The sequence below is a fragment of the Pantherophis guttatus genome, chromosome 1 (assembly GCF_059756535.1).
Source record: "Pantherophis guttatus breed Tessera chromosome 1, ASM5975653v1, whole genome shotgun sequence".
Lineage (NCBI taxonomy): Eukaryota > Metazoa > Chordata > Lepidosauria > Squamata > Colubridae > Pantherophis > Pantherophis guttatus.
In genome coordinates this window covers 195018148-195259135 of record NC_142063.1, presented here as the reverse complement: position 1 = coordinate 195259135, position 240988 = coordinate 195018148, and the positions used below count along the sequence as shown (strand labels likewise).

General features: G+C 38.3%; 8 protein-coding genes and 1 long non-coding RNA gene across 13 annotated transcripts; 5 read left to right on the top strand and 4 right to left on the bottom strand.

Annotated features, from left to right (window-relative positions):
* Positions 1-9330: 9330 nt before the first annotated feature.
* Positions 9331-48904, bottom strand: APLF (aprataxin and PNKP like factor). Its single transcript, XM_087888116.1, is given in 11 exon segments — positions 9331-10021; positions 15787-15828; positions 19019-19065; positions 24095-24217; positions 34549-34949; positions 35804-35883; positions 38283-38400; positions 41804-41984; positions 43824-43975; positions 45208-45279; positions 48623-48904. Coding segments are annotated over 11 exon segments (1704 nt in total). The 3' UTR covers positions 9331-9815.
* Positions 48905-48971: 67 nt separating this feature from the next.
* FBXO48 (F-box protein 48) lies at positions 48972-55283 on the top strand. 2 transcript variants are annotated; one of them, XM_034432426.3, is made up of 3 exons: positions 48972-49083; positions 53351-53706; positions 54717-55283. In XM_034432426.3, the coding sequence occupies exons 2-3, from the start codon at positions 53380-53382 to the stop codon at positions 54894-54896; spliced, it is 507 nt and encodes a 168-aa protein (XP_034288317.2). In that variant the 5' UTR covers positions 48972-49083; positions 53351-53379; the 3' UTR covers positions 54897-55283. The 2 variants fall into 2 exon arrangements, with proteins under 2 accessions (XP_034288317.2, XP_034288316.2); XM_034432425.3 differs by having other exon boundaries at positions 53347-53706.
* A 7066-nt stretch (positions 55284-62349) lies between these two features.
* On the bottom strand, positions 62350-104044 carry PLEK (pleckstrin). The gene is made up of 10 exons (XM_034432428.3): positions 103915-104044; positions 93483-93658; positions 78656-78811; positions 73517-73698; positions 72539-72630; positions 71306-71490; positions 68566-68670; positions 66506-66589; positions 64208-64277; positions 62350-63311 (listed from the first exon to the last, which is right to left on the bottom strand). Exons 2-10 carry the CDS (start codon positions 93540-93542, stop codon positions 63172-63174), a joined length of 1074 nt encoding a protein of 357 aa, XP_034288319.1. The 5' UTR covers positions 93543-93658; positions 103915-104044; the 3' UTR covers positions 62350-63171.
* Positions 103984-112206, top strand: CNRIP1 (cannabinoid receptor interacting protein 1). The gene is made up of 3 exons (XM_034432429.3): positions 103984-104344; positions 106536-106680; positions 110728-112206. The coding sequence occupies exons 1-3, from the start codon at positions 104166-104168 to the stop codon at positions 110890-110892; spliced, it is 489 nt and encodes a 162-aa protein (XP_034288320.1). The 5' UTR covers positions 103984-104165; the 3' UTR covers positions 110893-112206.
* Positions 112207-136779: 24573 nt separating this feature from the next.
* Positions 136780-141239, bottom strand: LOC148116712 (uncharacterized). The gene is made up of 2 exons (XR_015731252.1): positions 140697-141239; positions 136780-138939 (listed from the first exon to the last, which is right to left on the bottom strand). It is a non-coding gene; the product is annotated as an uncharacterized LOC148116712 (long non-coding RNA).
* An 83-nt stretch (positions 141240-141322) lies between these two features.
* On the top strand, positions 141323-179907 carry PPP3R1 (protein phosphatase 3 regulatory subunit B, alpha). 2 transcript variants are annotated; one of them, XM_034432433.3, is made up of 6 exons: positions 141323-141780; positions 168713-168752; positions 172847-173023; positions 175628-175687; positions 177145-177329; positions 177748-179907. In XM_034432433.3, the coding sequence occupies exons 1-6, from the start codon at positions 141778-141780 to the stop codon at positions 177793-177795; spliced, it is 513 nt and encodes a 170-aa protein (XP_034288324.1). In that variant the 5' UTR covers positions 141323-141777; the 3' UTR covers positions 177796-179907. The 2 variants fall into 2 exon arrangements, with proteins under 2 accessions (XP_034288324.1, XP_060545331.2); XM_060689348.2 differs by lacking the exon at positions 141323-141780 and adding an exon at positions 157526-157684 and having other exon boundaries at positions 177748-179802.
* An 8511-nt stretch (positions 179908-188418) lies between these two features.
* PNO1 (partner of NOB1 homolog) lies at positions 188419-197239 on the bottom strand. Its single transcript, XM_034432432.3, has 7 exons — positions 196761-197239; positions 194793-194942; positions 193297-193380; positions 192496-192556; positions 191207-191324; positions 189796-189866; positions 188419-189124 (listed from the first exon to the last, which is right to left on the bottom strand). Exons 1-7 carry the CDS (start codon positions 196935-196937, stop codon positions 189057-189059), a joined length of 729 nt encoding a protein of 242 aa, XP_034288323.1. The 5' UTR covers positions 196938-197239; the 3' UTR covers positions 188419-189056.
* A 27-nt stretch (positions 197240-197266) lies between these two features.
* On the top strand, positions 197267-211123 carry DNAAF10 (dynein axonemal assembly factor 10). 2 transcript variants are annotated; one of them, XR_015731251.1, is made up of 8 exons: positions 197267-197581; positions 200824-200924; positions 202556-202686; positions 206346-206447; positions 207207-207322; positions 208052-208186; positions 208730-209853; positions 210384-211123. XR_015731251.1 is itself a non-coding variant. In XM_034432431.3 (8 exons), exons 1-8 carry the CDS (start codon positions 197390-197392, stop codon positions 210589-210591), a joined length of 1083 nt encoding a protein of 360 aa, XP_034288322.1. In that variant the 5' UTR covers positions 197267-197389; the 3' UTR covers positions 210592-211123. The 2 variants fall into 2 exon arrangements, 1 of the variants encoding a protein (XP_034288322.1); XM_034432431.3 differs by having other exon boundaries at positions 209756-209853.
* A 4580-nt stretch (positions 211124-215703) lies between these two features.
* C1D (C1D nuclear receptor corepressor) lies at positions 215704-230801 on the top strand. Of its 2 annotated transcripts, none has more exons than XM_034432434.3 (5): positions 215704-215854; positions 220634-220794; positions 222881-222947; positions 223461-223516; positions 230567-230801. In XM_034432434.3, exons 2-5 carry the CDS (start codon positions 220663-220665, stop codon positions 230741-230743), a joined length of 432 nt encoding a protein of 143 aa, XP_034288325.3. In that variant the 5' UTR covers positions 215704-215854; positions 220634-220662; the 3' UTR covers positions 230744-230801. The 2 variants fall into 2 exon arrangements, with proteins under 2 accessions (XP_034288325.3, XP_087738406.1); XM_087882280.1 differs by lacking the exon at positions 215704-215854 and adding an exon at positions 215885-216312.
* Positions 230802-240988: the final 10187 nt, after the last annotated feature.

Sequence of the window (240988 nt, the reverse complement as noted above, 5' to 3'; positions counted from 1 at the left end):
TGGGCTGAGAGAGTGTGGCTGGCCCAAAGTCAGCCAGCTGACTTTCATGGCTAAGGTGGGACTTGAACTGAGTCTCTTACTCTCTAGCCTGGTGCCTTAACTGCTAGACCAAACTGGCTCTCTTTTTCTTGAAAGGTAGACAATAGAACTAAACAGAATCACCAACACATTAAAAAAAAAACACCAATAAGTATCACTGTCATTAAGTTGAATATTGATTTACTATATTGATATGCTTTCTGAAACATTCTCACAGTGCTACTAGGGAATAATATTGTGGCTTTCAAGATATTATCAAAAATTCTGTTGGTATTTTTTCATGGAAAAATTTCCTGGATATCACTCTTTATAATGTGGAATGGGCCAACATATATTTGGCTAAACAGCTAAGAAAAAACACTTTCTCAATAGTCAGGACCTCAGAGCATCTACAGGTAATCCACAACTAACAACTTTAATGGAGCCTGCCTATCATGGTTGTAAGTCATGACAGTTGTAAATAAGATCACACTCGGTTCACTAACTGGAAGTAATTGTCAGTTTTTGGAAAACTGTTGTAAAAAGTGGTCACACAACTGCAAGCAGCTGGTTAAATAAGGATTGGTTGCTGAACACCCAACATGCAGTTATGTGATCTCAGGGAAAGGGTGGTGGTCATCAGAACTTTGCAACTCTATTGTAAATAGCATCACAGAGGTCCGTGGTAATGAGGGGTTGCTAAGCAACCAGCCATATGTCAAGGACTACCTATAGTTAAGAGATGCAATGAAAAATTCAAAGCCGATGTATTTTCAACAGCCAAATTCTTGTTATGTATTGCTTGATGCATTGATGTTTGAGAGAAAACATCAAATGCACAAAACAAGCAGCATGATAAACCTGCTTCCACTCTGATCCCAATATCTGATATGTATATTCAAAAGGAAGAAAGGATTGTAATTCTAAACAGAATCTTGAAAGCAGAGAACAACTTTCATCTTTGACAATAGCATCAAAAAACTTGACAGCCTTAAGAGCTCAATAGCATGACAACCTTAAGAGCTCAATAGCATTGCACTCTATCTCTGATTCTGGTTATCCTGTTGAACAAAGACTGGCCAAGCCAGGGGGAGGAGACAAATAGGGAAATAATCTGGAATCCCTATGTGGGCACAAGAGTGTGAAGTCCAACCTTCAATGCCTTTGAACCTTATCTAGACTTATCTAGGTGCAAACCATCAATCCAAGAATATTCCTGTGTGTAGGCTTGTGCGATAAAACAGCTAACTGAACTTTTCATATATGGATCTGGTTGATCACACCTGACACATCCAGATCCTTCAAAAACAGCTATCTTCAGTTCCCTTTCCTGTTAAGAATGTTTTTTAATATTTGTAAGCCACTTGGAAGAAAGGAATAAACATTTCCCTCTTTATTTTTTATTTGGAGAAGTGGGGAAGAACCACAGCTCTAAAATTTTACGTCTTGTGGCTGTACCTTTTAATTCTGGCTGTTTTTTTATAGAAGCCTCAATTTGCTTCTTTGTCTAATGGATATGTTCCTCAATTGTTGCAATAAAGAAAATTATGTCATACAATTTACAAGGGTGGAGTGAAAATAATGCTTCCAACATTATAAGCCACGAAGAGATGGTGGGTGGGATGTTGTTGTAAGAAAAGGCTGTGCTGCTATTATAATAAAATGGAAACCAGCAGTGAACCCTTTAACCAATATATTATGATTGACTGCTGAATAAGTCCTTACAATTGACTCATTGGTAAATGCGGCTTGTTTATAGTGATGATGTGTTGACCTATGTACTGTGTGTTGCTGGATCAAAAAATGCAAAGATATTAAATTGCGAAAAGCTGATTTATGTGATTAAAAGCCAAGCAGATGATCTCTGACAGCAATCAATGAGTTTCATATGAGAAATATTAACTGATTAAGGACAATCAGTGTATCGCTCAGAGAAATTGTTGTCAAGCTTGGCAGTTCACAGAAATGTGTGGGTCACATTATTGATGGTCTCAATATTAGAAATTTTGTGCAAGTTGAGTTCTTTGTATGTTGACAGTAAGAGATAAAACCTTCAAAACCCAGTAATTTGCCAGCAATTGTTGTCATGCTACAAGATTGTGAATCATGACAGTAGGGGAAAGTTTATCACTAGGAGCCAGAAAGAAAATGTTAGTTTATAGAATATAAGTCAATCCAAGAGGCAATTACAAAGTTGGATCTCACTGTTTTACCCCATAGAGTTCGAACTTGGCACCATGCTATTTCCACTTTTTCCTCAAACAGAAGAAACCTTTTCATGGAGCATCTATTTCACTCAAACAAAGTGGTGAAAAGTATTGTCAAGACGGGGTTGAAGAGACAAAATGCGGGGTTCTTTGTGACAGCTTTAAGAAGTCCATCATCATCATAAGTATGGAGAATTGTGAATAGATGGAGAAATAATTACAGGTATCAGAAAAGTTAATTTCAAGGATTATTCCTGTTAAAATCTCTCTCTCTCTCACACACACACACACACATACACACATTCAAGATAGCAAATGTAAACCTACATTTTTCTATGTTGTACAACACAGGCAAAATGAGGCAAAACCAAGAAATCCTGCTCAAAAGTAAAAGGAAAAGTAAGGGAAAAGATGAAAGGATATGTAGTTTGAGGACACTGCATACTATGGTTGCTTCAGCTCCCTTATTCCCCAAACTCTGTGAATCTAGCAATGACCAGATTTCTTTTTTTTTTAAAAAAAGTATACCAGTTAGCTGAAGGCATCTTGACAGATCACCCTATCTAATAACAAATTGGTAGTTGTGATTTGCTTCAGTAGAACTGGCTATCACCAAATATGGAAATTGATCACGGCAGTTCTCTTGGTCACTTCTTTCCATGCTACCGAAATTCATGGAAAAGCACAGGAGAAGAGAGCACAGGGGGCCATGGTTGTAAGTATCAGGAAATTCAGCTGCTATCAGCATTAATAAAAGTCAGAGTGAGACCAGAGAAATCATTATTGCAAAACCAGACTTGCTCTTATCTGGGGAAAGAGAAAATGTGCTCTGTTGAAAAGTAATTGCCCCTTCTTCTCTTAATAAAAGAAATCACACCTTCCTGCAAAAAAACCAAAACAAAAAATGCAACTCAAAGCCGACACTCCTTAATAAATGATGAATGTTGTGGGGCAGAAAATGGGTGGAAAAATTAAAATTTATATACTATATTAGGTCAAGCTCCAGGCTTCACTGGACACCAAAGTCAAGCTCCAGACTTCAGTTCAAAACCATTGTAGCTCCCCCAACACAATGAAGACTAATACTGCAATTAACAGCTGATAGATAGCAATGTTATCTGAAGGAATATTAAGAGTCAAATATATAGTCCTTTGTCTTGGAATACTTTTGCTTAATTATATAAAACCAACCAAGCACGGAAGAGTTGATAGACATAATCTATGACCCATTTATATTGCACCTTTTCTTTCAGATAAAACTCTTTCCCAAGACGGAGACTCTCCGTATGAGGCTGTTGAATTGGACAATGCCCTCCTGCAAAAGATATTGAAACTGCCAATTTAATTAAAATGATGGAACACTTCTGACAATAAAGTTAATTCTCACCATACCTAAATTCAGGGCACCTTTCCAAAAGTATATTAGCTGCTTGTTTCCAGGGCATGTATGGAGGTTCTCACACTGGGTCCCATAAAGCCTAGGGATCCACAAGATCTTGAATGGATTCCATGGAACTAGGGGAAGGGGAATTCTCTGCAAGGAACTAAGAGAGAGAAAACCAGGAGTTTTTTAAAGGAACTCTTAAAAATAATTTCTCCACAAGGGACAAAGGTTTAGTCCTTTGTAGAAAGGGTTTTGTTACCAGTCCCTTGCAGAGACTTTTTTCTTTTAGTCACTATGATATAGTTGAAAGGGGAAGGCTTGTTAGCTAACTTTCAGAAGCTAACTTTCACCTATCAGAGGTTCTGAGGATTTTTGTTTTAACGAACAGGTTCTGCAAAATGAAGTTTGAAAACCCCTGCTCTAATAACCTGATTAAATGGATACAAAAAGGTAATCCTTTAACAAAAGAAGATTAAAAACCTTGCTCAAATTCAAATTTCCCTCAGTCCTATATAATATTCAATAAGCTGATACAAACTGGGCAATTAATGCTATTCTCCCAGTAGGCTGCAGAGTGGGTCAAGAGTGGGATGATCCAGATGGTCTGATCAGATACTGAGTCGAGTTGATTTGGCCACGCCTCCTCATGGCTCCCTCGTCTCCAGTTAATTCGACTCAGTGGATCTGACCAGACGTGTTCTGAGTCATCTCACTCCTCACTCCATTCATCTGGAGAATTTCTTCAATTCTTCAATTTCTTCTACTTATCCTGCTTGTGCTGTGCGTGCTGGCCACTTCAGTTTGAGGCTGAAAACGCCGCCGCCGCACCACCGCAGCAACCGCAGCACAGCTGATTAGCGCTGAGGCGCGAAAGCGGCTTGCCTGTTATCGCCGCTGCTGCGTCATCCCTGCTGCCGCCAACACGCTGCCGCCGCGCCTCTCAGCTGACAGGGGCTGACCAATCTTCCACGGTATTTGAAGGGGTGCCCCTGGCCCAGACGTGCTAATTCGTCGGCGGTAGCTTCCCTCATAGCGGTGGCCATTTTGTTGAGCGCGACCGTTACCACCGTGTGGAGCGGCCATTTTGGTAACAGCGGTGGCCATTATCAGGCATTTTGATTGGCGGGCGGCCATTATGGGTGACCCTTCCTCGGCAGCCACCGTTATTTCAGCGTTTCCTCGCGCTAGGCGACATTTTGCTCATTCCTTCTAATAGAAGAGCTTGGTGCAGGCATCTTCCAGGTTTCTGGAACAGTCGTCCCCTGCTGCCCACACAGCGCGCAGGTTATCACCCCTGCACCTTCGCCTTCAGCTCCCAAGATGGCAGATAAATCAGTCAACAACAAGGTTCCTACATCAGAACCTGGCCACAAGGCATCGTCCAAGTCTGCCTCAGGCAGGAAGGCCCTTCAACCTTCCCAAAGTGAGCTGAAGGACCTCCAACGGCGCCATAAGGCCTTGGAGCGCCAAATCTTACAGGCAGAAAAGGGGCACAAAATGAATGTGAGACCCAATCTGTTAATGCCAGATCCGAGTCCCCGGGGCAGGAGGCAGAGGATGACCTTGACCTATCCAGGGCTTTGTCTCTGGAGGGATCGGACCACGACCCTGATGCTGGTTCTCCGCGCACTACTGAACATGCGGCTGAGGATCCCTTTGCTTGCTCCGTGACCACTCAGGATCCCTCTACAGCACCAGCAGCGAAGCGCTCCGATTTCTTGCAGATGGCGGACCTTCCTGACTCGGTCCAACAGTTGATCGCCAAAGCCATCTCCCATGGCATAGCCACAGGGATTCGGGAACACCGATCAGCATCAATAGCCTCAGAGAGCCTTCACTTCAGGCTCTCCTGCGTATCACCTTCTGCCAGCTTCACCGGCTCTCCTGACCGGTCCCCTGAGCGATCTCCATCGCGCTCACGAGGCAGCGCTGACTTGTGTATGGAGGATGAACCGCGGAGAGATACCGACCTGTCTGACGATGAGGGCGCATTACCTAATGTTCCAGCCTTTACCGGCTTATTCCCACAGGGGTTCTTCAAGTCCCTGCTCCATAAAGCCAAGATTACTTCAGGTCTATTGGATCCCGCTCCTGATCCTGCATCTGCATCCACTTCCACAGCCGGTCAGAGCCCTTTCTCGGAACCAGTAACGGAACAACTTTTTGTCCCGGCTCCCAAGCTGTTCCTCGACGTTGTTCGGAAGCAATGGTCCAACCCCACCTCTCTACCCACTCGCAGTAACACCGACCACCGCAATTATAATATGGATCCCGCGCTTGCCAACATCTTGCAGCTACCTTCCATAGATGGCCCCGTAGCTGCCCTTTCGTCCCCTTCTCCATACATCACAGGGGATTCCTCCAAAGGCCTTAAGCCTGAGGACAGGAAGTTCGACCTGTCATTCAAAAAAGCCCACCAGGCCTTGGCCTGGGCGATTCAGGCCGCCACCGCGGCCTCTTTCTTCACCCGTTCCTCCCTATTATGGCTTCAGCAGCTACAGGCACAATTGCCATCCCAAGATGTTAGGGTCCACCAGGACCTTAACAAAATCATTGCGGCCACTCAATTCGCTTCCGATGCCACACTCAACGGGGCCAAATACGCATCCCAAGCGATGGCTTCTTCTGTCACCTCTCGGCGCCCCTTATGGCTGCGCCAGTGGCCAGCCAATATTAAGACCAAGTGGCGCTTCGCCGCAGCTCCATATTTGGGGCCTAAATTATTTGGTGACTCCCTCGAGCCTCTACTAGTCGAGGACAAGGACAGAAAGCAAGTCCTACCTTCTGCCACTAGACGGGCGGACCGACGAGCCACCCCCTACTAGCGTAGGCAGCCTTCCCGCTTCTTTTCCCAAGAGGGCACTAGTCAGCGTCCTTACTCCAGAGTTCCTTTCGCCCTCAGGATAGGGGCCCCTTTCAAGACAAACCATGAAATTATGGAACCCAAAAACGATCCTTCTGCGGAGCTGGCGGCTGCCAGTCCCGCCACCAAAAATGACTCTCGCCTCAACGCTCCCATAGGATGCAGATTGAACCTCTTCCTGGACAGGTGGGCTCTCATTACCACGGACCAATGGGTCCTATACACTATAGAATTCGGCTTCCCTCTGGAGTTCCGCTCCAGCCCCCTGAACCACTTTGTACCATGCCCTGTCTCCAACTCCCCTCACAAGCGCAACCTAATGGAGATGGCCATCCGCCATCTACTAGATATCGAAGCGGTAGAGGTCCCCCCCGACCAATGGAGACAGGGATTTTACTCAATCCTATTCGTGGTACCAAAACGCTCTGGGGGCTGGAGAGCGATTCTAGACTTAAAGTCCCTCAACTCCCACCTCGTTTACAGGAGGTTCAAAATGAATAACCCTCAGATCCATCTTAGAGGGAATTCGGCCCGGAGACTTCCTAGCCTCCATAGACTTCTCAGAGACCTACCTCCACATACCCATCTCGCCGGCCCATCGGTGTTTCCTCAGGTTCAGCTACGCGGGGCGCCACCTGCAATACCGGGCCCTGCTATTCGGCCTGGCATCGGCCCCGCGCAGCTTCACCAAGGTCCTTGCGGCCCTGGTTGCCCATCTACAATCGGTCCCAGTACGACTCCAGGCATACCTGGACGATATTCTGGTACAGGCCCCATCTCTTCCAAGGGCACAAGCCGACCTACAGCTGACTCTCCAGGTCCTACAGGACCACGGGTTCCTAGTCAACTTGCCCAAGAGCCAGCTGGATCCCCAGATGCGATTAACGCATCTCGGGGTGATTATCGACACCCGACTAGGACAGGCGTTCGTAACCTTCGTCCCCCTGTGATACACCACTGCCCTACATGGGACTTGCCACGTGTATTACAGGCCCTCACTGAACCACCACTCGAGCCATTACGCTCTTCAAGTCTCAAATTCCTCACCTTTAAGGTGGCATTTCTCGTGGCCGTTACTTCGGCCAGGCGCATTTCTGAGATCGCGGCCCTCTCCATCAGACCCGATCTCTGCGTCATTCACCCCGACAGAATTATGCTTAGATTGGATCCATCCTTCGTGCCCAAGGTGAACTCCCATTTTCACCGAGAGCAAAAGATTATCTTGCCTAACTTCTGCCCACAATCTGCTCACCCATTGGAATGCAAATGGCACACCTTAGACGTCCGCAGAGCCATTAAGATATACATCTCACGGACTGCCCCTTCCAGACGATCCGAGGCCCTCTTAGTGTCTTTCCAGCCTACCTCGTTAGGTTCTAAAGTGTCTTCGGCCACCATTGGTCATTGGATCCCAGCATGTATTGCCCGGGCTTACGAGGCGCAGGCTCTTCCTGCACCTAGACACATCACTGCACACTCCATGCGCAGCGCAGCTACCACTGCTGCTTGGGCCACGCAAGCCTCCCTCGAAGACATCTGTAGAGCAGCCACCTGGACGACTCCTATGCCGTTTTTTAAGCACTATTGCCTGGACGTCTTCGCATCAACGGATGCCTCCTTCGGCAGTAGAGTCCTACAACAGGTACACCTGGCTGCGGGAACCTCGAGTTTGCAGGCTTCCCACCCGTGAAGCGGACGAGCTTGGGTATGTCCCACTCCTGACCCACTCCGCAGCCTACTTGGAGAAGAGGCGTTGGTCTTACCGTGAACGCCGTTTCTCGGGGGGCTGTGGAGTGGGTCAGCCCCTCCCAGCCTGCGGTCTGCGGTTAACTTCTACCTGAGCTTGTCTTTCAGATCCGTCTTCGTCAAATTAACTGGAGATGAGGGAGCCGTGAGGAGGCGTGGCCAAATCAACTCGACTCAATATCTGATCAGACCATCTGGATCATCCCACTCCTGACCCATTCCGCAGCCCCCGGAGAAACGGCGTTCACAGTAAGACCAACGCCTCATTTGTCTCAGCCAATTAAAATGGGCAACATACTCTATTACGTTGGAGCAACTTTAATTTTCTAATTGTGCCTCTTTGCATCTTATATTTCTGACACCTTCCTTCCTATATGAGACATCTGTTGTTTTATTTGCTCCTCTCCTATATTAGTATAAGTTATTTCTCTTTTTTTATTCTTCCAAAAGATACAAATAGAATTGTCCCCACCCTAATAGTGTTTTAGAATTGGGGATGGGAGTGGGAGAATAAACTATATTTTCTTTTATTTTATCCCATGAGTTAAATAGAATAAAAAATAAACTGCCCATACCTCTTAAAACCACTATTAAAAGCTGTGAAAATAAAGCTCAAATAAAATAAAGCTTGCAGTATTCTCTTTGTGACTTGGAAACAGTACATGAAACACTGGCTAGATTCCCCCCTTACTCTAAGCCACAAAGTCCAGAAATGCTAGATTTGCACAACATGAGGTGCCAAAACCATACAAATCATACTATAGTTTAACACAAGATGTGAAGAGCTACTGACTCCCGGCTCTTTAGAGCTAAGATTCATAACTGTAAAGGTCTTGCAATACAGTACTGACATCTTAGGAAAATACTGCACTTTGGACACTGTCTGCCAGAGTTTACTGCTTTTGCCCAGGAGAATAACAGATGGAATCTTTTCTTGATATTCATACTTGTTATCTGCATACAATAGATTCAAAGTGCAATTCAGACATTTTATGATGTTGCAGTGTAAAGCTGATCAAATTAGGATATGTTTCAGCTTCAGCCCATTGAATATAATAGTTCAAACATTGCTTCAGAGAAATTAAAATATTGAAGAGAGATTGGGAACATAATTGTCTTTCAGAATAAATTTATATACTTTCTTTTCAAATAGAAATAATATTACTTGTAATGTTAAATAGCATATTACAAGAAAATGCAGTTACTATTTACAGCTTTATTATCAATCTGACAGAAAAAAGAAATGAAATCCAAATTAGTGCCATATGGAGTTACTATTTATCCATATGTGCAATGAAATGTGTTAATACAAAGCTTAGGAAAGCATTCATCATTTTAAATCACAAAGCCATATCTATCACTACAAAAGTGATTTTAATCCCACAATCTTAAATGTACTCCCTAACACATAAGAATTTTCCACAAGCATTATCAGCTATGGAGTCATGACATTTTGAAAATGTACATATATAATCCAATTTTATGAAGTAAAATTAAAGTAAGTCACTATTTAAAAAGTGACATTATTACCTAATGGGATACATGTTTCATATTGTGAATGATGCTTTATAAACGCTATCAAAATATTTGAATGCAGTTACTTCTTGGTTTTAACAAAATTCTGTGCTTCTTTGAGAAGCATGTCCATATCTTCACCATCATTGTCTTGAAAATCTGGTTCCCAATCAGAATCTTCATCAGTAGGATCACACTCTTCCTCCTCTTCATCATCTATAAAACTGTCATTCAAGTTGTATTCATTTGCTTCACCATCATCACTGTCATCCGCAAGAACACTTCTTACTATATAATTTTCAACAATAAAAAATTAAAATCTTGGGTTTCCATGTCCAATGCAAAATGAGAGTAATATACCCTGTTTTATAAACTAAATGTTATAAGTTCATACTTGATGTTCAAATAAATTAGTTTTTTACACCAATACGGAAACACAATTTGGATAGGTGAGAAACGATAGTTATCAGAAACTGCATGAAAATATGTATACAGTATTAAACTGATGCAGCTAAATAAAAAAAAATAAATAAACTGATGCAGCTTTGCCTCTTCAATCTACTTAGTGAAACAAGAGAACAGGTCCACTGGTATCTCATCATATTTAATAATGGGATCACTCCAGCTTTAATGCTCTTCAATGCAAAACACTCAAATTCTGATTTGGAAAGTATTTGATCTTATCTCAATTTCTAAACAAATTTGAAAATCCATTTTTATGCACAAAAGCTAATTGAATTGATTGTCACTATTCCACATTGATAGCCACCAAATTCCTCTCTGACTTCTTGTGGCCTAATGTTATGAAAGGCAATAAAAATGTTTAACTAATATCATTAGGAATTATTGAGTCTGTCATCTGCACCTCTATAACTGTCTGGTTTGGTTCTGCAACCCAACAAGACAGACACAGACTTCAGAGGATAATTAGAACTGCAGAAAAAACAATTGCTACCAACCAGGGGTGAATGCTCCCGGTTCGGACCGGCTCGGGCGAGTAGGTAGCGATGCTGGTGGGCAGTTCGGAGAACCAGTAGCAAAAATCCCTGCCCCCGCCCCCCATGCCCAGCTGAGCTGTGTGATCATCAGAGGCTTTTTTTCTTTTAAATGGCTCTGACGAGCCAAGCTCTGACAATCCCAGCTGAGTTGCCTGCTAACCGGTAGCAAAAATCCCTCACCCCCCCTCCCAGCCTCCAGCTTGCTTACCTTAGCTGCTGATCGCAACGCCTGCCTTGCTTCGCTTGCTGTAATACCTGCAATCCATTGCATCAGCAAGCAACTGAATCTCCCTGCCTGCAATCAAGCTCAGCAGAGAGCAGCTCTATCTGCCTGCCTTGTACCTTCTATTGCAGGGGTCTCCAACCTTGGCAACTTTAAGACTTGTGGACTTCAACTCCTAGCAAAGCTGGCTGAGGAATTCTGGGAGTTTGAAGTCCACAAGTCTTAAAGTTGCCAAGGTTGGAGACCCCTGTTCTATTGGGTAAGTTTTTTCCCCTTTGGGAGCTTTAAAAAAATAGTTAATTGGGGGTTTTTTTAGTTGTTCTTTTTTTAGACCTAGCCATTTAAAGTTTAGGAAGTTTTAAATTTAGCTGCTTTTATATAAAAATAAATTAAAATAAAATAATATTTGTGCAGCTTTCTGAGATTTAGTGTGTTTCTGTAGTGTTTCACTCTAACTACACAAACAGACAAAATCTCACAAAGCTGTATGTGGAATTTTGTGTGTGTAAAGTGTGAAAGTTGTTTTTTTGGGCTTCTTGTGGCTGTGTGAGGTTCCTGCTTGTTGCGGGGGCCATTTTGGGTCTAGCACAGCTGCTTTTACATTGTGGGTGAGCCAGTTGTGTTGTGTTGTGTTTTGCAGGTTAAAAAAGGGCAAAGAAGTGACATTGACTTGGCCACGCTCACCCAGTCACCTTACCATCAAGTCCGCCCACTAATTAAGCCACACCCACAGAACCGGTAGCAAAAAAATTTAGATTTCACTCCTGCTACCAACTTGCCTTCCATTGAGGACCTGTATACTGCACGAGTCAAAAAGAGGGCTGTGATTTACATTTACAGACTCCTCGCATCCTGGACATAAACTGTTTCAACTCCTGCCCTCAAAATGACGCTATAGAGCACTGCACACCAGAACAACTAGACACAAGAACAGTTTTTCCCAAACGCCATCACTCTGCTAAACAAATAATTTCCTCAACACTGTCAAACTATTTACTAAGTCTGCACTACTATTAATCTTCTCATCATTCCTATCACCCATCTCCTCCAACCTATGACTGTATGACTGTAACTTTGTTGCTTGTATCCTTACGATTTATATTGATATTGTTTTCTGATTGCTTATTTGTACCCTATGAATATCATTATGTGTTGTACCTTATGATTCTTTTTTTTTTTTAATTTGATTTATATGCCGCCCTTCCCCGGAGACTCAGGATGGCTTACAATGTGCTCAGCAATAGCCTTCATCCTTTTGTATATTTATACAAAGTTAGCTTATTGCCCCCACAATTGGGTCCTCAATTTACCTACCTTAAAAAGGATGGAAGGCTGAGTCAACCTTGAGCCTTAGCGAGATTCGAACCTGCAGTAATTGCAGGCAGCTGGTCTTAATAACCAGCTTAATAATAGGGTGCCTTAGACCACTGTACTACCAAGGCTCTTGATAGTACAAGATGAACATAATCTTTTCTTTTATGTACACCGAGAGCGTATGCACCAAGACAAATTTCTTGTGTGTCCAATCACACTTGGCCAATAAAATTCTATTCTATTCTATTCTATTCTATTCTATTCTATTCTATTCTATTCTATTCTATTCTATTCTATTCTATTCCTTTCTCAACTAAAACCCATCTGAACTTTTTTTTCTGATTCTAATATTCACAGTTTTACCAGCCAGTATTTCTTGCTGGCATTGCCAATAGCATATAGACAAATTTTACTCTTCTGGAGAAGTAGTGATTTGTTAGTAGTGAGGACTTGTAGTACTATTTTAAATATTAGCTGGCATTGTAACAATAATAATTATTTATGGAAAATCTGGTAGTTTTAGATTGATATTTTTAGAAATTATTGGCCTAAAAGCGTATTTTAATCTCAATGTCTTTGGTTTTAAGTTCCACTTTACAAATCAGAAATTTACAAACTACTGAAACAAAATAACTTTGCACAGTACTAATGATAATTAGACATTACACATTCAATGTAATAGATGGGATATTATCATATTTAAAAAATTCTCATTTAGATGAGAAGCCTCAAGATATGTATATATTGTACTATTCTGGGTTAGTCAAAGCTGTTTTTAAATTTTTTGTCAGTTTAATTTTCTTTCCTAAGGCTCTCTTGAAAAAAAAAAAGAATTACTATACAAGTAGTCCTCAACTTACAACAGTTCATTTAGTGACTTTTCAAAGTTACAGTGGCACTGAAAAAAGTGCACCCCCTTGATCATGTGATCAAAATTCAGATCCTTGGCAACTGGTTCGTATTTATGATGGTTGCAATATGCCAGAGTCACATGATCAGCTTTTTTTCAGACAAGCAAAGTCAATGGGGAAGCCAGATTCACTTAACAACCGTGTTACTAACTGAACAACTACAATAATTCACTTAACTATTGTGGCAAGTAAGGTTATAAAATGGGGCAAAACTCACTTAAGAAATGTTTCACTTAGCAACATAAATGTTGGGCTCAATTGTGGTCCTAAATTGAGGAGTACCCTGTATACAAAAATGATTCAATTTCCCAAGTGTATCAGTATGAATTTGTTTTTTTTCTCTAAAGATACATACAAGTCAGATATCCTGGAATGAAAAAACTCTTTGAAGCATTCCTAAGAATAGCCTTTTCAATTTCCTGTATCACAATATATAATGCAAAACTACTGAGGCAGGACTGCAGAGACTTTAGCCAAGTCACATAGTTCTACCAAGAACATTTGAAAAGGATTATGTGAAATGCAAAACATCAGCTCTAACTTTTGATAAGCTTTTTAACCTTCAGAAGAAATACGAGGAAGCAATAGACAAGTGAGTGAGTTGATCACAATTTTGCTCTGGTAATCCCATTTTACTTTTCATTCATCATTTTGCCTGAAACGATATAGTTGGCAAGAACAGGCAGTCGGGGACAGAATGTGATTACATCTTCTACTATCTTAGAAAAGAGAACATCTTGTATGCTGGATGATGAGAAACTCCAAGTCCTCTTTGTTGCATTCTAATGTAATCAAGACTTCTTTCACTCGAGTTATGTTTTCTGCCCTCTCTATCCTTATGAAAGGATAGAGTCTGGCTGCCTCTCTCCTCACCACTGGATCACTGCTTCCTCTACAGTATCAGTACTTAAATGGAATGTAAAGAAGTATAATCTTCTTTCCTCTTCTTGCCTGCTTTACAATTTCAAGAGCAACTGTCCCTTTCTTTCCCTCTGCAGAGTGAAACAAATAATCTCATATAGTCAATTTTGTCTCTTTCCGTTTTATCTAGCTCTATTTGAACGTACTTCTTTGAAGCACCTTCAACAGCTAACTATTGAATTGCTAATATACTGTATTTTTAATAATAATAATAATAATAATAATAATAATAATAATAATAATAATAATAATAATAATAATAATAATAAAAAAAAAAAAACTCAATTTCCATAAATCCTTTGATTTCATCTCTGTTGCAGACTTAACATTTTATATGAATGCTCCTTCTTTGGACAAAGCGCTCCAAAATTATTTGTTTTGTGTTCTTTTTCTACAAGGATGTCAACTTTGTAGCCTGACATAACCTGAATTCAAGTTGCAGAATTCAAGTTGCTATGGGTAATTATTTCTCTAGTACAACAGTAGTTCTCTTTCTAAGAAACATACCCCGAAATTAAATTATGTGATTAAGTCATGGGTGGAAGTTTTTAAAAAAACAGCAGCAACAGTGCACTTATCTGATTATGTCTCTTCAACAACTTTTTCAGCTATCAAAATAAGCAAATTTCAAAATGTTTGTCCCACTTCTAGAAAACATTTGTTCACTCTTACTATAGAACTTTTAAGTTAATTCTCATCCTTCTCAGCCTCAGTTAAGTAAATTAATTTTATAAATTAATATCATGTGTGCTATCAATGCTAAAGATGTTTGGGGAAAATACAAATTCTCAGTTCTTCCTTTCCCAATAAATTTATGCAATAAAAGTGCTATTGGTAATTTGGCTTCCAAATAGTAAGTTACTTTAAAAAGTTGTATGTATTGTGGATATTTGGATACATTACAGGTCATTTCTATAATTGCTAAGATGTTTCACAGCTAAGTCTACAAAGCCACAAGAAACATATTTAAAAAGGTCACTATTTCATGTTATTATGTTCAAACTGCTTGCAAAATAAACCAAATGTCAAATCCAAGCATTACATTACATTACAATAAATTAATCTCTTTTTACCTAAGAGAACTGGTATACTTACAGAAATGTTGATCTACATGAACATATTAAAATATATCATTATTCACATAAGGGGAACTTCTTTAAGGGTATACAGATTAGTCTTCAACTAATAACCACACTCAAGCCCAAAATTTCCATTGCTAAACAAGGTAGTTATTGAGTTTTTCCACATTTTATGGGTTTTTCTGACACAGTTAACTGAATTACTGTGGTTGTTAAATGAATCATATGGCTGTTAAATGAATTCTCCATTGACTTTGCTTGTCAGAAGCTAGCTGAAAAGATTACAAATGGTGATTCCATGACCTTCGGACAGTGTAACTGTCATAAATTTAGCCAGTTGCCAAGTGCCCCAAGTTTGATCATGAGATCATACAATAATTTTATGTGTGAAAAACAGTCATAAGTCACTTTTTTCAGTGCTGTTATAACTTCGATCACTAAACGAATGGTTGTAAGTTGAGGATTACCTGTACATTATCTTTGTTTTATAATGATGGATTTAGTAATTTTTATACTAATTTATCTGGGTAGGATGGTGACCAAAGCTAATTACTGAATTCACCTATGCTTATAGGCCAGTGCTTTTTGAAAATGTACAGAATCTCACCTTTTCTTGTAACTTTTGATCTTGTCTGCCTTCTTTCAGATTCTAGAGAAAAGAAAAAGAAATTATTACCAATAAAACAATCCAAACTGCTATGAAATTTATTAAAGCTGAAAACTGAAAGAGAACACCTATAAAAATTCTCCTACTTATCTGCACCTCTTTGGAGGAGTTGTAACCATTCTCATATCACCCCCAAATCGCAGGAAGAGGTTTTGTAACTTCTTTTATTTATTTTGGTTCACTGAACAGCCAAACATGTTCTGTATCAGGGCTCTTCCAGTTTCAGGTTTTTTTACCCAATAAACCAATCACCTTATGCATCCATAGTGATATTTAATCTTTAGGAAAGATGCATCAGTAATTCTTGAAAATTTTATTCCTGACTCATACCATAGCCACCAGTTTGACATTCCATTCATTTTAAAAGCATTTAAGGAGAGCACCTGTTTATGACAGATGGGTCCAAGTGTACATTCTAAACACTTTACAAAGAAGCAAACCCGTCAAAGGACAAATTTCATGGAATGCATGTGACTATAAAGTAAGAAGTTGGAGATGGGATGTAAACATTGCTTTGCAATTGGGAAACTGAAAGACAGGATTCAAACCATGGGAAGTGATGACAGCTCTTGGCCTGGATGAACTTGATTGTTCATACTTGAAAAGAAATATGCAAATAGTTAAGTACCTAAAATTGATACTAACACCACTGATTTTTACAGGAAACAGCAGATGATAGGACTGTGGGAGAAAACAATTGTTTTCTTTTTATCACAGTTGACAACTTTAGAGGTTAAGAGCTTGCAGACTTCATCTCATGCCAACTTAGGTTATAAAGGAGATTGAAGTGTTTTTAGAATGAAAGAACCAAAACAGATCTTTTTGCCTCTTACTACTAGGGGACTGTATTACTCAAATTTTGTCAAGATTTGTGGCAAAAAGGAAAGGGGCCTAGATGCATTATTGTTTCATACTGTTTTTTATTGGGATTAAGGGTTTGAAATACTCTACTCTGCCATGGCAAATTCATACTTTATTGTTTTCAAGCTATTTCTATGGACACGACTGGAATATAGCTGGCCAGAGACACTCACACAGGTGGGGCTAATAAACAAAAGCATCCTGGCAACAAAAATTACATAATCAAAGTCCCACTCTTTTTTCATGTATCTCATCCCATATTTTTAAAAAGGCTGTCATGCCCATCATCTTGATTTTTTATACCCTTCTCCTGCCTGCCAAAGTTGCCTCGTATCTTTCTTACTATATACAGTAAGCTCCTTTTTTATATATTGATAATGCAATAGTTTTACTCCAGTCACAAGAAGAATAAAATCTGTGTAATTATATTTAATATATCAGGATATTTTATATGGAATGCAAATGTGTTACTATAATTATATCAAAACTGTCTAATTTAATTTTTTAAATCCCTGCTGCAAAATCCTTGATGAGTATCTAATTCCACATTAAGATTAGGATCTGGTCTAATTTTTGTAGAGTCTCACATACAGCTTTGCTCCCTAAAATTTTGGCTCATATTAGTTTTTATTCACAGTTGCCTGAGTTCTTTAACCTTGTGAATTTATGTCATTATGGAAGGCAGCTAGTAATCTACAGCAGCTTTAAATTTTACAGCTTAACAGCTACCTCATTTGGTTCTAAGAAAGTTTGGCTAAACCTAAAGCAATTCATCCTTGACAACAGAATTCAGTTATATTTTAAATATAATTCTCCACTCTTATCATAACTGACCAGCTTATCCTTCTCCCTTGCCAATTGCTTAGTTAATACATTTTGCCAATTTATTGATAAGTCCTTACATCTGCTTGATTTAATATTCTGCTGGCTGCAAAAATTAACAATTTTGCCATGAATTCTTTTTGTTTGGCTTAACCATTGGACCTAAAAGTGTTTATAGTAATTCAAATGTATCGTAGCTCAGAAGAGAACCCTTTTTGTTAGCTGGCAAGTAATTTGAGATTTCCAGAATGCTCACCAAACTTGCTTCAAATGACACTTCTGTTCAGTCTTTAATATCTGTTAATTTTACTAAAATACAGTATATTTTAATGTATTATGTTAGTAGTTTTAACAAGCAACATTATTTTTGATTGTTTAATTTATAGTCAAAAGCCAAATCAAACTATCTTGAACTTCCAAAAATCACATAAATTCCCATTCCAGCAGAATTGCACCATACTACAGAAGCAACAACACTTCCACAGTACTACCTCGGCACAGTCTTTTTTTTTTTTTTGCAAAAAGTTTTTTTTTCCCCAAACATACAAATTACATCTTTTCGGAACAGAGCTTTGATCCGGTCATCAATTTGTTCAATTTTTTGTCATCTTTAACAAAATTTTATATATTCTATTTTGCAATAACACATATTTCTTAATCTTAAATCACATATTTCAACTAATACCATCTTAGAAAAAGTTTGCTCATATTTACTTAATCAATATAATTACCCTTCTATTAACCCACCTTAAATCTTAATTCAATTAATACCTAATAATACATTTCACAATTCTTACCCTAAATCCTCATTATTAACAATACAGTTCAAACATGTTTATATTCCAAAGTTATTTCCATTTCTAAAACTTCCTTACATTTATTTATTACTTCATGTAATGCTCATGAAATCTTTATTCCATTATTACTTTATCAAATTTAAATCTTATCACTAATCTTAAAAATATAGCAATTTAACATTTAAGCATAGTTCTTAATTCAAATAATGCTATTTAATAGTTTCCCAATTATTTCCCTAAATTCTATCTATTTAACCATACCATTTATATGAACACCAATTAAGTAATTTTTGTTTATAAATCATAATCATACATTATTTCAATTTTCTTTTTTTTTGCTTAAGTGAAAAATGTTCAAATTATTACCATTGTTATATGTATTTAAACAATATCCCAATTATTATAGCTATCAATTTTCTCAAATGATACCATCCATCTTAATAAAAATTAATACATTATATCCATTGATATATTTTCTTTTTATATAATCTAATTCAACCTTTTCTTTTATCATTCCACTGTTAATCCCAGTGTAATCATCTTTATACCACTGTTAATCCCAGTGTAATTATCTTTATTTTTTCACTGTTAATCCCAGTGTAATCTCTATCGGCACAGTTTTTATATTTTACCTCATTAGTTACATTAAGAAAGATCTGTTCTTCATATACATTAGAATAAAAGCATTTTACCTGGAGGAGCTGTGTGTTTATATTCCAACTTGTGCTGTGGATTTTTTCTGCAAAGAGAAACAGTTAGAGAAGATGAACCTGAGTTTCCATCTAATCACCTGAAATTTCAAATGAAAAGAAAAATAAAAGACAAAGCAAACAATTCTTCATCTTTGTTTCAAAGGGAAGCACACCAATTATAATCATACTGGAAATATGATTTTCTCATTTTGAAAAAATAACTTTTGAACCATTCATTTCCTAGGGGAGTGGCAACTTTAGCCAGTTCTATCTTTACTGGTAAAGCTTCCAAGTATTTCTCTATCTATCATAGGCTCCTATGCCTAAGATTTCTCCTTGATGAGTAATTGGGCCGGGTGGGGGGTGGGGGGGGAATTGCAATATATGAGTCTTCTTAGAAGCCTGCAACAAAATAGTGTGCCCAGAATACAAGAGAAGTAACTGTTATCCCTTGATTTTTGTCATTATTGGAGGCTCCATAAATAAAGCAATGGAGAATTTTTCTTTGCTGTAAGGTATGTAATAGATTTGCCGGGGTGGGGGGGAATAAGTGAGTTTGACTTGCTATTCTTCAGCTTTGAGGGAAGAACAATAGGTTTGCCCAGTGTGGATTGTTGAATGCCATCTACTGAGGCTTGAACCATTAAACCCAACTTTGCTGAGGATCACAATAGAAGGTCAGTTAGATGGCTTTTGCACTGAAATTATTATTATGAAATCCAAAGCTGTTGAAGTCACGATAAGATTTATTTCCTATGATGGGAAGTAAGAAGAACAATCCATTGTGACCTTTTAGTGAGCTACTGGTAATGAGCAAAAGCCTTGGCTGTGTCTTTCTGCTAAATCAATGAAGCAAAATGAATGCTCATTAGTGGTGGAAAATTTTCAGATCCTCTTTCTGAAAGGCATTCTTGTTGCCGTAGGCACCTCAGTGTAACAGAATTTCCTCTGCAGGAAAGTCAATAAAAAGTTAATCTAACCTCTGAGGAGATTATGTTTGCAATTAAGCAGTTGAAAGTGGGTAAAGCTCCGGGGACGGATGGCTTGACAGCTGCTTATTATAAACATTTGCAGTTAGAAATGGTGGGACCACTCAAAGAATTATTTACTAATATACAATCTGGAGGAGACGTACCCCCATCTTGGAGGACAGCTTATATTTCTCTGATTCCAAAGGAGGAGCAAGACCACACCCAGCCAAAAAATTATAGGCCCATATCACTCTTAAATACAGATTACAAGATTTTTGCTAAAATATTAGCAAATAGGTTAATGACAGTCATGCAACAAATGATTCATAATGATCAAACTGGTTTTATAAATGGTAGACAAATGAAGAGTAATGTAAGGCAAGTGGTTAACCTATTGGACTATTTGGGGAAGAACAACCAAATCCCTGCGGTGCTGATATTTCTTGATGCAGAGAAAGCATTTGATCGATTGAATTGGCAATTTTTATTGAAAATAATAGAAAAGATGCAGTTTGGAAAACATTTCACAAAATCTATTAAGGCAATATATCAGAAACAAACAGCGCAAATAATAATTAATGGTAGTTTAACAGATACTTTTAATATAGAAAAAGGAACAAGACAAGGATGCCCTTTGTCTCCATTATTGTTTATCTTGACTTTGGAATTTTTGTTAAGTAAGATATGTGGGTTGGACAAAATAAGTGGAATTAAGATTAGGCAGTATGACTATAGATTACGAGCATTCGCAGACGACTTGGTTATTTTAACCCAACCATTACAGTCGGTTGTAGGTCTAATGGATATAATTAATCAATATGGACAAGTATCTGGATTTAAAATAAATGCAGGGAAAACAAAGATAATAACTAAAACTTTGACTACAAATCAAAAAGAAGAATTAGAAAGATTAATAGGATTTGAAATTGTAAAAAAAGTTAAGTATTTAAGGGTCTCTATGATGACATTAAATGTGAAATTATTTAAGTATAATTATGATCCATAAAATACAGAGAGAGATGAAAAACTGGAAAAAAATACAATTATCCTTGTTAGGAAGAATAGCAGCAGTAAAAATGAATGTTTTGCTTAAGTTTTTGTTTCTTTTTCAAATGATACCAATACTTAAAAAAGTTGAGAATTTGAAGATATAGCAGAAGGGTATTAATAATTTTGTTTGGGCAGGGAAGAGACCGAGAATAAAACAAAAAATAATGCAGGATATACGTTACGACTGCAGCGTTTTCGGGACGGACAAGATTAAACCAGCATTACATTCCAACGTTGTTCTTGGTGGTTTGTCCTTGTTGCGCCTGAGGATTCTGAGAGGAGGTCTCAAAATGCCTAATTTAAGACTATATTATGAGGCAGCTGTCCTATCAGCAATGAGTGATTGGATGAATTTAACAGAAGAAAGAATATTGAATATTGAGGGATATGATTTGGTTTATGGGTGGCATGCTTATTATATGATAAGAAAGTGGACAAGACTTTTAAAAGTCATATATTAAGGAATGCTCTATTGTGTGTCTGGAAAAAATATAAGTATAAACTAAACGAGAAGTTACCATTGTGGGCAATATCCAGACACGCGATAGAGAATATAAGTGTAGAGCAAAGGCAGGATGTGATTACATATAAAGAGCTTCTTAACAAGGAAAGAGGTATACTACAATTAAAATCTTTGAATCAACTAAGAGAAAAAGGGACAATTCGAACATGGTTTCAATATGTACAGTTGCAAGCTAGATGGAGAGAAGATCAGAAAATTGGTTTTCTGCAAAATGAGGAGAATCTGGTAAAACAGATTAGAGATCAAAATCAAATGCACATAAAAAGGTTGCATAATGCGTTGGTAGAAATAGATTCAGAAACGGAGTTAGTTAAGGACTGTATGATAAAGTGGGCACAAAATATTGAAGAACCAATAATGATGGAAACATGGGAAAAATATGGGTTAGAAATGTGAAGTTCACGCAAGCCCAAAATTTAAGAGAGAATTTTTATAAAATGTTTTATAGATGGCATCTGGATCCTAAATGTTAGCCTGTATGTATCCAAGTGTGCAACCTAAGTGTTGGAGATGCGAATGTGATGATGCCACATATTATCATATATGGTGGACATGTAAAAAAATTAAGGCATTTTGGATAAAAATATGGTGGATTATTCAAAATATTCTCAAAAAGAAGATAAAATTTACTCCGGAGTTCTTTTTGTTAGTCATAATTACAGATTGTACTGTTATAGAGACTAAGTTGATTTTAAATTTAATAACAGCAGCCAGACTCTTGGTGGCACAGTACTGGAAGAAGGAACACTTGCCTACTATTGAAGAATGGACACTAAAAGTAGTGAATTTAGCAGAGATGGCCAAAATTTCAGCGTATTTGAAGGACCATTCAAATGAAAGATATATATTGGAATGGAGAAGATGGATTGACTATATTCAAAACAAATATCGGATTAATTTTACAACTAATTGTTGTAATGATTGTTAAAACTTTTTAAATAAAAAAAAGTTAATCTTCCAGAGATAAAAAGAATCAACAAATTCTCCATGACACCAAAGACAAAAATGGCAAACAAAAAGAAGAATCCAGATAGTATAGCTGATATGTAAATCAAACAAAAACTGAAGGGATAGACAAGAACTCTACCCAATAGCACATGCTCTAAAGCAGGGGTGTCAAACTGACGGCCTGCGGGCCAGATGCGTCACATCCATCACAGCTCTGCAAAGGGGAAAAACATCACTAAACGTCACATGACGGCAATGTGGTGCTGTGAGTTTGACACCCATGCTCTAAAGGGTTAGCTTTCAGCTAAAATATTCCAAAATTTTAGAAATTTCCATCATTGTTTTGTAAAACAGCATCATCCCAGATATGTCATATAGAAAAGCCACAATGTAAAATCAAGTTTTAAAAAGCTTTGAATGGGAGGTAAGCAACTGTTTAATTAAAAAAAAATACTGGATAATTGTCCTTTGTAATACACAGTTTTTTAAAATGTACTCTATGGAACTTATGCTTTTAAAATATGGCCCACCAAGACTCTTTGTAAAAGATAATTTGCTGTAAAGTGTAAATTAAAAGTAGGACTTAGAACCAAAAGAATTGGAATATATAGCAAAATTCTACTTGGTCAAATCACTTAAGCTATTTTATCTCTCAGGTATGAAGAACACCCACCACAGGTACCTTGCAGATGCTCCACCAATCCCACCTAACTCAGAAGAGATTGGGTTGCCCTAAACAGGGCTACTGGCCAACACTTGGAAAATGCAATAAGGATGGAGAAATAAGCCTTTCTCACTACTCTTATTGTCACAAGGTAGGCTCCAACAAAGGCTCTCACTTGTGTCTAGCTGGATTCACTCATACAGTATTTGATTGCAACTGTTATAATCTCTTCCAGCAACAGGTTGGGTGAATGGTCTTCACTGCCTTTTGCTTTGGTATTTTTTCTGTGATTTGAAATCTTGTATTTTAGATTTTTTAGGTTGTAGTGAACCTTTAATAACAACTTAGATAATCATATGTAATATTTATCCAGGTAAAAAGTTGGGTCTACACGATTCCCATAAATAGAGGTAGTCCTCAACTTACAACAGTGGAGCCCAAAATTTCTATTGCTAAGTGGGACATTTGTTAAATGAGTTTTGCCCAATTTTGCGACCTTTCTTGCCATAGTTATTAAGTGAATCATTTCAGTTGATAAATTAGTAACTCTGTTGTTAAGTGAATGTGGCTTCCCCATTGGCTTTGCTTGTGAAAAAGTCACAAAAGATGATTACATGACCTTGGAATACAGCAATACTCATAAATATGAACCAGTAGCTAAACCTCTGAATTTTGATCACATGACCATGGGGATGCTGCAAAGGTCCTAACTGTGAAAAGCGGTCATAAGTCATATTTTTCAATGCCGTTGTAACTTTGAACAGTCACTAAACGAACTGTTGTAAGTCAAGGAATACCTGTATACGTGCTACGTTTGAGTCAATCAGTAGAAAGTACATTTGGCATCTCTCAATGACATAACATGCAAGTGAAATATTTATCATCCAAACTTTGAAATTATTCTAAATGATCATTCTTACCTGTAACAAGCTGTTCCATAAGGACATTCAGGCCTATCATTATCAACCTGAGTTAAAGCTTCTGAGTCATAATAATCACTATCACCAGGGTGACTAAACTGCTGGAAATGTATAGGATTCTTTCTGTGAAATTTAGAAATACTACGTCAACAATCAAGATATATTTCAAATGTATGCAGCTAGGAGAAATATAACACCATTAATTCAGTTAAACTAATGCAAAGGACAATAAAACAATAAAAACTAGGAGTATATATTACAAAACTATTTCAACTAAAAGGGGCGTTGGTCCTACCTGAGACGCACCTTCTCGTTGGGTGGAGACAGCAGCCAGGATGGGGGTGTGCTCATCTGCTATACTGATAGACTGAGCCAGTCAAAGTTGCCAAGTCCCACCCTTGTTGCTGGGCAAACCCAGCTTTTGGCGAAGGCAAGAAGAGAGGCTCGGCGTGTGGGACACTAATTAAAGGAGAGAGGAAATGCACAAGAGATAAAGACCAGACTGGAGAAGGGAGGGTCTGGCTGCTGTCTCCACCCAACGAGAAGGTGCGTCTCAGGTAGGACCAACGCCCCTTCTCCATTGTGGGTGGAGACAGCAGCCAGGATGGGACATACCAAAGATTCACGTCCCTACGAGAGGGTGGGACCAGGCTGGTCCGAAACAACCCCCCCTTCAACCACCCGCTGTAACACTCTGCGTCCAAAGGCGGCGTCCGCCGAGGCGAATTTGTCCAATTTATAGTGTTGAATAAATGGGGAAGGCGAAGTCCACGTAGCCGCCCTGCAGATTTCCAGCAAGGATGCCTGGGTCGCCCAGGCCGCCGATGTTGCTGCGCTACGGGTAGAATGCGCCGTCAGACGAGGAGGCCTCGGAAGGGCGCGCAGATCATAGGCCTTGGCTATCGTTTGGCGAATCCAACGACCGATGGTAGAGGCCGATACCCTATTGCCCAAGGAACATGGCAAGAAAGACACAAAGAGCGATTCCGTTTTGCGAATAGTCGCTGTTCGCTTAATGTAAATCCGCAGAGCTCGACGAACACCCAGCGAGTGCCACCGTCGTTCGAGTCGGTGAGATGGGTGAGGACAAAAATTAGGCAGAACCAGTTCCTGCATGCGATGGAAGGTGGTATTAACTTTCGGCACAAAGGTGGGATCCAGACGGAGCACCACACGGTCTGTGTGGAATACACAAAGATCCTCCCGGATGGAGAGGGCGGCCACCTCTGAGATGCGGCGAGCTGAGGTAATTGCTACCAGGAATGCAACTTTGCACGTTAAAAGCCGAAGGCTCACTGTCCGTAAAGGTTCGAACGGGGACGCCGTGAGTGAGTTGAGAACGAGTGAGAGATCCCAAGTTGGGTACCTATGCAGAACTGGGGGACAGAGATTCGTAGCACCTCGTAGGAAACGGCGAATCAACGGATGCTGAGCCAGAGAGGACAACGATCCGAGGGTAAGTATCGACGAGATCGCTGCCACCTGCCTTCGCAGAGTGTTGGGCGAAAGGCCGCTAGCCAGACCTTCCTGCAGGAAGACTAGTATGTTGAGAATTGATGCTCGAAGAGGCTGAACCCCAGTACGATCACACCAGGCACAGAAGGCTCGCCAGGTGGCCGAGTAAATCCTATTAGTCGAGGGCCTGCGCGACACTTGAATGGTGTCGATTACGTCGGCGGGTACATTGACATCTGAGAACGACTGCCGCTCAACCGCCAGGCGGTCAGACGGAGCCACTGCAAGTCCGGATGCCGCACAGCCCCTTGTGTCAATGCGTCCTCCGGCTGGGGCAACTGCCACGGTTGGCATGTTGAGAGCGACACAAGGTCGGCAAACCAAGGTCTGCGAGGCCAATAGGGGGCCACAAGTATGATCTCCGCCTGCTCCATCAATAATCTGCGAATCACCCGGGAGACCAGAGAGACCGGAGGAAACGCATAGAGGAGTCCCGGAGGCCACGGGGAGCGAAGAGCATCCACAGCCTCCGCATGAGGCGATGGGTACCGTGAGAGGAAGCGAGGCAGTTGAGAATTGTCCGCAGTGGCAAAAAGGTCTATCACTGGAGTCCTGAAACGTGCCACAATCAGTTGGAAGATGCGCGGGTGAAGATGCCATTCCGCATGGTCCAGTCGCTGGCGGCTGAGCCAGTCTGCTTGTAGATTGGTGGCACCGGAAATGTGTTCCGCCCGTAACGAGGCAAGATGAATCTCCGACCAGACTCCCAGTCGCAATGCTTCCGCCATCAGGGACAGAGATCGAGTGCCCCCTTGGCGATTGATGTGGGCCTTCGCTGTAATATTGTCCATGAGGACGAGGACGTGCGTACTGGCTACAATGCGACGGAAAGCTCGCAGGGCCAGGTAGACAGCCCGTAGTTCCAGCCAGTTGATCGGTCGACGGGATTCGACGTCGGTCCAGGCGCCCTGCGCGATCTGCCCCCGACAATGGGGCCCCCAGCCGTGGAGACTGGCGTCTGTTGTTACCACCACTCTCTGTGGGTCAAAGAAAAAACAACCCCGGGATAAAGCTGGAGACCGCCACCATGCTAAAGACCTGAGCACCTTCCTAGGGGTAGGAATGGAAGATCGGGAGGTGCTCCTGCCTGCCTTCTGCCAGGGTAAAAGGTACCACTGAAGTTCCCTCGAGTGGAGCTGGGCCCATGGGACGAAAGAGATGGCGGATATCATCTTCCCTAGGAGTTGGGACAGAACGAGGGGAGAGACAGACCTGGTCCGCATTACTTTAGCCACTAGTGATCGCAAACTATCCTGTCGCTCACGCGATAGGTAGACCCTCCCCGCCACCGAATCTATCAGAGTCCCTAGATGGATCAAGCGAGTTGAAGGAGTTAAATGGCTCTTTTCTACGTTAATGGAAAAGCCATGGGCAGCCAGAGTACGGATGGTAAGTTGCAGGTCAGAGAAAGCTTGCTGATGGTTGGATGACAAAATCAGGATATCGTCCAAGTAGCATTGTAGATGAACAGATTTAGCCGTAAGGAAAGCTGCCAAGGCAGCCAGGACCTTGGTAAAGGTACGAGGGGCCGATGAGAGGCCAAAGGGTAAGGCCCGATACTGGTAATGGTGCCCCCCGTAACAGAATCTAAGGAACCTTCTATGGGAAGGGAGAATGGGGATATGGAGATAGGCCTCGGTGAGGTCTACAGAAGAGAGGAGATCGCCCCTCCTAACACCGTCGAGAATAGATTTAAGAGACTGCATTTTAAATTTACGGTATGAGACATACCGATTAAGACGTTTGAGGTCCAGAATGGGTCTCCACCCCCCCGAAGACTTTGGTACAAGAAAAACACGGGAATAAAATCCCGTGCCCTGTTCAATCTCGGGCACGGGTTGGATCGCCCTGATTGAAAGGAGATGCTGAACCGCTGAATCCATAAGGGATCTCTTCCCGATGTCATGGGAAAGCGGACAGCGCACAAAGAACCTCGGGGGAGGGGAAAGGAATTCAATGGCCAACCCAGATCTTAGGGTGGCCAGGCCCCATTTATCGGAGGTGGATTCCTCCCAAACAGGGGCGAAAAGGGCCAATCTGCCCCCTATGGGAGGATCCGGAATGCAGTTACCGACGGCGTCTGGAGAAACGACCTCCTCCCCCTCGAAAGGGCCGTTTGGAGACAAATGTCCTACCTCTGGGCGCTCTGTCATGAGCCCCCGGCTGTCTGGGCTGAAAATTCCCATGAGGTCTGGAAGATGAAGACGCAAAACTAGTACCCTCATATGACCGAGGCTGGGACCGGGACGGATAAGGTTGGAATCTAGGCTCCCCCCTGCGGAAAACCATCAGAAGGACTTTTCTCTTATCCTTCGTTTCAATGAGGAAGGAATCTAGAGAGTCCCCAAACAATTTGGAGCCGCCAAAGGGAACCGAAGCCAACCGCCATTTGTGTCTGGCATCGGCTTGCCAATGACGGAGCCAGACCAACCGACGGGCAGAAACGGAAGATGCAAGAGATTTAGCTGCAAAGCGCGCGGCATTGAGGGTGGCGTCCGCTGAGAATTGTGTGGCAACTATGATCTTGTTTAGTTCCTGCCGAATGCGGACATCCTCCGTAGCCAAGGTGTCTTGGAGATGGCGAAGCCAGAGGAGGGTAGTGCGGTTAAAGAAAGAGACGGTTGACGCCGACCGAATAGCCCAAGCGGCGCCCTGGTGAGCCCGTTGTAAAACCTGGTCTGCCCGGCGTTCTTCCGGACGGAGGCCTTCATCAGGAACTCCCGGAACCGCAGCCTGGGGCAAGAGAGCAGCCACAGGCGCGTCGACAGATGGAACCTGGAGAAGGGAGTCTAGATCCGAAGCCACAGTGAAGTTCCGCCGGTCCGTTGAAATAGGTGCCGGAGCTGACCCAGGTGAAGCCCACTGCTTCCGGATCACATCGAGGAACAGAGGTGGTTTAGGTATGGTGTCCACCGGACGCGATGGTTCAGCAAACAGAGAGTTTAGAGCCCCCTTGGGCACGGTTGAAGTTGCCGGAGAAGGTTTAGGAGAGTCCAATTGGGCAGTAGCAATTGCCTTGTGCAGAAGGGATTTGAACAGGGCTTGAGGAAATAAACCCGTAAAGGCGGGTTGATCCGGGGGAAGGTCCTCATCTTCTGACAAATCCATATCGGGACACACCTCGGCGGCCACGGAAGAGGAACGGCTCGCAATAGAGGATACAGGAGAGTCCGGAGCCTCGATCGAGAGTACGTCATCTGGATGCACATCTGTTCTAGAAAGAGCCACTGCAGACCGAATGGAATCCGCCCCGTCGGTGGAAAGGAAGTGGGAAGCCAACGATTGCTGCACTGCTGTTGTAATCATTTGCTGAATTTGGTCAGGAGATGGAAATTCGCGTTGATGAGTCCCGTCAGATCTCAGGTCAGGTGTTTGAGCCACCGGTTCAAGGGCGGCCCGCCCTGGAGGGGACGCAGATAAAGGAAGCGGTGCAGGGGCAGCCTCCGAACCCCACAGATTTTCTGGTTGAATGACCACTGGGCAATCTTGAAGAGAGACTTGGTCGGATTGCGCTCCCATGCCCGATGTGGTAGCCCCCCGGGGGGAAACAGTGGCTACTTCCTTGGAGGAAGTTTGGTGAGTGCTTGCCTTAGCACAGATTTTTTTGAGGACCTTGTCCCGGCGGGCGTCAGCACGGGAGGTCGTAAGGTGGGAGGAGGACTTGTGATGCGAGCGAGGAACATCAGACTCAGTAGATCGGGAAGTGAGGCCCGCAGAGTGGTCCTTTTTGGGGTGCGGATCCCCCTTAGCATGGGGGCTCTCTGAGCGCCCAGCCTTCCGGCCATGTTTCATTTTATGCAAAGCCTTGGGCATCTTAAAACAATTAATATGTCAGGCCAAATAATGAAACAAAGTTCAGGAGATGTGGCCAAAGATGCCAAGAAAAAAACCAGAAGGATCAGGTATAATGTGTCAGAAAGCACAGGCCGAGACCTGGAGGCCCGACAACTGAAATATCCTGAGGCAGAGGGCACAGACAAGGGGCCCCAGTCAATGGGAGCGTAAAAAACTCCACTGGGAAAAGGAACGCCCGGGCCTGCACCAACCGTTGAGAGTCCACCGGGCACTTTGGGGATCGCGTCGGGAGGGGAGTGCAAAGCTCCACTAAGAAATTTCACCTCACTGGAGATCGTGCAAAAATCGTCAATGGGGGCGCGAGACCCCTCCGAAACGTTCCCAACGCAGCGATCAGGCAATCCCCCTGACTCGTTGGTGCGGCAGAGAAAGGGCGCGCAACGCAGCCACGGCAAGCCGAAAAGCCTCTGCAGTTAAATTTGGCACCGAAACTGACAGCGGGCTGCACACAACCACCTCCCCAAGCGCCGATCGAATAGAGGCTCAGGCGCTCAAGCCGGACCTGCCGGGGGCGCGAAGCTCCACTCGCAGGTTCCGATCCGCTGAAGACCTTTAAAAACGGAAAAGAAACGGCGCGATGTAATAAGCAAGGGGAGACGGCCGTTAGTAAAATTCCTCAAAATGGCCGCCGGAGGCAAATGCAGGGGGGCGCGAAGCTCCGCAAATGATAAATCGGCTAAAAAGCCGAGGTAGGGCTCGAAGCCTCTCCCCCGGGGGCGTAAAGCTCCACAAACGACAAAAAAACTCAGCGTTTTACTCAGAAAGAAATAAAGTGGAAATAATCTGGATGGGGAAATAAAGTGGATGATCTGGATGGGGAGAAACAGACTCGGGCTCAACCCATCCAAGACCGAGTGGCTGTGGTTTCCGACATCCCGATATAGTCAGTTGGCGCCATCACTGACTATTGGGGCCGAGTCATTGCCCCCCACGGAGAGGGCTCGCAACTTGGGTGTCCTCCTGGACTCACGGCTGTCTTTAGAAGAGCATATGACGGCCGTGGCCAGGGGGACTTTTTATCAGGTCCGCCTGATTCGCCAGTTGCGTCCCTTTCTGGATCGGGACTCGTTAAATACGGTCACTCATGCTCTTGTCACTTCCCGCTTGGACTACTGCAATGCTCTCTACATGGGGCTCCCCTTGAGGAGCACCCGGAGGCTCCAGCTGGTCCAGAATGCGGCCGCGCGGGTGGTTATGGGAGCGACGTGGCGCTCCCATGTGACCCCCCTCCTGCGCGAGCTGCACTGGCTCCCGGTGGTCTTCCGGGTGCGCTTCAAGGTTTTGGTTACCACCTTTAGAGCGCTCCATGGGATCGGACCGGGGTATCTACGAGACCGCCTTTTGCTACCAATAGCCTCTCACCGACCAGTACGCTCCCATAGAGAGGGGCTCCTCAGGGTGCCATCGGCCAAACAGTGTCGACTGGCGGCCCCCAGGGGGAGAGCCTTCTCTGTGGGGGCACCTACCATCTGGAACGAGCTCCCCCCAGAGATACGGAAGATCCCGGACCTGCGCACGTTTCGCCGTGCTCTCAAAACTTTTCTATTTCAGCAAGCTGGCCTGGCCTAACTTCCCTCTTTTAAATTCTTAAATTTTAAATTTTTTAATTCGTGATTTTATAAATTGGGTGTTTTAATCTGTGTTTCGGCCGAAATATTTAATAATTTTAAGGGATTTTTAATATTTGTATTGTCTGTATTTTATCTTGGCTGTTCACCGCCCTGAGTCCTTCGGGAGTAGGGCGGTATAGAAATTTGATTAATAATAATAATAATAATAATAATAAAAGGAAAAAAGGTTTCCCCAGATAATCAGGCAGGCCAGTTACTGAGGCTTCAAATTCTTACAGTTTAAAGCGAAGTCCAAGAGCAGTCCAGAGAGATGTCCAAAGTCAAACCAGTGATATCAATCAGAGAAAACAGATCCAAATAGAGGAAAGGTAAGTATAGGTAGAAATTGCTAGAGGAACAGTCCCACACGCCTGTCTACGCTGACAGACTGAGCCAAAAGCTGGGTTTGCCCAGCAACAAGGGCGGGACTTGGCAACTTTGACTGGCTCAGTCTATCAGTATAGCAGATGAGCACACCCCCATCCTGGCTGCTGTCTCCACCCACAATGGAGAATTAAAGGAAGCAAATAGTTCTTTTTGAAACCTACCCTAATTGGGTTAGCCAAATAGAACTGTATGCCAATACGAGGGAATTTCATAACAAAGGTAACTGCCTCAAGTCGCTCTATAAGTGAGATAGGTGATCTTATGTTTGATATATACCCTGTTTCCCTGAAAATAAGACTCTGTCTTATATTTTTTTGAACCCTGAAATAAGCGCTTGGCCTTATTGCCATACGCTCAAAAGCCCAATTGGGCTTATTATCAGGGGATGTCTTGAAGCCAAGAGGAGAGTACGTGCCAAATTTCAAGTTTGTAGTCTTTACCATTCTGGAGATTTCATGCTGAGCAAGTGGATTTTGCTTTTATATTTTTTATATATTTAGATAAAATAAATTAAATTAAATTTTCTGGAGACAGAGAATATACTGTCTCTCATAAATCTTATGTTAGATAAGCTTGAAACAGTGTAAACTGAAAAGGCAGTAAATTTTTACAGAATTATAAAGCTCTATATTGTATTATCTCTCTCTCTCTTTCTATCTGTAGCATCCATCTGGCAATGCTAGTCCTGGTGAACACATGAAGAATAGCAATATTGTGCATTTTAAAACTCAGACAAATTTCTCTATCCTTCCAGCTCTGTTCACAGTGGATTTGCTACATTTATCTACTGCACTGGAGATCAAACCTGATCAAAACACAAAAACATCAGTCAAGACATAGACTTTTACCACAAGATGTGGAGCTGGCTACCATTTTGGCTGACTTCAAAAAAAAGATTGAACCAATTCAAGGAAGTCGTGGGGATCACTGGCTATTGGCCTTGATGGCAATGTGACTGCCTCTGAGGGCCATCTGCTGGGAGACTAGTAGGCTTCCTTGGGCAGTTGGCTAGCCACTGAGAGAACCAACCGCTGGACAAGATGGAACAGGGCTCTAATTTAACAGGATACTATTTATGTTCATCTATTCTTATGTGGTATTACAAGCATGCATATAGATTGCAAGCATATACAGCATGCTTGTAATACCATGTAAGAATCACAAATGGAAACTATGCCTCCCTATGTGATTGGAAAAACTTAAAAGTGAAAACACAATCTGATATTATGCACTTCTCCTAGCACCTGATTTTGCTCAAGAGTCAATAGTTAATGACTATCTTTTAATTGCTTCAGTCTACTTTTCATGTGCAAAGAGAAACAGCTCTTCAAGAGGCATTCTACCTTTTCCTCTTCCCTACCATTTATTCTAAAAGAATGAGAATCAACTTCACCTTGAGAGAAGTGTTTTTACAGCATTTACAAACAGAAGCCTCTTAAGATGCAACTATATATGACTAAATACTCTTTATTTGTAATTGTGTTATTGTTACAAAGAGACAAACTGTTTTGACAGAAAACTCAAAACAACTTATGCAACTAATTGTAGTACCCATAAAACAAATACTAGTAACAGCCATACACATTTCCATGGAAGTTATTTAAGAGTTCAGAGATGTTTTTCAGAACAATAAATATAAGGTAGCTCCAATGGTATAAATTATTTTGATAGGTATATGAAATCAAATAAAATGGCTGCAATAATAATTTGATGCATTCCATTTTTCTTAAATACTTTCAATATACAAGGAGTTCTTGAATTAACACCACACGGGACTGGAACTCTGATCACTAATACAATTTGATGCAGTTAAGTGAATCATCACATGATCTTGACAAACTTTATAACCTTTTTTGCCATTGTCATTAAGTGAATCCAGCTTCCCCCATTCACTTTGCTTGTTGGAAGCCAGCTGGGAAGGCTGCAGAGCAATCACATGATACCAGGATGTTATGACTGTCATAAATACATCCCAGTGCCCAAATGGCAATCAGATGATTGCAGAGACACTGCAATAGTCCTAAAAAAAGGGACTGAACTTAAGTCATGTTTTTCAGTGCTGTTATTAACTGTTCAGAATTAATAACAGCACTGAAAAACATGATTTAAGACTGCTAAATGAATATTCTTAAATCGAGGATTACCTGTATAGATAGTTCTTTCCCATATGTTTCTTTATAAAGAAACTCAATCCATTTAGAATAAAATAAGTAGAGAACCATCGTATTTCAATATTTTGTTTTGCATACCATTTCTTCCAGTCTAAACTTCTGGAGCAATTTAAACTTTGTGCATACTGTATGAACAAACTGCACTTATCATTTATAGAATATAGAGATTCTTAAAAATTCCTGAACATTACTTTGAACACTGATGTTCTTTTCCAGTATTACACATGTAAATTACACATCAGCACATCATGTAACTGCAATACTGATAATATTAAGCTGTGCATCATAATATTTCAATTCTTAGATACACAGTATTCTGAGGAAAGGATCTTGGAATTGCATATTAAAAATTGCATATTGCTGAGCACATTGTAAGCCGCCCTGAGTCTTCGGAGAAGGGCGGCATATAAATCAAATTTAAAAAAAAAAAAGAACTTAAATTTCTGTTTTAAAAATGTGAGAAGGTGAACAGCATTAATCAATGGAAACAAATGAAAGTATGCTAAACAAACTCTCAAGTTGTATAACTGTTAGCGCCTTAAAGGAGCCCTGGTGGCTCAGTGGTTACAGTGCAATATTGCAGGCTAACTCTACCCACAGCCAGTTCAATCTTGATCGGCTCAAAGTTGATTCACCCTCCCATCTTTCCAAGTTCGGTAAAATAAAGGCCCAGATTGTTGGAGGCAATATGCTGACATTTGTAAACCACTCAGAGAGCACACTGGAATGGTAAATAAGTCTTAAGTGCTATAAAGTTATTTTTGTATTAACTCAGCAAAGTATTTAACATGAGCAAAATACAGTCTGTCAACAGCTTAGGTTTTAATATAAATAAAATAAAAAGAACCCCCGTCCACAGACTGTATGGTTATGCACCAGTAAATTGCCATTTAGAAGTTTAACAACTTGATTTTACCTGTAGCAGCTTTCCCCATATTGGCAAGCAGTCCTCAGGGGTTTGTTTATGTGAGAACTCCGTTGCATCTCTTGACTTTCCGTCATATTTGAAGTATCTATTCCAGCAGCCTGTTTCAGAGTAGTCTCTTGAATATCACCCTGATTGAGTAATGATTGTGACGGCTTTTCCTTATAAACCTGCCTGGTTTTAGAGTTAACACTCTCCAGTTTGTTTTCTTTTATATTTGTTGTATGTACTTGAGCAGGCTGAGACGCTTGTCCATCTGACTTGAGGTCCAGGTCCAGCTCTTCATCATCCAGCTCATTGTTAAATTGTTCGAACAAACTTTCAGCTTTCTGAGATATTGTTTTACTTCCATTCTGTGGTATTTTCTTTGCAACATCTTTAGTAAATACCCCCTATATCATGTGGAAATTGGTATGAAATTGTTCATGAAACAGATTATAATTTATTGTTATTTATGTGAAAATAGAGTTAATTTAAGATAGATTAATTAAACAATATACAAGACATAACACAATCAAAATTAGACAGGTCCCTGCTTCATGGATCTTATGTACATAAAGAAAAACAACAATGAGAACAATGAATGCTAGAGAATAAAACATAACAATATTAAGGAAAAATGCGGGAATTAAAAGAAAGTTGAAAATTAGCAAACAGCATCTCCCCAAATAACAAGAAGATAGTAAAATCATAAATCTGTGCAAAATAGATAGTGTGAAGTATGAGAAAAGGGACTGATTTTGACAGTAAGATCTTGAAATTGAGATTAAAAAAATAAATTTGGATAGAAGAGAATAGTCATAAGCAGAATTTAGTTTAAAGAAGGAACAGAAAAGGGAAGTCAATGGAACGCCTTATTAGGAATATGCAAAAATAATTTCAAGAATAATTCCCACTAGCTAGTAAAAGTGTGGACATTTAAAGTTCTAATATTGGCTATACATGTCTCTAATAGGTATACCTCAATTTTGACATTTCTAATAACATGAAAAGCAATCTGACTTTGATGAGAAAAAAAATTAGCAAAAAACATCAGATATTTTCTTCTAATAGGAACATGTTTGAAATAAATGAATTGGCTGTTATGTGCTTCGGAAGTAGAAAACAGGATGAACCATTTGGACTGTCTCTACTGATAAGGTTTTTCATTATAATGCATTTCTATGAACAGGATAGCAAAACCCAGTATAATCTTGTCCTTTATTAATAATATGAAGTATTAATTGAAAAAAATAAAAAAGAATACCTCTTTTAGAAGGGCAGAATCTTCACTTTCAAGAATCTTCTGCTTTTTACTTACACCTGGCTTTACTTCTTCATTACTACCTAATTTGATTTAAAAAAAAAACTCTGCTGAACAGAACAATTTTATCATTTAAGCTATGAATAACTGTATATATCACAAAGATTTCATACTGCCTTGTTTTAAAAAGAGTAAATTACAATGCATCAAAATTCTGTTTATTTAAGACCAATTCTATTGATTTGTAAAATACTATGCAAAACTGAATAATATACCTAATATGAGATATAATGTAATAGTCTGCACAAAGCAATGCTTTACTGAAGAACCCAAAAATCATTGTGTGACATAGGTGATACAATTTATATGTATCTGTGTGTCTGTGTGTCTATGTGTAACAAAATACATAAACATAATATAATTATAATATAGTTATATGTCTATATGTATGTAATAGTTATATGTATAACAATATGTATATTTTATAGGTCAGTGTACCTCATGCTGGATAGGGAATTCTGGGAGTTAAAATCCACATATTTTAAAGTTGCTGATGTAGAGAAATACTATTATAGGTTATGCTACTCCACCAATACCTACATGTATTGAGGTGGACTTTAGGAGAAACCCTCCCATACTACCACCTCTTACAATACTAGACAATACAGTATCAACCATAGAGACCTTCAAATTTCTAGGTTCTACCATATCTCAAGACTTAAAATGGACACCTAACATCAAAAACGTCATCAAAAAAGCACAAAAAAGAATGTTCTTTCTGAGTCAACTCAGGAAGCTCAAACTGCCCAAGGAGCTGCTGATACAGTTCTACAGAGGAATTATTGAGTCTGTCATCTGCACCTCTATAACTGTCTGGTTTGGTTCTGCAACCCACAAGACAGACACACTTCAGAGGATAATTAGAACTGCAGAAAAAACAATTACTACCAACAAGCCTTCCATTGAGGACATGTATACTGCACGAGTCAAAAAGAGGACTGTGAAAATATTTACAGACCCCTCGCATCCTGGACATAAACTGTTTCCACTCCTACCTTCAAAATGACGCTATAGAGCACTGCACACCAGAACAACTAGACAAAAGAACAGTTTTTTTCCGAACGCCATCACTCTGTTTAACAAATAATTCCCTCAACACTGTCAAACTAGTTACTAAGTCTGCATTACTATTAATCTTCTGATCCTTCCTATCACCCATCCCCTCCCACTTATGACTGTATGACTGTAACCTTGTTGCTGATTTATATTGACTGTTTCCCTATGACTATCACTAAGTGTTGTACCTAATGATTCTTGACAAATGTATCTTTTCTTTTATGTACACCAAAAGCGTATGCACCAAGACAAATTCCTTGTGTGTCCAATCACACTTGGCCAATAAAGAATTCTATTCTATTCTATGTATTAAAAAAGCATTCATCATTGTAACAGACACAATTTTCAGCAGTATATCTATAGTTACTTAAAGAGCATGTTTTAATGAATAAATTATATCCTACTGTATAAGTGACAAAATTTTCCCCGCCTTCTTCATAACGTTAGACATTTATTTCTAAAAAAAATTATTACCGACTAGTGCATACTAATTTTAACTGTCTTTTTTATTATCAATGTTCAGAACCATTCTCTTTGGTTTATAATAAAAGCTACAAAATATGGAAAGTATATTGGCTCCATTCAAAGCAAGGTAAAAAAAGTGCATTTTGGTTTTGGATTATCATATTAATAAGAAAATAAAATATTTTAAGACTTTAAGACTATTCAATGTAATTTACATAGACAGTCATTACTAAATACGTCCTTACCTAGGCACAAGCAATAATTTAGAAGACTTAGATTCTGTAAGATTTACCATGTGTAAACATTCTACTAATATTAATTATACCTTTGTACAATCTAATAGATGTATGCATGTTTAAGAACATACAGTTTACAACTTCTGTTTACATAACTATTATTTTAATTTCTGATGTTCTGAAATTCTTAAAATGCAGTTTACATTTAAGATAACGCTAAAAATACATTAGAATTCAGATACAATCTCTTTTGTTCTCTCTCTATACTAAACCAAACAGATTATTGAAGAATCTTTGCTCATTATTCTTTCAAAACTTTTTTCAGATGAAGAAAATCAACTAATAATAGTGTGTTGTCTTTTAATGGGAACCATCATCAATCTCATGTCTGATTACCATTTCATTACTTAATTAGAAATATAGTTAGTTGGTCCTATATTTGTAAGTAACAATACTTTATAATCAACATAGTACAAAATCCTGATTATGCTGATTTTATCTGATCCCAGTGGAGTATTTCTGTATTTACATATCTCAATTCTGTTGCTGACACAGTATCGAATTTCAAGCAAAAGTAAATGAAATTCTATTATTCCAAACTCCAAAAGGAGAATTTAGTAAAGGCAACTGCCATGATGACTTCCATAGCAAATCTCCACACTTACCATTTTTAGAGGCTGAGGTTGACTGGCTTGAAACCATTAGATCTGCTGGCAGCATCCATTCTGGTAGCTGTCTTTTTCGCTGAGGAGGCCTTGATTCTTCTTTTTTAGGAAGAGTAAACTAAAAAAAAAAAGTAAATATATTATTAAGTATTTTGCATAGAGATTAAAAAAAGAACAATAATGCACATGAGATCAATGATAATCTTTTTCCGTAACTGCTATAATATTGTTACAATATACCTTATATTCCTATATTTATGGAACTGCATCATGTGCTAGTGAACTCAGGTATGGATGTTCTGAAAGTTCATGAAAACCTAACTGTTCTCCCTGGCCTTGGAGTAGAGTACAGGTAGTCCTTGACTCATAATCAGTTGCTTAACAACCATTCAAAGTTATGATGACTCAAAGTTATTTACAACCTGTCCTGGAAATTACGATTGCTGCATCACCCCTACAATCATGTGATAGCAATTCAGATGCTTTGCAGTTGCTTCACATTTATGATTAGTTGAAGCATCCCATAGTCATGTGATCGTGTTTTGTGCCAGTTTTGCCATGGGCATTAAGCAAATCATTTGCTAAATGACCATGGTAATTCAATAACCATTGTACAAGTAGTTGTAAAATTGAGTCTGGTTATGTGATAACTCAATTTATGACCAAAACAGCTTACAATCAAAATTCCGGACTCAATTATGAAGCAGCAGCTCTGACTCAAGCAAGCGATTGGTTTGGAAGGAAAAAGACTGGAATATTGAATATAGAAAGTTTTGATCTTGAATTTGGATGGCATGTTTACTTATTTTATGAAAACAAAGTGGATAAAGTATTCAAAAGCCATATACTTAGAGATTCCTTGATGAGAGTTTGGAAGAAGCACCGATTCAAATGGGATTACAAAATACCGCTATGGCTGGATCTTGGTCATATTATTTGGAATACAAATATAATGTCACTCGGGGGGTTTTTATATAAAGAGGTTCTTTTTACAGATGCAGGCAGATGGCAACTGAAGACTTTAGAGACACTGTTGGAAGAAGGGATTAATTTAACTTGGTTAAAGTATAATCAACTTCAATTGAGATGGAAAGAGGACCAGAAAACTGGTATAATGGTACATGAGGAAGAATTGGTTAGACATATAAAAGAGAAAGGTCCAGTGCATATTAAAAGGCTATATAATGTTTTGTTAGAAAGGGATTCAGAAACTGAATTGGTTAAAGATTGCATGATTAAATGGGCACAGAATTTTGCAGAACCAGTGATGTTGGAAACATGGGAGAAAATATGGGTTCAGAATGTTAAATTTACACAATCGCAGAACTTGAGGGAAAATTTTTATAAAATGTTTTACAGATGGCATTTAGATCCCAAGAAATTATCCTGTATGTATCCTAATGTTCAGCCAAAATGTTGGAGATGTGATTGTTTAGATGCTACATATTATCATGTTTGGTGGAATTGTAAGAAAGTTAAGGTTTTTTGGATAAAAATATGGTGGGTTATGCAGAATGTTTTGAAGAAAAAAATTCAATTTTCTCCACAATTGTTTTTATTGGGTATAGTAAAGGGTTTTACATTGGATGAAACTAAGTTGATATTGTACATGATAACAGCAGCAAGATTATTGATAGGTAAATATTGGAAAAATGAAGCTTTGCCCACTATCGAAGAATGGACTTTGAAGATGGCCAGTTTTGCGGAGATGGCGAAGATTTCAGCATATTTAAAAGATCGCTCACAAGAGACTTATGAATGGGAATGGAAAAAATGGATAGCTTATGTGCTTATGTGCAAATATCAAATTAGGAAGTATCAAATAGCTTTTCACTGAAAGTATTATATAAAAATAGAAATGTATGAATTTTGTGAAGATGAAAAATTATAAGGGGGTTTGAGGGGTTCAAGTTTTATAAAAAGGGGATTTTGATGGGATTATACTCTGTGGAAGTCAGGGGGGAGGGTTAGGGGGTTTGGGGGGGTTAGGGTGGGGGGTGTGGGGTGGGTTGGGGGGGAAAAATGGGGTGAAAATGTAACTAAAACTTTTGCAATAAAAAAAAAAATTCCGGACTCAATTGTGATCATAAATTGAGGGCTACAGGTTATTATTATTGTTTCATTTGGTTTCTGTTCTCTTCTAGATGACTATGATTAGTTTCTTGGTTTTTATTGAGTATTGCTCTTGATTCGGAATAGGCAAACTGCCAAGAATCATTTATTTGTATCCTGCCTTTATTGTTTTTACAAGTTATACATGTAAAGATCTGGCAAACATATTTATTACACCTTCCTCTACCTGTTTTCCCCATAACAACCATCCTGTGAGTTGAGCTGGACTGAGAGAAAGGGACTAGCTCAAAGTCATCCAGCTGGCTTTCATGACTATGGTGGGACTTTTGAATTCATACTCGCCCACTTTCTAGCCTGGAGCCTTAACCGCTAGACCAAACTGGCTCTCGAGAGGGGAGGGGAGGGGAGGGACAGGGAGGACAGGAGAGGAGAGGATGATAAAATATCCCTTGCTAGACATTTCATAACGCTGTTAAAAACAAACTTCCTCTCTCGTAATACCATACTGCTCCCTATCCATGTTGCTTTTAATCTCCAGCCCCAACAAAGACTTCTAAAAACGTTATTCCCAGCAAGTTCAACCAAGACTATTCTACTCACAATAAAGAGATATACTTTCAACCTAACTCTTTCACTGGGTAATGACACTCTTTATATGACAGAAGTAACTTCATCCAAAATCACCTCTCTTGAGATGCCACTTGTGATCACAAGATTTAAACTAGTAATCCAGACAGAATTCATTCACTGTCTGGATTTGAATCTATATTGCATAGGCAGTGGTGAAATTCTAATTATTTTTACTACCGGTTTTGTGGACGTGGCTTGGTGGGCATGGTGTGGCTTGGTGAGGTGGCAGGGGAAGGATACTGCAAGATCTCCATTCCCACCACACTCTGGGACCAGCCAGAGGTGGTATTTGCCGGTTCTCTGAACTACTCAAAATTTCCGCTACCACTTCTCCAGAACCTGTCAGAACCTGCTGGATTTCACCCCTGCATAGAGGCATAGGAAGACAGGCAGTAATACCTGAGGACATCTTGGATAATAGATTGAGATCTATGTTTTAGCCCAGTGGTCCCCAACCTTTCTGGCTTGACAATCCAGCCGGGGTGGGGGGTGGGAATAGTTCTATGTGAGTGGCAGGCACAAGTGGAGCTTCGCACACAAGCACTTGCCACTCACACAAGTGAAACTGTGCATGTGTATTCGCCCACCGCTCATGTGGCCCGGTTCTGAACAGGCCAAAGCCCAGTAGTAGGCCATGGCCTGAGGGTGGAGGTTGGGAACTCGTTTTACCTACTGACCCAGTCCTGCCACTACAGCCTCTCTGAAAATAGGTTTTCTATAACCTCATATTTCTTATTATAAATGAAAAGCATATTCATCATAAAATTCATTTAACATTTCTATGAATAAAATTGCAGTACACCAAAATTGAAAACTACCTTCTCTGGGATTTCGGTTGCTTTTTCCATAAGTGAATGTCCTTCTGGAAGTTGTTTTTTGCTAGAAGGGATTGATGATTGTTCTTAAGGCTGACTGTGAGATCTCATGGTAGACTGCAGAGTTGTGCGGATTTGATCTGGCAGGTCTTCTGCACCACGATTATCATTTTCCCTATTGCAAATAATAAACCTCTTAATGGCAGTGGATTGACACAGATTGCTACACATTACTTAGTAGAAGAAATGAAGAATTAAAAATATAAAATTCTACCCAAAGTTATGATTTGGAACTCAAATTATTTCAGTGGAATTATTTTTATTGTTTCTTATTGTTGCTGCAGTTGTTTTATTTGTTTTAACCCTTTTTATTTTGTTCCTTCAGGTCAGTTTTTTGACATCTGGCAAATAGTCCCTATGGTATACTTTGCAAGATTGCAGAAGGGGTTTGCCATTGTCTCCTTCTAAGGTCGGGAGAAAGTGACCGGCCCAAACTCACCAACATAGATTGAAGAAATAAACAAATTCAATAATTTTACCAGACATCAGGGCAGTCCTGGATGCATCCTGAAACATTTAAATATTTGACACAGCCTAATTTCAGTACTTACAACATATTCTAAATTCTACTTTTAAACTATAGATGAATGCAAACCCATGTCTTAAACATTAAACATTATAGTGCCCCCTACTTTGGAACTGAAGGAAGGTATTTTTTTGTTGTGCCTAAAGTTTTTTTTTCTTTTAAAGTTGCCTAAAACTGGTGATGTCCTAATATGAATTATGGAAAAATGTATATTAAACAAATGTGCAAATCTTTCAAAATCATGTCTTAGAATCAAAAGCAGCATCTACAAGAAGCTTTTTTTCTTTAATCTTAAAGGAGCTATGTCTTTTTCCAGGCTTGTTTGCTGCTTGGAAAGCTGATCCCATTGTTGCTGCTAAACAAAGTAGTTCTGCATGCACAGAGGGACAGCTGGAAGCTGCTTCAAAACAGCTGTGCAAGCCAGGAAAATATAACAATGAACGGTTGCTTCATGTGCTCCTGCCTGTTCCAAAGAACGCCTTTTAAAGAATTTGTACAATACAATGTAATGAATCCATATGCTATATAATCTTCTGGTAGTTTTTCCATGATAATAGGCATGTACACAAGTGCTACAGTATCTTTTTTTTTTTTAGTACAAAACAAACACTGTTCATAGACAGGAGGAAAAAAAGTATTTTATGTTAAATACTATGAATCTAATGCCCTATAAATTTAAGGTATTTATTGCCTGCTATTTTAGTAAAGCTAATGTTCCTACTTCATTCTACATCTGGAATGAACTTTTGACAAAAAAAAAAAATCTTTTACTCTGAAATACTATACAGAAGTTTGCTACAGTGTTGTCCTTGAACATTAGAATTTTTGTTACTTTTTGTCATTTTGAAAAAAACTCTGATATTTCAATTATCTAACAATACAAGAACATTGTTTCCTTCCTGCCTTCCTTACAGGATTAGCCCTGTAAAGTGGAAAAAAACAAAGTAAGATTTCTTTCAACAACCGGTTCTCCGAACTACTTAGAAAGTTAACAACCGGTTCTCCTGAATAGGTGCGAACTGGCAGAATCCCACCACTGTATATATGTGTGTGTGCATGTAATATATATGTAATATATATGTGTGTGTGTAATATATAATATAATATAATATAATATAATATAATATAATATAATATAATATAATATAATATATTATATTATATTATATTATATTGTGTGTGTGTGTGTGTGTGTATAAATTTGTACACTTTGCATATGTACAATTGTTACAGGATTTGTCTTAATTTTTTTTATGTTGAAGAAAGGAATACCTGCAATTACAGCTAACTTGAGATAAAGAATAGCTACCACTTACCATGAGTCAAACATAATTTGACTCATTTAGCATACTGCATGTCAGACTATATTCTAAGAGGCAATTTGGCACTGAAACTCACTGATTCAACATCAAATCTCATTATCTTAGTAGGTTTTCCTTTTCCAGTGGAGTACACAGAATCTGGAAGATATATTTGTCTACCAACAGAGAAAAACTGTCACCTGGACACAACTGATACCCCTTATCTCTGTCCAATGGAAATAGTTGGTCATCTTCAACAGGCCAATAAAAACAAGGGTTCACGTGGATCTGCCAATTAAGAAGACTCTTAGTACAGATATCAGTGAAGACCTTGTAAGACATAATAGGTTTAATTAATGTGCACTGATTCCATTACAATACAACTTATTCTGGGAGAGATACTGTAATTATTTTAAACTACACTGAGAAAATGCTTATTATATATTAATTGCATTCACAGACCACAAATAAGGTATACTAGTACAGCATCAAGAAAATTCCTTGCACGAAGTATTTCTGTCAATTTACACTCCTGCCAAATGCCACTACAGAGAAGTTCAGGCTTCCTTATGGGGAGCTGAACAATAATGATCACAAGCCACAATGATGTCAAATGATTCTTTTGCACAAATGGCACAATTATATAACATCTGATATGCAAGCCAGAACATTTCTTGCTAACATCACGACACACATATGTTTTTTGCCCACCATGAATGTTCATGCTATAATGGAAATAAGAAAACTAAAGACTATTGGATTACTGAAGATAAATAGCTGTTCTTTCAATCCTATCTCTCAAATATATTCACTAGATCCTTAGGAAATGAAAAGAGAAATTTTAAATAATGGCTGATTGTATTTTGAAGCACAGCACTTCGGTTGTTCATTTCAATAGCCATTTCTCTTTTCAATTTCTATGTAAGTCTAGAAAAATAGGTAGCTCTTTTAACAGTAGAAGTAACAGATTCTTAAATAAAAGTTAGGCTCAGCTGGTATATCACGGTAGGTAAAAATATAATTGGAGAACCTGTTGGTCATTACAGCATGTAAACTAGAAGAATAGAAAAGGTAAATGTGCTTTGGATTCAATGCAGATACTTTTTCGGTATCTGTTCACAGGTCTTTAAAGAAAACATGATTTTTCCTGGGTTTGCACAATATTGAATCAATGTGTGGGCTTCAGAAAATATATTTGCAGAAATGATGTAATAACAGGATAGCAAAATATGCCTGATTCAAGTCTCCTGCCTATGGCTACGCAAGCCTATGGCTTACAATATGTGAACCAAATCAAGGATTCAGATTGTATTTTAGTTATTAAATGCAAAACAGACTTAAAAGTATATTCTGAAAAAGTATTTTCTATTTTTTAATCCTCAATCTCTATATGTAAAAATACATATTTTGAATTCTACCATTTTAACCTCTTTCAATGTAAGGCTAAAAATGAAAGGGATATTCAATATTAGAAACAAACTTAGTTTGTTTTACACTGAAAAATAGCAAACATTACCCACTGGTTTGATGCTAAACTGGTCACCAACTACTTTCAGAATAGCATGCTTCCTGGAAATGTTTTTATCTGTAACCTGGAAATAAACAATTTAATTATTTCTCAGCAGATAAGAGGATAAAATAATGGGAAAAATCATTGTATAAATAAGCTATCTCCTTCAAGGAGAAATTCTTTAGTTTTATCTAAGAAAATACTGTTACCTATGAACATTCCGTTCATCCTTTTACACACATTAAAATATGCATGGCAACTTATGCCGAATACTGATTAAGATATCCAATTAAGAACGAAAAGGGCTAATTTAAATACATATTCATATTAAGGCAGAGAGAAAGGAGGAAAACAAAAACAAAAAAGCACCTCCATTTACTTTCTATATCTATATTCACTATCTATAAAATAGACAGTGAAAAACTACTAAAGACAGAACTCTTCCACCCTAGCAGCAATACAGAATGGGAGCTTCAGAAGATATGTATAATCATGCAAACAATATCTAAGTACATTCATTTGTGCACTCCTATTAAAGATACAAAGCCTTGTCCTTTTTTGGACCATCTATACTACTACATCATGGCTAATGGGTCAAAATACAAGCATGAAACATTATTCCTAAATGATTTCAACTGTGATCCATCAAATCTGAACACAAAAATATAAAAAATATAAAACAAACAAACAATATAAAAAATTGTCTTGTGGTTTTTTATTGTGGTCATCCATTTAGATTTACACAGATCTAAATAACTGGAAAAACCATTAAACTAAAAAGAAAATAGTGAACATAATTATAATTTCAAGTATGTTATAATACACAACTATAGTACACAATATGCACTTCAAGAAGTACAATTGTGGGACAGGAGTTCCTACACAGAACTTGCATATTGTGACCTCTAGTGGAAAATACGATATATGGACTCAACCAAGTACATAGCATATTATCAGTATGAGTCTTCTTTCAACCATTGTAAGTAAATGGTAATCTGCAAATTAGAAAGCACAATCGCAAGCATTTATGAAATAAAAAATGACTAAAACATTCTTGTTAAAGAAAATGTTATAACTTTCAGAAACAACTTGAAAACTGAGATGTTATTCCAGTAGTAAACCTGGCTATTTTAGATTTCATGGTTATCTATCTGTATTTATTGCTTACGTTAGTTTTTCTTTTTGAATTTTACATCTTTGTATTCCTTTAAATGTTTATTTGTATCAGAAATACTTCTTTGTTTTCTTAACATTATAATGAATATATGTATGCTTCTGAACTCAAAAAGAGGTTAGCATGCTGAAAGATGCCATAAAAATTAATTCAAAGAGGATAAAACAAAAGGCTTCTGGTTGAAGAAATGATAGACTGAAAATGGCTGTGTGGAAAGCAAAGCTGATGACTGCAGTGGAATGAAGAGACGTCAAGTCTCTTTGATTATTCCTCACCAGATAAACAGGAGACTTGAGAACTCTGGTAAGTAAGTACTTCAGACTGCTGTTCCTCTCACAAGGTGACAAGATAGGGGTCTCCTGCTGGTTCAAAACTCTAGGAGAGGAGGAACAGCCATCTTGCTCAAATTCAGTCTGAAGTTTTTAATACTTTTATACTTTTTCTTTTTCTTTGCTACATACATGGTTTTCTTTTCTATTTTTCTTCTATTTTTCCTTTTTTATTTTCTACACTATTTTTCTTTATAGTTTGAATTAGTTTTTACCATTGCAATTATACACTTTAATAAAATTACTATAAACCAGTGCCACTGGTTGCATTTGCATAGCATCAGAAATTTCTGGGAAGAGTATTTGCATTCAGCTCTAGAATCTTTACTTTTTACTCTTTCTTTTAGAAGTTAGACTTGAGAGGGGGCTACCAGCAGGTGAACCTCCAGCAAACTTTATGGCTGAACTGCGATTAGATCCAGGGCTTTGCTTTTTGCAACTAAGTGCTATGCAATCCTCTCAAGATAAGGGAAGAAACCATATCCTCTCATAATAAATCCACACCTAGGAAGGGATCTACATATCTGAGGGCAATATTCCTTTCCAGTTTTCAAATGACCTCAGGATCAAAGCCTTGGTCAAGAGCGCCTCAAATCAAACCCCAGATCAAGTTGGAATCCCAAATTATTCTTCTGTCAACCAAACCACAATACAAACTATATTAAAGTTACCAGTCAACATATAAATTACAATGTGCATATAAGATCTGATCAGGGTGGATTTGATTTAAATCAACTTGATTTAAATCACTAGTAAAAAGGCTTGATTTAAATCAACTTGATTTAAATCATAATTTTTAAAGAGCAACTGTCATCTCTTCCCACAGCAGCTCCTCCTCTGACCCCTGTTGACTCACCGACAGTCCCATTCACTTTAATGAGATGGCTGGTGATGCAGCAGTGACACAAGGTGAGGGATGTGGCAGGCAGCAGGTGCTCTTTAATGTTATATTTATAAGCTGCTTAGGTTTCACTTTCATTTTTACTGCTTGCCCTTCCTCCTCACACTTAGAGCCTGGTGATACAGATGCATTTCTCTTCAAACAATCATAGTTTGTAGTGTACATATATTTGCAAAACAATGGGATAAAGGAATATGCCTGAACTTTGTTTTATGATTTATCTCATGGTTACTGTGAAATTGTGTGAATGCATCAATGCAGTGCATGTTATCTCAGCTTGTAGAGCTTGGATTCATTGAGTAAGTCTACCAAAAATGTAAATATTGCAGAATATACAGCCTCATGCTGCTACATAACTAAACTCCATTTCATGCTGAATAGACTAAATTATTAATGTATTTTAAATAGAAAACTATCTTTAGATAGATTTTTTACTCCAAAAGCATTTTATTAAAATAAATTTGATAAAAAAAATTAAAAATCCAATTTAACTTTTAAAAATCCATTTTTTATTTTTTAAAAAATCAATTTTTATCCACCCTGGATTTGGTGAAATGATCTGGACTCTTCTAACCATACTCTTAAAGTGACTCAACCAAGCAACATTACTTCTTTTAGCCCTTCCACCTTTACATCATTTTTGTTGTTGTTGTTGTTGTTAGTTTGCAAACGAAGTCCATTAAATCTTATTCTTCACCAAGCTTTTGCAAAAGACAAGTCCCCTAATAAGACTAGCGGGGCGGTCTCGTTTCTTTGAATGCATGACTAGGTAAAGGACGCTGTAATAGATTCTGTAAAAGCATGCCAAGAACCTTGAATAGCCCCCATCAAGGTAAAAGGTATTCAAATTTGTTTCAGCAAAGAGCCGTCTTGGAAGGAAAGGTAAACTTCGCGAGTGGACGGTCTGATTCAATGTAAAGGAAGTGCGAACTCGCTGCCAGTGCCGTTCGTCCTCTCAGCCAACTACACAAACATACTAAGGCAAACTGGCACCTCTTTGGCGCACCGCTGTGACACTTACTCCCAAAAAAGAGCTTCTTCCTATCACTGTCTCCCCGAGCGGCAGCAGCAAAAGGCAGCCCCCGTCCACTGGCACTAACTGAAACCCAGACTTGATAACAGGCCTCTCGCATTTCCTCCCCCCGGATGAAAGATTCCACAAGGGGGAAGAAAAAATAGCAACGTACCGTCCCTTCTTGTATATATCCCTCCTATCTGCTGAACTGAAACATACCGTTCCGGAGTAACCAATAGCTCGCTGCCTTTTAAGAGAAACACGCCCATAACTGCGCCACAAATCCATTACGGAAATTCCTGCCTCATCACCAAACTACAGCTCCCAAAATGCTTATCGGCAAATGCGGGTGTTTCGGGAACCTCTGGTTACGTAATTTGCAATGGGGAAGAAACAAAAAGTAAATAAACAAATTCGAATGGAGAAGCCGTTAAAACCGTTAGCGGAAAAGAAGGGCTGGGAGCCAGGTGAGCGGCCTCGAGCCTCCTGCGTTCCTCTGTGACGTCGCGATTGCATCCAATCACCGAATAGGGCGGAGCTGGGGAGCGGGGCAATTAAATAGCGGCGACAGGCTATTCGGGAATGGGGTTCCTAGCCGTCATTTGGGAAGAAAGGTGTCTCGAGAAGGTTGTGGCAATCTGTTGACGTACATTCTGAGGCGAATTCTTTTCAGTTTCGTAAAATTATACAGAACTGATATGGAAAGTGCACAAATTCCCCGTCATAATATCCAAAATTCGCCATGAGGGGTCCTTGGTGCTCCGTCCCTCGCCCCTTAAGAAAACGTGTTTTATAGAAGACAAACTTCTTATGAATTGCAAAACAGATGTTGATACAAAATTACATGTATCTAACTTTTAAAAGTGAAAATTTCAAGCCCAACCCCATGACCCTCCAAATGTTGCCAAAAGTCTCCAGCTGGCTGTGGTATTGGGATTTCTGGAACGCCAAAATTTCCCCAAACCTGCTTTGAGAACAAAGATCTTTATCCATCCGATAAAGGAGAATATTTGTAGCTCAAGTGTTGAAATGAGGGATCCTTGGTGCTCTCTGAGCTTGGTTGTTTTCTTGCAGATGTTTCATTACTCAAGTAACCAGCATCGATGATGTTACCTAGTCTGGGTAATGTCTGCAAGAAAACCAAGCTCAGAGACCACCAAGGATCCCTCGTTTCAACCCTGAACTACAAATAGTCTCCTTTAAAGTTTGGCATTCCTAACAATTGTATATGCACCCACAAACACAACCCATCCTGTGAACAACCAAACTTCTGGGAGTGCTAAGGACTCCACAGTTCATCCCTAAACTACATATATTTTCACTTTTTATTACAGCCCAGCTACAATTGTGCAAGTAAAAAACTTACATATTTCAAGGAGGGAGCTAATTAGTGTGTGTTTTTTATTCTAATTCAATGCACGGAATTTTTATTCGAGGTGTATGTAAATTTGATGACTATTAAAAAGTAAGGTTCAGTACTTTAAAAAAATATTTTAGAAAGAATCCTCAAGACTCTGTTCAAAGTCACTAACTCCCAAAGAGAGAAACTTAGTTTTTGATCCCTTTAAAATTATGAAGTTTATATTGCTAATTGCTTTGCATTGAAACACCCTCCCCCAATGTTTTAAACCACCCAATTTTAAATCCTAGGGAAACTGTAGTCAAGTACTCTAGTACTTATATCTTCAATATTTCCATTTCACATTGCATTTAATATTAAAGGACTGCTTATTGGGTGACTGCAAAACAGCTGCCAATTCTTTTGTTACCAGGCGAAATTTATTTACATTTATATAAGACCTTTAGCTTCGTAGCTTATTACTAAATCAGCCTTTCATGCCAAGCTCCTGTACTCATGCATTTTTCTCCTGATGTTGAAATACCAGGTTACAACACAGTATCAGCCCCACCAGACATTCCAGGCTTCTGTGGGTTTTCCCCCTTTCACCATCTTGCTGCAAAAGCCTTAAGGGACATTTTTGTGAGAAAATAAAGTATTTTAGCTAGTTGATAAGCAAGGGGTGCCTCTTTTTTTAGAAGAATGGCTCAAGTTCATTGACAGCATCACTTAAATTTTCCTCCCAACCACACTACCAAATTTGTCAAGCTGCAGTAACAGAAGGAATCAGACCATGCTTGTCAGGCTGTGAGTTTTATGTAGGAATCAGAAGTCATTTAAAACTCTGAAGATTCAAAACTTTAAAAATGATAGTTATTGGTTCAATCAGAAAATCAGTTTTTTGACATATAAATATGTAGACACCACCTATGCCATCTATACTATTCTGTCATATATCTTCAGAATCTGATCGTTACTTTTACAGGCCTTGGCTACAGTCATAATGTAGGATAATTGACTTACAATGGAGTTTATATGAATATGGATGAAAGTGTTAAACTTGGCTTGGGAGACCAATTGCAAATCTACTCTCTGCCAGTCACTTGGGACCAGCTGGTCTCAACCTAGCCTATCTCACAAGGTTCTTGTGAAAAAATAAGGGAAGATCACCATGTAAACCATGGTGATCTTCCTTTATTTTTCCTTTCTTCGGTTCTGGAAGAAAAGGTAGGATATAAAACTAACCAATCAATTAATAAATAAATACACATGAATGATACTCAGATAGACCATGAATGTATCCTTGCCTTCAGGCAAAACAATCATCCTAAGTGGCCTTTTTTGTCTGCCAGTGTCACTGTGCTCCATTCTACATAGAGGAATATTTTCCTTCAAGCAGACAGCCAAAACAATTTTGTTGCAGTCATAGAAACTTTTGTCCAGTTTTCAAGGAACAAAAGAATGTAAATTGGAACTGAATAGAGTAATAATAATAATCTCAGCGGCTTTTGACACCATTGACCATGGTATCATGCTGCAGCAGTTGGAAGAGTTGTGGGTGGGGGGCACTGTGTTGCAGTGGTTCTCCTCCTTTCTCTCTGACCGGTCGCAGTCTGTGGTGGCAGAGGGGCAGAAGTCGACCCCGAGGCACCTTATATGTGGGGTGCCACAGGGGTTGGTCCTCTTGCCCCTTCTGTTCAACATTTATGTGAAGCCACTGGGTGAGATCATCCGTGGTTTCGGGGTGAAGTACCATCAGTACGCTGATGACACTCAGCTGTACATCTCCACCCTGGACCACCCCAACGATGCCCTTGAAGTGATGTCCTGGTGCCTGGAGGCCGTGCGGATCTGGATGGGGAGAAATAGACTCAGGCTCAACCCATCCAAGACCGAGTGGCTGTGGTTTCCGGCGTCCCGATATAGTCAGTTGGTGCCATCACTGACTATTGGGGGTGAGTCGTTGGCCCCCACGAAGAGGGCTCGCAACTTGGGCGTCCTCCTGGATTCACAGCTGTCTTTAGAAGAGCATTTGACAGCCGTGGCCGGGAAGACTTTCTATCAGGTTCACCTGATCCGCCAGTTGCGTCCCTTTCTGGATTGGAACTCCTTATGCACGGTCACTCATGGTCTCGTCACTTCCCGCCTGGACTACTGTAATGCTCTCTACATGGGGCTCCCCTTGAGGAGCACCCAGAGGCTCCAACTGGTGCAGAGTGCGGCCGCGTGGGTGGTTATGGGAACAACGTGGCGTTCCCATGTAACACCTCTCCTGTGCGAGCTGCACTGGCTCCCAGTGGTCTTCCAGGTGTGCTTCAAGGTTTTGGTTACCACCTTTAGAGCGCTCCATAGCTTAGGACCTGGGTACTTACGGGACCACCTGCTGCCACCGTAGCCTCTCACCAGCCAGTACGCTCTCATAGAGAGGGGCTCCTCAGGATGCCGTCAGCCAAACAGTGTCGACTGGCGGCCCCCAGGGGGAGAACCTTCTCTGTGGGGGCACCTGCTATCTGAAATGAGCTCCCCCCAGCGATACGGAGGATCCCGGATTTACGTACCTTCTGCCGTGCCCTCAAGACCTTTTTATTTCAACAGGCTGGCCTGGCCTAACTTCCCTTTTAATTGTACATTTTAAATTTGTCTTAAAACATTGGGGGTGTTTTAATCTGTTTCGGGCCAAATTTATTTAATGGGTTTTTATATTGTTTTTAAATTTTGTAGTCTGTGTGTTTTATCTCTCTGGCTGTTCACCGCCCTGAGTCCTTCAGGAGTAGGGCGGTATATAAATCTAATAAAATAAAATAAATAAATAAATAATGTGTATTAGTAATAAAGTAGTAATAATGTCTATTAATAATGTATTAAAGTAATAATTAAATATTAATTAAAGTAAAATAATAAAGTAATAATAATTATTAGATTTATAGCCTGCCCTTTTTTCCAGGTTCATATTCACACTGAAGCAATACAGTAAACTTAATTGTTTCATATGGCGGATACATGTATGTGCAAAAATCTGATAGCAATTATTTCCTTTGGCTCAGATTGGAAAACTTGTCTCCGTATAATTACTATTTTTCTGTTAGTGTATCACTTCAAGATGCTCCATTTTAACTGAATAGAAAAAAATATGCCTGCCTGTGTGGACACACACACACATATCTATAAATATGTTCCTTAAGAAAGGCAAGGTATCATTCAGAAAAAACAATAAGCAATAGTATTAAAGCCAAAATTCCCAAAATGATTGTGCTCACAGTCACTAAAAACAGAGAGATAATTTAGCACTGATATTTAGCCAGAAATAGTGTTTTAATGATATTAAGTAGCATCAAATGTTTCTAAACAGAGTTGATTACAGTTTCATTTCTGATACTTTTATTTTTTTCAGAAAGGCTGACTGGTATTTAAACAAGTCTAAACTATGAAAAAAGGGTGTAAACAGAAATCATCTAAACAAAACCAGCAGACTGTTCCAACAACTACTTGTAAGAAATTGTTCTTTAAATCTTCCAAACAAAAGAAACACAACAATCAAGGGGATTTTGTGAAACTATTTCCTCTAGAAGTCAGCTTAAAGATTTTTAGCAAACTTGACATTCATAGCTTGTGCAATGCTGCAATAACTTGCAAGAGCTGGAACCAAACCATTGAGCATTGTGATGATTTATGGAAACACCATTGTTTAAAAATAAGAGCTGTCTGTCAGCGAGAGGTTGATGGTGACAGAGGAAAAGGGTACTCATGGAAGGTAAGTTTAATTGAGGCTTGATTATATTATGATTTCTTATATCCAGATCTAATATCTCATGCACAGTATCACTAAGTCTTTTGGTACAGTTGAAATTCATCAAGTTATTTAGGGTTTTTACTTGACAGGTTGATCTGTAGTATAAGACTATGTTACTTGCCTTATTTTTTTTATAAAACTAGAAAGAAATATGACAGGAGACAATATATTTCTGTAAGCAATTGCTTTTAAGATTTTGCACCTTAAATTATGTCTAGTAAGCAATTGGCAAACACTATAGATCAAAGATCCTTATAACTATTTAACATATCTATTTTACAATATATCTTGACAGTAACAAATTGCAATGTCTAAAACTGTCATTTTATTGTCAAAATATAACAGCATGTTCCTAAGGGTCTTAAGATATGTAATAAAATGCCTAGCAGAATCCGCTGTCAAAGTTGCACAGGTGTAATTAAATAGTATAACAAATATGTACTGTGATATTTAAAAAAAGGGAAAAGACCTTTTGGCTGGTGATATGATTAGGTTCAGAAGAAAAAGAATGAAGCTCTTCATCCAACTCTCCATTTCTTTAACCTAATCCACTTCAACTACTTTTTTTTAAAAAAAATCAGTAAACATATTGGTTGTAACATTAATGGTTTAAGCTCTGAATCTTCTAGTTTGAGAATGTAATAGTTTCTATGAATCACTAGTGGGCAGCAATATATTAGAAGTCCAGTCTAATCTTTTTTCCCCTAGAATAAATCATCCTTAAAATACCGATTTCAAAAGACTTGCAATACTAATGAAGGGAGTTCACAGAGTTTTCACATAGTGAAATCATTCTTCACATAGTGGAAAAATTGGAATAATCTGTTTTGAAGTCAGCTTTTAAGAAGATAAGAGTTGATTCCTCCCTCCAATTATGGAATTGCTTGCAAGATAAGGCTTTTTATACATAAGAAATCTATGTTTTGTATCTTTATATCTCTTTCCTTTTGTTCTCTAATTGCTTTTATCAGGTCACGCTGCATAGAAACTACTGGAAAAGCAAAATAAAGTATGAATGGCTGAGTGGAAAATATAGCAATATTCAGTCACGGAGTAATTTGCCAGAAAAATGTATGTATCCTATGGATGTGGATACCTGGGGAGAAATCTTGGAAGCTGAACTGGAAAGAGTTTTATACAGAGGAAATTAGAGAAGAGGAAATTGTGTGTGCGTATATGTGTTTGTGTGTGTGCCTGTATATGTGTACATTTTTTGTAGTTTGGTTTGTGGCTGCTTTATACATGTTTATTTAATTTTACACTTTCAGAATTGTAAATATTTTAATTCTTTATTACATAAATAATGTATAATATTTATTAAGTTGGTGGCTTCTAAATGATTAGAACTGCTATTCCTTTCAATGCAAGCTTGCAAGTCCATTAATGGACTTTGTAATGGAAATTGTAATGTAAAACTTACGGAGGATATATAGGTTACAGTATGTATCCTTAAAGTACATTGATTTGGAAGATCTTTGCTGAACAATTTGATTTATCTTTGGTCATTGATCAAAATAAAGAATGGTTGAGTAATCTGATTTATTTGCTTATAAATATTTTGTTTCAAGATTGCAATTAAAGGTATTGATTTGAAATTAAATTCCACTGTGGTTTTTAAATTTTAAAATAGGCCTATATATGTGTGTGTGTGTATAGATGTATGGATTAAGATTAAAATCCAAAATCATTACTCAAAATTGTAATATAGTTTTTTACCCGCAAAGCCTAATTGACACAGAATATGTCTTTAAGACAGTTGAATAGAATTCTTATTTAAAAAATATCATCTGAAAATTATGACAATACTTGTTATTTTATCACAAACCAAACTCATGAGAATTAAATCTATGAATGAGTCATACCAAAACCTCAGTGAGAACTAGACCCACAGCCTATTAATTACACAAACACTTCCTTCTAAGTTTCATAGACCAATAATGTCAACTTTAAACAAAACAAAAAAATTACATCCCTTCAAAAAAAAAAAGCAACTGATATTTTCACAGAGATTTGAAATCTGAAAGGGTTGATAGAATCAAGAACAATATTTTGTGATAGCCAAGCCAACTATTTCTTCAACTGCAGATCTTTGAATCTACTCCCCACCACACCCCAAAATAATTTTTTGGTAGGTATCCAGGGATTGAGGGGATGTGATACTGGGCTATAGCAAGAAAGGGAGTAACTAACAGGTCTGCAACACTCACGGTGCAACAGCATTGCAAGTTCCTTTCTTCATTTGTTGTAGTTATTGACCCGTTCCTATTATGGCTGTGTAAGATCATTTATTGGCTTAGTTTCTTCTTGTACAAGAGGCATTTTAGGGCACAAGAGGGAGGCAGGAAAAATTTATTGCATGAGCTTTCCTTGAAGTATTTCTTTTGTGTCACTTCAATGACCTGTTTCTTTCCATTCTTTCTTCTCTTTAACTTTTTTAATGTTGAGGAATTTGAATTCTTTAAAATATGCAAAAAATTATGTAACATGATTATCAGCAATTATAACCAGAGAATATTAATTGAATAATAAGCACTCTGGCTGGGTTAGCATTCTTACAAATGTATTAACATCTGATGGTAAACTAACATCCAAAGCTTGAGATTGTATCTAATGAAAATGTGTGTACATTTGTAACTAGCTGTCCTTTATACCACATACATTCATTGAAGGTAAACTAGAACATAAGCAAATTATTTCTAGTTTGTATAAGTGAGATAGCTAAATAAGAAGATTATATTACAGCGTATGATCACAGTCATTTGCTCAATTTGGAGTCTGAAATTTATTTTGTCTGAACTTCTGGACTGTGGAATTCTGGATTTCTCTCAGTAGAAGGATGATACTGATATAGGCCGAGCTAAGCTAGGAGTAAAACTTACTTCTAGGTAGCCATCGAACCAATAGAACATTTATACATGAATTCAATGGATCTTGCTCATCTACATTCAGAGTGCAATGCTATATTGTGCAAAGAATTTTAGTGAAGCAGTTTCTTTACTTTCTCACTAGTATTTCCGGAAGAACAGAATGTATAATTGACAAACAGACAAGTGAAGAAGCTAGAGATGAAGACAAGTATAGTATCTTTCAGAAGCAAGTAAATTCAAAGTCGGAAATGAAGCAGAGGACAACACAAAAACACATATTTGAATGCACATTTTGGTGACTCAACCTCAAGCGTGAACTTTTTAAAAAGAAGTCAAAGGAAAATAATGTTAAGATCATTTGTGCAAACACTTTGAGAGAATAATAAAATAGTTCTTTAAAAAATATCTTATTAACCAATAGCAGAAAGGCAAAACATACGGGGGAAAAAAAGAACAATGTTTAATTAACATTAGCTTAAAACCTAGCTGAAAAATAAAAAAGGGGAGGATGGAAATAAGATTTTTTTTTAAAAAAATAGCAAGATGTTGATATTTCAGGGACACTATTCTTAATTTTGCTCTAATCTTGCCCAAGATGGTGTTTAAAACAAACTTCAAAAGTCTTCAAAAGTCATATGTGATCCTTGGCTTGAAAAAGAAAACAAAAAATGCAACTCTTGATTTATGGAAATGATTGGGGAAAACCACCCAACTTTAAAAAATATTTATTATAATTTTAGTGGGGCTTTTTTAAGACTGAAGAAGGAAAAATAGTAACCACATGCTGTAATAACATTAAAGAAAAAAATTAATGGCTGTTGTCATGCAAGAACAATTTAGTTCTAGATGCATTTCAATGGCTACAATTAACATGGTTTCAAATATATGGAATGTTAGGATTTCAATGACCTCAGATTTGTGCTAAGTTTATTATATTATGATCTTTAAGCTTCCCTACATCTTTTTTTAAAAAAAAGTGAGCGCTACCATGTAGACACCAAAATACCAAGAAATTACAAAAATTTAAATCTACTGTGTCTTTTTCTCTCTTGGTATGTTTCTTGGTATGTAAGCATACCCATTTTAAAATAAAATTTTAAACTTACTTATTTTAAATGGATATGCTCTCATTTTGTGGTTGCAAGCTGTTTATAAACCTCCACACACTGTACAACTGAAACTTTAATACATAAAACATGATTCACAGCTGTGGTTTGAGAATTTCTAGTCTGGTCTAATAGTATAGCTGACCAAGAACTAGTCATGAGTTCTAGCAGTGCCGCCGCCGCCGCCATGCTCGTCGTTGGACTCGCCAGCTCTAATGGTTGCAGCTCTTTGCCCCCCACCCCATGTGCACTCATGTTTGCGAATTGATAGTGAGGGTAAGTGAATACCACCACATACATAGATACATGCATGCATGCATGCATGCATACATACATACATACATACATACAATGAAATGCACAGGTGAGTTTCTGATATGTTTTCTGTTTTCCTTCATATGGCACTTTCGTGAGGTAATGTATCACAACTTCCATAGTGCCAAACCAGAGAAACTATAAGCATAATAATTCAACAAACTGTATCTAGAGGACTATTCCAATAATGCTCAGCTGGGTTCTAAAGATTGCAGCCAGTTGGTCACATAGTTTCTAATTTTCTCAGAGATACTGTATTTGTGTTGTTACTACATTTATGCTTTTCTATCAGCATACACACATTTAATGCAGATGGTTATAAATTCTCTCTCTGCATTGGTGTGGACCTTAGCCCCAGTGACTTCTTTTAACTATTTAAAACAGATACTGTACAATAATAAATTAGATATCCTGTTTCCTTGGTTTGCAACATATGATAGCATATTTTTAATTATGAGAGCACTTGAATGGTAACAACCACATTGCAAATTATCAAGGAGGCAGTAGCTCTCGGAGCAAGCTTTATCTTCTTCCTGTGGCTTCCTTTAAAGTTTTGAGTCACTGAAATATCCATGTTCCTGTCAACATTGACTGATTTACCATAATGGCTTGTTGTGAGTAGATTTCTATGGAAGGCATATTCTTACAACTCATTCCAAAAAACTGAATTTGCATGAATGTCGGGATGAGTAGTTTTCCTATGATCATTTTTACCTGAGCTGTTTTCTCATTTAAAAAAGAGGTTTCGAAATTAGAACTGTACAACATGAAGTAAAATCTGCTACAGTAGAGACCTTAATATGGAGAATCATAAGCTGAGAATTATCAGATTTGTATTTTATAGAAGTCAAACACTCTTTCTAGGTAAAGAAACTAGAGAATGTGGATTTCCATTGTTCCCTTTATATTAAATTATGTTTCCCCACTTTAGTCTTGTAACCCAAATAATTGACATAATAGGCTGATCTCAGTAGCAAAGGTCACCATTTTATGGGGCCTTGTAATTCTGATCTATCTTTTAACACTTGGTTATAAAAATTATTGAAATTACTAATATTAAATTAAAATTAATTATAACAAATTAAATTAGACTAAATTAGATTAGATTAAAATTAAGAAAAATAAATATTAAATTAAACCCTTAATCTAGGAGGTGATGATTTTGAGATACCGAAAAGTGTTTCTGTATTGCTGTGGAATTAGCTTCACTGTATTTTAGTCTATGATCCAGATGGGCTCTAATTCAATCATCTTTTGGAAAGCTATCAAAACTTGATTGTTCCAGAAAGCTTTTGGAGATTTAGAATCTATGTTTTGTGTGCCATCTGTTTGGTACTGAATTATCCTAATTTTGAGCTCCTTTTAATGTGTATTATGATGTTGCTTGCATTCTAAATTAGATGTCTGAATGAACCACCCAGAGATGTGAAATTCTAGTTGTATTGAAGTCATGAAAAATAAATAACATTATTCACACCTCAAAATATCAACCCTCTATCTGCACAGCACGGAAATGTGCCATATGTCAACATCTGATTTCACTTTAAAAGCAGTGCAATGGATTATTTATTTACTTAGGCATGATTGAAAATAAATCTGTATTATGCCCCTCCATTTTAAATTTTTATTTATTTAGTTAATAAATTAATATAAATCTGGAATATTTTAAAATGGAGTATTTTGACACATATTATCAATATTCTGTCCATGTTCAGCACAGGATTGGGGAAGATTCCCCTACTTTTAGCTCAGGAGAAGAAGTCTATATCCTACCTTGAATTGATTCAGGGTGCTTATGTATAGTTATACATATATACAGTAGTTATAAATATTTGTTTACAATAATAAAAATTGCTTGAATTATGGAAAATTAAATTTAATGTTTCACTCTAATGTAATCAGAGGTGGGTTTTAGCAGGTTCTGACCAGTTCTGGAGAACCGGTAGGAAAAATTTTGAGTACTTCGGAGAACCGGTAGTAAAAATTTGGACTGGCCCTGGCCCCGGCCCCATCTATTCTCGGCCTCCCAAGTCCCAGCTGATCAGGAGGAAATGGGGATTTTGCAGTAACCTTCCGTTGGAGTGGGGAGGGAATGGAGATTTTACAGTATCCTCCCCTGCCATGCCCACCATGCCACGCACACTAAGTCATGCCCACAGAATCGGTAGTAAAAAAATTTGAAACCCACCACTGAATGTAATACATGTTTAGTCAGAATCATCTGTACTGTGTTTAGCAAAATTTGCTCTCTAGTAAAAAGGTAAGAATATACCAGTCAACTGGAAATATTATTATATACTTTCATCTTAGAAATGTTACAGGATTGTGATTCAAAAAGATTAAATTGTGAATTACTTGGAAAATTCTTTCTTTCTACAGGTATCTTAATTACTTCTAACTCCTAAGTGGATTTAAATTAGCCATTCTTTGAGTTTTCACCTCCAATAGATGTTAATAATACTAGCTCACCTCTTATAACTATTACTTATTTATAAGGCAATACATGTAGTGCACTTTGAGCCTCCAGAATACATTATAATCCCAGATATTATTTCTGTTGATGCTTGATAAGCCGCGGTGGCACAGTGGTTAGAGTGCGGTACTGCAGGCTACTTCTGCTGCCTGCCGGCTGCCTGCAATTTGGAAGTTCAAATCTCAGCAGGCTCAAGGTTGACTCAGCCTTCTATCCTTCCAAAGTAGGCAAAATGAGGACCCAAATTGTTGGGGGCAATATGCTGACTCTGTAAACCATTTAGAGAGGGCTATAAAGCACTATGAAGCGGTATATAAGTCTAAGTGCTATTGTTATTGCTATTGAGCTATTTTGGAAATATTCTCAGATGATTGGGTAAAATTATTTATCTACCCATGTACCTAGAAATGTGATGTTTCCTTATAAATTTCAATGCATATTTCCAAAGCATCATTTCCAAGAAAGAAAGAAATGATTTTGGTCAGTTGTTGGAAAATGTCTTATCAATCCATTGGGGCAGTTTTTGAAAAGAATGAGTTACAATTCTGTAGAACCTGTCTGAAAATCAACTGTTCTGTATTTTCTGCTGATTTTCTGCTGTAACACCAGTTTTGGTCTTCTGGTGGTTGATTAAACAAGATCAATTTTCTTTGACCTAGTATTAATTATGTAACACATTGTTTCTGATGATAATTTACTTCATGTGATCAAATTCTGCAGTTAGAAAATTGGAACTCAGTAGAAGTTCTTGAACTCATTCAACTTTCACCTTATTCAGAAAAGCTCAGCACTCTCAGCCAGATATGAAACACTCTTGCTTCTCTGATTTCTTCTGGGACCTTTTTTACGCTATACTCTAACCCTCTGGTGGGAGAAGTCTCCTTGTTATTCATGGCCTATCTTCATGCACAGAGATGGCAAAGATTGGTTATAAAATAACAAAAGGGATATGGGGCAAGCTGTTACCCCACTTCTGCTGCTCATATTACAGATAGTCCTCAATTTACGACCACAATTGAGCTCAGAATTTATGTTGCTGAAAAAAATTGTTAAATGAGTTTCCCCCCATTTTATGAGGGGGGACACTCAACATTTGTTGAGTGAATCACTGCAGTTGTTAAATTAGTAACATGGATGTTAAGTGAATCTGGCTTCACCATAGACTTTGCTTGTCAGAACGTCGCAAAATATGATCACATGACCCAGGACACTGCAACCATCATAAATATGAACCAGTTGTCAGGCACCCAAATGTATATCACATGGCCACGGGGATGCTGCAATGGTCATAAGTGTGAAAACTGGTCAAAGTCACTTTTTTCAGTGCCGTTGTAACTTCGATTGGTCACTAACTGTTGTAAGTCGAGGACTACCTGTTTTCTCAACATATGCAGATGGACTAGAGCTTATATTTTCAAGAATGAGTGACTGTTAAAGTTGGTCACACTACATACTTGGCTATATGGAAAATAATAGCTGATGTGTGAAATATCTTAATATCTGCTATTAAAAATGCTGATTTTGCAAGTATTTCTGTTTTGGCTTGTACAGATGTAAAAGCAAATTTCTTGTTTACTAGTTGTAGTAGTAGTATAACTTTGTTTATATCTTTATCTCCATCTCTATCTGTCTGTCTATCTAATTGAAATAAAAAGGGATCATTGCAATTCAGCTTTTCCGATATGTTACCCTCCAGAGGTATTGGGAATGGAAAGGTTTTGGAAGTTATAATTCCCAAACATCTGTTAGGAAAACTTTATATAAGACTTTATAACTTTTTGCTAAACCCCCCACCCCACCTATTTTATGCAAAAACTGAAGGAGAATCAAATTTACACCTTAATTAGCAAACATTTGAAAATTTATTTTTGTTGAACTTATATCAAAGGATATGATGTACATGGTAGTAAGATATTTACTATTATTATCAAACAGAAAAATATCTTTGACATAGTTTTGTGTTTAAATTACAAGATCTCAGGTATTTATGACATAGAACAGAGTTTCTCAACCTTGGCAACTTTAAGATGCATACATACACTTCAACTCCAAAAATTTCCCAGCCACCATGTTGAAGTCCAAACATCTTAAAATTGCCAAGATTGAATAAAAGAACTGAAGGTTTGTGTTTTTAGCAAAGACAATAATGCTAGCTTTATTTTGTTAAACTTTATTAAAAATATATTTTATTGAAAATACAGTTTACAAGGAAAACATTTTTCTCCCCAACCACCATATGTAGCAATCTTATCACAGATATCATAGCTATTCATTCATCTGCTTCAGAGTTGCCCCATAAAAGAAAACAAATTATAATTATATGTACGATTGCATTTTAAACAAAAAATTGGGGGATTTTGGTTCTTTCAGATGCTAGTAAACTGGTTCCCTCACCATCTCTTATTGTTGGCCATATTGCTGGTTGCTAGGTGTTCGTCAGCTGCATCTGAAGATCTATAGATTACCATTCCTCTTTGGAATAGAGGAAAATAGAAACATCTGATCTACACAACATTAAATATTCTGCCACTATTCTAAAACAATCTATTGTTAAATAACAGTTTAAATTTAAAACCAGCTGATGTTCCTTTCCAGAGAGCTACTGAGCTGGTAAATCACTTTTGAGGATTTTTCTTCTTCTTTTTTTGCTAAAACCAAGAGTCTTTCATTTCCCAGTTCTAGAGACTAGCTGAATGGCCTTGATCCATTCTGTACGTTCTGCAGAAGTAGCTGCTTGAAGGACATAGTGCACCTCACTTGCGGTAATAATCTCAAAGAGGTTTCCCTCCACTTCATTTTTCTTGCCTGATTTGGAGAGGACAGAGGGGGAAAAAGTGAGCAAAGGATCAGGGAGAGGGCTTGTTTCAGCACTTCTGCCTCAGAAGAAATAATTCACTTCCATTCTTACTGGATAACAAGCATAAATGAAAGTCTTTGCACTTCCATTTAATCCATATACAAAATTTCTACCTTTATAAGCCTCTCCTTCATATATCTATAAAGGAGATATATGTATATATATATACATATATCTATGTATATATATCTACATATACCTATGTAGAACCAACTGATCCAATTTTTTTTTTAACGATCTAAAGTTAAGCTGCAAATTAAGCCCTGCCACCTCCCAGAATCGGATACCACCCCAAATATTGTTGTATTCCTACTGTCCTTCCTGACAGTAGGAATACAACAATATATAAAATATAGTATTTAAGTATATAGCATGCAAATCAGCAGTGAAATCCCCCCCCCGTTTCTATCCGGTTCGCTGAACCAGTAGCGCTTGCAGCGGGACGCTCTGCCCACCCACCAGGATGTCATTATGTCCCATTTTTTTAACCATCTGTGCATGCGCAAAAGAGACATGTGTGCATAATGTGTGTGCTCCTGCGCGCTCCCGCGCATTCCCATTCCCAAACCAGTAGCGAAGGTAAGTGGATTTCACTGCTGATGCAAATGCGTAAATTACTATTAAGATATTTATATTTATTCATAGTTAATGTATAAATGAACTAATGCATCAGACTTGCCTTGGAAGCAGCATTTTCCCAGATATTGGGGATGAAAAGACAATGTTATTAGATATGCTATAATTCTGAGAATGCTAATCCGAAAATTCGGCAAGAGAGGCTCTGTACAAAATCTTATGGGGACCCCCCCACACACACACTTTTGGCAAATCTCTCCAAAATTACCATCTGATGTGTCTTCAATCGCTGTCACTACACAGCCCCTCAAGTGAATGGCTCCAAGTGGATCTTCTCCCTGAAAGAAATTTCATTTAATACTCATCCAGACTCAAACTCTAGGAAAGACAGCTCTGCTTTTAGTTATAGAATGCAGAAGTGGCATGTAGACCAGCTCTTAGTAATTTCTCTCTGGATAAGGAGAAAACTTGAGATTGGCCATAAATCCTCTATACAGTTGCTCCTCATGAGGAGACTGCAAGACAGCAGTTTTACAGTGGATTTAGAGCTCTGAGACATGAGGGTATAGCCGTCTTGCTTAAACCATGGTTGATACCTTTAAAAGGAAACTGGATTACATAATCTCTTTTCTAATTACTTTTGAAGATGCTTGTTAACTACTTTTCAGCTACTAGGAATCTTTGGATCAATAGGTTTTACAGCACCAGGTGAGTTTCCTTCAATCCTTAGTGAGAGAAGTTTTAAATAAAACTTTAAGCACTTAATTTGTTTTCTTTTGGAGTAACTAGCAAAAGTGTAATTAGAACTTTGATTTTGGAAGGTTACAAATAAACTAAGAGTCCATGGGATTTGAAATAAGATTTTGGAATTAATCATAAAAATCCTTCCCACAGGAAAATACTTTTGTTTCAAATTCTCTTTAATTTTTTTTTTAAAAGACAAGATGAGACTTTGAAGGTTGAACACTAGAGAAAACCAGGAGGAACTAACAATTAAAGGAGAAGTACACTTAAATTTAACTTAGTGCAAACTAAAGAAAAATATTTTAACATTAGATGTACTGAAGGATATTTTTAAACTCTAGAGTCTAGACCTAGAAGTTAATTTTAAGAGTGTCTGCCTCTATAGACTATATTTTAAAGAAGTTACCAAAAAGGAACAAGTCTTATCTGATAAGACTGAGACTCATTTGAAAGTGGATTTAAAAATGGCAGGCTAGAAGAATGACATGGAAAAAGATATCCCACATACAAAAGAAACCAGTTGATGTCTTAATAATTGAATAATTAATAATTAAAAGGGATGTACAAATAAACCAGGAGATAATTTTCCTCTATTGGATTTACAAAAGAGGTTTGTATTTTGGGAGAATGGATAAAGAAAAAAATGAAAAAAAATCAAGTTCTAAGATATTATTTGGAGTAGAGATTAAAGGTATGTATGTATGTATGTATGTATGTATGTATGTATGTATGTATGTATGTATGTATGTATAGTTTTGCTGACATCTCCAGCAAAGACAGAGTCTTTATAGAAATTCTTAAGGGAACATATGAAGAATAAACCGTAGAGAATAGGACTTTGCACACAAGCCCTAAGATTTACTTCCTTATATATTGCATATCCCTTCCCCGATCTCATCAAGATATCAGAAGGGATCTTTTTAAGAAGGAAGGAAGGAAAGACTCACATGTCTTAGTCAGATCTGTGGTTTAGAAGAAACAGCATCATATTAATTTAAAGATCTTCTTCATGAACTGTCTGACCTGGGGAACTCCCTTGTGAGGAACCATTTCGTAACAAATTGCTCTAGGTCACAGTTTCCCTATTATTACAACTAATTTTGTCACTTATTGGATTTCCAACAGCTAAATGAGAATCTATTTTCTTTCAGTAAATTATTTGGCTGACCTTTGATGTAATAACAAGAAGAAAGAAGGCTGAAGAGGAGTAGATAAGACAAGAGTTGTTCAAGCTCCCTTTCAGACTAATTTGCTCAACACAAGGAAGTCAGGGAGAAATAGAGATGGCACTCAAAGATATAAGAGGCACAGTCCCATTATCTATGCAGTTTTGTTTTCACGTGTGCATAAATAATACTTTTGGTTGTCCAAGTGTTAGAAGGTTAATAAAACGTGTTCATGTACAGAGACAATGGAGCAGTCTTTTCCACACAGGTGACATCCAGATGTGTTGGACTCCAAAAACTAGAACCCTCAACTACCATTGATTCTGGGTGTTGAAGTTCAGTACTACTAGAGACAAATGTGCAAAACTATACAAATCCACAAGGGTTGTCTACTCAGGAAAGTGGCATCATTAAGTGATGCAAAAAGTTACTGCATCATTTAATGCTGATAAAATGAGCTTTGTTATGAAGAAGGATAGGTGCTACTAGTAATTTATGGGTGCTAATAGTAAATTAGTAGTAAACATACTATTCCTATAGTGTTCAGTAGGTGATTTCATCACCACATAGCATTGGTGTGTTATAAATGCAATTTTGTATTTATAACAAAATATAAAATATACTATTCAACAAAACTGAGTGATATGCACACTTACTGCCGCAGGATCGTAGTAATGCATGTAAGCAGGGTCCTCTCTCAAAACAAATTTCCGCACTTTCCAGTTTTTCCTTCTGTGACCCTAAACAAATATTAAGAAAGCCTAATTTTTAATTTTCTGCTCTGCAGGCATAAATGTCAAACTAAAATAAACTAAAATAATAACTTTATTGAAATTCACTTAATACCCAAAGACCAGGTCCAACACACATAACAATCCCCAAACACCCCCCTCCCACCCACCCCAAATTCCCCACCCCTAAACCACCCAAACATCCACACAACAGACCATGTAATGCTGTCCAACAGCTCACTGATGGTGGCCCTTTAACCAAGCCTTGTTCTCACAATGGAACAAGTCACTTTAAATTATCCTCATTCTGATAAAATCAATAGAAAAGATTCCAGTGATTTTATTGGTGTTTACTCTGATGATCAAATTGGTTATTTTGTTTATATTTGAGGGACCTTCAATTAAATCACTAGGGTTATTACATTTGATATAAACCAGGCTCAATAACTTCTATCCTTAGGATTACAAGTGATTGCTGAATTCCCTTTCTGCAGGTCTTAGAGCCCTCTTGCTTTGGATTACCACCATTTGGTTGAATCTGATGATTCCATAATCCCATAATTTTGAGTGTGTGTGGGGCAAACAGAACCAGCTGTAGTGCAAGCTATGAAATGGATTTACTAATTTAAAACAATATATTCTATCTGCCCTTCCTCCAAATAGAGAGTGGGAGGGTATTGGGGGGGAGGGGCAGAAACACTTTTGTCTTTCTCTCAGGTATGTCTGATTCTACCCAGTTCATTTTGCCTTGTTACCTCAACTATAGATCCTGCCCATCAAAATATTTTTCATGTTTAGTTTAAACTCGGCCACCTGTATGTATTTATCATATAATTACATGCAATATGAATATCACATAAATTATATAATGTGCATACACCTTTCAGTAGATGAGTTTTCTTCCTAACTTATAGTCAAGCTTGTTTTTTATTAATAAATACATGAATAAAAATATCAGTTTTGCCTCTTTTTTTCCTTTGTTGTGTATCTTTTTTTCTCTTTTCTTAAGCTTAGTAAAAAAACTTGTTGAAAAAGTAAAGAAAATGTGTCAAAAAGCAAAATGGACAGCATGAAAGGCAATGCAAATAGACATTTACATCTGGTGATTTGCGATTTTTAATGAAATAGATATAACATGTTTCACATTTAATTTGTTAAAAAGTTTTCCTCTTGGTAAGATTTACCAGTCTATTAAATATGGGTAGCAAAAAATAAGAGTAAAACTTTATGTCTTTGAAACTCGTTTAAAAACTGATCATCAGTTCTGCCATAGGTCTTGATCATTTCCACAAAACGTTGTGACTTTTTAATTTTCTGCCAGAACAGCATGATTCAAGCCGGAAACTCAATGAGTCACATGCTTTTAAGTCTTCGAGTGTTCTTTTATGTGAAGTCCTATTGTAATTCTATTAAAACCAGCTCTGTCTGTCTGGAACCATTGGGACATCAGATAAGTGTTACATTTAATTTGAACTACCAAGGAAAATGACTCTTTTGGTTGCCTGTTATATTTTAGCTCTCTTTCCAAAACTGATAACATCTTTCTTTCTTTTTTTTTACATTTACTCATATACTAGTAACAATAAGCTCAGAGAATTGGCATGGATGTACAGTAAATCTAGACTTCTTAATTCCAGGCCTGCCTTCTGATGTATATTTCTTGCTTCAAAAGCAGGTCAGCTCTGTTTTTCCCTTTTCAAAAAAGCCCTCCACCTCTTATTCTGTTCTGTCGGTTGAAACAAGTTAGGGGCTGGTGAGTGGGGTTCTAGCTCAGAAAATTTGCAGCGTGGCTGTATCGTATCCCCACTAGTAACTGATCGCTGCTTAGCAATGCTACAGTGCGTGATGCTGCTGAGGCAGATAATAGCCAGGAAAATTCAGAGAATATTCAGTACTTTGGTGATAGTTTTAGACCAGTTGATTTCATACATATGTATGACATAAGCTTATATTTTATGTGACAAAAAAACAAGATATACACCAACCTGTTTCAGCAGACAACCCTGTTTGACCACCAGGCCTCTGAATTCTTCCTTGAAGACTGTGTCATCATCACTGGAGTTGCCCTCACAGAAGAAACCACTGTCTGCCTATTTTAAGACATTGAAGAAGCCAAGTTGATAAATGTCTCCTAGGATTGGACTGTTAAATAATGCTAGTGTTAGTTGAACATTTTTTAAAAATGTCCTATTTGTTGTAGAGAATGGAGAAGCCATTGGCTTATCTACCCATTATTCCAATAGGGACATTTTTTGTGCATCTACTTTGTCTTTAGAACCGAGGACAAACAGACAAAAACTTATTTTTGTAGTTTGCCAAAGCTGCTTTTCCTTCTTAAATATATTACTAACTTTATCTTTTATGCTATAAACAGATTTTAGCAGACTTTGCCTTGTCCTATGCAACTTAAATGTAACCCTACAATGAAATCAATCAATCAGTCGAGCAGCTGAGGCTCATAATACAAGAAGGTTCAGTTAGAAGACACTGTAAAGTTTGTTGCCTGTGTCTTAATTCACAGAATTATACAGTTGGATGGAAAAGTGAAGGTGCATGATAAAAAGAAGCTATTCAGCTTGGTGACGATAAGAACTGACATCAGTATGTTCAATCAATCAGTCAGTTTAATTAATCAAATATGGTCTCTTGAAACACTATTAACATATCTTGCCAGATTAGGATGAAGTAGAAAATGCAGCAGCCAAAATAAAAGAATTAAATCCATCTCTTAAAAGTCCTGTAAGTAAAAGATTATCTTTTTCCAAGTAGTATGTGGCCACTCTATCTTAGCAAACTTATATGTTGTGTAGAGATTTTCCAGTCAGGGTCCTAAATATTTTTTTTTACTTTGCATTTGCACAAACATGTAGAATGAAAATCAAAGCTAGGTAATGTGTCACCTTCCAATTTTTTGAATCAACTTTCATCAATTTAGCTACTATGGTTTATGGCATTATGGAGATTATGGTCACCGTGTATGGTGTGGTATCAGATTGATGACTATTTTCTAGCTAGTAGAAGACAAGTTGTGTGAGTCCAGTTTTAGGCCAAACTAGAGGTGCACATGCCAAAGAGATTTATTGGTCTGAGTATAAAACAGACATAATAGAGGTCAACTTATATCATTATTTGAAATTTAAGAAGTAAAACATCTATGCTGCTTTCATCTTTCTTTCCCACCCAGAATAATCTTTCATGTCATAAAATATAAATGGAAAAAGTTTTTAAGTTGCGAGATATGGAGTGGTAGATTGGTCAAGGCATGGTTCAAATGATAGATCATGCTCCAAGTGCTGATAAAAACAGATCTCCCCTTGGTGGTTATCATCAGAATGATCAGCAGATGTTTTGCAAGCAGATCCATGGTTAATTTATCCCTGAAGCTCACTTGTGGGACAAGTTAAGCAATTCTGATAGAGAAGAAATGACGATATCTGAACTCTGGTTGGATTGACTTCATTTCCAGAAAGCATATACAGTATATTGGACTCATATCTATGGTTAACCATCACATGATAAAAGAGAATAGCAAAGTCTATAGATTTTTAATCAACAATTACACATTCCTATGAAATGACAGCTACTACAAAGGAATTCTATACTGTAGTGACCCAGCTCAGAGCCTCCATAAAGAGGCTGATTCTCCATATATGCTGTGATTTTCAGCATAAAATTCTGAATCATATTTCTATTCAGAAGAAGCTATTAAAGTATTTTCTAATTAATAAATGCCAGAAACCATTATAACTGACTGACATATTAACAGGACAGGTAATGCATATCCATTCAAAATTAAATAAATCTCCACTCTTTGATATAGAATTTCATTTTAAGACACAATTTAATTATTAAATCATCCTGCAATTACTATACTTTTGTAATGCAAGCTGTTGTTACTGTCATCAAATATATAAATTAGCTTGGGTGTTTTAACACAAGCTCAGCCTCAAAGTAAAAAAGTCTTCTAATAGATACTTAAAGTACCTGAAGTATACTGATCTGCATTCACTGATATACAAAAATAAAGACAATTAATTCAAGGGAGTGGCTTTGGACTACAAATTTCGTGCGGCTTTTTAGGAGTGAGGTGGGTAAAAGTTATCAATTTTTATTAATTTACTGAAACCCTATGCCCGAATCACTTTGGAAGTAAAGTTAGTGCAGAATTTATATGTGTTGCACATGGAAGCATAAAAAGTAGACTTTTCAATTCATAGAGTGTGTATGATATTCAGACTGGTAGCTGGAGAAGCATCTGGTCTGGTCTAATGCAATGTTTTCTTTTTAAAAAAAAGGAATTGTAGATATAGAAATAGCAATAGCACTTAGACTTATATACCATTTCACAGTGCTTTACAGCCCCACTCTAAATTGTTTCCAGAGTCAGCATATTGCCCCCAACAATCTGGGTCCTCATTTTACCTACTTTGGAAGGATGGAAGGCTTGAGCCTGGTGGGATTTGAACTGGCAAATTGCAAGCAGCCAGTAGGCAGCAGAAGTAACCTGCAGTACCGCACTCTAACCACTGCGCCACCAAGACTCATTCACCCAACCCTACTGCCACCCAAACATCTGTAAGTACAGCTTTTATTTTTTGTTTTAAAAAGAGTGAGATAGGGAGAGCGAGCAATGCATTAGATGACACCAGATGTTTTTCTTATTGCTTGTTTGATAGGTATACTTCAGAAATTTTCTGTGATTTACATAAAGAAGACAACACTTACAAAATAGTAATAGGCATCCTCCATATCCAAGAAGGGGGTTTCTGATAGGCCTTCAAGTGCATTCTTCGATGTATCACCAGCAGCCTGAAAGTAGCCTTCATTCAATAGGGCAGATGCCAGCACTATACCCTCTTGGCGATTTCGTAATGCATTGTTTGACAGTAACCAATCAATCACAGAATCACCTGATGACAAGGAGAAGAACAAAGGATGATCACCAAAGATACATAAAAAGCAATACATATGATAAGGATTAAGAAAATTGAAAAGCAAATCCCCTGATGATGATTATCTCTGAATCTGAATAGATTACAAAGTTCTAGTTTAATGAAAAGAAGGACTAGGAGTGATAGCAGTATTCCAATATCTCAGGGGCTGCCATAAAGATGAGGGGGTCAACCCATTCTCCAAAGTACCTGAAGGCAAGATAAGAAACAATGGATGGAAACTAATCAAGGAGAGAAGCAACCTAAACTTAAGGAGAAATTCCCTGACAGTTAGAACAATTAATCAGTGGAATAACTTGCCTCCAGAGATTAAACAACCATTTGTCTGAAATGGTACAGTTTCCTGCTTGGGCAGGGGATTGGACTAGAAGACTCCAAAGTCCCTTCTAACTCTTTATTCTGTTATTCTGCTATAAAAAATACTGAAGCTAATGTTTTTCTGATGTCTTCAGAGAAAGTTTTTGTAAGCATTAGCAACTGCAAGGAGGAGGGACTCACTCCCTGCAATTCCTTGTAAGTACTTCCCAAACCATTATAAAAGGTACTCCAAATTTCTTCAATCAACTGAAATCATTTCTCTATTCCATTCACAAAGTTTTGGTAGACTCATCAATTTCTGGGAAGCATGCAGTCTTAATGATTTTTGTAACTCATGTTTTGTGACAAGAAGTTGGATGGTATGAAATGAATGTTAGATATGCCTGGGATTAAAAACGTAATAGTTAAAGGCTACCAAGCTTTTGGATAAGTGGACTGTAACATATATTCTTTGTTTTGAGAAATATTGCAATGCAATTTGGTTATAGGGATAGGATAGGAGATCCGTGCCACAAGAATTGAATCCGTCAGATTATTTTATTTATTTGTGCAATTTATTTGCTGGCCTTTATTCCTTATTTTATGACATCCCTATAATTCTTGGAATACATTACAGCTCCGTTTTTTAAGTATATGTTTTGATTTACCTACTTTGTTGTTGTTTAAGCAATTCTTAACAACTTCCTACCTGTAAAACAGTGATTGAAAATTTTCTTGTCTTTTTCCAGCTTCATTTCCCGTATCCCCTTGTTAGGGTCCTTCATAGAGAGATACAAAGCTCTGTGCAGAAAACAAAAGGGGTGTAATATAACCACTCTGAGATTTGTTTAAAACAGCAAGTAAATAAATGTTTTAAAACAAAGCAGCAACATTGTTGATTTAAAAAAATAGGCTTTCTGCTAAATAAAATCACGAAGTTTTTAAGAGTCCCAGGAAGGCATCTAAAGAACTTGGTTATTTATTGTGCTAATGGGCTACTGATTTGCCCCAGGTTTCTCAGTCCTGTGGACAGCTTAAATTCTTATGCCTGAAAGAACATATAGGATCAACACTTCCAAACAATGGTTTTGTTTAGATCTGTGCTCCCCAGCTTGCACGACATCCACCATTTTAAGTTGTTGAGATTGACAAGCACTCATGATTACACCCATAATCTGCTTTGGAACATGGTTTAAGTGTAATAAATTAATATTCTTCCAGTTATTAATATTGGGTATTATCTCAAGCAAACCTCCTTGTGCCAAGTTTTCCAAATATCTCTTTAAACCCGGGAGAGAAACGTGAAGTAACTCAACTTTCAACTTAGGAAGCAACAGAAAGCTGGAGATGCTGATCTGTGATGAGAGAGACATAATAAGAAAAAAAGGTAGCTACTTCACCTGATTGAAGTTGGCGCAGAACTGCTGCCAAAAGAAGTGTTTAAGCTCCCTGAGAACAAGAATACGGGGAAAAAACACCCCTTTTTTTCTGAGACCAGAAAATATATAAGGTATGTTTTAATTCCAGCTTGTTGATAAAGAAAAAAATAGGAATTTGGATGGCAAGTTTCAACAGAGAACAATTCAAGCAGCTGCTTCTGTAGCAGCCTCATAAAAATAAAGCTTTTGAAATAGAAGTATTTTCCCACACCCCACTTATATAAGCAATGTTTAGCTTTGGAACGCACCCCAGATTGATGGTTTCAGGAAGCCTGATAGATTTCTTCGTTGATTTTCTGGAAAACCTTTGTCCTCCCAAAATGCATTTGATGGCCTTCTTGATGTCTTTCACCCAAGCATCTCTCTCCCCAAGATGAGAAGCTTGGAAGATGTGATCCTGCTGTTTGGCTGTTGTGAGTTTAAAGACAAACTGGAATAGAAATACATTTTACTGTTAGTCCATATAAATAGGGTTTTTTTTAGGCAATTTATGTTAGCAAGCAGTGTAGAATAGATAGTTTATTCCCCAGCTAAAACATCTAAATAGGCAATAATATGAAAACAACTGGGGGGGGAATCCTATTTATTGTATAAGAACTCTTTTATTGAGAGATGATATATCTCTCAATAAAGAGAATATAAGAACTCTTTTATTGAGAGATGAGTGCCTAGTTTTGATAGCTCAGAGTTAGAAAGAGAAGTGGTGATAGAAAAAAGGAAGAGTGCTCAGTTCTGGATCTTTTGGCATCCTTCAGTGGCAAATGGGCTACTGAAATGAACCAATTCCACAGCACTGTAGATATGCTCCAATCTCTGCTGAAATAGGGAAAACACATTTCCCCTCAGTTGTAATAAATATGTTGTCTTTTATCCATTTGCCATAGCATATACCACCACAGTCTGAGACATGGATACTACCATACTTCAAAGCTGCAACTTTCCTCAGATGATCCTTAGATATTACTAAGAATCAACAAGAACCTTAAGTGTTATTCAGCTTATTTACTTCTATGTAAAAGGTAAAGGTAAAGGTTCCCCTTGCACATATGTGCTAGTTGTTCCCAACTCTAGGGAGCAGTGCTCATCTTCATTTCAAAGCCGAAGAGCCAGCGCTGTCTGAAGACGTCTCCGTGGTCATGTGGCCGGCATGAGTAAATAGCAAAGGCGCATGGAACCCTGTTACTTTCCCATCAAAGGTGGTCCCTATTTTTCTACTTGCATTTTTTATGTGCTTTTGAACTGCTAAGTTAGCAGAAGCTGGGATAACTAACAGGAGCTCAGCCCAGCAGGGCCGGATTTAGATTGAAAGAGGCCCTAGGCTATTCCACTTATGAGGCCCTTTCACCAGTGGTGGGATTCAATTTTTTAACAACAGGTTCTGTGGGTGTGGCTTAGTTGGGGGTGTGGCTTGACAATCATGTGACTGGGTAGGCGTGGCTAGCTGGTCACGTGACTGTGTAGGCGTGGGTAGCTCGTCATGTGACCGGGTGGGCGTGGCTATGTGCATAGACTTTTTTCAGAGGGCTGAAAAAAGTTATTTCTGACTGGGCCTCGCACTTTTGACCGGTCCTCACACTTATGACCATCCTCACATTTATGCCCGTGCAGCTTTCTTAACAACCATGTCACTCATTTCACAACTGCTTTTCTTCACCATGGTGACAAGATAGGGCAAAAACGTAAAATGTGAGGACAGTCGTAAGTTCGAGGACTGGTCAAAAGTGCGAGGACCAGTCAAAAATAACTTTTTCAGCCCTCTGAGTAGTCCATATGCACAAAAGGACTATCCAGAGGGCTGAAAAAAGTCATTTCTGACTGGGCCTCACACTTTTGACCAGTCCTCACACTTATGACCATCCTCACATTTATGCCCGTGCAGCTTTCTTAACAACCATGTCACTCATTTCACAACTGCTTCTCTTCACCATGGTGACAAGATAGGGCAAAAATGTAAAATGTGAGGACAGTCGTAAATTCGAGGACTGGTCAAAAGTACGAGGACCAGTCAGAAATAACTTTTTCAGCCCTCTGAGTAGTCCATATGCATAAAAGGATACAGCAATAGAGAGGGATGAAGGAAGGGAAGGGAAATTAGAGTAGGAGAGAGAGGGAGGAAGAGAGGAGGAGAAGGAGAAAGGAAGAGGAAGTAGGGAGGAGAAGAAGAGGGGGAGGAAGAGAAAGTAAAAAGGAAAGAAAAGAGAGGTGGTAGGTTTGAGGAGAAAGATTGCTGTACAATAAAAAAGATGAAAGGGAAGAAAGCCAACCCCAAACAAATATAAAGATATTAAGATAAAGAATGAATTGTTAAACTTTAAAGAATAAAAGAGAACAAATATGAATAAATAACAATAATTAGAAACACACATACAAACATACAATGTATTTTCTTTGAACAGAGTATTTGGCCGATTCACAAATTTAAACAGTGTTTAGTCATTTCAATTAAATTTACAATTTCTATATTTCCTTTTTGCCATATTTATTCCTCATCTATTTTTATAAAAAAACAATATTACCCTCATCCTCATCTCTAATCTTAATCAAATTCAATTTTTCCCTTCTATTCTATATTATACCCCTTCCCATTGTCATCTATTTTTATATCCATCCTCACATTGGTTAATTATGTAATATTACAGTTCTTTAATATGAATTCAACATTTTAATATAAATCTATTAGTTATATAACTACCTTTTTTGTATATTAATCAATATGAACATGAATATTCCAATTATTTCCATGCAATCCAATTTCCTACAAATCCATTAATTATATTTACCAATAATAATAAACCAAATAATTTCCCCCATATATTCCTCCAAACCACAACTTAACCATTTCTGCTTTCAGAAATATACAATTAATAGTATCTCAATTATTACAATTCCCTAGTTAAATAGAGGTTTTTTTCTTTTGTGTTTTAAAATCCTGAACTCTTCTCTTTTTCCGTAAATTTCCCATTGTTTGCACCTACTTTTTTTGGTGAGGAAAAAGAAAAAAATTCTGCCTGCCTAATTTTCCAACCTTGCAGCAACAACAAAGCAGTTTCAGTTTTGTTTCTCGGCATAGTTAGGGGGAAAAAAATCAGCACTCTTTGCAAGGAAGCAGAAGAGCCTTGAGCAAAACAGCTGAGACAAATCAGCTGAGAGCCGGGAGGCCAATTAGCCTATGCTGAAGCTCCGTGGGCCAATAAAATTACAAAAAAAACACTGAACGCTTTGTTAAATTGCTGGCTCCCCCGCCCCTCGCCCACCACTATTTATTGGCAATAAATAGTGGTGCGGAGGGGCGGGGCAAGCCAGCAATTTAACAAAGGGTTCAGCTGCAGCACTGGCTCTAGGGTGGCCCTTTGAAGCCCCGCGGCAAGAATTTGAAGTTTTTTTTTCTTCTAGCCATCGGAGGCAGCAATAGATAGGGAGTGGGCAGGGTAAGCGAACGGCCGGCTATCCAACAGAGCAGAGAGTGAGGGTGAGTGAAGGCATGGAAGCTGCTTTCTCCATCCTGCTCTCTTGCATCCGGAGCCGGTGGGGAACCACGTGACAGCCCACGTGGATCCCAGGCAGCGGAACTCAGGCTAGGGAAGGGGTGGGCAATTGTGGCTCTTTTACAACCTGTGGCCTTCAACTCCCAGAATTCCTGAGACAGCCAAGCTGTCTCAGGAATTCTGGAAGTTGAAGTCCACAGGTTGTAAAAGAGCCACAATTGTCCACCCCTGGCTACGGTAGGCTGGCGCCGTGTGGGTGGGAGGCGAGGGGCGGGCGAGCCAGCAATTTAACAAAGGGTTCGGCCGAACCCCCTAGAACCCCCAGAATCCCACCACTGTGTAGGCCCCTCTTGATCTTGAGGCCCTAGGCTGAACCCTAGTTAGCCTATAGGAAAATCCGGCCCTGCAGCCCAGTACACGGCACTAGGGATTCGAACCACTGAACTGCCGACCTTTTGATCGACAAGCTCAGCATCTTAGCCACTGAGCCACCACATCACTTTTACTTCTATGTAGAGTGCACCAAAATACTTTCCCCTTTCTATTTTATCATATAACTTTTAAATAAATATCTCCCTATTATTTGGACAGGAGGTTTCAGTGAGTTCTGATTGTCTGAAGAGAGATTTGGTTCATTGTGTATCAATTCACCCAAAAGAATCTATCTTGAAATGCCTACAGGGACAGGGGTAGACAATAAATAATCTATCCACAGTTTAAAGATTTCAAGGACTTTAAAATTGAGAAGAAATGTGGGTGGAAGCAGCACAGTGCAGTGTTTAAATCCCATTCCCACTGGCCTGCCACACAAGGAGAATAGGGAAAGGGAAGACTGCTTTCTCTGAAAATATTGCACAACTCAGCCTAAAGTGCTCAGCTGAAAAAGAGAGGAAATACTGTTGTACTAAGCATTCTATGCCAGAGCAAGACTGTCGTTTGAAATGTGTAAGTAACAAAACCACAGTATTGTAAAAACTATCTTCACAGATGATTTGAGGTGGGGGAGGAAATGTGTACATCGGTTGCACATGAATCAATTTTTTACTAATGATTTTATTATTTTTTCTTAAAAGTACAAGAAAATATTGTGTTAACACAGTAGTTAGCGGTACAGTATATCAGAAGTATTATGGTAATTACCGAGTCAAAGGAAATTGTCTCTAAGATCAGTAGCTTTTCGATTAACTTTGCTGGTTTTTTATATTCTTCAGTTATAGGAACAAAAGAAACAGCTGTGCTGGATCCAACCAAAAGACCATTTTGTTCAAAACTCACTGTTGCCAATCCAGTTTCTATTTGTGATTAGTTATTTGGCTCTTTTGGCAGTAAATAAAAATTATTATTTGTGATTACTGGTGATGATGTTACCTGTGTTGTCAAGGTTTTATTCCTATCAACACTTCCTGCTGGGGACCACAAATACAATGTGATGGGGTCATGGATGCTGGATGCCAAAGGCCAAGAGTAGGGCACGGAATGTGCAGCCTTCCATCACTTCTCTTACAGCCACTTGAATCTCAGATTACATCCTAAAGGCAAAAGTTTGGGGTTTTGGGGTTGGATCGGGTGGCTCCCCTGTGAGGTACCGTAATTAGGAACAAAATAAATGATAATAAGATTTCACAAGGCTTAAGAGATTGATTCTGCCTTTTAAACCATCCCAACTTCCAAATGCACCATACCTTGGAATGATGCCTTCAGAATAATTTCATCCCATCCTACTTGGTGATGTCATGGTATCATTTGGCCCAGGAAGGCTACATATTTACATACACAAATACACAGGCAATGTACATACAGTCTTTAAATACACACCCATCCATTTCCCTTGCATGCAAAGGGTGTTGCCTACTCTTGGGATAGACCTTACTTCTACATGATTCAAAAAACATAAATACTCACTGTTCTTTTAGCAAAATCCTGGCAGGGACTGGTCAGTGTGCTGCCCTTGAGGGGAATCATTCCTTTAGGATTGTTATCAGTCTTCTTCTTAAAGAATTCAATTCCATCTTCTGACAGCACTACCCACATGGGCTTCCAGGTATTAAACATACTCCCCTGTATCAATCAATTAAGAGAGTATTTATTTATTTATTTATTTGTTTGTTTGTTTGTTTGTTTGTTTGTCATATTTCTATGCCACCCACTCTCCGAGGACTCTAGGCGGCTTACACCAAAGACAGTATACTAAATAGCATATTGCCCCCTAACAATCTAGGTCCTCTGTGTATTATCTACACAGCCATGGATGGCACAAAAGGAAGTTTTTGTTGCTTTTCAGAGAAAGGTTATCAGAATGAATATTCACATTCTAGGAATGAATTGATATACCTAGTTTACTTTGCAGCCATTTTCCCACTGAATGTCAGCAGGTGATTTCAGAATGCTGGGTAGCTACAAATGGGATTGGCTTGTGGTCACAAGGGGGAGACTTGAGAAAATGTCCTTTAATGGGCCCCATGCCCTCTCTTGGGCACTCCATCACTTTAGATTCTTCTTTCTATCACCTTTTTCTTTCTGCACTCCTTGAACACATTCCAATGTTTCCTCCCCCATAATCAGATATCAGTGCTTCTGAATGCTTCTGGAGTTTCAGTATTTTGCATTGAAAATAAGTGTAAGACAACATGAGATGGGGTGAGAGTTCTTGACTGCAAGACCCATAGCTATGGCCATATGACACCACTAAACATGATCTATGAACCTGCCAATAGTTGGTTATGCTTTAACTTCCCCAACCTTGATTCTTTGAAATGTATTAAAGCTACAACTCTTAGAATTTCACAGCCAATACATCCAAGGGGCACAGGCTTGAGCTTCATAATCTGAAGGTGGTGATGGGCAGTGTTTCTACTTTTTCAAAAATAATATTGTCTTCAAATATATCTTGGTCCTTGGATTTGGTTAAGATGACAATGTCAACTGTTTTAAACAAAGAGATTTTATTGGTCTTGTTTCTACTGGGATATGGGAACGCCGTGGCTCAGTGGCTAAGACGCTCAGCTTGTTGATTGAAAGGCCGGCAGTTCAGCAGTTCAAATCCCTAATGCTGCATAGCGGGGTGAGTTCCCATTACTTGTCCCAGCTTCTGCCAATCTAGCAGTTCGAAAGCATGTAAAAAATGCAAGTAGAAAAAAAGGGACCATCTTTGGTGGGAAGGTAACAGCATTCCTTGAGCCTTTGGCATTTAGTCATGCCGGCCACATGACCACGGAGACATCTTCGGACAGCACTGGCTCTTCAGCTTTTAAACGGAGATGAGCACCAGCCCCTAGAGTCGGGAACAATTAGCACATATGTGCGAGGGGACCATTTACCTTTACCTTTACTACTGGGATATTGCTTCTGGTTTTTATGCTTACCATAGGAAAAAAATTGAAATTTAAAATCTAGTTTGAAGGTTTATAATTGTGTAGTTACAGAGCTGGCTTGTACTAATTATAGGTAATGTAAAAAGTTGAAGTTGTAAATTAGTTTTTTTACTGTTTTAGAAAGAATGGGAACTCAACACTTTTCTCTTTTCTCCTTTTTTTTTAAAAAAATCCTGCATATCTCTTTTTTTTCTTAATCCTTGTTTTCATTATATTTTATGTTAAAACAAACTTCAATAAAACACATGATTTTAAAAAAGATAAAGTTTGGCCCTGGGTAACTACCGGTACACGGACACAACCATGTTGCTGTCTGTGTTTCGGAAAATCAGCTGCAGCCGGCAGAAGCCCTGCCCCCACACTTCCCTCAGGCACTGAGACATGCACTCATAAATTTATTCACAGGCATGCCAGCTGATGTTGCAGCCGCCTGTGCTAATTGAGCCACACCCTGGTGTTTTGACGGGTCTGACAGCCAGAGGCAACTTCACCCCACCCAGTCTTGAGTTTAGAAAAACAAATGCTAAGAAAGAGTGAGAAAAAGATGTGTGTAACAAGAAATATAAAAGCAAATGGCCTACAGATGAAGAAGTAGAGATGACATTTGCTCTGTGGATTGGCAGCTATCAAAAGCAGGCAAGAGGATTTTCACTCAAGTGCCACGACCACAAGGTATGATGAAAGCCATATACTGGTGGAAATCCTGTCTGGAGCTTGGAGTTTGCCTGAAGCTCAGCAATAACTGGGAGAGGGACGGCTACACTGAAAAGCACCTCACCCCACCTAGTGCAAGAACATTTGGAAAAAGCAAAGATTTTAAATTACTTTAAGAACCTGGAGGTGTATTTTGAATATTAACAGGCTGACGGGACTACGATGGCTTGGCAGTTAAAGACACTGAGCTTATTAGTTGGAAAGCTGACAGTCCAGGTTCAAGTGCTGAGCACTGTGCAATGGGGTGAGTTCCTGTTACTTGCCTCAGCTTCTACCCACCTAGCAGTTCGAAAGCATGCAAATATGAATAGGTAAATAAGTACCACTTCAGTGGAAAGGTAATAGCATTCTGTGCACCTCAACATATAGTCATGCTGGCTACGTGACCACAGAAACATCTTCCATGACTCCCTCAACTAAGAAACAGAAAAGAGCAACACTTCCTAGAGTCGGACACATCTGGACAGGGGAAACTATTACCTTTGAATTAAGAGACTTGATTATAAAGAACTGAGCATATTATACTCCATCCAATACTAAGCAGGCTTGATCCTGCATAGCTTCTGAGTACAGACATGGTTAACCAGTTGCCTCCATTTGCTATTCCTCAAATTTAGTCACTACAATAGCTGTTAGCCATCCAGGATAAACCTAAGCTGACTCCACATTTTTGTAACACTACATTAATAGAGTCTTGGAAGTCTGATGATATTTCCCGTTGCCACTTTTAACTGCTCCATTAAGATAGGCCTTTCCTCTGACTATTAAACATTTGGGGGCTCCCCCTTCTCTCATCTGATTGTTTCCCAGACAATATCTCTTTCTCTCACTCCTCAAAGTCATTCACACATTCCATTAGAGGAACTTTTTTATTCTTTAAAAGTATTACAATAGCTTTTTCTTCCTTTAGTGTTTTCTTTGGCTTTCACATGTGGTAATGACATTTCTAGTGTTTATTGTTTCAGCTAGGGTTCCCAAAGGCAAAAATTCTGATTCTCCCAGACAGCCAAGGGATCAGGTTGAGAGCTCACTCCCACCCTTCTTTACTTCGGAGGCATTTTAAAAACCAAACAGAAGATTCAGGGAAGATTAGGGGGGGGAGGAATAGGGGGACAAGAAACATTGGGAGGGAGAGAGAGAGATTAGCTTAAAATTATCTTTCTGGTGTTCAACATGAAGCAATTAATATGGTTGCCTAAGCCTTCACAGAAAAAAGGCATGGAAAAGGAAATTTAATGTACTACTATTAATAAAATAATTAAGGTGGATAGTTGATTATAAAATCAGCCAGTTTGGAGAGGGCAAAGGATTGCAATTGGTGTCTTAAGCTTTTGCAAAAATTTAAGGTACCTGTTATGTTATTTAAAAAGCATACTCCTCTCATTGCAAAATACAAAAAAGAAAAATAGAAATCGGAAAAACTCACTCCCACCTATTCTGGAAAGCTTTTGGAGCTGCAAAAGGGAAATTTCTGGAACAGTGTTGACCCAACTGAATATGTTACATGGTAGCAAGAGCAGTGCCCTTCTAGAAAATTCTGCCATTGCGTAGTGTGATCAAATCCATTTCATCAAACGTACTAATGGTAAAGAAGAATAGGGCTTACTGATCAGAATAACTGATTTCTTTTGAAAATGTGTGTGTATATGTTTAGTAACTAAGGAATAATATTTCAAAATGTGATAAAGGCTTAATTTTTGCCCAAATTCACTGTAATCGGGATCTGAATCTGTTTTTAAGTATTAAAGTCTTGAACTATGTGAATTATTTTAAAAAGCCCTGTGAATATATCTACATCTTTAGCTCCTCCTTAACTGAATCATCAACAGATGCATAGAAGCAGAATTTATAGGGAAATGATTTAATTTCTCCCTAAGTCTAAAAGTTGATAACAGGCACTTGAAAACAGGTTATGAGCTGTAGTAGCAGCAGCAGTAGCAGCAGCAAATCAAATCAAATAACTTTATTATGGCCTTTGACCAGCCTTTACAATAAAAGGTTACAATAAAAAGAAAATAGTTTAATACAGCAATTAGATATTAGGGAAGGGGAAAAAATAATAGGACAGTAAAGCAGCATGTCTAATTAAAAATTTTGCACAGGTTTGTAGCTTGGCAAAAACATTTATTATTATTATTATTATTATTATTATTTATTAGATTTCTATACCGCCCTACTCCCGAAGGACTCAGGGCGGTGCACAGCCAAACAATAAAAACACATACAATACAAAATTTAAAAAATAGAGTAAAATCAAATTAAATAATTTTGGCCCCGACAAATTTAAAACCCCAAACTTTTAAAACCAATTTAAAATTGAATATATAAATACTAAAAAATATTTAAAATTTTAAAAATCTTTTATAAAAGAGGGGGAAAATTAGGCCAGGCCGGCCTGGTGAAATAGTAAGGTCTTTAAGGCGTGGCGGAAGGTGCGCAGATCCGGGATCCTCCGTATCTCTGGGGGGAGCTCGTTCCAGATAGTAGGTGCCCCCACAGAGAAGGCTCTCCCCCTGGGGGCCGCCAGTCGGCATTGTTTGGCTGACGGCACCCGGAGGAGCCCCTCTCTATGGGAGCGTACCGGCCGGTGGGAGGCTATTGGTGGTAGTAGGCGGTCCCGCAAGTACCCGGGTCCTAAGCCATGGAGCGCTTTAAAGGTGGTAACCAAAACCTTGAAGCGCACCCGGAAGACCACCGGGAGCCAGTGCAGCTCGCGCAGGAGAGGTGTTACATGGGAACGCCATGTCGCTCCCATTACCACCCGCGCGGCCGCACTCTGCGCCAGTTGGAGCCTCCGGGTGCTCCTCAAGGGGAGCCCCATGTAGAGAGCGTTGCAATAGTCCAGGCGGGAGGTGACAAGGGCATGAGTGACCGTGCGTAAAGAGTCCCGATCCAGAAAGGGCCGCAACTGGCGAATCAGGCGAACCTGATGAAAAATCCTCCCGGTCACGGCCGTCAAGTGCTCTTCTAAAGACAGCCGTGAGTCCAGGAGGACGCCCAAGTTGCGAGCCCTCTCCGTGGGGGCCAATGATTCGCCCCCAATAGTCAGTGATGGCGTCAACTGACTATATCGGGACGTCGGAAACCACAGCCACTCAGTCTTGGATGGGTTGAGCCTGAGCCTGTTCCTCCCCATCCAGATCCGTACGGCCTCCAGGCACCGGGACATCACTTCAAGGGCATCGTTGGGGTGATCCGGGGTGGAGATGTACAGCTGGGTGTCGTCAGCGTACTGATGGTACTCCACCCCGAAACCACGGATGATCTCGCCCAGCGGCTTCACATAAATGTTGAACAGGAGAGGCGAGAGGACCGACCCTTGCGGCACCCCACATATGAGGGGCCTCGGGGTCGACCTCTGTCCCCCTGTCAACACAGACTGCGACCGGTCAGAGAGAAAGGAGGAGAACCACCGCAACACAGTGCCTCCCACCCCCAACTCTTCCAACCGGTGCAGCATGATACCATGGTCGATGGTATCAAAAGCCGCTGAGAGATCTAACAGGACCAGGACAGAGGAGCACCCCCTGTCCCGAGCCCTCCAGAGATCATCAACCAACGCGACCAATGCCGTTTCCGTGCTGTACCCGGGCCTGAAGCCCGACTGGAACGGATCCAGATACGTCGTTTCATCCAGGTGCTGGGGGAGCTGTTGCGCGACCACACTCTCAACAACCTTCGCAACAAAGCGAAGATTGGAGACCGGACGATAATTTACCAACATTGCCGGGTCCAGGGAAGGCTTCTTGAGGAGAGGCCTCACCACCGCCTCTTTCAAGGCGGCGGGAAAGTCACCCTCACTCAGCGAAGCGTTTATAATCCCCTGGAGCCAGCCTCGTGTCACTTCCCGGGAAGCCAGTACTAACCAGGAAGGACACGGGTCCAATAAACAAGTGGTCGCGTTCAGTCTACCCAGAATCCTGTCCACGTCCTCAGGGGTCACAGGATCAAACTCATCCCAGATAACATTCTCAAGACCTGCCCCTGTCTCTCCCCCTGAGACTACCCAGTCGGAGTCCAAATCTTCCCGAATCTGAGTGATTTTGTCATACAGATACTGAACAAAATCCTCAGCTCTACCCTCCAAGGGGTCCTCCCGCGCTTCCTGGTGGAGCAGGGAGCGGGTCACCCTAAAGAGGGCGGCCGGGCGATTATCTGATGACGCAATAAGAGCAGCAAAATAACTACATTTCGCTGCTTTTATCGCCACTAAGTAATTCCTAATGTGGGATCTTACTAGTGTCCGGTCAGATTCAAGAAGACTGGCCCTCCAACTACTCTCTAGGCGTCTTTTCCGGCGCTTCAACTCCCTCAGCTCCTCGGTAAACCAAGGAGCCAATTGAGATCGGCGCCGGGTCAGAGGCCGCAAAGGCACGACCCGATCCAGAGCACCAGCAGCCGCCCTATCCCAGGCGGCCACCAGGTCTCCAGTCGAGGCGTGTGCCAGAACCTCAGGAAATGGCCCAAGCTCCGTCTGGAATCTGTCAGGTTCCATCAGGCGCCTGGGGCGGAACCATCTGACCGGCTCCGCCTCCCTGCGGCGGGGTGCAGCGGTTTGAAAGTCGAGACGAAGGAGAGAGTGATCTGACCATGACAAGGGTTCAGTAACTATATCCCCTATATCAAGATCCCTCAACCACTGTCCAGAGACAAAAACCAGATCCAGCGTGTTTCCCCCTGTGTGGGTAGGGCCATGAATTAACTGGGTCAGGTCCATAGCTGTCATGGAAGCCATGAACTCCCGAGCCATCTCTGACGTCTCACCCACGGACGGCAGGTTGAAATCCCCCATAACCATAAGCTTAGGGGTATCAACCGCCACCGCGGCGATGACGTTGAGTAGCTCGGGCAGGGCTGTTGCCACGTGGCAGGGAGCCAGGTACGTGATCAGCAAACCCATCTGAACCCCATGACCCCATTTCACAAAAAGGGATTCACAGCCGGCCATCTGAGGAACAGTGGCCTCCCTCGGTCTCAGACCTTCTTTAATGATAACCGCTACCCCCCCGCCCCTCCCCTGTGACCTCGGCTGATGGAATGCTTGGAAACCTGGCGGGCACATTTCAACGAGGGGAACCCCCCCCTCCTGGCCCAACCAGGTCTCCGTAATACCTGCCAGGTCCGCACCCCCCTCCTGAACAAGATCACAGATGAGGGGGGCTTTATTTACTACGGACCTGGCATTGCACAGCATCAGCCGAAGGCCTGGGTCCTGAGGGTCTATGCAACCTGAGGAGCGAGTAGAGCCTTGGGGGCCGGAGCACGCCACCGCTCGTAGACAGCGAGTGCGCACTCCCCTAACACGATATGGCCCCCTGCTCCCGCCATATCTACCCCTCCCACCTACAGTACTGATGTTCAAAAAACTATCCGGACAAGCTCTAACCCCCCCCTCGATCCCGGGTCCTCCATCCCCCACACCACGCTTCACTGCCAGACCCGACCCTCCCCCTTGTGGGTTATCCCCCATACCCACAGCCCGAATTCCAATCTGACCCTCCCCCTCCCTAGGACCCCTTAAAAATTTGACTAAAAATTTTGTTAAAAAACCCCTCAATCCCCTCGTTTTCACATGCCACCTCTCTGGGTCCCAAAACCCTTCCTTGAGGTGGGCCCTCGATAGTGAGGAGGGCCACATCTGCGAGAAGGGGGAATCTCGCAGCGCAAGAAGATCTGCAGTCGTATACATCTCCAAAATGCAGCGATGGAGGCCCGAAGCTCAGACAGGGGACTTCACAAAAGATGTAACACAGCCAAATTGTTCATCGATGTGCTGTTGGTGTCTCAACTGTCCTCCCACAACAGCAGGAGGGTCCTAAATTATCTCCTCCAATGGGGGCGACCTCCGGCCCGCCCTCTCACAGCGGAACCCCACGGGGCCGTAGATTGAAAAAGTTCTCCACAGACAAGGGTTCTAACTACCTAATATATGTGTGTAGGGCTAGCGTCTCTTAAAAAATAATAAATGTAAAATTTATCTGCATGGCCCTCGTATTTGGAAATTGATTGGGGCAATCAGGGCATGTCTTGGTGCACTATAGAAAGGGCACAATATGAGGACATGCGTGAGAGTTTCTACCTTCCTGGAGGGGGCAAATCTCTGTGAATCAGGGGTCCCATGAAATCTTCCGTGGGGTAGAGCTGATGGGAGGGCATCAAATCAGGCTCTAGAAAAGGCCCACTAAGCACTATTTGCTTAGTATTAAATTGGATAATTACCCCCCAATAGAGGGCTTGCAACTGTCTAATAATTGGTGATAGAATTCAGGGCATTGGTCAGTGGTGAAATCCAAATTTTTTTACTACCGGTTCTGTGGGCGTGGCTTGGTGGGTGTGGCTTGGTGGGCATGGCAGGGGAAGGATATTGCAAAATCTCCATTCCTATCCCAGTCTGGGGCCAGCCAGAGTTGGTATTTGCCGGTTTTCCAACTACTCCAAATTTCTGCTACCGATTCTCCGAACTGCTCAAAATTTCCGTAACTGGTTCTCCAGAACCCATCAGAACCTACTGGATTTCACCCCTGGCATTGGTGATATCATTTTGGTCCTCAGTGTCCTCGATTGCCTCTTTTACTGCATCATCTGCAGATGAATGCTAGAGAACTACCATTTAAATTTCCCACAACCCTCCAGAGGGGGGGCCTTGTTGGTGACCTTATGGAAAATTAAAATGCAGCTGCCAATTAGTAATCCAACAAATATCAGCTGGAGCTCTACCAGGTGCTTGAGGTTTCTGTTCACTGGACTTAGCCTGAAGAGCACTTTTAAACGGCTACAAAATTGGCATTCTTTGTATACTTAGTTCACCTTTCTGTCCCTGTGCTGCCAAGGTTGGTTTCTTCCACTAGCATTTACAATGAATTACTACCTGAATTAAAACACCTTGGGAGAAATTGCATAGCTGACCATGCAGTTTCTTATTAAAAGTTGTTGAATAGTTTTCTTAACTTCTTCCCTTCCTTGAACTAATCAGAAAGAAGGTTAAGTGCTCTAAACTGGAAATGATTATTAGAAGATTTGTTGTCCAGAAAATGGTTTGTATAAATTTCCACAGGAACCTCAAGATCCCTTACAAATGTAAACATTTATAGAACATAGCTGTTATAACCCTTGTTTTAGAAGCGAGTTAAGCTAATTAGGTAGAGTCCAGTGGAGTTGGGCAGCCAATAAATTTAAAATAGTAATAAATGCATAATTATAGCAGGCTGGCACTAGGAGTTCTGAAATACAGTGGTACCTTGGTACTCATTGTTAATTGGTTCTGGGAGGCGAGATGAATACAAAAAATGATGAGTACCAAACAATTTTTTTCCTATAAGAAATACTGTAGTGAGTCACAGAGCAGCTGACACAGACGTGTTATAAATTTTATGTTGAGTACCAAACAAACAATGAGTACCAGGACAAAATTTTCAAGTCAAAATACATTCAAATTTGATGAGTTTCAAAGCAGTTGAGTACCAAGGCTCCACTGTAATAGAGGCTTGCCACCTTGGTGAGCCCAGAAACAGTGAGGAAATTGTTTTATTTTTGTGAAGAAGGGGACAGAAAATATATGCAAGGAGCAGGAAAAGCACTTGAGTATTTTGTGAAGAAGGGGACAGAATAGAGTGACTGGCTGACAATACTGTGTCAATTTAACCAGAAAGAATGAGTGCTGCATAGTTGGTGTTTCCCAGTTCATAGCATCCTGATTGCAAAAGACATCTAAAAATAGTCAAAAATGCCTGATCCAAAATATGTTACTATTTAGTTATACAATTTATATGGCTTCTTTTACAAGATCAAGAAGGATCGGTGTCTCCCAAAAATACAACAAAGTTCAAACGAAATCTCTAATCACATTATGTATAAGGTTTTTCTTAGTGAATAGCTTGAACCCATGCAACTGTACTGCAATTTACTTGACAGGCTGGGAAAAAAAATTCGCTGGAATCCTACAGATTTCACTAACTCATCTGAAACTGAAATCAATTCTTCTCTGAAACACAGATCAAAGCGAAGGGAGAAATTCTTGCCACAGGAATGGTGTTATTTTTATGGGTGCTGGGAAAGGAACATTAAATAAAATGAAGAAATAGCATCCATGCCACTTCCCTAAACCTTTACTTCTCCTTTTCTCTTTTCTGTTACAAAGATATAATTTCCCCAGTTTAAGCCACCTCTCAGAACCCAAAATCTTACTACATATACTACATAGCCTGCATGCACAATTAAATAGAGCCTTCCCTATATGCAGTCCTAAACGCACTGATCTAAATCCCATTAAATTCTGGTTTCAGCATCCATATGCCTGGAATTGCACTATTGCTCAGTTTCCGGCTGAATTGCAATGGAAATGTCCTATACTCTATATAGCTGCCCTTGAAGGCTCAGCTGAGCCAAATGCAGTAGTTTGAATGAGGGATTGGCAGAACTGTGCCAATTTCAATGAATTTTTTTCCCATGAGCAGTTCAATTCATTTTTAGGTTCTTCCCTGCTTCTAAATGAGACCTACAAATGTGATTCTTGCAGACCATTTTTTTTAAAATTGAGCCTTTGTATGAGTTTTTGTTTCAATTACTGTTGACGTGGTTTGTATGACTATGTTTAACGAAGCACTGTTTTTAATTTGCTTACAGTTTTATAAGGGTATCTGTCTATATCTTCCACACTATGTCACTATGGGAAAACAACCCCTCAAATGATGTATGTTTAACAATCATCTGAGGATTTTCTCCCATACTGACACAGCATTAAGGAAGTGAAGGTATGGAAAGGAGGATAGGAGGAGAAAAATATGTTCCATTTATCACATAGTGCTTTTTTTCCTAAGCCTTTACATTTCTAGGAAATGGAGAAAAGGAGCGCAAAACAAACCAGCAAAGAACAATATTAGACTAGTGCTTCGGATTCTATTCTTGTCATCGCTCTTATAATTCCATTAACTGAAATATCTTATCTGTACACTGGAGCCCTACTTTAGTTCCGTCCATATTCCACTGAATTTACTTTTGTGGTCTTAGCATTTCCTGACTGCTTCCGGAGCTTTGCTAATCATCCCACAGGGCTAAGTTCCTGCAAGTCCCAGTGATCCACAAACCACAATTTACTATTTTAGCTGGGTGTGCTATGTAGATCAAGTGGATAGTTTATGGAACAATATCTTGTACAAGTTTATCCATTCGTGTTAATTGAATACCATAATTAAAATGTGGATCGGTGAATTGGATGAACGCAGCCCTGATTTTCCGGTTTAAATTGTCCAAATTCCCATTAGTTGAAGGCAAGTTGACTTTAAGTTTCATGAATGCAGCAACAGATAAAAATAATTCTCTACCCACTCCCAGGTCATTTTAAATGTATAAACTCTGCCAGGTTTTGAAGTTGTCTTCTCTTCTAAGCCCACATACACTCTCTGTGCAGCAATGTTGTCCAGGATTGCTACATTCTCTGCTGGTCAGCAGCTGCCATTTAGTTATTAGTGTGTGGTTAATCAAATGATGGTCCATTCAGTCAATGAACTTTCCCCACCCTGTGTTTTCCCCACTCACTTTTAGAAGCCCAGTTCTCCATTCTGCCCTTACATACGGCATGTTGCTGGGCCTCTTTTCAGTTTCTACTTGTATTGGAAGTAGTTTGCCTCCATACTTTCCCATCCCTGCCCACGGTATTGCAAAAGTTCCCCTTTCCTTGTTTCCCCTAAATCTTTAACCTCCAATGCAAATATACTAGAAATAACTTTTAGTGGACTCAACTTAACTCCAGTTCTTCCATGTTACGGAGTTTTAAATTAAAGCTGATCCAGTTCTAAAGAGGAATTATTGAGTCTTTCATCTGCACCTCTATAACTCTGGTTTGATTCTGCAACCCAACATGACAGGCACAGACTTCAGATGATAACTGCAGAAAAAACAATTACTACCAACCTGCCTTCCATTGAGGACCTGTATACTGCACGAGTGAAAAAAAGGGCTGTGAAAATAATTACTGACCCCTCGCATCCTGGACATAAACTGTTTCAAGTCCTATCCTCAAAACGATGCTATAGAGCCCTGCACACCAGAACAACTAGACACAAGAACAGTTTTTTCTTGAATGCCATCACCCTACTTAACAAATAATTCCCTCAACCCTGTCAAACTAGTTACTAAGTCTGCATTACTATTAATCTTCTCATCGTTCCTATCACCCATCTCCTCCCACTTACAGCTGTATGACTGTAACTGTTGCTGTAGCCTTACAATTTATATTGATGGTTTCCTAGTATTATTCGATTGCTTATTTGTACCCTATGGCTGTTATTAAGTGTTGCACCTTATGATTCTTGACAAATGTATCTTTTCTTTTTATGTACACTGAGAGCATATGCACCAAAGACAAATTCTTTGTGTGTCCAATCAAACTTGGCCAATAAAGAATTCTAATTCTAATTCTAACTTTTAGTGGACTCAACTTTACTCCAGTTCTTCCATGTTACGGAGTTTTTGTGGATCTACAGGGGAAAATAAAAATGAAAGATAAACTTGTTCCCCTTTACTTTAATTAGTATCACATTACAGCAGTGAGAGAACCATGAAGGGTGGAAAAAAAGAAAAAAGAAAGGAATATCTATGTAATGTCTTTGCACTACTAGGTACAAAAAAAAAATCAGAAGCTGCCATTACACAAGGGATAATTTTACTGATCAGCCAAGCCTTTTCTTGTGATAACAGATAAATGTTCTGAGAACAGAACCCATTTTATAAACAGAGCACATACCAAGCACAGGACTAGTGAAAAGAGGCAATTGTTACCAAAATCACAGTAGGGGAAAAGAGAAAATTTAAGCCTTTTGTCCATTAACCACATTTTCTGTAAAAATTCTACCATGCAAATAACATTAGAAGTGGGGAAACACTTTCTTAGTGCTGATTAGAGATGAAGTGTGTTATTTCAAAGGCTGACTTTCAAAGTGGCAGCAATTGAGAAGGAAGCAATCTTACTTACAGTGAAACTAGTTTCATGATGTAGGTGGAACTGAATAACAAGGAGGAGTGGGTGGAACCTCAAACAGGTTGCTAATCACATGATAAGTTTCATGCCTAATCAGGATTTCAGTTTCTGTCTTTGAAGCCCTAATTAAGAAGAATTCAGTGGCAGGATTTTTTTTTTTTTTTTGCTAACCATGCTTTATTGAGTGTGCCATACAGAGCTAGATTTTTGCACTACACTAAGCCGTACTCTGGATCACAAGCCAAAATGGTGAACTTCATACAACACGACAAGCCAAAACCAAACATATTACTTTCAATAGTATGCTTTGTCATAATGCATAGTTTTTTCCAGATTTTATGGAAATCTGATCACTCACAGCTTTAAGTTGTCTTAATTTTAATTTAATTCTTCCTACAAAATCTTTTGGAACAATTGTTTATTAAAAATTTGAATGCCTTGCTTTAAAAAAGAGTTTTCCACTGTGGCTTATACTGCATTAAATCCCACTATTGCTTAAATAGATAAAAATAAATAAATTATTGTTTAAAATACATGACATCAATTAAAATCCTACCACAGACTGGATGATTAGAAAGATTTGTTGCAACTACTAATTTAAGAGGGCATAGTTTTGGTCATTAACCTAGAGAATTAGTCATTAAGACTAATTCTTATTAGGAAAGGGAAATTACATTGTCTTTCTGATGGATCAATTACTAAGAACAGAACAGAACAGGACAGGACAGAACAATAGAGTTGGAAGGGACCTTGGAGGTCTTCTAGTCCAACCCCCTGCTCTGGCAGGAAATCCTATACCATTTCAGACACATGGTTGTCCAATCTCTTCTTAAAAACTTCCAGTGTTGGAGCTTTCACAAGTTCTGGAGACAAATTGTTCCACTGATTAAATATTCTAACTGTCGGGAAATTATTGCTTAGTTCTAGGTTGCTTCTCTCTTTGATTAGTTTCCATCCATTCCTTCTTGTCCTGCCCTCAGGTGCTTTGGAGAATAGCTTGACTCCCTCTTCTTTGTGGCAGCCCCTGAGATATTGGAACACTGCTATCATGTCACCCTTAGTCCTTCTTTTCATCAAACTAGACATACTCAAATGCTCCTTTAGCATTCTGTAATTCAGCCTCCCTTCAGGATCAGGTGAGGATGGGAACAATAAACACCCTTAATCTTGGAGAGAGAGAAAGCCATACTTGCAGAAGTCTTTTCAGTGAGTGACAGTGTTGAGTTGGCAGCCAAATATTCAGTCAATCAGCCAGACAAATGGATGGTAATATTAAATCTTGAAAGAGTTAATATTTCTGGTTGTACATTTCTTGGGTTTGGTCACAATCCCAGTATTCTCAAAGAAAATAAGTACCAATTTACTTTTTTGTCATTCCCCAGTCTTAGCATTGGTAGAAAATGGAAAGCATATGCCAACAGGCCTGAAAGGGACCAATCTCTAAAATATTGCAGAGATAAAGCAAGGGCAAATCATTTCTGAAAAATCTTGCCAAGAAAACTGCAGGGATTCACCCAGGCAGTCTCCAAGATTCGGACTCAATTGAAGAAAAAGAAAAAAATATATTATACTTATATGTATATTATAATAAATGTATGTATATTATAAATACAGACACACACACAGCTGTAATTCCATAAGAATGTAATTCCATATAATCCTCACATACCTTCTTCACTAGATAGCCTTCCTTTATCCGTCTGGGTTCTCGTTCAGGTCCTTGTTCCATCTTTGCACTGTTCTTCTTTAGTCGAGTTCAGTAGAGCTTTGTAAGTTGCATTTATATAGTTATCACTTTCACAAGTTCCTCTGATTGTTAATCACATGAAAGCATGCTCACTTCCTCTTCCGGAAGAAGGACGTGTAGAAGCAAATGTAAAGATTAAATTAAGAACGTTTTTCTCTTTTAAGTACACAACATGAACCCAGAGATATATTTTCATTAAATGGGAGGACAACTCAGCAATTACCAACCTGAGATATTTATTTAACTTTTGTCAGTCATCAAAAAACAGTTATCTGTTTTAAAAAAGTTTTAAAGTGGAAGGTGGTTTTGAATTGTTGCAATAATGTATAGATATAAAACACTATTATGCTAAATTAGAAGTTATTTTATAATAGTTATAGTATAATGTGTTTGTTTTTTTTTTGTTTTTTTCTCTTCTTCTTCTCTGAAATGTATGGATAAAGGGGGATTTATAATACTTTTAGTAAGTAAAGGTCAGTATTTTGAGGAGGGAGTAAGTAATCTGTTATGAATTAGGGTTTTTTTTTGTTACGAAGAAGTCACAGGGGGGGAAGGGTGGGTAGGGGGGGTTAGGGAGGGGGGGAGGGGGGGAAAAAGGGGGAAAAAATTGTATTTGAAAACTTTTTCAATAAAAAAAAAACAGTTATCTTGATAAAGAAAACAAAATAAATGTGGCACTTTGCTTTTGTTGAATTAGATCCAGATGAAGATTATTTGATCCATTATTTAGGGCTCTTATTAATGGGAATGATTTTTATGTCATCTTCTCAGCATAATTTTCCATGTTTTCTTTTCCGGAAAAATTGGTGCTGCCTTTCTGGAAAAGCTTATTACAGATGCCTCTGTCTTAAATTTTCAGAATGTTGAAAAACTTACGTTCTTATTAGCAGTTTTACTGTCTTGAGTTTTTAAGAAACTGGGATATTGGTGTTGCTCTGATTCTGATTTTATTATTTAAGAATCTTTTTGATCATTTGATGTAATCCATTTTGAATGATAGGGATGGACAACAAATAGATCTTTCATTAAAATTCAAAGCACTCAAATCAAAGAGAAACAGAATGGAAATTTTGTTAATTAAGGATCATAATTATGGATCTTGACACAATAATGTATGAGAGAAGCTTGGGACAATAAAAGCCCAGTATAAATGTAGCCTACCTTCTCAAACAATCCTCAGAAGAGAAGAAAGCAGAAATACCTAGATGGGTGTTCCCTTCATTCAGTAATGGTATTTTTAGATTGTGAATACATTATGAGCAAGAAGCTTTCCCACTGCTGAACTCAAGTGCTCTCTGATCAACTCTGATCTAGTGAAAAATTATGCAAGAATGAAATCTGTTTTACCCATTGTTCATCTCTATTCTGTCTCAAATGACTCTCTTTCAAGAACCTATTGTCCTCTGATTTCCTTCCATGGTAACGAATTACAAAGCCTTACAGATCTTACTCATACTAAGTCCTCTTCTGGGGGATGTTGGAATATGCAGAGGAAAGATTCCTGTAGTTGATAGCATTACAGTTAAGGACATCTTCTTAAGCCTTTCTCAGAAATATAGCCAGACAAAAAAGGATGCCCTATTTATGTTATGCTTTGATGCAAATGGAGAAAGGGGTTGCCACAAAGAAGAGGGAGTCAAGCTATTTTCCCAAGTACCTGAGGGCAAGACAAGAAGCAATGGGTGGAAACTAATCAAGGAGAGAAGCAACTTAGAACTAAGGAGAAATTCCCTGACAGAACAATTAATCAGTGGAACAACTTGCCTCCAGAAGTTGTGAATGCTCCAACACTGGAAGTTTTTAAGATGTTGGATAACCATTTCTCTGAAGTGGTGTAGGGTGTCCTGCCTAAGCAGGGGGTTGGACTAGAAGACTTCCAAGGTCCCTTCCAACTCTGTTATTCTATTCCCTAGATTTGGATGTGTTCATACAATGCTTCTGCTGAGAGATAAGTTCTGCCAATTCTTCTTTCTCCCATAGCTCTTTTTATTCTTGAAAAGCTGTATGGGATCAAACTGTGTGTTGGGGGGGGGATGGAGAAGGATTGATGTCTCCCAATTCTTTTGCAAAACCTGTTTCTATATTTCAAATCTCTCTGTGATTTGGAAAAAGCACCTGGAATGAATCTTACAGAAAATAATGAAACTGTTCCAATCTGAAGAAAGTTGTCAGTCTACCATTGCTCTATTAGATAATTGTGTATACTATAATCTATAACATTCTCAATTGAGGTGAATGTGCCAACTAAGTCTAAAAACTATTCCCATTCTCATCTCGCAGAAAGAAAATATGAGAATAAGAGTAACATTTGCTTTTAGAAAAAAAAATATTATCACAATAAAAGGAGGGTTTAGAAGAAAGAGATTGGAAAGCCCACAATAAATATGAAATAACTCTGCTGTTATTTTACAAAACAAGAGAAATGGCTACAAAGCTCTAGGAAAGTTCTAAAGATTTGTAATTCTATGCTTACATGGATTACGGTGAAGTCTTACATTAATAACAAAAGCGCCCTCTTCTGGTACTGAAAATAAGATTTTTGTTTTATATTAATGTAGCCTCCTCACAGCAATGAGTGCTATATTCCCTGTAAGAAAAATGACTACATCTACAGTTTTAGTGAGCTAAGCTCTAAGCACGAAATAATGAGCAATTTTCAAATTCTCCAGAACTGTTCTCCAATTTAGATGACAGACAAAGCCAACAGAAATGGGAGTGGATATGGGATTTGGATGATACTGAGTCATATGAGGTTTTTCCTGTTTCTCTCCTCTTCCTCCGTCATAGTCTAATACAGAGTTCTGGAGAAACCAAAATGCATAGCATTTTTGCAACGCAATAATATAATAGCAATGATTGATTTTTTTCTGTACGTGCATATGTGTACACCTCTATACTGTAACCATCAGCAGTTCTTACTATTTTATTTTTTAATCAAATGGGATATAGCTTTTTCAGCCACAAAAAGAGGGGGGGTCACCCAATTATCCAAAGCACCTGAAGGCAGGACAAGAAACAATGAATGGAAACTAACCAAGGAGAGAAGTAACCTAGAACTAAGGAGAAATTTCCTGACAGTGAGAACAATTCATCAGTGGAACGGCTTGCCTCCAGAAGCTGTGGATGCTCCAACCCTGGAGGTTTTTAAGCAGAGATTGGACAATCATTTGTCTGAAATGGTATAGGGTTTCCTGGTTGAACAAGGGGTTGAACTAGAAGACTTCCAAGGTCCCTTTTAATAATGTTATTCTGTTATTTTTTTATTTACTAAATTTGTTTGCCACTTATCTCACTACATGGTGACTCTAGGCAGCTTACAACATGATACATCCCCTTGATGATGGATGATCTTAGCAGGCAGTTTGATGTAGAGGTTAAAAATGAGTGGAGAAAGCACTGAGCCCTGTGCGCCCCCCCTCCCCCCAAAGCAGAGGCTGTCAGCTATCAACCCTGATTAGGACTGGCTTAGGAGGAAGGAGATGAATCAGAATAGAACTGTGCACCCATCTTCAACTCCCTAAGTTGGCCCAAAAAGATGCCATGGTTGATAGTATTGAAAGCTATCGAAAGGTCAAGATGGATGGATGCACTATCTCCATTCTGCTCCCGCCAGAGGTCATTAATGAGCACAACCAATGCTGTTTCTGTATCAGTTTCTGTATTCATATCTGGATCTGAAACCTGGTTCAAAAGGATCCAACAGAGTTGATTGCTCCAGGGCCCTTTGATTGAACAAGGTCATTTATGTGTTTATTAAACGTATCTCAGTTCCCTCATTCTTGGTTCTAATTAACAGCTAATGCAAGTAACCTGTTCATAGGGAAGGCAATGCTATTGCTACTGTAATCTATAGTACAGTGTTGCCGAGCCTTTTCAGCACCGAGTGCTGAAACAGGAGCACATGCGTGGGGGAGGGTAGCACTGGAAACCAGAAGAGCAGCTCCCTGGCGCCTGCTGGAAACCGGAAGAGCAGTTCCCTGTTGTGCACGCATGGGAGCGCCGGAAATTGGAAGAGCAACTCCCCGGTGCGTGCGTGCAGGAGCACTGGAAACCGGAAGAGCAGCTCCCCGGCATGCATGTGCGTGCAGGGAAGCTAAACTTGTGGTTTCTGGAATGTGCTTGCGTGCCAGCCACCTGGTCTTCCGGTTTCTGATGCGCATGTGTATGCAAAGACCAGCTGGCCAGTGCACATGCTGGAAATTGGAAGCTGAGTTTTCCAGCGTGCATATGCGTGCTGGGGAACTAGTCTTCCAGTTTCCAGCACTCCCACATGCGCGAAGACCAGAACCTGAAAGAGCAACTGGTGACGGCTGGCGTGCCCAGAGAGATGGCTCTCTGTGCCACTTCCGGCATGCGTACCATAGGTTCGCCATCACGGCTATAGTATATAGCGACAAACTCGTTATATACTTTTATATATGTAGCTATATTTAATAAATAAAGTATAAATAAATGCAAACATTGGGGAGGCTCTTTCTTCTAGCCTCTAGGCATTGTTGGATCTTGATTTTAATAGAAGTGTAAATGTGATCATTTTTAATGCCTTACTATATGTTTTTAGTCATTTAATCTTGGGGATTCCAGGGACTGCAAAGAAGGAAACAGATTTAATTAGAGTTGCAAGCTGCCTATTTTGGTTTAGAAGTACCTAGCTAATGAGTTTAATTCTCTACAATCATCTTGTATTAAATGACATGGATTCAACCAAAGTTTTAGTGATCATAACCATATAATGCTCTACAGAAGTCCCATCATATTCATTATTAAAGAGTGCACCTGTTGCTTTCCAAGCAGGGGTGAAATCTACTTACCTTCCCTACCGGTTCGGAAGTGCGTGCGCTGTGAGTGCACTGTATGTGCGATTTTGGACCCTCTGCGCATGCACAGAAGGTAAAAAAAGAGGTTACTTCCTTGTTAAAACCAGGAAGTAACAACATCTGGGTGGGTGGAGGGAGCCTTGTGCTGCCGCCATTACCGGTTCTCTAAACTACCCGCTGCTACCAGTTCTCTGAACCACCCGCCTCTGCCACTACTGGTTTGCCCGAATCTGTGCAAACTGGTAGCATTTCACCTGTTTCCAACTGTGCAACACAATTAACCAAGATTATTAATAAACTGTTGTTTCTCAAGGATTAGTATCAAGCATTTGTTCTGCCATCAAATATCATTGGAATGATATATACTGAAGTCTAATAAACTTAATAAAGTTTGACCAAAGGGATATCCTTCAAATAACAATAACATATTTTATGTTTTATTTTTTTACATATGACCCTTTGTTGAAATATATTGTTTTACATCTTTAATTTTGATCAGTGGTATTTAAAAGCCATATACAAATCTGGAAGAGAGTGCAGATATTAATGTATCAGTGAATAATTGGTTGCAGAATTACAAACATGGATTCTGCATTTATAAAGGTGTGAAGTGTGCATAAATCTATGTTCATTTCATTAACCATTACAAAGTGTTTTTGCTACTAAGGTGAGTAAATTAAAACTTATAGTTTAATGACATCACTGCTATTTTCTCATACATTTTTTCCAATTATCTATTATCAGATTGTACAAATTTAGTCATTTAATCTTACATACAGTTTCTCATGTTATCCAGACATTCAGAACTGAAGATTTTCTTTCACTTATAAGTAACTATAATGCACACATTCATTGTATAAAGGCTCAAAGTAGCACTTTTTATTTATTTTTTTTTCAAAACTGACCCCCAGTTTGATTACAAAGCTGAAGCTAGCAGGATGAATTAACATTATCTCAATGTTTGTACCAATGCATTAATTTGAGTAACCTTTTGAAAATATCACTTCCCTGGTAACTATCCACACCTGTGGTGCTGAAAGGACATTTGTCAAAAGAGTTACCCTGTAGTAAGATGAGAAATCAATACATTTTATAAATAAATAAAAATGAGACCCATTATTTGATTTTCTGACAATAATGCAACTCATCTAGGTCATAATTTAACTTTTTGTTAAATATTACAAGTGAAGACTAGCAAAGCTAATATAGTTACCCAATTTTTACAAAGTCTAGTTCATTGTGCGATAAAAATATACTGTAGTTTTCTTCCTAGCTCCTGCATTTTTACTAAGTATTTTGTTATTTATTAACTTCATTTGTTAACCATGACTGATCTAATGATCTGTGTATTTACTCTGTTATTACAAAACTACAAGATCTCCTAACCAGATCTTGCAGTGTATAATAACAGAGTAAATAGATATATTATGGCATTTGTGTGTGTGTCTTTGACTAATTCCTCTGCACAAATAAATTACTTCTAGGCAGGTTTATTCCCCTATTTCGCCATAAAATCAAGTTCCCAGATAAAAATACTTATATATGCTTTCAACTTTTTTACCTACTATTTTTAAAAGTTAAAATATAAACAGAAACAATCAGTAACAGATGCCATAGTTTGACCTTTGGATATATAATGAACTTTAAAAAAAAAAAGAATATCAAATGAAACTATATTTAAAGCTGGATCTTCCCCACTCTGCAATTTATATAAAATTGGGTATCTATTCACCATCATTGTTCTTTTTATGATTAAAATAGTCAGTAATCAGTTGTAATCAGACCCTGTTGAAAGCAATACTAGGAAATTCATTTGATTTGGGTCTCAACATCAAAAGGCATTAGATATAGATGGTTGCCTTTTTTTCTTAAACATATTTAAATTATATCTCAATTTAAAATATATTGTATAGTATTGCTACTAATAATAGGGGATCAAAAGGAAGCAGCCTGTTTCTCTCTTGTTTTCTAAGAGGAGCTGATAAGACTAGCAGAATAATCTATTAAGTGGGAAATGTAGATTTATAATAGACAATTTTTGCAAATGTGGATTACACAATTCTATATGAAGTTAATCTTACTTGAAAAGAACTTGCTCCTCTTTCTTTCTCACCAAGTACTGGTATACATACACTTTTCTTATAGGTAAGGTAAAGGTAAAGATTCCCCTCGCACATATGTGCTAGTCATTCCCGACTCTAGGGGGCGGTGCTCATCTCCATTTCAAAGCCGAAGAGCCAGCGCTGTCAAAGACGTCTCTGTAGTCATGTGGCTGGCATGACTAAACACCAAAGGCACAGGGAACGCTGTTACCTTCCCACCAAAGGTGGTCCCTATTTTTCTACTTGCATTTTTTATGTGCTTTTCAACTGCTAGGTTGGCAGAAGCTGGGACAAGTAACGGGAGCTCACCCCGTTATGCGGCACTAGGGATTCGAACCGCTGAACTGCCGACCTTTTGATCGACAAGAGCTTAGAGTCTTAGCCACTGAGCCACCCCGCCCCCTTTTCTTATACTGCAATGTAATTCACACTATACTGATTTTGTCTGAGTCTTGAAGCCATAAATATTGCAGCATCTTTTACATACCCAGCAGATGGCAATCTTGTAGTGGGCAGGCCATATTTAGAAACCGCTAGCCAACCCTGGACTGTTCTGGTTAACATTTTCATGGATGAGAGACAATCAGGAAATCAAAGAAAGCAATTAAAAGCCATGCCTACATGGTTACTGAGAAAACACATGCTCTCCAGGAGATGAGTTCAACCCAAGTTTAACCATTTATGCAGGAACTGGATTTCCAATAATGCAACAAGGGTTTTCTCCAAAACTTCCACTGATGTCATTGAAATATGTCTTTTCCCAAGTTTTATTGCTTTAGAAGAGAATCTCTCCCCCCTTCCTCCCCTCCCCCCTCTCTCTCCCTCTCCCTCCCTCGCTCTCTCTCTCTGTGTCTCTTACTAGGAGAGTAATTTGGTTGAGAAAGCTATGGGTGGTTTTAATGTGGGTACCAAGGATATGAAAGACTGTCCATTTCCATTTGCTCATAGCATGTGAACCAAGAAGCTTATTCATTAAAAAATGTAGCCCTCCAGTTGAAAAGCTTTTCCCCATTTTGTCTGTCTGTCTGTCTAATGTAGATAATATCCATCTCATTCTCAGAATGCCTCTGGCTGGTGTACAATTAACAGCATTAAAACATAAAAATAATATAAAATGCAATACATTAATAAAAGGGGCCAGGTAAAAACCAAGAATAGGTTGGATTAGAAAACCTCTGAAGTCCCTTTCTAAGTTAAAAGTTAAAAGGCAGGGGAAGAGGCTTTAGGGAGCTAACCACTTCCGGGATTATGTGCCACTCTACAAATTGGAAGAACCTGGTCTTCAAACTCTTTTGAAAGGCCAGGAGAATGACGGCCCACTTAACCTCTGAGAGGAGGTTATTCCAGTGGGCAGGGGCAGAGAATGTCCTCTTCCCTTGATCCCATCAGTTGAAATTCTTTAATTGACAGACTCTATGACATACCTTCCCTGCCTGACCAGATGGGATGAGCTGATGTGATAGAAGTAAGGTGGCTCCTCAGATAACCTGGTCCCCTGCCATGCAGGGCTTTAAATGTGATAATCAACACCTTGAATTGAACCTGAAAGCAAACTGACACCCAATGAAAGTCTCACATCAAAGGTGTTACGCGCACCATTCTTGCGGCACCAAAGCTGTTCACAGGGCCCCATTCTGCAGCAGCTCAAGCTATGAACTTTATTAAAGACTGCCATTGGGTGTTGTGCCTTGCGATTCTTGGTGAGTGTATCTTGTCTTTTTATGTACACTTAGAACATATGCACTAAAGACAAATTCCTTGTGTGTCCAATCACACTTGGCCAATAAAGAATTCTATTCTATTCTATTCTATTCTATTCTATTCTATTCTATTCTATTCTATTCTATTCTATTCTATTCTATTCTATTCTATTCTATTCTACCATTATTTGAATGCTTAAAGAAAATGGGCATGATCAGGAATGAAGAAATTGCCTCCACCATGCTGCATTTGCTATAAAAACCAGTTAAGAAGACTAATAAAGGAATTCCAACAATTTATCCATGATTTGTAATCATCCTCACTTTAGGATAATAAACCTGGAAAGGGATTAATTGATCAGGTTTTCTTTACTTAAACTGCTCCTACTTCTGTCTTCACTCTCTTGCTCAACTTTGAGCAGTTGAACAGGGGACAGGCCCTGAGGAGCTCCCCAGAAAAACATACGAGCAATGCTTTCTACCTGCTCAGGTGCCTTCTTTAATTTTGGCAATGAAAGCAAAGGTTCTCTCCAGTCTGGATGCAGTTTGAATGTACCTCCCTTTCTATCATCCTTGGCTGCCCAGTGCCTGTAGCTTCACTGGAGAAGGCCAGCTGAGACTGAGAGCCAAGGGCACAAACACTCCTAAGGCATATGCAGGGCATCAGATTGAAAAAGGCTGGTGATGTTGGAAAACATACCATCTTATTAGAAATTGTAGAAAATATTTGTAGCTCGGGTTGTAGATTTGGGCAGATGTTTGTTCCCTAAGCTTGCTGCTTGGCTCCTGGCAGTGGTGTATTAACCATTAAGCAGACTAAGCATGTGCTTAGGGAACCAGGCCCAAAGGGGACACAAGTTGAGAAAGAAAAAAAAAACTTGGCTTCGTTCGTACAGTATGTACGAAGGAGGGGAACACCAAGATTTGTCAGTGCTTAGGGCACTAGGGAGCATTAATCCGCCACTGGATCCCTGACGTTTCGTTACTAAAGTAGGTAACATCTTCAGTGGGGGACTTTTTGGGTGAAATGAATCTACCACCCAGGACCTATATATGAACGAACAACACACTTTGAAAACCCCACTTAAGACGTTACCTAGTTTGGTTCATGAAACATCCATGAGCTAAACAGCAAGCTCGAAGGAGAAACCTCTGCCCATACCATCTTATCTTAGCAAATTCTTCCAGAGGGCCAGAAGGTCAAAGCTCAGCAAACCCAATCTGCTTCCCCATTAGCTAGCAATGAGGGAGGAGACATTAGAAGATTAGAATTCTTTATTGGCCAAGTGTGATTGGACACAAAAGGAATTTGTCTTGGTGCATACGCTCTCATGTACATAAAAAGAAAAGATACATTCGTTAGGAATCATAAGGTACAACACTTAATGATAGTCACAGGGTTCAAATAAACAATCGAATCATACTAGGAAACAATCAATACCGAGAAACAAAAGCACTTTCCCTCTCCCTTATTTGCAGGGGGGGGGTCTCAGCTGGACCAGCCCAATGCAGTGCAAGAGCAATGGATCTAGACGGGCAGAGGGCGCCTACGCTCGCTTCTTCGAGGCAAGAGCTACCGCCGCTCAACTTCGCCCTCCGCGGGCGCAGGCAGCGATTTATATAGCCACGGCGCCGGGCCAAGCGGCTGAAGCTCTTTCTTCCACCGGGTCAATTCGAATCCACGCTCCTTTTTTTTTTTTCCTCCCTTCTTTCCCCCAGCCGATTTTCCGCCCACCTTATCCCGCGCTCCAGCTGTTCGGGTTTGAGTCCCTCCCTCGGTCACCCCGTGGATTGGGCGAGCGCAGGAAGCAGGCCGAACCGGATTCGCTTTCGCGGCTAGAAAAACCGACCAGGCACAGATGGGCCCGGTTTGGTCGATTCCGGATTGGAGCGGGTGCTTAACGGGCCGCGATCGTCATCTCGCGGGGGGCTGAGCTCGGGTTCCTCCTCTTTCTTTAGAGTCCCTCCAGCCGCGCCGCCAGCACCATGGCCGAGGTGCCCCCCGTGGTCCGGATCAAGGTCTCCCTCAAGATCCAGCCGAATGACGGCCCCGTCTACTTCAAGGTGGACGGCCAGAGGTTCGGTCAGAACCGCACCATCAAATTGCTGACGGGGGCCAAATACAAGGTCGAGGTGGCCCTGAAGCCGGGGACCATCCACGCCACGTAAGTGCGCATCCCTCGCCTTCCCCGCCAGCCGCTTCTCTCTTCCTCGGAATCCGCTCGTCCTGATTTATAGAGCGCCGAGATTTATTGCTGGCGAGCGGATGGGCAGGCGCTTCCATTTTCCCGCCGTGGGATTTGCAGCTTCTTTCTGTTAGCCGGTTTCGGACAATGCCTAGCTCCTTTCTTCTCCACCCCCCCCTTCACTAAACAACCCCGGCAAGCAGCCGTAGTGCGGGAGATCGAACACACCCATCCGGGCTCCCGGCTTCTCGGAGAGCGATAAGGCTCGGAGAAACGCCCTAGTCGCGCCCTGCTAGGTGCAACCATATAGCATAGGCGGAGGGGAAAGCAATTAGGTGACCTAGGCCTAAACCTGCACTTATCTTTAGGGCTTTAGGCCGGGGACGAGAAAATAAGAGACAGCTACAAGAAACGCCGAGCAGAACGGTGGTAGACCTGAATGAATGCGGGGAAGCCGGTTAATGGGCGAAAGCTTTCCAAGTCTGGTTACATAACGGTCTGCCGGCTCACCCAGCCTCTTCTCTGTTGGGTGCGGCTTTACGTTGGGGACATTACCAGGTTTCATCTGTGACCAATTTCTATTATTTAGAATACAGTCGCCCTGCGGTATCTTTTCAGCCTCTTGAGATCAGTAAGTTCATGGCTTGTATTAAAAGGATAGATTATACAGCTATGCTGTATTTGGGGATATGGTAAAATGTGGCCCAGTTTCCCAAGGCTCCCGTTTTTAAGCATTGGGGTGGGGGGGGGATGTGCCTTTCAGATGTCGTAGCTAAAAGTCCCATGTTCCTTTGCAACTGATGGTGCTGGAAGAGGTTGCTGTTTGGAGGTCACAAGGTTGCTTGCCTATTCTAGGTGAAGAGGAGTGCAACAGTAAAGGCCGTAGCCTGGAAGTGTACATCAGAGGTGGCATTCAGCAGGTTCTGACCAGTTCTGGAGAACCGGTAGCAGAAATTTTGAGTAGTTCAGAGAACCAGTAGTAAAAATGCTGACTGGCCCTGCCCCCATCTATTCTCTGCCTCCCAAGTCCCAGCTGATTGGGAGGAAATGGGGATTTTGCAGTAACCTTCCCCTGGAGTGGGGAGGGAATGGAGATTTTACAGTATCCTTCCCCTGCCATGTCCACCAAGCCATGCCATGCCCATGCCACACCCACAGAACCGGTAGTAAAAAATTTTGAAACCCACCACTGGTGTACATGTGCTTTACATGCAGAGTATTTCCAGGTAAAGCTAGAAAAATTCTCTTTTCTGAATATTTGGAGACCTGATGCCATGTATGAGATCTGGGATCTGAGGACATGGGGGCATCTTGCTTTGTAGTAAAAGGGCAATGCACAGGTTTGCTATAAATGATTCTGTGCCAGTTGAGGCAACTTCTGTCTTCAGATAAAATATTCAAATTGAATTGCTGAATTGATTTGATGTATTGGATAAGCTTGAACACTTTTAGTCTATAATTTAGCAATTTCGTACAGCTGTGCACATGCTTCCTCTTTATTGAATCTTTATTTAAATTGTTGGAGCTGGGTGATTCACATCCTCCTAATTTAAGCTATGTAAGTGTTTTGTTGTATCTTGCATTTCTCTGTCTTTTGAACTAGCAACATCCAAGATTTCTAAGTCCTTACAATTTTCTTTGAGCATGCTATTTTCCTTATTTCAATTGTCTTAATTTAGATTAGTATTATTTAAGTGATGGCGGAATCAGCATTATGGATTTTAGTCAAAAGAGATACAGACAGACTTTAAAGCATTATCTTTCCTTCCTGCCCCCTTTCCACATGTTTCCACCTCAATATTTCATTTTGAGTGAAAGATCATTTAAGAAGTTATTCCCCGCCACAGTTTAATTGATTATGTGCCATAAGTAATTTTTGATACTTAGTGTCCACACTGATAGATTTTTCTCCCTGATGATCTATTCCTAACCTGGTATTTATGACTTCCCATGGTAGAAGATGCTGGAGGCAGATGATCACTTCAGTGACAATAGCAAAGGCATCAATTCTTATTGCATGGGAGAAGGCAGTGGATAGACCACATGGATAGAAAATCATTATCACAGTTTAATTTTTTTTAAAAAAAATTCTCATCTCAAAACAATGATCTAACAGATCTAACAGTCATTAAGTACTAACAGATATTAAGATTACAAAACTCTGTTTCAGGACAATGGGAATAGGTGGAGTCAATGTGCCCCTTGAAGAGACAGCAAGAGAACCACAGCTTGTTACTTACACTGGCATCTATGACACAGAAGGAGTTCCTCATACCAAAAGTGGGGAAAGACAACCTATACAAGTCAACCTACAGGTAGTGTATATCTCTGAAAGGAGGGTGGAGGAGGAGGAGGATGAAAAATAAATGGAATGAAGTTAGTAGAAAGAAGAGTGAAAACGGTAAACTGTATGATACGTGAAATAGATTTGATCATATTCATTTTTATGGTAATGAGCTGCGCTTGGGCTGCGTACACCTTTTCAGATTTTTATATTTGTCTTTTTCCCTGCTTCCAAAAGAAGCAAACTAATTTTGTGGTCAGCTGCAGTGGTGGGTTGCCCCTGGTTCGGACTGGTTCGCAAGAACTGGTAGTAAAACTGGTGGGAGGCTCCGCCCTCTGATCCCGATGTCATCAGGAAGCTTCTGCGCGTGCGCGCGGCCCTGTTGCAAACTGGTAGTAGAGGTAAGTAGAACCCACCCCTGGTCAGCTGTTATAGAAAAGAAAGCCCTAACTACAATGTAGTTTGCTTCCTGACCCTAAGATTGTTCTGACAGTACTACTTGCTACTCGAAAGGAGGTTTCTTCCCAGAATGCACAACCTTTATTTCAGATGATGTCCTGTCTGATTTCTTCTGACAATGAATTTTCACCTTTTAAGCATTTGTGAAGGTTGCAGCTATAACTACAACTCACCTTTACTTTGCCAAGCCTATAGCCTCAAAGTACGTCCTTGATTAAAATATCAGAAATTGAAACGGTGAATGAGGCAAGAATAGAGGTCATTAGCTTGGAAGAGTGATGATCAGAACTGGATGCACTCATCTCTGACTTGAAAAATTCCTCTTATCTATTTCAATTGAGGAGTGGGAAGTTCAGCATCCCATGTCTTGATAAAAAACAAAGATGCACCACCTGAAGGACCATGGCTGCACGCATGGCTGCACGATTTATCCCAGAGGAAAGAATTTGTTCCTTGTCAATAGCCCCATCTTCAGGGTTTTTTTTTCTGGTCCAATGTACTTCTGGGAATATGTGACAGTTTTCAACTGGGAAAAAATTGTTCATCCCTAGTATGCTATATTTAGATCTGCAAAATGTTGGTACTCTAAGGGTAGAGGTCTATGTTAGGTTACTTCCCTATTTTATACATTTTTCTGCCAAGGATCATTAAATCAGATAAAACTGTCCCCTTAAGGAAGTTTCTAGAATCTTCTAAATAAGTTTTCGCATTACCATCATGTGAGCAATAACAAGCAGTCATATTCCTGGAAAGACTTCCAGTGTGTCTTCTACTTCATGTGAGCTTTTATTCATTTATAGTCATTTTAATTAAAATATGCAGGGGAAATGGACTTTCATAGCAAAGCACAATCCTCTAGTATCCTCTATTCTGAAGAATGCCTTTGGGCTTCACATAAGTTTGATAGGTATTCTTAGAAAGTAGAGGGGGAAGGGGGTTTAGTAATGTATTTGAGAGAATGCTGGCCAGCTAAGCAAAAAAAAAAAAAAGAAGAAGAAGAAGAAAGAAAGAAAGAAAAAGAAAGAAAGCTAGGGAGATAGACAGCAGAATGGATGGCCAGAAATGGTCTGGAATAACTTCTCCCAACTTACCTTCCTGGTAAATTAATGCTTTCTGCCTATGTTATTATTTGTCAGAGTGCCCATCAGATCCTCATCTATGTCTAACATCCCAAAATAATTAGTAATCTATTCTTTGTTATTGCATCATCCTCATCAAAGTTCATGACGAGTGGGCAGCCTATGGTTCTAGAGTCACCTATACCCCACCCTCCCAACCTCCTGCTTTTGAAATCTCTGGCAATGATTTCTGAAAAGTCACAGTTGCTTGCCATTTTGAACTAACAAATATGTGGAAACTCTGAAGTAAGCAGTTAAAAAAGCAAAGAACCACTCCCAAATCCCAGATTGGCTTATGTGTCTCATGTGATACCACCCCCTCTAAATTTGGGAACCCTTAAAAATATTAAATGTGTCTCTTATCTATTTCAGTTTATGAACTTTAAGCAGTAAACCTAAGTTTACTTAAGTAAACTTTCAAAAGTTTTAACAACCATTCCTAGAGATCAGTGTGTTTTACATGGGAAACTGATGCTTAGCTCTTCATAAGATTTTCCCACGGGGTTAGATGGGAGAGACCATTAAAATAACATTGGTGCTACAAGGTCATTCTTCTCTCACTAAGCTTAAGTGGTCAACAGTATCATTGTCATGTCATCTGCTAAAATCTACCTGTGGTTTGGATCTTTCTACTCTCTTGAAACACATTTGAAATCAATGACTCTGCAAATGGAAAGCATATCTAATGCCAGGGCTGCATTTTCAAAAGCATGAGGTTCCAGGATAAAGGTGAAAATCGATTCCAGATAGAAGCTACATTTGATTTGGTGAAATTAAAATTCAAACCTAAAAAAATATACATGAAGTACAGCTCATATGATTATTCTATATGTTTAAGAACTTTTCCCTTTGACTAAATTAACAATTACGATTTTAAAACAATACTGAAGGCCCCTTTGATACCACTCCATAAATTTTGGGGCCAGAAATATGTTGTATCGCTTTGCACTTTATAAACTAATATTCAGCAAATATTTGTGTCTGATATATGAGACATAGAAGCTTCTGATTCTGAGTTGACTCAGAAGTCATTATGGAAAGGAGTTTTATAATAAATCACTCCATTGGAAAAATTGAAATACATACAGATGAGCAAAATCATAAACGCTGGGCTGAAATTCTGGCGAAGATTAGCTATCATCAGTAACGTGACCAAATGTTTTTTGCAGTGTTTCTTTAAATTGAGTTCTTTTCAAAATCTCTTGACTTCCAATATAATTTGACAATCATGCTTTATGGGAAGAGTGATAGCAGTGCGGCCTTCTGTCCCAGCAGTGGGATAGATGCAACCTGCTACCCAACACAGCCTGACCTCTTTTTTGTTCATTGGATTTCCCACCTTTTCTCCATCTTTACCTATTTCTTGCCATATTTCCCTTTGTTGAACGTCTCTCTCCTCTCTCATATACTAAATTCCCCAACTATTATCTGTTCTTGCCCCACACTTTCCTTCACTGCTTTTTTTTTCTTTATGTACCACTTCCTTGTGTGGTTTATCCCTTCATTCTACTTTGTCTGCACTGCTTTTCCCAGCTCTCTTCCCTCCCTCTCCTCCCCCTCCCTCTCCTCTTCATACTCCTTTCACCATTCTTCTCAGTTTATGACCATATTATTTATTTCATTAACATAGAGACTTACTGCAGCTCTACATTAACTGAACAGAACTAAGACTTAAATATATTTCTTAAATATATTTCTGAAGAAAGATAATTTCTGGCGATCCCAAAGGTGCTTTTTCAAGAGGCAACTGGACTTTCTGGATTAGCTAAAAGAATGCAAATGACCAGCTGTCTGCAAGGATTATAAATTCTTCCATTCCCCACCATCCAGTCAGAACTGAAGAAGCTTCTTGGATGAGAAGCGAAACGTCTTCAAAAGAAAAAACCAGAAAGTCCAGTTGCCTCTTGAAAAAGCACCTTTGGGACAACCATACCTGGATGACTGAGAATCTCCATAGACAATATCTGGCAATGCCTTCCCTTGTTTACCTTTAATAGTACATATACTCACAGACAAGAATTTTATTCCGATCGTTAAAGAAAACTTTAATTCCTTAAGTTTGTGTATATCTGCTGTATGGGGAAAATAGAACAATCCTTCACTCCAAATTTTTGGGAAGAGAGAGAGGAACTTGCTTGATACAGAAAGAAAGTAGTTGGCAAAGATCAGCTCATTTTTGCCCTTTCAGCAGAAATGTTGCTCTGAATAAAACTGCTGATCTCTTGCAAATCTAGATCCAAACTAATGAACTAACTGTTCATTGGCAGTTATGCTACAATCTGAGGCAGATTTATTAGGCAGTAAAATATTTAGCCTCTTCCCAGATGTGAACAGATTACACCGATACATATCTATTTTGAGAGAGAGGGCTTTACTCCTTGCTATGCAACACACTATGGATTTTATGGCCTCTTGTATGGTTTGGTTGGTCATGTCAATATATATAAAGAGGAAATGCTGCTCTGGTGAAACAATGAGATGAGTTTGTACTTTTTCTCTAGGTCACTGACATAGGTGCTTTTGAAACAGTTTGGCAAGTCAAATTCTACAACTATCACAAGCGAGACCACTGCCAATGGGGAAACAGCTTTGGCTGCATCGAGTATGAATGCAAACCCAACGAAACGCGCAGCCTCATGTGGATCAATAAGGAGAACTTCTTCTGAAGTGAGGCAACTCTGTCTGGACAATTGCTTGGTGAAATAACTGATCTTCAAACCAGTGTAAAGCCTTACTCAGGCCCTCGGTTTTAAATGTTTTTGTGGAATAGACCGGATTCCTCCCTTTCCCCACCTCACAACACGTTTGCTTGCAAATAAGTTTCCTTTGAAGCTGACGAGACTTGCTTCCAAGTGAGTAGGTTGGAAATGGTGGTCATAAGAAATGAGTGTTGCTGGAAAGATGGCTCCTGCTCCCTCCTTAAATGTGAATGGCTCCTCACCTGCACTGGGGTGAATGGGCAAAAGGTGATATTGCAATATCCACTAGGCTCTAGAAGCTCTCTTTCTATAATCCTCCTGAGATGTAGTTTGTGACACCCCCAAATCATTGTTTTAGAATGTTATCTGATACATGGTAATAACAGTTTCTCTATTTTTGTGTTCAGTCTGGTTCTCATTCATGCTAGCAAGTGTTGTGAAATGCAGCTTCACTGCTGCCACTGTGCGCTGAAATATCAGGATACCTTCTCCTTTCTACTAATGCTTTTCCAGGACTGAGGAAGTTACTGGACTATGACTCTTAGCACTCCATGCTAATTGGGTTTTTGGTTGTTCTGACTCTCCAATCTTTTCCTCTCGTACAGATTACAGCGCACAGTGCTTATTTCAGGTGAAGGGGCATCTAATAAGATTATTATCTGCTCATTTTTTTTTTGCTTACTTTTCACAGCGAAGGTTTAGGATTGCTGAATATTACATAACGAGTAAGTTTTCGCCTATCAAACCATAAGCAGTGATGGGATTCTTGAAATTATGCAAAATATCAATGGTTTTAAATTGCATCATATTTCTCATAATAATTGTATCCGCTACAATTAAATATATCCTAATGTTGCATATCAAAGCCCACAAGTTTTCAGATTACCTGTCCAACGATATTTTTTAAGGAAAAACGAAATTAATTTGCTACAAGTAACATTTGAGCTGCAGCAGTTCAGATATTTCAGGTTAAACATGATTTTACCAGGATGCTCTCCAAGTAAAAAGAAAGCTGTTTGTATATAAGCTTGTGCAGGATTCTGGAATCTGGTGCTATACCCTATAATAAACCTGTTTACAAATCTGTGGCAAATGAGAAGCACATCGTTTATCTCTTACAAATTTCAGATGAATGTTGCTTCTTTTACAGAGTACAACTGGATTAATAGGAGGAAGTTGTGTTGATGCTACTTTGCATATTAGTGTATTTGTGCCATTCATGAGAACAATCTGTAAAGTGATACAGCTTTTGATCTTTGTAATAAATGAGTTGGAAACCTGTGTCACTTATTTAGCATTCTTGGAATAATAATTTACTTCTGCCAATTCGGTAAGCAACAGAAAATTTGCCATGCAAAAGTAGGGAAAGGATGCTGGAACTGGTACGTTTCCTCAGTTTCTCAATGTGAGCCAGATCCATAACTAGAATCAGAAGCAGGGCCTCGCCATCTAACTTGAACGTAAGGGCTAGATGATATTGAGAAAGTTAGTCTTTTAAATGATTCATAGTCATAGTTTTTTGACAATGGTATGGAAGTAGATTGCTATTGCTTGTCTTGGGATACATGGGTATTGCTTACTTAAATACCTAGTTCAGCTTTTCCAAACTAATTTGCTTCAGGAGAATTGGTGAATGATCCCCAAAATTCAGATATCTACAGGTAGTCCTTGATTTACAACAGTTCGCTTAGGGTTTTATGATGGTTGCAGTGTCCTGGTGTCACGTGATCACCTTTTGCAAATTTCTGACAAGCCAAGTCAATGGGGAAACCAGATTCACTTAACAAGCGTATTACTGATTTAACAACAATAGTGATTCACTTTTATTATAAATTAAAAGAATAGAAGCCAATACAAGCTACAAAAATACAAACTGAAAAATGTAAAAGAAAAAAAAGTGGAAAAAAGAGTTCCCCCTACATCATAGCAAGTAAAGACAATCTTAATAGCTCTAACATAGCTCATCTATTGATTTAAAAAAAACAAATCCAACTTCTTTGTCACCAAAAGCCACTCAGGGCAACCAGATGTAAATATTTTTCTCTTTTAGCCCTCATCAAATAAACCAGGTTCCCTAGGTTTTTAAAGTATCTTTTAAACCCTTCAAAAAGAGCCTCAGAATTAGTTTTCTGTTCATCTGTTTCAAACAGTATTTTTTTCAGAACTTTAGCAGATTTCTTTTGTATATCCAATTAGATTGTGTTTCTCACTTTTAATAAAGTCCTTCCAAACCTTAACAGAGCTCTTTTGTATATAAAAAAAATATCTAAATCAGTTTCCTGGTTCAATATTTGTATATCTCCTTTTGGGAATAAATCATCAGTTCCATTTGTTAGGCCCATATCTTCTTCCATGTCTTTCTCATTACTTTTTACATTTAAGTCCCCCCTTAAAAATAATTTCAAAATCATCTGCTGAACTTTTAATTTCATTACAACAAGCTTTGTTAATCTTATCAAGAAGTGATATCTATTTTGCTAAAAAAAAATGTGGCAGACAAACCAAATTTGCAAAAGATTTTTGCTTCATTTTCTTAATCCACTAGCTCCCTCTAGTGTTCAACCTTCAAGATTCCCTTATCATGAAAACATTCAAAACAATCGCCATTTTCCCATGTTAATTTTTTTTCTAATTAACCCAAAACTCTGTGCATAATTATAAATTATAATTTTAACTTTATTATTAAACTTTATAAATCCATATTCCAAGCACTCTTGCTGTTTAATGCATAAAGTAATATTTTTCAAAAACATTTAAAAACTAAGTTCTTTTTCTAAGGAGAAGGTGACTCTATTAATAAATACAGTATAATTCACTGTTCTGAAGGGTCTTAATCCTTTTAAGACAGCAGAAAAAAATCCAATATGATTGAGAAGTAAGGTGTGGTCAAGCCTATGATTCTTTAAAAAGCTGCATTAATTATTATGAGCAAAGATAATTCCTCCATCAACTCCCAGCTACCTGCAGGCAAACCCCAAAATGATAATTCCTGTGGTTTACTCAAGAGGAAGGCTGTGCAGTTATTTGGGCTATCTCGAAGATTGCTTCTTAATCCAGAGAACATTTTGGCAGCCAGGATCCTACATCCTACACCAATTTCCATTGGAACGCCTTCCCATTACAACAAGGGATGTTTTAGCTCGCCAGAGCTCTTAATCAAACACTTTATGTTTTCATAGCATCTAATGGATTAATGAGTTCATTGTGAAGCACAGCTACTGCAGTAGTTTTGGTTTTTGTGTGTGTTCATCAATGCAGTGAGGAGCTGAACAACTTTTTCGCATACCTGCTTCCAGCATGACATGGAACTAAATTAAACATTGTGTTCCAAGTTTGTACCGTGTGTTAGAGCTGTGCACAATGTCCAATGGAATGTGCCAGAGCACAAACACGGCACCTGACTCTTTAAAGCAGTTGCAATGGGGAATAGGAATAGGCTAGAGCAGGACTGTCAAACTTGTGGGCCGGATGCGTCACGCAGTGGCCATGCCCACGCCCCATTAAGTGAAGGGGAGGGGGAGAGTCCAGATATGTCATGTGACGCTGCTGTGATGACGTGAGTTTGATACCCCTGGGCTAGAGGAAGAGATTGCATAGAATATATATTGCCAGTTTGGTGTTGTGGTTAAGGCACCCTGCTTGAAACAGGAGCTGTGAATTCCAGCCTCACCTTAGGCACAGAAGCAGCTGAATAAATTTGGGCCAATCATTCACTCTTAGCCCTAGGCAAATCACTTTGAAAGTTTTTCCAAGGAAACTACAGGGAGTGGTACGGGCAGTTGCCAGAAATCAACACTGATATCAAAGTGTGTGTGTGTGTGTGTGATCAGTGAATGAGTAGAGAAGTATAGAATTTCTTGGCATTCCATCATAATGTGGAATCTCCCATGAGATAAGTCCAATAGTATTAGTTCGGAGGGAATCTTTCATAAATCTTAACTATTGAACTATGCAAAGATTATCATCTTGAAAACATAGTATGTTTACTATGACATAATTTCTCATCCCTTACCCTGGTCATGTCCATTATACTACTTTATGTGCAAAGTTGCACCTTAGACCCCCAATATGAAGAAAATAATGGCAAAAACCTGATTGGAGTCATGCTAAAATAATCATAGTAGAAATCTGGTGGCCCAGCCTGATCCTAAAAATTATTATAGCTGAAACACATTTCCCACACATAGTGGGAAATCAGATTTTTCCAGCCCAGGTGTAGTAACTATTCTATTTACCAGGGGATGTCTTATTTTGGGGGAAACAGGGTAATAGTATGAGGAGTCCTTGCTGATCTCTGAGCTTGGTTATTTGCAGATGTTTCATTACCCATCTAGGAATCATTATTATGTTACCTAGTCAGGTAATGAAATGACTGCAGGCAAACAAACAAAGCTCAGAGAGCACCAAGGACCCCACAGTTCAATCTTGATCTACATATATTCTCTTACACTGAAGGCTAGTATGCTCAAGCGCAACAGTGATTCTTTTGCATTTTTACTTCCCTGTCCAAAGAAAATCCACCCTTGTTCTTCCTCTTCCTTTCTTTCCTTCCATCTTTCCCAGGATTAGGTCTCAGGAGAGTGAGGTCTATGCACAGTATACCTAAGGATGATAAATTGAGCTTGGTTATTTGTGTCTTTAAGTAAAAAATCTGGATTGATTTGTTTGATATTAATCTGGGGTTGTTTTTTTGTCTATTTATGGTACTCTCAGAAGTCTTTTCCAACTCCAAAGTTAAAAAAACTGTTAATATTATATCCTGCTTCTTCAAAGTCCAATTTTCACTTTTATAGAGTGTCCTAGGAAAATTGCCTGCACAGTTGCACATTCTAATTTTTTGAGGTATAAACAGGTGCTGGCATCTGAATAATTTTTCCAAGGCCCTCATTGCTATTTTGCAGAGTGCTAGTCAGTGATGTGAATGGGGGCACAAATGTCTTAGTGGTTAAAGATGCTGAGCTTGTCAGCTGGAAAGTTGATGGCCTGGGTTTGAGACCTGAGTGCCATGCAATGGGGTGAGCTCCCGTTACTTACCCCAACTCCTGCCCACCTAGCATTTTCAAAACATGTAAATCAGTGGTGGGTTCCTCCCAGTTCGGTCCGGTTCCCCCAAGCCGGTAGCGGTGACGATATGATGTCACCGAACTGGTTCTGCCCCCCCAACTCCCCCACGTTATTGTTACCTTTTATTTGGCCCCACCCTCAATCTATTGCTGCCTCCTGAGTCCCAGCTGATGGGCAGAGGAAAAAAACTGTTTAAACTCTTGCTGTGGGGCTTCAAAGGGCCCCCCTACAGCTGATCAGTGTTAATAGAAAACAAATGAGTAGACCGGTGCCTGCCAAAATACATGATTAGATCAGTGCCTGCAAAAATAAATGGGTAGATCGGTACAGCTCTGCAAGCAGTTAAAAGCCTGGTAGACCAGTACCTCTGCTAAATCCTAAATAATTGTCACATGACCATCAAGCCACGCCCACAAAATAAGCCATGCCCACAGAATCGGTAGTAAAAAAATTTAGAACCCACCCCTGATGCAAATGTGAGTAAATTAGGGTAACAGCATTCTGTGTCCATCAGTGTATAGCCATACTGGCCACATGACTACGGAAGTGTCTTCAAACAATGCTGGCTCCCTCAGCCAAGAAACAGAGATAAACACTGTACCCTAGAGTTGGACACAAGTAGACAGAAAAACCTACTCTATGGTGTATTCCTTGACTGCTGTTCATTTACTGTTGTTAATTGGTTGTAAAGGCAAAAGCTATGTACCACTTCAATATCCTTGCTGTCAATTTTAAGGCTCTTCCTTAATCTTCCTTATATTTAACTATACTATTTTTTAAACTGTGCTCGAGGTTGTTGGTTTTTTTTTACAAGACCTTGTAAATCATTTGCATTTTTGGCCTTCAGAATAGCGTCATCAGCATAATGCAGATTGCCAATGTTTCTTCTTGCAGTTTTAAAATCATGCTCATTTTCTTCCAATCCAGCTTCCCTCAACATGTATTCCATGTATAGATTGAATAAATAAGGGAAGAGTATACATCTTTGCCTCACTCCTTTTCCAATCTGGATTCAGACTGTTTTCCATGTTCTCTTTATACTGTGGCTTTCTGATATGCATATAAGTTTCACATGGGAACAATAAAAAGTTGTGGAATTCCTATTTTTTCTAAGCATTTCAAAACTTGAAACAATCAACACAATTAAGGACCTTTCCATTCTCAATGAAGCACATACTGTTTGACTTCTGACATCTCAATTTGCTGAAGCCCAAGATATGAATTTGTAGTCATTTAATTTCATATTACCTTGTGTTGAGGTTTCTTGTGACCATACTTCTTATGTTCCATGTTCCCACTGTAATTCTGTATTTGCAATTTTGGGTTTTCTTTTCCTGTATGGCAACATCCTAGAGCTTTTAATGTAGCCATGTCATAAGCTCCATTAGCATTCCAAAATATCCTGTGTTCTTCCTCATTAGCAGTTGAGTGCTATCCAACCTGAGGGGCCCATTGTACAGTACTATATCTTAAATCATGTTATATTTTCTATCCACATGGTTTTCTTGGTAAAATACAGGAATGCCTTATCCTATGCAGCATGAAATTATGCCTTTACCATTGCCACTAAACCGATCTGCCTCCAGCATCTTCCTATGTTGCTACTGCCTGCTGTTTTAGCTGGGCAGCATCAATTTTCACCCAACTTCTCTACCAGCCCACACAATAGCAATAGCAATAGCACTTAGACTTATATACTGCTTCACAGTGCTTTTTACAGCCCTCTCTAAGTGGTTTATTGAGTCAGCATATTTCCCCCAACAATCTGGGTCCTCATTTTAGCCAACTCGGAAGGATGGAAGGCTGAGTCAACCTTGAGACTGGTGGAACTTGAACTGCTGGCAATCAGCAGTCAGCAGAGGTAGCCTGCAGTACTGCACTCTAACCACTGTATCACCATGCACCACAATGCACACACATTCTTAAGTACTCTCATCTCTTCAAATCAACTCAAGTTTCCTTGTTTACCCAGACACATCAATCCCTTTCCTGCAGAGATCATTGAAAAAGTTAAGTTTAAAGCTGTCTTCTCCCATATTAGTATTGGAGAAGCTATCCATAGAGGATAACTGTGTTCTTACCTGCAGAGATTGTTGGATTAGGGAGGTTAGATGGGGAGATTGGGATTTCCTGGGGTTATTAGGATCTGAGTAGCCTGGGTCTAAAATACTTGAGGCAACCCATTCATTCAGATTACCTCGTTTGAACTTTCCAGGAAAAGGATACTCCAAAGAAGAGGTTTATGTAATTCTCCTGGCAAAAGTACAGAAGAGATTTGCTGTTAAATTCTTCTGGTTTTTTTTTAAACTTCCCAAGCAGTAACCAGATTTGATCCAGGTTAGACTTTTCAAGATCAGATTTGGTCTCAAAAGCTTGACATTGATATCTATGATTATATATACCATAAATATTGATATTGGTGATTATATATACCATATACCAAAAGTCAAATGGCCAAACCTTTTTCTAATTGCTTTATTTCTGGGAACCAAAGAAGACTTGAAGAATTTGAAGGGAAAAAAAATCAATGGTCAACCTCAATTATAAGGATTTCTTAAATTTTATCAAACTATTTGTTTTAAACAAGTGGCTTGAATAATCTCCCCAAATTAACAAGTGGTTCATATGAACCTCCCTAAGCTCCTCCAGTGTTGAATGGCAATGACCCTTCTCAGGGAAACCAAGTTTTCCATAGGATCAATGGCTTATATCAAAACAATGAAAGCCTCTTGTCAACTCGTGAAGCATTCCTGACCTTGCCAGCTACAATGCAAACTCCTCCATCTCTTTTCCTCATAGTGCAACACCACCACACATGCACACAAGGGGAAGAGATTGCATTATGATGTCACAACACTGAAAGGATTGGACCTTTCTCCTTCAACATTTAAAAGCAACTTCCCTACAGAAGTGAAGAGGCAAGTGCAATCCGGTTTTCAATCCATACTCAAGGACCACACATTTATCTTTCCAGTGCTGTAGTGTCAGCCATAATAAGAGCACACAGGATCCATTTATGCTGTCCAATTGCAAAATTCCACATAGTTATTTTTTATTTATTTACTACATTTTTACATGCCCGTCTCATTAAGCAACTCAGGTAGCCTATATACTAAGTATATAGTTCAAAAGAATAGTTCAAAAAAAATATTATCCTCTGAAAAGTTAAGCTTTTGTTGCACAATAATATTTATAGAATCCACTATTTTCTCCCCAAAGCTGCTAAATATAGAACATTTTAGAAATATATATTTTAAAGAAGCATTATCTTTATTACATCTCCAACAAAATGCTGTTTATGAGAGTCCTTTACTGCAGTATGCAAACTATAAAGCACTGTGAAGTGGTATATAAGTCTAAGGACTATTGCTGTGGCTATAATGGAAGCCAATAAATTCTAAATATTTTTTGTTTTGTAAGTCATAATCTGAGGTCCATTGACTCTCTTGAAGTTAAAACATTCTCCCATTGTAAACAATATAGGAATCTCTAATTCATTATTTCACATTTCTTAACATTTGCATATAAAATGAATTTAGGGATAACAAATATCTATAAAAGCTAATAGTAGGTTTCTTAGAGTTAAAGGGTTTAACAAGTTGTTCTAATGTCTCATGTGTCTCAGAAGCTGAAAATGCTGCTAATTCAAATAATGTTCTTAATCAATGTTGTAATTGTAAATATTGCTATTGGGTTATATCTGATAGATTATATTTAGCTCTTAACACAAAGTATATTAAAAATCATTTTCATCATTAGCAGTTGGTCCAAAGTCAATGTTCCCACTTCCATTCATTTTTTTCCATATCACCATCTTTTTCCCAATTTGTAAATTTGGGTTTCCCCATAAAATCAATTTGGCATGGGGAAAAGAGTTGATTCTTTTTTTTTTATTAGACATTCCATTCCATAATTTCCTAACCGATATACTTTGTTTCCAGAGATACTAGAGTTTTAGTATGTTTGGATTCTAATATTGGCCACCCAAATTTATCTAAATTGTTGGCATCCAGCATTTAATAGTTGACAATAGGTAAGCATGATGATATAGATCCAGATTTGGAAAGCATCTATCTTTTGCATCAATACTGAAATAATAGTATAAGGCTTAGAAATTAAAAAAAATGTCATCTACAAATAAAACCAATTTCTGTTCAACTGAGTTATGTATTCCTTCAAGAGGACTGTAACAAGGATATTAACTTGGCTTACTTATTATGCTACGTTAAAGTTTGTTTAATTGGCTTATTGATTTGGGTAGGTTTTTCACAGGATGCTATGGCAAAACTAAAACAAACAAACAAGAGCCTTGGTAGTACAGTGGTCTAAAGCACCCTGTTATTAAGACCAGCTGCCTGCAATTACTGCAGGTTCAAATCTCGCCAGGCTCAAGGTTGACTCAGCCTTCCATCCTTTCTAAGGTAGGTAAATTGAGGATCCAGTTTGTGGGGGCAATAAGCTGACTTTGTATAAATATACAAAAGGATGAAGGCTATCGCTTAGTGCATTGTAAGCCGCCCTGAGTCTCCGGAGAAGGGTGGCATATAAATCAAATTAAAAAAAAAAAAAAAAGACAGCTTGTAGAATGTTGTTGTTGCACTGATTTCAAATAGAAAGCTTTAGGTACTATGCTGAAAGATAAAATAAACATTTAAGCAAAAACAAACCAACCAACCAACCTCTACAATGCTTATAAGTGAAAGGACAATTCAATGAAAGGCATGCCCTTTCAAAGCTATTAGGGTTGTAAACTAATATTACACAGCAAAAAATAGCTAACATTTACACAAGAACATCTCCACAAGAGGGAGCATTTCTATTACAAAGATTTATTTAGTTTCTTGTAATTTTGAGGTCACTTTAAAGTATCATACACAAGTCATACTCATTTGACAACACAACCTTTTTTTACTGGCAAGTAACTTAATTTTTTTAGGCCCTCCATAAAAATGAGTGTATGGAAGGCTTTTATTCAACACACAGTAGCATGTCTAGAGATTTGTCAATCAAATCTTATCAAATCACTTTTCAAGTGAATTTCCCACATATTCCCATTGACGATCAGTTATTGCCTTTGTTGTTGGACCTTTGAAAGCAAGTAATAGAAGGCCTTTGAAAGATACAAATGAAACTATTACAATAAGAACTGATGATTGTTTGAAAGCAGTATTCCAACACTAACTGAAAATAAGATAACATTTTTGGCTTTGGTTCTCTTACCTTCCAGTACATTAAAATTGGCAAAGAAATCTTCCTTTCTTTTTGTAAATGCCAGGATCACCATAAATAAAATTCAATTTTAAATATGTGTTTAAAGCACGTTTGTAAATGCAAACTCAGCTTGTCATGGACTTGCCAGTCCTACCATTTATTTAATGAGGAAGCCTAATCAGCTGCTTTGGTAGAAATGTCCATGGCAGCTGTTCTGAGAAATCCCTATGCGGGTGAACCATCTCTTCTCTATCTCAGATCTCGGTGATTCATAGCCAAGGGAACGCAAAGCTTCTAATGTTCTAATCATCTATTAATGAGTTTTTTGCATTCCCTTTTGGTCTACTTTCTATTACATACTCCTCTTGATAGTTTTAGTTAACTCTTAGCAATGGGACTGGGAATTATACCACTGGGACAGGTATACACCTGACATTTCAAGCAATAGAAATGACATAATAACCAAGTAAACATATTTTGCATGAGATACACCAGGAAACCACTTCTCCTCCTCCTTTATATATTGCAAATGGGGACACATTGGGCTGGATTCTGCAATATTCCATGCTTGATGGTTTCAGTGTTGCATTAAAGAAAATGCAATAGAAGGAAAAGGTAAGAACCATCATATGGCATTCAGTCTGGCAGCACTGCCACTGAAATCCCCTTTTTTTAATTGGTAAAATGAACTGGACCATATGAGGTTGGACTCAGCCAAAGAATAAGATTGAAAAGATGTTGGAAGTTAACATCTTCTGCCAAGGAAATAAAGAAAAGTGTCCTTGAAGACCCATTCAAATATGGGAATGCATATTTATTAATTAGAGGAACATGAATGGCTTACCTTTAAAACCACAAATTACAAAGTCTTAACAAAAGACAGAATTCAGTTACCTCTGAATATTGATATACTTTCCTAAAGAACAGAGACCATGAGTTCCAGTTCCATCTTAGATACAAAACTAGCTGGGTGACCTTGGGCCAGTCCCTCCCTCTCAACTCTAGGAGAAAGCCAAGGGCAAACCACTTCTGAATATCTTGCCAAGAAAACTGCAAAGACTAATCCAGGTAGTCACCAGGAGTCAATACTGACTCAAAGGTGTATGCACAGACACACAGGTATACACACACACACACACACACAGAGAGAGAGAGAGAGAGAGAGGGAGGGAGGGAGGGAGGGAGGGAGAAAGATTGCATTTTTCACATCAGTAGGTAATTTTGCATTCAAATTATCCTTGAAAGATAAATATATTTAATGTTATATACTAAATGCATCTTGTTCTTGCAGAACTTGATGTGCCATAAACAGAGACAATTATCTCATAGCAAGCACAATCATTTATGTATTTGTATAGAGTAATAAGTGGACAGGACTACTTTATTTTATAGAGGATAAGAGCAGTTGAACCCCCTCACTCTCAGCTAAACACTTCTGATATTAAAGCAGCACTGAGAGAAATATTCATGAAACATTTCAACTGTTTTTCAACCACTTCTGTATAATGGATAAAGATGTATATTTTAATAATACATGTGGTGATCTTCATAGGAATGCGTCCCACAGACAAATTTTTCTTTTCTTTGGTTGGCAAGATTGATAGTCACCACTCAATGCAGCTCGGCCATTTTGAAAAGTACTTAAATATGTGGAAAAAGTATATTTTAATGGTAGACAATAGAAGGTTCTTTAGCCCTTAACCACAGACATACTATTTCAGATACGGTATTACAGACATGAGGTCATAATGACCTCAGTAGCAAAAAGACAATGTTTTCATGGTTGGATCTAAAAATTGATGTATAAAGTAGTAAACAAAAAAATGTATTGATCTGTATCAAATCCTCTATCAAAGATCACTTTTTGTTTCTCCATCCTTGAACTTCAACCTTTTTCCTCTAATTTTCACATTGGTCCACTGAATGAGGGTTTTAATAATTTCTTTAGAAAATAATAATTTTCAGATCTCTAGGGGAGTAGGTGAATGTCTGAGATTTCTAGCTGCTGGCCGTAGTCCAGGTAATTGCACAATATTATGACTAGTGGTTCTGGATCTATTGCTTCCAAAAGGTGCAGAAAACCATTTGAATTTGTTCTTGCCATATAAAACATTGCACAATGTACATTGTACCTGGTCATCAATTTCATTGGGAGCTTCATCATCGCTGATGTCAGAAACGGTGGCGGCGGTGGCAGGTTCTTCATCGTCCATTACAAAATTTTTGGCACAATCCGATTCCACTTCACTCAGATCACCCTCTGCTCCTCCATACCATTTTAGAACAGTTTCTTTGAAGTTTGGATCACCAAATCACACTCTTTTTGGCGGAAAACCTGGCCCCGACATTATTTTAAAAATGTTAACAAAGATCTGTGGTCAAAATGACCGAAACTCAAATTCAAATGCTGCTACAGAAAACACCAAATAACTGACGCAAGCACAATGCTGCATACACTCTTATTGGTGGGAAAACAAAAGCTATTCACAACCGGAATGGTCCATTTCTAAAAATAGAGGTATTCCGAACATTTTGGAAAACTGTTGTGGTAACTATGACCACAGGTCTGTGGTTATGGGTTAGAGTGAATCATAATCACTCCTTTAGAGTGAATCAGAATGTAACTTGTAAATAAACTATTGTACTTTACAGCATCCATTTATTTATTTATTTATTTATTTATTTGATTTGATTTCTATACCGCCCTACTCCCGAAGGACTCAGGGCGGTGCACAGCCAAACAATAAAACACATACATACAAAATTTAAAAGTAGAATAAAATCAAATTAAATAATTATTGGCCCCGACAAATTTAAAACCCCAAACTTTTAAAACCAATTTAAAATTGAATGTATAAAATACTAAAAGATATTTAAAAATTAAAAATCTTTTATAAAAGAGGGAGAAAATTAGGCCAGGCCCGCCTGGTGAAATAGTAAGGTCTTTAAAGCACGGCGGAAGGTGCGCGGATCCGGGATCCTCCGTATCTCTGGGGGTAGCTCATTCCAGATAGTAGGTGCCCCCACAGAGAAGGCTCTCCCCCTGGGGGCCACCAGTCGGCATTGTTTGGCTGATGGCACCCGGAGGAGCCCCTCTCTATGGGAGCGTACCGGCCGGTGGGAGGCTATTGGTGGTAGTAGGCGGTCCCGCAAGTACCCAGGTCCTAAGCCATGGAGCGCTTTAAAGGTGGTAACCAAAACCTTGAAGCGCACCCGGAAGACCACCGGGAGCCAGTGCAGCTCGCGCAGGAGGGGTGTTACATGGGAACACCATGTCGCTCCCATTACCACTCGTGCGGCCACACTCTGTGCCAGTTGGAGCCTCCGGGTGCTCCTCAAGGGGAGCCCCATATAGAGACCGTTGCAATAGTCCAGGCGGGAGGTGACAAGGGCATGAGTGACCGTGCGTAACGAGTCCCGATCCAGAAAGGGACGCAACTGGCGAATCAGGCGAACCTGATGAAAAATCCTCCCGGTCACGGCTGTCAAGTGCTCTTCTAAAGACAGCCGTGAATCCAGGAGGATGCCCAAGTTGTGAGCCCTCTCCGTGGGGGCCAATGATTCACCCCCAATAGTCAGTGATGGCGTCAACTGACTATATTGGGACGTCGGAAACCACAGCCACTCGGTCTTGGATGGGTTGAGCCTGAGCCTGTTCCTCCCCATCCAGATCCGTACGGCCTCCAGGCACCGGGACATCACTTCAAGGGCATCGTTGGGGTGATCCGGGGTGGAGATGTACAGCTGGGTGTCATCAGCGTACTGATGGTACTCCACCCCGAAACCACGGATGATCTCGCCCAGCGGCTTCACATAAATGTTGAACAGGAGAGGCGAGAGGACTGACCCTTGCGACACCCCACATATGAGGGGCCTCGGGGTTGACCTCTGTCCCCCTGTCAACACAGACTGTGACCGGTCAGAGAGAAAGGACCGCAACACAGTGCCTCCCACCCCTAACTCTTCCAACCGGTGCAGCATGATACCATGGTCGATGGTATCAAAAGCCGCTGAGAGATCTAATAGGACCAGGACAGAGGAGCACCCCCTGTCCCGAGCCCTCCAGAGATCATCAACCAACGCGACCAATGCCGTTTCCGTGCTGTACCTGGGCCTGAAGCCTGACTGGAACGGATCCAGATACGTCGTTTCATCCAGGTGCTGGATGAAGCGAAGGTTGGAGACCGGACGATAATTTACCAACATTGCCGGGTCCAGGGAAGGCTTCTTGAGGAGAGGCCACACCACCGCCTCTTTCAAGGCGGCGGGAAAGTCACCCTCACCCAGCGAAGCGTTTATAATCCCCTGGAGCCAGCCTCGTGTCACTTCCCGGGAAGCCAGTACTAACCAGGAAGGACACGGGTCCAATAAACAAGTGGTCGCGTTCAGTCTACCCAGAATCCTGTCCACGTCCTCAGGGGTCACAGGATCAAACTCATCCCAGATAACATTCTCAAGACCTGCCCCTGTCTCTCCCCCTGAGACTACCCAGTCGGAGTCCAAATCTTCCCAAATCTGAGTGATTTTGTCATACAGATACTGAACAAAATCCTCGGCTCTACCCTCCAAGGGCTCCTCCCACACTTCCTGATGGAGCAGGGAGCGGGTCACCCTAAAGAGGAGGGCCGGGCGATTATCTGATGACGCAATTAGAGCAGCAAAATAGCTACATTTCGCTGCTTTTATCGCCACTAAGTAATTCCTATCAGCAAACCCATCTGAACCCCATGACCCCATTTTACATTCCATTTGAAATGGAAGAAAAACATTCCATTTCCAATTCTAGAAAACAAGTCTACAAATTTAGTAAATATTAGCAGTACACTTTTTGTTCATCCACATTGTATTATCACTATCGTTTTCCCATGTTTTGTTGAATAAGATATGCAGATACTTGTCCAGGCTGCAAAAGTCTGGATGATGACTAGATGGCTGCTGTAAATTTCAGCTTTCAAAACCCCTCTGCTGCTATATAATGATTATACAAAGTTTTCTTTTTCTTTTACCCAAATCTGGTAGCCTTAAACCCCAATGGCTAAGTTTACACATTATCCTATGCTAATATGATGTTATGGATTAGTGTGATGTGCAAATCCAAGCTGGGTTCATACATTATGTTAAATCATGATTTGTTAAAGCAAGTTTGTTGAAGAAGTGACAGTGATTCAATTCACACAGCATGTTAAGCTACAGTGGGTGGTTTACGCTTTCACTAAGCAATAAATCAGCCAATAATGTTATGCCTTAGTTATATTTGTGAATCAAATTTTGTACAATGCATTATATAGTTTAAGAAAAGAAGGGTGGGGCTAGGTTGTATAAATCTAATAAAGTAGATTGCTTACTTCTCAGTGTACAATGCTTCAATACATCTATAATAAATATTGGCATTTCTAATTAAGAACAATACAAAATCTGATTAAGGTATTTAAACCTGTTATTTTTCTAAACATCTATGAATGGCTGTATTTCTAGAGTCAAAGATATGAAAGGAGAGAGGAATTATTGACTCCATTTTCAGAATAAAGCACAACTTGTAGATTGTATCATCTATAACATGCAAACTATACAATAAATACTATATAAACTGTGTGGTTCTTGCATCTCTCCCCTTCCCCATTCTCCACAATGGGGAAATTTAGTCATGAGACCCTGATGATATAGTTTGAATTTATTACATTCTGAAAAGATTTTTTTTAAAAAAAAAATAGTAGGCATGATGAAGGCTCCTAAAGGAGAGACAGGTTGTTTGTACAATATTTAATTGGCCCCAGTGGGAACAAGGACAGCTGTGCAAAGCTTACTTGTTCAATTTTTCTTCTGCATGTACTTGTTATACTTGTATTATGGACTGAAAATATGGGATTCTATAATTCACTGGCCTATTCATAGAACTTTATATATTTAATTTAATAAAAGTCCATCATTACACATTAAGCATGAATCTGTAATGAAAGCAAAAAGATGATAAAGATGATAACATGATCTCAGTTACAGTAAGACCAAAGGCTTGGGGAAGAATTTAGGAGAATCCTGTTTTTTAATTGTGATACTTTGTCCAATATGTTGAATTCTATTTGAAGAGAAGTTTCTGAACCAACAGGTGCAAAAATGCAGCTCCTTTGGGCAACTTGTTAAAGTAGTTACATATTTTTCTAGGATGTGTTTTAATAAGTCAGGCAGGTCACTCACACTTCTGCAATATTTCTTCTGTGTTGAATTGGCATTGTGTTGGAATTCATTGTTGGAATGTATTTTTAATGCAACAACTACAGTAGTATTTAGCCAGTAGATGGCATTATTTACAAATTTGGATCAATGGTGTATACTCTATGCTCTTTCGTTCTAAGTAGAGTTTCCTGTTACAGTTATATAGTTGAGCAGTAAAGCACATGGTAACTGTACTTTTTGTTAGCTCTGTGTGATGCTATGTGATATAAACAGAATTTCTAACATGTTGCATCCAGCATAAAATCACATAATACTCTATTATCAGTTTTTAGTAATCAAGGCTGAAGGAGACATCAGGAGCTACTAATAAAGGACTTGAGAGCCATATTGGCTAGAGATTGCCTACTGCCATCCTGTAGTGTTAATCATATAGGTGACCCAGTTATGTCGTACTCAATTTTACTATCTCTAGGCTGCAGTATTCATCTAATAGAAATTCAGTCAGTCATTCTGTAAGTTTACATAACTTGAAAGACAACAACTGTGGCATATGAAGGTAACATATTCTAAAACAAGACTTTGTGTGATGGAATAATTTTTTAAAAAAACTCAGTAAATTATTAATGAGTCACGTTAACTGATAATTCTAAAAGAACAATGAGTTAGTGTTTTGGTTTAACTTCTGTGCTTTGCATCTGCAGTATTGTGACCAAAACTTGGCTCACTAAAAGCAACCAAATCATTTTGAAGATACAGTATAAATGTATTAAGCATGCAAACAACTGAATTGTACACAGAGCTCCCAGCAAAGCATTGGCAGCTTGCTGTGCAACTCCAAAGAAAAACAGAACCATAGCTTACATGGTTCTGTTTTGGCCTAGTTACATTATGAAGACAAGACAAAGGCAGATAAAGTGTAATTACAGCACAACGTTGGGTATGTTGTTAATAAACTCACTTGAGTGACTTTATTATTTACTAGACAAATCATGACCCGTTGGGTCCTCATTTCAAAGATATTTCCCTAACCAAACGGAGATACAGATCAAGTGCAAAAAGAAGCAGTGCGAGTGACTTCCAACTTCCTGCTGGCTTGACTGCTGCTGACAGCTCGCCAGCAGCCGATCGTGTAACCAGTCTACCCAGCTTCTGGAGGGCTAGGGCGGGACCAGTTTATTGAATCTTTGGGCAGCAGTGAGTGGTGTAGCAGCACTGAAGCAACCACAAATATGCCAAATTTTAATCCCATGAGAGTCATGGGTCCCAGATTTTGCGTGTGTTCTGTAGTTTAGCCCATTTGAGCTACCTTGGTTCAAAAACTGTTGTCCTATAATGCATTGTTCCACTCTGTTAGATGTAATAATATGAATGAATAACTTTGGGGAATGAGTGGAAGAGATGCTACCTAGAAAATAATTATTCTGACCCAGCCTTAGCAGAAACAAAAAAACAGACACGTCACAAAAAAACCCTCTTTATTTCCTGTGAATTAATGGCATTCACACACTGAAAAGTCCAGGCAATAATCCTTCAAAGAGTTAACTGCAGTAACAGACCTTATCAGTTCCTTGCGATAATTGCCAGACTGTGAGCTCCCAGCTGCAAAGCTGCAAATTTAAGTTCTGGCAAGATGAGCCAAATCTTCAGAAATCCGAACTGTTGTCTCCTATAACCACCACTCCCCTTTCCTTTTATTTATTCCCCAGCCAGGGAGGGGCCATTCAGTGTCCACATGTGCCTTGCTTCCCTAGTTGACTCCTTGTCCTCAGTTGTTCTCCTCTCCTAACAACTCTGCACATCCGCGCATCTGGAACAGGTCCCAACTGTTCTTCCTCCCCACTTATCTCAGCCTCCAAAGACAGCTGCCTCTCTGGTGGCTGGGAAATGTCGGATGGCCCTGGCTCTATCTCTACGTCCGATGCAGAGCATCCATCAGAGCCTTCTCCAGACTCCAGAGCTGGCCCACATTCCTCCCCAACCTCCTCATCATTCGAGTTTGCTGCCAGCTCCCCTGGCAGCTGGCGGCCCACAATAATAATCTGACAAGAGAGGCAGGAACCTCTAATGGTGAGTCAGAGAAAGAAATTTAGGAAGGACACGCCCTCATGAATCCAGTAGTTAAAAACACCTTCAGAGTTACAAGATTTTGTTAGTACAGACTTACAATAAAGTAGACTTTTAGTTCATCTAGTTGTTTCTTGTCTGGTTTTCCTTGTAGGGCTGCCCTCAATCTTGTAAGTCTGAAAGTAAAAACTTCACACCACCACTTTTAACTGCTTGATCCATGAAGGCAGGTCCTTCTTAAGTTTATTTCTCTCACCATTAAACAACTAAGGTCTCCTGCTTCTCTTGTCTGTTTCCTAGGTAGCATCTCTTTTCTTCACTCCCCAAGGCCATCCACACAGTCCATTACAGTTACAGACACAAGAGTTTTACTTGTATATAGATCAGACCTGGGTGTAGGAGAGGACCAGGCTGAGCCCAAAGAAGGGGCCAAGTGCATCATCACTTTTGAGTCCCTTCATGTCCACAAGAGATCAAAGTCTAGCCTATCTTGAATTCCATTGATTCTTACCTATTGTCAATTTACCTTGAACTTTAGTAATTCAGATTCTTGTAGTGTTAACATGCAATAAACCTGTATTCATTTGAACTGCCTTGATTCCTGATTTCCTCTGCTTGACACAGCATTTTACAGCCTACAAGCAACATCGGTTCCTTTGGCTGTCCCTGACTGGCATTGGCAGCATTGGAGGTAGGGGTAGGATGGCAGCTGGGGGTGGGACAGTGGCAGAGGAGAGGTGCTATTGGAGTGACACACCAGTGGTCCTCCACAACAGTTTCCGATGTGGCACCTTGGGAAAATTAATTGCCCACTCCTGATATAGATCCCTTCCTAGTAGTTCAGAATATTAGCTATACTATCTTTGTGACATGGTCAGTGAATATAAATAATTTCGTTTACAAGGCCACAGGCTCTTGTTTGATTCTTCCCTCTGTTGTTACTCAGTCACTTCAGCTTGCTATGAATGCTTTTTACAAGGCCACTTTAAGCAGTTTACATATATTGAAGGGATCTTATAGGCATGGTAGTGAATATGTATGGGAGGGGGAAATACCTTTTACCACCACGCTAATAACCACCTAATATAATTGTAAAAAGAAAATGCAGGCCTGTGTTTTAGTCAACATTGAAGACTCTGAAGAAAGGTTGATGTAGAGCCTGCAAGTGTAATAGCAAATGTGAATAGCAATAGCAATAGCATTTAGACTTATATACTGCTTCACAGTGCTTTACAGCAGTTTACAGAATCAGCCTATTGCCCCCATCAATCTGGGTCCTCATTTAACCAAACTTGGAAGGATGCAATCTCACCTTGAAACTGGTGAGATTTGAACTGCCAAATTGCAGGCAACTGGCAATCAGCAGAACTAGCCTGCAGTACTGCATTCTAACCACTGCACCACCACAGCTAGATTATACTGTCACTGAACATGTTTGTTCGTTTTTAAAATGGTTTTTAATATTAACTTTTAGTAATATCTTGTTTTTGTTTATTGTGCTTGTTGTTTTCAACCATCATAAGTTGCTTATGTGAGATAGGTGGCTCTATAAACAGAATAAATAAAGCATGATTGTTTGAATTTATAAGATCAGATTCCTGGGATAGCATCCAACAATTAATTAATTTTCAAACAGAGGATGTCTTTTGAAACAGAATGAAGAATATATAAAGAATGAATGGGTCAAGACTGATCATCATGGTGGATAGAGCTGATGAAGTCCTGAAAAAGAAAGAGGCGACAAATGTAAAGAACAAAAGGCAATGTAAGAAGTGGTCAGTACATGTGGTGGAAGCAATGATGGGAAAGTGCGGAGAGATATACTGGGTAATATTGATATAAACTAGATTTACTTGTCATTTCCTTTTCTCTTTACTTCATGTCTTAATATTTTTTTGCCTACTCTTTCTTACTCCATTTTCTTATTTAGAATACTGCTGCTTACTTTAAAAAGGAATAGTATGATGGCTATCTCAGCATATGCTTTATAGCAGTTTTATTGGTGGTGCAACTCTTTCCAAGTTTTTTACTTACTGCCTAGTCTTTTCAACATTAGGTGAACAACCTTTGTATTTATCTATGCTACTTATAATAATGCCTGATTATTTTAATTGTGAAGCCTGAAAATGTGTGTGCATGTTGTTACTGAAGGATAAGATGTAAAACAGAACCTTTTGATCAATGTTTAAATCTTGTTTTGCTAGCTCATAAGAATGCTAATATCTCTCACTGTTTGACAAAAGTTGTGTACCCGAAGCATGGATTTATGATAAACATTATTAATAGAACTTTAAATATGGCTCAGGTTATGAGCTTTTCCAGGCCTTTTAAATCTTGAGGTAGTTATATAAATCCAGCACAACTTTACTCAAGATACGCAGTGAAGATGGCAAAAAAATATTTAAACTTTCGTCTTTGATCCATTGGCATTACCAGTAAGTTCTAGTCTAAAATATAAAATATCAATTATATAAATTCAAGTTATTAAATTCCTATTCTGCTTTAAAATTCTAATATTTCTGCTCAGGAAAAATGATGAGTAAAAGAAATGTTGATTGAAGTGGAATTTAAAATGTGGATGTTTAATGACAGAAATAATAAGTGGAATATTGGGAGTTTAAATGACATAAAATGGATTCTGTTGAATCGTGAAACATAGGCCAAGTATCAAGTAGTAACGTTGTTATGCACACAACCCAAGCTGCTTGTGTAAACAGTGCATAAGATGAGAACCATGAATTTTCCTTTCTCCAATGGCCCACAAAGTGTCCGAATCAATACAAGGAATCAGTGGTTCCTTGTATTGCTGCTTAAAGGAAATTACAGCTATTCTTCCCTTGAGGATCTTGATGATTAGGAAAAAAAATGAGCTAAACAATGGAAAACATAAGTAACTTACAAATGGAAGGTGACATTATCTTCATCCCTCATAAATTTCTAAAAAGGATGGGGATAAGTGCATGATAAAAAGCTTCCTGAAAACATTAAAAAAGAATACTACTCTCTTTGGAATTCAGCTCCATTGTACATGGTTATGTAAGATGGATATTAAGAAAGACAGATAAAAGAAATATGGATTGGATGAGATTTACTTTAAGTATTATGAGCCACAAGAAGAACCAATCCATTGATCCTGGAACATGTAAACACCAGAAGGGAGCAAGTGAAGGATACTTTTGTGAGACTATATCCAGTCCTGCTGTTCTTCCATTTGGATTGCAGCCCAGCTAGTGTACTCCATAACCATACTACTGCAAACAGAATCCCTGACTGGAGCTGATGTTTAAGTACTACGTTTACGGTACTAGCAGTTTCAATATCCACTTCATCTGTTTTAATTTTCTTGATTTTAAACTTTGTTTTGTACAGTATCTTCCAAGATATTTGGGTGAATGACCACAGTATACTTTATTTATTAAGCTAAATAAAAAATGATAAATGCACATACTTTGGGCATGTCATGGAAGCAGATTATTGATTAGAAAAAAATGATTATGCTTGGCAAGATTGAGCGCAGCAGAAGGAAAAGAACACAGAATAAAATAGATGGACAGGATCAAAGAAAATATTTGAATGACCTTGAAAGAGTACAAGTGACTATCAAAAACAAATTAAGATGGTAAACACATATTCATACAGTCCTAAGAAGTCAACCCCAATTTTATGGCAACTAACCAACTCACACAAATCAATTTCTTGTGTGTACAATTTAGATTCCAATGTATTATTTGAAACTGATTCCCAGTCTCCTCTCCTTTTTAATAAAACCAGAACTTTCATTTTTTAAAGAAATAATATCACCATTTAATTGCACTGTTCATTCAAATTAACAAAGTAAACACTGAGCTTTACCTTCCTCTTGAGATAAAATAACAGTTTTTCCAAGTACCAAGTATATGCTACTGAAATAAGAAAATGTACATAAATAGATAAGGTTATATGCTTATAGCACTTGCAGATGATTCAAAATTGGGATGGACAGCTAATAACCTTGAAAAAAGAAATAATGTTCAACCAATGGAATTGGTGGAACAAATATCTGAAGGTAACAGAATGAAGTCCAGAATATTCACTTAACAAAATGCACAGACATAGGACTGTAAATCCCTGAATCTGTAACTGTATTTATAAAAGTAGATTGCAAAATGAAAATGAATTAACAGTATTAACAGTATGATGAATTGATATGATACAATGTCAAAAAAGGCTAATGCAAATCCCAGAATTATTCCACTTGATTTTATCTCATATCAAACATTGTATAAGTTCTAGGCATCACATTTTAAAAAGAATACAGAGAAAGTTCAGCTTAATTACAGGACTAAAAAGAAAGTCCTATGGAGAGACATTAAAAAAGTTGGATTTGTTTAGCCTTGAGAAGAGATTTAATAGCATTCTAAGAATATCTGAAAGGCCATTATACAGAAGAAATATTCTTTTTAATTCCAGAGTGCAATACCCCAAGTAATGGATTCAAGAAGGCAAACTCTAATTAAATGTAAACTTCCTAACAATAAAAGTAATTCAACAATGGAAACAGTTTTCCAAGGAAATGTGGAGTCTTCACCTGGTTTTGTGCCTAAGGTGGGACTATAGTCTTCCTGTTTCTAGCCTGATGTATTGATGCCAATGGAGTTTACTGGAGTTTATAGCTTTATCCCATATTTCAAAATGTTAATAGATTTAAAATTAACATCTGTATTATCTTTATGTAAATTCTGCTATTTGATACTGGCTGCCCTTCCATCACTGGACAATTATATCGTATGTCAAAAGGAGATTTTTCTTTTTCCTACTAGTATAGGAAATATACACTGGATTAAAGCTGTTGGATCTACAGGATTTACAGCCTGTTTAGTCTTACTTCTAGCAGCTTATGAAATTTGGATAATTTGCATACCTGAATATTTCCTCTGCCTCAATATAACTAAGAGTGAAACCTGGTATAAGATTCATGAAAATACAATCTGAGGAAATGTTCTGTAAAAGCTGAAAGCTTGCAGTTCTACTTATAGTAAAACTTTAGTTGGCTTAGAGAAGCTATTACGACTCCTGGTGTTATGATTTTGTTTTCACTCATAATCAATTATTTTTTGTTTTAGTTTAAAACTTGCATTGATGACTTCCTGAAAGCTACTCTAATCCCTACATTTCTATTTAATAGGAAAAAAGAAATATATTACACATCTCTAATTGTCAATGAATTTTGATTCTTTTAAAATTCAGAAAAACAATCAAACCAGGATTTTACTGTTATTTTTATTTTGATTTAGTTTACTCTTTTTCACAGCAATACTTTTATATGCACACAGATCTTCCATTAAATAACTTAAAATTTAAAAACTTGAAGAATAAAATGTACAGTAAATTCCAAAGGCTGTTCTGCACATGCTAAAACAAGACTAACTAGTTGATTGATTTAACAGCAATCATGCTGAAAGCTGTTTGTCTTAACTTGCAGTTGACTATGTAAGCAAAATTTTACTGAAAGCCACTGCATTGGAGTTGACCTAAAAGTCTGATTTGGAATTACCTGTGTTAAACTTGCAAATTTTCTAGAGATAAACTATTTTAGGTTACTGAAAAAGTAGGTATGAAAATGTTTAATATTTCTTGTCTCATTACATTGGTACATGCAATCTTGCTCCCAATGTTACTAAATACACTATAAAATCCTGAAATATAAATTCCACATTATCACTCATGTTAAACATATTATTGTTACTTAAGCTTGAAAATAAAATCTTTTTTACATTTCCCAAAATGGTGCTAAAATTCTTTGTTTGATTCTTTAAACAAAGCTTTTACTCTCTTATTTTTTCTGAGCTAGCTATAGAACTTACATATACTGTATGTATTTCATCTTTTGATGATATAAAACTGGAGTGGGGAGAGAGTAGTGGTGGGGGAAGAGAGAACTGAATAACAAAAATAATTTAGGAATAAGCTAATTCCAAGAGCTTTCATGTCAGTTATTTAAAATTAAACTCTGAATTGCCAGTCTCTTAACAAAGAGACTCGCAATTCTTTATTTCCCTCATTCAACCTCCATCATTTGTCACTTGGACACTTGCATTCAACCAACTCTTTTTGGAGCACGACAGGCTAGGGAATGTCACAGTAGCACTCAGAATTGTTGAGCTGTAGTTCAAAACTGTATTGTTGGGTACCGTAATTCCTCAGAAGTATATGAAGTGCCTTCTCCCACTGACAATTCAAAGTAAATGTCTCCTATATATCAACTCTATACATGATACAGCATATCTGTATGGACATATTCATACAATTTTCTTGCAACAGTATTAAATTAACTTCCTTAGTTAACAAATATTTTACTTCCCAATCTTGTCTACAGCTCTGCAATTATCAGCCATCTGAGGTAGGCAACATCAGGAAACATGAGCATCAGAAGGTTCAGGAATATTCTTTATTTTTGTAGGGTACAATAACAGAATGTTGAAGTCCTGTCAAGAATTTTCTCAACATCTTACAATAAACAAAACAAAAGCAGGCTTCTTTTAAGTTTCTCCCTCTTTTTCTTTTCTTAAGACTAATGTTTTCTGAACCACCGCCTGTCTTAATACTATAGTTTATGCATGTCTTCCCTGTTCCCAGAGCTAGGATTACCTTCTATCGAAGAAATTCTGTGTGGTTTCCCATCCAATATTAATCAGGCCTGACTCTATTTATGGTAAGAAAAGGTTGGCCAACTGCTCTCACTTTTTGAGATTACAACTGTTGGATATAATAATGGTAGGCTCCTTTGAGTCAGTCAGATCCTGGGGATTTCATGAGCACATCCTTGATTTTTTTTTCTCAATCATATGAAAAAAAGAAACCTGTTTTTCAATTTTCTAAAACAGCTTACAGCATTGGTATTTCCTGTTGATTTCCACCCAAGTGTCAACCATGCTCAGCCCTACTTAGTTTTAGAGATCAACCATGGACTATGGCCATCTAGGTGTGGCCATTACTCTCACTGAGTAGCAATTTTCAAATAGTTTATATTTTATGTGATTTGTGCTCTAATCTATATATCTGTCAGGTGTGAATAAGACTCATACATGCAGAGTTTCAGCTAACTATTTTATTATATTTTGCCTATAAAGAGGAATCCCCAATCTGACAACCTACCCTTAGGAACAATTAGATAAAGCTCCTGGGAATTTGGAGGGTGGTGGTGATCCTAGACCTTTTGTGGTTGCACAGCACTACAGGCTAACTTAACACTTGATCTCCCCTCCTTGCCATACTGGTTGCTTCCCAACATCATTCCTTCATTATATAGAAATATTTTATTTGAATTTATTTAAAATAATACTAACAGCAATCATACACATATCAGATTTATGCTTTATTTTCTAGTCCTGAAAGAACAGGTACATTCAACTTAGCTTTTAGTATGTATTTTACTTTATTTCCCATTCAACAGTCTCAGATCAAATAAAATAAAATGTTATGAAACAGAGTTAAAACCTAGTTATTAAAATTAAATGTTACTATACAGTAATAGCAATATAATAAAACAAATTAAAATATTTCAACTTTCACAATAGATACTTTATAGAATTAGTGCTATGGAATCACAGTTGTATGACAATTCCTTACTATCAAACAAAACGTTAACAATTAAAATATGACTTTTGCAACCCTGTCAGGTAAAAGGAACTGAATGTAAAAATTTCTCTAAATGTACAAGATTTTTTAAAAAAAGACTGAATTAACCTAAAATAGGAATCAGAGTAAAATTGACAGAGAGTAGAGTAGAATACATTCACTTGATTCAGCCTCACCTGAGTCACACGGACAGAATCTTGAGGATATTGCAATTTTACAATGCCTGTCTTCTAAAAAAAAAAAAGAAGTTTATGGTAGAGCATTAAATTGGGTTGGGGAGATGCCCATCAATAGTTACGATGGATGAATGAATACCAAAGAACCGCCAGGATAAATCTTTGGAAATCTGTAAGCGTCAATACATAGTACAGATTCAACTCAATCATTCTGTAATGCTGTGTCCTACTTCCCCTGTTTAATGGTTGTCTTAGCCTTATCTAGTCCTTGATATTTGATACATAAGTGAAAGGCCATATGAATGTAATTAGCTTGAAATGCTTTCTCATCATGTAGATCTAAAATTGTCAGATGGTATTAGTGGCAGCAACCCAACTGAGGCCAGGATATGCCTTAGTGAAGTTGTCAGCATAACTAATTGGAACGTTTGGCAGCCTGGCCCCTAGTCTTAGTAATGCTTGAGGAACCCAGCTAGGGGACTGAAAAAGAGATCTTAAGAAATGTGGTGGAACTTTTGCATAGGAGACATACTTCGTATGAGGTCTTAAAATGTACATATGAGGACTATGACCTATATAATAACGCAGCAAATGATTTAATAAATAAATAATAAACAAGTGTTATTGGAATATAGTTTATCATTGTTTTTGATGGAAGACAGTGGCATATATTGGCAAATTTATATACACAGATACATTTTCCAAGGTAGAAGTCAAAAAATAAAGTATTAGTTTCTTGAATTCATAGTATCTTTTAATTACTCTCCGCTTCAGGCAACAATTAAAATATATATATATATCTGGAACATTTTAATATGGGATGGTATTCCTTTTGTTTTATTAAATGCTTCTCTTCCCTTGAATTTGGAAAAGTGCTGACTTGACTTTTGAGAAGTAGGTAGTATAGTAACACGACATTTTCTCAAAACATTTAAAAGAAACAGTAACCTTTACTAAAATAAATATGAGCCTGTATAATAGCAACAAGGAATTATATTGCCTGTGTACCTTGGTTTTTAAAAAGGAGATATTTTGAAAAGGAATTTACAAGGACTCAAGTATTCACATGCTTTGCGGTAAAAAGGAGTTTACAGCTTTTTGATATTCAAAGGAGAAAATCAGTTTATTTAGATGGGGTCCCGAACCATTAATTCATAAAAATGATTAATGTATTGCAAAGGCAACAAGTGACAGCCAACTCCAAAGAGGGGCATTGTAAAGGGCAAGAAGCTAAAAATCTATATACAACAACATACAACAATGATATATAGGTCTAGTATATTCAGCTCTCACAGTAAAGTTTATTTCTATAAAAGAAAGATATTCATTGTATGTCTTGCAAGGTAATCTATAGTTTGGAAATCCTAGCTTGCACAGAATAGTTTGAGCATGCTTAGGATGAAATGGATTTTGCTGGATTTGCCAAAAGTACTCCAACTAATAAGTTCTATATTTATGAACAACCTGTATTTATAAATGAAGTTACCTCCAGAAGTTGTGGTTCTCCAGCACTGGTGATTTTAAGAAGAGATTGGACAACCATTTGTCTGAAAAGTTATAGGGTTTCCTGCTTGAGCAGGGGGTCCGACCAGAAGACCTCCAAGACTCCAGACTTCCAACTCTGTTATTCTGTTAATGTTGAAAAGGATTGCTACTTGTGGGAACTCTTGGTATAGCTGAAACTGGTTGGAAGAAGCTGTGAATGAGCAAACTGTAGACAAGAGAATTATTGCTCCAAAAATGAGAATGAGAAAATTTATGATATATATTTAATGTGTATACAGAAAAACAACTATTGCAAGGAATGCTTTCAAAGAAAACAATAAATTGTTAAGATCAACAGAAGCAGAGACAATGCAAAAAGGTTGGGAACCCCTGTACTAGTGACATTGTGTAAAAGACTTTTCTTTTTTCTGTCCTAATACTTCCAAGATTTAATTTAATTGGCTGATCTCTGGTTCTAGTATTTTGGGAAGGAAAAATAGTTTTTCCTTGTCCATTTTATACATACAATAAATAATTTTGTACATCTCAATAATGCTGCCTCTCATTTACCTCCTTTCTACATTAAAAATCTCCAAATGTTGCAATGTTTCCTTTGGAAGTTGCTCCAGCCACTTGATCATGTTAACTGCCCTCTCCTGAACCTTCTTTAGCTCCATTATTTCTTTTTGAGGTGCAGTGACCAGAACTGCATATTTGATTTATACAAGGATATTATGGTTGTGATATCTCTATTTTCGGTATCATTTTTATTGTCCCTCACATGTTGGCCTCCCCCCCCCCCCACAGTGGATGCACACTGCAAGAACACTTTCATTGAACCGTTTACTGTTACAAAATCTTTCCTCAGCAATCACTCCTAACTCCGATCTTATTATCGAGGACTTTTGGCACCAATGTGCATCAATGTACATTTGTTCATGTTGAATGACCTGCACCATTTTAATACCCACCCTTATAATTCTATGAACATCCTGGCCCTATGCCCGAGGGAAAAGTCAAGTTTTTACCACTTTCCTGAAGGCCAAGGTCACAACCATCCAAATATTTGATGGGAAGCTGTTACACAAGGTAGGTGCCGTAACAGAAAAGGCATGCTTCCAAGGCCTCACTAGACAACACTGCTTCACTGACAGGAATCAGAGCAAGCCCACCCTGCCAGATCTAGTAAGATAGGCAGAAACCCTCAAGCATACGCAATTTTAAGTGCTATAATATGCTCAACATGAGGCTACTTTTACAGACCATCTGAAAGCTTCAATTGGTTCAGAAAGTAGCATGGCTAGTTATAGGCATATCACAATACAGCTATTTAACAACTTTGCAAGCTCTCCTGGTTTCTAGCTGCAATTCAAGGTGCTGTTTGCCACCAATGAAGTCCTTTAAGGAGCACTGGTGGGTTATTTGCAAGACTCCAAACTCCAATTTATCTGTCCATCCCATGATATCTGAAAGAGTGGGCACACTTCAGGCCCTTTCCATGAATCAATATCATCTAATCGAGCCAAACAGTGCCTTCTCTATATCTGTTCCTGCCCTTTGGAACAGCATAAGCTTGGAAGCCTTCCGTGAGACTTTTAAAATGTGGATGTTCCCTCCAAGCATCAGATTAAGATGTTGGATCAGCTCATCCATTAAGTGTCTATGGAGATTCTCAGTCCAGGCCATGGTTGTCCCAAAGGCACTTTTTCAAGAGGCAACTGGACTGTTTTTTTCTTTGAAGACATTTCGCTTTGAAGTGAAACATCTTCAAAAAAACCCGAAGTTTTGGGACATCCATTAAATGGTTTAGGATTCAAATATATTGGTGTGTTGTTGTTTTTTTTTGCCTTAGCTTGCACCATATTATATTGGGTTTTCTGTGGCTCTTTTATTTTGCTGGGTTTTTTTTTTAACTCTTATGTTAGTCAATCCAGTCACATTTTACAAGCTGGGCAGAAATAGACATCAATTTAATTGGCTGACCTCTAAAGAAATAAGTAAAAGAAATACTTCGTAGAATGGAGACCATCCCAAGACCAGTATCATCCTCAACTTAAATGTTCTAGCTGCCACTGCAATAACGTTTTAGTTTCCGTGCAGGTTTTTTTTCCCTCAGGCCACTAAAGATTTTCCGGAAAATCATCTTGTTCTCCAAGTATATTTTATGGTATTAAAATGGAGAGAAAAGATAGTTATACTAGCATCCCCCGAAGTGTGCCCCTAGATGCAGGAGTCAGGATTTAAGAGAAGGACGAAGTCGGTTGAAGTGCCTGTTATTACGTACTGCAGCAGCAGACACCTCACCCTCTCCTCCCCTCCCGTCAATTGAGAAGCCACAGCCTCCTTTCGTCTCCTAATATTTTGTGTTGCTTCAGAAATGGGCCACAGCCGAAAGAAGTATTTCTCCATCTAGTATGGGCTTCCTCCCAGGCAGTCTAACTGACGCCGGCTTCGCCTGCACCACCGCTTCCATTTTCTGCACTTATCTACCCAGCTCCTCCCTCCCTCCTCCTCCCCACCCCCGCGCGCCTTCCTTCCCTCAGTCTTCTTCTCGCCCGTGTGACATCACACGCACGTTCCCTTTCGGCCCTTCGGCGTATGTAAATGTGGTCCCTTTGCTTGGAGGAAAGGGAGGGGGAGGAGTTGCCCGGATGTTGGGAAGCACCTCCCCTTTGTTGTTGCTTGCTCGTTCGCGTCTTCGCTCCTTCGTCTCGTCTCCGCCTCCTTCTCTTTTTCTCCCCCCTCCCCTTTCCCCCCTCCCCCTTCTCCAGGTTGCGGGTCAGCGCGAGCCACTGCAGCAGTTAAAACCGTCGGGAACCGCCACGAGCAGCTCCGGCCTTGCACCAAATAACAGCCGAGCGCGAGGTAGAGGCGCGAGGGGAGGCAGGCAAGGCAGGCAGGAAGGAAAGAGAGCGAGGCAAGCGAGGAAGGAAGCAGTCGTGCGCTGCGGTGGCAGCAGCAGCAGCAGCAGCAGCAGCGAGAGAAGACGACGACGACGAAGAGGCGGCTTGGCACTCGGCTGTGGATTTAGCTGCGGGCAAGCCCTCAACACCCTCCCGCCACCATGGTAAGGGGCCGCCGACTCTCTCCGCGTCCATCTCCCGCGGGCCTTGGCCGAATATTCGAGGGCAGTTAAAAGGGATGAGGGCGAAGGCGGGTTTCTCTTTTATTAAAAGAAAAGGGAGGTCCTCCCCCCGCCTCGTCTTTTCCGCCTGCGGAAACGGCAGGCGCTGCTCTCCTCCTCCTCCTCCTCCTCTCGCGTCAGGCCTTCACAGAGCGCCAAGACCCTCTGCGTTAGGGGTTTCCTCTCTTCTTCTTTTTCCTCCTCCTCCTCTCCCCGGCCTAGCAGCCCCCCTTTCCCATAGTTCCCCATCGGCGGTAATGACGTCCTTTTCACATGGTCCCCGCTCCCTCCGGAGGCGATCCGATCGTCCTTTCCCCGCAGCAGCAACCCCCCCTCCCTCTCTCCCTCCCCCGGGACCGCATGCATTTTCTCTCCTCAACTGAGGCTTCCCCCGCCTTTCCGGTAGTTCCCTTCACCCATTGGTGACCTCTTCCCTGCAGTGCCCCACCCCAGCCAAGCAAATATGCTTAATGCTCCTTTTTCGCCCGTGAAATGTCCGCTTTTCCCACCTGCATTCCTGAAAGCACACTTCTTTCTATTCTGAACTCCTCCTCATCTCTGTAGGAAAAAAAAAATCCTGCGAATTCGCTTCATCCCACGCAGCTTCTCTTGCGCACTCACGTTGCTTCCTACTGCACCCTCCTGTAAATTTTTTTCCCCTACTTTGTACTCCTGCTACCTACTAAGAACTCTTTTCTTCTACTTCCCCATGAGTTATTTCTTATTCAGTGTTACCCAATTCTGTGTGCCTCCTAACAGCCTTGTTACCTCTGTGGTTAAACTTCTCTCATGGATGCATGCTAAGAATTGTTGGCTGCATTTAATCCATACAACTACTTTTGAATAGAGAGGAAGGGACATTTTTTAGGGGAGTGCCTTTTTAATTACCTTAACTGTAATAAGAAGGGTGTTTAATAACTTATTCAAGAGGGGCGATTTATGGTATCAAAAAGGAACCTTCAAAAATCCACATTATAAGGTTTTGTATTTATTATGGCATAAGCTTTCTTCTTGAGATGGACTAACGTCTACTTCATCAGATAAGAGAGATAGAAACTGCAGCCTAGGCACATTTGTGTGTGCAATGAGCCATACTGAATATAGTTACACCATTTTTGTATATATATCATGCACATCTCTACATGTGTGTGTATATATGTATACACAAAATTGGGGGGGGGGCTCTGGTAATTATAGATGTTGGTCTAGATAATATTTTTCAAAGTAAATCCAGTGTTAAATAGAATCAGATATGTGTGCATATATAGCATCATGTTCAATAGATATTTTAACTGTTTATATCCATTCTAGGTATCCCTGTATTGTAGAGTTATATCAAGTGGCTTATTATGCCTGAACTTCCACGCAGTATATGCTGTTTTGCTATTGTATCTGATCGATCTTATAGTAATAATTGTCCTGGAATGTCTCTTTCTCTCTCCCTCCCTTCCTCCCTCTCTCCTGTTCTCAATGTGTCCGAATTTCTTGTATTATCTCTCACTAGTATGCTTGTTTTTTTCATTTGTTTTATTTTACTTTCTCAGGATACCAGCAATCAAGTCACCCTAATCGTACTTAAAATTTATATTCCTCTAGAGGAAATAGATTTTCAGACGCAGTTATCTTTATAGTATAATTTCCACAACTAATCAGTTTTTCACTCCTAAATATGTCTTTGTTGTAGTTCAATCTTCAAACTTACTATTCAAGTTTGAATGCAGCATTAAACAGAAACTGCTGTGGAAAACATACTAGATAGCATTCTGTGTATTGACTTGGATTATGTTAAATCTGAAATGCAAAATTTGGAACAACTGAGTTTGATTATAATATAGTGGATAAAAATAATAAAGTAGAATAGAATAATTTAGCTGAAAGTCATGGCAATTAAATTGTACTGCTTGCTGCTATAAATGTATAGATTGATACTGTTCATGCAGAATTTAATTTAACACTAGGGGTATTTCCTGTTTGATGTATTACCAAGAATCAGTTCCTCTTTTCAAAAACACTTATGTTAGCTTTGTTTATGTATTGTATGAAGTATGACATTTCTTATTGTATCCTAGCTGCTTCATGTATTTATCTTCTAAAAAGATTCCCAAATCTTTTTTCTGCTTTCTTAAAATGGGGAGATTCCATTTATAAACCAACATTTTGAGGAATAATAATAAAAATAAAGGTTGCAGTGGTAGATGGGTTTCTTGTACATTAGAAATATATGTTAGAGAGAGTAGGCAAAGTAAAAAAGAAAGCTTGCAGGCCTTTAACTGGGCTATGGTAAATGGTTGATACATTTAATGTTCAAGTAAAATCAAAAGTATGTCATTTTAGATATATTTGTCTATAAATGTCTCTTGAAAAAGCTCTTTATTGAAAAATACCTGAATCCTAAGATTTATCCTACATGCAGTGGAATTCCAGTTGCTTTGATTTTATTGTGACAATGTTTTTTTTTTTTAATTTGATTTATATGCCGCGCTTCTCTGGAGACTCAGGGCGGCTTACAATGCGTTAAGTAATAGCCTTCATACTTTTGTATATTTTATACAAAGTCAGCTTATTGCCCCCACAAACTGGGTCCTCAATTTACCTACCTTAGAAAGGATGGAAGGCTGAGTCAACCTTGATGTTAGTCTACATAAGAGTTAAGAACCAAGAGAGGAGATTTTTTTGCCATGAGTTTTTCTACCAAATTTAGAAGTAAGTTAACTTATATTTGTGTTTATTAGGCTCTTTAGGGGAATAAGCACATCCAGGTAGTATATATATTTTACAGAAAGATGATTTGTTTCAATAGGCTCCTAAAGCCATTTGCTATGTTATAGAAAGTGATGATCACTGCTGTTATTTAGAACTTAAAAGTGCTAGGTATTTGGTAATATATACCTTTTTTCAGTACCCATCATTGAATGGAGGCCTGGAGTAGAACTAAAAGATGAGTTCTATATGGATTTATGCATATACCATGGTCAACCAGAGTAATTAACAGAGGTGTTAAATCATATAAAACCAGACACATCACTAGAAGCTAAAATCATAAGACTACGTTTGATTTACTTTGGCCATGCCATGCATACCAATTCATTGGAGAAGAAAATGATGCTAGGAATGGTTAGTGGAACAAGAAGAAGGGGCAAGAAAGAACATGCTGGCTTGATAACATCAAATCTGATACAAAGTTGAACAACAATTGAAAGAAGCTACGCAAGGCACTTGCCTATAAAGTTGCCAAAAGCCAGACAGGACTAAATGGTTAAAACAACATATGGATTTATGACTTTGGCCCAGTATAAGTTACTTCAGTGATTACAAAAAGATCAAATTGTATTTTTCTCTATTTTAGGGATGTGGATGTTTTATAGTTGCATGGTTTGTGACTTTCTAGCAATCTTTTTTAAAATTGTGTGTGTGTGTGTGTGTGTGAAGAGAATATGTTCATTAGCTGCACAATTTGATTTTTCAAAGTTTATTTCTCTTGCCAGGACATCATATGTTCCTATCACTCAGACTACGATATTTTGTATGTATCCAGATATTCTCATGAAAAACACACATAAATATTAAGATTACCTTGTATGTATTGTGCATAGAACTTTGCTTTATAGAAACTTTCTCTGATGTAACTAATAGTAAGAAACTGAATCTTCATTCTCCATTGCCCTTGTTTTCTAGTTTAGAAAATCTGTACTTAAAATATTTAAGATGCTATGCCCTTCAACAGCAAGGAAATACATTCAGTTATATTTTAAAATGTGCAAACATTTATTGGAGATTCTACTATTCTTCCCTTTTTTCCTGTACATAGCAATTAAAAGGAATTGGGTCAACTCTTAACAGTTTGGCTGATTCTGTAGAAAAGTTTTGAAAATTCATTCTGTTACAAGTGTTGATTTTATAAAATTACCTTAACTTCATTAAAATATGTTTAATATAATAATGGAATAATAACTGGAGAAGATCACAAAATATCAAGATCTGAAAATTTAAGTTAAAAAATCATGGCATAAACTGGCCACTCCAAGTGGTTATTGGCACATTAGGTGCCATACCAGAAAGTCTTAGATGACACTTAAAAATCTGGGCATTGACCAAAGTTTCCATCTGTCAATCACAAAAGGCCACACTATTTGGATCTGCACATATGATCTGCCAATACATTACAACATCCTAGATTCTTGGGAAGAACTTGGTGTGAATGAAGGCCAACGGCTAACTGGCAGCTGTGATTTCATATTGTGTGTATAATGGAATAAGGAATTATTTGTGTATTTCTGTAGGAGCTTTCTACCAGGAGTAGTGAGTGATATGCAGTAAAAGTATTAATATTTGTAGTTCATTAAAAACTGTAATCTAAATTACATAATCTTTGATTTTATTAGTAGAGAATATTATTTATATATAGAATTGCATAGCTAATCCTTGACTTTTGTCTAGCTGCTACGAGGATGTCTTGTGTCTTGTCACTTAACAATCATTCAAAGTTGTAACAGACCGCCTCAGAACTACTTATGATCTGTTTTTGGAGTTATAACAGCCACAACTCTCCCTGTGGTCCTGTGATTACATTTGGGCATTTGGCAACTGGCTCACCTTTATGGCCATTAGCAGCATCCTGCTGTCACATGACTGCAATTTGCAACTTTTTTGCCAGTTTCTGGCATTTCTGTTTTCTGGTAAAAACACCAATTGGGGAAAATGGATTCTCTTACCAATCATGGTATATTTTGTATTTATATTATATATATATATAATAATATATAATATTATATTATATAAAAAAGTATATACTACCATATTTTCCCGAAAATAAGACCCTATCTTATATTTTTTTGAGCCCCAAAATAAGTACTTGGCCTTATTTTCAGGGAAGTGGTCTTATTTTGGGGTGCGTGGTAGGCTTGTTTTAGCACATGCGCTCAAAAGCCCAATTGGGCTTATTATCGGGGGATGTCTTATTTTTGGGGAAATGGTATATAAAAGCTGGAATTCACTGCTTTTTAGGCTCAACTACCATCAGTATTATAAAATATTATATAAAATATAATATTTCAAAGCACCTTTTCTATGTTCTAACATCTTCTCTTTTCTGTACGAATGTAAGGATGTTGTCTATATATAGAGAAAGAGTTATTGAGAAAGTGATCATGCTGTAGCCCCAGAGGATTCTGCAGGAAACTGATTATTTGCACCCTTTTCCATTAGGATTCAGGCCTGGATGTGTGAAAGAAATGGTATTGGTTATGTTTTTCGGTAATCTTTGGAGGGAGCAGGATGGGTTGGTGCACCTGTCCCTGCTCTACTTGATCTCTCAACAGCTTTTAATACCATAAACCATGGTATCCTTCTAGAATGACTCAAGAGGCTGGGAGTTGTCCTGGTTCTCTTCCTTCGCCTGAAGCCATATTCAGTCGATGCTAATTGGCAGTGAGAGGTTGGACCCTTGGCTTCTGTTTCACGGGGTTCTGCAGATGTCAGTGCTTTCTCTGCTTCTGTTTCACTTCTACATGAAGTTAAGATCGCCTATCAGCATGGGTAAGACATCATCAGTATGCTGATGATAGTTTTACATCTCTGCTTGTGGTGAGTTGAGCCATGCCACAACTGCCTTTTTATGGTGCCTGGAGGGTGTTGAGGCCTAGATGAGGATCAACAGGCTAAAACTGAACCTTGACAAGATGGAGTGGTATTTGGTTCAGAGGTTCTTGGAGACTTAGCATAGTTGGTAGTGGTTGTGGTAATTATCACCAGACAGAACTGATGTGTAATATGGAGAATTATCTGGACTTGTGACTCAATATAATCATGAGGACTTTTGCACAACTGTGAGGTGTGTGCCTATTACACACATTTCTGGACTAGTGTTCCCTTTCATAGTCACCATACCTGAGTCACCTACAATTTGGAGTACTACCATGTACTCTACATGGAGCTTAAATACATTAAATAAATACAGTAAGCTTTTTTTTGGTCATATCATATCCTTTGTATTGCCTCACTAGAGAAGCCATAGGCTGCCAGTTTTTCTTTGATGGGTATCTTCTAGGTAGACCGAAAGTTACTTCTGTTAAAGAGGGATGTCAGCCTAGTTGGGTTAAAGAGAAGTTTAGACAGTAATTAAAAATAATGATGCAAATCCTGGCTTCTATCCTTGTAATTCCTAGTTCTAGTCCTAAAGCTGTGTTACATACCTATCTAGAGGCCTGCACAATCCATCTTAAAAGAACTTGAACTATATTCTTTCACTTGCAGTTAGGTTACTGTAAGGCTCCACTAGTATCCCATATAATAATCAACTATGAGTTTTAAATCTTTTCTTCAGGTCAGAATTTGGGGGAGGGGGTTTAACTTATCAGTTTTTCTTTTTTTACAATATTGAGCAAAGGATCTAAGGATTCATTGCATTTCTGTCGTAGATAAAATAAAATAACCATGTCAGTACACAGGAAATCTGAAAAGGGATCTGTCATAGTTTTGGTGGGTGAAAATTGCCATTATTGAGATGTGACAACATATGTAGAAATTAGACTTAAGGATACAGCCTTTATTCCTTGTGTTGCTACCATACAGTTGAGTACTAATAATTTTTCTAAATAATTGTTTTAAACGTTGAAACTAGACACCATTTCTTTGAAGTATGAATTCTTTTAGTACTGGAGACAGCTTGGCTAACTTTAAAAAGAACAACCCCTTTATGTAGAGTTAAATGGATTAAAATATACACATGAGGTTGTTAGTGCAGAATTATAAAACAATGCTTCTTACTTCCCCATATAGGTAATTAGGGAGGGAATGGTTTTGCTTTATTTCACTTGTCCAAATCAGCATCATATTTTCTGATATATAAGATATTTGTAGGTTATGAACAGTTATGGCTCTGAATTCCCTGTGGCATTTTTTGCTGCTGCTGCTGCTTTATAAATTTCAAATTTTGCTTTGAAACATAAATATTAATTTGCCTTGCTAGAAAATGTCTTCAGGAAGCATTACAACAGAAATAAACATTAAACGCAACCCAAAGCAGTAACAATACCTATTAACAATAGCAACAGCCAACGTATATCACAACCACAGCAAGAATATGTTTTGCTCAACATTGGAAGGGGAAAGACCTACCGGCTGAAGATTTGATTTTGGGAAAAATTGTCGAATATGCGGAAGCTGACAAGTTAACAAAAATTCTGAGAGATCAAAAGGATTCCGTATATTTTCAATGTTGGGACCAATGGTATATCTGGTTGAATAATAGAATAAAAAAGATAAAGTTAGTGTAGATTTTATTTTTTTATTTGTATATCTTGACTGAAGTTAATATACTGTGTAAAGCTCCCGTCGCGATCTGTGTGTGAATAAATATTTTGTTGTAAAGAAATAAATTAAAAATTAAAAAAAAAACAATAGCAACAAGCCATCAAAAGTAGATCATAAACAAAAACCTAATATTCCCCAAATGCTCTTTTCCAGAGCCAGGTTTTCACCTTTTCTGGCAAACTGGGTAGGAAGGCAATGATTCTTATATGTGGGAACAAGTTGTTCCACATTTAAATATCACCAAAAATTTGTTTTATTGAATTGTAGACAGTCTTTATACAGAACCCACAGCTAGGCCAACTAAGCATTTTCTGTACTGAAAATTAAATTTTTGTGAATCTAAGGATCTCTTTGTCCCTATAATGGGAAGTTATGCCATCTTTGTATATAATACAGATAGATTATATCAGAAAGGAAAAAAATGGTATTTTGTTTTTTCAGTGTGTAAAGAATGTTAATACAGGTATTCCTTGATTGAAAAATGTAAATGAGCTCACAATTTTGCAGCTGTTAAGCAAACTCATTTTTTTGCTTTGGGGCACTTTTTTGCCAGAAACTGGAAGTAAATACTGGTTTCCAGTGAAAGTGTCAAAAATCATGGCTATGTGACCGCTGGACGCTGCAAATGGCTGTAAATGTGGTTCAGAGAGTTGCCAAGGATCCAAAATGCAGTTACATGAATGTAGGGTGGGTGGGGAACACAGTCCATTGTAACTTGAAATGGCCACTAAGTGACCAGTCGTAAGTCAAGAATTACCTGTAATACAAAAACATTTTTTAAAGATTTCATTTATATTGGCCCACTCCTGCTTAACTTCTGTATTCATCTCCATAATACAGACTTTCACTCTGCCAAATGTGCTGGAAGACACATTTGGATTCTATGCAAATGAGGCAATGATACACTGCTCAAAAAAATAAAGGGAACACAAACAGAAGACATCCGAGATCTGAATGAATGAAATAGCCTTATTAAATACTTTGTTCGTTACATACAGTAGTTTTGTATTCCCTTTAGTTGTTTGACCAGTGTATAAACTACTGTATGTAAAGAGCAAAGTATTTAATAAGGCTACTATTTCATTCATTCAGATCTCGGATGTCTTCTGCTTGTGTTCCCTTTATTTTTTTGAGCAGTATACTTTCAAGAACGCCTATTGGTCTTAAGAATTGAGGACTCAAGAACATTATTGCAAACAAGATCAGCTGGAAGGCAGTTATCAGAAAACCAAAGTAATAGCTTTTGCCAAAAGACCCAAGGAACATTCCTGGGGCATAGATTAAGCTGGTTTCCTATTTCAAGACTTAAAGATAGTTTTTCATTCTGCAAGCAATAGAAAACACTATGAATACCATATTGCTGAAAAGCATTGACTTCATTTGCTATTCTTAAATAAAAAGTATTTAAGAAGAGGTAGTCATTATATACCTGTCTCTCAAATTACTGGTAGTCCTTGACTTACAACACTTCATTTAGTGACTGTTCAAAGTTACAGCTGCACTTAGAAAGTAGCTTATGACCATTCATGCTTGCAGCATCCCCATGATCATGTGGTCAAAATTCAGATGCTTGCCAATTGACTCATATTTATGATGGTTGCATTGTCCCAGGATCATGTGATCACCTTTTATCAAGCAAAGTCAATGGTGAAGCCAGATTCACTTAACAATTATGGCAAGAAAGATCGTAAAATTGGGCAAAATTCACTTAACAACTGCAATAGAAATTTTGGGCTCAATTGTAGTTGTATGTTGAGGACTACCTGTATTCAAACCAGCCCATTAGTACAGCTTTTCTGATGCCAGTGGGCCCCCTTGTCCAACATTGCATCACTAGACTTTTCTTCTAGCCAAATTTCTAAGGGCAGCTCTCAAAGTCTCTTCGTCCCTCTAGTGCCAGCTAGCAACAGAAGACAGCCTTTGTCGAAGTGGAGCCTAGGCCATGCTTAATTATAGGCACACATTATAGTATTTTCTTTCTCTTTGTTATTGCCCAACTAACTGACTGATGACTACCATTGTATATGGAAACAGGCAGTGGCAACTAAAATCTCAGTCTTCTTTTTAAAGGTTATGATGAGAGCAAAATGCTTTATCAAACAGTATGTGATAGATGTAGAACATCAAACTGACTTAGCCTAGGCCCCAATCTTTTTTGCCAGTACATTGGGTATTGAGCATATTTAAGATGGGAAATCCCTATGCACAGAATGGCTTCACTCTGGCACGTTTCTTCTCAGCCATTCTTCAGAATAATTACAGGAAGATTATGTACTTTGTCCAGTACGGCAATATTCTTGTGACTTTAAACATATAGAACAAATGGAACATGTGCCTCTCCAGTGCTCCGACTATAGAGACATTTGCATTGACTTCATTCCAGCATTACTACATACATATTCAGGGTAAATGGAACAATTTTGCCCTTCTTTATTATTTTCAAATGTTAACCCTGACACAGCATATCACATTGCTAGATTCTGTGCAACAGCATTCAGAATTTGATCCAGCACTATAAATTAGACTCAGTGTACAGATTGCCATATTAGTTATAGATATACACTCTCACATTTTATATACACAATCTCCTATACCTCTCTGTATGGGTCTGAGTGCACACACATGCACGTTTTTTACTTTTCAGATAATTTCTTTTAGATTTCTATATTTACTTTTTATATCAATATGCTTTATATTTTTAGATATTTTATTGTATATAATACATTTATACTCCCCTATTATATATAATCTACTTAATGTTATTCATCAATCCTTTATGCTGCCCTCTAATCACAATAAAGATTGATTTGATATGTTTTTATTTTGATAAAATGTATTTGTGATATGTGATGAAATAAAAGTATAATTTACATTCCCCAGCACTTTTACCTAAAAACTAAATAACATGGGGAGAGAATTGTATCCTATGGAACCCTACATTGGAGCAACTGTGAGATTCATCTAAGACTTTCTGCAGCTGATGTTCCAATATTATCCCAAGGGGAAAAATCTTGGAGTCTGGGTGCAAATTGTCTAATAATAGCTGGATTGAGAGAAGGCTTCTTCAAGAAAAGATACAGTTCAAAGTGATGGCATCATCCCTTCCATCAAAGAGACACTTGAGAGAGGGGGGGCTTATGATAGCTCACCTATGTTTTGGTTTTAGAATATGGTTCCTTGGCTGCACACTGTACCTAAACTTGGTAAATATTACTGAGTTTGCAGTTCCAGCTAGTGATTGGGGGAGAGAAGCAATCTGTTTATGAAGTGGGAGTATGGGGAATATAGCTTATCATTGGTTGCATTTTGTGGATATTTTGGTATCGACAGTTTAGGGAAATCAGAGGTCTAAGATATAGGATTTTTTTCCCATGTGGGGTGGGTTTGATAGTGATAAAAAGTTGGAGATCAGAGGCTGAAGATAGGGAAAATTAGGATAGAAAGATAACTGGCTTGGAGTAATAGTTACTTGTGGTTTAAATGACAAGGGGAAACATAGTTGGGGTCTGTAAAGTTCCTGCTAGGAGACCATGAAGGTACATTGATGGAGAGAGGAAGATATGATAGGGTTAATTGGGTTGGCAGGTTCAGCCTGAATATGTGTACCTTGGGTTTGGGAGGCTGGATTCCTAGGTGCCTTGGTCTCAGGTTACTGTTGTGGGGTAGCAGTCTTTATGTAATAAAAACATTCTCATCCATGACCTTATTATCAGTGAGAAAATGGACTTGGCATGCATTACTGAAACATGGGGTAGGACAAGGCAGCAAAGTTGCTCTGTTGAAAGATTGTGGGGATGTTGGGAAACTACTGGATGGAATGCTAGATATAAGTAGTTAAAATAAGAAAGAAGTTATTCCATTACTTTACCATTACTTTAATGGTAGCTTAACCCTGGCTGAAACAAGCCTGGGGAAAAAATCAAAATGTTGAAATAAACTATCTTAATGTAGTGAATAAATGAGAGCTGGAAGAACTTTTCTGTACTTTACCCTTAATCCTCACATTCTAACACTTCATTGAAGTCTCTACTGAGGTTTGTATAATTTTTTCTTCCTTAATTGTATCTTGCTATGGGTAAGCCTATCAATTGTATCTTGATACGCTGTCTGATATTTGTACTCCAAGATTTAGATACTTCAGTTGCAACTCCTGAAGATGTTTGTGAATGTAATGATTCTGTAAGAGATTGATAGTGACTAGGGGCCTTTAATTTGGATAATTGGGTACGATTGCCTCTGAGCTGTAGAAACAGTTAGGGATTCTGTAGGTGTGCTGCCCAGCATAGTGCTTTCCTCAGTCACTCAGTAGGACTGGTGTTGAATTCTTCCTAGCATTTGATATAGGAGGACTTTGGTCTCCGTGTCTTTGGAAGAAATCTGTGAAAGAAATTTATGCCTTTCATACCAGTCATGGGGTTTTCTTAGAAAATAAAAGGCCAAATCCATTCTGGTATTTAATTTGAGCAGTTGGGTTATGATCTGAAAGTGGAAGTTACTATGATTGATCCTATATCGTGGTTAGATCATTACCTGGGTAATAAGTAGCTCATCAGCACCTGTAATCTCAAGATGGGGAGTTACTATATATTTTTTATGGATATAACTCATTTCAAATGATATTTGAAGATTTTTCCAATCTGGTATGCAGTTCTTCACCATATCTCATTAAACTATGGAATTCAGCAATACAAGAATCCTTGGGTAGAATTGCTTACCAATTTGTTTACCAGTCTCAGCTGGCTCTTCAGTGTACCGTAATGGTAAGTCTAGTAAATTACCAATATTTCTATGCTCTTAATGCCATTAATGCTATAATAACCATATGTCACCTGGTGGAACGGTTTAAAGTGGCTTCTTGTTGGCAAGAATGATTTTATAGGCTACTGTGATAAACATTTCACTGATAAAATTGCTCATGTTCTCTTATGATTGGAATCTGTGAGGGCAGATTCAGTTGAGAGGTCTAGGTTCTTTGTCAATATGTGGAGGGAAAGAAACAGTATGATATTCTGTGTCATTGACCATTGTATCCTAAACTGAATGCAATGGTGGTAGATAGGTGGTACTATTTTACAACGGCTCTGGTTTTTCCTGAATTTTGAGTAAGTAGCCTTGGGGCTTGCTTCTATCATGGTTTTAAATATCTACCGGTATATGAAACTATTGGGAGAGATTCTCCATCAATTTAGTATATTATTGTGAGGATGATACTAAATTATATATCTTTACCTTGGGCCAAGTTAGAGATTGCTAAAAGTCCTCAAGTAAATTGAATCCTATGCAAAATGAAAATACTATTCTTTCAGGGACCAAGTGGCACAAAGTCTGCTCCTTCATTAACTCAAAACAGATTACACCCCCTCCCCCCCACCCAAAGAGCAGATATGTGACTTGGGGACCCTCATGAACTTATAGTTACTGCTTGGACACTGGCCTTGGTTGGTAAACTACTTGCCATCCCTTTTTTGGATAGAATTATCTTGTGTCATTAATGTATGCTATCATCAGTTTGAAAACTGATTACTGCAATGTATTTTATTTGAGACTGTCTTTCAAGGCTCCATAAAAATAGGATGGAGATTGTGGTGGTTTGCTGGTTGACAAATAAGAGCCAATTCAACCATGTGGCATTGGTTCTATAAACTGTGCACTGACTTCCAGGAGTTTTCTGTGTACAATTCAAAATAATAATTTTGATTTATAAAACTCTGGATTATCTCTATCTTAAAGACTTAGAATGCTATTTTAAAGACTGCTTGCTTTGATCCGAATACCTGTTCTGTGTGTTTAGATGGAGGGATATTTCCTACCTGGGAAGCATATGAGGAAGAAATCCAGAAGGAGATCTTGGTGGTCCCCCTGTCCTTGTAGATTAGCCTCTCCCCATAGGCCCAGATTACCCCCACTTTACTAAGCTTTAGCAGAGTAGTTAAGACTGTTTTATTTTATTGGGGTAACAGGTAAGAGTTTGTTTTACATTATGATAGTGAACTGGATTATTTTAAAGGCAAAGGATGGAGGTAAGCCTACTAGCTTCAAGTAGTCCATTAAGAATTGTGGAAAGGAAAACAAATTATAAGAAAGTCTGGATAGTATTAGTATGTATACACACATACACACACACAAACACACACACACACACACACACACACACTGTGTGTGTGTGTGTTTATGTATATGTATATATAAAAATAAGATTTGTCCTTGAATGGCTATAGTGGGTAAAATTCTTTGGTACGGGGTCCTACTTTCTTTAATAAATCTTACCTTGGATTTCTTCTGAAGAGACTTCATTCCTACCTAGTGGTGGAGCTAGACATATGGGAGATCGCTTGGTTGTTGTATGGAGGGAAGTGGAATTTAAATTACAAGAGCTTGAATTGCTTTTTAAGTAACTTTAATTTGGTTTTAATGTGAATCTTAGCTCTGTGGATTTTATGGAATGACTTTAGGATTTCTACGTTAATTATAGATTTTATGTCACTGAATCACTTAAAGTTAATTTGAAATTGTCCATGGATAAGCATTGTAACAGGTTAATTCTTTTTGTTAAGTAAAGCTAACTGGGTAAGGAAGGAACTGAGTGAGGAACAATAAGAATATCTGGATTTTTTTTTCTGAAACAGTATGTAGTGCTAAAATAAGTCTCCGAAGAGAAATCTGATACTTAGATGGGAAATCCAGTTTAAGAATAATTATATACTACTGTTCTTTACACTCACGTGCAAATGCAGACATTTCAGGCTGGTTTACCTGAATTAATCTTTAATATAGAAAAGTGATTAAATGAGTAGAAATATACTTAGGTAAAGCAGAGATACTAACAAGAAGCAAGGATCTAAAATTCTTAATCAGTTCCCCACTTCTTGTGGAAAGAGAAATACGTAGTAACAATTATTTATAGGTTGTAACTAGTGTATATTCCTGAGGAGGACCTTTTTGTTTTCATGTGTGGAATGTGAAAAATGTAAATGTCCTCATGTCCTCATTATAAGTTGTTGATCCAATAACACTGGAAAATTCTGAGGAATTGGTTTAGGCAACATTTTGTTTTTCAAAGTGAGGATTATGTGCAACACTTAAGGGGTTTCAAGACAATGGATGGTTCCTTGCAAGCAGCCTTATCAGATTGATGCAAATACAGAATGCTGAATATAAAACAGTATCACAGTCCTGAATGATACCTGACTATTGCCCCCCAACTGTCTTAGGAATTTTTTATACAATGTATTTGCCTTTTAAAGAATGAGTAATTCTGTCTTCAGGGGACATGGTTTTTTTTTTTTATTGAAAATTCACTCTACAGAAGATATTTGGAAGGAGGAACAAAGAGGAGTGGGGGTGAAGGTTGTTGTTATTATCTGAGAGCAGCTGTATTGAGAGAGAGACACCAAAACAACAGTGATTTTTAAGGCAGCTGATTTAAGGCAAGAACATCTTGTTTGTTTCCTCCCCTCCCCCCCCCCCGATTTTGGTGAATGAAAGTAACTATCTACAAAATGACAACCAGATACGGATTGTGCAAAAAAAAAAAAAAAGGTGAGAAGTTTATCCTTACTGTTAGACTCATTGGATGGGTGACTATATAAATAGTTCATATATATATGTATGTATGTATGTATGTATGTATGTATGTATGTATGTATGTATATGTTCCCCTTGCACATGTGTGCTAGTCATTCCCGACTCCAGGGGGCGGTGCTCATCTTCATTTCAACGCCAAAGAGCCAGCGCTGTCCTAAGACGTCTGCGTGGTCATGTGGCTGGCATGACTAAACGCCAAAGGCGCACGGAACACTGGTACCTTCCCACCAAAGGTGGTCCCTATTTTTCTACTTGCATTTTTTATGTGCTTTTGAACTGCTAGGTTGGCAGAAGAAATATATATATTTCTAGATCTTCTGTAGAAATCACCCCACAGAGAGAGCATTGTAATAAATTATAGGAATAGGTTTCTCTCATCATGACATGAATCTAGTTTACCATGATAAATGTGATAAATGTTCCCTTCATTTTTGCTACCATTGTAATATAATTAAAACTCGATACTTAGTTCACAGCAAATCGTATTTTTTTCAAAATTCAATTTATTATGCAGCTTTGCCTCTAACTATAAGTTTAGGATTGGAGGCTTTGACTTCAATTAAATTAAGCCCTTCCATTTCTTGTGTGAACAGCTGAAGTATAATTATTTCAAAATAATATGGGCAAGCCAGATATGGCTATTTCCATTATAAGTGTTTTACTGTAAAAGGTCATTTTTAAAGCTCTGGAAAATTATGAAATATTTGACTTGCATGATCTCATAAATTTAAATGGCACTAGACAGTCTGATGAAGTAATACTTAAGAAAGCTCATGCCACAATAAATTATTAGATAGCACAATTCATATAAATTACTATATGAACATATAACATATTTTATAAAGAGGAAAAAAGTGTAACATCTTTATTACATCTGCAGCAGCAACGCCAGGCAGGTCCAACACCAGTACCAGGCAGGTCCAGCAGCAGCAAGCAGCCGCAACATTCTTCAGTGAGTTAAATAAAATCAGAAGTAGTTTATTCCTCTTATTCTAATTACATAATCTATTGCATTTATCCTCTCATATGCTTTATGAAGAGGACTATTATTTGTATTTTAAAAATGAATAACTAAAGCTAATAAGATCTTCCATAGTAAGTTGTTTCAGCATTGGGATTTCAGACTAGATGTCTCAAATTCCAGAATACTTCATTAGAATATTAGCACAACATTTTAGGTGTATAGAACAAATGAATAACAATAAATATTATTAAAATAATATTACTATTTCTCATATGAAATTAGATGTGTATACAAATGAACTAATAGTTATAAGCAAGCACTTACCCTATGCTAAGTATCAAGAGAGTTTCATAATGTTTTCATCATTTTTAAAAAAACATATTTGCTCATGCAAAAAGAAAATATAGCCTAACCTACCAAAAACAAAACTGTAAAGGAAAAGCTAGGAATATAAATTAAAATAAGCAAGAAAATGGTAAGAGAACACCTGTCCCCTCTAGACTAGTTCAAATTGCCAGGACCTGACAGGTTATATCCCAGAGTTCTGAAGGAGCTGGCGGACGTGGTCTTGGAACTATTAAGCCATATATTTCAAAGATCCTGGCGGACCTGGGGAACTGGCAGTGGACTGGAAAAAAATTGATGTGGTTCCCATCTTCAAAAAAGGAAAACAACAACAGAACCAGGAAACTACAAACCAATTAACCTGATTTTAATACCTGGCAAGATCCTGGAAAAGATAAGCACAGATCTGAGAACACCTAAAAACAAGCAAAGCTATAACCAGAAGCCAACATTGGTTTGTCAAAAACAGATCATGCTGAACAACTCTTGTTTCATTCTTTGACAAAGTGACTAAACTAATGGACCAGCAAAATGCTGTGGACATACTTGTACTTGGACTTCAAAAAGACATTTTTACAAAGTAAACCACAACCACTTTCTTAGTTAACTAGAAAAATGTGGGATAGACAGCACCACCACCTGATGGATTTATAACTGGCCGACAAACAGCATTCAACGTGTAGTCCTTAATGAAACTACATCTACATAGAGGGAAATAAATAGTGGGTTACCCTAAGGTTCCATTTTAGGCACACTATTCAATATCTTCATGAATGATCTAAACGAGGAACTAGAAGGAGAACTTAGCAAATCTGCAGATGATATTAAGCTGGCAAGAATAGCCAATATCCTACAAGATAGGCTTAAAATCAAGATGGATCTCCACAGAAGCGAATATTGGGCCCTATCTAACAAACTGAAACTCAATGGAGAGAAAAGTAAGGTTCTACTCTTAGGCAAAAAAAAAAAAACACAAATGTACAGGTACAGATTAAGAGAACCCTGGCTCAATAGCAGTAATTGAGATGTATCTTGGAATTCTAGTGGACAATCACTTAAATATGAGCCAACAGTGTGTGGCAGCAACCAAAAAAAAATCAATGCAATCCTAGACTGCATTAACAATGATAGAATCAAGATCACATGCAGCATTAGTACAGCTGTATAAAGCCTTAGTAAGACCACACTTGGAACACTGCATCCAGTTTTGGTCACCACAATATAAAAAATATGTTGAGACTTTGGAAGACGTACAGAGAGAAACAACAAAGAAGATTAGGGGCCTGGAGACTAAAACATTAAGAATGGTTGCAGTAATTGGGTATGTCTAGTCTAGTGAAAAGAAGAACTAGGGGCAACATGCTAGCAGTGGTCCAATATTTGAAGGGCTGTCACAAAGAAGAGGGGGTCAACCTATTTTCCAAAGTACCAGAAGACAAGCCAAGAAACATTGGATGGAAACTAATCAAGAAGAGAAGCAACCTAGAATTAAGGAGAAAATTCCTAACAGTGAGAACAACCAGTGGAACGGCTTGCGTTCAGAAGTTGGGGGGGAGAGACTGGACAGCCATTTGTCTGAAATGGTATAGGGTCTCCTGCTTGAGCAGGGGGTTGGACTAGAAGATCTCCAATGTCTCTTCCAATTCTATTATTCATATTCAATTAAATATTTTACCTATAACACAGATGCAAATATATTGGCTCCCTCTACCCTCCATTCATCAATCAGTAATTGTTCATTTTTGCTAATCATAGCATGCATTGATCGACTTTTTTAGAAGAAGCATAGCTAGCCTAATCAATTATTAGAGCAGCTGTCTTGCCAGAAATAGCATGAAATAAATTAAAAAGTTGATATTTGAAAGTTGCAAGTTACAGGTACTTCTCAATTACCAATGGTAATTGGGACTAGGAATTCCTTCATTAAGCAACATGGTTGTAAGGCATGACATCATGCAACTGTGCTGTCTTACAATGGCCATTGTCAGACTCAGTTGTCATTGTTAAGCAAATCCTGTTCAACCAGAATCTCCCACATGATCATTTGCTTCCTCATTGACTTGCTTGTCAAAAGCCTGTAGTGAAGGTTTGAAATGGTGATCATATGATCGTAGCATGCTGTGACATAATTGCAAGCCAGGCACCGAAATCATGATCATGTGACAATGAAGATGCTGCAATGGCTGCAAGTAGAGGAACGTATAAGTATCCCTTATTCAGCACCATCATAGCTTTGGTTACTGTATGAGTGGATGCTAAGTGAGGACTTCCTCTATCTTTTGCCACCTGAGTGTATGGATGTGATTAATCACTTGGATTAATGTAAAAGTTACCCAATTGGAGTGTTTGAAGCTTATTATTTGGGAAGAACACTTCCCAATAAAATTACTTTATGTAAATATTCAGCGGTCTATAATTTCATATTGGTCAAACCAAGCAGAATATAAGACTATCATTTGATAAATTTGAGTTGCCTTTATAGTAGATTGGAATCAAGTGATAGTCTCCATAACACCTTTCTGTTATTGGGAAGCTTTGTATCTATTAGAAATGCTTAACTAGGCAAATGAAAGTGGTGATTGTAGCCATTTCCATTCTCCCTTGGCAGAATATGCCTTTTAAACTCCTGAACATCTATTCTGGATATTTAGGAGACAGTAGGAAAGTTGATTCTGAGGATTGTAGAAGTAGGGAAATTGCTGAAGGCGGGATCATATCCTCCTCCTCTCCTCTCCCCCCACCTCTATCTCTAATATGGTAGAAATGTTCTGGTTAGAATTTATATGGAGATTTATTCAATTTATATTGAATAAAGACCTGGACATAGGGCAGAATTAATCCATTTATGTGATGGTTTACAGAATAACAAAAATAAAAAGGAGGTCCCTGTTCTGAATATTTCACAGTGCCTCCTTTTGAACAGCGAGATAACATGAGAAAATATATTCAAGTGATTTATTTTTTCTTCCTAACTGCCTGCCAAACCTCCTTGTAGTAATGACTGTTTGGACAATGTTTGCAAACTTACTGATTGTAGTAAAGTTAGTACAAAATGGTCCACAGTATTGAATATGTATGATACAGATATACCTATGATTTATTTGATATTTACAAATAATTTATATGCATCGTGTAGAATAAGAATAAGGGACTTTTGAAACATAACTGCCAGTAAAGAGCAAATTCCCAAGTCATTACAAAATGCTTACTATGAATGTCAGTAAGAAACATTAAAAAAAAATTCAAATTCTGTTATACTTGACAATGCCAGTTACATTATATTTATAAATATGTAATCTATATATAGTATGTCTTTTCTGAAATATAGTATGTTTTATTATAACTGCAGTGCAGCAGTGCTTAAATATTGTTAATAGCTGTAAATTGACCTGATGAGTCTGTAATCCTAAATCTTGAAATCTCCTTTGCCTTGATTTATTATCTCTTTAATTAATTAATTTATTTTATTTATTTTTATTTGATTTATATGCCGCCCTTCTCCAGATACTCAGGGCGGCTTACAATGCGTTAAGCAATAGCCTTCATACTTTTGTATATTTATACAAAGTCAGCTTATTGCCCCCACAATCCGGGTCCTCGTTTTACCTACCTTAGAAAGGATGGAAGGCTGAGTCAACCTTGAGCCTGGTGAGATTTGAACTTGCAGTAATTGCAGGCAGCTGACGTTAATAACAGTGCTTTAGTCTGCTGCGCCACCAGGGCTCTCTGTACATCTCTGATGTACACTTTTATAAACACGCCATCCAAGAGGTATTAATCTTCATTTAAATTTCTTATATTGAATATCACTTATTAGACTATATTGATGGAAATAATAATGAGTTATTGAAGGACAAACATTTTATTAGAATATAGCAGTGTCCACTTGTATCGATAACCTTCTTTTGCATGAAAATAGAGATTTCTAAGGTTTTGCATTAATGTAATTGAATAATAATTGCCAAGGATATCAAGGAAAATGATAAAAAAATGATAATTCCTGTGTAATAAGGGAAATAGTGGGAGATATATCATCTTCATAAAGTTTAAATAACCTAAAAAATGGAAGTCAAGATTTTTGACTTGAGTGAGTAGATCTCTGCAGAAGAGCATTTATGAATGGTGATTATAGTATGCATCTAATGTACCTGGCTTTAACATGCTGGAGCCTTGCACATTTGTAGGTTGGTGTTTTTCAGAATAGGGAAAGTAGTACCCTGCCAGTTAGGATAATCTTGCTCCCATAACTATTCCACATTTGCTATCCCATTCATAACGTTAATAATTGATTGCTTTGGTTTCAGAAGTTTGTTCTGGCTACTGAATGAGATTACTGTATAGTTTAAAGGCATTCCTATAGCTCTTCTCCTATGCTAATCAACACAAATACTGTAAAGTGTATGGGGAGAACTTTTATTGTGATGGCCATATTCTGAATGTATTGCATATATACATAGTCAATTAGTCAACCCTTACCCTCTATGAAACTGTAAAGGGGAAAGAAGGCATTGAATACTTCTTACATAGAAATTCATATTTATAGGATAGAGATGAGGAATAGAAACTGAAACAAAAATAAACAGAACATCCAGTACTAAAGCAGTATTATGCCTTTCATTTATTTTATTAATTCTATTTCTCATGGCAGGGGATTATAAAAGGAGCTTCAGTAAAGAAGTATTCTTTGTGTGGAGGTCCAATCACTTGATTTTAGAGAATTCTGAAGTGTTATGCTGGATTCTAACAGTAGTAGGCTTTTCTGAATATCCAGATATGTTTTTTTAACTTAGACTTAATTGATTGTAAACTGAAAAATATTTTTTATCCAATAATAGGACACTAGTATTTTTTCAAAATGCTATACTGTATGACAAAAACGAAGAAAGGTTATAATAAGTCTACCAGCAGCACAAGTTTTAAAATTTGAAATTTGAAGTTGGGTAATACCTTTATTAGGACAAGAAAATTGGAAAAAGAATATGCAAGTTTTTAAATTTTTCATTGAACAAAAGGTTAAAAAGTGGGGAAGGATGAAAAAGCTTTGAAGAAGTTGCTTTTATGTTTAAAAGTTAAGAAATGCATCTGTTTTTGATGGTAGTATAAAAGCTTAGTAATGGTGCTGGGTTCTCTAAGGAGGAAAATGTTTTCCAAACATCCCATGGTTAAGATTGGACCAATTCCATAAACTGGAATTGGTTTTGATCCTGATGATTTCACATTACATGTTTTGATATTAAATAAAATTACAAAAACATCCAATTTTCAAATGAAAATTAATCTGAAAAACATCAAGAAAAATACTTGCTTATTAAACAACAAAAATGTATCTTTCAGTTAAAAAGGTTGATTCGATAGAATCTTTCTGATGGTTTCTGAAATCATTAAGCCTCAATCTCTGTCAGGGTTCCAAGGAACACCCCCCATCTCCCTTTGGAGGGATTTAAATCAATTCAATTTTAATCAGACCTGCCTTGAGGACAAATAATCCATTTATTTGAGAAATGATTCTAAAATTATGACCAATGGTAGCTACAATCTCTTTTATACTGTTTGTTCCAGTAGCTGCTAATCATAATTAATAAGCAGAATTTACTACCCTGTTTCCCTGAAAATAAGCCCTTCCGGAAAATATTTAAATGCAGAGCTGGAAATCAGGTAAGACAGCAAGAGGAGCCCCATCTTGCTCCACACGCCCCAAAATAATAAGAGCTCCCCAAAAATAAGGCCAAGTACTTATTTTGGGGTTCAAAAAAATATAAGACAGGGTCTTATTTTCGGGGAAACATGGTATAAGTAGCAAAGGAATTTGTAGTTTCCACAGATTTATTTTCTGTATTTTAATTGAGGTCTTACTGTACTTTTGATAGTCAACATGAAACATATCCAGTATGAAAAAAAGAAAATTAATTTCAATTATACTTGATATTATAAGAATATTTACAAACTTATGTCTAGCATCTTTTTGTTATTACCTTTTAGGTACTTTTATCTCTTCATTTTCTCACTGCAAGTTAATGATTCCACATTTCTGAGAAAAGTTTCAAATTTTTTATTATTAAATTTTTATTTATCTATTTATATCCCAACTTTATTACTTTTACAAATAAGGCAGTGAACATATCTAACACATCTTCCTAATTTCCCCACAACAAATTAAAATCATGTATACTTCACACAGTTTTAGATTAAATAATTATTTCCATGCTTCCTCAAAGCATGTTTTTTTTTATATATTTAAATTACTGTTTCCTTGAGGCTGTTAACTTTGCTGTTGCTTTTGACATTGGAAATTTGAGTTGTGTGCCAGTTGTGCTCTTTCCTGGATAGGGAGGTCCTGCTTGCTGTCACTCATGCTCTTCTGACTACTAAATGCGCTCTATATGGGGCTGCATTTGGAAGCTTTAACTGGTACAGAAAACCTGCATGGGTAGTTAATCCACACATGTAACACTCTGTGAGCTGCATTAGTTGCCAGTGTGCTTCTGAGTGCACTGCTTGTCACTTTTAAAGCCATTCATCGTGTTGAGATTGGGTTTACCTGAGGAACCCCAAATACATACTTTTTTTTAGCTGAAAGGATGCAGCTCCATACGGAATGCTGCCTCACTCCACAACAGTGCCCCATTCTGGTTTAGCAATATTTTTCAACCCTGCAATATGCTTGGATAGAGCTAGAAATCTTTCTAACTATGTACCTTTGTATCAGTAAAAAGTAATTTAATTTAATTTAACTTTGTTCATCTATTTCAGGCTGCGCTTTGTTGGGCAAAATGATCTTTTTAATGGAATTTGTCACCTAGCCTTAATTTCTCTTTTTCACAATAGACAATGGACTTTTCATTATTTTCAAACTGTTAAGATGTTTACCCATTTGTTTGAGCTCATATTTGTGAAGTAGTTCTTAGCATACATTATTTGAGAAGTTTCGGCCTCAATTCTTAAATGAAGCAAGTAATTGTTTAATTTGGGGTGAAAGTAATGCATTAAACTGTTAATTGTGACATTTGTCTTTAAAATGTATCAGTAGTTTAAATTCTGTTTTTTTCTGTTTCTTCAGTCTGCTTCTAGGTTAGATCTGTACTTTATAGCCAAGACTTAAGTTGATTCCTGTATGTGACTATAAATAGTTAATGAGTCATAGACAGCTGCTTCACAGGTTAAGTAACTGTCAGCTGAAGACCTTCTTTCTGTCATCTGCTTTCAGTTACCTTAATAACTTTTCAATATCAGATTAGGGAAAATTTCACTGCAGAAGAACATTTTCTTGTTAATGTTTCTTCAAAAAATCATAATTAGGGTCTTCTGACATAAAAATAATATTTTGTTCACAGATTAATCTGGATTTGATTTACATTGATACAGACATATTTGTTTGTTGATTACATTTATTTGCCTCCTGTCTTTCTGGGGCTACTTTAGGTGGCTTACAACAATAAAAAGGAAGAAATGAAAAGAGTGTGAATATCACTCCTGTTTGTGGTGTAAGCCTTTTTTATAACTGAAATGTATAGGTAGTCCTTTGCTTACAACAGTTTGCTTAGTGACCATTCAAAGTTACAACATCACTGAAAATGACTTATGATCATTTTTCAGACTTATGACCATTGCAGCATCCCCATGGTCATGTGATTTATATTTGTATGCTTGATAACTGCTTCATATTTATGACTGTTGCAGTGTCCCAGGGTCCAGTGATCCCCTTTTGCGACCTTCTGACAAGCAAAGTCAATGGGGAAGCCAGATTTACTTAACAGCCATGTTATTAATTTAATAATTTCAGTGATTCACTTAACAAATGTTTCAAGGAAAGTTATAAAATGGGACAGAACTCCCTTAACAAATTTCTCACTTAACAACATAAATTTTGGGCTCAATTGTGGTTGTAAGTTGAGGAATACCTATACTGTGACAAGAAAGAAAAGAAAAAAATGTAAAACACAGTTTTATTATTATTCAGATATGGTAATATATAGTGCAAAGAATTTATCCACTGTCATATTTATGTCTATGTCTCACTTGCTGATACAGATGTGGGGTTTTTTTCAGCATAGATTCAAGAATATATTTTGTACTATACCAAATGAGCACAGGTAATCCTTTCTTATGACTTCGTTTAATGACATTTCAAAGTTCGGAAAAATAACCTGTGACCTGTACTTGCACTTACAACTGTTGCATCATCCCCACAATCACACCATTGCAATTTGGGCACTTGGCAACCAAGTCACATTTAGGATTGGTTGCAGCATCTTGCACTGAATTGATCACAATTTGTGATCTTTTTTGCCAATTTCTGCCAAAAAATTATCACTGGGGGAATTGGATTTGCTCAACAACCATCTGATTCACTTAACAACCAAAGTGATTTGTCTAACGGCCTCTGGAAAAATTGTAAAAATCAGGCAAACTCAATTTACGACTGCAATGGCTTGCAAGAGAAATACCAATCTAAATTTATTTATTTATTTATTTATTTATTTATTTATTTATTTATTTATTTATTTATTATATTTCTATACTGCCTTTCTCCCGTAGGACTCAAGGCGGTGTACAGTCAAGAAAAATATAGATAAACAAACATCATAAAATTGCTAATTAAAATTATTACTTAGTTTGGTCAATTAAATAAAACCCAGAATTAGATAACATTTTAAAAAATCATTCACATGTTCATATGTTTAGCCCCGCCTGTTGGAACATCAGGGTCTTGAAGGCACAGCGGAAAGCACGGAGATCAGGGATATTTCGTATCTCAGGGGGCAGTTCATTCCAAAGAGTTGGAGCCCTCACAGAGAAGGCCCTCCCCCTGGGAGTCGCCAGTCAGCATAATTTGACTGACGGTACCCTGAGTAGTCCCTCCCTGTGAGAACGAACTGGTCGGTGGGAGGCTATTGGTGGCAAAAGACGGGTCTCGTAGGTACTCAGGTCCTAAGCCATGGAGCGCTTTAAAGGTGATAACTAACACCTTGAATCGCACCCAGAAGACCACCGGGAGCCAGTGCAGCTCGCGTAGGAGAGGTTTTACATGGGCGTAACGAGCTGCGCCCATAATCACCCGCGTTGCTACATTCTGGACCATTTGGAGCCTCCAGATGCTTTTCAAGGGGAGCCCCATGTAGAGAGCATTACAGTAGTCCATACGGGAGGTAACTAGGGCATGAATGACCGTGCGCAAGGCGTCCCGATTCAGAAAGGGACGCAACTGGCGGATCAGGCGAACTTGATAAAAGGCACCCCTGGCCACGGCCATCAAATGATCTTCTAAAGATAGCCGTGAATCCAGGAGGACACCCAAGTTGCGGGCCCTCTCTAAATTGTGGTCATACCTCGAGGATTACCTATAGAAGAACTCTCTTAAAGTTGCAGTTGATGTCCATGAGATAATATATACTAGAGAGTAAATAAGATACAGATATCTTTCTTATTTTATATCAAGGCAGGTATTACAGCCTTTCTTGTATTGCAAATACTATCTTTCTTTGGAATTGGAAAAAGAAAATTTAAATATAAATGCAAGGAAACGGAGGTGTATTGTGGTAAAGATAAGCTACAATTAATGGTTTACTTTGTTTAGAAAGAGGGAGCATGAGCCAGTATACAGATGGGTGGAGAAAAGGAGGTAACATGAACTTAGATAAAAACTAGATAAAAACTGGAAGAATTAAATGGCTCCATAATTCAAAAAAGGTTTGAATTAATATTTATAATGATTGGAAAAAGGCAGATCCTATTTCCAAAAGGTAAGAATTGTAGTTGATAGTTTTATTTCTAAAGAAGAATCAAAGTAACTTGTCAGTTTAGTCCTGTTAATGCTAAATCTCTTCTGTAAGTTCTTGAGTTAACACTCAAGAAGCATGGTTAGTTTTGGAAAGACATGCGTGCTCAAAATGTATCTAGTAGTTGACTTAAATGTTTCCAAAAATTATTTTACCATACTATGCGGGTTTGTCTATTCATTCTTAAGAACATAAGTGCTGCACTGCTGGATTGGACCTCTGCCCATGTAATCCAGTAGTATTTCTCACAGTAGCCAACTATTTGCATAAGGAGGCTCACTGATTTCCAAGCAGATGACCTTCAGAGGCAGTCCCACTGTCAAGGCTGCTGCTAACCATTGATTCCCATTACCCCCATGAATTGGTTCTATCCTTTTTTGAATCAGACAAGCTGTAGCCTGCACATCTCACAGTAGTGAATTTCAAGGATTAATTATACGTTGTGTAAAAAAATCCTTTTCTCTATCTTATTTTTTTCCAGGATTCAATTACATTTTATCGTTAATAGTTTCTACTACCTCCCAATATTTAAGAACCCTACGCACTATTTTTTAATTTTGTTGCTAACAGGCATTACATGCTGAAATAAATTGGAGCAGAATATATTTAGCATTTATATATTTTGTTCAGTAATCCATATAGAATTTTGTATGTATTGAAGGTGTCATTTTGATCCATGTTGTGTATAATTTAACTTAATAAATCGCAAATTTTCATTGCTGATACTGGAAATATAATCAGTGTTCCAATAATGCGTACGTATTAATTTAGTGATAATTGTAACAATGTTTAAAAGTAGAACAACATAATTTCAGGAAAATATTTGGTGTATTCCATTGGCTCCTTTATGCTAAAATGCCTTTTTAAACAACACTTTTTTTTTTTCTCATTTCAGGGAAATGAAGCAAGCTACCCACTGGAAATGTGTTCACACTGTAAGTTCAACTTTACCTAGATTGTTTGTAACAAAAGTGCAGCTGTTGTTCTGAGAATACTCTTCTAAGTATGGAAGAGAAAATAGATAATTCAAGTTTATAATAAAAAGGCAAAAATAGTTCTTTGCTGTTTTTTTTCTCACTATAGGACGGGTAAATTGCTTCTGCTAATTGAAAATGAGCTGCCATTGAATAGTATCTGGTTTTTAGGATAACTGGTCAATATATTAGTAGTATTTGATTTGTACCTTCAAAGGATAAAAATCAGTGGATTAGAAGTTCTTTATGCCCCCATATTTTTGTTGGGCATGTAAATAATGTATTTTTTAAAACTTGCATCTTTAAACTTAAATTTTGTTATTTATTGGTGTCCCATCTTAATTATTTTTATAAATAATTCAATATAATAGTCCTTCTTCCTCCTAGTTTCCCTACAACAACAAACCAGTGATGTGAGTTGGGCTGGGAGAGAGTGACTGACCCAAAGTCATCCAGCCAGGTTTCATGCCTTAAGCAGGACTAGAATTCAGTCTCCTGGTTTCTAGCCTGGTGCCTAAACCAATAGACCAAAGTGTCTCTCATTACCTGCTTTAAAATGAGGAAGGCCAATTATAATTCTTGGAAGTAATTCACCTTCAATTATAATCTAATATAACAGTGTAGTATATGAAATTTAGCTAAACTGAATTTGTATGTACAAAATCTCTATATGGTGTTCTGCTGTATTATTCACAGTCCCTTTGAACTTCTATAACCAAAAGATATACATATTTCATTGTAATCCTGTCTTTTCAGAAGACTTGAAGTATGTACAAAATAATAACAATAACATTAAACAATTCCCTTCACTATAAAGATGCCCAAAGAAAAATACAAGGCAGTAAATCCATATTTAAAACTTACAGTTTTTGTTGCCTTCTTAAATGCTGAAATTTAAAGACACATCAGGGCAAAAGATTCCATAAGAAGGAGGCCATCATGGAAAAGATCTACCTCAAAATCCATAATCCTCTTCTGATAGAAGTATGATGAAGGCTCTCACTGGACAGGCAGAACTATGCTCGATAAGGTGGTGTCTTATAGCCTCTCGGAACCACACCAAGTAGGGTTTTATAGTGCTTTGAATCCTGTCCAGAAATCTACTGGCAACTAAGGCAGTGAGTACAATATAAAGTAACACATTTTCTCTGTTAATTTCCTGGACACCAAATTTTCTACCCATTTACACTTCTGGATTGTCTTAAAAAATAACTCCACATAGAATATAGATATGTATTCTACAAGAATGCCCAGCTCACAGATATGAATTGCAGCGAACCACAGTCATGCGATCGCCATTTGTGACCTTCCTTGCAGGCCTCCACATTCTCCCGAGGAGCCCTGCTGCAAAGTATGAGGAATACTGTGTTCTATAGCAAGTACAAGGAATCATTTTATAAAGAATTCAAAGTCATAATGAAATGAATGTATGAATGTATTTAGCCATCTCATATGGTTCTGTCCAATTGATGTTTGGATTTGAGCAAATGGATGTGACTTTATCTGCAATGAAATCAGCAAAAACATCTAGCTACTCTGGATCCCACTCATCCCATCCCTAAAATGCTACAGATTATATTTAGATTAGATTATATTAGAATCTGCAGATACAGTAAAATCCAGTAGTTGCATTTATCACTACTGTGAAAGCCCAAAACCTTCTTGAACTGTTGCTTGGTCAAACTGATTTTTCACTTGCTTTATCTCCCAATACTCCTCAAAACTGTTAGGGATTGATAACTGAAAAGAGGCCTTGCAGGAACAATTTCAACCAGTCTTGTTCTCCCCAGGATGAACCAGATGCATTGGGAACTTCCTATTTTATCATTAAGAAAATCCCCAAGTTCTAAGTCTTTTGGTTTTGTTCTCAGTTTGCTAAACATTACATTTACAATATTGCACTCAAAAAAATTTCTGAAGACTTTTTTGTAGTATTGTTAATTCTAATTGTACACTAGAATTAAGATTTTGTTATGTATATGCTGTTCCTGAAATCGTACTGGAAGAAGATCATGCTTTCAGGATTGGTAAGTATATATTCAACAGTTATTGGATGATAACAACAGTTATTGGATCTATTGGCTTAGATCTTTCAATAATGTGATTAGATAGATTGAATCTCGGTGCATGATATTTGAAAATTGAAAGTACTACTTTTAGTATGACTTCAAAATTGTTTTGCACAAATGCTAATAGTCGCAGTATGGTTTTGGTTCTTTTTGCTCCCATATTGGAATAACACATAACACAGTTTTTTCCGCACCTGTCCAGAAGGCTGTTATACAATTAGATTAGAACTCTTATTTTTCAGAGTTCTATATTGTCAACTTCATACAAAGTGTTTTACTATATTATGCCACCTTTTGGAGAAAAAATATTCATGTTGTAAGATGCTAATATATACTTAAAACTGTATTATGTAAATACAGAGCACCACTACACTCATACCTAAACCGAGTTTTGAAAAATGAATTTGTATCTTGTGTTCATAATCCAATGGATACTTAATACAAAACAAAGTTTTGATCAAGATTGCTAGTGGCATAGAAAAAAATGTTACTTTGAATTGTTCTCCAATTTGCTGTATAGGTAGTCCTCAATTTATGACTGTTTATTTAACAGTTCAAATTAACGATGGCCTCAGAAAGGGTGCTATATGGTATTTAGAATCTGAAAATCCTATTTGGATTTTGGCAGAGAAGAATTCGGCAACCTAAGTGGAGTCCCCTGGGCTTTCCTATCCCCTTAAGGCACCTGGGACTCTGTCTATTTAATGATCTGAGAGATTACTTAACAGTTGCAACTGGGAATGGATTCTGGTTGTTAAGTGAAGCATCACAATGTCTCACTTAACAACCATTTTGCTTAACAACTAAATTTTAGTCCCAGTTGTAATATCTGTACTTTATAACACATGCATGCAATCTTCTGAAAGTGCTCCAAGAAACATCAAGAATTGACTAAAATTCCCTTTGTACCTTTGTAGTATTTGCAGTGGTTTTTGAAGTCAATGAAAAAATATTTTCAGTTGGTTTACCTAATAGCTAGATTACTATGGACTTCATCTAATATCATGGAATAGACTTTTTTCTTTTTCTTGTAATGTTGAGATGATGTGGTATGATGTAGAAGCAATCAATTGTGTCCAGTCACTAGCTGATATTCATCTACAAACAGGTGGATTCAATTAGGTATAATTCCTTCAGTCTATAGGAAAATTCCTTAGCATTTACAGGTCAGTTTCAAATGTACTCAAGGAATATGTAGAACTACACACATCATATACTTCCAGCTGCTTATTCAGCTTATTCGGCTACTTGTAAATTGACATCGTGTGGCTATCTTTTTTCGTTTTTGGCTGTTGTTGGATACAAAGAAAATGATGCAACATTCTATTTTATCCTAATGTTAATTTTTCCTCAAAGAAAACCATCCAGGTTCATATTCTACAATATTATAGATAATACACATTTCAGCCAAAAGAGACAAAATTTGGTAAGATTTTATTTTTAAAAATAAAGAATATTTGATATTTAATAGACGGTTAAAGAGAATGGCATCTAATCCTTTTTTTGATAATTTCCTTATAGTGTTATAAATTTAATATTCCATCAACACCAATTCAGTTCATAAGGAGTTAAAACTAAAGATTTAAATAAACTAATTTTTGTATGCATTGCAGCTGACCTCACTCTCATTCCCTCCTATTTAAAAGATAACTGACGTGGTTAGATAATTAAAAGGAGATTTATACCTGACAGATGCTTGTAAACATAAGGCTGAAGTTAACTAAGCACTGTTAGCCCTTTGAACACTTGAGTCAGTGTATATTAGGTTATACAGAGCTGTAAAGTAAAATGTGCAATGGCCCGTCCTGTAAAAGGTAATCCATTTTAATTTATTACATTTAAAACTCTGTATAAGAGAAGGGGGATATCTACATTCTTAAATAGTCATTTTTGAATCTGAACAAGAAATTGTATTACAAGAAAGAACTATTATATGTTCAGTTTGGGTTTTCATATTTCTCTGTCTTCCCCCTCCCCCTTTGCCAGTTGATGCAGATGAGATTAAACGATTGGGGAAGAGATTTAAGAAGCTTGATTTAGATAACTCTGGTTCTTTAAGTGTGGAAGAATTTATGTCTTTGCCTGAGTTACAACAGAATCCCTTGGTACAACGAGTAATAGATATATTTGATACTGATGGAAATGGAGAAGTAGACTTCAAAGGTAAGAAAAGTTTAATTTGCTATACACACATATTCAAACTGTCAACTTTCACCTAATGTGATAAGAATTAGATTTTTTTTAGTTTTTCAAAATTAGTTATAAGCTTCAGTTATTCATGTTCTACGTGATAATTTAGAAATGTAATTGAGAAATGATTTGTATTATTAGCTAGGAAGGATTCATAATGCTTAATAAATAGAAATGTTGGAAAGCATTTAACAGTTTGGTAATTGTTTGGGGAAAGGAAAAACGGTTTGTCTTACTCATAGGTACAATTCCCTTATTGGAAGCACCTCATTTGATTCAGTTTTTAAAAGTTCTAATCACCATAAGTTAACCTATCTAGGAGTTAGTTTTTTGGACAGTTGTGCTACAGCTGAAAACCCTACTTATCTATCCCTGATACCATTTCAAATGGCACAGAGATTGCAAAAAAGCCATGAAAAGTCTTAATGCTTAATTGGATTAGTGAGAAAACAAATTATCTTGGAGATAGTGATAATACTTCAGAATTTGAAACATTAAAACGTATCAAAAAGTAAAATAAACAAAAGTCCCCAGGCTGTATTTTTTTAAATAATAGTTTAGGAGCATATTTAAATAATTAATAATTAAATAAATAATTTAATCTGTCATCCTAAAGAAACAGGATTTTAAACCTCCACATTCAATACTTTTTATCTATGATTCCAATATATAATTTATGTACTTAAATGGAATTTATTTGCAGTCCAGAGATTACAGGCTTGGTGCTAGTTGCATCTCCATATAACCCTAATGTGATGTGACAGTTAAAATATTGTAGTTGGGTTAGACCAGTGGTTCTCAACCTGTGGGTCGCGACCCCTTTGGGGGTTGAACGACCCTTTCACAGGAGTCGCCTAAGACCATCGGAACACACATATTTTCAATGGTTTTAGGAATAATTTTATGGTTGAGGGTAGCCACAACATGAGAAACTGTATTAAAGGGTCACGGCATTAGGAAGGTTGAGAACCACTGGGTTAGAGGGACACAAATTTTATTCTATCCCTATTATGGAAGTTCCTTGTATCACTTGGGATAGTTATATAGATAGTTCTCAATGACTGTTCATTTAACAATATTTCAGTTATGATGGCAACGAAGAAAGTGACTTACAACCATCCTTGTGTCCTGCAATCACTTGAAAATTCAGGCATTTGGCAGCCAGCATGTATTTACAACACTTTCAGCTGGGGGGAGGGATTATGTGATAGCTATTTGCAGTTTCCCAGGGAACTTGATTAGTAAAGTCAATGGCAGAAGCCAGATTTGTTTAAAACCATGTGAGTCACTTACTGAACATGACATTTGCTGTAGTATGAAGTGTCTAGTCTTTGGAACACCAAGAACCTTCACAGGGCATGACTCATTTAATAACTATCACTTGATGGAAGTTCTGATGCCAATTATCGTAAATTGAGGATTATCTGTATTCAACCCAATGTACCTCATAGTATTGTTGGGAAAAATTGGATGAAATGCTATATATGCCATCTTGAGCATATATAAAAAGAGGAGAAGATCAAAGAACACAGAAAGATGAAGAGACAACATCAAAGACATACCACAACAACAATTAACAATGGTTGAGGCCAACAAAAGAGGAAGAGCCAGAACTTTGTATCCCCCTCGACACCCAAAGGGGTAAAAGAGGGAGTAAAGAAGTAAATTTTTTCAGATGTTGTTGAACTCTTAACCAGCTCATCATAATGATTCATCCCATTTGCCAGAACCCACTTTGGAGGCAATATTTTAGAATGGCAGATTCCAAATCTTCATAACTCTTTCAACTTTTTCCAAAACTCACATACTACAACTTGCATGGGAACTCTCTCTTCATTTCTTCAGCATAGTGGAACTTCCTGTTTCAGTAGAAAATCCAAAAATATCAATCACACTGTCGGCACTGGAGAAATTGAAACATAAATTCTACCAACCTTCATTTAGACTGAAAAAATAGTTCCTCACTCAGTTTTGGTGCAGCCAAAAGGAATAAGGATTTAGGCCTTGTAGCCTTCCCAATAATATTTTACAGCAATTACAATTCCTAAGCCATGTCAGTCTTTTCCATTTCTGCTGCGTTGTTGCTGCTTTTTCTGATACAGATCATTCAGTCTACTTTAGGTCTTCCTTTATGCTTTGGAGTTTCATTTTAGATAGATTAGAGCTATAGCCTCCCTATGGTTGTAAGTGGAGGTGGGCTGCCAAGGATTTGAATTACCACATGATAACAATTTGTGGTGCTGAAATGATTGTAACTTTGCACATGGGTCATAAGTCCCTTGGTCCATCACCATCATAATTTCATACAGTTGCTGAAAGAATGGTTGTAAGTCAGTGATTATCTTTAAAAGCTGCATTTTCATGTGTCTTGTGAGAGTCACAAGATCTTGTCAAATATGAAAATGTAAGTACATAATACCTAACTCAGGGTCATAAAAACAATAAATAAAACTTTTTTGCTTTTAAGATTGTTATGGAAAAAAATTTGAGGATATTTTCCAAAGTTTGAGAAGTATATTCTAAATATAGAATATTTTAGAATATTTTCTAAATTCTCTGTATACCTGTATTCTGTAGAATTTATAGAAGGAGTCTCCCAATTCAGTGTCAAAGGTGACAAGGAGCAGAAGTTGAGGTGTAAGTATATTTTGTTAACTACAAGCTATTATGCTTTATTAGAAAATTGTATTTTCTGTTCTTCCCTCATTTACCGTAATCTATAAGCCATTGTAAATTTTAATATACCTTGGACAAGATAACAATTGGAAGATTCATCAACATGATTTTCATATTTTATAAAATAAATAAATAAATAAAATAAATATTTCTGAGGTGAAGTAAACGGGTTTTACATAAAAATAGCTATGCTAGTACTTCTCCGTCCCTCTTTTTTCCTTTTGATACTTTGAACAGTGAAATATTTGCTAAGAAATAGTGCATAGAATTGTTTTTAACTCTTCCTTAGCAATAACATATAGGAGGTAATTATTCAGTTCCATAGATGTAACTATTCTTGCTGAGTTTAACAATGAGAATTTGACAAGATATACAAAGTATGTTTTAGATTGTGCAAATTACATCATAGTTTATATAAATCCCATGGAAGTAGGGATTTATATAAAATAAAATAGCTATTGGTTATATGTATAGTGATATCAGACTTTTCATAACAAGTCCTTAGAAGATTAAATGAGATTACTATTCCTGATTTAGTTTTAGCAACCTAAAACTAAGGAGAAATTTCTGGACAGTGAGAACAAATAACTAGTGGAACAGGTTGCCTCCAGAGGTTGGGGGTGCTCGATCACTGGAGGTTTTTAAGAAGAGATTGGATAACCATTTGTCCAGAATAGTATAGGGTCTCCTGCTTGTGCAGGGGTTGGACTAGATGTCTAAGGTCCCTTCCAACTGTTATTCTGACTGAAATTTCAAAACATCCTCTGCTGTGACAACATCAAAATCATACCTCAGTTTTGGAACACACAAAGTGATTAAACAGTCTTATTATTTAGTTAATGGCCTCACTTGCTGACTTTGATTACTAAAATAAGAAATACATAGGAATAGACTTATATATACACCACTTTACAGTGCTTTATAGCCCTCTCTAAGCGGTTTACAGAGTCAGCATATTGACCCCAACAGTTTGGGTCCTCATTTTACCCACCTTGGAAGGATGGAAGGCTGTCAATGTTGAGCCAGTAGTTCTATCCCAAATAGTAGTCAGAATGGATGAAGAGTTGAGTATGAAAGAATGGGAAAACAGGCTAGACAAGGAGGTGTTATAAATAGAAAACCTTCTCCACTCAAGTTCATCACAGATAGCTAGTAGGACCAAGAAAGTAAAAATGACCCAGATTTCAATAAGATTTCTTTCATGCTACGATAAATATGGAATTTTGAAAATTGTAAGAATTTCCAAGCCTGAGTTATACCGATTCACTAAGGCAAAATCTCTTTGAAAACCTTTTCAAAGTTCCCTTGGTAGCTGCATTGAATTGTTTCTGTTAAAATAAACGTTCAAAAGCCTCATCCTCAGCTTTCCCAGTCTCTCAGAAAATCTTACTCAGAACTGTATTTTTTTCCCTTGCTAGTTGCTTTTCGCATCTATGACATGGACAAAGACGGTTATATTTCCAATGGAGAGCTTTTCCAGGTTTTGAAAATGATGGTTGGGAACAATCTCAAAGATACCCAGTTGCAGCAAATTGTAGACAAAACCATAATAAATGCAGATAAAGATGGTGATGGAAGAATATCCTTTGAAGAGTTCTGTGCTGTAAGTGTATTTCTCCCCCATCATTGCAGTTAGTATTTTTAGATATCCAAGTTTATTCAATTTCTGCTATTTCACCTTTATTTGGCAGTTCTCTTTACTTACATGTGTCATTATAAGGTGTGTGCTTCATAATAATTATGTGTATAAGTATTCTAAAACATTTTTTTCAACACCCACCCACCCCCAGTTCAAAATAATTTGGTTGGTTAGGAAGAATTGGAAAGAAACCCAGAACTATAGTTCCTTTCTCCCTGTTATATAATTGGATTCTAGGCCAATTACATCAATTTTATCTAATGTATTAACTAACTTATCCTACTCATAATTTAGTATTAATCTTTTAAATCTGATTAATCTTGTCCTACCTATTGTTTCATGTCTTTTTAATTCTCACAGTATTCTTTTATCAATATTTCAGGTTGTAGGAGGCCTAGATATTCACAAAAAGATGGTGGTAGATGTGTGACTCTTTATACTACCCAACACTTTTGCTTTCTTCTCCATCTCTGAAGATCTGCTCAAGACGTCCAGCAATGCTCTCTGTGTATTTAAATGGAAGTATTTTTCTCTGTGAAACCACATTTTCCAACATGAGCCTCATGAAGCCAACTAAGTGTTGTTGAACTTTCATTCTCTCAATAACGCAAGTGTAGCACTTTAAAAGTCTGAAGGACAGCAAAATGGAAAGAGCATATCAGTGTGGTGGAGAAAGGGAAGGGGGTTGGCTTTTTAATTTATTTTTCTCAACTTTTATAACAAGAAAGTATCTATCTATATATATGTGTGTGTGTATTTATATATAGATATATATATGTTGTGCTTTCTATTTAGTACTTAGGCAAGCTTTAATTTAATATACTTGATTTAGGCATAAAACTAGAGTACAAAAGTGCCAAGCAGATTATTATATAGTACAACACATATAGATATACATCTTTACTTTTATGTCACACAGATACACACATGCAGGCAGATATACTTTAGAAGAATATAATATTTTAATGGATGTTAGATCAATTTTTTCCTGTGACTGTTTCAGATGTTTATATATCGACTGGCTGAAATAGCATCATTTCCTGTTAATTTATCTTAATTACATTTTTGTATGACAGGAATGTAGATTAGTTTGTGTATATATGTACACTATTTAATAGTATGTGCATGTATATGTACGTACACATACTATTTATGGGTATTAAAATAGCGAGGCATGTTATAAAAATTTAATTGCCAAGAACTAGGTTGTATGTGCAAAAAGATGCTTATGATCATTTCATTTTTTCACTTAATGAACACAATTGCATAAAATAAACCTAGTAAACATTGGCTCTTTCCATTTAAATAAAGTGGTTGTAAACACACTTTTTCAGTACTAATCTTAATACAAAAAAATTAGGATTCATTTCCTAGGATACCTTCTGCAGTGAGATTACAAAAACTCTCATGCCATTAAAATATCTTCCAACTATATAGTTTCTTTAAAGCATTTAATATACTAATTTAAGTTGCATAAAACCTGGTAATATTTTATATATGTGTATATAGGTTTATTACAGGAGAAACATTAACCTCTGCCATAGGGAAAGAGGTAAGGTTCACATTATCTTTTTTTTTAACCTCCTGATCTTCAGTTGGAGAATTCTTTTTTCTAAATTTGTTTTTATCATGACTTGTAATTGACAGTAACTTTATATGTGTGATATAAAAGTAGCAAGGCATGTTATACAACTTTATATCATTCTTTTTCTGCAATGGTACTATTGGCTAGAAGAAAATTGTTAGATTTTTAGGATAGTACTCCCTTTCCTCTAGCAATTTTTCTATTTGAAATGTTTTATAATTCGCAGTGGAAAGGCAGGTTGTTCAAACTTAAATCAATTGCCTCCCAGCCAGCCATAGCTGTTCCTTCGATTGAGTGCTGCACATCATGGGCTCTGTCTGTGAGAGAGAAATCCAGGTGCTTGGTGTCCTTGCATGACATGAAGTTTTGCATGTAGATCGATTTGAAATGTTCCTCTTGTTTACATGATTTGCATAATTTAAAAAAGATGTTGCCAAACTTTTGGTAAATGTTAAAACAGAAAATCTCCACTACATGTATCTTTCTTCCTCTGGATCAGTATGTGGATTATAATCCCAGCCAGTGGTTGTATTTGTTCCATTGTCAACTGCCATGTGCTCTGCTTCAGGGGGAACTAGTCTTTTGTGGATTTTTTTGTACATAAATATTTGTTACAAATATTTTAGCAATTGCTTTCTATTTCTTAATTGCTTGTGCATATCCTTCCTGGCATAATAGAAAATAGTGCTAATGTTACTTTCGTACTGGGGGAATGAGCTTTTTTAGGTTGTGTGCAAAAAAAAAAAGGGTTATGTTGAATGTTTAGATTTTTCCTCTGCATGCTATACATACATTGTTGGAACTATAGGAACCTTCATAATGTATGAATAAAAATAAACTATTTGAACTTTACTGCATGGTGTTAAAGCTTCCGTTGAAAAAAAAATCTGAATTTCAGATCTGATTGTACTAAAATTATTTGATGCTTTTATGTATAATTAAATACCTGTAACAATATTTGCCCATTTTTCTCAGTGACAGTTCATTTAACAAACAAGTAACATCAGATTCAACGTTTATAGGGATAACCATTTCCCAAATTAATTTTTCTTTCATAGACATGTTAACTATCCTGTATTAGTGAATAGGAACAGTAAGATCAAGACACATTAAGCTGTAATTTTATGGAAGTTTTTGGGGAAAACTTTATTTGGCCAGTTTTATTCTTAGTTCCATGGTAACACCAATTTTATTTTAAGCATAGCATTTTTTCTAATTTTGCAATCTTGACTTATTGCACATAAAAGGGAAAGTTCCATCTGAAAGATCATCTACTATAAACATCAGGGAATAATGAATTCAGGATTGAATACATGTACTTGTCCATGCCTACTTCAACACAGAATCATATATTTTTTAAAAACAGTAACTTAGATCGAAAGAGCCTCATGTATAATTTAAAAGAGTTGCCTTGAATCTGAAAATTGGGTTTTCCCTGTACTATTTCTGAAGCTATTACAAAACATGAGGGGCTGTAACTAAGAACTGACACCATACATACAATATGTAAGTCAGATACTCAACAGTCTGATTTGCAAATTGGCATTAAGCTTGAATATAAGATTTTCAATCTCCATTTCCATAGTGAACTGAACTGCAAGGGGTACCAATGGGATCACCGCTCTCCCCAGTTATTGCCAATCTGTTCATGGAGGGATTAGAAATTAAGGCGTTGGAACAAACTACTTATAAATCAAAATTATGGCTCAGATATGTAGATGATACGTTTGTGATCTGGCCCCATGGAAAAGACAAGCTAGACAATTTCCTCCAACGCGCAGCTTGGAGAATCCAAAGCTTCGGGTAATTCAGTAGTTGAGTAGCCTACACTGAGTGTGTTCCTTTAAATTTTTTTCTTCAGACACGCCCACTTGCTCAGCAGAGTCCCAGTTTAGTTCACTCAGTTGAGCCTGTGACACTGTCTGAATTTTTCTCTGGTTCTCTACTAAACTACTATTCCTGACGCTTTGGATTCTTCTGCTTTTTTTGTGGAATTTTCCCTCTTCGTTTGATTGGCCAGGGGTGAGTTTGCCTGCTGCCTCAGGCAGGCTGTCCGGGACAGTTTTCCTTTCCTACGGGGTGCCTGGCCAATTATCTGAATCCCCGCTCCACTTAATAGCTGCTGGCGTGTGGGTAGGTTTCCCGGCCTGCTGGTAATACCGCCCCCGCCTTTTTGGACTTTGTTTTTGAACCTGAGCGGCTTGAGATTGTTGCCCTGCTCTCAGCAGCACTTTCTCATTAAATTTGAACTGGCCGTTGGCGTTTGGATCACTTCTGAGTGATCGCGCGCCTGAGGAGCACAGGGACAGCACCGCAACCTCTCCTTGCCGATCCTTCGATCATTAGCCGCAATTTGACAGTGCAAGCGGTTTTTCCCTGCTCCGATCATTCCACGCAGCGCTGGAAGTACTTCTGAGGCTTCTGCTGTATGCTTAGTGTCGTTGGTTCCTCTCATCGACCTCTCGTTTCTGGGCGGCGGAACTTGGAGATTTTGACACTTTCGCACCATTTTCGCCCACCTCAGCGCTCAGAGCTGCCGTTAGTAACAGCTCGCGCCAAATTGCCTGCTCCCCCGACGAGCCTCAATCAAATCCCCTTCCGAGCCTGACAGTTCGCCTCCACCTGCAGGGGAGTCGATAAGGAAGGGAACAACTGGCACGCAAATCAACTGTTCTTCTGCAGCCCTCGCCTAGCGCCATTCCTTCCACCCTCGGTGCAAGGAAGTCAACAGCTGCCATTTTCTGCCCAGCAACTGCCTTCGTGCATGCGCAATTGGCTGCTGGGAGCCGAGAGCTTTTCTGCTAGCAATATCAGGCGTCAATGACATTGCCTCCGTGGTGAAACTGTCAGAGTTCCGTTCCTGAAGCTCTGGGATTCCTCCAAGAGGGCCTCGATAAGCACCTCGCTCCTAACACTCTTCGTCGCCAGGTTGCAGCACTAAGTACTGTTCTCTCTACTTCCGCAAATCTTCCTCTCTCGCAGGACCCTACGATTCGCGCCTTTCTAAGAGGTGCAGCCAACCTGTGCCCACCAGTTATCCATCGCTACCCGTCTTGGGACCTGACCTTGGTCCTTCAGGCCCTCATGCATCCTCCATTCGAGCCTCTCGCTTCCATCAGCCTCCGGTTTCTAACACTCAAGGTGGCGTTCCTGGTCGCAGTTACTTCGGCTCGCCGAATATCTGAACTTGTGGCCTTGTCAGTGAGAAGCGACCTCTGCGTTTTTCACACGAATCGTGTCGTACTGAGACTAGACCCCTCATTTCTACCTAAAGTAAATTCCTTCTTCCATCGGGCCCAGGAATTGATCCTCCCGGACTTCTGCCCGGAGCCTCGACACCCTCCGGAAGCAAACTGGCACCTCTTAGATGTCCGCTGGGCTCTGCGTAGATATATTAAATGAACGGAGCATTTCCGAAAATCTGAATCGCTCTTCATTTCCTTTCTGCCCGCCTCCATGGGCCGGAAGGTGTCTTCTACAACAATTGGAAGATGGATCAAGTCTTGCATCTCCTGGGCTTATTCAAACCGCTTCCACAGAGAATCCTTCCTCACTCCACGAGAAGCGCCGCCACCACGGCCGCCTGGGCCACCAATGCGTCCGTCTCCGACATCTGCAGGGCGGCTACCTGGTCATCCTTAAATCCCTTTATCCGGCACTACAAAGTGGACGCCTTTGCCTCGGCGGAGGCGTCTTTTGGTCGCCGTGTGCTCCAAGCTGTATGCAACTCTTCAGACGACGTGCAGCAGCCAGTCTCCCCCCCTGTCTGAACTTGCCTAGGTACATCCCGAAGCTTTGGATTCTCCAAGCTGCGTGTTGGAGAACGGACGTTGCTTACCTGAACGTCCCTTCTCAATGCGCAGCTGGAGAATCCAATCCACCCTGCTTGGCTGCTGCTGATCCTTTCCTTACGCTCTACTGCTCCTTACTTCGTGAACAAAACTGGGACTCTGCTGAGCAAGTGGGCGTGTCTGAAGAGAAAAATTTAAAGGAACACACTCAGTGTAGGCTACTCAACTACTGAATTACCCGAAGCTTTGGATTCTCCAGCTGCGCGTCGAGAAGGGACGTTCAGGTAAGCAATGTCTGTTCTAGCACATTTGAATAACATGCATCCGAAGATACAATTCACTATGGAAATGGAGATTGAAAATCAACTCCCATTCTTAGATGTATTAATATATAAGAGAACTGATGGCACCCTAGGACATAGTGTCTACCAAAAGAAGACACACAAAAATAGATACTTAAACACACACTCTCACCATCATCCCTCACAAATAAATTCAGTAGCAAAAACTTTATAATCACTAGAACTAAACGTCTAGCAGATGAGGCACATGTACAAACAGAGCTTCAGACTCTCAGAGGTATTAATAGCAAATGGGTTCCACGAAAATAAAATTAAAAGTATAATTCGACAAGGGATATCAGGACAGAGAGAAACCCAAGAAGAAGAACAAAAAATGGGAAAAGCCATCCTGCCCTATATAAAAGGAACCACCAATAAAATTAGCAAGATACTACAGAAACAAAAAATAAAAACAGTGTTCTGCACAGATAGAAAAATATCAATGATGTTGAGAAACCCCAAGGATAAAATTGAGCTGGAAAATCAAGGAATATACGAAATACCATGTACCTCCTGTCAGTCATCTTATATTGGACAGATGAATAGACAAATAAGAGTGCATTTAGAACATAAAAATGCAGTGAAAAAGGAAGAGCAAACTTTTTTGGTACAACACATGAAGGCCACGGGACATAATATAGATTTCAACAAGGCTAGAACAGTGGTAAAAGAGGAACATCTTAATAAGAGAATAATTAGGGAGGCTATCGAAATTGAAAAGAGGCCGCACAATATGAATAGACGAGATGACACCTCTAGGTTATCAAGTATTTGGAAACCTGCACTGAGGGAAACTCGAATTTTAACATCAGAGGATAGGCAGAGATCCCAACAGGCAACCAGTGGTGTTGTAATGCATACAAGAACCCTTTCCTCTTTGCAGTTGATAGTTAGCAATAGGGAGAGAGACAGAACCAAGCCAGAAGACATGCTAAGATCTCAACAGGCAACCAGTGGTGCTGTGATGCCTACTAGAATTCTTACCTCTTTGCAGTTGACAGTTGGTGATAGGGAGCCAGAGAAAACTGGACCGTTAACACGCATTCAGGCTGCAGCTAGTATAATGAAGCATAACCCACAGCTTCTAAACTGATAATAAAGGCCAGAAGATGACAAGGTAGAGAGCTTGTCAAAATGTTGCCTAATCTTAAAGTGTTGGTTAGGATTTCAGCCAGAGTTTTTGAAAAACCTTAAAAAGGTTTTTGTTTGGGAATTTAGCAGGGTGGATTTGATTTAAATCAAACTGATTTAAATCACGATTTAAATCACTTGTCAGTAAGGCTTGATTTAAATCATAGTTTTCTACATAAAGACTAATTCTTGCTGGTATAACTTTAATATGCAAGTAGATGAAGATTTTTAGAATAACAACTTTTCATATTAGTTTTTTTATCCCGTTTAATAGGTTAATCATTCATATTTGGACAACTTTTCTGTTGTACTTAGGAAGGAGAAAAATAATCATTACCTTAATAATAACAATTTAAATAGATTTATTCAACTGAAACAACATTACAGCATATGTTATTTGCTTAAACAAACATCCATGTTTGTTAACTAATTTGGCTAAACAAAATATATATATATTAAGAAACTGTCAGCCCAGCCTACACATGAAAAACTTAAATACTGTCTTCTGTAGCTCACTCGTCATCTTCATCTTCTTCTTTGTTCATAATCTGGAAAAGAAAAACAAGCTTTCCTGCTTTATCGGGTCCCAAACGATTTCTCAATTTAGAATGAATGAGTCCAAAGGAAGAGAATATTCTTTCAACGCCTGCAGAAGCTACTGCTGTTAAAAGTGAAATCATTACTTGAACAGTCTCTAAATCCAAGCGCTTAAGAGACTTAAACCAGTTCACTGGTGTAACTTTCTTTAAAATATCTTCAGCAAACATATATTTCTTGAATGGTTCCCCCTTAGCTTTGAAGTTGATTATAGTTGGCATTACAGATGGATGATTGCTGGATATCCATGTCATAGCTAACTCCTCTTCCTCAGCACTTAAGTTTTGACCCTGATTCTGGATATTGACAATATTTGCCAAAAAATGAGCTGGAGACAGTACTTGTCCCATTCATTTTTTTAATGCTTGTAATTTAATTCTGTCCATGTGTAGTTCTGTTTTTAAGTGTTCACTCAGTTCCTTCCAAATTTCAACAGCATCAGCAATAAAACAGCTATTTTTCTGTATTTTGTTTAAAGCTTCAGAGATGGGTTTCAGGATGCTCAGCATATGTTCAACATTTCTCTTAAGCCCAATGTTGAGGATTTTGGCCGTGACAGTGCCATCTATTTTATCTCGATTTTCTTCACAAACTGTCATCACAATAGGCCAGTTCTTGATATACTGCTCAAAACAGTCCACCACAGAGTTCCATCTAACATCTTGTGGGAGCGTCAGCTTGGTTCCACCCATCCTTTTCAGAGCTGCTGCAGCAAAATGATTGTTATGGAAGTATTTAGCAATTTCAACAACATTAGTCTTTATTTCTGGAACACTTAAGTCTTTGGCTAAGAGGTGCAGCAAATGAGCACTGCAACCATATTATTAGCTTTGTATTCCCTTCCTGCTCTTCTAAATTTCTTCTCATCTTGGATACATTTGCAGCATTGTCTGTGACCAAACTGCGTACTAGACATTTGAATTTTTGTTCACATGTTGTTGTTATAGCTTTTACTGCCACTTGTAAGTATTCTGCTGTGTGTGCATTTCCTGACGTATCAATTGTTTGTGCAAGGAAGACTTTCCCTTCTTCTGTTGTTATACAAGCACATACAATAGGATCATTGTGGATGTTACTCCACCCATCAATACTTAGGTTAACAATTCTACCCTCCAGAGCTGTTGCACATTGCTCCATTTCTCTGTCATACACTTTATCCAGCAGTTTCCCTGCAACATCTGCTCTGCTGGGTGGACTGTATCCTGGTCTCAGTGACTGAACCATGTTAATGAAATGTGGGTTCTCAGTCAGATGGAAAGAAGAGTTCGTTGCATAAACAAACTGGGCAATTTTTTCATCAATTAACTCTTTTTCTAATCTGCTAATTTTTATCACAAACTTATCTATGATGGTTCCAGGAGGGAAGGGTTTTTCCTTTCTTTTAGGTGATAATGATATGTGGCTGTGGGTGTCTGATGATGATGATGCTAATGAAGCACTATCCTGGATGGATAACTCTGAAACTGTAGGAGGATGGTGATCCTGAAGGTGGATAGTTTCCAGAATCCATGAATTTCCCCTAAACAAAAAAGTCAATGCTGTTATTTTATTGTTTATACAATTTCTGCTTATTGTACCCAGCACTGCCCCAAAAGGAATATTTGCTTTTCTTCATAACTGTACCAAATAACAGTAACATGCAGTAATAATAAAAAATATAATTTTGCTCAAACATGACAGTTCAAGGCAGTCTTTAGAAATATGATTCAATAAAAATGTTTACCAACCTGAAGATCCTGCCTGTTCAAATGTGTTTCTTTAGTCATCTTCATCACAGCACTTCTCATGATGTTGCCTCATTCGGGCCACCAGGCCTTGCATTTCTTTGTTGCAGTATTTGCAGTTTGCACTCATGCCTGCCTTACCGATAGGTAAAGGAACTTCATTAAAATATTGTCAAACTGGGTCTCTTTTATGGCCTGCTGCCATTATAGGTTTTTTCCTCCAAGGAAAGAATGTGATAAACCTCAGGTCATACAAAAAGATCCAAAGACTTGTCTGTCTGTGGCTGTGCAGTATTGTGCTCAGAAAGTTTCACTTTCATTTTGTACTGCTTGTCTGCTTGCCCCTTCCTCCTCACACTTAGTTTCACTTTCTTCTTGTGCAGATCTATTCCACTCCAAACAATCAGAAAAATATTGTTTCTATTCTATTCACTGAACTTCTTGAAACTTAGCACTGAAAGGGTTGATTCTGTATTCATACGTTTGTAGAACAATAGGATTAAGGTCTTTTTTCTCAACTCTGTTCATGTTATAACATTTTTGCTGTGAAGAAGAGGCATGTGATCTCTGCTGAGTCAAATTCAGTTTTGAGAACTGCAAAAGTAAACCAAGCATCTGTGATAATATCTTGTAGGCAGAGAAACTGCCCAATAATCTTACAAAAACCTCTGGAAGAGCATGACATTGTGAATGGATTAATGGAATTTATTTACCAAAAAAAATTAAACATATAGAGACTTATTCTACATAATTAAAAAACTAATCTTTATTTCATGATGGAATAACCTTTGGATGGTAATATATTTTCCTCAAAAAGCATTTTATTTAAAAAAATCCGATTTAAATAAAAAAAAATCGATTTTAATCAAAAAAAATTTATCCACCCTGGAATTTAGAGGATTCTGAGCCCTGTTTTAGATAGAAAGGCAGGTAGGTAACTCTGGGTCAATTCCACCCTCACAACTCTTCCAGAAGAGTCAAGCTACTTCCCAAAATGTCTGCCAACAAAACAGCAAAGACTCGTTCAGGCAATTGTCAGGAGTCAAGACTAATTTGAAGGTGTAAGATTCCCCTCCCCTCCATTTTTGCTTTTATTTCTTTGTTGCCCTCTCAAGTCTAGTTTCCATTCTGTCTATGCTATAGAATTATAAAGGCAGATTGGGGCTGCGGTGGCTCACGTAAGACGCTGGGCCTGCACACTGCTGAGGTCGGCGGCTCAATTCCTGTGAGCAAATAAACTGCGTAGGGACAAGAAATCCTCTCCCGATTTCCTACCAGCATTCAGGCGTCCTGCGGGTAAAGATGATACCGCCCCAAAAAATTCCTTTCAGAGGCAGCCAGCCACCTCGGTGATCCCTGGCTAACATGCCATACGCTAAAAAAATAGTAAAGGCAGGTGGCCCTAATGCAAAAGCAACTAACTAGGATCTACACATCTCCCTCTGTAATGCCAACAATATTGGAAAAAATCTTATTTCTCTCTCCTTCCAGGAAGGGAGGTTATCAACATTGTAGCAGCTTCCTCCCTCCTTCATCTGAAAAGTTCCTCAATAAGAGGGGAAAACATTTGTGATTGGAAACATTTGATCAACTCATTTTAACATCTGGATAGATGTAGTTAGATCCTTGTTAGCTAGTTTAGTAAACTTAACTATAAATATATTTGTCTGCTAAATACGAGCAGCCCCATTCTTTTTTTTTAGAATAGCCCTTTCCCCAGAAATCTGTTACATTTCATATCTTAATATTTTAAGAGTTGGGAATTTCTGATAAGTACAATGCATCCAATAGTGACTTGCAGCATACTATCCATAGCTGCTGTATTCGGTTAACCTTGTATCCATTCAATTCAAAAACTGACATATTAATCATGTTAGATAGAAGGAAATTCAAGTACCAGTTTTTATTGGACATAACTTCATTTAGAACACTTGATAATAGATACTTGCTTGAGAACATTGCTGTTGGAACTGAAAATTGCTATCAGTTTACTAGGGATGTGAAAAATATTCCATGCATGGAGCTGCTAGTTTTCAGTGGCCTAGGCATAAATTAATTCAGAAAGAATTGTTTTGGGGCATTGGAAAAAATGGAAAACCCAGGGATATTGGTGGCAACCAAAAACTAAGAAAGTGCAAATATCAGGAATGAGTAGTTCAGGTGGGTATTTCCACTGGAAGCTAAAGATGTGGCAGTAGCTAGCGGGAAGTAGGGCAAGGGAGACATTGGAAAATATTGGTAGCCTGCCACAAGCCAGGAGGGAAAAGAGAGGCCCGGCATATCAGCCTTGCCCAACTCACCCTTAAAATCCTGAATTTTGTTTCAGCCCAAACTGGACAAACAAAATATTCCAAATTTTGGTGTGGCTGAAATGCCACCCACTTGAAATGGTTTAGCAGAGCTTCTGAAACACAATGTGTTTGTTTTGGGTTTTAAAGAAAAGCACACTTTCTTGTAATCAGCTTCCTTCAAGTGTTTTCCAGTATCTTGTGTAGAAGCGTGTGACTTCAAAAACCATGGTCTTAAAATCTTTCTGCTGCTCTGCTTGCTACTGCTCTAATATTGCCATAAACTTTAGATGGAGGACTTCCTGTAGAAGAAAACAGTGTATTAATACAACTGATTTATAGTTAATGATACAATATATTTTTAAAAATACAGCAAAAGGTCTACAGTTATAATTAAACTATTGATTTAAAAATAGAATTTTAGTTCTCAATGCAAGCTCTTATAAGGCTGCTGTGTCATACATTCTTCTGAGGGAAAATGGGGATTCTAAAATATACAAATTGGTACAGCTTAGGCCTTTTTCTAACTAGAATACCCCTAAATGAAAATATACTAGTTTACATTAAATACCGAATGCTATATATTTAGGTTAGAATTTAGATGGCAGATGCAGAACAAGGGTAACAATGAAGCCCACTAATGAGCCATCAGTTTGATATGAAAAAAAAAAAAACTTTTAATTTCTTGCTCCAAAAATGCCTTCCAGTGTGACATATATGGAATGCAGCAATGTTGTGCCATCTCAGTTTTTCTATTTGATTACCCATCCTTGAAAACTGAGTTGTATGCGGAAACAGCCTGTAGTTATGTCTCTTGATTCATTGATCACTATTTATAGTCCTTTATATTATCCCTTCCCCTCATAGAAATGTCAAGTTACATTTCTTTAACCAAAACCACTTCCTACTTGCAAATCTTTGCTCATTAACTGGCATATTCAAAATACATTAACAAAAGGAATACAAGTTTTACCTAGAATGAGATTGCAAATGGCTGTCCGTGCCATTTTAATGTTCTGGAAAGATCCTAAAATATGAACTTTCCTGTAATTAAAATTAAAAGATCTCTTCACATATAAAGTTTAAGATACCGGACCTCTGAATTATTCTATTCACTACACAATCTTATATAGCACTTTATATTTTTATATAAAAGCAGCTCCAAGCTAAATTTATTTTCATAAGGACAAATTTCAGCAACAGGATATGTCTTAATTGAGGCTCATTAATTCTTCAATATTTGCTTCTCTTATTGCATTATAATACAATTACCATTCTACTTTTAAATATAGTTAGACAACCCATGACTCTCTAGGTCATTTCTAAGATCTGTGTCAATGGCACAACTTTTAATGTACTTAAAAAGTTCTTAAAATTCAGAGATATTTAGAGATATATCTGCCTTGAAAGTAGCTCATGTTGAACTGTATATCATAGTCAAACATCAGAAGTTGCTCACGGGAAATATTTTATGACATTTTGTATTATAGAATGCTTTATGATTATTTTTATCTCATGTTTTATAAAATTTGTCAAATTTCAATTCCATGGAAGTCATGGATCTGGATTTTGGACGTATTCTGTAAAAGTTAGCTAATTTGAGGTACCTTGACTCAAATACCATTGCCCTATGATGTTTCATCCAGTTAAAGGAGAGTTTTAGTAGTATATAGATACAGCTTCACATATAAGACACACACACCTCATTGTGATATTAAACAATTTGAAATAACGCTGATAAACCTTTTCTATTGCTACATATTTTTTTGTAATATGTTGACTGACGAAGGCTAGAAAGCTCAAATATATTTGGAATCTCAGCCAATCAAATCCAGGCATTATCATTATATGAATAACAATAAAGCATGTCTAGAGGATTCATCTGCCACAAGTGATGCACACAACCATATCAATTTGTATATATACTACGTTCAGCCAGAAAATACACTGTAAAGCAAGGGTCTCCAACCTTGGCAACTTTAAGACCTGTAGACTTCAACTCCCAGAATTCCTCAGCCAGCAAAGCTGAGGAATTCTGGGAATTGAAGTCCACAGGTCTTAAAGTTGCCAAGGTTGGAGACCCCTGCTGTAAAGTCCTTAGGGAGATAGTTTAAAAACATGAAATATAAATATAAATGTTTTTGTGTTTTCAAGGCAGTATTTAAAAGATCATCTTAGTAGCGTCTTATTCCTGGGAATTTATCAGAAGGATCCAATAAATGGAAGATTCAGTTTTAATATATCCGGCATGTATAATATGCATGGCAAAATTATAAATGAGGTTCTGCAATTGCTTAACAAATATAGAGGGCTATTACACTAAAACCTGGAATTTATTAGCCAAGATTCAAAATTTTAAAAATTGGGAACTCTATAACACTTACGAATCTGCAAGAACTATTCGCGTCCTTGTTACATTTTCAATAGTAAATTTGGTTTTTCCGCCTTTTCCAGCAATTCTTCCTATTGCTCTTGAAAGATGATCTCCTTTTAAAGGTTTGACTAAAAAGAAAACACTGTTTTAATTATTATTATTTCCCTGGGCCATTTGTCTATGTTGGAATCCAATGAATTGTGATTGCTAAATTTGAGTGTGACTTAGTTCACTTAACCGTCAAGTGAGAGCCAGTTATTTTTTAAAAAATACATATTTCAAAAAGATTCACAAAGTTCTACCCCTTATTCCCCCCACATTTTAATGAGCTATGCTGATAAATAATAATATAAGAATTAAGATGACAGGATTCTACCATTTTCTCAACACTTGTCTCAGGTACAATAATGAAACAAGGTAATCCACAGAAATGAAACCCAAATCTTTGTTGATATAGAATGGGTGTCAAACTCGTGACCCGTGGGCCAGATGCGTCACATGCTGGCTCTGCCCCTGCCCAGTTTAGCAAAGGGGAAAAAAGTCCCGATATGTCACATGACGCTGCCGTGATGATGCGAGTTTGACACAGCTGATATAGAAAGTCTGCTAACAACATTTAGAAGTATATATGTATACTGGTTAGCGCAGCAGACTAAAGCACTGTTATTAACATCAGCTGCCTGCAATTACTGCAAGTTCAAATCTCACCAGGTTCAGGGTTGACTCAGCCTTCCATCCTTTCTAAGGTAGGTAAAATGAGGACCCAGATTGTGGGGGCAATAAGCTGACTTTGTATAAATATACAAAAGTATGAAGGCTATTGCTTAACGCATTGTAAGTCACCCTGAGTCTTCGGAGAAGGGCGGCATATAAATCAAATTACTACAACAATAATCACAAATCATTATTTTAGTAACATAACAATATATCTCTAACAATGCTTTTGCTGTTCAATCTATATTAAAGATTCTCATGGTAACTCACCAGAAGGCCTAATAGTGACAACACACAATTGTTCATCTTTTAAAATTTTAATGTATCTTTTGAAATCCACAAGACAAGTTAACAGTTACAAATGAAGGCTGGCAGTTTTAACAGAAATGGTTTAACTAAACCAAATTAATCACTGGGAAATGATATTTCAGACCAAACAATGTGAATACATGTTTCAAAATTATTTTCAGAGATTATTTCAGATGTATTCCTATCAAAGAACAACAGTTCTTAACTATATGCATCTCATATTCCCTAATGCCCATTATTGTTCTGATCTTTTGATATACTGATTTTCATACTTACCATCTGTTACTTCAAATGATTCTAGAAAAAGCTCATCTAATCTGATTAATGCAAGTGCATCCTGAAAGAGAAAACATAGCAATGTTTTTAAAATAATAACTATGACTTTTAAAAATACAGCATCAAAAACAGTCACTAGTAAGTCACATAGCATATGGATTCTCTAGGTTTGCATTACCAAAACACAATAAAATAGACTAGAAATTTGAAATAATGGACAATAGTACTAAATTCCCTAATATGCACACTTATACAAATACTTCAATGAATACATGCCACTACATACTACCACCACTACATACCACTCTGCAAGTCATCAATTGGCAAGAAATTACCTGCCAATTAAAATGTTCTTATCCCATGGGTTTTACCATCTCAAAATACTTTCCAGACTGTTTCCCAATTTATTTGCATATGTTCATGGTACACTTATCCAGGCAAAATAAAAGCAAGTTTTGACACTTTATCTATATTGCATATAAAACCTTATCCACTGAGACATTTATTTAGTTAGATAATTTATAATTTATATAACTACTGATATCACCTAGGTAATGTACGAAAGGATAAAAACCAGAAAAAAACAACACAAATTACAAATAAATGTAAACATTTTCTGTACAGATTCAGCAACTGGGATCACAAAATATTAAACCCCTCAGCTAATTATGCAAAAAGAAAAAAAGTCTTCCCCCGAACCCCTATGAAGACACTTCTTAGATCTTTTCATTTCAAGTACCATCAATATTCGTTCATTCAATATTCATAGAATGAAGTGAACTACAGTAGATGAGAACTTACCTCAACTTGAAATCCTAGTATAAAAGCTTTTACAAAATCAGCTGCTTTTGTCAAAGCACCTATGTCTTTTGTTTCTTTACAAGTCTAGAAAATAAAATAAGTCTTAAAATTTAGGAAGTGATCCTTGGGGAGATTCATAAAATATTACATGAAGCACCAAAATCAACTCTCCTAAATATTTAATCCACTTCTAAATATTAATTTATAAGCTTCTATTAACACCATATACTACTGCTTCTACTATATAAGATTATTTTGACAGTGCTAATGAATGAATTTAAAAAATCTCCAAATCTTTATGGGAAGAATTATTATAAACATATTCTACATTGTGGTTGCCTAAAATGAATTGATACATTAATTTCCAACCATTTGGAACTGACTTTTCTAACAACTCAGATCTAAAATGCTATTTTAACAAACCAGCAAGTCATGTCTATTTTCTGAGATTAATGGAACAAACTAATTATTAAAGTATTCTTTACAGAATCAAATATAGCTGCCAAGTATCACTGGGCCAAAATAACTAGTGAAGTTGTGAATCAACATATTGATCTACTCTTCCTCATTTATCAAGGATAAAAACAGAAGGGGGAAATTTTTGTTTATCCATGCCAGTAGCATCCAAGTATAATTGCAATATAATTTGCTACTATCAAATTTGCAACATGTTCTGGGTGGCAACCAGATAAAATGTTCTCTTTGTGAAAGATTTGCAGAAAGGTATAGGCTCCTATTTAAACAATACACATTTGCCTTTGTTGTTGTTTGTTGCAAAGTTATATTCGACCCATCGCGACCCTATGGACAACTTCCCTCCAGGCCTTCCTGTCCTCTACCATCCCCTGAGACCATTTAAGCTCATGCCTACTGCTTCAGTGACTCCATCCAGCCACCTCATTCTGTGCCGTCCCATTCTTCTTTTGGCCTCAATCCGTTCCCAGCATTAGGCTCTTCTCCAGTGAGTCCTTCCTTCTCATTAAGTGGCCAAAATATTTGAGTTTCATCTTCAGGATCTGGCCTTCTAAAGAGGAGTCAGGGTTGATCTCCTCTAGGACTGGACCGGTTTGATCGCCTTGCAGCCCAAGGGACTCACAGGAGTCTTCTCCAGCACCATAGTTCAAAGGCCTCAATTCTTTGGCGCTCAGCTTTCCTTATGGTCCAACTTTCACAACCATACATTGCAACTGGGAAAACCATAGCCTTGACTATATGCACTTTTGTTGGCAGGGTGACATCTCTGCTACATTTGCCTTATCTATTTATATTTGAAGGATTATTTATTTCATTGGAATGCCTTCTAACATAATGTAGCATTGGATTATTTGGAACTTTTATTGACCAAAATAATGAGGTTTTCAAAACATTAAGGTGATAACTTGTTTTAACAAAATATTTCTAATGCTAAAAAAAAATTTAGGAGTGATTTTTTTCCCAACAGCAGACACAAATATTAGACAATATTAATTTTTCAGAAATAGTAACTTACTATTTACCTTTATCTCTACATTCCTTGTTTTTAAGTTAAATCTAATTTGAAGCTGCAAATGTTCTACAATTGGTGTAAAAATTTTCATCCAGTTCTCTTTTAAAGGAGTATATCTGTTTGCTGGTACAGGAATTTTTCTCAATTCATCTTTTCCACACTAGAAAACATAGTAACATCACAATATAAAATGTTCAGCAAATAAAATTATTGCATATATTCAGTTTATGTCAGTTTACATATAATAAACTACAGAAAATGTAAGAGATGTAAATAAGTTTTTTTTTCTAATATTAGGTATAACAGAGATTCTTGCGTTTAAAGTTCTACCATATTCAAAATTAGAGAGCTGTGTTAGTTTATGCTAGTATTAGTCTCTATTATTCTGACTGCGTCAGACTCCTTCTGATTTTTATTATTAAAAACTGATGCCCATCTTATACAGATCTAATAAAACCCCCAATTTCTATATACAATTTGCATGATGAACTCAGTCACCCTATAACAGTATACTAAGGATTAAACAGAAATTTGTTAAGAGACGCTAAATCAGTGCAAAATGATTAAAAAATCCTTTGCTTCCAATCACAGGACGTTGCAGGTAACAACCAGCATTTTATCTTGCACCGGGAAACAAACTGGCCATCAGTTCAACTCACAAAGCAGAGGTGTCACCTGGGCACACTGAGGCAGGCTCATCACTACTTGTGCTGCTGCATTTTGGACCTGTTGAAAGGTTCCAAGAGGTTTTCAAAGGGCAGCCAGATGTAGAATGCATTGCAGTGCCTAAGTCATAAGATGCCTAGAACATGAATGACCACCTGAACCTCCATCCCACCCACCTACCCACCTCCATCCAAGGAAGGAAGAAGTCTACAGAAGCACAAGAATGGGATGCACCACCACCATCCTGGCTCTGCCACAGGTCATCGACAAGGGCGACCAAGACTTATCTCAGTGCTAAATCTTTGCCTGAAATCTGATCTGGATTTCCATCAAAATAGCTTTTCTCTCGGAATGAACACCAAAGCGAAGAATGGGAAGATGGGGATGCCTACATTCACACATACCCACACACAATATAATTATAATATTATTGGGTTAGGGATTTTCTGTCTTCATTGTGAGTTGTATTGTGTTGGGAGCTCCACCAATCTCATTGTACATATGTTGTGCAGGAACAATAAAGGTTGTTGTTGTAATAACAATAACAATAATAACAACAACTTGGAACACAACACTCCAGAGTTTCACAGTTGTCGAAAACCAAAACGTACAATTTATTGACATAGTGGTACCAGGAGACGCCAAAGTTGAAGAAAAAGAACTGAAAAAAATCATGAAATATCACGACCTGACCATCGAAACTACACGGCTATGGATGAAACATGTAACAGTTATACTCATTGTCATCGGGGCACTTGGTACCATGTCCAAGGATTTTATAAGATACATCAACGAATTGCAGCTTCCTGCAATAACACCAGCGGAACTGCAAAAAACTGTGCTACTTGGAACATCGTACATCTTAAGAAGGTACTTGGTTGATACCTAGGACGCTGGCAGCAACCCGTATCGACCATTAGCACCAGTCAGTGGTATTTGTGATGCATTTTTGAATGTTCAGTTGACTGAGTTTCATATTTAATGAATAATAATAATAATAATAATAATAATAATAATAATAATAATAATAATAATAAATCAAATTGAAGATTAAATCTGCGCTTAAAACCAGAGGAAGCCACATTCGGGTTGCTCCTGGAATGGAGAATTAACGTGGTATTGAAACGCCCCGCAGCTTAACCATTTGTAAATGCTCGCCATTCACATTGCAAAACGCAATGCTTTTCCCTCGAGAGACGGGGAGGGGAAAGCGTAACCTGTCCCCAGGCATTAAGAAGGGATTCCTGGCGACCCTTTTCTACTTCGGTCAGCCCAGCGCAGCCACGCCAGGAGCTACTGGAGAGTCACTTACGGCGAGGGCTTCTCCGCTAAGAGGGGGGAAATCCGGCCGCTTCCGAGGCACCGGGCTCTCGTTCGTGTCCATCTGGGGCTCCCGGCGCCTCTTCCGCTTGAGGACCTTCGTGAAGCCTTCTTGGTGAGTTTGCGTTTCCATCTCAGTCGGCAGCCGCTCTTCGCCAGCGCTTTCCATCTCCACGCTTCGCCGGACCTATCTAGCACGATATCGACAGGAAGAGGCGGGGCTGCGTCTCGGGCCACGCAAGACAGCCGCTATAGAAGCCTTCCCCTTCCTCCAGTTCGCACTCTATGGTTGGAGGTCGCGCTCTATTTCCCCGTCCCTATACTGTAGAGAGAGAGAAAGAAAGAAAGAAAGACCGAAGGCTTAACCTTGGTCCTCTCGCGGCCTTGCCGGGCCGTTTCAGGTGGAAAGGTGGTGGTGCTGCGCAAAAAAAGGAGCACGGATCGCAACCCTCGGAATCTCTATGATCTAGTATCCCGGATGTGTGGCCCTTCCGTCGCCTACGCATGCGCAGAGGCGCTGAAGCGTGGTGGTGACGGGAGGGGGTGGGGGGAAAGGAAGGTGGTGGCGAGGATTCTGGCCCCGTCCGGTGCCGTTGGGCTCAGGGGCGGGTTCTTGCCGTCATGTCGGCGGGAGGCTTGCTGGAGAAGCCGCAGATCATCGCTCATACACAACACAGCTTGAATTACACTGTCTTCGATTGCAAATGGGTGCCCTGCAGCGCTCGCCTCCTTTGCTTGGGCAATTTCCCGCGCGGCACCGGCGTCATTCAGCTCTACGAGCTGCAAGGCGGCCGCCTCATCCTCCTCCGCGAAGTAAGGAAGAGAACAAAGGCAGCAGCCTCGGTTCTCTCACAGGAGCAGCAAGAAGCCCATGAATACCAGCCTCGCTCCCAGCACCTTATACTTGCCAACCACGGTGTTAATTTTGCTTCTTTGCCCGGGCCTCGGAATACTTTCCTGGGCTTAAGTGGAAGCTCAACCGTGGATTCCCTTAGTTTTTTATTTTTCTCCGGCTAAGATCGAGGGCTGATATATTAGTTCCAATAGAAGAAGATATGTGTAGCTCAGGGTTGAACTACCAAGTTCTTCTGCTCTCTGGGCTTGATTGTTTGCAGGCAGGCGTTTCATTACCCAACTAGGTAACAACATCAGAGCTAGTGAGTGTGGGGTTTGCTCCCTCTTTATGTACAATAGCATGCCCTGTTAGAGTTGGTGGGATGTGGTTTTCTCTGGTAGTTCCTATATAAGAATTTATTTTTGCTTTATTATTTGCCAAGTGTTAATCCCTGCATATGAATGCATTCTGGTCTTTTTGTTTCCTTTTTTGTTGTCTCTTAAATAGTATCTAAATGTGTCTATTTTTTTTTGTAAGTGTCTGATACTGATACAGAGTCTTTTTAATGAGGTTTTACCATTTACCAAATGAGGTATTTTGGGATTGAGGTCTTGTGTGAATTACATATGTTTATTTCTATCACTCTTTGTGTACTGAGTAAAGATTGCCCTATGTTGGGTGCACCCACATTCATTTTCTTACAAGTAGGATGCCTGGAGTTTGCCTCCACTAGCATTTAATTGCAATGTAGCATTTGTACAGAGTCAGAAGCATGATGCAAATGCATGCACAAGGAAGAATAGGAAAATGGCTTAAAGATTATTGATCATTTCAGTATTAACCTTTTAATACTGGAAGGCTCAATTCCAATTAACAGAATACATACAACAGCCCCTTAGAATAAATAGTGAAGAAATATATATAGATAAGTTCTCAACTTAAAAGCATTAATTTAGTGACCGTTCAAAGTTATAATGAAAAATTGAAAAAGTGACCGTTTTCCATACTTATGACCATTGCAGCATCCCCATGGTCATGTGTTCAAAATTCGTATGCTTGGCAACTGGTTCATAGTTATGACAGTTGCATGTGATGTCATGTCATGTGATCCCCTTTTGCGACCTGACAAATTCAAGGGGAATCCAGATTCATTTAACAACCATATTAACTAATTTAACAGCAGATTGAACAACAGATTCACTTAACAACTGTGGCAGGAAAGATGGTAAAATGCAGGAAAACTCACTTAACAACTCTCTTGCTTAGCAACATAAGTTTTGGGGTCAATTTTGGCCATAAGTCCACAAGGACTATCTGTATTGGCATTAGTATCTTTTAGCTATGTCAGCACCCAGTATTTGGCAAAGCAGTATATTCAAGAGTCACACATGTTAAGAAATGAGTAATAAAGAATGCCACAGTGCTCACCATGGAAATAGGCATTAACTGTTCTTGTATACATAACACTTTACTGAACACAGTGCAGTTAATTACTGTAGCCATAGCAGTGCAAGCGATGCACCACCCATTGGTCTTAAAAAGCCTTGAGAAATAAAACCCTTTTCTATAGTACAGATTGACTTTGTAGACTACAAAATACGATAATTAAATCCTCACACTGGCAACACTTCGTTTTTTGCTACTTCAGGGAAAATGAAATTAGGTTTTAGTATTACTTTCCAAAAAGAAGCCTATTTAATCTATAAGAGTTTTTTTTAAATATGAATGGATCAGCATGAGTGGCATTGATGAATTGTTGGCAGAGAGTTGAAATGGGGTATCTCTACTTTGAAATGAAGTGTTCTTCAGAAGATCTACATCCTTTCCCTAAACTAGCTGGATGGGCTAAATCAAGTACATTAGTATTTTAATGCAAAGTTCTGTTTGCAACTGAAGTGCGTGCAAAATATACTGGCTGTGAAGAAAAGTATGTGGAAAAGCACAGTATATTAGTATATATCTTATAGGAAATGTGGGGACAGGGATCTATATTTTTGTGGACTCTTTTTTAAAAAAAATCTACAAAAACATAATAAATGTAAGGTTGGGGAAAATAGAAATAGATGAAGTTGCCCATATGAAGTGGAATTGTAAAGACAAGCAACAGAGTACATAATTGCATGTTTTTACAGAAGCAGTTCATCTTGTCTCAAGTTATAGCAAAGAATAGCATCTTAACTTGATTTCTGTAAAGAAATTGGATTTTATGGCTCTGGCAAACTTGAATGTTGGTCATTCAGAATTTAATGGTATCTTTCTGTGTATAAATTCACATAGATTAGTCCTGTTAAACACATGTATGATTTGTAAGGGATGTACAGGTAGTTCTCGATTTACTAGCACAAGCCCAAAATTTCCATTGCTAAGTTTTACAACCTTTCTTGCCCCAATTATTAAGTGAACCATTGCAGTTGTTAAGTTAGTAACATGGTTGTTAAATGAATCTGGCTTCCCCATTGACTTTGTCAAAGTTGCAAAATGTGATCTCATGACCCTGATACATTGCAATCCATTATAAATACATGCCAGTTGCCAAGTATCCAAATTTTGATCACATGACCATAGGGATGCTGCAACGGTCGTAAGTATGAAAAGTCGTTGGAAGTCACTAAATAATTAGTTGTAAGTTGAAGACTTACCTATATTTAGAAACTTGAGATACGAATTGCAATTAAGAAATGACTTCACATTAAAAGGTGTGATTTACACCTTTTTTTTTTTACAAATTTAAGAGATTTAGTAATCTGTAAAAGCAAGCAGTATACTCTGTTTCTCAAGAAATTAAATTTGAAATGTATCCTGTTTATTTTTTCAACTATGGGAACTTGGATGGCAGCTTCTGATTTTTCTACTTCATGTCTATTTAGATTATGCGTTTAGATTATGCATCCAGATAGAACAAGGCTAACAATTTGTAGATACATTCAAAATAAATTGGAGAAAATAAAGGAGAAAGTGTATAGGAGAGGCAGTCTTTATGCCTTTGCAATGATAAGCACCTTTGACGTATTTGGAATTCTTCCCCAAAAAGCATGTATAGAATTGCAGTCTTTATATTCCAAAATCTAATAAAGTCAAACTTGTTCATTCATTTGAACCCTAATGAAACTTAAAAAATTGTGTTTAGTCGGTGTTTGACTCTAATATTATCTAACAGGTAGAACAAGACATAAATTGAAAATAACAATCATTCAATGTAAACATTTATCTCTACTTTCAGATTGAAAAATCACGACCTATTAAATGTGCAACCTTTGGGGCTGCTTCTTTGCAACAAAGATACTTAGCTACTGGAGATTTTGGTGGAAATTTAAATATATGGTAAGAAATATTCTTTTTGCATATTTTAAAGATATGGCCTTTTATAGGACAACTTAAAGTCATTGTAAAATCAGTATTGTTCATGGTCTTAAATATGCTTAATTTAGAAGTGTTAAAACTTTTTAGATAGCAATAAAACATTTACTTTGAAGAAGACTGAATTAATTTATTATCTTTTATGGTTTTCTTTTTCTGAATCTTCCAGCCTCAATTATAAAATATATTTTAAAGACCAGGTTAATTTTCAGACCAATCTGTGATGCAGTACAGATAGTCCTGATTTATGGTTGATCACTTAGCGATCATTCAAATATGCAACCTACCTGCAAAATGGGGCTATGACCGGGTTCTGAAGTTCTGACAGCTGCCTCTTGCTCCTCCCTATCATATGTCCATAGTTTGAGTCAGGGGTGGGTTCCACTTACCTTTACTACTGGTTCACAGCGGGAGTGCGCGCTTCTGCGCATGCACAGAAGCTTCTGCGCATGCGCAGATCACCCATGATGATGTGGGTGGGCGGAGCCTCCCACCAGTTTTACTACCAGTTCTATAGAACCGGACTGAACTGGGAGCAACCCACCACTGCTTTGAGTGCTCCATAGCATGGCTGGTTGGTGACATGACCAAACTGATTTATGACCGTTAGAACATGTGATTATAATGGGCAATTTATGATTTATGACCGTTGTAACGTGATTGTAATGGCCAGGCTCCATTATGGTCATATGTGAAGAACTATGTATAATAAATGTTTGTAAAAACATTTTTTTAAAACTTTGCATTGTAACTAAATTATAATTTTGTATCTTTCCATTTTACATCATAATGCATATTTTCTTTTGACTTCTGTCATGTTTTAAAGAAGAAAAAGCTTCATGTTAGTATTCAGTTTTCTGTGTAGTAAAGACAAATGAGTATACTGTATTCTGCAACTGATACTATCTTGCCATTGGTTCTCTCATCAGAAAATTTATAAATGGCACTAGTATCAATTTGATGATGTGCCATGTATAAATAGATGAGCCTAGTTTTTAGATTTACATAAAATAGTTCAGAAGCACTTTGAATCTTTTGCAGACATGTTTCTCTACTACTCAGTAAAAGCAATCTGTCTTTTTGAAAGTTTCTATACGATTCTTAAAAATGTGGTTACTTCAAGAATGATATTAACCTTAATAAATTGATTCCTTAAAGGAGTTGTATCATTTCTCTGAGCTTATGTAAAATTCTGAACCCCCCCCCCCCCGACTATTTTAATGAATAATAGAGAGGGAATGTGACCTCAGGAAGACAGAAACATTTCTCCAGAATTATTTTCTAATGCATAGCTATACTAATTATATTTTGAGTATTGAATGTTACATCTCTTAAGTAGATTTACTGAGATATATAAATACATGTTTCTGATCTTGTGTTGGGTATTAAGTAGATTTTATGGATTACCAGAAGTGTCATGGGCAATAGGTCAAATTCAGAAATTGTAAAACTTTCAAAAAGATGAGAATGACAAACTCCTTCCATATTGGCATCAAGAAAACTGTGGTATCCATGTAGTCGTCAAGAGATGAACTCTAGATGAAGAAGATGTTTATGAACAAACACAAAGTAACAGTTCCATTTCTGCTGTTTAGGAATTTGGAAGCTCCAGAAATACCAGTATATTCTGTGAAGGGGCATAAAGAAATCATAAATAGCATTGATGGAGTTGGTGGTCTAGGAATTGGTGAAGGAGCCCCAGAAATTGTGACAGGAAGTCGTGATGGTAAGTTCGTCCTCTTGCAATGCCCTCAAAGGGGAGAACAAGGGAAGAAGGTTAGAATAGAATACAGATAATTTAAATCTGTAAAAATCTGCAATGTTATGAATTAACTTTGATTTCAAATTTAAGATTGTCTTAGTTTTAAATTGAATGGAAAATACATATTGATGAATTCCTTATAGTTTTTTTTTCCATCAGACTGTCAAATCTGACAGATTGTTCTGGAAATCTGCATTCACATGCTATAAACAGGCAGTTTCAATGAGTAATATATTTGGTTTGCATTCAATATCAAATATGATTTCTCATGGAAATGATAGTTCATTGGCTGAACAATATAATCTTCAGTGAGCAACCCCTGTGAACATAATATAATTTGTTTTTAAGATAACATGTACTGTACGGAATTCACCGCCCATTTAAGAGGTGATTATTATATGTGACTCAAGCTATGAACCATTAGATGTCATAGAAGTATTTGGTCCTACTAATAAGCTGCCACACAATTATTTCTATCCCTAAAAGACTTCATTTGCAAAAGTAGTATATATAAGTCCATTTTATGAATTCAGAAATAGCTTGCATATAATTGAATGCTTAAAATATTCAATGCTTTTAATTCTTAAAAAACTGCTTACTGAAAAGTTGCCTTAGTTTGTTCTTTTTGCATGAGGCCTCATATCTTTTTCAGTTTAAGAAAAATAGGTATTAAGATATAAGAAATCCTAAGATACTTATATATCTGTTTCAGAATTAAGGTTTTCCATGTACAGATATTGATGATAAAAAAGTGAAAAAAAAACCATTTTAAGAGGCATTTCATTGTTACAAAAAACAGCATGAGATAAAAAATACCCCTTCACTTCTATACTGTGCCTAATCCCCCCTAGAAAGGTTGAACAGAGTTAAAAACACATGGTTTATAACCTAGGCACTTATACTATATTAACTATCCATGCCTTGGGGAGTAGGCCATTGTCCTGGCTCATTTGGTATGACGTCTGCCCCCAGCTCTTCTCTGGCCTGGGATTGGTGGATGGGTTGATTCTGACTTCAATAGCAATGGTATGGTCTTAGTTTTTCCTTAGCTTAGCTTCAGAGCTGTTAGAAGGAGACCAACCCTCTCAGTAGAGGAAAAACAAGATTGATACAGAGTTATAAAAAGAAGAGAGACAAACAATCTTGAGTTCTTGGAGTAAAGATGAAATATAAATCTAATAAATAAATATGGATAGAAGAGAACATGTAAAAAGAAGACAGAAGAATGAGAATCTGTGTTCATATGTTGACTGTCCTCTCCCTGGCAATTTCCCTAAATGGCAGAAGGTGATATTTTGTTCCTGACTTGTCTAGTTGTATGCCAGCAGCTTCAGCAAATTAATTTGATAACTGCTGTAGATTTTTTTCTTAGATAGAGCAGCAATTACTCTCTCTTGGTGGGAGGCAAAAGCAACAGTCCTTATTCAGAATTCTGCATGCTATTTTGAAAAGGCTTTTGAACCTTAGTTTATTTTTTCATCTTTTGTAAAAAGCTACTGTGTGGGTATATGTCATGCTTTGTAAAATGATACACAGCTTTGAAATAAACCAGTGTAGCTATTGCTATAAGCAGAAGATCACTGAGGTTCAATGTAAGATAATAATACATGTTTTCATATGTCAGCTAATGAATAAATTAGTTGCATATAGTTTAAAGAAAAGACAAATTTTTCTGAACAGTTCACACTTTATTGAAACTATGACATAATAGATCTGGTTTGCATCCAAACATTAGAGCAAGGAAGTTAATTTGGTCAGCTTTCTCAAACTCTGCAACCTCCAAATATGATGGACTAATTTCCTACTATTCCCAGCCACAGCCAATGGGATTCTTGGGAATGGTAATGCTGCTTGTTAGCCGGCCATTGGATTGGCAAAAACTGATTAGATCTGTCGGTAATCTTTGATGTACGATCACAATTAGGAACAGAACTTCCATTGCTAAGCAATGGAAGCAGTGGTTGTTAAATGAGTTGTGCCCAATTTTATGACTTTTTTTGCTATGGTCATTAAGTGACTCATACAATTGTTAAATTAATCCAGCTTCCTTCATTGACTTTGCTTGCTGGAAGCACCTGAGAAAGTTGTAATTGATGATCACATGACCCTGGGATCCTGCAATTGTTGTAAATATATGCCAGTTGCCAAGCACCCAAATTTTGATCAAGGAACTGTGGGAACATTGTAATAGTCATAAGTTTGAGGACTGGACATAAATCACCTTTTTTCACTACTGTTGTTAATGGTTGTAAATCAAGGAATACTTGTATTTAGAGAATTTTAAAAGTATGACCTTACCTTATAAAGTTTTTTTCCTGTGAAATTGAGTTATCACTATTATCACATTTATTAAAGAAGCAAATTTTTTTGGGAATATCCATGATAACAGGCTACAAATTTATTTTTAATCCAACAGATTCTGAAGGATTGAAAGAAAACAATCTTACAACTCCAACTAAACAGATTAAATTTGCTGGTCATTCCAGTTTATGCCTGACATTCCATAGACATTTTTCACTTGCATAAACTTGGTAACAGCATGATAGGCCAGCCTTTTTCCATGTTCAAGCCCTCAGTTGCCATATGATATGGTTACAAGATTCTGCAATAAGATCTACATATGCTGTATGTTCTATTTTGAGTCTCCATCGAACAGAATTTCACATAAGTCATTAGAGAGCTGGAACAAACTGATAGCTAGATGTATGAAATGAAAAAAGAGGAACACAGAATAAGACAGTTACGAAAGTCTAAGACTGATTTATAAAGTATGTGTAAGCTGTAGTATTTGGCTGACTTTGTCTGGGAATAGAAACATTCAGATCTATTTAATCCTTGAATGGGGAAACTCTGGAAAATACGAGAGCTATAGATTAGCCTGTAGAGCTGAAAAAGATCCCCAAAGAAGGTTATGACATACTGTATATTATCAAAACCATATGGGTGAGGCAGGGAAATATTTACTCAGAGATATGCCCAGTTCAATTTCATATATGATCCCCAGGTAAAAGATTTTGCTTTTGGGCACCAATTTACCCTTCCTGGGGAGGGAAGATGGGGTTCAGGGCCACCAGGATAACTATGAACTTGTTCTAGGTGAAGATAGGCTCAATTCATGTAGGCAGCCTCACATTACATCTGATTTGTGTCTTTAACCAGCTAAAACGTAATTGGAAGATGGAACATTGCATTAGTTCTTTGTGATAGTCAGATCACGCTCTGGTTTCCATGGTGGCATAAACCTCTGAAGGAAGAAGAGAGGACCTCTGACCTCTCTTCAGTCAGAAGAAATTATAGAAACACGGCTCGTCAGAAACACATTTGGGGATGGATATGATCATGCTAATATAATGTTGGCACATCAGACTGACTGAAATGTTATCTTTTATTAGTAATATTGTCAGTCATTGATAATTTTTTGAGAATGAAGAGGTATACAGTAGAAGTTGTAGAAAGCAAAATGGCAATCTGCTTTTATACTGAAAACTATATGCATTTATTTGTGAGGTGCCGAACTAAACTCAGGCTTTTTTACACACAGACAGATAACTGCATGTATATGCATAATGCAAGCTGAAAGTGTGATGTAGAAGAATAAATACAAATTCATTTGATGGTTGCAGGGACAGTGAAAGTCTGGGACCCAAGACAAAAAGATTTTCCAGTTGCCAACATGGAACCAGCACAAGGAGAGAGTACAAGAGATTGCTGGACAGTTGCATTTGGTAGGTCTGAGTTTTCTAATCCATTAATGCCATATAGAAATTGATCATGGGATTTATCTTGCTTCCCATTACTTTGTTCTCTGAATGGCTGTTTGCACTTTTTAAAAAAAAAATTGAAAAAAGTCTTTTCTTACACAAATGTAATATTTCTCTAATATTCATTAAAACAGTCTGTTTTCAGGCTTCAAAACCTGAGAACACTATTGAGCGGTGTTGAGATGCATACATTTGTATGCAGAATTTGTGCTATATTGAAACAATAAACTCTGTGTTTGTGCGTGGCCCAAAGCATTTCTTCAGAATAATTTTCAAATCATCCACAGTATATCACAATATTTCTTTTTTCAGATGCTCTGACACAAAGCAGATACAAATTATTAAGGAAAGTTGAAAATTTTGTTTGAAATGCAGCCCATAAAATTATTCCTCTAGAAATCAGGCATCAACCTATTACCTTTAATCCTCTCCAGTATCAAACAGCCAGTGAATCAAACAGCCAGTTTAAATACGCCAAATCCTGTTATTCAGAGGCAGAAATATGTGCATTAATGTCTTGTTTAAAATAACATATAAATTCTGCAATTGCTGCTTCTTTTGATTTAATGCTGTTTTCTGAAATGAAATGATTTTTCTATCTCATTACAAAACTTTTACTAGAAATATATTTCCTTAAAATTGGTGTACAAATACAGGATTGTTAGATTAATGTTTGGTTATTGTTGATTCTTTATCTGAATACTGTCATCTTATTTTAATTAGGCAATGCATATAATCAAGAAGAACGGGTTGTATGTGCTGGTTATGACAACGGGGACATCAAGTTGTTTGACCTTAGGAATATGACATTACGATGGGAGACCAACATTAAGAATGGGGTTAGACTTTTTTTTCTTCACAAATCTTTGTAGTTCTTTGGGGATGGGTAACATTTTAGAGTTTTTGTTTGTTAGTTAATCAGTTTGTTTTACCTGACTATTAGACTAGGAGTGTGGTCAATCTGTAATGGAACATTATGCCAGACCCACAGTGCCTCTGCTGGCCAAAATGGGCCACGGGGCGGGGGGGCACACGTGGGCCGTTTTTGGTTTATAGCATTCTGGCAGCTGAAAACGGGTTGAGGGGGGGCATTTTTAGCCTCAACGGCCTCCTACAGCAGTCTGGCAGCCAAAAATGGGCCACGGGCTCCCACGGCCTGACAATATTATGCACATATTCAGCTATGCTACTATTCAAAAGAGTCAAGCCCCATAGCAGATGGGGGCTCTACATGTCTTTAATCTCTACATTATGGAGTTGAGAACATTTGTGCCTTTGTTTGGAATAGCTGTTTTGAATGCAAAGGTAAAAAAAAATGCATCTTGAGCCTGTGTCAAATGCCCACCATGGCCACACCCACAATGATCACACCCACTGACCACACCCACCCTAGCCCTCCAAGGTCAAACACAACCCTGATGTGGTCCTCAATAAAATCGAGTGTGACACCCCTAGTCTAGATTGTGCATCCTTAATAGAATGTCAGGGGTGCATAATCTGCATTACAGTACTTTCTTGTAATGTGTTATTCAGTTGTAATTTATTGGTTGCTTGTTTTAAATTTCTAGGTGTGCAGTGTTGAATTTGACAGGAAAGATATAAATATGAACAAATTGGTAGCTACATCACTTGAAGGAAAATTTCATGTTTTTGATATGAGAACTCAGCATCCAACTAAAGGTTTTGCTTCTGTTTCAGAGAAGGTAAATTATTTTGTTTAAAAAGAGGTTGCTAATTTATAGTGGGAGGTATTCTGTTGCCACATGCCATTGAAGGAAGGGCTGGAGGTAGAGGAGGTTGTTCAAAAGCACTCATGCACTAATCCCTGAAATATTTGTCTCATGCAAAGCTAAATTCAGAATGGATTGGAATATTATTCTTTTAGCTAATAAGGTTAGAAGCCCTTTGAGATGTGGAGAACACTTTATCTCAAGATGCACATATAATCCAGAAAAAGGAGATTATGTTTGTATTTGTATCTAGCCTTCTCTGTGGAAAATGTACATTGAATAAGATGAATATCTCCCAGACAGAGTGCTACAACTGAATGAGCCACCTAGAAGAGTCAAATGTGCATTTACATATTGAGCTAGATAACTCTGCTATTAAGCAATTAATTGTGGTTGTGATGAATCCTGAGTTGTCTTGTTTTGCTGGAAGAACTGTAGAGAGAAAAATGTTTTCTTATTCACCCTGGGCTTTGGGCATTGGAAGAGAGACTTTTGATGCTTTCATTTTCTTCGCAGCTTGCCCAGACAAGATATCAGCCTCTTCTTTGCATTCTCTGGCTGCCTCTCCGTAACTGTTTCACTCCTTTTTGTATTAAAGAATTTAAGAAGTATAAAGTCTGTCTCCTTCACCAAGCATGAAATGAAACTCCCTCAACTTCCATCTTCTCTGTAACAAGCAGAAAACATAGGGGAAAATCTCTTACATTTTACAGAATTAGGTACAGGCATGTGACTGCCAGAATTAGAACAACTTCTAAACTCAAGGGCTCATGCTGCTTAGTGATTAGATAAATGTGTGCTCATTTTTATTGCACATTAAATCTGGGGCATGAACAAAACTTTTTAGATATTTCAACGCAGATGGGGACTGTAGCCAAGAAATTAAAAGACGCTTGCTCCTGGGGAAGAAAGCTATGGCAAATCTAGATAGTTTATTAAAAAGCAGAGACATCACCCTGCCAACAAAAGTGCGTATAGTCAAGGCTATGGTTTTCCCAGTTGCAATGTATGGATGTGAAAGTTGGACCATAAGAAAGGCTGAGCGCCAAAGAATTGAGGCCTTTGAACTATGGTACTGGAGAAGACTCCTGTGAGTCCTTTGGACTGCAAGGCGATCAAACCGGTCAGTCCTAGAGGAGATCAACCCTGACTGCTCTTTAGAAGGCCAGATCCTGAAGATGAAACTCAAATAGTTTGGCTACCTGAGAAGGAAGGACTCATTGGAGAAGAGCCTAATGCTGGGAAAGACTGAGGGCAAAAGAAAAATGGGACGACAGAGAACGAGGTGGCTGGATGGAGTCACTGAAGCAATCGGCGTGAGCTTAAATGGACTCCAGAGGATGGTAGAGGACAGGAAGGCCTGGAGGAACGTTGTCCATGGGGTCGCGATGGGTCGGACATGACTTTGCAACTAACAACAACAACAACAAAAATCACTTACTTTACTGATTTTCTTGAGTCTTGATTTCAGTCTGTTATAGAAAATTACAAAAGAAATATCTTTATTTTCTCTCTCATTTTGTTACATAATTTTGTTGTCAGGCTCATAAGTCCACTGTGTGGCAAGTTCGGCACTTACCACAGAACAGAGATGTCTTTGTGACAAGTGGAGGAGCTGGAAACCTTCATCTCTGGAAATAGTAAGTATTTTAGTTTCCATCAAAGTTATGTTTTTGAGTGATGCAAATGTACCTCTTACAACATTACATTAGAAGTACTATATATTTACAGACTTACAATAGAACAAAATCGTAGAAGTATTCAATTAAGTAATTAAAAGACAAAAAAAAGTCAGTACTGTTTCTAACAGCAACAAGTTAGAAATCAAAATATTGATTAAAATAATATAAACTCCCCAGAGAATAAAAATAGTACAAAGTAGTATGGTGCCAGTGCCTCCCCCACCTCTAAAAAAATCAAAACAAGAAAAAGCAGGCAGACATTAGTGAGATGAAAGTTACCACTGAAAGATCTGCTCCAGGCCTTTCCTTTGAGCACATCTCGTTCTTTTGATCTAACACATGGTCAGAAAGTTATTCAGAAGTTAAAATGCAATGTCACTTGGAAGTCATCATGAAGCTTTGGGAGAAAATATAGGAAGATAGAATAAAACAATTTGCATTGTACGTATTCAAAAGTGGTTTTACTCATTTTATTTTCCCTATTTTAGTGAGTATCCTGCACAACGCTCTAAGAAGGATTCAGAAGGAACAGAAATGGGAGTAGCTGGTTCAGTTAGCCTTTTACAGAATGTGACATTATCAACTCAGCCAATTTCGAGTCTTGACTGGAGTCCTGACAAACGTGGTCTCTGTGTCTGCAGCTCATTTGACCAGACTGTGAGAGTACTCATAGTCACAAAATTGAACAAAATTTGACAGGATTTCTAATAGTAAAAAACTTTCCATCTCTGTCCTTGAACAAACTTGGAAATTTATTGAGAAGACACAAGATGTGAAAAAGTTTTCTTCAACTGTGGATTTTACATTTCTAGAAAATGCACTTGTAGTTTAACATATTAAGACCTATTCACTGTTACAGATACTTTTAAATCCAAGCTGCTTATAGTAGAATTACTGCAGTATAATCAATTTTCTTTAAATGAATTATTTTAATTATTTTGAATTCGTGAGTACTTTAAATACCCTATGTTTTGGATTACATTGACTAAAATTTGAACAGCTGTTTTAATAGATTAGATTTGTTATTGACTACCTGTTTAAACATTAACATGTGTTCAGATCAGTAAATATTCTGCCTTTAAAAATAAATGTCCTTAAAATGTGTGATTGAGATATTATAGATGTTAATCAGATTGATGTCATTTAAATATATAGATGTAATTTACCTGATATATTTATATAATTGCTAAAATATAAGGGTCAAATAAAAATTGTATTTTTTGGATTATTTAAGTATAATGATTTTAGATTATGTGAAACAGCCAAGAATATAGTCACCCTGTCCTCTAGTGGGAGATTGGGCATATTACAGAAAAATCAAGCAAGATAAAACAGGGTTTGTATGACAAGCATTGAAACAAGTATGCCAGAGAAGCTACCTATAGGATTTCTAAGGATTCCCAAGGGTTTATTAAGAAACTGTTATCATAGTGGCTTGTATTATGGCTTTATGGTTGTATGACATAATGGTTTGCATGACAAATTGAACCACAAATCATAGCCCCTATAGATAAATGATCAGCACATTATGTGAAATGTAATTAACTGGGTTAATTGAGCTATGATTATATTAATCATGGATAAGCATTACATGAATATAGTGACACTGAATACAATTAGCCAATCACATTTTAATCTAATGTACTAGCAAACAGTTTGGTTAGTTTATGATTCAAAGAGAGTTTTAAATCCAACAACAGCAACAATAATTTATTAAATAATTTATTGTGCTGACCAAGTCATGGTGATTCATTAGATTGATTGAATGCAGACTTATTTATAATGGGTTCTGAAAAAAAATAGCAGTTCCCCCTTGTACAAAAGGATTTCATTTGTCTGCTTCGGTACAAAATCCACATTTTAAACAAATTTAGAAGTCAAGTTGCTTTGATCACATTTCTGGAAGGGATGAATATGAAAATGAGAATATGAAAAATCTCAACTTTTGGTAGCTCTTCAGTACAAAGAGCTACCAAAAAGCTGAGATTTTTCAGTTAATGAAAGCTTAACTGCAGTTAATTTAACTAAAGTTTTATGGCAATGTAGTCTTCCTCCTCTCTGGTATTTCTTGTATTATCAAATAGAAAGTCAAGGGTGGAAAAATGGGATCTAGAATGTTCCGATGTATATTCATCACAATGCGGTTTGATTCCTTATTGGCAATCTAACAGAAATAATGAATTACAAATTATTTTCCTTTCAGTTCATACGTCCAGACTGTGTAGCTATTTAACCTTGAATAGCAACAGGAATTCATGAGATTCATGAGCTCTCCCATAGTCTCTAGAACAGTGATGGCTAACCTTTTTGCCATCGCGTGCCAAAAGCATGGGGAGCATAGGGCGGTTGTGTGTGCGTGTGCCCACACCCATAATTTAATGCCCCCCCACACCCCGCATCCCCATGCATGTGCACGCAACCCCCCCTGCGCTACCCCCGCTTTTGGCACATGACGGCAAAAAGTTTAATGGTGGGCCCGGTAGGCCCGTTTTTCGCCCTCCCCAGACTCCAGAGGCTTCCTTGGAGCCTGGGGAGGGTGAAAACACCTTCCCCCCCGAGGCCCTCCGGAGACTGGAAATGGCCCATTTCCCGACTTCCAGTGGGCCCGGAAGGCCCAAAAATCAGCTGGCCGATGCGCACATGCGCGCTGGAGCTGAGCTAGGGCAACACTCACGTGCCCACAGATATGGCTCCGCGTGCCACCTGTGGCACGCGTGCCATAGGTTTGCCATCACGGCTCTAGAATATGAGGATGGTTTCTTTTGGGTCTTTTGTTCATACTTATTGACCAGACTACAGTAAACAAGTCAGAAATTTAACACCCTAAAATTTACATCTGTATGTAAAGGAACAAGGATAAGAAATGCTTCTGCAGATGCAACCAAGTAGACTTCAATTAAAGAGGTTGAGCTAGTGAGGCATAGGAAGGTTGGAGTGAAAGGCAAGGGCCCAGTGTGATCTGTCCCCGTCCACACACACACACACAAACACAGCCAGCCGAGGGTTAAGGAAACACTTTGGCACACACCCAGGTCTTTATCTCCAACTTGGCAGCGATTTACACACCGTCTGCCAAGTGCGTTTATTTCCACAAAACAGAAAGATAAGATACTTAGCGTACAAAAGTCCAATCAGAATAATATTCCTCTCAGCAGTTTCCGGACGAGGCTTTAGTGACTATCCAAGGTTTACTTTTGTTCGTCACAGGGATCGCTGGCCACCACCCTCTATTATATAGTCTCTGGGGTGTGGTCCAGTGACTCAGTTCTAATCCCTAGCACGCCTCCTGAGCTGCTGCAATCGTTTATCACGCCTTCGGAGGCGTGCATCCAGGAATTATGTCTCTCCCTCACTCTCATCCGAGCCACCTGTCTCCCTGCTAATCTCCTCTCCCTCGGCTGGCACCTGAGACAGTGCCAGAGGGGAGGGGCCTGGAGAGGGAGGCCTGGCTGACTCCTCTTCCTCATGCTCGGAGCTTTCTTCCTCCGATGGGACAGGCTCAGAGGGCGGGGCCACAACACAGTGGTGGGAGAAGTCTGTGATCCAGTTTAATGAAGTGGCTGTAACTATATATGCAGAGATCACAAATCAGACCCAAGATTGGTTAGCAGCATCCCCATCAGATTAGTTAACGTGAAGGCTGGCAAAGCAATAATTATTTTGGGAGCCTGGGCTTGCATCTACCTCAAAGGGAAAGAAAGGCAGGCTGAATTAAACATATCCAAAGGAAACCAGAAGATTCAAATGAGCAGCAATCAGGATCATGGATAGCTACCATTCTATAATATACTGTACATGATGAAAATTATTGTCTCAGCAAATTGCAGCTACTGAGGGAAAGGTTAGAAAAGCTGATGTTTCGTAGCTGCACTTCTACTTGATTAAGACTATTTCTATGGGCTCAAGTGCCTTTATAACTTAAGATCTTTGGGTCTCTGCTGCACATGCATAGGGGGCGGGGGGCATGTGTGTGTGCATGCATGGGGGCGGGGCACATGCGGGAGCCCACGTCTGCATCTGTGTGTGGGGGGTGTATGTGCGGGGGCCACGCACGCATTGCATTTTGGGGGTTCGGGTGCACGCGCACTTTGGCCACTCAGTCCAGAAAAGGTTAGCCATCACTGCTCTATAGCATCACTAGAATGGTCCAGCATGGAGATATAAAGCTGGCTATGCCATGGGTTTTGGTCTTGATTTAATGAAGAAATCATAATGCCAAGGTTCACAGAAAGTGGTAAGTCATAAATCACAAGGACAGGGTTTACATAAAGCTCAAAGTGAAGAAGCCATATAACAATCTAACACAATCCAGTCTAAATCAGATTTTGCCAGATAGCAAGACAAATTGAGGATTATGGAAGTGTGGGGAACACATCAGCCCTGTTCCTACACCACCTTAACTCTCTCAGCCATTAATGTAATCAAATCTCTTAATGCTTCTAGCTGCAGTCATTTTAAGAGCTCCCCATCTGTTTTCTCAAGTATGAAGTATGCCATGAGCTTAATACCAGGAAAGTATTGATAAGGCTTAATGACATTGCTACCATCCACTCCACTGGCCAGGCATTACTGGATCACTGTAGCCAATCAAGGTTTGAGAAGTGTGTCCTGTAGTGCTGAAGTTCAACATCTAGTCCTGTAAAGGGCGTTTTTCAGCTGCTCAATTTCTCCAGTTCTTTCTGTTGGTGGGCTACGTATGTTTAATGGGTCACTTGACTGGTTTTAGGTCTTCCCAGGACAAAACTGACTATATGGGGTGGGGTGTCCTTCTCTGAAACGTTTTCCCCTCTCACACTTCTGTCTCCACAGCCAGAAGTTTGACAGTTCGAATCTCTTCCGATCAAGGTTGACTGAGCCTTCCAAGGTCGGTAAAACGAGGACCCAGATTGTTAGGGGCAATATGCTGACTCTGTAACCCGCTTAGAGAGGGCTGTAAAGCCCTGTGAAATGGTATATAAGTCTAAGTGCTGTTGGTATTTGTGGATAATAAAATTGGCAGTGGTCATTAAATGGATACTCCCAGGCAGTTTTCTAGACATTTAATATGGAAGCACTGTGCCCCTACCTTCTTCCATGAGGTTTTTCAATTTCCTATTCTAGTCTGCGCCCCCAAGAGTCCTGGGTGGTCCCCCAGCCACAACTAACCACACTATTAGGTTTCGGAGTTAAAGTAATATCCGAGTGCCACTAGCGGCTGAGAAATAAGCTAGGATTGAATTATGTAATTACACACGCTTTCACACGACCGAACAAACCTTGAAATAGACCAGGACACTTGGGGAAAACTTGACAATAAAGTTTATTTTATAAACTTTAAATTTATTTAAATTTAAATAATATTAAAAATCTAAATCTTTAGATTTAAATAAATCAGGAGCATTGCAGCCTCTTCCGACCCACCTCCGGCCTCTTCCTAAGGCTTGGCTTTCCATTTTTAGGGACGGCGGGCGCTAAGCCGAGAAAGCTCCTTTAATAGCAACCGTACTGATATGCCTCCGTCGACCTTTTTTTGTTCCTTTTCCTCTGCTGACAATGCATCGCCTGCCGAAATGCCTTCCCCACAGGACCACAGCGGGAAACAGAATCACCTTCCCGTGCCTGGCTCTAAATAATCACCATTCAAAGCAAGCCGACCGGCTGTTTCCTTGCCAGGCTTCTGCCTTTACTGCGCCAAACCCGGAGGGTCGCGCCGCATTACTAAGGCAACTTGATCCCATTATTTGGATCGCGGCTGGTGAAAGGCGGAGGGGGAGGAAAGGGATCGGATTGGACCACCTTTCTATGTTGGGAAGAATCTTCCATTACTATTGCGGGACTAGCCGGTCGGGAGCAAATACTTGTAGCTCCGCCTGCTTACGTCTCGTCTTTCGCATTCGCCTCCGTCACGGCAAGGGAAGGCGAGGCCGGTGGTGGGGAGGTTGCGCCCTTCTTTTCGCGCGGAAGCGTTGCAGGAGGCTGGGTAGGTGGATGGCGCTTGCGGTGGGTGGTTCCTTTGGCCACGTTGATCTTGTCGTCAAAACGGGGTGCGCGGCCCTGAAGGTTGGGAGCAGCCGTGGCCGAAACATCCTTTTCCACTGCGCAAAGGACGGGCCAGCTGAGCAGGCCTTTGAGAGAGACCTGTCTATGGAGCTTCTCAGTCATCCAGGTCATGGTTGTCCCAAAGGTGCTTGTTTCAAAAGGCAACTGGACTTCCTGGGTTTTTCCTTGAAGACGTTTCGTTTCGTTTCTCATCCAAGGCAGAACTGAAGAAGCTCCTTGGATGAGAAGCTCCCTGGGTGAGTTCTGACAGCCAGAACTGAAGAAGCTCCTTGGATGAGAAGCAAAACATCTTCAAGGAAAAACCAAGTCCAGTTGCCTTTTGAAAAAAAAAAAAAAAGCACCTTTGGGACTTTTGAGGGAGAAGTTACACCTTGCGGGGTTAGTGCCATCATCTCTTTATTATTGCCTTTGCTGGACAATAAATAGACTGAAGAAAGACCTTGGCTTGCTAAGGCTGTGCTTTAGCTGGAAGTTCTACTTAGCTGCTCTGGTTGTGGCAGGCCACTTGACGCCTGATTTTAACCACTTTCTAGCCTCCTTTCTTATCCCCTGTATCATTTTGAAAAGATGCTGCTATGGATTTGGGGGGATGTTGGAACAATCTGGGCTATGCCACTATAAAGTGCCATGTTGTAGCATCTCTCTGAGAGACTGATGGGTAATTTAGAAGCACCCCATCTTATATCAGTGGAACTGATGCACTTTGGTCCACTAGGGCAAATCCAATCTCTAACATGATGCTTTATCCTGTATGGTATAACTGAAAATAGATGCCAAGGCAGAATACAGTTTTTCAGTATTTTTCAACGTGGAGAAATTTGGTCAGTTTTATTTACCATTTTCCAAAATAAAACTCTGGCTAGGTTCATACGGCATTACATACGATAGGGTTGTTTACCTGGTTTTGGCATGGCAGAATGTGGGAGGCTAATCAGTTGGGTTCATTCAATAAGCCATGCTTAATTGAAGCTACCACATTTGGGGTACACAAATCTGGATGGCCATGAAATGGCAACAAAATGATAAAGAGTTGTCTGCAGCTCATTGCTCTTATCTAGTGATCTTCTGGATTTTTGCAGCTTAGATCTGGTAGTCCTAGTTTAAATCATCATTTAGTGTAATATGTGAACCCAGTTTGTTAAAGGGTTGTGTGTGTGTATTTCAACAAGTGAAAGTTACCAAATGCCAGAATCCATTTATAGACTTGTTTCTTGAAAAGCCAATTTTTTATACTTTTTGTCCTGCTTCATAATTCTACAGAGTCCATCAATTGCCATTTAAAGCTATTGATTAAATGGCAGTTTCCTGAATGCTTATGTTTTTATGCTTCATATGATTCAAGAGTTTTAATAGGACATGACTTTCCCTTATTTCAATGTTGTGTTTTTCTATAATTGGGCTCTGAATGTTTCATGAGTCTAGTTATGCAATCTAACCTTTGTAGTTTGTAAACCAAGATTTATGATATATGCGCATCCAGTTTGTGACTTATTCATGCAGTGGTTAAACATCATGGCTTAACATTGGTTTGAACCTGGCCTATATATTAAATATTTGAAACAATACCATAAAGTCTACGAAGTATATATTCCATGTAGGAACTCTTAGGAGTTGAAGTTTGGTAAATAGGAATTTGCAAGGGAAAACCCTTTTTAAATGTTGGCATTATTCATATTCCTAAAAACCAGTATTTAAGGAGTCAGCGAACTCAGAAAACAAAAACATGTATTTTTAAATGTTTGCTATGTCTCTTAAAAACCAAGATATTTCTTTGGTCTCCATGTGTATCCTAATTAGTATAATTGTGTGTCCTCCTGCTGCAGTATAGAGTAATTGCCTTCCTAAATCCAGCCTCCATTTTGGTTGGGTATTGGTTTTTCACAGTTTCTCTTTTGCAAGCAGCAGAGGGAAACTTCCTCCATTGCTCCCTTCCAATTGGGATTTGGAAGCTTAGCACCCTTAGTTGTATCTCATTGTATAGGTTGTATATAAAACTGTATATAACTTTTATTTTAAAAAATATAAACAAAAAGTAAAAGCTAACACAAACTACTATAAAGTGAGGAAGATACAGAAACTATGGCAAAAGTACAAGAAAAGAAAAATGTTGAAGAAAAACAGCAAAGAAAGAATAAAGATAGAAGTGGCTTCCTGTTTTTTTTTACATCAGTTATAAGTACTTTATACATTTTCCTCTTTGTCTAAGCTACATCATAACTCTCTTTTCTATAATCTATTAAAACATCAAAACTGTAAATCACAAGTTCACTTTTGCACAAAAAATCCACAAGAGGCTTCCAGTCACTAATAAATGTAGATATTATATTTTCTCTAATCAAAGATTATAAATTGTATTTCCTCATTTTAGCAAAGTCATTTTAGCATCAGATTCAAACGATAATTTATTCAGCCTAGTTTCTCCATTTGGTATTGTTTCCCTAGTGACTCTGCTTAATTATCTGTTTGTCTTTCACTTTATGACTGGGAGAATTTAGAAACCCCTAAATATTTTTGGAGTTTCTAATTACTGTTTTTGTTTGGTAGAATAGCCTCTTAGGTGGTTTGTTGCTTATTTATTACCAATGCTTTTAGGCCAATTCAATTATATAATGCTAAACAGTTTATACCATAACAGAATCCACATTAAGTAAATTAAGATTCAGTGAATCCAAATGGTCAGAGAAAGTTCAGGAAGAAATCAAATGACTGTGTATATATAGGCAGAAAGGACTTTTTGTATAGGTGGAAGTAAATCTGACTGTCTATAAGGACTCGTGATGTTGAGAGATTGCCATTTTGGGAGAAATCGTGATGAACTTTGGTGAGATACAGTTTGTTTCATTATATGTGCAAAACAGTGGTGGGTTTCAAAAATTTTTACTACCAGTTCTGTGGATGTGGTTTGGTGGGTGTGGCATTGCTTGGTGGGCGTGGCAGAGGAAGGATACTGTAAAATCTCCATTCCTTCCCTACTCCAGGGAAAGGTTACTGCAAAATCCCGATTTCTTCCCGATCAGCTGGGACTTGGGAGGCAGAGAATAGATGGGGGCGGGGCGAGTCAGAATTTTTACTACTGGTTCTCCGAACTACTCAAAATTTCAACTACCGGTTCTCCAGAACTGGTCAGAGCCTGCTGAAACCCACCTCTGGTGCAAAATATTGTGCTGAGTAACACAAATATTTTGGTACTGGGTAAATTGTAACAATCAGCTGTGCATTTGGCAATTTTTGTGAGCATGTTTAATAAATATATTGATTTTCTAATTAACTAGAAATATTTTTCTATATCTGAAGATATCGTGAAACTACTCTAAATGATTAATTGACAGACTGTTTCTCCATTTCAGTTTTCTTTTAAAAATTAAATAATTGTTCTATAACTGCAGCAACATGTTCGTACTGCCTTAAGTCATTAATGTATTGCCTTAAGTCTTGATTTGTTTTAACTTTTTTTGAAGTTATATCCCAACCTCTCCCATCAAAACTCTTTACATCACATTATTTATCATCACTCTTTAAGTCACATCACATTAGGTCACAAAACATGGTTTATCATTCACAGTTCCTACATTGTGCAGAACTTTAATATGAAACGTTTAGTTTTGGTTTCCTGTGTTTTATGAACCCAGCTATATCACTTTGATTCTCAAAGGTACGAAATAACTCTCGATCAGAGCAAACTTCATTTTTGAATATTGAAGGTGGGAATACGGATCACTCAGGCTACCATTGTGAATGACTATTGTTGAACAGGTGGAGATGATGCAGACTAGATAACCTTTATTTTTAAAAATTATTTTTATTAGGATTTGAACTTGATGGACCTGTGTGGTCCTGAGTGTTGTCTTTTATGATGGTAATTTCAGTGTTTGCTATTTCTGCAACATATTAGTGCCATCAGATTATATATTAAAGAATTACTTCCTATTCCAGAATAGCTGTTCTGCTATGTAAACAGTGGTGCCTAGAATGGTGTTTGGCCAAGTAACTGAGTCTTCATTTTGATGTTAATCTCAAATGTTACCAGACCTCCTGCATTTAAGAGGCACGGTCACACTGCCTATATCACACTTAAACCTGGCAATAGAACAAGTTTATGTTATGACAGTTGTTGATGCCACAGGTAGTCCTCGACGTACAACTACAATTGAGCCCCAATTTTCTGTTGTTAAGTAAGTAGTTAAGTAATTTTTGGCCCATTTTACGACCCATCTTGCCACAGTTAAGTGAATCTGTCATCCCCAATGACTTTGCTTGTCAGAAGGTTGCAAAAGGTGATCATGTGACCTTGGGACACAGCAACAGTCATAAGTATGAGTCAATTGCCAAGTGTGCGAATTTTGATCATGTAACCAGGGGAATGCTGCAATGGTCCTAGTGTGAAAAATGCACATAAATCACCTTCTTCAGTGCCATTGTAACTGAATGGTCATTAAATGAACTGTTGTAAGGCGAGGACTTACCTCTACTACCCTTCTTTGAAGGGCCCAGAATTTCTCTTATGTATCTTTGATTTACATCCTGCAAGTTAAGGGCAGTGGTAACCTTAATGCCATACTGTTTTGCTACTTCACAAACAGTATAGCTCGTGTTTTATATTGTTTCTATAGCATGTTTGAATCCAGACAGTTGTGACCTATTCAGTATGGTTTGGCACCATTTGTGAACAATCTTTGTTTTCTTAATTATTTCTTGGTAGTTTTTGAGGTAGTGAGTGTCATCTTGAAAATGGATCCTTCCGAAGAAGACTACCCCACAGAGATTCATGATTACCTTTTAGCATTTGAAACAGCTGTTGGTTCAGTAGATGCCGTGTTGAAGACAATGATGTCCATATCCAGAAGCGAACTCCTCCAGAAGGTAAGAAGAGGATGAGAGCAAGGAACAGTTTGCTGCTGTTTAATTTTTGCTTGCTCCCTTGATGAACTTGACTTGAGAGACAACCCAGTTTAACTTTCTGCACATAGGCATATTTCGTTGATTATGATTCTTATAATTCTTTTTTATCCATGCTGTTGGATGGGTTGGAGCTATAGCACAATATATCTGGATGATGTTACAGAATTACAGTTACAGAGATTTAGAATAAATAAAAATGGCAGGGGCTCGGTGCTTTCTTAACACTTGAGTGGGTTATGCATAGTGACTAAAAAGCAAAGTATATTTCATGCTTTCCTTGTCTCTAGAAGGGAGTTCTGGTATGGAAAGTCCAAAAAAGTTTAATTTAGATGAATTTGTGCTATGTATCAGGGAAAGTTTTTTTTAAAAAAGTAAAGGAATATATAAAGCATCCTTTGTTTCCTTTTTTAACCTGCAGCAACAGCACAAGATGTTGCCTGAGTTCTTTGTACAAATACCTATGAACATCCAATTTGTCGTTTCTTTGGGTCAAAATGAGAGCTCATATATCAGGAAATTTCACCCCTGAAGTCTTCAGCCTTTCAGTCAAAAATAAACTATGAGCACAACAGCTTTACAATATAGCCCTTTGACAGGTTTCCTGTTCAAACTTGTGGGTTGTGTTTTTAGAAGTCCTAGAGGAGCAAAATGATAGATTGGCATTGGCAGCCAAAACTGTTTTTGCCTTTTAATGTGCTGTCATGATATTTTAGAGTCATGAATTGTGCAAAAAAATGACGTGGCAGGTGTCCACCAGAGGTTCTTGACTTTATTCCCATAATTCCTTAGCTGGCTGATGGGCTTAGCTGGCTGATGGGAGTTCATGTTCAGCACAACTAGAAGGCATTGAGTTGAGAGAAACAACTCAAACAGACAACGGTTCTCTCATTTTTCAAGAAAAAACACATACTCTGTTTTAGGTGAGAACAAGAGCATAATGAATAAAAGTCTAAACTACAGATAGGGAATCCCTGTCTGAATCTTTTTCAAAGACTTGTAAACTCATTTGTTCAGCCTAGATGAAAGAGTGTCTTGTTCTGCATTATAGAGGCCTACCTTAGCCATGTATTATAAACATTACAAGGCATGCAAAATGTTTGTCACATTGCATGTTTCAGAACTACTGTGTGGAGTCCAAGTGGCCTCTAGTGACCAAACTTATTTTCGTTTAATTTTAAAACTGGTATTTCTTAAACTTATTCATATATTGAGGGTTTTTTGAATAGCTATGTTTATGTTTATATAGGATACAAGATACAGAATATTTTAATAGGCATCTCAAAGTCAAAACTTGGTCACCTATCTAGACGTTAAATTCTATTCATACCCAATTTTCTTAAACTATTTGAAAGCATGATGTCAGAAACAAGAAGGTGAAATTTTCAACCTAGAAAAGGAGACATTTCCTGACTGTGAGAACAATTACTGGTAATCAGTGAAACGATTTGCCTAGAAAACGAGACATTTCCTGACTGTAAGAACAATTATTTATTTATTAGTCATATTTCTATGCCGCCCACTCTCCGAGGACTCTGGGCAGCTTACACCAAAGACAGTATACTAAATAGCATATTGCCCCCTAACAAGCTGGGTCCTCATTTTACCCACCTCGGAAGGATGGAAGGCTGAGTCAACCTTGAGCCTGGTGAGATTTGATCTGCTGATCTGCTGAACTAGCAGTCAGTTGAAGTAGCTGCAGTACTGATTACTGGTAATCAGTGGAACGATTTGCCTCCAGAAGTTGTGGGTGCTCCATCACTCGAGGTTTTTAAGAAGGGACTGGACAACAATTTGTCTGCAATGCTATAGGGTTTCCTGTTTGAGCAGGGGGTTGCACTAGAAGACCTTCAAGGTCCTTTCCAACTCTTTTATTCTGTTAAATTAAAAGTGTTATGTTTGATTTCCGCTGCAAAGTGCTATTGTGCATCTAGCTTTAGGTTGTGGAAGGAATGGCATTCACTGTGATTTTCATCAAGGCTGTCATTTAATCTGATGATATAGTGTACATTAAAATGTTACGAAGATAATTTTATCTTTCTCATTTCAGCTAGATCCTCTTGAACAAGCCAAAATAGATTTGGTCTCTGCTTATACATTGAATTCAATGTTTTGGGGTAAGTATGCAGAGTAAGAAATGTATAATGACATAAAGGATGAATCTGCATCTAATGGCATATTTAAACATTAATGATCTTTAATACTCATATGAGTTTTAAATAATTCCCCCTTTTCATTATATTTATATTGCTATTGTGATATTTACATTATGAATTTTGTTGGAATGTCAGCTGCCTGAATCTCTGGAACTGAGTGATATCTTAGCAATTAAATAAATATTAAGTTATTTTGTGTGGCTACTTGCGTGAGAGGTTAGCAAATAAGTAAATAAAGAAATAAACAAACAAGCAAACTCTTTCTTGTGTAGTTCCTTGCACTTACACCTGCACTTAATTTTGTAATACCAAAATACACTCTTTTCCCAAGTCTTAAAACATTTTACATTTTGATTGTTAAGGATTTAACAAAGGACTTTTCCAGTCATGCATTCCTATATTTTAAATACATAGTGAAGAATATACTGCTACATATTTCTAATTAATTCTGATATAAATAAATTCACTTTGCAGTGTACCTTGCTACACAAGGAATAAATCCAAAGGAACATCCAGTCAAACAGGAATTGGTAAGTTTCTTATGTTCACTACCATGCAAAATTCTTCTCATGTTGAGAAAATGGTGTGCAGAAATTTTGTGAATTCCAAACAAAGTATAATTGAGTTAAATGTTGATTATTGCACATTACAAATGCAGTTTTCAGTCTTTTTCCATGAAGTATGTAATTGTCAGTGTAAGAAAACACTGCAACACAGTTCTCTCATATTGTTAATCACCCCCTAAAGGGGGTGATTATTGTAAACAGTCTGTTTGGTTTAAGTGCCAGTCAGTATTTTGACAGGAAAAACTGTGAAAGTAACAGAGCAGCATTGGAGAACAACAAACCTGTGTCCCACTTAGTGTAATCCTTCCATATACATGGTAGAGACCAGAGATGGTACTATGTATTGCTTCACTTCTACTACAAGTGGGGAATCACACATTTTGCTGTTTGTTTGAGGGATCACTTTGTTGCAAATGTTCCTGTAGCAAAAAGCTGGACTACTACTGTATATCTGGGTTGTAAAAATCTTGATGACCTCTAGATGGCAGCAAAACAGGACGTTCAATATTTCTTTGTTGCCCTTTAGCCAGTTATCCACAGTTTTGCAGACCAGATATGGTAGCCCTGAGGCAAAGCTGCCATTGGAGCTAATCTGTTCTTCATCTCATTTGCTTACCTTGCAAAACCTTGAGGAATAATACTAAAGCATAGTTTTTACTCAAAATGATATTGTCGTTTTCAAAGTAGATGTTTTGATCTCAGTTCAATTCTCAAATAAGATGATCCTTTCCTTCTTTTTCATTTTTTTTTAATAGTTTGAATTTTGTACCAACCGACTCTTTCCTTGCGGAGTGGAAAAAATGTTACGTGTCTAATAATTATTTATAACTTCCAGTACAGTATGTTTTCCTATAAATACTTGGACTCGTGTTAATCTCTAAGGCTACCTTTTCTTACTCCTGCCTGCCTTTAAAAGTATCATGTGTTTGATTTACTAGCAAAGACGGGAAAGATTCCCCCTCCCCTACTCCAATCCCTCCATTAATTCATTTTCTCAGCAGTAAAGAATCCAGTTCAGCAACAAAGCTAAAAGCTTTTTTGGCACCAGTTATGTGTGTTCTGTCCAGTAATTCTGCATTAGTGACATATTTACTGCCTACAATAAATCTCTGAGGTTTGTCTTATAATCCATTTAGAAGCATGAGCAGAGTGTATAAGGCTGGATATCTTAGAAATTCTGCTGACTTGAAGAAACAGATCAAATGATTTAGCTTGGCAGATAGAAAAACTACAGATCAAATCTACAGTTGGCTACCAGAATTGTTACGTTCTATATATTACACCTATCCAGATATGCAGCATTGTTAATACAATAAAAGGGTAACTACAAATACAAGTAATAAATAAAACCAATTACGAAATAAAATTCATAGGGAAATATAGGTATATACATATATACATATTGGCTAGTGGCAGTGTGTTGCCTTTTTTTTTTTTTTAAGCAAAACTGCTTTTGCTCAAGATTGACCAAATTGCCACTTACTTTTTTTAACTCCTTCCCAGGTCACATCGCTATGAAAAGTATGTCGTACTAGTAAATATCAAGTACAATAAATATGCCGAATGTCAAAAAGCTCAATCAATGTTATATTTGCTGTTATCTTGAACTTCTCAAGAGGAAAGCAGTTATTCTTCAGCTTCTCTAATTTCTTGCAGGCTTGATAAACATATGCAGTGTGAAATGGGTGTTATTTCCTTCTAAAGCTTAGTTTGATGTCCATGTCACGTCATGTATCTAAAAGACCGATCAGCTGCTCTTTTTTTATTTTGCTGTTAACTTGATACTGAGACCTGACTTCTCATCTGCCTGGAGAGAAAAGTTATCTTTTCAGTGAAATACTGTAGTTATTTCATGTTGCCTGAGAATTCATTTTGCATAGCACTGGCTCTTTTTTTTTTTTTTTTTTCATGGTGGTGGTGGGGGAGTATTGACCTGGTTGCTACATAATGCTAAGACGTGATTTACGACCATGTGTACAAGTCTGTGGAAGCCTTGATTTGTACTCCCCCTTGCAACAAGAAAGAAGACTTATCTTGGTTTGTTATTTATATATGAACCAAGAACCATGCTATAAATCAGACTGATTTGTTCAGTTAAACAGTCTATGAGTTAAGCCAAATATTTTGTGATATATTTAGTGACTGAGTTGGGGTTATAATGACAATACAGAAATTCAAGGCCCGGCTATCTGGCCTGGCTTATAGAGGCTTATCCACATAATAATAAATTGTGATTTAGGATTTAGTGTGAATGTAGTCACTAACATATTGGTTAGGTTTGCAGGTTGTACTAGACCACAGTTTGTTGAATAAGATACAAGGACCGGATCCACACAACCTAATCTAAAATAAATCATGCCTTAGTATGAAGAATGAAACCAGCCTTAGACTTGCGTTCTCTTCTGATCAGTGGCTTCCATAATCTTGGAAGGCATTGCACGGTGTAGATTTCCAACCTCTTTCCTGAATTCTGATAGATCAGATCATTACCGAAATCTAGTGCCTATGTATATTCCTAATTTGAGGCAACTTATTTGAAAAATCAGTGTTCTTTTGGTACCCAGAATAGAGTGTGAATTGCTTTTCTTACTGTACCCTTCCGAACCAGAATCCATTCTTTAAAAGTGCCCCAGGTATTTCTCACCTAGTGACTTACAATTGGGACAATGAAGTTGGTTGTTAAATGAAGTGGTTGCTAAGTAAAATAGCACTTTAACCACCATCTTTATTGTGAATGACCACTAAACAACACAGTTGCTAAATGAGGACTTTTGCAATAATAATATAATTAAACATCATAAACATCAAACGCAATATATAATGGTTCTGGGGGGGGGAGAAATTGTCCCCCTCAGAACGGGTTCGCAATTTGGGTGTCCTCCTAGACTCACAGCTAAGATTAGAGCAACATCTGACAGCTGTGGCTAGGGGGACTTTTGCACAGGTTCGCCTGGTGCACCAATTGCCACCCTACTTGGATCGGGAGGCTCCCCTCACGGTCACTCATGCCCTTGTCACCTCATGGTTAGATTATTGCAACACGCTCTATATGGGGCTACCCTTGAAAAGTGTTTGGAGACTACAGTTGGTCCAGAACGCAGCCACGCGAGCTGTCATGGGTGCACCTAGGTACACCCACATTACACCAATTCTCCGCGAGCTGCACTGGCTCTCTATTGGTCTCCAGTCACAATTCAAGGTGTTGGTTATTACCTTTAAAGCCCTATATGGCTCAGGGCCAGGGTATCTTCGAGACCGCCTTCTACCACATAACTCCCAACGACCAGTAAGATCCCACAGAGTTGGTCTCCTCCGGGGCCTGTCAGCTAAACAATGCCGGCTGGTGGGCCCACAGGGGAGGGCCTTCTCTGTGGCTGCCCCAGCTCTCTGGAACCAGTTACCTCCTGAGGTCCGGACTATCCCCACCCTATTGGCCTTCCGAAAAGCGGTGAAAACCCGGCTTTTCCAGCAGGCCCGGGGCCGTTGATCTCGCTGTTGCGATCCGGCGAGATCCGGCCATGAATGGTGTGAATGAGTTTTAATGTTTTTAATTTTTAAATGTTTTTTATAATGATTTTAAATGCATTGTGAGCCGCCCTGAGTCTTCGGAGAGGGGCAGCATACAAATTGAATTAATAATAATAATAAACAACCTTTGCAGTGATGTTGAAGGATACAGAATGACTGATGAACATTCCTGCCTTATTCTGTTATTTGATTAACGTGTCATTAGAATAACAAATGAAATGGAATTCAGACAGATTTGGTTGAGTTTTGAAATCTTTATTTAGATAATTTTAACATAAAAGCCTATATTAAAAGAATGTGCTTTTTACAAGTAATTTTTTCAAAATTAATTTGCACATTTTGTACAAAAGGCAGTAGTACTAAGATTTGGTAGCAGACAAATTTAAAATAAAGCAATTGCCTTAATTGAATGAACAGAAATCACTTAATTTTCCAGAGAGAGTTGCAACAATTGGGTGATTGCATTTAGCAATCTCTAAATTCCCTTAAAAGGAAACCATAATTCATCAATTTACATTTATTTTGTGTGTGTGTGCGTGTGTGTGTACATGTTGGGGAAGGGGAAGTAGATGATGGTTTAATTGCTATTAAAATATTTAAAAGGATTTACAGAAATACGGAATTCCTCTGTTAAGGAGATGCCGGTGACTTAGATCAAAGGGTTAAAACTATAATTTATACATCGTTCCTTTGCTAGAATGGCTCCCAAACTAGGTTACTAATAATTCAGGAGTCCCTCCCCTAAATTTAAAAAGAGATGAAATAAAAGGAAGAATTGAAAGGGAAGCAAGATCATTCAGGAAACAGTTCTTAATTTTATATCCATTTTGTAATAATCAAGTATTATACAACTGGAGGTTCTTAGTCATCTTTTCACAACTATCTGGAAAGGAAGAAAAGGAGCCAAAAGATCTAATTTTTTTTTTTAGTTGAGCTAGTGATGCAGTTCTACTTCCTATCATACTCTTTCTTATATCCTGTCAGAATGATTGAGATAAAGTAGAGTAGAAGCATGCAGTATGAATCAAATAAAATGTTAGCCCTACTGTTCTAGTGGAAGAAAAATCTCCCATTTCTTTCCCAGTTCCAAAAACAATCCTTTTCAGAGATGCTGAGGGCTACCTCAGAACTCTGGCCTTGGGGCAAAAGTGATGGCTGATAGCATGGGGAAATTAACTGAGACCAAAATGGAGGTCAAAGCTGTTTTCCTATTTTGTACATGACTGCTTAGTCTAGACATACAGTTGTCAAAAGAAGCGGAGTTCTCTTGGATTTACTAAGGCTTTGTCTGGGCCCCAATGCTTCATACTGCACACAGCAGTTTACCTAAGTGGTTGCTTCTTCTTTACCTCCATCGTAAGATCTTTAGCAACACTTCATCCATGCTAGCATATCATAAGAAGAACCATGGTGGGTCACCAAAGGCATATTCTGATTCTGGAGTGGCCATTCAGATGCTAAAGATTCCTACTCATGCTATCCAGCAATAGACATAGTGGAGCACTACATACATAGTTATTACTGTGACACGGAGCCATTGATTCGTTAAACTGATTGGCTGATTATTTCAATGTCATTCTTAGCAATCATGTTGATAGATGTGCTCCAAAATGATCTGTCCCAGAGGTGGGTTCTACTTACCTTTACTACTGGTTTGCAGCGGGGCTGTGCACATGCGCAAAAGCTTCTGCGCATGCTCAGAAGTGTTTTGATGATGTTGGGGTCAGTGGGCAGAGCCTCCCGCCAGTTTTACTACCGGTTCTATAGAACCGGTGCGAACCGGGGGGCAACCCACCACTGATCTGTCCCCAACTTGGCCCTTCAAGGTTCCTTGTGGTATATCCATTGTTACTGAGCCCATCCACCTTGCTGTTGTTTCCTCTTCTCTTTTCTTTTTAATGTTGGTATTATCGTCACTACACCTTTTGCAAATTTTATATGTCAAGAAAGTATTGTGTGTAGTACTGCTTTTATCCAACCTGAATTTCCCATTATTTATTAAACAATATTGATTTGTAGTATTAAGAAAAGGAAGGGGGAGAAAAACTACCTTAATGATTCACCCATATATAATTTTTACCCTCTATTTTGCTTTTCTTCTAAAATAGGAAGCCTTACTTCAACCTTTTATTTTAGGACGGTTGCTCCAATTCCTTGATCATGGAGATTATGCATGTCTTTTCTAGCAATACAATATCCTTTTTCAGTATACAGCTGCTAAATATAATTACATAATAGATTTGGAGCAAGAAAAAATCTATTTTTTCCTTAATTCATTCTTGTGTGTGTGTGTATGTGTGTGGATAGATAGATAGATAGATAGATAGATAGATAGATAGATAGATAGATAGATAGATAGAATGTATACTTATATACATACTGGTACATTCAACCCAATGTATATTACTTTATCTTGTAAAGTGAACTGATTTAGGTTTTAATTTGTGTATGTGTGTGTATTTCCTCCAGTTTGGAGATAACATATTGGTGTTATACACTGTTTCACCTTCTTTTAAAGAACCTAAGTGAATTGGGATCAGCATTCTCTTGTAATCTTGCAGAAGAACTTAAGATATAAAACACAGACTCTGTGCTGTAATGGAGTGTATGAAATTTTTTTACACAAATTACACTTAATTAGGATTAAAATTAAACCCCTCAATTCTTCCAATTGAGAACAACTGATACTTGTCATATTTGCTTAGGTTACAACAATTTGATTTGGTTGATAGTTTTAAAACCTGCCTTTTGATTATTTTGGCAAACTTCAATTGAAAGAAACACCTAAGCAGAGTCAAATGACCTTCCTATCTGCTATATTAGCAATCACGTTTGAGATTTGGGTTATCTGAAAGAAAGAGAGAGTAGCTCAATAACATGGACACTTCACAGGTTGCACTGCCTAGGACAGGGCTGTCAAACTCGCGGGCTGGATGTATCACCCGCTGGCCATGCCCACTCCTGGTTTAGTGAAGGGGGGAAAAGTCCCGATACGTCACGTGATGCTGCCGTGACAACACGAGTTTGATACCCTTGGCCTAGGCCCGTGATGGTGAACCTATGGCATGCGTGCCAGAGGTGGCACACAGCCCCCTCTGTGGGCGGGCACGCTGTCCCCAGTTGCTCTTCTGGTTTCTGGCACATGCATGCTCACCGGCCAGCTGGACTTCTGGTTTGGGCATCACTGGCCTAGGCACTAGGAGATTGCTGTGGATATGGGTTCAGCCAGAGAATTGTTCACTCATGCAACCAATGAAACCTCCTCATACAACTCCAGGAAAGGGCATCTCACTTGAATTTTTTAATGTATTCCTGATAATACTTGCTCAACATTTGAAAGCCTCCACTGTTATTTTGAAATACTGCTCGAACGTCTCAATAACTTCACTATTGGCTTTTTTTTTCCAGCTGACTTGAGTTTGAAAATATTTCTGCTCTTTTTGGTATGATAGGAAACGTGCTTTTTAATATTTTCATGTGTTTCAGGAGAGAATAAGGACATACATGAACAAAGTAAAAGAGATTGAAGAAAGGAAAAAAGCTGCCAAACTGGATAAAGGCGCGGCAGCGAGATTTTTACGAAATGCACTCTACGAACCAAAAACTCAAAGCAAATCTGCAAAGAAAAGTCTCATTCCAGCCAAAAAGAAAAAAACACATTAGAATCTCCCTGTTTGATATCAATTAGAATTATTTTAATAAAGTTTTATATGTAATAAAATGGCTTTGAAATTTTTATTTTTTCCTCCTATAACTTTGGTTTTTTTAATCTGATCTTTATTTTTATTTCCAATAGAAATGAATATCCAGAAAAGGTTATTCACAAAATGACTGGTGAAATAACATTTTTTAATTTAAAATCTTCGTTATTTCACAGACAGATAATGTCACTAAGTTCCGTGTTCCAATCTACCCATATTTGTACCAAAGGTGCTTTTTTCCAAGAGGCAACTGAACTTTCTGGTTTTTCGTTGAAAATGTTTCGCTTCTCATCCAAGAAGCTTCTTCAGTTCTTCTTCTTCAGCTCCTTGGATGAGAAGCGAAACGTCTTCAAAGAAAAACCAGAAAGTCCAGTTACCTCTTGAAAAAGCACCTTTGGGACAACCATGACCTGGATGACTGAGAATCTCCATAGATACCCATATTTGTGTTCTGGGCATTTTAAGAAATATTTCGCATGGCTATCTTTTTTCATCTTGGATCTTAAAAGGGCATGTACATAGTGCCGTGTAGTTCTTTAGGCATTAGATTAGCACGGAGAAGACTCAAAAATCCATCTTCAGTCATGGAACCCACCGAGTGGCTTTGAGTTGATCATGATGTCAACCCATTCATTCATTCATTTATTAGATTTAAGGCTGCCTGACTCCAGAGCAACTCTAATTCATAGGGTGGTGGTGGAGGAAAATTAGATGAGGGAGTGATATGTATGCTGTCTTGCTTGAAGGAAGGTCAAGATATAAATCTGATGAATTAAGGAGGTATGTTAAGAGAAAATTCATCAGTGCATGCAGGCTGCTTGTCGGTGTTTAAACACATCACTTACTTGGCAGGAGGTGTTGGAAGGGTGTTCTGGAGGAGAAACTAACTTATTTCAATGTGTAAACAGCTGTATTTATCAAGTTCATTCAAATAGTCTAATGGGAGAAAGGTTTTAGCCATTTAGTTTCCCTGCTGTTCTAGATGCATTGGATGGCTGTTACTGTTACTGGATTTTGCCCATTCACTTAAATGTCAATTAAATCATACCCCTCTCTCCAAATAAAGCTAATTGTCAAGCCTTCCTCCCTCCCTCCCTCCCTCCCTGATTAAAAAAATATAAACACTGCCTGCTACTTATTATCTCTATTAACATGGATGAATAGTTTTAATGCAGGAATTCTTAATACATATGAATACCAGAGAATTTGCCAAAGTACTCACAGAATACTCTAATCACTTCCAACATACAACCTCTCATAAGACTCCAGCATGGACGTTTGACTCCTAAGACTCCAAACATGGAGGATATGTAGGCCATCACAAAGGATTATACAACAGTGGTCAGGGCTAGCACTTTACAATATAGTGCTGCGTAGCAGGATGCAATAATTTATTTTAAGAAAAAAATATTGTCAATGTTCATCTGTAAGGTAAATGCATACATTATATGGAATACATATACTGGACTTAATTTAAAATTAAAAAATAGGGAACTTCTCAAAGGGCAGATTAGGTTACCAGTAGGTTACCCTATTTTGTATGAAAATGGAAGTCTGTTATCCAGGAGAGTATTTTCTTTGGAAGAGAGTACCATTATTAATGCCCTGTTCCAGTGTCCTACTGTGGAAAGCTAGCCATGCACACTTTATGCTAAGCACAATTACACTGGATGCCACAATTGCCAGCAATCTAATCATATAAAGTAAATAGACTCATAAGGATTTACAATTAGCTGGATCCCCGTGCTTCGCTACGAAACTATGTGATCGGGCTTGATAAATTGACACTTACAGCTTGAATCCTCCCCTATCTTATCCCCTTCTCTCCCTCAGGCTTTCTAGCCCCATCTCTCCATGAGGCTTGCCCCACAGAAGACTGTCCTATGCTATCCCATTCTCTCCAGAGTTATTTTCAAGTTGGGAGAGGGAGTAGAACATCTAACTAATTAGTATCAGAGAGTGTTATAATAATATAGGAAATACTAATGCTCTGATGGTCATTTCAAAAAACCCTTTCTTAGTGAGCACCTAGAAGCCAAGAGGAACATACGTGGCAAATTTTAAGTTTGTAGGCTTTACGGTTCTGGAGATTTCGTGATTAATGTGTGAGTGGTTTTCGCTTTTATATATATAGATTGACTGGGGGAATGGCTAGCAGGAACACTAAAACTTGTCTTGCCTCCTGAGTTTTTCATCTAAGTATTTTTAAGATTATGTGCAACATCAGGATTAGAAACTTAAAATAATAAAAAGATCTTGGGATACTTAAAACCTTGGAGGAAAGCCACATCTTTTGTTTGAGGCTAGAAATCAGTTTAATAAGTTGCTTTTAAAAACAAATATCCTCATTATATTTAATAAGCATTAAAATATAAACTAATATAAAGGGGGAAACAGAGAAAAGGAATAATAGAACAGATTAAAAAGTGACCAAAAAAATACACCAAAAATATAAAACAAAAGTGATCTCCAACTTTTCCAATGCAGATATAGGAGTACAATATAATAACCTCTATCTAGTTTAAATGAATAGCCAATATTTAAACTAGAAATAGCAATAGCCTTTAAACTTCCATATAACTTCATATGCTTAACAGCACTCTAAACAGTTTAGAGAGTCAGCATATTGCCCCCAACAATCTGGGTCCTCATTTTATTGACCTTGGATGGATGGAAGGCTGAGTAAACCTTGAGCCCATCAGGATCGAACTCCAGTCTGTGAGCAGAGTTTGCCTGCAATACTGCATACTGACCACTGTGTCACCAGCACTCCTACTATCTTAAAACACTAATAACACTAAAAAAACTACAACAGTATGTCTGGTTTTGCAGTGTAATGTCAGAGAGATCTGTGAGATCAATAACAACAAAGTCCAGTTTACTTTTACAGACATATCTTTTCCAATATAAATGAGGCCATCGAAGGGGTATTGATAAGAGTAAATTCAGGCCCTCTTGATAGTCACACTGTAGTTTTATTGTAACACTATTTCCATAAGCATGATTCTTGTTGAATGTTGATTTAAAATCAGGGCATGTTAGTTTTCCTCTTTCCAGTTCATTGAGAGGAATTGATCTTGTGGCTCTTCTGCAAATTTACTCCATAAAGTTGCTACATTCTCTTTGAACTATTTGATAAGGAGGAGACTTGGTCACTAGTGTATGCTTGTAATTAAATAGTCATATACTGGTTCCTCTTTTGTAAAAGCCATTTCCTAATCAGATGCTATGTGCAGATTGAGAATGGTTTCAGGACAAAAAAAAAGGGGGGGGTTGAAATCAGGAGTGTATTTAAAATTTAGTCTTTAAAAAAATATTTAAAATCTTTTTTTAAATAGACAAAAATAATAACACAAAGATATACTAGTAAATGGACAGAGAAAGAAGCTTAAATATTACTTTGGGAGAACCAACAATACAACAGCAGAGATATTTGGACATTTATTTTATTTATATGATACTTCAGTCTCCTGGTATTAATTTTCTTTACCTCTCAGTCTCTGAGTACTTTCCTACACTTTTTTCTATTTAAACTTTTTTTGTGTTTAGTAACACGTTTTTCCCCAGCCAACTGTATCCAACACTGTTGAATAAACTTTAATTAGCTAGCCAAATGTATAACGTATCCCCTCCCAAACACATTTGCAAAACATTAATTCAAGCAACTCAAAATCCACTGTTGAATAAATAGGAGATCAACTCACAACTAAAATATAGGATGTCAGTTTAGCACAGAACGCAGGTAACTTTAAATCTGGGCTAATACAGAACATTAAGAGAACTCCATGACTGCATTAAGGTAATGTAGTGATGGTTCTCTGCATTATTTTAATGTCTTGTAATATCCTGTCCTTCCGTGAGTGGACAAAGAGGCTAGTGCTTTTCAGGGGTGTAGCATAATAAGTGTTTTTAAAAGGTTTGTGTTTAAAAATATTCTTTTTAATAAACATGAATCAGGATTAATTTATTGTGCAAAACTGGATTTAAAAAAAAATAGTTAGAAATTATTTAATCACATCTGGTTGGGGGAAAGGGTTTTTCCAGTTTCTAATCTGATACCTTAAACCACCACATTAAACTGGCTCTGTGTAATTTAAAAGAATTTATAAAGAGAGAACTCTAAACCAATGTAGAGCACAATGAAATGGGAAAAAAAAGATGGTTCATGCTGTGCGGATCAAACATAGGCATGTGATGTGCAATGTAATACTGCACCTCTGCCAAGTCACCAAATGCCAAGTGACATTTTTGGTCATGTTGGAGAACCAAGATTGTATTTGCTCTGTAATCTCCCATGTCTTGCTGGCACTTACACCAGTGGTGGGATTCAGCCAGTTCTGTCCAGATCACGCAAACTGGTAGGGGTGACTGCAGGAAGCCCCGCCCAACCGCCTGGTCATACTGCATGACTACTGTGCATGCACAGTAGGCTGTGCGCATGTGCAGAAGTGGCGCGTGCGCTCCCATTTGCAAACCGGTAGGGAAGGTCAGTGAATCCCACCTCTGACTTACATGTGTTTTTATGCCTTTCCCAAAGAAAAGTAAAGATGGTAGACAACAGCTTACAGTGTTGGGACTAATGGACCCTGAAGGGTTCCAGTAGGAGCTTGGGGAGATACCTGACTCCCTTATCCACAGTCCGGCTGAGTCCCTGGTGGCTGCCTGGAATAGGGCGGCATCTGGGGCACTGGACCGGATTGCGCCTTTGCGGCCTCTTCATGGTGGTGGATCCAGGAAAGCTCCCTGGTTTACCGAGGAGCTCCAGGAGATGAAGCACCAGAAGAGACATCTAGAGCGACGCTGGAGGATCAGTAACTCCGAATCTGACTGAACACTCTTAAGAGCCTTTATTAGGACTTATTTAGTGGCGATACGAGTGGCAAAATGCTCGCATTTTTCCGCACTTATTGCATCCGCTGATTCGCGCCCAGCCGCCCTATTTAGGGTGACTTGCTCCCTCCTTAATGCCTTTAGGGGGAGTGGAGGAGCCCTTTCAGGGTAGAGCTGAGAAGTTTGTGCAGTTTCTGTTGGATAAAGTCGCTCAGATTTGGATGGACCTGGACTCCGATTGGGCAATTCCGACCGAGATGACGGGGGCAGGTCTTAGTCCCATTATGTGGGATGAGTTTGAGCCTGTGACTCCTGAGGAAGTGGACAAGACTGTAGGAGCGATGAGTTCCTCCACTTGTTTGTTGGACCCGTGCCCCTCCTGGCTGGTTTTGGCCAGCAGGGAGGTGACATGAGGCTGGCTCCAGGCTTTAGTGAACGCATCCTTGAGGGAAGGGGCCTTCCTGCAACCATTAAAGGAAGTGGTGTAAGGCCCCTCCTTAAGAAGCCTTCCCTGGATCCAGCAGAATTAAAGAACTTTCGTCCAGTCTCCAACCTACCTTTTGTGGGAAAGGTTGTAGAGAAAGTGGTGACACTTCAGCTCCTGCAGACATTGGAGGAAATGGATTATCTAGACCCTTTTCAGTCTGGCTTCAGGCCTGGCTACAGCACGGAAATTGCTTTGGTCACGCTGATGGATGATCTCTGGTGAGCCCAAGATGGGAGTCATTCCTCCATCTTGGTACTACTTGACCTCTCAGCGGCTTTTAATACTATTGACCATGGTATCCTTCTGGGACGATTGAGGGAGCTGGGAGTGGGAGGCACTGTGTTACGGTGGTTCTTCTATCTCTCTGGTCGGTCACAGTCGGTGTTGGTAGGAGGACAGAGGTCAACCCCTAGGCCCCTCATTTGCAGGGTGCCTCAGGGCTCGGTCCTCTCTCCCCTCCTATTTAACATCTACATGAAGCCACTGGGTGAGATCATCCGATGACACGGGGTGAGGTATCAGCAATACACGGATGATACCCAGCTGTATATCTCTACCCTGCGTCAATTCAGTGATGTGGTGGGTGTGATGTGCCAGTGCCTGGAGGCTGTGAGGGTCTGGATAGGAGTCAACAGGCTCAGACTTAACCCAGACAAGACTGAGTGGCTGTGGGTTTTGCCTCCTAAAGACTATGTTGATTGTCCATCCTTGGTTCTGGGGGGGGGGAGAAATTGTCCCCCTCAGAACGGGCTCGCAATTTGGGTGTCCTCCTAGACTCACAGCTAAGATTAGAGCAACATCTGACAGCTGTAGCTAGGGGGACCTTTGCACAGGTTCACCTGGTGCACCAATTGCCACCCTACTTGGATCGGGAGGCTCTCCTCACAGTCACTCATGCCCTTGTCACCTCATGGTTAGATTATTGCAACGTGCTCTACATGGGACTACCTTGAAAAGTGTTTGGAGACTACAGTTGGTCCAGAACGCAGACGCGCGAGCTGTCGTGGGTGCACCTAGGTACATCCACATTACACCAATTCTCCACGAGCTGCACTGGCTCCCTATTGGTCTCCGGTCAAAATTCAAGGTGTTGGTTATTACCTTTAAAGCCCTACATGGCTCAGGGCCAGGTTATGTTCGAGACCGCCTTCTGCCGCATAGCTCCCAGTGACCGGTAAGATCCCACAGAGTTGGTCTCCTCCGGGTCTTGTCAGCTAAACAATGCCGGCTGGCGGGCCCGCGGGGGAGGGCCAGCTCGCTGGAACCAGTTACCTCCTGAGGTCCAGACCATCCCCACCCTATTGGCCTTCCGAAAAGCGGTGAAGACCTGGCTTTTCCAGCAGGCTTGGGGCCGTTGATCTCGCTCTTGCGATCTGGCGAGATCCGGCCATGAATGGCGTGAATGAGTTTTTAATGTTTTAAATTTTTCAATGTTTTTTTATAATTATTTTTTAAAATGTATTGTGAGCTGCCCTGAGTCTTCAGAGAGGAGCAGCATATAAATTTAATTAATTAAATTAAATAAAATTAAATAATATGTAACATGGAGATTAAGGCAGGATTATGACGTGTGTGTTTGTGTCCAATACCACATCCTCCCTTTGTAGATACAAAATGCCATCTGTCTAGATGTAGTGCTATTCACTACAATCTGGACACATACAACATCATAAAGTTTGCCACTGTGTTGGATTTTCTGCAGACCGTTAGAGGTGTGTAATCAAAAACATTGTTAGATACAATGAGCAGAGTGATCAAATGTTTGGACGGGAAGCAATGTAAGTGTTTTTAACTTCAAACTGCCAAGCTTGATGCAGTAACTGATAGGTGGATTTTGCAACAATAAATCATCCTGTGGACATGTTCCTGCCAGCCACGTGTATATGTCAAGATAACTCACGTGGCATTATTTTTTCATTCATAATCAGTGCTACACTTTATCCACGTTGTACAGTGTCGCCCCTCAAGGCTCAGAGGACTGTTTCTTTGTTACTTCCTTTATATGTTCCATGTATAATAATTTACTAGCACTGATGATGTTACCTAGTTTGGGTAATGAAACATCTGCAAGAAACCAAGCAAGCTCAGAGAGCAACAATGACCTCTCATAATAATTTACAGACACTTCTCTTTCTTTCAGGTTCCTGAAGTTAAGAAGGAGCATGTATGTTCCTAAAGAAAAATTAGCAATTTGAAATAGCACTTCCTTTTGACACAGAAGATGATGAATTATTGACAGGGCATCCATCTTGCTGAAAGGGATGTAGGCAGAAATTCTAGGAATCTAAATGGTTCAAGCTGCAATATGAGATCTAATGTTGAACTGGCAGGACTCAGAGGCTAGGAAATAGCTAGGCTGATAGATAGGAAGGAGAACAATTGGAACAAGGAAAAGCCCAAGTTTATTAAATCCAATATGTTGTGGCTTTGTGATTCTTCTTACATTTTTAACTGTCCTGGTTTGACTCTGAGGGACGGGAGGTAAATCAGCCTTCCTTAGCCTGTTGCCTTCCAGGTATGGTGCAGTACATTTCCCAAAGGCATGCTAGCTGGAGATGATGACAATTAGAGGCCAGCATACCTGGAAGGCACCGGGTTAGGAAGGTTGATATGGAATGACAAGTCTAGTCTTCTGAATTTCCCCCGAGGAAGGAAAAATGACTTTTTTCCAAATACCTGGGCCTTAATAACACAGATGCGCTTTTGAGCATCTGTCTGGCTTTCTTAATCCCCACAGTTGCATAATAGGACTTGGATGGTGTTTTGCTCAAAAGGAAAAAGAAGGGTTGAATGTAATGTCACAATCGTTTGCTTAGCAGTGTGATTTCAGGACATGTGGTAGAAGAGAATCACAAGGAAGATTGGGATTGTTTCTTGAGAAATCAGCAATCATTCCCAATCAATCTTCACAGTTTTGTTTAAGAAGTGGCTAGACTAGATCCTAAATCATGAGCTCCATGGGTGTAGAACTAAAAATGGTAAATGAATGAATATGATCGGGCCCAATAATAATTTTAAGAAGGCAGTGCTTTTGAGGAAGTACGTTTAAAAAGACAAATTGTTTACAAAGATCTGTTTTTCACACACTGGTTTTGTAAGTGGCATCCTGTTTATTTCAGGATGATCATACTGATTTCTTTTCCTGAACTTTGAACTTTCATAGCCAGCTGGATATGTTTTACCCAAGTCCAATCAGAAAACTGAATTGTAGGCACTGTAAGTTCTTGCTTTAAAAAAACCATAAAGGAAGTGCCTTCTCATAAAAGAAGTATAATACTTACATAAAGATAGTTGCTTAGGGATTACGGTACAACATATCTGAAGAAGACATGGTTTGGGGAAACCAAATTAGGACATTGTCCTTGTTCATTTTGCTTTTTAATCTACTCAAACTTTCCCCCATAATAATTATTTCTAAAAACGCCTGTCAGGCATGTTTCTCTGAATTGAAGAAAAACCAAAACAGAAGTAAGTTTGATTTCTAGTAACTGCATTCATGCAAATGTTTTGCAAGTATTATGTAAATGCAGAGGCATCCATGTATGGGTGTCAAGGAAGGCAAATTATGTAAACAAGATCATGCTGATGCAATTCAAGCTCTGTCCCTTTTGTAAGTGCATGATAATACAGTATATAGAGCCATGATGGTGCAGTGGTTAGAGTGCAGTACTGTAGGCTACTTTTGCTGCCTGCTGGCTGCCTGCAATTTGGCAGTTCAAATCTCACCAGGCTCAAGGTTGACTCAGCCTTCCATCCTTCCGAGGTGGGTAACATGAGGACCCAAACGGTTGGGGGCAATATGCTGACTCTGTAAACCACTTAGAGAGGGTTGTAAAGCACTGTAAAGCAGTATATAAGTCTGAGTGCTATTGCTATTGCTATATGTGTCTATGAAAGCGGCCAAGCTTTGCTGACAGCTTTTGTCATTTTGAGGAAAGTGTAGGATCCTGAGGAGATCTCTGGTTTGCCCTTACTTTCTTTTGGGAAGTTGAGGTGCTGATTATTTTACTTCCCAGTCTAGCATGTAGATGACCTTGATTCAGGGGTGAAATCCAGCAGGTTTTGACAGGTTCTGGAGAACCGGTAGAGGAAATTTTGAGCAGTTCGGAGAACCGGCAAATACCACCTCTGGCTGGCCCCAGTGGGGTGGGAATGGAGATTTTGCAATATTCTTCTCCCAGGAATGGGGAGGGAATGGGGATTTTGCAGTATCCTTCCCCTGCCATGCCCACCAAGCCACACCATGCCCACCAAGCCACGGCCACAGAACCAGTAGTAAAAAGATTTGGATTTCACCACTGTCTTGATTGCTACAGGAATTAGGAGTCTCACAGGCAACGATCAGAGGACACAACTGTCGGATAAACAATGCTGATTGCAAGAGCTAAAAAGTCATCAGAGAAGAAATCTAACATCTTCAGAGTGTAAAAAGCAAGCCATCTCTCTCATTCACTCTCTCTCTCCCCCCCTCCATGTAGTTAATAGCTACAATCCATCTATACTATTAATATCTACACTAATTTCAGTTTTGAAGTTCTAATTTTATATCACTTCTCTTCTATGGTTTAACAGACTCAAACTTTCTCATTTTTGCTGCGCATGTTATTGGATTGTAACCACTGAATCAAGCTTTTTGTTTCTAGCCTTCATTCCTAACTTCCAAAAGGATCCAAGAAGTACCTACTCATGTTCAGCTAGGAACTGCCACCTCCTGAGACAGAAAAGAGTAAGAGTGAGTGCCTAGAAAAAGCAGTGGCTAACAAATTTTAATCAGCTTAATCCAGTCTAGTTTGAACACTGGAGTTCTTCTGGAAGGCTTTGTGACTACTGTCACTGAATGACAAAAATTAGGTTTAAAAATCCAGAGTTAATGAGATAAAGTAAATCCCC

Coding starts and splice junctions, on each gene's coding strand:
- PPP3R1 (XM_034432433.3), top strand. Junction 168,753..172,846: donor ACTGGAAATGTGTTCACACT/GTAAGTTCAACT, acceptor CCCCTTTGCCAG/TTGATGCAGATGAGATTAAA. Junction 175,688..177,144: donor CAAGGAGCAGAAGTTGAGGT/GTAAGTATATTT, acceptor TTCCCTTGCTAG/TTGCTTTTCGCATCTATGAC.
- CNRIP1 (XM_034432429.3), top strand. CDS start 104,166: ATGGCCGAGGTGCCCCCCGTGGTCCGGATCAAGGTCTCCCTCAAGATC. Junction 104,345..106,535: donor CCGGGGACCATCCACGCCAC/GTAAGTGCGCAT, acceptor ACTCTGTTTCAG/GACAATGGGAATAGGTGGAG. Junction 106,681..110,727: donor CTATACAAGTCAACCTACAG/GTAGTGTATATC, acceptor CTTTTTCTCTAG/GTCACTGACATAGGTGCTTT.
- C1D (XM_034432434.3), top strand. CDS start 220,663: ATGGATCCTTCCGAAGAAGACTACCCCACAGAGATTCATGATTACCTT. Junction 220,795..222,880: donor GAAGCGAACTCCTCCAGAAG/GTAAGAAGAGGA, acceptor TTCTCATTTCAG/CTAGATCCTCTTGAACAAGC. Junction 223,517..230,566: donor ATCCAGTCAAACAGGAATTG/GTAAGTTTCTTA, acceptor CATGTGTTTCAG/GAGAGAATAAGGACATACAT.
- FBXO48 (XM_034432426.3), top strand. CDS start 53,380: ATGAAAAAAGGGTGTAAACAGAAATCATCTAAACAAAACCAGCAGACT. Junction 53,707..54,716: donor GAAAAGGGTACTCATGGAAG/GTAAGTTTAATT, acceptor TGCTTTTATCAG/GTCACGCTGCATAGAAACTA.
- PLEK (XM_034432428.3), bottom strand. CDS start 93,542: ATGGAACAAGGACCTGAACGAGAACCCAGACGGATAAAGGAAGGCTAT. Junction 73,699..78,655: donor AGGATTTTGCTAAAAGAACA/GTGAGTATTTAT, acceptor TTTCTATTCCAG/TTTGTCTTTAAACTCACAAC. Junction 63,312..64,207: donor GATTGAAGACACATCAGATG/GTAATTTTGGAG, acceptor TCTCCAAATCAG/GCAAGAAAAATGAAGTGGAG.
- DNAAF10 (XM_034432431.3), top strand. CDS start 197,390: ATGTCGGCGGGAGGCTTGCTGGAGAAGCCGCAGATCATCGCTCATACA. Junction 202,687..206,345: donor TGTGACAGGAAGTCGTGATG/GTAAGTTCGTCC, acceptor TGATGGTTGCAG/GGACAGTGAAAGTCTGGGAC. Junction 206,448..207,206: donor TTGCTGGACAGTTGCATTTG/GTAGGTCTGAGT, acceptor TATTTTAATTAG/GCAATGCATATAATCAAGAA.
- PNO1 (XM_034432432.3), bottom strand. CDS start 196,937: ATGGAAAGCGCTGGCGAAGAGCGGCTGCCGACTGAGATGGAAACGCAA. Junction 193,381..194,792: donor CAAGGAATGTAGAGATAAAG/GTAAATAGTAAG, acceptor TTTATTTTCTAG/ACTTGTAAAGAAACAAAAGA. Junction 191,325..192,495: donor ATCATTTGAAGTAACAGATG/GTAAGTATGAAA, acceptor TTTTCTTTTTAG/TCAAACCTTTAAAAGGAGAT.